Source organism: Rana temporaria, chromosome 11 (genome assembly GCF_905171775.1).
Source record: "Rana temporaria chromosome 11, aRanTem1.1, whole genome shotgun sequence".
Taxonomy (NCBI): Eukaryota; Metazoa; Chordata; class Amphibia; order Anura; family Ranidae; genus Rana; species Rana temporaria.
In genome coordinates this window covers 26,156,048-26,404,611 of record NC_053499.1, presented here as the reverse complement: position 1 = coordinate 26,404,611, position 248,564 = coordinate 26,156,048, and the positions used below count along the sequence as shown (strand labels likewise).

Sequence of the window (248,564 nt, the reverse complement as noted above, 5' to 3'; positions counted from 1 at the left end):
GGTATAGGGTCAGGTTGGGGTGGCATAGGGGCAGGTTAGGGGTGGTATAGGGGTGTATAGGGCAGGTTGAGGTGGTATAGGGCAGGTTGGGGTGGCATAGGGCCAGTTAGGGGTGTAAAGGGCAGGTTGGGGGTGGTATAGTGACAGGTTGGGCTGGTATAGGGCAGGTTAGGGTGGTATAGGGCAGTGTGCTCAGTCATTGACATTGCTCCCATCTGTCCCTGATTTCAAGGGATTTCGGAGGGGGGTTGGGGGAGAAGAAGTTGGGGAGGAATCGTCCCTGAAAGTAAGAAATAGAGGGGAAAACTATAGTCTTGGGAAAAGGGGGAGGGGGCTGGCTACGTGCCCAGCTAAAAAACAGGACTAACATTTATTTACTGACACACACTGGACAACATACAACGACTGGCATGCACTGACCTACACTAACAGAGGACGTCCAGATGTACATAAACTGACCGCTCCATGCTTTAGATAGATTTAGAAAAGGATGACTAGCATCCAGTAGGGTAGCTTAGTGTAGTTAGTGTAGATCCTGCCCTAGAAGAGTCTACCTTGCCGTGGTGGGCAGGCTTGGAATCTCTTGGTCAAAAGAGTGTCAGTGATTGGGCGAGAGGATCACTAGATCTTCACTTCTGGCCAATTGATTTTACCAAAGGACTCTTGGTTTATTCAGAGTATATATAGTTGGAAAAGGATCCATAATTATACTTTCATAAAACACACAATAAAAATTTGGTATATTTACATTTGAATTGCTTCTTCTTTTATTTAATCCTTTCATGACCACTTGGATGCCCAGGCCACATTTGTAAGGCTGGAAGGGGCTCTATGGCTACTTCTTCCACGTGTGGTGTGTGTAAGGATGTGTAATAGGTGTTTATGTATTAACCCTTTCATGACTAAGCCTATTTCTGACATTTGGTGTTTACAAGTTAAAATCCGTATTTTTTGCTTGAAAATTACTCGGAACCCCCAAACATTTTATATATATATATATATATATATATATATATATATATATATATATATATATATATATATATATATAATTTTTTTTTTTTTTTCTAGAGAATAAAATGGTGATTGTTGCAATATTTTATGTCACCTGGTATTTGTGCAGCGGTGTTTTAAACGCGAATTTTTGGGAAAAATTTTCTTTCACAAATTAAAAAAAATATATGAAAAAGTAGTTAGCCCAATTTTTTTGTATAATGTGAAAGATGATGTTACGCCGAATAAATAGATACCAAACATGTCATGCTTTATAATTGCACGCACTCGTGGAATGGCGATAAACTACGGTACCTAAAAAAATCTCCATAGGTGACGCTTTAAAAATGTTTTATGGTTACCACGTTAGAGTTACAGACAAGGTCTAGTGCTAGAATTATTGCTCTCACTCGGTGATCGCGGCGATACCTCACATGTGTGATTTGAACACCATTTACAGGTGTGACTTCCGAATGCGTTTTCTCTGCTCGCGGGGACGGGGGATGCTTTAAAACATTTTTTTTTTTTTTATAATGTGTAAAAAAAAAAAAAAAATGTATCACTTTTATTGCTGTCACAAGGAATGTAAACATCCCTTGTGACAGTAATAGGTGGTGACAGGTACTCTTTATGGAAGGATCAGGGGTCTGAAAGACCCCCAATCCCTCCTTTAGCCCTGGTTCACACTGGGTACGATTTGGAACGATTTGAGATGCGATTTGACATGTCAAATCGCATCTCAAATCGGCGGCAATTGTCGCCAATGGCACTGTCCTAATCAGTGCGACGCCGCATCTGCGATTTACATTAAATTGCGACCGAAATCGCAGCAAAATCGCGGCAAATCGCGGCCGCGAAATCGCGGTAAAATCGCGCATTTTACCGCGATTTTGAATTCGCAGCAGTGTGAACCTAGGCTAACACTTCAAAGTACTCAGATCGCCGAAAACGGCGATTCTAAATACTCTATATTTTTTTTTAATCCAGCGCCATTGGCAGCTGAGTAAACTGGAAGTGACGTTGTGACGTCGCTTCCCTGTTTACGTTCAGGAGACTGGCAATAAGCCGGAAGTGGCGCATCGTGGATCGGGTCTCCCAGTGGGGCGGGAGGCCCGGGCAGAGCAGCGGGAGGGGAGGGATGTCCCCTCCCGCTTCTCCGGTATAACTAAGTGGCTTTTAGCCGCATCGGTTGTTATGCCTGGATAGCCAATTGCCCGCTCTAAACAACGATTCCGGGATGATGCCTGCAGCTGCGGGAATGATCCCGGTATAGCCCCCGAAAGCCGAGGATGCATATATGCGTACGCTCTGCGGTAAGGGGTTAACATGTGTCCTAATCATGTTTATATGTATGTACTGACAACAACGCTGTATCCTGGCCTAGGCACCACAGAACGAGTCCCCGCCGGCCTGCACTACACTGTTAGCATGGTGCCAGTCTTATGGGGCGGACTGGGCTTAGAGGCAAATTAGTCTAGCGGCCGCACTGCTCCCGGTATACTGTGGGGGCAGTTGCTTTTAATTTTGACTGTCCTATCATCCTGGACCACAAACCTTCCTCACTGTGCTATATGTTTTCTGCTGCACCATTGGCATGGTTATATCTTCTTAGTCCTCCCCATAAAATTATCAGAAATTTGTGCTTAAAGTAGAACCATAAGCAACACTTTGTTTCATTCTGGATAAAGTAAGGGAGGGTTATAGCCCCTGTCGGTTTATTTTTTACCATCCCTGTCCCATTGCAGAGATTTCCCTTCATTTCCTGCCCCATAGCCAAACAGGAAGTGAGAGAAAATCTTTGCAAATTAAGGGAATCCATTGCCCCCCCAGGCCCTCCGAACTAGAGTCCCCACTCGAAAATTTCAGGGCGGGTCTTAATCAGGAAGGGGTAGGGCCTTGACAGGAAGAGGTGGGTCATATATAAATTAGGGGGTGTGCGAGTTTATTCAGGCCTAGGGCAGCACAAAACCTAAATACACTACTGGGCCTTGTGACATTTTTCTTCCATATGGTGACATTGCTGACGGCATAAAAATGGGAGGAGGGTTACTTTAAGTAACTACCTTTTTATGATAAACTGCTTGCTGGACAACCTGTTTAATGAATAATTAGACACACCTGTAGTTAAATTCTTGTTAATTATGATTTCGTCCTTTAACCACTTCCATACAGGGCACTTTCACCCCCTTCCTGCCCAGGCCATTTTTCAGCTTTCAGCGCCGTCACAATTTGAATGACAATTGCGCGGTCATGCAACACTGTACCCAAATGAAATGTTTATAATTTTTTCCCCCACAAATAGAGCTTTCTTTTGGTGGTATTTGATCACCTCTGCAGTTTTTATTTATTGCGCTATAAACAAAAGAAGAGGGACAATTTTGAAAAAAACAAATTTTATTATATAATAAATATCCAATTTTTTTTTAAACAAAATTTTTTCCCCAGTTTTGTCCGATACATATTCTTCTACCTATTTTTGGTATAAAAAATCGCAATAAGCGTATATTGATTGGTTTGCGCAAAAGTTATAGCGGCTACAAAATAGGGGATAGATTTATAGGGCCAAATCTTCAAAGGAGATACGCAGGCGGAACTGCTGTTCAGCCTGCGTATCTCTGTGCCTAACTTTGGAAACGATCCTCAAAAGAAGGATCTGACATCTGTAAGACACTTACACTGTCAGATCTTAAGATGCAGTACCGTATCCGCCGCTGGGGGCATTTCGAGTCGAAATGCCGCCTAGCGTATGCAAATGAGTACTTAAGCAGATCCACAAAGCTTTTAAGCTTTGTGTTTTCTGCGTAAGTTCTAATTTGCTTGCGGCTGGTTTTACAATGTGGAAAGTTAGTACACCATGTAAAACCAGACCTTTTTTTCGATCGCCGCGATTTTTTTTTAAATTTGAATTTTTTTTCCCGGCGCGTATTTTTTTTTTCACCCGTCGCAACTTTATTGTCCCGTCGCAATCCACAAAGCCCGGCGTAAATTACGTTTGCGCGCTGCACGTCGGGAAAATTACGTCACACGCATGCGCAGTACGGCCGGCGCGGGAGCGCGCCTCATTTAAATTGTAATCGCCCCCCGGAGAGGAGGACCGCCTTGCGACGGAGGCACTTAAGTTACACGGCGTGTAATTTCTAGGTAAGTGCTTTGAAGATCGGGCACTTAGGTAGAAATTTAACGCCTGTGTAACTTAACTGCTGAAAGTTAAGTTAGGCAGGTTTTTGGGAATTTGGCCCATAGTATTTTTTTATTATTTATTTATTACTAGTAATGACGGTGATCTGCGATCTTTTGACACATTCTTGGGACCATTCACATTTATACAGTGATCAGTGCTATAAAAATGCATTGATTGCTGTATACATTTGACTGGCTGTATAAATATGACTGGCAGGAAAGGGGTTAACACTAGGGGGTCGATCAAGGGGTTAATGTGTTCCCTAGGGAGTGATTCTTACTGTGGGGGGAGGGGAATGACTGGGGGAGGTGACCGATCGGTATCCCTATGTACAAGGGACACACTATCGGTCTCCTCTCCCTGACAGGACGTGGATCTCTGTGTTTACACACAGAGCACGCGCATCGGGTTCCCAGTGACGCGGTGGGTGCGTGCGCGCCCCCTACTGGCTCGGGAAGGCGAGGATGTCGTATTACGTCCTCCCAAAATGAGAGAGTCTTCGTCCCGTCGTCATAGACAACTGGTTAAAATTTAGCTTTGCTCCTAAGACTTTCATTGGGGTGTATTCATTTTTGCAACATGGTCTTGAATGAATTTGTTAGGAAAAATACTTTTTTGTGTGTGCAAATTAACAAATCATGGTTGCAATTAGGGTTGTCCCGATACCACATTTTTAGGACCGAGTACAAGTACCGATACTTTTTTTCATGTACTCGCCGATACCGATTACCGATACTTCTTTTTTTTTTAAATGTGTCCCCACAAATGCAGGCATGTGTCCCCATAAATGCAGCCATGTCCCCCCATAAATGCAGCCATGTCGCCCCATAAATGCAGCCATGTCGCCCCATAAATGCAGCCATGTCCCCCCATAAATGCAGCCATGTCTCCCCATAAATGCAGCCATGTCTCCCCATAAATGCAGCCATGTCACCCCATAAATGCAGCCATGTCACCCCATAAATGCAGCCATGTCACCCCATAAATGCAGCCATGTCTCCACAGAGAAAGCCAAGCCCTCCCCCCCCGCCGCCTAATTAATCAGCGCGGGGAACATTACAGCTTTCATTTGAATAGCTGTGTGTTCCCCGCCGCGCCATTTATAGACACTCCCCCTTGCTTGGATTGCACAGGTGATCTGTCTATCAAAGTGCCCGAGCAAGGGGGAGTGTCTATACATGACGAGGCGCAGCGGGGAACACACAGCTATTCAAATGAAAGCTGTAATGTTCCCCGCCGCGCCTCGTCATGCATAGACACTCCCCCTTGCTCGGGCACTTTGATAGACCGATCACCCGTCCAATCCGAGCAAGAAGGAGTGTCTATACATGGCGCGGCGGGGAACACACAGCTATTCAAATGAAAGCTCTAATGTTCCCCGCGCTGATCAACTAGGCGGCGGCGGGGGGGGGGGGGGTGGGTGAATTTCTCTTTGATGACTGCTCGGCTCCGCTCTCCGCCCCTCCCTACCCGCTCACTAGAAAAAAAAAAGTATCGGGTTTGGCATCGGGATCATTTGCGCGAGTACAAGTACTCGCGCAAATGCTCAGTATTGGTCCCGATACCAATACTGGTATCGGTATCGGGACAACCCTAGTTGCAATCAATGGCCCGTATCTGTGGGAGTATTTTGTAGTATAGTGTCCCATAGAAAATGTTGATTCTGGAAGATAAGTAAAGGTTTTCTGACAAATCTGTTGGGGTGTACTCATTTAAGCTGTTCACTGTATGTTCTTTTGTGAGTATCTGTAGCACTACCCCCGGAGGAGCTGCTGGTTTGTTTTGGGTGGCACATTTACCCCGTGGCTCTCCGAATTCCCAGGGGTGTATGATGCATATAGCAGTAGTAAAGGAATGTTCGCAACAGGTGTCTTTTCTGTGCTCTTTATTACCCATCCGGGTAAAAACAATAAATTGGTGGTGAAAGGATAGAGTTGAAGGAAGAAGGAGAACAGCAGATTCAGGCGTAGCATAGGGAAACAGTCCTGCCCCCATGCGTAACACTTTCTGCACCACTCCTGCCTGAGTGGGCTTAGCGTACCCGGACAGGCCTCTCTCACCTGGCAGCCGGAGTATCACTCGAACCTTTTTCTGGGAAAAGTCTCTGCCACAGACCCTCCTGGAATGGACTCGGGTAGAAACCTCTGCCACAGACCCTCCTGGAATGGACTCGGGTAGAAACCTCTGCCACAGACCCTCCTGGAATGGACTCGGGTAGAAACCTCTGCCACAGACCCTCCTGGAATGGACTCGGGTAGAAACCTCTGCCACAGACCCTCCTGGAATGGACTCGGGTAGAAACCTCTGCCACAGACCCTCCTGGAATGGACTCGGGTAGAAACCTCTGCCACAGACCCTCCTGGAATGGACTCGGGTAGAAACCTCTGCCACAGACCCTCCTGGAATGGACTCGGGTAGAAACCTCTGCCACAGACCCTCCTGGAATAGACTCAGGTAAAAACCTCTGCCACAGGCCCTCACTGCTTACAATTACGGAGACAATCCTCCTTGAAGAATTGCACCTGGATCTCCTTATAGTCGCCAAGGTACCGACTGACAAGTGATCAATCCTTCAGTGTCCGGCTACCTTGATCCCTGGTGGTTTGTCGTAATCCTTTTTGGATCGCCAGCCTCTCATTGGCGCTCCATAGATGGACTCCCCACCGAACAGCAACACCGCCTGGGATCTTCAAGAATGGGAACCCAGTCGATCACTGGGTCCCCGCCGCTGCTCAAATGTTCCGGACCAACATGGTCCCGGAGCCAGAAACACTGCGTGGCAGGCACGCCCCGGCCAGGTAGGCCATAACGCCGGGGCGCCGCGATGTGGTCACCCTAAAGATGTGTGCCACACTGGAAGAAGAAGACCCAGAACTGATGTCCCATAAATACTCCTTTCCAGCATGCCCAGCAAGGAAACTCCCTCCTGATTGGCCGCTGGGAAAAAGCACCCAAGTCTTGACTCCACTGCTGCCACCTATTGCACTGGGGTGGAACATCACCCCAGCACAACAGAATGAGCCCATAGCACAGCCAAGCTGAGACAGAGACCCTGTTTTGAACATAACAATTTGGATCAGAGTCTACTAATACTCTGATCACCCTCTAAATTTCAATAGCACCGGTACTTGGAAGTAACCAGGCGCTACATATAGATTTTTTGTTTGTTTTTTCTATTCATGAATCTTGGATAATGCAATAGGTGTGTGTTGGTTTTTTTTTTTTGCTTTAGTGAATCAGCCTGATGCTGTGGACCACCAGCCTGACCAATATTAATCCATTACTAGCCATCATGCACTGATCTGACTTTCACCAAGTGCATTTTGATTGGTCGTTACTGGCACTTTGCTCTTCTCTCTACGTACAGATCTTCCTGTGCTGTTTAGGTTTATTGCTTTCAGTGTGAGTTTTGCATTCCAGTCCGTCTGGTGTCTCCAGATGACACCAGACAAGCACTTTAAATCTCTTTTCCTGCGACAGTCCCGTCGTTGTGTCATCCCCAGACTTTGTGCGCGGTGCCTTCTGCCCCCCTCTGCTGCCCTTCCTGCCCTCTCTAGGCTGTTTTTCACTCTCTGCTTTCTCTCTGCCTGTCATCGGCAGCAGGTGGGAAAAGATCAAACTTCCATATGTGGAGCTCAGGACTGAATCTGCTCTCCTCCTAAACCTGTCAGCGGCTTAGACTGCTGCTCAAGCACATATGTGGCTGATGTAGACACAGCAGGCCAGTGACGGGGGATACATCTCCCAGCTGCACCTAAAATAGTGTCCTAGGTGCACGCAGGTCGTCTTTGGCATATCGATGACTTGGGTGACTTTGTCGGGTCATGAGATGTATTGAAGGAGTGTAGGACACCGTGTGTCTCCTAGGATACAAGTAGCCCCAAAAAATATGAGATTTCCTAAGAAATTTGGATAAATATAGACCTGGTTCATGAACCCTGCAGTCCCAGAATTCCCTGTAGGACATCATGGTCCTTGTGCTGGGTCTGGTTATAGATGATTTATCAGTTTACATCATCTATCTACACGTATATCGGGGTCTATACACTTGTGAGGTCTTTTATTTAATTCAGAGTCTAACGCTAGCCATACATGTACAGAATTTCAGGCCGTTTGAAGACTGAACAATTATTTGTTAGTCAAAAGAGAATTGTCCACTAACTGATAGAATAAACTCGTTTTACATTATGGTTCGATAATACAAAATTACATAAACTATACAAGACAGAATATTCTTTTTGTTTCGATTGTAACGTACATGTATACAGTTTAGTGAAACCGTAAAAGTTTTCACTTCGGATCCATTGACCTTAGACTGGCCCATGGTCGAAATCGTCAGTAAAGTTGGGTTCACTAACGGCACGAATGTTGAACGATCTTTCTGAAAACGTCCAGTTTCGGACAATATTCTGTATGTGGAATGGCCAGTATAACTCTTGTATACTTGACTGGATTTGGATTGCAGAATAAACTACTGTATTTGCTGGCGTATAAGACTACCTTTTACACCTAAAAAAAACTGGCCAAAAAGCAGGGGTCGTCTTATACGCCGGGTCAGCTGCTCGAATGCCTGCTGGATGTGCGGTAATACTGTATGTAGTAGGGTTGTCCCGATACCACTTTTTTAGGACTGAGTACAAGTACCGATACTTTTTTTCAAGTACTCGCTGATACCGAATACTGATACTTTTTTTTAAATATGTCCCCCCACAGATGCAGCCATGTCCCCCCACAGATGCAGTCATGTCCCCCCACAGATGCAGTCATGTCCCCCCACAGATGCAGTCATGTCCCCCCACAGATGCAGCCATGTCCCCCCCATATATGCAGCCATGTCCCCCCCATATCCAGACATGTCCCCCCCCATATCCAGACATGTCCCCCCCCATATCCAGACATGTCCCCCCCCATATCCAGACATGTCCCCCCCCATATCCAGCCATGTCCCCCCCCCATATATGCAGCCATGTCCCCCCCATATGCAGCCATGTCCCCCCCATATCCAGCCATGTCCCCCCCCCATATATGCAGCCATGTCCCCCTTACCTACATGCTGCCGCGCCGCCGCTTGGTTAATACGGGCGGGGAACATTACAGCTTTCATTTGAATAGCTGTAGTGTTTCACGCCGCGCTGCGTATAGACACTCCCCCTTGCTCGGGATTGGACAGTTCACCCGAGCAAGGGGGAGTGTCTATACGCGGCGCGGCGGGAAACACTACAGCTATTCAAATGAAAGCTGTATGTTCCCCGCCCGTATTAACCAAGCGGCGGGATGCGGCGTAGCGGCGGCGGGCGAGTATTCAGCCAGGCATCGGGGGCATTTGCGGGAGTGCAAATACTCGGAATCGGTCCCGATACCGATACTAGTATCGGTATCGGGACAACCCTAGTATGTAGCTTTGGCTACATACAGTATATACCGCTTAGCCAATCCCGGTGAGCGATGTATTCAAATGAACACAGAGCCTGCTCGGATTGGAGTAACAACCTCTGCCAATCCGAGCAGGCTACATACAGTAGCCTGCTCGGATTGGCTTTGAGAGTCAGAGAGGGGTGGGCTGATCATCAGCCCACCCCTCTCTGACTCTCAAAGCCAATCCGAGCAGGCTACTGTATGTAGCCTGCTCGGATTGGCAGAGGTTGTTACTCCAATCCGAGCAGGCTCTGTATTCATTTGAATACAGCCTCTGCCAATCCAAGCAGGCATTGTATTCATTAATAGAATACATCGCTCGCCGTGATTGGCTCCAGCTCCAGCAAGAATGAAGAAGAATATGGCTCCAGAAGGAAGAAATATGAAGCGTCGCTAAGGGGGGTCGTATTATACGATGAGTACAGGCAAAAAATCTTAAACTGTAAAATTAGGGGGTCGTCTTATACACCGGCAAATACGGTAAACTATGACATAAAAAAGGAGGTATCTCTAGTATTCTTTATTTTTGCTATTGATGATAATTTTTTATGGTTATTCTGCAATAATTTTTTTTTTTTTTAGCTAAATAGCTTCCTTTACCTTACTGCAGTCCTGGTTTCATGTCCTCATTGTTAGTTTTTGCTTTGATGTTTCTGTAATTCCTCTCTGTTCTGGACACTTCCTGGTTGTCTGTTTCCTGATCACCACAGTACTGGGAGATTTCTCACTGTGGTCACTAATCAAGGAGGTGTGATTACGGTGTGTCAGCACCAATCCAGTTTCGTTTTGCAAAACCTTCACTGCCATCTATTGGCTCTGTACATCAGAGAACCAGGAAACAACAGCAAAAAACGAAACTAAACTGCAGGTACATTATATGATTGTTTTTTATCTATTTTTAATCATTTTTAAAAGGAAACTATTATGTCTCTATACCCTGTAAACAGTAATTTCAGCAATTTTTTTTTCCTTTAGTGACCCTTTAAGCAACATGGATGGCCCCATAACTCTAGGTTGCCAAAATAGTATCAAGCAATCCCTCAATGGAATCCTATTTTCCACAGCTTGATGGTATTCAAGCAACCTAAATGGCAGTATATGGCTATATTGGAGGCTGCATGCTGTAATGCGTAGGCCCTGTATTTATTTTTTCCACACCTGGATTAATAAACTCACTCATTGCGAAAGATTGAGCTTCCGGCTTTCTTTCATCTACATGTTTTCTCAGTTGCTAGGAGGACACTACAAGCTAGTGCACTGACTGCTCATCACCTCAGAATATACTACAGGTGTTTCTACTATATTTAATTGGCAGTATAACCCAATGTTCCTTAACTTTTATTAAGCTATCCCTCTCAGTAGCCTTCAGAGAAAAGGATTTCACAGCATTTCCAAAAATTATATATATATATATGATAGAGGTAATACACCACCCAGGTGTCATTCAGGTAATACAGGAAGAGCTTCAGTGACCCCCGAATTTGTGAGAGACCAAATAAGACACAGGGAAACAGATTTGAGTGTGTTCATAAGGTCTCTGACCTCTACTGAATACTACCGTGACTTATATGCAAAAAAAAAAAAAGGGGAGGGGCTGTGTTTCTAAAAGTTATACAAACTATACTTTTCTTATCATGATTTAAACTGCTGACTTTAGTTAACAAGAACTAGCTAATAATTTTGCTTACACAACAGGCTGCTCCGTGAATCAGCTTAAAGCGGAGGTTCACCCTCAAAACATGTATATAACATTACATTCTGCATACTTCCAACATTTACAGTATGGTGTTTTTTTTTTTTTTGCTGTACATACCGTATTATTGCTATTTCAAGGGAAACATTCCAGCCAGACCACTTACCTGAGTAAGAGGTCACTACTTACCCGTCCTGCGACTACCCGGCTGGAGGTATCCCAGACCGAACCAACGTCCGTGAACGGCATGGCTGTCGGCCAGACACACTGTGACAAGGCCATAGAGACCGGTCATATGTGTGCCCTAGAACCGAAGTTCCCCGGCCGCCCCTGGAGCAATGGGGCCTGTCGTGGACGTCCCAAAGCTAAGCTAAGGGCCGGCACACGCTCGAAGGCCGAACCTGGGGGGACTACAAGGGTCGAGGACCCAGCCTGTCACCCAGTCGGCTGTTGATAGAAGAATCGCAGGATTCAAAAATGCAGGAACAAAAATAATAAAAGCGAGAAAAATCGCAAGAAAAAAACTCCAGAGTCCAGGACTCCAGAGAGAGCCTGACTCTCCTGTCATTAGGCAGAAAAAGACTGAGGCTCCTAGAGCAGGGTGTGGGTTATGCCTGGGGGAGCCACGCCCCCTGGGAGGAGCGGCATGAAGGAAAGGTTTTAACACTTTAAGTGCTGTTAAATTCTGCCTAAATCTCCTGGTAGGAAGAAGCATAACCCTAATGTCAATGAAGGCTGTGTCCGTCTATGAACTCAGAGAAATGGATTTTACGGTGAGTACAAAAATCCTATTTTTCCACCCGGCTTCCGGTTGCTCACTCCCGCGGGAGTAGGCGTTCCTATGCAGAGGCGCAGTGCCATGTGGGACTTCACCCAGATGATTGACGTCTTGAGAAAAACTTCCCCCCCGGCAGATAAGGCGCGTCACGAGTTTCCGAAAGTAGCCGAACTGCGAGTCGGCTCTATACGGCGCTATACGGCGCCTGCACACCGACTAGGAGCCGTGTAGAGCTGACTGCGCAGGCGCCGTATCCGCCGGGGGGGAAGTTTTTCTCAAGACGTCGATCATCTGGGCGAAGTCCCACATGACACTGCGCCTCTGCATAGGAACGCCTATACCCGCGGGAGTGAGCACCCGAAAGCCGGGTGGAAAATAGCAATAATACGGTATGTACAGCAAAAAAAAAAAAAAAAACAAACAGCATACTGTAAATGTTGGAAGTATGCTGAATGTAATGTTATATACATGTTTTTAGGGTGAACCTCCGCTTTAACCACAATGACTTGCATGGTGTGTTTCTATGCAAACTGTTGGTTAAGCTAATTATGTCAAAACACATATATTCAAGAGTTAATTTCTACTTAAAGAACATTGTGTCAGTTATTTATACATTCTATTACAATATATATATATATATATATATATATGTATTATATTTTTTTTGCTGTTTGTTCTGGGTCCCACCATTCGGAGCCTCCTAGCCTAAAAGAGTAGCCTCACCAGAGCTAGGAGCTCTATGGATTGGACTTTCGGTAACATTGAGCTATTTGAAACTTAGGTTCCAGTACTTCTTGGACTTCCACTTTGGATATAGATCTAAGATCCAAGGCTGCCTCTGCCTACCTGGCTGCATCTATACCTACAATATCCCTTTTAGGTGGACTTACCATTTATTGGTGGTTATATTTGGTAAAAACATGTTGGTGGCAACAGCCATCTAGTCTAGGCCCCGAAATGGTAAGCCCGCCCCCTATACAATGCTAAACAAGGTTCAGTATGTTTCTAGAGCTCAGAAACAATGGAGTACTGTCTGTGATACTTTTTTTATTTGCACTAACACCAATTTTTCAGGACAAGCTTTTCGGGATATGCCCACTTTATCAAGGTCTAAGCATTCTGCCTGTCCAATGTATTGAAATAATTTAGTTGGGTGCAAAGGACGACTTGCATGAGGCCTCAGGAGAAAAGCAGGGCTGGGAGTTGTATTTATGCAGCTTGCTTGTTACAGGGATGGGCAGTGTGCCCACTGCGAAATGAGCTCCTGTTTATAGGGGGTTATAAGTAATTGGTGTCATCCGAACTCACAGTGATCGTGTGACTCCCTGCTGTATAATGGCTTCATAATCCCTGAGGTGTTAGGAAAGGGCCAGCTGGGACAGGCAGTGAATGACATTTATGAACTGTAACTGTAGAACATAATGTTGACTTTGTTTTTTCAGCCATATAACCTCGACCTTTCTCCTATGTCATATATCCAGCTTGAAGGCCATCATTAGTTAGACATGTGCATTTTCGTCCAAATTTCAGGTATTTTCGTTATCGTTTTAACAAACTATAACGAAAGCACAGAAAACCGAAAGATCCGACATAAACAAAAGCTTTATTTTAGTTTTTTGTTGCGGTCGAATGTGCCTAACCTTAACTCTATTAGTCCAAGATTATTCTACATAGAGAGAAAAGATTCGACATAGAGAGACATGAAGACTCGACATAGAGAGACATGTAGAGTCAAATTTTTTAGCCCAAAGGCGAATGGAACTTCCCCTTTATAGTGCCGTCGTACGTGCTGTACGCCACCGCGCTTTGCTAGAGAATTTTTTAAAAACGATGGTGTGTGGGCAACGTCGTTTTAATAATGAAGTTGGAAAAACTTCAACATGCTGAAAAACTATGTTTTTTTTTTTCATGCCGAAAAATGATTGTGTGTACGCGGCATTAGTCTTCTGCTTAGGTTGCTTTGCTCCAGCTCTGGCTGGATTGGGATAACTACATGTTATTTATAAGGGTAGGATGTTCTCACAGTGCAGGCGGGCACAATATTGTGAGAGTTTTCAGCAATCAGCAAGAGCAAGGCCAGCAGTCACCCAATACGCTCCAAGATCAGAGGCCCCCGAATAGTTCAGCTGGCCAGCTCCCATTCACTGCCAAGGCACAGCAGCCATACAGCAAACGTCAGCTGCCAGCTAGTAAAATACCCGATACATTTGTTCCCACACCCGATCCCGCTACTAGTCCTCTGCCATCTGAACCGGCTATCCTACAATTCACACAATACCAGATATCTCATGCACAGCACTTGGCAGCGTTTTCCAGACTGGCCTTCCAGAAATCTTCATGGATAGTATGGGTGAGACAATTAGAGGGGTTCCTTTAGGGCAGGGGTGTCCAAACTTTTTTTCAAAGAGGGCCATATTTGATGAAGTGAACATGCTCGAGGGCCGACCATTTTGCCTGACATTCTTTGAACCAATTAAAATTTGATCTAAGTGTGTTTGCCCGAGCACTAATACACGGCCCAACAAGAATTCTCCTGCCTTCGTAGCTGTGTGTGGTGAAAAGATGAGCTCAGGCGTGTTATTTGGATATACTGGCCCAGATTCAGTAAGATTTGCGCTGAAATTGCGGAGGCACAGGGAAAAGATTTTGCCCTGCGCCCCCGCAAATTTGCGCCGCTGCCCTCGATTCACGCGGAGCTCCGTAAATTGCGAGGGCGCGCCAGCAAAATTGCCGGCGTAAGCGCGCGCAATTTAAATGATCCCGTAGGGGGCGGAAATCATTTAAATTAGGCGCGTTCCCGCGCCGATCGTAAAGCGCATGCGCCGTCGGGAAACTTTCCCGACGTGCATTGCGGCAAATGACGTCGCAAGGACGTCATTTGCTTCAAAGTGAACGTGAATGGCGTCCAGCGCCATTCACGTATCACTTACGCAAACGACGTGAAATTCAAATTTCGCGACTCGGGAACGGCGGGTATCCTTTAGCATTGGCTGCCCCTACTATTAGAAGGGGCAGCCTTACGCTAAAGACACCATACGGAAACTCCGTAACTTGCGTACGCAGGGCTCGCGCAACATTGTGAATCGGTGTTAGTATGCAATTTGCATACTATACACTGAGCACAATGGGAGCGCCCCCTAGCAGTCATCGCAAGAATGCAGCCTAAAATCTGCGTGGCATAAGAGCCTTATGCCACGCAGATTGTAGGCTGCAGTCGGCGTTCCGATGTTCCTGAATCAGGAGCATTCGTAACGCCGGAACAAGTCAGCAATTGCGCTGCGTAACTATGGTTACGCAGGCGCAATTGCTCTCTGAATCCGGGCCATTGTATATATCTCTTTTGTGACCCCAACAAATCCCCGAGCGCTGCTCAGGACTAAGGTTGAGCTTGGGCATGTTATTTAGATATACCGTATTTACCATTGCCATGAATGCAGCCTCACCATTGCCATGAATGCAGCCTCACCATTGCCATGAATGCAGCCTCATCATTGCCATGAATGCAGTCTTACCATTGCAATCAATGCAGCCTCACATGTGCCATGAATGCAGCCTCACCATTGCCATGAATGCAGCCTCATCATTGCCATGAATGCAGCCTTACCATTACAATCAATGCAGCCTCACATGTGCCATGAATGCAGCCTTACCATTGCTATCAGTGCAGTCTGATCGATGCCCATCTGCAGCCTCGGAGGGGACAGGGAGGGGGAGGGGCAAGTGCCGTCAGATTGCAAACAGGAGAATTTCTTGTTTACTTGTGGCCTCTTTAATACAAAGTCCCGCCTCCTATGATAAACAGAACAGTCATCCAATGGCATCCCAGGAAACGGGACTTCCTATTACAGACGCCCCCGAGTAAACAGGAGATTCTCTTTATGTAATCTGACGGCGCACGTCCTGTCCCCTCCGAGGCAGCGCCGATAAATACAGTATATTCGGTAGATTCACATAGAATTGTGCAAAGTTGCGGCGGCGTAGCTTAGCGTGTTTAGGCTACGCCGCCGTAAGTTAGCTAGGCAAGTACTTGATTCTCAAAGTACTTGCCTGCTAAGTTACGGCGGCGTAGCCTAAAGCGGGCGGGCGTAAGGGCGCCTAATTCAAATGTGTCTAAGGGGGCGTGTTTTATGTTAATGGGGCTTGACCTTACGTTTTAGATGTTTTTTTTAATCTGTGCATGTGCCGGGCGCCTACATTTCCCAGTGTGCATTGCGGCTAAGTACGCCGCACGGGCCTATTGATTTCGACGTGGACGTAAACTACGTAAATCCCTATTCACGGACGACTTACGCAAACGACGTAAAAATTTCGAATTTTGAAGCGGGAACGGCGGCCATACTTTAACATTACTATTCCATCTACAAGATGGAATAACTTTAGGCCTGATATTGCCTTACGGAAACGGCGTAAATGTACTGCGGCGGCCGGGCGTACGTTCGTGAATCGGCGTATCTACTAATTTACATATTCTACGCCGACCGCAATGGAAGCGCCACCTAGCGGCCAGCCTCAAAATTGCAACCTAAGATAGTACGGCGCAAGCCGTCGTATCTTAGATATGTTTAAGCGTATCTATGTTTGAGAATACACTTAAACATAAGTCGGCGTAGATTCTAAATTAGGTCGGCTTATCTACTGATAAGCCGGCCTAACTCTTTGTGAATCTACCTATATATCTTTTGTGGCCCCCAGGGCACAGGGCACATGTGAGGCTGCAATGGCTATATATATCCAAATCCCCAGGGGGGCCATATTAAATCACCAGGGGGGGCACAATTGGCCCCCGGGCCGGACGTTGGACATGCCTGCTTTAGGCTATGTACACATAATGCTTGCACAACAAACGAAAAAGTCGTTTTCATACATAATGATAATTTCTTGTCTAATTAAACATAAAAAAATATATATTTTTAGTAATCGGTTTTATTGAGTTTTCAAAGGAAAACGGAACAATAGAAAAAGTTTACATCACAAAGGATTCACTTTCCACCACATAATAAAATAGAGTTTTTGATGAGCCTTTTTGGAATTTGGCATCATTAAATCTGCCCTTACCTTTTTTTATATATACTTGCAATGTGAAATGTTTCTTCCTTGCAACCATTAGCAGAGGGAACTCCTGGACTTTCTATGCTCTTGCTTTTCTAAGTGGTTTACTGTTTTTTTGCATCAAACTGCAGACACTGCGTGTGATGAGGCTGAAGCATTATGGGTGGAACTGCATACAGATGTGCGTAGTTCAAAATGAATCATTGGAGTTTGTTATAAACCACCCAATGTTAATGAGGAGGTGGAGACTCAGCTCCTTGCACAGATGGAAAGGGCTGCAAGGGCTGGGACGGTGATAATAATGGGGGATTTTAACTACCCAGAAATTGACTGGATTAATGGCACTTCTGGGACAGTTAAAGGACAAAAATTTAAAAACCTATTGCAGGACAATTTTATGGTGCAGTTTATTGAGGCCCCAACTAGGAATGATGCTCTGTTGGACCTGATAATCTCAAACCATGCAGAGCTTATTACTAATGTTCAGATAAAGGAACACCTGGGTAGCAGTGATCATAACATGATTTCATTTAATGTTAACTATAAGCAAGAAATACATACAGGAAATATTAAAACACTAAATTTTAAGAGAGCAAATTTTCCAAGGATGAGGGCTGCTCTCCAGGACTTGGACTGGGAGGGACTATTGGCACATATGAACACAGAACAGAAATGGGAATTCTTCAAAAAGACTGTGTGGAACCTCACTGCAAAGTATGTTCCCATGGGCAATAAGTTTAAAAGGCTAAAAATAAAACCTATGTGGCTCACGGTCAAAGTTAAAAAAGCTATAAACAATAAGAAAGTAGCTTTTAAAAAATATAAAAATGAAGGAACACTAGTGTTGTTTAAATGTTACAAAGAATATAACAGGATATGCAAAAAGGAAATCAAGGATGCAAAAATTCAAAACGAACGACAGATTGCAAAAGATAGTAGGACAAACCCCAAAAAATTCTTTAAATATATTAATAGTAAAAAGGTGAAGTCTGAGCATGTAGGCCCCTTACAAAATAATCTAGAGTGGGTGACTGGGGACAAAGAGAAGGCAAATTTATTAAATGTTTTCTTCAGCTCTGTGTATACAATGGAGCATGGGGGAGCTCATGTCCAAAATGGGGGTGGGAGTGACACAGCCCCAAATCCACAATGGCTCAAAAGTGATATGGTCCAGAAATATTTAGACAGAATAAAGGTGGATAAAGCACCTGGACCTGATGGCATCCATCCACGGATCCTAGGTGAGTTGAGCTCTGTCATTTCAAAGCCACTGTATCTAATATTTAGGGACTCATTAAAGACAGGAATAGTACCACTGGATTGGCGCAGGGCCAATGTGGTGCCCATATTTAAAAAGGGAACAAAGTCTTTACCAAGTAACTATAGACCTGTTAGTTTAACTTCTATAGTTGGGAAGATACTGGAACGTTTAATAAAAGACCACATGGATGAGTTCTTGCTGGAAAAAAACTATTTAAGCAGCAGTCAACATGGATTCATGAAAGACAGAAGTTGTCAGACAAACCTGATTTCCTTTTATGAAGAGGTAAGTAAAACCCTGGACAGAGGCGTGGCTGTGGACGTGATATATTTGGATTTTGCAAAAGCGTTCGATACAGTTCCGCACACACAGCTCATGTGTAAGGTAAGGTCTACAGGATTGGATATATCAGTTTGTAAATGGATAGAAAACTGGCTGAAAGCCAGAATTCAGAGAGTCGTGGTTAATGATTCTTACTCTGAATGGTCCAATGTTATCAGTGGTGTACCCCAAGGTTCAGTGCTGGGACCCTTACTTTTCAATATATTTATAAATGATATTGGGTCTGAGATCAAAAGTAACATTTCTGTCTTTGCAGATGACACCAAGCTATGCAGTGGAATAACGTCCTTACAGGATGTCTCCAATTTACAAGCTGACCTCAATGCTCTGTCTGATTGGGCGACTGAGTGGCAGATGAGGTTTAATGTAGATAAATGTAAAGTTATGCACTTGGGGGCTAAGAATATGCATGCATCATACATACTAGGGGGAGTACAACTGGGGGGGTCTGTAGTGGAGAAGGATCTGGGGGTTTTAGTTGATCATAAGCTCAATAATGGCATGCAATGCCAAGCTGCGGTTTCCAAAGCGAGCAAAGTCCTTTCTTGTATTAAGAGAGGTATGGACTCCAGAGACAGAGATATAATTTTGCCCCTGTACAAATCATTAGTAAGACCTCATCTGGAATATGCAGTTCAGTTTTGGGCCCCAGTTCTCAAAAAGGATATAGGAGAACTGGAGAAAGTGCAGAGAAGAGCAACCAAATTGATAAGAGGCATGGAGGAGCTCAGCTATGAGGAAAGATTAGAGGAACTAGATTTATTCACTCTTGAGAAGAGGAGAATAAGGGGGGATATGATCAACATGTACAAATATATAAGAGGTCCATACAGTGAACTTGGTGTTGAGTTATTCACTTTACGGTCATCACTGAGGACAAGGGGGCACTCTTTACGTCTAGAGGAAAAGAGATTTCACCTCCAAATACGGAAAGGTTTTTTCACAGTAAGAGCTGTGAAAATGTGGAATAGACTCCCTCCAGAGGTGGTTCTGGCCAGATCAGTAGATTGCTTTAAGAAAGGTCTGGATTCTTTCCTAAATGTACAGAATATAACTGAGTACTAAGATTTGTAGGTAAAGTTGATCCAGGGTAAATCCGATTGCCTCTCGGGGGATCAGGAAGGAATTTTTTCCCCTGCTGTAGCAAATTGGATCATGCTCTGCTGGGGTTTTTTGCCTTCCTCTGGATCAACTGTGGGTATGAAGTTGGGTGTATAGGATTTTACTGTGTTTTTTTATTTTGTTTTTTGTGGTTGAACTGGATGGACTTGTGTCTTTTTTCAACCTGACTAACTATGTAACTATGTAACTATGTAACATTTAATTTGCTGTATTGGAACTGCTGAATGCTACAGACAAATAGGTAAGGTTGTGTAGTAACTATTGCTAACCTATTTTGTAGTGTATATCCAGGGCCGGTGCTACCACTAGGCAGCCTGCATTTGATGGACCCTGGTGAGGCTGCATTGAAGGGCTTTGGAGAGGCTGCATTTGATGGGTGCTGGTGAGGCTGCATTTGATGGGCGCTGGTGAGGCTGCATTTGATGGGCGCTGGTGAGGCTGCATTTGATGGGCGCTGGTGAGGCTGCATTGAAGTGCTTTGGAGAGGCTGCATTTGATGGGCGCTGGTGAGGTTGCATTTGATGGGTCGCTGGTGAGGCTACATTGGGCGCTGGTGAGGCTGCATTTGATGGGTGCTGGTGAGGCTGCATTGAAGTGCTTTGGAGAGGCTGCATTTGATGGGCGCTGGTGAGGCTGCATTTGATGGGCGCTGGTGAGGCTGCATTTGATGGGCGCTGGTGAGGCTGCATTTGATGGGCGCTGGTGAGGCTGCATTTGATGGGTGCTGGTGAGGCTGCAATGATGGGCTCTGGAGAAGCTGCATTTGATGGGTGCTGGTGAGGCCGCATTTGATGGGCGCTGGTGAGGCTGCATTTGATGGGCGCTGGTGAGGCTGCATTTGATGGGCACTGGTGAGGCTGCATTTGATGGGTGCTGGTGAGGCTGCATTTGATGGGCGCTGGTGAGGCTGCATTTGATGGGCGCTGGTGAGGCTGCATTTGATGGGCGCTGGTGAGGCTGCATTTGATGGGCGCTGGTGAGGCTGCATTTGATGGGCGCTGGTGAGGTTGCATTTGATGGGCGCTGGTGAGGCTACATTGGGCGCTGGTGAGGCTGCATTTGATGGGCGCTGGTGAGGCTGCATTTGATGGGCGCTGGTGAGGCTGCATTTGATGGGCGCTGGTGAGGCTGCATTTGATGGGCGCTGATGTGGCTGCATTTGATTGGCGCTGGTGAGGCTGCATTTGATTGGCGCTGGTGAGGCCGCATTTGATGGGCGCTGGTGAGGCTGCATTTGATGGGCGCTGATGAGCCTACATTGGGCGCTGGTGAGGCTGCATTTGATGGGCGCTGATGAGCCTACATTGGGCGCTGGTGAGGCTGCATTTGATGGGCACTGGTGAGGCTGCATTTGATGGGTGCTGGTGAGGCTGCATTTGATGGGCGCTGGTGAGGCTGCATTTGATGGGCGCTGGTGAGGCTGCATTTGATGGGCGCTGGTGAGGCTGCATTTGATGGGCGCTGGTGAGGTTGCATTTGATGGGCGCTGGTGAGGCCGCATTTGATGGGTGCTGGTGAGGCCGCATTTGATGGGTGCTGGTGAGGCCGCATTTGATGGGCGCTGGTGAGGCCGCATTTGATGGGCACTGGTGAGGCCGCATTTGATGGGCACTGGTGAGGCTGCATTTGATGGCTGCTGGTGAGGCCGCATTTGATGGGCGCTGGTGAGGCTGCATTTGATGGGTGCTGGTGAGGCCGCATTTGATGGGCGCTGGTGAGGCCGCATTTGATGGGCGCTGGTGAGGCTGCATTTGATGGGCGCTGGTGAGGCTGCATTTGATGGGTGCTGGTGAGGCTGCATTTGATGGGCGCTGGTGAGGCTGCATTTGATGGGCGCTGGTGAGGCTGCATTTGATGGGTGCTGGTGAGGCTGCATTTGATGGGCGCTGGTGAGGTTGCATTTGATGGGCACTGGTGAGGTTGCATTTGATGGGCACTGGTGAGGTTGCATTTGATGGACCCTGGTGAGGCTGCATTTGATGGGCGCTGGTAAGGCTGCATTTGATGGGCGCTGGTGAGGTCGCATTTGATGGGCGCTGGTGAGGTCGCATTTGATGGGCGCTGGTGAGGTCGCATTTGATGGGCGCTGGTGAGGTCGCATTTGATGGGCGCTGGTGAGGCTGCATTTGATGTGCGCTGGTGAGGCTGCATTTGATGGGCGCTGGTGAGGCTGCATTTGATGGGCGCTGGTGAGGCTGCATTTGATGGGCGCTGGTGAGGCTGCATTTGATGGGCGCTGGTGAGGCTGCATTTGATGGGCGCTGGTGAGGCTGCATTTGATGGGCGCTGGTGAGGCTGCATTTGATGGGCGCTGGTGAGGTTGCATTTGATGGGCGCTGGTGAGGCTGCATTTGATGGGCGCTGGTGAGGCTGCATTTGATGGGCGCTGGTGAGGCCGCATTTGATGGGCGCTGGTGAGGCTGCATTTGATGGGCGCTGGTGAGGCTGCATTTGATGGGCACTTCATGAGGTGTTGAAAGGAAAGTGGGGATACCCCTTTGTTTTGGGTGGTCTGGTCTGATATAGGAACAAGGGAGTATTGGCCTTTATTTTCCTATTAGACTCAATCATTTTAAATCATTTTATATTACAAATTCTCGTTTGTGAAAAGCACAGGAAACGTAAAGCTTGCGGCTAAAGCAATGTGTGAAATATTCTTTACAAAGAAGAGTGGATGGTGAATATTCTGCAGACATGTGTGAAGTTTTATAAACATTTATAGAAATAAGATGAGCAATGAGAGATGTGGTCAGAATATATATTATTATCTCTAGGCAAACTTTTGTTTTATCACATTTACATAAAAACATTTATCTCCAGGCAAATATCTACTGTAAAAAATATTGTAACCTGATTGGCTGGTCCACGAAGAAGAGGGCGTACCTCAGTTTTTTTAGTAAAACCAGCTGAATCCCGGAAATAAATTGTAATCTTTCTACATGATTTTTGTGTTAGTGTCTTGCTGATGATTGGCCGATCGATCGTAGGACTCCTTCCACCCAGAGCAAAGGTAGCAAAACACAAGTGTGAACGTACAGGTGACCCCAGGTGACCCCTCACCTTACAGGTTTCACCTAGGGTGTCAAAAATCCTTGCACCAGCCCCATCTATATCACGGACATTGGATTGTTTTTTTGTTAGTTTTTTTGGATACGCCTATAGCGGAGCCTTAAAATCGCGTTAAAATCGTGGTGTTCTACCGCGATTTTAACGCTGCGCTATAGGCGTATCCAGTGTGAAAGGGGTCTAATAAAGAAACATCAGTGGCTGTCCTAGCTTCATTCAGCAAGAGCCCACAGCGTAGCACTCGCCGCATGTCACTGGAGAGCACATTGAACACATTTTATAAGTGGTCAGAAACTTGTAAATAACTCATAAAAGAATAAAGTTACGTTAAAACCAAACACACCATTGTTTTTCTTGTGAAATTCCCAATAAGTTTGATGTGTCACATGACCCTCTTCCTATTGAAAAAACACAAGTTGGATTCAAAATGGCCGACTTCAAAATGGCCGCCATGGTCACCACCCATCTTGAAAAGTTTCCCCCCTCACATATACTGTGTATATATATATATATATGTGCCACAAACAGTTAATATCACCAACCATTCCCATTTTATTAAGGTGTATCCATATAAATGGCCCACCCTGTATATTGGGTACCAAAGCTCAACAGCAGATATTTCTGTGTCTCTTGATCAAGTGGCACCAAATAAAAAAATATTTCTTGTCAAAGCCCTCTTCTCTACCTGACATTAACTTACCGTATATACTCGAGTATAAGCCGAGTTTTTCAGCACATTTTTTTGTGCTGAAAATGCCCCCCTCGGCTTATACTCGAGTCACCTTTTTGACATAATTGTGAAGTGGAAGGAAAATGATAAATGGTTTTCCCTTTTTTTACAAATAAATATGTGAAAAGCTTGTATTCAGCCCCCTCCACTATGATACCACTAACTAAAATCTAGTGGAACCAATTGCCTTCAGTAGTCACCTAATTAGTATAGGTGACTGTCAATCGCCGACAACTGGCGCCTGACGGGTAGATCGAGATTTAGCAAGCATGCAGAGTGGCGCAGGAAGCGTGTGTAATTTGTTCTCTCTCCTGTCACGGCACTCACGCTGCTCCCCGGCGGCCCCTCCTCTCTTCTCATCCATCCCCATTTGCTTGTGACATCATCTGGGATGGACGAGAAGAGAGGAGGGGCTGCCGGGAAGCCGAGTGAGTGCTGTGACAGGAGAGAGAACATGTTACACACGATTCCTGTGCTACTCTTTATGCTGGCTGGTAAACGATGTGCACCATAATGTGCCCTGTGCCCTAATGTGCCCTGTGCCCTAATGTGCCATGTGTCCTGATGTGCCCTGTGCCCCGTGTCCTGATGTGCCCCGTGTCCTGATGTGCCCCGTGTCCTGATGTGCCCTGCGCCCTGTGTCCTGATGTGCCCTGTGTCCTGATGTGCCCTGTGTCCTGATGTGCCCTGCCCTGCTGTGCTATGTTCCCTGATGTGCCCCATGCCTCAGTGTGGTGTGCCTCAATGTTGTGTGCCCTGATGTGCTGTGATGGGCCCTGATGTGATGTGCGGTGCCCTGTACATGTTGTGCCCTGATGTTCCCCATGCCCTGATGGGCTGTGCTCTGTACCCTGATGTGCTGTGTGCCCTGATGTGTGAGCTCTGTACCGTGTCCTGATGTGCACTGTACCCTGATGTGCTAAACTCTGTGCTGAGCTCTGTACCGTGCCCTGATGTGCTGAGCTCTGTACCGTGTCCTGATGTGCACTGTACCCTGATGTGCTAAACTCTGTGCTGAGCTCTGTACCGTGCCCTGATGTGCTGAGCTCTGTACCGTGCCGTGATGTGCTGAGCTCTGTACCGTGCCCTGATGTGCTGAGCTCTGTACCGTGCCCTGATGTGCTGAGCTCTGTACCGTGCCGTGATGTGCTGAGCTCTGTACCGTGCCCTGATGTGCTGAGCTCTGTACCGTGCCCTGATGTGCTGAGCTCTGTACCGTGCCGTGATGTGCTGAGCTCTGTACCGTGCCGTGATGTGCTGAGCTCTGTACCGTGCCCTGATGTGCTGAGCTCTGTACCGTGCCCTGATGTGCTGAGCTCTGTACCGTGCCGTGATGTGCTGAGCTCTGTACCGTGCCGTGATGTGCTGAGCTCTGTACCGTGCCGTGATGTGCTGAGCTCTGTACCGTGCCCTGATGTGCTGAGCTCTGTACCGTGCCGTGATGTGCTGAGCTCTGTACCGTGCCCTGATGTGCACTGTACCCTGATGTGCTGTGTGCCCTGATGTGCTGGGCTCTGTACCGTGTCCTGATGTGCACTGTACCCTGATGTGCTAAACTCTGTGCTGAGCTCTGTACCGTGTCGTGATGTGCTGAGCTATGTACCGTGCCCTGATGTGCACAGTACCCTGATGTGTTGTGCCCTGGGCCGGTCTGGATGAAGTCCAGGGCCACATTTTTGTCCCGGTCCAGCCCTGCTGGCCATCAATGTAAGGAGCATTTTCTCACCTACCTGCAAAGAATTGGTTTTAGCCCTGAGACCTAAAAATAATTTATGAGTTAATTTGGGGTAAAATAGTTGAGAAATGCTGCACTATAATCTACAGTTATTCAGGTTATTGGTTAGCGAAGGGCATGGTGTAAGAATGTATTCTGTGAAATAGAAGACATTGTGACAGCGAGGTTGTTTTACTAAAGTTGCTCTAGATCTGCGGGGAAGCTCTATTTATTTCTATTATCCAATCACGTGACTGCAAAAAATGTATTGTTTTTTTTTCCTTGCATTTGATTGAGTAATCTTTGCAAAGTAAAGCTTTCCCTTGTTTACTAAACTCTGGAGCAACTGCAGATCACAGTATATTTTCCTTTAGTAAATCAACCCCAATGTCTGCAGATGACCTACGTCCTGTTAGGATCTCAAGGACAGCAAGTGGGCATTGAACTTCCCTTCCAATTATCACTCTCCCAGCGCTGTAAACCACATTGTTAGCTCACGGTCTGGCAGGAATGTATTTACTTAGAATGAGTCCTCCCGCTTGTCCTTGAGAACACAATGGGCTAGATTCAGCAACAAGTTACGGCGGCATATCTCCAGATACGCCGCTGTAATTTCAAATCTGCGCCGTCGTATCTTTACGCCGATTCTCAAAGGCAGATACGTTGAAAAAATAGGCTTCCTCCGCCGACGTAACTTGAATATGGCGGCGTATGATTGTGTGCAATTTTACGCTGGCCGCTAGGGGGCGCTTCCGTTGTTTTCGGCATAGAATATGCAAATCACCTAGATACGCCAATTCACAAACGTACGTACGCCCGGCTCAATTTAGTTACGTCGTCTACGTTAGGCTTTTTCGGTGTAAGGTTACTCCTGCTATTATGAGGCGCAGCCAATGTTAAGTATGGACGTCGTTCCCGCTTCGAATTTTGAATTTTTTACGTTGTTTGCGTAAATCGTTCGCGAATAGGGCTGGACGTCATTTACTTTCACGTCGAAAGCAATGACGATTTGCGGCGGAATTTCGAGCATGCGCACTGGGATTCTTTCACGAACAATCGTAAAAAACGTAAAATACTTGGGGTCAACATTAATTTAAATAAAACACACCCCCTCATCCTCATTTGAATTAGGCACGCTTACGCCGGCCCCATTTACGCTACGCCGCCGTAAGTTAGGAGGCAAGTGCTTTGTGAATACAGCACTTGCCTCTATAACTTACGGCGGCGCAGCGTAAATACGATACGCTGCGCCGCCGTAATAATGCACGCAGCTACCTGAATCTAGCCCAATGTGGAGAACACAAAGCTGGTTCACTTGCATCCCTTGGAAAGGCCTGCCACTGGACCTGAACTCAAACAATGAAGATTTGGTGTGATATATGGAATATCTAGAAATATTTATTTGTACCTAAGCAGTATCCTGAAAATTATTGTTTTTGTTTTGAGTTCCTCCTGAAAAATAGCAGTGCAATTCTTGGTATGTGAGGGTGCCTGAGCAGTCCTGTGCCTATAGCCTAATAGCTGTATGTCTGAGAGGCGCTGCTGCCTATGACTGCTGGTCTCATGAGATTTGGTGATGTCGCTGCTGTGCTGCTTCCAGTTCTCTATGCTGGAGAGGAAGCTGTACCTACAAACCTGCAGTGCAAGAATCTCCCTGCGTCTGCCTCCTTCATTTTGTGGCACTGGTTTACAGCCATTTACTTGTACAGGTTGTTGAACACGCTATCTGTTGCTCCCCGGGTGCAGAAGAGATCCGGGAGTCTTACGTTAGGGGACTGTTCAGCCTGTAATGTCCATGGTCATCAGTCTTTAAACTGAGGCTTCACTTTGACTTTTAGGCCCCTTTCACACTGCCGCGACTTAAAAGTTGCACGATTTTGTTGTGAGTTTACCACGATTTCGCCGCGATTTCAGGAAATGCCTGTGTTACATAGTTACATAGTAGGTGAGGTAAAAAAAGACACAAGTCCAACCTATGTGTGTGATTATATGGACCTCAACTTGCATCAAAGTCGGACCAAAGTAGTACAGGGACTACTTTGAAGTCGCTGCAACTATAAGTCGCACAGATATGAATGGTACTCATTGGAAATCATGGGGTACGACTTGTCATGAGACTTTGCAGTCCCAAGTTGCAGGACAAGTTTCACAAGTGTGAAAGGGGCCTGTGAGGTTGACCAATGGACCAAACAGGGACGGATTGCTGCTCACTCTGTATTAGAGAAGAACGCACACAATGAAAACACGCTCTAAAAATATTCTGCATTCTTTATTGTTTTATTTCACCTTCCAAAATCACTTATCGTACTTACATATTTTATTATGGCACTATTATTACTATTATCTCACCTACCCGTCATAGTCTAGAAAATATCAACAACAAAAACCATCAATCCAAGCTCATGTCTTCTGCAGAATACCAAGCCAAGTATCAGAGTGACAGTACAATACAATCTGCGGATATGAAGTAATCAGAACGTTGTAGTGTGTATGGGAGTTGTATGTGTGTCTGTTATAAAATGACTGAAGAATACGGATAGCGAATTCCAAGATCAAATCCTTCTTCCTGACAGCGCCACCTACAGAGGAAAGAGCAAGAGGGGCATCAATTTATTTTGCTCAATTTCGTGTCAATGAACTTGTAGACATACTGCATAAATAACAATACAAACAATAGTAACAGTTGTACATCAGTGTTGCCAACCTACCAGATTGAAATTTGCTGACACAACACCCAAAATTTACGGGCGCAGCCACGTTTTTACTGGCATTTCACAAAAGTTACTAAATTAAATTTTTAGGTGCAAATTTCAGTATTTAGGCTACAAACAATTACGCTAGGCAAATAGCAATGTGATTTAAGGTAGATATTAAGGTAAAAAAAACATATTTTTGTTATTTTCGATATAATAAGGGCAAATTATTTAGTCACATCACCCCCTGCCTTCACCCCCCTCTGCCACCAACACCCCCAGCCTTCACCCACCTCTGCCACCAACACCCCCTGCCTTCACCCCCCTCTGCGGTGCCACAATCTCCCCCTGCCACAATCTCCCCTGCCTCCAATCACCCCCTGCCTCCAATCACCCCCTGCCTTCACCCCCCTCTACAGTGCCATAATCTCCCCTTGCCTCTAATCTCCCCATGCCTTTAATCTCCCCCTGCCTCCAATCACCTCCTGCCTCCATCCCCCTCTGCAGGGCCACCAACAACCCCTGTCTCCATCCCCCACCCTCTGCGGTGCCACCATCCCCCTCTGCGGTGCCACCAACACCAACACGTCTGTGGAAATCTCCCAGTGTAAATTGCTCCTAATACGCCACAAGGACGTATTGGTTTTGACGTGAACGTAAATTATGTCCAGCCCCATTCACGGACGAGTTACGCAAACAACGTAAAATTTTTAAATTTCGCCGTGGGAACGACGGCCATACTTAACATTGGTACGCCGCACTTACGCCTCATATAGCAGGGGTAACTTTACGCCGGGAAAAGCCTAATGTAAATGGTGTAACTGTACTGCATCGACCGGGCGTACGTTCGTGAATTTGCGTATCTAGCTGATTTACATATTTTGACGTGTAAATCAGCGTACACGCCCCTAGCGGCCAGCGTAAATATGCAGTTATGATCCGACTTACGCCTGTCGGATCTAAGGGAAATCTATGCGTAACTGATTCTAAGAATCAGGCGCATATCTATGCGCCTGATTCTTAGAATCAGTTACGCATAGATTTCCCTTATATCCGACAGGCGTACGTCGGATCATAACTGCATATTTACAGCGCAACTCGGAGATACGACGGCGTATCTGGAGATACACCGTCGTATCTCGTTTGTGAATCTGGGCCAATATATTTTTTTAACTCGTTTGTAGTCATTTTTTAACAATAAACCAATGATATTTCTCTTGCAGTCAGTAGGGTTCTGGTCACTGACCATTATAACATACCACTGAGTGATGCTGCGTAGTGGGTGCATTCCCAATACTGAGCGAATTCCCCCTCCCACTTGCGTATGGCTCACACCCAATACATGGAGCAGACTCATTCCCACCATTCTCCTTAGCTCATGTTTTATGGCCTTCGTAGACGGCTCACATTAATTCCTCTATTACTGTGTTGGACCCAAGAAGAAGGCTGTGTTCCTGGACCCAATAAAACCTGCCCGTAAACGTGACAGTTACGGCACTTTATAGCACGACCCAGCTGAGCTCTACTGACAGCTGTTTAGCTTTACAGGCGCAGACGATGCCAAGCTTCCACTGACTACAATCCGGTATCCGGACATGCTGCCAGCTGTCACAGGGAAAGATATACCTCCAAGAACCACAAGATGCCTTTTTACATTTAAAGACACAGAGTAAGCAGGCAGACATGTTCTCCGTGATCCTTGAAATGTGATCCCTGGCTTCTGGACGAGTTATTTCTTTTTACCAGTCCGGGTTCCTTAAACGCATTGATGACTACAGAGCCCAAATAATATAGAAGTCTGTCTTGTGCTCACATCCCTAGTGGGATACACTACATAGAAACTGAACTTTCATGCCTCCTCCAATGTAAGGACAGATCAGAGATGTATGGCCCATGTAGAGCACCCTGAGGACACCCCTCCTGCCTGGATCCTTCCAGATATAATTATAATAGAGCTGTCTTGTGTTCAGATTTCTAACAGGAAGTTCTACATAAAAAATAAAGTATAACGAAAGGCAAAACCTTTTTTTCGAGATAAGGTTTTGATTGCTGATTGTGCCCTCAGTAGTTGTCCTCCTTACCGTTATCGCCAAAAGTGAAGGAATATCACACATTTTTTGGTTGTTCCCATAACAGGAAATAAGGGAAGATCTTCCAATTGGGGACACTAGTTCTGGTGACACTTACATTGGGGGGATTTCTTCTTCCGTCTTGCTTGGCTATGGGCATAAAGCGAAGTGAAATCTACCCACTAGGTGTAAAGATGGCAAAAAACAACTTACAGGGGTTATAACCATCCCTTAAGCCTCGTACACACGATAGGTTAACCAGAGGACAACTGTCTGAGGGACTGTTATCATAGGTTAACCCAGTGATGGGGAACCTTGGCCCCCCAGGTGTTTTGGAACTACATTTCCGATGATGCTCATGCACTGTGCAATGTAGTTGAGCATCATGGGAAATATAGTTCCAAAACATCTGGGGGGCCAAGGTTCACCATCACTGGGTTAACCGATGAAGCTGACTCATGGTCAGTCGTGCCTACACACCATAGGTTAAATAACCGATCGTGTCAGAACGCGGTGACGTAAAACACAACGACGTGCTGAGAAAAACGAAGTTCAATGCTTCCAAGCATGCGTCGACTTGATTCTGAGCATGCGTGGATTTTTAACCGATGGTCGTGCCTACTAACGATCGGTTTTGACCTATCGGTTAGGAATCCATAGGTTAAATTTAAAGCAAGTTGGCTTTTTTTTAACCTATGGTTAAATAACCTATGGGGCCCACACACGATCGGTTTTGACCGATGAAAACGGTCCTTCAGACCGTTGTCCTCTGTTTAACCTATCGTGTGTACGAGGCCTAACTCCAAAATGGAAAAAAAGGAAGTTTTGCCTTCAGTTCTAGTCTAACAATGACACCCTATTACAATGTAAGGACAGATCAGAGATATATGGCCCCTGTAGAGCACCCTCAGGACACCTCCCTACCTGGATCCTTCCAGTTATAATTATAATAGAGCTCTCTTGCGTTCAGATTTCTAACATGAAGTTCTACATAAAAAATAAAGTATAACTAAAGGCAAAACCTTTTTTTCCAGAGGAGGGGGATTAGAATGTAAGGTTTTCATTGCTGGATGTGCCCTTTGCATTTTTCCTTACTGTTGTCGCCAAACGTGAAGGAATATTACAAAATTTGGGTTGTTCCTATAACAGGAAATAAGGGAAGATCTTCCAATTGGGGACACTAGTTCTGGTGACTCTTACATTGGGGGGATTTCTTCTTCCTTCTTGGCTATGGGCATGAAGTGAAGGTAAATCTACCCAATAGGTGTAAAGATGGTAAAAAACAACTTACATGGGTTATAACCATGCCTTAGGCCTCGTACACACGATAGGTTAACCAGAGGACAACGGTCTGAAAGTCAAAACCGATCGTGTGTGGGCCCCATAGGCTATTTAACCATAGGTTAAAAAAAAGCCAACTTGCTTTAAAATTAACCTATGGATTCCTAACCGATAGGTTTAAAACCGATCGTTAGTAGGCACGACCATCGGTTAAAAATCCACGCATGCTCAGAATCAAGTCGACGTATGCTTGGAAGCATTGAACTTCGTTTTTTTCAGCACGTCGTCGTGTTTTACGTCACCGCGTTTTGACACAATCGGTTATTTAAACTATGGTGTGTAGGCGCGACGGACCATCAGTCAGCTTCATCGGTTAACCTATGACAACTGTCCTTCAGACCGTTGTCCTTTGGTTAACCTATCGTGTGTACTAGGCTTTACTCTATCCAAAATGGAAAAAAAGGAAGTGTTGCCTTCAGTTCTAGTCTAACAATGATACCTTATTACAATATAGGGACATATCAGGACTAAAGACAAAACCTTTTTTCAGTTTTGGATTGAGAGGAGAGGGATTAGAACGTCGGGTTTTCATTGTTGCTTGTGCCCCTGTTAGGGAGATTTACCATATTTGTCCTCTTTACTGTTATTGCCGAGAGTGAAGGAAAATCACAAATTGTGGGTTGTTCCCATAACAGGAAATAAGGGAAAATCTTCCAATTGGGGACACTAGTTCTGGTGACCCTGGAGACAAAACAGGGATTCTCTCACTTTGTGGGATTTATTCTTCCTTCTTTTTTGGCTATGGACATGAAATGAAGGGGAATATGCCCAAATGGGTAGAAAGATAGCACACAGGGGTTATAACCATACTCTATCCAAAATGGGAAAAAAAAGTTTTGCCTTCAGTTCTAATTTAACAATGGTGCCATATTACAATGTAAGGACAGATCAGAGACATACGGCCCCCATAGAGCACCCCCTTGGACACCTCCCTGCATGGATCCTTACAGTTAGAATTATTAGGGCCTGCATCTGTGAGATGGGGCCTGTGTCGATGGCATCAGTTTAACATCAATTTGAGATAATACATTAATTGGATCTGCCTTGGATTTGCAGTTGACCTGCTTCCATCATGCATTTGACCTACTTCAAGTAGGTTTTGCAATCCTATAGGTTTGTATGGGACTGCAAACCCCATCTGACTTGAACAAAAGCCCATCAACACAGACCATTATAAAGTTGTCTAGTGTTTAGATCCTTAGAAGGAACCTCTACCTGAAAACTGAACATTGGCACCATATCACAGTGTAAGGACAAATTAGAGATGTACGGCCCTCATAAAGCACCCAAAGGACACCTACCTGCCAGCCACCATCCAGTCATTTACTGCGGCACTGTAGAAGAAAATAGAAATCATTATTTACAAGATTTAAAGCTTTGTTAGGTTACTTCAAACCCCACAGGCCTAAGTCATATTCCTCCCCATAATTCTGAAAGGACATTCCCATTCTGACCTTACTCAGAATCTGTTTACAGTACTGTTAAAGGGTTAGCTCACCTTTATAAAAAAAAAACAATCACCCATACAGACTCCTACTCCTACTGAGATGAAGCATCATTTAAAGAGTATTTAAACTGAAAAACAAAAATGTAGCTTAACTATTCGTAAACGTCAGACTTATGACGAAACGCGTCTGGGACGGCGTGCAGTGACGTCACCGCGTTCTACGTTAGGAGGAAGGGCTCCTGTTATGCCGGCCGGCATCTGTTTTTATATGCCTAATTTACATGGATGTTTGTAAGTAGGATTTTACACTTTTTTATGAAACCGGAGTTTAAACGATATTACGCTATGGTCCGGTTTCCTTTATTATGCATGACCTATGGATTGGCTGTTTAACACGGATCTGATGTCTCCATAATCCGAGGATTTAAACCCCCCCCCGTGGCTTTGTTCACCCTGGTTCCATCCTGCCGTGGATTACTATACACGGCTGTTGTTTATCTACTATCTGGTAAGCTGCTCTCCATGTGGTGGTGGTTCCCACGGATATCAAGTGCACCTGTGTGTTGTTCGCCCTGATTTACGAATCTGAGGCGTTTTGTTCATTATTCAACTTAATTGGACTTTTTTGTTTATTCTGATATAATTATACTTGCTCTCTGCTATGTATATTTTTTAATTGGCACAGTTTTTTATTTTTTCCATTATATTTGTGTTTGTAACACGTGATTGCAGCCTTCTGGGATTCACATCTGTTTACTTTTTTGGTTAGCGCAATTTTTTTTCCCTTATTCGTAAATGTGATGGGTGCATTCGCTTTTGTTTTATTTTCACCTGATGATTCAGCCAATAATATACTTCCCGTCTTAAGACCCGTACACACGATCCAATTTTATGGCCATAATTGTCTGATGGACGTGTTGTGTCGGATAATCCGACCGTGTGTATGCTCCATCAGACAATTATTATTGGCTGAATTAACGACAACAAAAGTTGACTGTTCATGCTCACCAACTCTTGGGCAATAAATCTGTTACGTCGGTTTATCCGATCGTGTGTACTAAAATCCAAAGTACAAACACGCATTCTCGGAACCCATGCTAAACATCACACAACAATAGCAGAAGTTGCCCAATGGGTGGCGGTAAAGCGCTGAAAAAACACGTGATTTGGTGAATGTTGGCTGAAAATGTTGGCCCGTGTGTATGCAGAACAAGTTCACAACAAAAATGCAGAACAAAATCCACAGAAAAGTCGGATGGAAGTCCGATCGTGTGTACGAGGCTTAAGGGTGACAGAACTAACATACTGCGCTCTAAAAATGTGCCCCTTGATTCATTTTGTTACTGTTTGCTTAAAGCGGTTGTAAACCCACATATACATTTTTTTTTTTTTTACACCTGCAAGGCAAAAGCCATAATGAGCTAGTATGCACCGCATATTAGCTCATTATGAAATACTTACGTTGGAACGAGGTAGGGAACTTACCTGGTCCACGCCGAGCCGAGCGTGTCTTCCGGGTATCGCCGCTCCAGCGCTGTGATTGGCTGGAGCGGGGGAGATTTCAATCCGGCATGGGTCGGCGGGGCCGGCCCTTCAGCCGAGGATCCCCCCCCGCGCATGCGCCTCTGCAATCAGCGGCGCATTGCGAGGGGAATATCTCCTAAACCATACAGGTTTAGGAGATATTCTTTATACCTACAGGTAAGCCTTATTATAGGCTTACCTGTAGGCAACAGTCAAAAATGTGGGTTTACAACCACTTTAATTTCCTGACTGCAGGACTAACCCACAACCCCAGAGCTAAACATAGGCCAACCAATATGTACAAATGTGTGATAATTCTATATATCAACAACAGTGTGCCCACCACTTGACAACAAACTAGCCAATAGCATTTGGCTTTTCATGTCTCAAGAGAAATATCAGCAAATGAATTGGAGGATCTGATTGATTCCTTCCACCAAGAATTGTTCTCAATTCAGAAAGATTAATCAGTGAGGTTGATTGTATTTAAAACTGAATTTCTTTTTTTCACATATTAGTCGTGACTTGTATAAGGGGTATTATCAAAGTGTAATTTTTGGCCAAAACAAGGCAGGTTGACATTCTGTGAAACGGCCACACTTCCAAAGAAGTAGTAGTTAGTTCAATGGAAGTATGTGATATTACTTGAAGATGGTTTAGTCCAATCCAATGGTCTTATTGGTATAAGTATGGGTTGATGTGACAATTTACGGAGACATGCTTGTATACAGATTATATATCTGAAGCTCACCTCGGACTTCCAGTCTGCATTCAGTCTCTGCTGCTCCATGTTCATTCACAGCTTTGCAGGTGTAGACACCTCCATCGAAGGGGCTAGGCTTTCTCAATTCTAGGGTCAGTACTCCCTGCTTACTGAAAGACCTGTAACGAGCCTCTCCAGACAGGTCCATCTTGTTCTTGTACCAAGTAACCTTGGGCTGTAGAAATTCAAGAGATGGTAGAAAAGGTCAGGAAGTGTGAGAATTATATTACATTTCTTATAAAACAGTAGAGAAAATAATACAAAATTATAAAAAAATACTCTTGGGGTATGAACATCTTTTTTAATTGAAACACATAATGCGTCCAACATAGGAATGCTGACAAAACCAAATTGAGCCACCAATAGAGTTACATTCAGGTGGTGGGAATGTAACACTTATACGCAGAGGCGGCTCTTTAATTAGGCAAATTAGGCAGGCGCCTAAGGCCTCACACTCAAAGAGGCCTCGCGGCCACCTAACTTACCCAATGCATTACCCCAGTTTTGAGGGACAGGGGACGTTAACGTTGCTGTGCTCAGGCAGCGTTAAGAGCCCTGACTCAGAAGCGGGGCTGCCAGCGTCCCTAACAACCAGTGAATATCGGTGACACCACCCCTTGTGACGTCAATGACCCAGCATGCCCTCAGTTAATGACGTCACAAGGGGGCAGGTTCAGCAGGTGACATCGCCTGGTGGCCCCCGCTCCTTAGTTATTAAAGAGCAGGATCTGGAGGCCTTCCAGATTCCGATAAGCCCCCTGCCCGCAGACCCCCACAACCACCGGCCAGGGTTGTGGGGAAGAGGCTATTGTCCTTTGAATTATTTTTCCCATCATGGGTGTGAATGGGGCCCCATGTCAAGTTTTGCCTAAGGCCTCATAAAGCCTAGAGCCGCCTCTGCTTATACGAAAGAAAGCTAAACTCTGTGTATTCTGGCATTCAATAAATTGTATATTATTCAGTATGGAATATGTGGAGTGCAGCTTTCATTTGCACGACTGTCTAAAATAACAGAATAATTTGAGGTTGGCCTGCGCCCACAAAGGAACCCAGAACAGATTTCTTGGCCCATTTGCAACACAATCCTCTGTGATATTCTGGCCCAAACTAAATATCTCTTTATAATTTATATAGATGAAAAGAATTTTCCCAAATGGGGTTATTGCGCAGCTCAAAAGGAAAGAGGTAATACCATGTAATAAAAAAGTTGTGTTTATTCACATGTTAAAAAGTGGACAAAAATTGGGTAGCATAAATGGATGGAGCATGAGTTGTATCAAGTACACAAACAGCGTTTACATAAATGTATAACAAACAGTACACAAACAATGTTTATACAGTCAAAAATGTGCATTGTAGTAAAAACAATCTAACGAACGTTTCGACCTTTGAAGGTCTTCTTCAGAGAGTTTGTGTGGATGGAAAGGAACATATAGTGGTTAGACATCTCATGATCATAGTTTAGGTAATAAGAGATACATTGTTGGTTTTACAAAAAGGGCTTTTTGTAAAACCAACAATGTATCTCTTATTACCTAAACTATGATCATGAGATGTCTAACCACTATATGTTCCTTTCCAGCCACACAAACTCTCTGAAGAAGACCTTCAAAGGTCGAAACGTTCGTTAGATTGTTTTTACTACAATGCACATTTTTGACTGTATAAACATTGTTTGTGTACTGCTTGTTATACATTTATGTAAACGCTGTTTGTGTACTTGATACAACTCATGCTCCATCCATTTATGCTACCCAATTTTTGTCCACTTTTTAACATGTGAATAAACACAACTTTTTTATTACATGGTATTACCTCTTTCCTTTTGAGCTGCGCAATAACCCCATTTGGGAAAATTCTTTTCATCATTTTTATCGGGGTGAACAGCCACATTCTCTCCACCATAGTGTCCTGTCTCTTTTCTATAATTTATATAGAGTCTTTCAGTTCTATAGTAAATAACCTTACATGAGATGGGTGCTCCCACTGATAATGGAGATCAGCCAATTAATACAGGGAAAAGCTGCCTCTGTCTCTACAGCCTACAGGACAAGACTTCTGTGCTTGACAGTAAAGTCAGCCCTCAGTATAACGTACAAAATAAAGGCTGTTCCTGACACTCTAGGAAGTGAAGAAGTGGCTTGGTCAGCTATGAATCTTCTTCAACACTACAGAACAATTTCAGTATCTTCTACTACAGCCTTTCTCAATCTTTTTCAAGGCAGAGGAACCTTTGAAATCACTTTCCTGTCTCAGGGGACCCCTGCTAAAAATGACCACATCTACAACCCATGATACATTAGTGTGATGGTCAGTGGTAGGAATGCTGCTCCTTACACTTGTGGTCATTGGGAAGACGTATCCCCTTACAGATAGCTAAAAAGATCAATGGTGTCAGTGGAAACGTATCTGAGAAATTGTTCATTGAGCAAGAAACCGCTAGCAACCTCTGGAGGAACCCTAGGGTTCCATGGAACTCTGCCTGAGAAACCCTGTTCTTACTTAGTATCTGAACGACTTGCAAAAAATGTACCTGGGCCCCTAATCCTGTTTCCGGGGTTGTGGGTAGGTAGGGACAGCCCTTCACATATGAAAACGATTGAAACAGAAACCCTGTTCTACTAGATAAAGGCTAAAATGTGTATGCTATAGGAAATACAGTACATTTGTGCATATATTATTTTATCAATATAAAAGCCACTGGTATCCAAGTCTGTGTATGTACTGTATATAAACAAGACAAAGCTCTTACCTTGGGTGTCCCACGTATAGAACAGCTGAGAGTCGCATTGTACCCTGCAACTACGGAGCGATTCACAAGTGGATGCGTAAACTTGGGGGCCTCCTCAAACTCGTGATCTTTGTAATTGGGGGGTTTATATTCAGTGCCTGGGGAAAGGAAGAAAAAAAAAGCATATGATTAGCAAGCTAAGATCCCCTTATGTACCTACACCAGATATATTTCCTTCTAGTGCAGTGGTCTCCAAACTGTGGCCGGGGGCCGGATGCGGCCCTTTACTTGCCTTTATCCAGCCCTTGGGGCACTATTCCTCCCACTGATACAAGACACTATTCTGCCTACTGACACCAACAATGAGGTGCCATTTCTGAAACTGACACCACCAATTGGGCACCATGCCTCCCAATGATGGGGCATGGGACGATGTTTAGTTGCACTGATGCCAGGAAAATTTCCACTCCCACTAGCTACAGTTTGGCCCCCTAAAGTCTGAAGGACAATAAACTGGCCCTTTGTTTAGAAAGTTTGGAGACCCTTGTTCTAGTGGAACAAAGACTAGAATACATTCATGCAATGAGCTAGGTAATGTAGAACACAGGATACAGTACACGATGTAGAAAACATTGCAGAAGTGCTTCAATGGAAACATAAGGTGGAACCCTATGACAAGCTTTGCTTCACTGTGTGATCCCTCCCGGGAAAAGAAATGTGTAATATGAAGGCCAGAGGGAAGACAATGAAAATCGAGGAAGTGACGGAATACCTGCACACTACCCGATGAATCCATATACAGGAAGCGGCCAGTAACATAAAGGATTACTAAGGTTCGCCTGCCCCTGACAGTGACTCGAGCTGGGCATCGCCGCTTAGTAAAGGATTGGCTCGGGCGGCTCGGCTGCTCTAGTCCTGCAAAGGGAACTGCGTTCCTGCTGTGAAAAAAGTGCAGGGACTCCGTTCTCGCGCGTTCCCGCAGGACTTGAGCCCTGTTGTTTACTATTCAAAAATCTGCAAATTATGCGAAGAGACTCTTGGATCCTTGTCCTTTGTGAAAACTTCCTCCTGTCTGTGGGCAGAATTAATTTTACGTAATTGTTTTGGAAAGGAGAGACTCATAGTTCACTCAGACAGGTGATAAGCCTGACAGGCAGCAGCTCATCGCCTGGAGTTTCCAAGCATTATACGGATTGTTTGATAGAATCCATTCATCACTATGATGAACGAAGCTGTCATTCAAGCACAATGCCTTCCTGGGCTGCTTTTATGACTGCTGATAACTGCTAGAGCAATAGCCTGTGCTATGAGTGAATGACAGCTCTGTAATGAATGTGACCTGTCAAATTTATCGAAAACATACAAGTAAATGTTGGGCCATAAGCTGTATCTATCGGATCAAGCAATTAAAGAGATATTTTATAAAAGCATCTAGTTTTCTTCTGGCAACCATAGTCATTCTTACATTTGTACCCTGCCTATTAACAGCAGAAATCCGACTAGGTTTTATAGAGAAGCTAGCTTTTGTTCCTCTAGTTTTGTACGTTGTAATGTGATTGCAACTCTATTTGCCTAGTAGATTATTATTATACTTTAATGTGAATCCTGGGAAAATTACAGTCATGTTTGCGGTGTGGTGAGAAGGTTCATACTTGGCCCTTATTTGGTTACTGTTGCATGTGTCGTTTTCAAAGTATTTTTTTTATAGCATTTCTGGCCCTTAACATATCAGACCTTTGATATTACACCCCCCCCCCCCCGTTCGGTTCGCACCAGAACCTTCGAACGGACCGAACGTTTGCGCGAACATTTAGAACCCCATTGGTGTCTATGGGACTCGAACGTTCGAATTCAAAGGGGGAAGGGGGTCCTGTGTAAGGATGGGGGAGAAGGTCTTCTGTAATGATGAGGGTAGTATGATGGAGGGGGTCCTATGTAATGAAGGGGGTAGTATTTTGGTGGGGGTCTTCGGCAATGATGAGGGTAGATTGGGGGGGGGGGAGTCCTGTGTAATGAATGGGGTAGTATGGGGGTGGAGGCCTTTGGTAATGATGAGGGTAGTTTGGTGGAGGAGTCCTGTGTAATGATAGAGGGGGGAGCCCAATAAAATGTTTGCCCAGGGTCCAATCAATATTAAAGATGGCCCTGAATATCGTCATCTGCCTAAAGTCAACTTCTTACCTGACTTCATTATAGTTGCAAAGTCTTTGGAGGTTATAGGATTTTCGCTGAGTCCACACATGTTCTCACTGAAAATTCGGAAGTGGTACTGATTACCCATGATCAGATCAGACGCCACACAGTGCAGACGTCTGTAGTGTTCAAACACGGTGAACCATTCCTGAGAAGGTAAGCGGTGAGAAAAGAATATAAATATCATGGTAAAAAGAAAAAAAACTATCCAAATGTTACCTCCTGCTTAGAATGTTTGGGGCGCCCTCTCCAGGGTGGCCACAGTTTACCCTATAGTCATAAAAGGGCACTCCGTACTGTACTTTTTGTACTGGTAAGTCAGCAGTTCATTTATGGAGCTTTGAAGATTCTATTTAGGTTCATGAAACTCAAATGGAGCTCTTGAATATCTTTCTAAAATATTGGGACTCCTGCCTTTACACGCACATGAACTTTAATGGCATCCCAGTCTTATTCTGTAGGGTTCAATATTGGGTTGGCCCACCCTTTGCAGCTATAACAGCTTCAACTCTTCTGGGAAGGCCGTCCACAAGGTTTAGGAGTGTCTATGGGAAAGTTTGACCATTCTTCCAAAAGTACATTTGTGAGGTCAGGCACTAATGTTGGATGAGAAGGCCTGGCTTGCAGTCTCCACTCCAATTCATCCCAAAGGTTGAAGTCAGGACTCTGCAGGCCAATCAAGTTCCTCCACACCAAACTCGCTCATCAGTGGGGTGGATTCAAGAAGCAATTGCGCCTGTGTAGCCATAGGTTAAACAGCGCAATTGCTTACTTGCCCCGGCGTAACGAGTGCTCCTGATTCAGGAACCTCGTTACGCCGACTGCAGCCTAACATCTGCGCGGCATAAGGCTCTTATGCCCGCATATCTTAGGCTGCATTCTTGCGATGGCCGCTAGGTGGCGTTCCCGTTGTGCTCAGCGTATAGTATGCAAATTGCATACTAACACCGATTCACAACGTTGCGCGAGCCCTGCGTACGCAATTTACGTCGTTTCCGTACGGCGGTTTTCGCACAAGGCTGCCCCTGCTATTAGCAGGGGCAGCTATTAGCAGGGGCAGCCCATGTTACGTATACCCGTCGTTCCCGCGTCGCGAAATTTGAATTTTACGTAGTTTGCGTAAGTGAATCGTGAATGGCGCTGGACGGCATTCACGTTCACTTTGAAGCAAATGACGTCCTTGCGACGTCATTTGCCGCAATGCACGTCGGGAAAGTTTCCCGACGGAGCATGCGCTCTACGATCGGCGCGGGAACGCACCTAATTGAAATGATTCCCGCCCCCTACGGGATCATTTAAATTGCGCGCTCTTGCGCCGGGCATTTTGCCGGCGCGCCCGCGCAATTTACGGAGCTTCTGCTCCGTGAATCAAGGGCAGCGGAGCAAATTTGCGGGGGCGCAGGGCAAAAATGTTGCCCTGCGCCTCCATAAATAATGCGCAATTCTACCTGAATCCGGGCCCATGTCTTTATGGACCTTGCTTTGTGCACCAGTCCAAATCATTTGGTGTGTGTGTGTGGGGGGGGGGGGATTATGGTGTGGGGTTGTTTTTCAGGGGTTGGGCTTGGCCCCTTAGTTCCAGTGAAGGGAGCTCTCAAGGCTTCAGGATACCAAGTAATTTTGGACTATCTCATGCTTCGAACTTTGTGGAAACAGTTTGGCCCCTTCCAGTTCACAAAGCAAGGTCCATAAAGACATGGAGTGAGAGTGATGCAAAAAATAAAAGTTCTTTTGGATCCCAGTGTGACAACATAATATTCTATGCCCCCCCCAGAACTCACCATAGTCTTCTTATCTGCTTTTTGGATGGTATAACCCGTTATCTCAGTATTTCCATCATCCTGGGGTGGAGCCCATTCTATAGCCACATTGAATCCCCACACTTCCACAATCTTCAATTTCTGAGGAGCGCTGGGCTTGTCTAGAAGAAAAGGATTCCTCATAAAATTCCATTTGAAACACATACAATAGTTTTGCTAGGTCTTGTACCTGTCTGCTTCGTTCCCCTCAATTACAGCCACTTACCCACTATCTGGATAGCGATGGTAGCCGAGTCCTCACAGTTCTCAATCTGGATCTTAACTTGGTACTGTCCAGAGTGATGCCTCTCGGCTGATCTGATGAAGAGGATGGTGTCAGCTTCACTGTTCCTGATACCGATCTGTTTTGGATCAATGGGCTGTCCATCCTTCAGCCAGGTGACCACAGGGCGAGGCTTTCCCTATAACAATAAAATTGTATTACAGCCAAAGTATTGTTATAAACAAACACTTGTCACTCCTGCTTAAAGTAGTTGTAAAGGTTTGCATTTATTTATTTTAAAATAACAAGTATGTCATACTTACCTCCACTGTGCAGCTTGTTTTGCACAGAGTGGCCCTGAACGGCGTTTTCTGGGGTCACTTGGCGGCTCTCTCGGCTCCTCCCCGCCTCAGCTAATCCCCCTCTGGGAAGCGCTCTCCCAAGGGGGTTACCTTGCAGGCACACTCCAGATTCCTGCATTCGGCGTCCATATGCCACTGAGTGTAGGACTCGGCTTCGCCCCCCGGCGCCCACGTCATTTGATTTGATTGACAGCAGTGCGAGCTAATGGCTGCGTTGCTATCAATCTATCCAATTAAGCCGAGAAGCCAGGGCAAAGGAAGAGCGTGTTCGTGACGTGGTACTTTCCAGGGCTCAGGTAAGTAAAACGGGGGCTGGGGGGGTGGTAATCATCAGATGTTTTTTCACCTTAAAGCGGAGGTCCACACAAAAAGTGATCCTCCGCTTTTTGGAACCCTCCCCCCTGTCACATTTCAGGGGGGAGGGGGTGCAGATACCTGTATAATACAGGTATTCGCACCACTTCCGGGAATAGACTCCCGCTGGAGTCACCCCCCTTCGTGTCACCCCCCGCTGTCTCCTGGCAAACACAACGGTCCCAGGAGACAGCGGGGACCAGTGACGATGCGCCGCAACGCTTCACTTCCTGATTCCCTCCCCGAGGATGGCGGCGGGGGCAGCCGAGCGACGAGCGAAATTCATAATGTAGATCCATCTGATTAGTTGGTCTTTTTTTTCCCATGTCCTTTATTGTCCTCATTTGTGATCTCATTCTATTTCAGTTGCATCTCCTGTATGCGCATGTCTTGCCTATCCTCTTGCATTTCAAATCAGTTCAGTTGCCTAAATTTAACCAGCACATGGCTTGTATTTTCAGCCGTTGTCCTCAATCAGAATCTCAGCATTGTACTGGCCTGCATTTGTCATTCCCCTCATTCCCCTCACTCGTCTTCCCATACTTCTGCTCATTGTGTACCCTGACATCACTCGTCGCTGTCTTCTCAGCACAGATATACAATAATACACCAACTACTGGGGACCACAAAAGGAATTCTTAAATACCGTATTTATCGGCGTATACCGCGCACTTTTTCCCCCTGAAAATCAGGGCAAAATCGTGGGTGCGTGGTATACGCCGATACCCGCGCCGAGTTTTGAATACTGCGCCGACATATACCGAGCGCAGTACACTTGTTTTTTAAGCTTCTAGAAGCTGTTAGTAGCATTTTTTTCTGCTCCTAGAAGCTGTTAGAAGTGTCATTTTATGTGTCAATGCACACTGCTTCAGGCTATCAAGCCGCGTACACACGATCAGTTTTCTCGTCGGGAAAACTGTCATGTCTTCTCTTGGACAAGAAAAACGGCCTTGTGTAGGCTCTCCAGCAGTTTTTCCGACGAGAAAACCGCCGAGAAACACAACGAGAAAATTTAGAACATGTTTTAATTTTTCTCGTCGCGAATCGCGGCGTTTTTTTCTTCTGCAGTTTTCCCATAGAGAAAACTGGCCTACACACGGCCGGTTTTCTCGACCAAGAGAAAACATGTCAGGAAAACCGGCCCTTCACGGGGAAAAGGGACCAAGCCGGTCCTCGGTTTTCCCGTCGGGTTTCTCGGCGGTGTTTTCATTGCCGAGAAGCCCGATCGTGTGTACGCGGCATTAGTGTTTTTTGAGCTTCAGCGTCTAGGAGTAGCATTTTTTCTAATATTTTTTTTTTACTTAAAAAAAAATGCTAGTGTGCATGCAGGCTAAAGATCAATGAGTTCGATGTACGAGACTCTCTGTGCCGAGTTCACCCAATGCCTATACATACAACCACAAACTCTGAGTATATGAAACAACCCAGTCTCTGGTCATACCTGAAATGGAATAACAATGTTCACCGTCTCACCAACCCTCTTCACGAATTTCTGTCTCAGGTAACGAGGGAGCCAGATCTTTGGCCTTTCTGTAAGGAAGGAAACAAAGTTAGAAAGTGTTTCCAGCAAAAGCATTTTTTTAGAGTGGCAACCTCTGGCAGGTTTTAACTGCTGTCTCAGCTAGGGACATTTTTTTACTTTTAACATTTTTATTGTCAGTACAAAAGAACCGCCATCAGTAGAACACGTACAAAAAAAACATATACAATACAGAAGATATTGAAACCCACAATGTCAATACCAAAACATTAAAGATATCAGCCCTCTAAATAGGGGCCAGCACCTCATCACCCCATATATCTAGCAGATGAGGATATACCCAATGGAGACTACCCCAAAATCAACATGCAATACATGTCTAATCAATAGTGTAGCGCCCCCTTTACTTTCAGTAAGGGCACTACGCTAAAATTAGTGGGAGAATGAGAGAGATAAGTTGCTCTCATTCTTAATTTTGTTAAATTCTGGATTGTTCTGTGGGTCAGTCTGTGTGTTCAGAGATACGGTCTCATCTCTGGACGGCAGGTGGCGCCAGGGGATCCAGGCGGAGCCACTTCTTCTCAGCAGCCAGTGAGAGGAGTTGAGCCTCACTGTGCATGCTGGGAGGGGGTATTTCTGTGGCGGAGGCCGTTGTTCTTGGTTCTTCGCGGGTTCCTGGTTCCAGGTATGGCACCCACCTTTGGGGTGTGCGCACGTCGCAGGCCCCACCACTATGGCCTACCTGGCCTGGGGTCGCGCGATACGCGGAGTTCCAGACTCTGGGCCCTCCTGGTCCGGAGCAACTGATGCTACCAAGGGGCCCCAGTGACTTACTGGGTCCCCCTTCTACTGAGGAGATCCCAGGCTGTATGCCGTTCAGTGGGGGATCGGCTTGAGGAGAACCCGGAGGCAGGTTATCTAAAAGGGCTTGAACGAACCATCAGGGATCTGAGGGGGTAGCGCTACAATAGTATTACCCTTATCTCCTCCTCCAGCAGCTACATAAAATGTTATGTAGGCAATTGAGGGAGGGGCAGAGGAGCTGGTCCAGCAAAGTAGTTAAACACCTCCAGAAAGGAAAGAAGAAACTGTACTAGGGAATTTACTGTTTTACATAGTTACACAGTTAATCTGGTTGAAAAAAGACATCAAGTTCAACCAACACAGAAATAAAAAAAATACACAAATAGAAAACCTCCATATACACAATCCTATACCCACCGTTGATCCAGGGGAAGGCAAAAAAAAAAACAATAAAGCATGATCCAATTTTTCTCCAGAGGGGGAAAAATACCTTCCTTAACCCCCAAGATTCAATTAGATATCAGATATTCCCCAGATCAACATTAGCTATAAAAGTTATTATCCGGTTATATTATGTGCATTTAGGAAAAAGCACATAATATTAGGCCTTTTCAAAATCAATCTATTGACAATTTCATTAATAAGACCCAGGACATCTGTTGCCTGATCCCAACCACTTTTTGTTGGAAGAGTTGGCAATCCTCATACCAGACAGCAATACAACCTGACACCCCTCCTTGCACTAGCCAACACTGAAAAAAGGATTGGCTAGGCTTCTTCTTTATCCTCCATCATGTCTCATTTTAGTGAACTTACGCATGATCTCCCGGATGGTCACAGGCTCCTTCATGGTGCATGGGTCGCTGGGTCCTGCCAGGTTCATGGCCTTGACCCTGAAAGTGAGTCTCTCCCCGGTGGGCAGGTCTCTTATCATAACTGAGGTCCTTTCAGTCAGGCCTTGAAGAGCCGGTACCCATTCTGAGGCTGTAGAAGGCAATAAAGACACAGTGAGAACAGAGGTAACCAAGAGATTAAGATGAAAGGAGATAAAGTTGCCAAGCCACCAATAGATAGACAAATGTCTGGTGCTGGGGAAACCTTCCCCTTTTCAGGACAATGCCTGGATAGGTAAGAAAGTGTTTCCAACAAATTATACTTTCTAGAAATACAGTGGGGATCGAAAGTTTGGGCACCCCAGGTTAAAATTTGTATTAATGTGCATAACGAAGCCAAGGAAAGATGGAAAAATCTCAAAAAGGCATCAAATTACAGATTAGACATTCTTATATGTCAAAAAAAGTTAGATTTTATTTCCATCATTTACACTTTCAAAATGACAGAAAACAAAAAAATGGCTTCTGCAAAAGTTTGGGCACCCTGCAGGGTTAATATCTTGTACTGCCCCCTTTGGCAAGTATCACAGCTTGTAAACGCTTTTTGTAGGCAGCCAAGAGTCTTTCAATTCTTGTTTGAGGTATCTTTGCCCATTCTTCCTTACAAAAGTCTTCCAGTTCTTTGAGATTTCTGGGCTGTCTGTCACGCACTGCTCTTTTAAGGTCTATCAATAGATTTTCAATTATGTTGAGGTCAGGAGATTGTGAAGGCCATGGCAAAACCTTCAGTTTACGCCTCTTGATGTAATCCCCCATGTATTTTGAGGTGTGTTTAGGATCATTATCCATTTGTAGAAGCCATCCTCTCTTTAACTTCAGCTTTTTCACAGATGACATCAAGTTACCATCCAAAATTTGCTGAAATTTTATTGAATCCATTTTTCCTTCTACTCGTGAAATGTTCCCTGTGCCACTGGCTGCAATACAACCCCAAAGCATGATTGATCCACCCCCATGCTTAACAGTTGGACAGAGGTTCTTTTCATTAAATTCTGTGCCCTTTCTTCTCCAAACGTACCTTTGCTCATTCCGGCCAAAAAGTTATATTTTAACCTCATCGGTCCACAGAACTTGTTTCCAAAATGCATCAGGCTTGTCTATATGTTCATTTGCAAAGTTCAAACGCTGATTTTTGTGGTGAGGATGTAGAAGAGGTTTTCTTCTGATGACTCTTCCATGAAGACCATATTTGTACAAGTATCTCTTTATAGTGGAATAGTGTACCACAACTCCAGTGTCTGCCAGATCTTTCTGGAGGGATCGTGCCGTCAAACGTGGGTTTTGAATTGCTTTTCTCACAATCCTGCGAGCTGTTCTGTCTGATATTTTTCTTGGTCTTCCAGATCTTGCTTTAACTTCCACTGTTCCTGATGACTGCCATTTCTTAATTACATTCCGAACAGAGGATATTGACATCTGAAAACGCTTCGCTATCTTCTTATAGCCTTCTCCAGCTTTGTGAGCGTCAACTATTTTCAGTTTCAGTTTTATAGACAACTGCTTAGAAGAACCCATGGTGCTGATTGTTGGGGGAAGGTCAGATGAGTCTGGGCATTTAAAACCTTTGAGATTGACATCACCTGATCTTCCCAGACGATGATTGAGAACAATCCAGGACACTGGCAGGTCTCAGCTTTGCAAAGGGGGCAGTGCATGCTATAAATTCTGCAGGGTGCCCAAACTTTTGCAGACGCCATTTTTTTGTTTTCTGTAATTTTGAAGGTGTAAATGATGGAAATAAAATCTAACTTTTTTTTGACATATTATAAGAATGTCTAATCTGGAAATTGATGCCTTTTGGAGATTTTTCCATCTTTCCTTGGCTTCGTTATGCACATTAATACAAATTTTTACCTGGCGTGCCCAAACTTTCGATCCCCACTGTAAGTGGGCTTTATTAACCAAGGCTTTCCAGAGGTTGCTAGGGGTTCCTTTACCATATTCTGACACTCAGGTATGTAACCACTGACACTAGTTTTTTTAGTTATTTGTATGAGAAGCATTCTAACCACCAGTGTAAGCAGCTTTCTCCCTACTGACTTCCAATGTAAAGAGCATTCTTCCCACTGACCACCAATCTAAGGACAATTCTTTCACTGAAAACCAATATAAACAGTATTCTTCCCATTGACCACCAGTGTAAGGAACATTCTTCCCATTGACCACCAGTGTAATGAACATTCTTCCCATTGACCACCAATGTAATGAACATTCTTCCCATTGACCACCAGTGTAAGGAACATTCTTCCCATTGACCACCAATGTAATGAACATTCTTCCCATTGACCACCAATGTAAGGAACATTCTTCCCATTGACCACCAATTTTAAGGAACATTTTTCCCATTGTCCACCAATGTAGGGAGCATTCTTCCCATTGACCACCAATGTAAGGAACATTCTTCCCATTGACCACCAATGTAAGGAACATTCTTCCCATTGACCACCAATTTTAAGAAACATTCTTCCCATTGACCACCAATGTTAGGAACATTCTTCCCACTGACCACCAATGTAGGGAGCATTCTTCCCATTGACCACCAATGTAAGGAACATTCTTCCCATTGACCACCAGTGTAAGGAACATTCTTCCCATTGACCACCAATGTAATGAACATTCTTCCCATTGACCACCAGTGTAAGGAACATTCTTCCCATTGACCACCAATGTAATGAACATTCTTCCCATTGACCACCAATGTAAGGAACATTCTTCCCATTGACCACCAATTTTAAGGAACATTTTTCCCATTGTCCACCAATGTAGGGAGCATTCTTCCCATTGACCACCAATGTAAGGAACATTCTTCCCATTGACCACCAATGTAAGGAACATTCTTCCCATTGACCACCAATTTTAAGAAACATTCTTCCCATTGACCACCAATGTTAGGAACATTCTTCCCACTGACCACCAATGTAGGGAGCATTCTTCCCATTGACCACCAATGTAAGGAACATTCTTCCCATTGACCACCAATGTAAGGAACATTCTTCCCACTGACCACCAATGTAGGGAGCATTCTTCCCACTGACCACCAATGTAGGGAGCATTCTTCCCACTGACTAACAATGTAAGGGACCTTCTTCCCATTGACCACCAATGTAGGGAGCATTCTTCCCACTGACCACCAATGTAAGGAACATTCTTCCCATTGTCCACCAATGTAAGGAACATTCTTCCCATTGACCACCAATTTTTAGGAACATTTTTCCCATTGTCCACCAATGTAGGGAGCATTCTTCCCATTGACCACCAATGTAAGGAACAATCTTCCCACTGACCACCAATGTAGGGAGCATTCTTCCCACTGACTACCAATGTAAGGGACCTTCTTCCCATTGACCACCAATGTAGGGAGCATTCTTCCCACTGTCCACCAACATAAGGAGCATTCTTTCCACTGATCACCAATATAAGGAGCAGGTACCAGAATCTGACAGTCACCTGTTCCCACTTCCGTTTCGGTCGCCTAGGCCAGTGTTTCTCAACTCCAGTCCTCAAGGCACCCCAACAGGTCATGTTTTTAGACTTTACATTCTGAAGTACCAATTCTAAAAACAGCCAGGCAACCAGTATATTTAGAAGGAGTAAATCCCATTAACCCATAATTACCCAACACAACAAGTCAGAGTTTATTTTCAGCGCACTGATTGGCTGATGTATTATTGCTGCTGCTTCTTTTTATAAACTGGGCTCATAATGCAGTATATATATATATAACATAAATACTTCTACAAAAAATATAGGCTTATGTAGTAAAGCAATGCAAATGGTAATGATGGTGTACACTGTGCTCCTGATTCTAGTTAAAGAATAACTAAAGGCAAAACCCCTTTTTTTCCAATTTGAATAGAGTGGTAAGGGGGTGGAACCTTTGTCAGGTTTTTGTTGCAGGGTCCTTTAGGGGTGTAGGAGCCGCCCGCTGCCCATAGGAGTGCTTCCCACCCGGAACCTAGATGGAGTAAGTGTTGGATGACCGACCGCGAGACCCCCGGGGGAGAGCGGGTGAGGCTGACAGGTGACCTGGTGGTTGTTTTCCACCCAGCCCCACAAAAAATAAAAACCACCAGCCACCACTGGCTGTGTCCCCATTACGGTGACATGGCTCTGATCACCAGTGTCACCAAGGAAAGGAAGTGAGAATCAACCTAAAAATTTGAGTTGTCACCCGAACAGGAATAGAGGGGAGATCTTCTAATGGGGACATTTGTTCCAATGACAGCTGTCTAATGCCTAGTACACACAACCGGGAAAAGGTCAGTGGGAAATCCCATACGGATGATTGGTTTTCCCGCCGGGAAAACTCAGATGAGAGCTTTTCCTCAGGAATCCCGACCTTGTTTATGCTCCATTAGGCCCCGTACACACGACCGAGTTTCTCGGCAGAATTCAGCCAGAAACTCGATCGGAGCTGGATTCTGCCGAGAAACTCGGTCGTGTATAGACTTTTCAGCAAAGAAGCCGACGAGGAACTCGTCGGGCCAAATAGAGAACATGTTCCCTATTTCCTCGTTGTTCAATGAAAGTTGGCCCGCCGAGATCCTCGGCGGCTTCAACACTGAACTCGACGAGGAACTCGATGTGTTTGGCACGTCAAGTTCCTCGGACGTGTGTACGGGGGCCTCAGAGTTTTTCCCCACAGGAAAACTGCCAAAAATGTCCGGTTTCTGCTACACACGGCCGGGTTTTCTGATGGAAAAAAGTCAGTCGGGAATCCCGGCGGGAAAAAAGAGCTGGTTCTCTTTTTTTTGTCCGGCAGGTTTGGCAGTTTTCCAGTCAGGGAGCTTACACACGGCCTTGATTCCCGGCCAAAAGCTCTCCTCACAGTTTTCCCGTCGGAAAACCCGTTTGTGTGTACAGGGCATAAGAGTTCTTTCAGATTATTGGTGTCTGTTCCAATCAGTTGTGAATCAGTGAACAGACCCCCGGCTGCTTCTGTCACATCTGCATACGTTCAGTTTTTTTTTTCCTTGCTGAGCTGAACAGACCCATGTTAGGTCTATGGGCAGGCAGATGGACATGGGCATGCATTTCTTTTTCATTGTTTACCCCTGACCGGATTTAGGTACAAAAAACAGAAAAGGACGGAAACTTTTTTAAATTTTTTTCCTGGATCTAGATGGGCTCAGTTAGTTGAATGTAAAAGGACACACTGCCCTTTACATCCGCCCAGTGGCGTAGCGTGGGTTGTCAGCGCCTGGGGCCCCCCTGACCCATGAACTTACCTATTTTCAGCTATCTCCAGTCTGGTCACATGATCCACCATGTGAGACAGCGGTGGCTGTAGGGAAGAGGAGAGCGTACTTGATAATGACTGGTAAAGCCTGGAGTGGTGACATCATGCATATGTTCCTATGTCCCACCTGTTGTTGGCGCTCCCTCCTCTACACACTCGTGACAGCGCCCCTCTAAATTTCGCACCCAGGGCGGTGGCCCCCCTCGCACCCCCCACGCTACGCCACTGCATCCGCCTGCCCGTGTTTGATCGCTCTTCAGAGAGCATTTCACAGGGGGTGTTGTATTACCTCCCCACTGCTTGCTTTAACCCCTTGAACCCCATACTAGCACACCACAACCGTGTGCATCCCACGTAGTGGCAAGGTGCTTGCAGAGGATCCCCACTCACTTGAATGGGACACGTTCATCACTTGTTATGCCTGCCGAAAGCGGGGGTCTAATTCCTACTGCGGTTGCAAAGAAAACCATCGCAGCCGTGACATGTGTACACCCCAGGCTGCTGTCTCTGTCCTGGGGGGCAGTAAAAGTGTGGCTAAACCTGCATGGTTTTACCGCCCCCCCCCCCCCCAACCGCTACAGTGAATGAGCCCTTATATTGTAAAGCTATCCACTGGTTTTCTTCTGAGCTTATAGAACAGGAAATAAAGGGACATCTCCGTAATGGCCTGACAGCTATTCTAACTCTCCTTCAGGCTGGGTTCACACTACTACACTACTTTCATCCTACTTTGCTCTGCTACATTGGTCCTACATTTATCCTACATTGGTCCTACATCCATCCTACTTTCATGAACAGGATACTACTTTGGTCCGACTTCAATGATATTCAATGGGCCTGAAGTGGGATCAATGTAGGACCAAAAGTAGTACAGGGAGCATTTTCAAAGTCGGACCGACTTGTGTAGGACACTACAAGACGCTCTCATAGGGAAACATTGAACACAGAGCAAAGTAGGATGAAAGTAGTGTAGTAGTGTGAACCCAGCCTAAGGCTGGGTTCACACTACTACACTACTTTCATCCTACTTTGCTCTGCTACATTGGTCCTACATTTATCCTACATTGGTCCTACATCCATCCTACTTTCATGAACAGGATACTACTTTGGTCCGACTTCAATGATATTCAATGGGCCTGAAGTAGGATCAATGTAGGACCAAAAGTAGTACAGGGAGCATTTTCAAAGTCGGACCGACTTGTGTAGGACGCTACAAGACGCTCTCATAGGGAAACATTGAACACAGAGCAAAGTAGGATGAAAGTAGTGTAGTAGTGTGAACCCAGCCTAGGGCTCATTCGCACCAGCCCATTGGGCAATTTGCCTTATCCTATTGCTTCAGTTCACACCAACACGTTGCATTGGTGGGCCCTGAAAAAAATAATAGGACGTGTTGCATTTGTGCCCAGTGCAGTGCCTTTAGGCATGCTATAACATCACAATGCACTGCTGTGTATAGAGTGCAGTGGACTGTACTGTGCCCTCCATGCTCTTTGCACTTTCTGGCTGTACTGTATAAAAATACCCGGCAACTGGCTTGATCGGAGCTGGCACATTAATGCATGTGTTGGCAAATTGCTTTGGGCTTATCGGCACAGCGGAGTGGGTAATGTTTATAAATAAAACCTACGCGTCCGCCAAGAATGCAAACACTCCTTCATTTCTTGATCTTCATACATCTCGCAACGCTTAATGCTTCACCCCAACGCCTGCAGCCAGGATATTAGATACCGGGTTCTCTGAGTCATTTTATTTTATTACAGATGGTAGAAGAGGATAGGTGGTGCCACCCTCCAGTAAAGGGTACTTTAAATCCTCCTAGTGGCCTTTTGGGCACGCTGGTACGTTCTACATGCTTTACCAGACTTGAAGGACCACGTACAGATGCTAGAGTTTTGGTGGCATAGCCCAGCAAACATCCTGCCCAAATCTTACGAAATCATTATCAGTTGGGTGGTGGCCAGCAGTAAATGGATACTTGGTGAGGGGCTCGGGTAGCACTCGATTAATGATAACAGGATTAGTGAGCCTGGATTATATTACTCTTCATCCTTGGCACCCACTCTGGGTCCCAGGAGGCCACAATAAGGCCAGAGTGTTTAGGATGGCAGGGACCCAGTTCTGAGGAGGCATGGAGGAACTAAAAAGCATAAGCTTCTAATCTGATCTCTAGTGTCAGGGACAGTCTGGGATGATCCTGTGCCTACATAAGGAGCACATACTGTGCCAATGATAACAGATACTAGATCCATCACTGTCTATTTTCCAGATCTTCGTGCCGTCACTCATACCTCAACCACCACGAAAACACCAGTTCTAGCCAGACCTAGATTAAAGTGTATCCAAAGGCAATTTTGTTTTGATCCTCGGCGGCTTCACACAGAACTCGACGAGCAAAACGATGAGTTTTGCCCGTCGAGTTCCTCGGACGTGTGTACGGGGCATTGGATTAAAGAGGGTTGACAATAGCTACTTTAAAGTGTATCTCAAATACTTTCGTTTTGGATAGAGTACAGATTAGTTAAAACTCCTGTCCGATTTAGCTTTTGGGGTCTTATGGGGGTTTTCCTTTCACATCCTGTTCTGTACACAATAGCAAAATCACGTGAGAGGAAATCTCCCAAAGTTTTCTCATTACTTTCCGTTCCTTTCAGTGACAAGCACACAATTTTGTATTTCCCATAACTTTTGTCCCATGACAATGATAACCAAGAACAATAAAAAAAGGTGGACCTCCCAGGTGTGAACACAAACAGCATCAAAAACCTCCCAGGGGTTTTAAACCTTTCCATACCATATCCAAAACTTAAAAAAAAAAGCCCATCATTGTGCTTCAAGACTGAGGCCCCGTACACACGACCGAGTTTCTCGGCAGAATTCAGCCAGAAACTCGATCAGAGCCGTATTCTGCTGAGAAACCCGGTCGTGTGTACACTTTTGGCCGAGGAAACCGACGAGGAACTCGTCGAGCCAAATAGAGAACATGTTCTCTATTTCCTCGTTAGTCAATGAGGAAACTTGGCTCGCCGAGATCCTCGGCAGCTTCACAAGGAACTCGACAAGCAAAACGTTGTGTTTTGCCCGTCGAGTTTCTCGGACGCGTGTACGGGGCCTGAAATCTAGGGCTCTCTGGTGGATTTAGACAAATCTTATGCCGCATACACACGATCGAAAATTCCGACAAGAAAACCGTGGATGTTTTTCCGACTGAATTTTGGCTCAAACTTGTGTTGGATACACACGGTCACACAAAATTCTGACCGTCGAGAACGCGGTGACGTACAACACTACAACGAGCCGAGAAAAATGAAGTTCAATGATTCCGAGAATGCGTCGAATTGATTCCGAGCATGCATGTTTTTTTTAGAGCGTCAGAATTGCATACAGACGATCAGAATGTCTGACAAGAACTTTAACTGTCGGAAAATTTGAGAACCTGCTCTCAAATTTTTGCTGTTGGAAAATCCAACAGAAAAAGTCCAATGGGGCCTACACACGGTCGGAATTTCCGACCAAAAGCGCACATCAAACTTTTCTTGTCGGAAATTCCGACCGTGTGTGCATTTGAGTTATTCTACTGTCTATGTTTTCCAGATGAGATGTGCTCATTCATATCTTTCTATCACTTGACAAATATTTATACAAGGCAAATGTATTTGGATGGAGGAAAGGAGGCAGTCATGGTATAGAATGTCACTGGGGGCATTTCCAGGGACAAACATTTCCTGTAACATATGTGTAAACCCTGAGAGTGTCCAGACCAGACAGTTCATTCCTCAGATTCTTAGGACTGATGGGAGTGTAACACTTACAACCCTCCTTGCAGTATTCCACGATGTAGCCATCCAGTCCTCCTGCACCAATCCTCTCTGGAGGTCTCCACTTCAGTGTGACGCTGGTGTCACTGACATCGTCCACTGTCAGCTGAGTGGGCTCACTGGTAGGAGCTAAAAGGAAACAAAGCAAGTAATGTGAGCTTTTATATGATATTGGTTTCACTTACCAGCACTGACAGTGATCTGTGTCTGTCTTCACTGTATTATTCTGGTCCTAAGTGTCCTCTGCCACCTGCGCTCTAACAATCACCCCCACTCCACAAGTCTTTTTTCTGCTGCTTCTGTCTCCTTCCACCTCTGCTCCAACAATCACCACCTCTCATCAAGTGTACCCTCCGCTGCTTCTGTCCCCCCTGCACTTAGCTGTAACAAAAAATCACCACAAGTTTCCCCTCTAGGGCCCTTGCCCTTTCTCAACCTCCACTCTAAAAATCACTGATGCTCAACAAATGTCTTCTCTTCTACCTCTCTCCCACCACCTTCGCTCAATCACCACCACTCCACAAGTGACATCTCTGCTGCCCCTGCCCTCCGCCACCTCCACTCTAACAACCCCTCTTGCTCAACAAATGTCCTCTCTGCTACCTCTGTCCCACCACCTCTGCTCAACAACTACAACCATTCCACAAGTGTCCCTTCTGCTGCCCCTGCCCTCTGTCACCTCCACTCTAACAACCGCCCTTGCTCAACAGATTTCCTCTCTGATACCTTTCTCCCACCACCTCTGCTCAACAACTATAACCATTCATTACACAAGTGTCCCCTCTGCTGCCCCTGCCCTCCGCCACCTCCACTCTAACAACCGCCCTTGCTCAACAAATGTCTTCTCTTCTACCTCTCTCCCACCACCTTTGCTCAATCACCACCACTCCACAAGTGACATCTCTGCTGCCCCTGCCCTCTGCCACCTCCACTCTAACAACCGCCTTTTCTCAACAAATTTCCTCTCTGCTACCTCTCTCCCACCACCTTTGCTCAACAGCTACAACCATTCCACAAGTGTCCCCTCTGCTGCCTCTGCCCTCTGCCACCTCCCCTCTAACAACCGCCCTTGCTCAACAAATTTCCTCTCTGCTACCTCTCTCCCACCACCTCTGCTCAACAACTACAACCATTCCACAAGTGTCCCCTCTGCTACCCATGCCCTCTGCCACCTCCACTCTAACATTCACTCTGCTCAACAAGTGTCCCCTCTGCTGCCTCTCTCCCACCACCTCTGCTCAACAACTACAACCATTCCACAAGTGTCCCCTCTGCTGCCCCTGCCCTCCGCCACCTCCACTCTAACAACCGCCCTTGCTCAACAAATTTCCTCTTTGCTACCTCTCTCCCACCACCTCTGCTCAACAACTACAACCATTCCACAAGTGTCCCCTCTGCTGCCCCTGCCCTCTGCCACCTCCACTCTTAACAACCGCCCTTGCTCAACAAATTTCCTCTCTGCTACCTCTCTCCCACGACCTCTGCTCAACAACTACAACCATTCCACAAGTGTCCCCTCTGCTGCCTCTGTCCTCCGCCACATCCACTCTAACATTCACTCTGCTCAACAAGTGTCCCCTCTGCTGCCTCTCTCCCACCACCTCTGCTCAACAACTACAACCATTCCACAAGTGTCCCCTCTGCTGCCCCTGCCCTCCGCCACCTCCACTCTAACAACCGCCCTTGCTCAACAAATTTCCTCTCTGCTACCTCTCTCCCACCACCTCTGCTCAACAACTACAACCATTCATTTCACAAGTGTCCCCTCTGCTGCCCTCCACCACCTCCACTCTAACAACCGCCCTTGCTCAACAAATTTCCTCTCTGCTACCTCTCTCCCACCACCTCTGCTCAACAACTACAACCATTCCACAAGTGTCCCCTCTGCTGCCTCTGTCCTCCGCCACATCCACTCTTACATTCACTCTGCTCAACAAGTGTCCCCCCTGCTGCCTCTCTCCCTATACCTCAGCTCATACAATCTCCACCACTCCACAAATGTGTCCCCTCTCTTGCCTCTGTCTTCCGCCACCTCCACTCAAACATTCACTCTTCTTCACATATGTCCTTTTTGTTGACTCTGTCCTCTGCCACCTGCGCTCAAACAATATTCCCCACTCCTTAGATTGTCTCCTCTGCCACCCTTTCTCTAACAAAAATCCACACTCCACAAATGTCCCCTCCGCTATGTCCAACTCCCACCACCTCTAATCTAACAATAATCTCCACTCCAAAAGTGTTGCCTCCAGCTACTCTATCTATCTATCTATCTATCTATCTATCTATCTATCTATCTATCTATCTATCTATCTATCTATCTCTCTATCATCAACATTGCAATACATAATATCTATAAATCTCAATGAATTGTCCTGTCCTCTCAGTCCTGGTTAATATGTGTACAACAAGAACTTAAATATACATAGATAAATATATTATGCAAAAAAATGAGTATGACGGCTGTGTATTTTTTTGTTCTATATGGAAATTAGCTTATCTGATAACTAATGAGATGCATAAGATTTCATATTTTGCATTACTCTCTCAATAGACATAATTTTGTGTATAATAAAGCGGCAAAGCACAATCAACCCAAAGTAACCAAACTGATTTCCACAGATTGATGAATTTTGTTTGCAGGTTACTATAGTAAAAAAGGTCACACTGTCCTTGGCTGTAAGTGTCTATAGTCTTGAGTGGAACGGGAGAGGGTATTCCTGTACCTGGGGGGGTCCAGTCATACGTTTTAAGTGCCATGCTTTTACATCCTGTGCTGAACAAATTACAATTTTTGTTATGTGCACATTTTTCTCAATTCTCTTTTTTTTTGTCTGCAAAACAAATGTACATATACACACACACATATATATATATATATACACACATATATATATATATGTATTTTATGTGTGTGTGTTTATAATTTTTTTTATTTATTTTTTTGCACACAACAAAAACACACACACATCAATATTTATATATATATATATATAAAAATATTGATTAGTGTGTGTGTGTTTTTGTTGTGTGCAAAAAATAAATAAAAACAAAAAAATAAACAAAAACACACACACATCAATATTTATATATATATATATATATATATATATATATATATATACACACACATATATATACGTGTGCAAAAAATAAATAAAAACAATTATAAACACACACACATACATATATATATATTTATTTATGTGTGTGTGTGTGTGTGTGTGTGTGTGTGTATATATGTATATATATATATATATATATATATATATATATATATATATAAATTATATTTACACACCAAAGACTTTGCTATGGGTAGCCACAGTACAAATTACATGTGCAATACATATCTTTATACAAAGCAAAAGACACACACAATGTGAACCTCTTATTCACGTTGAAGGATGGCTTTATAACGTCAGAATCTGATTTTACTCCCTAAAATGCCCAAAACTCTATACAGAACCTCAAATTATAGGCAGATCAGTTATGAATGAACTGGAGCCTATGGATAACAGCAGTTATTGAATACGTCTATCCCCCTGAACAAGGGGGATACATCAGTACGGAGTTTCATATTTATCATTTATATCTGGATCAACCATAAATACTCATCATAGTACTGGCAATAAACTTCTAACTTCTAATTTTTAATACCATGTAATTCAATCAAACTATTTTTCATCATGTTTTTCATTCTGGTGACCATCATGGACAGGCAAAAATAAATTATAAAGTAAACATTAATGTAACACTTTTAAAATATACGTATTTGCTTCAATTCTATTCCTAAAAAATGTTTTAGAATTTGCTGGAATCTTGTTCTATTTATTATAAAAACAGTCACCTTCTAGCAATATACAGCATTTTTTTATCAATAACACAAGTATCACTTTCATAAGACTACAATTACACAGTGAGAGGCGGAGTTATGACAACTTTACCTATACTGTGCAAAATTTTAGCCCATAGTAGCCAATCAAATATCTTGTTTTGTAAGAAAACCCAATTGGTTTAACTCCATTTAACTCCTTCCCAATATGCCTTGTGGCCCTTAAACGAATCTGGTTTGAAACCTTTTGACACAGATCTTAAAAATGGGCTCCATATGAAAAAAAAAAGTATAACTACATTCAAAGATTATTTTGGAAATGGCCAGCCAGTGTCAATAGTCCAACTTGGTCCCACTAATTATCAGAGATAAGCCAACCATCTAAGCAGTAGGGATAGCATCCACCGAAATAATGCACTTAAATATTCCATCAACCAGTAAAACAGAGAGAGGTCGTCCACACCTTTTCTTTCTTTTTTTTGGATTTTCCTTCTTGAGAATCTTGGGGAATCCGCTTTAGCGGGGTCTTCAAAGGACACGCGGGTCATGGTGGCTCTATGTCTCCAAGTTTAGATGGAGCCTTCAGATACTGAAACCCAACTCCTCGTAGAAGTGTGAGGATGGTGGAAGGAAAGCAGAGTTCTATGAACTAAGGATCTGGACGAGTGAAGGGGAGGGGGGGGGGGAGAGAGGATGAGCTTAACCAAGACCCTGCGCCCACCCCTTCTCTATAGCTAAGAACATTTCTTTCATGTACTCTGAGCCTTCATCCCCAATCACCCTCATGCTCTCACCTCTAAATATAGCCAGCACACTTCCATCAGCATATTTACCAGACCAAAACCAGACAAGGTGAATGATAATTGTAGATACATAATAGAGAATACAATGTGAATGAGTTCAATGATAAAAGACTGAGATGTTTGCAATTCTCATTAAAATAAAGGCATCCTAATGGTATTTATATATAGATCCCAAGTACAAAGACGAGAACACGAGGATCAGTTACCTCGTAGTGAGTCACCCTGCCGAGTATGTACCAAAGGTGACTTTAGGTGACATAACGATTTATGAAAAGAACCTTCCATCATACTTAAGGTGACCCTAGCCATATTAGTGCGCTTGCGACAACACAGTTGAAAACTGTCCATGATTCTTTTAATTTTGCACTTAGATGTTTAGGATAGTGGTGTACCCCCTCCTTGGACTGAGAACTCGGTAGAATACCCTGAAAGCTTGTCCTGAAAATGTAACTATTAGTGCAAATAAGTATCACAGACAGTCCCCCTTAGCCAGATTCACGTAGAGATACGACGGCGTATCAGTAGATACGCCGTCGTAACTCCGAATCTGCGCCGTCGTATATTTAAGTGTATTCTCAAATTGAGATACGCTTAAGTGTAGCTAAGATACGACCGCCGGCGCGGTCGTATCTTAGCTGTCTGTTTACGTTGGCCGCTAGGGGAGTGTACACTGATTTATGCCTAGAATGCGTAAATCAGCGAGATACGCCTATTCACGAACGTACGCTTGCCCGTCGCAGTAAAGATACGCCGTTTACGTAAGGCGTTTTCAGGCGTAAAGATAATCCACCAAAAATATGGCGCAGCCAATGTTAAGTTTGGACGTCGGAACCGCGTCAAATTTTAAAAATTTGACGTCGTTTGCGTAAGTCATCCGTGAATGGGGCTGGCCGTAATTTACATACACGTCGAAAGCAATGAGTCTTTGCGGCGTAATTTGGAGCATGCGCACTGGGTTACGTCATCATTTGTGTGGGGTCATGCTTTATTTACATAAAACATGCCCACCTCTTCACAATTTGATTTTACGTCGTTTGCGTAAGTCATCCGTGAATGGGGCTGGCCGTAATTTACGTACACGTCGAAAGCAATGAGTCTTTGCGGCGTAATTTGGAGCATGCGCACTGAGTTACGTCGTTATTTACGTGGGGTCATGCTTTATTTACATAAAACACGCCCACCTCTTCACAATTTAAATTAGGCATGCTTACGCCGGCACATTTACGCTACGCCGCCGTAACTTAGGACGCAAGTGCTTTGTGAATACAGCACTTGCCTCTCTAACTTACGACGGCGTAGCATTTATGAGATACGCTACGCCTGCCTAACGTTAGGCACGTGTACCTGAATCTGGCTACCTGTGTCTGCTGCTGCACTTGATCTCTTAAAAATGTCACTTGGCTCATGCACATGGGCATAATTAAATACTAATATAAAAGTTGGATCTTGCTGCCAGAAAGATCCAATGTAAATACGCGTGCAATAGCTCATAGCATACTTTTGTGTTTAATTTGTGAGATTATTCCAGACACTAGAACAAATTTACGCGCAAACGCAGATAGACGCACTCGTTTCCACAAATTTATATACAGCACTCCTACACCACCCCTGCCCTGAAATGAATGGGCAGCGCTTCCGAAGCACCTGAAAAGTGCTTTGGAAGAACTGCAACACAAGCACTTTTAACCCTTTCTTTGGCTGCTAACGGGGCTTAAAAGCACCCTGCTAGCGGCCGAAAAGTGCCGCTAAAACGACGGTAAAGGACCACTAACGGACCTCAGTGTGAAAGGGGTTACTCTTCCCTGAATGAAGGATTTTGCAGGCCTTGTCCGGTCCGGCGTCCTTCTGCGGCCATCGTGGTGTCCTCCCTGCTGTGTTTTTCAGCCGATCCCCGCTTCCCGCGCTGTGTTTGAACCACTCCGCCGACACTCGGGCACGCTTGGCTCCTCTCGCTTAAAGGACGTACAGGACGCACAGGACGTGACCACGAGCGGAGCCGAGCCTGCCCAAGTGTACTGCGCTCGGTATATGTCGGCAGAGTGGTTCAAACACAGCGCGGGAAGCGGGGATCGGCGTATAACGCGCACCCACGATTTTCCCCTGATTTTCAGGGGAAAAAAGTGTGCATTATACGCAGATAAATATGGTAAATTACCCCATGTTTAAGGTCATATTGGATTGAATAGATCAGTTAAAACTAAAAAATGCTAACTGTAGCGTTTTTGCCATCCTTGTGCAAAGCGCCTTAAATGCTAGTCATTTATAAATGAAATTTTTATGCTTCAAAGCAATAAATAGAAATCCGGTCAGCTAATCAGTGAACAATTTTTCCTCTCCTGATGAAGATGTTTGAAGCATTCGAAACGCGTTAAGTTAACATGCGGATTTTGAACTGAAATAGGTTTTGTGAACTCTACTTTGCAAACACTGGCTATGGTGCTATATACAATTTTAATATTTATATAATAAACTTAATGATTTTATGAATTTACTTTGTGGTACCATTTTCTATATGCCCAGAAAAAAAAATTGCTACTAGAATTTTTCTGTTTTATATACATTTGGGGATGTGGACCTATAGGACAGAGAACCTTTATCCGATATATTTAACTCTGGGTTATTTCCCTGTTCCTGAGGGTAGTCCCTGGGCTGGATTCAAGAAGCAATTGCGCCTGTGTAACCATAGTTACACAGCGCAATTGCTTACTTGCCCCGGCGTAACAAATGCTCCTGATTCAGGAACCTTGTTACGCCAACTGCAGCCTAAGATATGGCCGCTAGGTGGCGTTCCCGTTGTGCTCAGCGTATAGTATGCAAATTGCATACTAACGCCGATTCACAACGTTACGCGAGCCCTGCGTACGCAGTTTACGTCGTTTCCGTACGGCGGTTTTCGCGTAAGGCTGCCCCTGCTATTAGCAGGGGCAGCCAATGTTACGTATACCCGTCGTTCCCGCGTCGCGAAATTTCAAATTTACGTAGTTTGCATAAGTGATTTGTGAATGGCGCTGGACACCATTCACGTTCACTTTGAAGCAAATGACGTCCTTGCGACGTCATTTGCCGCAATGCACGTCGGGAAAGTTTCCCGACGGAGCATGCGCTCTACGATCGGCGCGGGAACGCGCCTAATTTAAATGATTCCCGCCCCCTACGGGATCATTTAAATTGCGCGCGCTTACGCCGGGCATTTTGCCGGCGCGCCCACGCAATTTACGGAGCTACTGCTCCGTGAATCAAGGGCAGCGCAGTAAATTTGCGGGGGCGCAGGGCAAAAACGTTGCCCTGCGCCTCCGTAAAAAAAGCGCAAATCTACCTGAATCCAGCCCCCTGTTTTTTGGAATGCTGCAGAACCATAGCCAGTGTACCCAGTGACAATTTCAGTGATACTTAGAAAATCTGAATACAGCACCCTGTTTGCTCTTATGTTTGAGCAATAAAAACCTAACTTTCTCCATAGCATTTGAATTGCAGTGGTTGATAAGCCAGTTCCTGTGCCTACTGTAGAGCATGAACATGAAGGTATGGTCTGCCCTCATGACTGAAACGGATTTGTGTACACACGATCTCATGATCCGTTTTAACACATGTGTTGTCGGACAATTTGAGAGCATGCACAGCCAACATTTGTTGTCGGAAATTCCAACAACAATTGTCCGATGGAGCATACAGACGGTCAGATTATCCGCCAAAACACGTCCGTCGGACAAATATCCGATTGTGTGTTTGGCCTTTAGACTTCTGGAGCTCTCCTAGGTCCTTACTGTTCCCAACAAAACACTAGAGTCCCCCACCCCATTTATATAAGCTAGCAAGAATCAGGGACAGTCAGTGCAGACTTCCTTTTTTTTCAGAATAGTGCAAGAAAATATAGTAAGGCATGTCTGGTTACAGTACAGAGGTGCGGTCTGTAAAAGAATTCCACCATTATACATGATATGACTTGATATCATGAACTATGAGAATAAAAAAAATCCATGGCTTGTTTAAAAGAAATAGGGAACGGATGATTTTGACTAGAAGAGCTCCAAATGTATGCATCATGGGCACCTCTACATCGTTATGGGGGTGGGGGGGAGGCATCGAGCAGTTTATGAAAAGTACTAAGACAAGAGGGATGAGCATGAAGAGGTGGGAGGTACAGAAGAGGAAGCTCAGAAAAGATCTGAAGAGGAGAAATAAGAGCTTGGGGGGCATTTGCCTGGGATGGACAAAGAAAGGAAGGAGGAGAGAGGGAAGAGATGGTGTAAGGGCGGGGCCCACTTGGGTCGGCCGCTGGGGTGTGTAAGGGGCAATGACAAAATTAGTCAGACTGAGAGCAAGGTTCAGTTTATATTCAGGTGAGCATTATAGGAAAGCCAGGGATCCCAAACCTATAGGAATTTGGCATGGGAGTGTTCAAGAATGAAAGTGAGCTTCTCATGGACCATGGTCCCCATTACCCTTAGCAAAATTGAGGTATGGTTGTCTCCAGGCTCTGGCCAGCGTTTGCCAAGCTGCCAGGAACACAAATCCCATGAGCATCCTCTGATTAGCGGTGTGAGTTGGGATTGGTTTATGCAACAGGGTCTCCGTAGGGTTGCAAGCTAGTGAGATGTTCATGATGGACATAATCATTGAGTATACCCTAGTCCAGAATCGAATAGTTTTGAGGCATGACCACCAGCTATGGATGAGAGTGCCACATTACCTACAACCCTGAAAGCACATTGGGGAGGCAGCGGGGTCGAATTTCGAAATGCGGTCAGCGGTCATGTACCACTGTGACAGTAATTTGTAGGCATTATTTTGAGTAAGGATATCAAGTGAGCAGCTGGAAAACGAGATCATAATCCACACACCTTGGGCTGAAGGGGTGGCAAGTTCCTTTTCTCAGTTTTAAACCTATGGAAGTTAACGGGAGCTGATGGAGTCATGTAGGGAGGAATAAAGGTTGGAAACCAAACCCTTCAAGTTTGGGTCTTTCTGCATCGATTTTCAAATGCCGTTGAGCATTTGGGTGACCCCCGATTGGCAACATAGGAGTCTGTGAATGTGATGGCGTATTTAGGCATATCTGAAAGCCTTGTTAGCCGGTAGTTGGCAGTGTTGTTGGAGGTACTGATAGGATTTAATGCTGTCAAAGGCCAATAAGCAAAATTATATTATATGTTGTATTCATGTGAAGTATATCTCCACAAACCTCTGCTTTGCTGCCTGACTTATGCTGCACAGCCTTGCATCAAAATTGTAAATTACCCATGTGTCTAGTTGCCATAGACTTTACCATGACACGAAAGGATATTGCTATTCTCAAAATGTAATCCATACACGTCCACCACTTAATGTTTGGTTTGAACTGGAATCAAATTTTTTTTAAAAACAGTATTTTGCGTCACTTTAATGGTAAGTTGGTTAACGGGTTAATGGGCCTCCGTATGAAATGTATGGTGTCCAGCCTGCTTGCATATCTAAACATTTGGGGAAATGGGTCTAAATGATCCTGCTTTTTGTAGCCCACTTTGAGTGTAATTTATCAGAGGAAACGTGAGGAGGACATCTATTAGTCCATTACACAGAAGTCAGACTTGTTGCCTTGTGCGTGTCTTGGGTTTCTGCTTTGTATCTTCGTCTGCACTAATGGTGACTGACAGATGAATATCTTCTACATGGACAACAAACCCCTGACATTCCCTGGCAGCTGTGTGTAATACTGGAAGCCTCCATGTTAACTGGAAGAATGAGAGATAGTATGACATATTATAGGAGAACTATGCCACACATGCAAACCAGACACATAACACTGCCCAATGCAATTTCAGAAAAACACCAACCATTCGTGATAGGAACAGGAGTGTTCTCATATCAGTCATCATGTATTCCTGTATATAAAACACTATAGGGGAGATTTACTAAAACTGGAGCATTTAGAATCTGTTGCAGTTATGCATGGTAGCCAATCAGCTTCTAAAGCCCTGTACACACGATCAGTCTAACTGAAAATAAAAGGATAAAACCTAAAAAACAAATTCAGCCACCACACAAAGCACTAGTAACCTGCAATAAATTATATTTTTGATTCTGGGTTTATATACAGTTTAACAGTCATAAGGAGTTCAGAGACTCCATAAAAATGCATGGAGTACATCCTATTATTCATGTAAATTACAACAGCGGTATATTCATTTATCATTTATCATAATTGCCTGCTGTTATGTGAGACGCTATCTTCCTACAAATACAAACCATGTGGAGAATTCACAGAGCTTTTTGATCCAGGGTAAAATGATGGACAGTTTTGACATTGTTTGGAAGTTTGCTCTGACAAATGTGTCTCAAGTATTTCAGTAAACGTCATGTAGACGGCACATCACTAGACGAAGACTGAAGCCTGGGCTATTTATAAATCACGGTACCTAAAGGTGTCATAAATATAGTGTCTGCCTTTTCTGGCTATGCAATAGAGGTGCTACCTAGCTGATGTTTCCACTTCAATTGTTTCCAGATGAACTTGGGGTATCCCCTACTCCCCTCTTTAGCTAATTGCTAGGTTTAAAAAATATGCTGAAAAACATTTGCCTAAATGTCTGGTCACATGATCTACCAGGTCTTGAGTCTTTGTAGTGAAGGATGGATCTCCTTCAGGTTTTCATGCCTACCCCTGGGTGACACGGACACTTCCTACTGGGTGTCCATCCACGGGTTTCTTCAGGAACAGGCAACTGGTCTACTGAAGTACTGGATCAACTGCTCTTGACTTCCAGAAGCAGTGCCAGTGAGGGACATGGATGGTGATGAGTTCTATAAGGTTGTTGTCATAAAAAGATGATTTGGAGGGGGAAGAGGGGGACTTGAGCGATCCCCCACGAGCTCATTCTAATACATCCAAAACACATCAAGAATTTTAGATGGTTTTACCCTCTCTTAGATCCCATTTTGTGATATTGTTCACCCTGCACATGGGGGATTATAATGTACAATTGTATTTGCTTATGCCTTGTTGTTATATTTCTTACTATGTATACTGATACCTCTTATACTTTCATGCATGTTATACTGTTTTATGTCATGCCAATCATTGGTCTACCAATAAACATACAGATGTTTATGTGAAAAAAATGTGAAAAAATATAAATCGCGCTACCTCTAAACCATGTGAAACAAATGTTTGAATCACAAAACACAAAAAACTATGTGATATATGTTGATATAAATCATAAACTATGTGATATATGATGGTATATATAAATCACTAATATACCAAAAAACAAGAGAGGTTGATAGCCACTAGAGGGCACTATATAGCACTCTCAAGTCCCACAACAGTGAAACAGTGATAAATGAACATCATTTTTTTTTATTTTAGATCATATCATTAGATCAATAAATATTAACCAAATAAAAATATATATAGACATATAAATAAATATTGTAGCAATAAAGTCCATAAATGTTTAACACATGAGATAAAAAACACCCATGCTCTGTGCCGAATTCCAAAATCAGTTGAAAACATGTCCAAAGAAAAGTGATGTATCCTCCACCGAACTATAGATTGGCTCCTTACCAAATCGCCATGATCCCTTATGACAGGGGATCATGAACAGCATATACTAGGTAGTCACTCCCAGTCTTGGTTTTCAGACAGATACGATCCTTAACATTGGGTCTCATCCACAAGTGATTAAACTTCAATGCCCACCATGTAAAAAACAATAACAGCTCCACATAGCGCATTAAATGAGTAAAGATTTATTAAAAGTTGTATTGCACTTACAAACATGCAGTAAAAAAATGCCTCGAATCTGATGTGCCGGCCGGTACACAAATTCCCAGACAGGAGCCCCTGGAAGTAATATTTTACGAAACGGACGTAGGGCAGAGCGGCGCGCTGGCGTCACCCAAGAGCTCCAAACGTTCCCCCAGTGGACGGATGTCTGGGAATTTGTGTACCGACCGGCACATCAGATTCGAGGCATTTTTTTAATGCATGTTTGTAAGTGCAATACAACTTTTAATAAATCTTTTTTACTCATTTAATGCGCTATGTGGAGCTGTTATTGTTTTTTACATGGTGGGCATTGATGTTGGTGAAGTTTAATCACTTGTGGATGAGACCCAATGTTAAGTATCGTATCTGTCTGAACTGCAAGACTGGGAGTGACTACCTATTATATGCTGTTCATGATCCCCTGTCATAAGGGATCATGACGATTTGGTAAGGAGCCGATCTATAGTTCGGTGGAGGATACATCACTTTTCTTTGGACACGTTTTCAACTGATTTTGGAATTTGGCACAGAGCACGGGTGTTTTTTATTTCATGTGTTAAACATTTATGGACTTTATTGCTACAATATTTGTTTTATTTATATTTCTCTATATATTTTTATTTGGTTAATATTTATTGATCTAATGATATCATCTAAAAAAAAAATGTGGATGTGTTCATTTATCACTGTTTCACTATTATTGTGGGACTTGAGAGTGCTATATAGTGCCCTCTAGTGGCTATCAACCTGGGTGACAATAGACTGCGATTTCATTGCAGTTTTTCTTTCTTTCTTGTTTGTTTAGTATTTAGCGCAGTTTCTTTCCAATTTTCCATATACAGATGTTTATACCTATGCAAATTTGTTTGGTTCCGCTATGCACACTTCATTCAAAGTCCCAATCATGGGTGTAGCATAAGGAGTCTCAGGGGTCACAATCGCACCCCTGCACCTAGCTCCAGGGGGCCCATGCAGCCTCCATGTCCTATTATCATATCCTTCACAAAGTCCAGCTCCGATCTGCCCTAGGGCCCCACAGCCACGCTCCAGTACTGGGCTTCCACTTTGCCTTCCACTGTCCACACCCCTCCGTTCTCATTGACTGCGGGGAAGCTGTGAGCCATTTCCTGAATGGAGAGGAGCACAGGGTGAGTACAGCCCAGGATGGGGAAGTGTCTGTGCTGTGTACTGGCAAATGGAATGGTAACCAAGTTCAGCAAGACAAGAGGAGGAGAGTGCCGTCCTGTAGCCACGATGAGACCGCTGTCACTGGTGAGGTAAGACACCACTCAGTGTCTCCTAGTCACAAGCTGGGATTCTCTGTACCCCCCTCCCCCACCCAGGGATTTCTGCTTACCCCACTTCCCTGACATCTAGGGAAAAGACACACACCTCCGAGAGGTGACCTTCTCCCCAACACCTGCCAAGCTGCAGGCTGCAGATTTTTAGGTCACATGGCTTTGCTCCCCAGATCTAATTTGCGCCCTTCCAAGCCCCCTGACTACCCCCTCCACCCTGGATGCTATGTCCGGCTGCTGAGCTCATTTCTCATTACAGCACTCTATACTGTTCCTCTTCTGCAGGGCTGAAATCATATTAATTTACAACACAGCCATAATCTGTACAGGGTTTATCTTCATACTGCAACTACACTGACGTTTCGATCCGAGAATTTCACAGGTTAGAACGGCAACATTAGAGCCAGATACACCATGTGAAGCTCGTGGCTGACAGACTGTATGTAAGGGAATGTGATTTCAGCAATGTTTAGTGTGGGGGGAGGAGGTGTATACAGTGCTGGGATGGGAAAGGAGTTCTGCCAAGTGACCTGCCAGGGGTGATCCCTGTCCTCTGATTCTCAAGCGGTGATCCCTGTCCTCTGATGTAAGGAGGAACTCTGGGGACTCAAAACTCTTAAGCAACTTTGAGTATCTTGGTGTGCGGTCAGTGTATATGCATGCACAGTGGAAGCGGCGGGTGGTATGGGGGGTGGCTCAGGTCAACTTTTGCATCAGGGCCCGCAAGCTTCAAGCTACGCCTCTGGTCCCAACCTTCCCCCTCTTTGCATTAACATATGCTGGTGGAATGTTCATATAGCGATTGAATATGGAAACGGGTTACAGAATTTGTCCAACTGAAAACTGGCCACAGACAGTATACAGTAAAACCTTGCTTTGAGAGTAACTTGGTTTGAGAGCGTTTTGCAAGACAAGCAAAATGTTTTAATACATTTTTCCTGGCTCACAGCCCTACGCATATCCTCCTTTTGCTCTGCCATTTTTTCCTCGTCCCAGATACACAGACCCCTAACGGGATTTGAACAGCTGTGCTCTCTCTCAGAAACACCAAGACACTTGCTCTCCTCTATGTACACACTGCAACACACATTGATACATGATCAACCTCCCTCTTACACAAGAAAGTGGTCCACGGATCTGGGAAAGGAACTTCATGTGGTGGATTGGCAGAAGTCGTACTACTTTACTCACAAATCCTCTGTCTTCTGCTACTCCCAGGAGACAACTTTAAGCTCCTCTCTCGGTGGTACAGGGATCCTTACTCTTTGCATAAAATATTTCCATCTGTGCCCCCTGTGTGTTGGAGATGCGGCTCGGCAGATGGTAGCTACCTCCATATTTGGTGGGAGTGTCCGGCCGTTCAGCCCCTTTGGTCTCAGGTTTTTGCCATATACAGCAGGCTCTATGATCAACCCCTGACACCCTCGCCTATCCTTATGGGTCTCTGTAGTCAATGACATCATGCGCATGGAGGAGATGTTGGCCTTAGATAATGACACTTATGATAAATTTAAGATCTTGTGGCTCTTATGGATCGACTACTCTACATCAGATTTCTTGAAGACGTTACTATCGCCTCGAGGCCAGCCCTGAGGCTCAATCCACGCATATTTTGTATGGATGACATGTCGTGGTCTGCTCGGTCCATCTCCCCCCCCCCACCTGTCTTTTCCTCCTCTCTTCTTCTTTCCTCTTTTTTTTTCTCCCTAATTATTTTTTCTCCTTTTCTCTTTTCTAGTGGTCGGATGTTGTCCTACTGACTTTTATTTTATTAGCCCTCATTGTTTTTCTATATAACACATTGTTAGCCGCCTGATAAGGGAGGCGATTTTGTTGGACTTGCGGTGGGTTCACGTTATACAGTGTTTCAGACAGTATGTATTGTTATGTACATCTTATATTGTGGATATCTGACAATTGTATGTGTTGTATCAATCTGTTGAAAAGCAATAAACACATATTTGCCTTTAATACATTTTTCCTTGATATACAAGCGATGTCTTGATATAAGAGTAGCGTCATGTCACAACTGAGTATAAAAAAAGAAGAGAGGAGCCTCTAAGTGTAGCAATATGGTTACATTTAATGAAGGTACAACATTTAGCAACTTTTTGCTACACTTAGAGGTGCCTCTCTTCTCTTTTATACCTTGTAAAAAATGCTTTGATATAGAAGTGCTTTGGATTACAAGCATGTTTCTGGAACGAATTATGCGCGCAAACCAAGGTTTTACTGTACTTGTAGTTCACATATTACAGAGGTCAATTGAAATACACAGTTGCATGCAATTGCTAAACAGCATAAGCTGTGTAATCATGTCGGGGTGTATTGATACAAAAAAATTGCGTAGCAATTCAAACAGTGAAGGTAGATGTACATTAAATGTCTGTGAATGGGGCAAAAGACAAATTTTATCAGGCTATTTCCTGTGCCAAAAGTTTTTGTTCTTTATTAATAAAAAAACAAAAAAACTAAATGCTATATTTGGCCACTGGATGATGCTACGTACTAAAGGTAATTCCTATGATCCAAGGATTTTATAAATACACGCCTTTGTAAAAAGTAGGAATAATTTAAATCGCTTACCAATGGGCATGAATGGCTGGGAGGGCTGGCTGGGACGAGACATACCGATGGCATTTACTGCATAGATACGCATCTCATATATGACCCCCTCAATCATCCGTTTAGATTCATAGCTCAGTTCATTCACCAGGTCATAGTTCAGCCTCATCCAGCGGTAGCTTTTCTTCTTCTTCCTCTCCAGGACATAACCTGCCGGTGAAGTGACACCATTAGTAACAGCACTGAGAACATTGGTAAAGAAACGGGAACGTGCATTTTTTAATATTTTAATTGAACCAACACATAAGCTTTCATATATGACACAATGGGAAAAATAGCTTAATTTTTCCTGGGATATCTCAGAATGGTATAAAACAATCAATAATAGCTCTAAAATCTTGATAACTACATCTATAGTGGAGTCGAATTATAAAACTCGATTGAGATGGTATTTGGTTCCTTTAAAAATGGCTAAAACTAATTGATAAATCTCTTCTAAATGCTTTAGAAATTGTGGTCAAGAAGGCTCTATGATACATATCTGGTGGCGATGTCCCAGAGTACGTAAATTTTGGATAAAAATATTTTACCTCATACATGAAGTTACCAAGACAAGTATTATTAGGTCCCCTAACATTGCTCTTTTTCAAAAATGTGATATACGTTTACCTAAACACACCAAATGCTTAAAGGGATTATAAATGTAAACGTTTTTTCACCTTAATGAATTCTATGCATTAAGGTGAAAAAACTTGCGACTATTTCCGCCCCCCCCCCCCCCCCCCCGGGCCCCCGTTATACTTACCTGACCCCTCAAATGTCCCGCGCTCGGCCCCGACATCCTCTTCGCCGCTCAGCCTGGCCGTTGATTGACTAGAGTGGATGGATTGAAAGCAGCACAGCCACTGGCTAGCACTATGGTCAATCACATCCAATGACGCGGCACGCCGAGGGGCAGGGCCGAGTGATACAGCTCTCTGTATCACGGGAGCGCGCCGGCAAGTACTCCACACAATGCGAGGGAGCTCGCATTAATGTGTGGAGTTCTTGCGGGGAGGACCAGAGACAGCCGCCGAGGGACCCCCCAGAAGACGAGGATCGGGCCACTCTTTGCAAAACGAGCTGCACAGTGGAGGTAACTATAACATGTTGGTGTTTTAAAAAAAAAAAAAAATTCTTTACAAGCCCTTTTATTTCTTATAGTATCTTGACTGCTAGAATATCCATTGCACGTTGTTGGAATCAACCTAACATAACATTTAAATATGTTATACAAAAGTTGTAACATCTAAATGATCTTATCTTTTCAAAATTCCTTTTTTCATTTTTAATTTTTTTTTCCTTCTACATATTTCTTTTAACGTGTACATCCTTAAAATACTTATATTTTTTTTAATGATTCCTTACAATGTTACTTATTATAACATTAGTATTAATTGTTAAATATTAATTGTATGTCTTTATTAATTATTTTTTATCTTATTTATTTGATATATCCCTCCTTCCTTTCTATTAGTGATACCTTTATATATTTATTGTATTTAAGTATATCATTTTTTGTTTGCTGTAACAATTTATTTCTTACACTATGTTAAGAAACCAATACAAATTCTTGAACTCTGAGAAAGGCTGCTCTAGTGGTTGGGGTAGATTCACATACAAATAGATCGGCACAGCGTATGTGAGATACGCTACGCCGCTGTAACTTACATTAGGCCGGTTTGAATCCCCAAAGAATTTGCGCCGAAGTATTGCATCTTAGATCCGAAGGCGTACGAAGACGTACACCTGTCGGATCTAACCCAGAAGCCGTCGTATCTTGTTTTGAGGATTCAAAACAAGGATACGACGCGGGAAATTTGAAAGTACGCCGGCGTATCAGTAGATACACCGGCATACTCGCTCTGTGGATCTGGCCTGTTATCTTTATGTCAAGCAACCTAATCAACAACATGCCTAAACAATGTCTGTCATTGAATAAATAAAATTGATAAATAATAGCTTGGAAATTATAGTATTTTGAATGGTGAGCAGTGAAATTCCACTGAGCAGTGGTAGGTACTATGTGTGGATGGTATCTCCCTTACCCAGAATTGGCATGCCTCCATTGTACTTGGGTGCATCCCACTGTACAGTACAAAAGTCCTCTCCAATGTTAAGGATCCTGGGGGCTTCAGGAGGGTCTGGAGCCTCTGTAAGAAAAAGCAAGGAGAACATTATAGAGTATATCATTATAAATCCTGTATATAGGATGACTTACGAAACAACAACATTGATGTCCACTCCCAACATAAAGCTACGTAGAAGTTGTTATCTGAGAATTTTTGTGGGGAATCCACTAGGTAGAGTATGAAAAAGCATTTTTATGTCCTGCGCTCTCTAGTGGAAAATAAATATAAACTGGTGACCACAAGTTAACTGGAAAGCTAAACCCAGGCTGCTAGGCTTGTGCCAATGGCAAGGTGAGACCTCTTCTGGTGTCTCAGGTCACAATGAATAGCCAATGAAGTATTAATCCCTGTTACCCTCCATCCAAAGTTAAAGACCCAGTTTAGGATTTAGTTATTCTTTAGGACCATGACTATGGCTTACCAATGACTTTGACATTGACAGTGGCTTTATCCTCTCCAGCGGCATTCTTCACCAGCACGGTGTAGGCACCTTCATCCAACTTCTCTGCACCCTCAATGATGAACACGCAATGGTCGGCGAAGGTCTCCACATGAACTCTGCCGTCAGTTTCTGAAATGAGCTAGAAGGATTCTGTAGTGTTAGTCCACAGATCATCAGACATTAAACGGCATTCACTGCCAAAATAACCTACTAGAGTGACACAACAAGAACACGGTGGTAGGTGTACACTACAAACAGGTACAGCTGTGAAGAGCAATATTAAAGTGGATGTAAACCCTCCATACACCCAGTGAATTGAACAGCCTCAGATGATACACAGGGTTGAACCAAATCTCCCTACATAGGTTTTACACCCATATCTGCTGTCTTCACATTTATATACTGTTTATAAAGTTCAGATCGTGTTAGGAAATGTTCTCTTCCTGTTTAACACAGAGTGTGATGTCTGGGCATACTGACCAGATAGCGAAAATTGCTGATTGGAGGAAAGGCACACACCCCCTCTCATCATAGGCAGAGACTCTCAGAGGTGTTTTGTAACAGGGCCAGCTACCTGCTAATCTATTTTAGCAACCTCCCCAACAGAAATTTCAGGCTGCTTTTATCTGATGTGTTAGAGAATTTGTCAGGGGTTATCAGGCAGATAACAGAGGGACGGGTTAGGAGAGAGCTACGGAACTTAGTTCTTTGAAGAGAGATAATAAAATACTGCAGATATATGTGCCCAGCTCAAATTTCATGAATTGGGTTTACATCCACTTTAAATCAATTGGGATACCTTTCAGTGTGCCAAATAGATGTAAAATCAGATACCAACAACCCCCATTTTCCTAGTGTTATGTCCACTTTAATAGGCACCAGAGTTAGACCCAGTGCTCTCAGTATTCAGCACTCAGTCACAGATCTGGTCAGACACACCTCTTCTATGGCCTGACACACCTCCTCCAATACATGTGAGGACACTTGTATAGAGGGGTGTGGCTGTTACTCAGCTCTGCCAGCACAAAACACTGCAGTGTGAGGACTAGAAGTAGTATTTTCATTGAAAGAAAAAAGGTATTCAAAGGCATTTTAGTAAGAACCAGTCACAAATCTTAAAATGCAGAGTATAATAACAAAGGTGTGAGACTTGGGCTTTAAGGTAGCCAAACAACGAACTAAACAGTATAAACATATCTAGCAACCCATAACATAAAAAAAGGTGTGAAAAGTAATGTACATGACCCTGACGCAGAACAGAGGGAGGCTGTAAACTATTTCCAGAGCCAACAGTCCTCCAGACTCTGTTCCACCACTGCCCTACCTCGTTCCTGATGTTTGGACCTCTAGTTAGCATCACTGCACTGGTGACATCCAACTTTATCTCTCTCCATCCAATCTAAAGCTGCAACCACGGGTTGCAGGAAAGAAATTTGTTTGATTCCCCCCCATCAACACAGACAGTGCTGATAGAGAAATCCCTCCAATTCCTGGTGGGGGGGCGACGGGAGAACAGAGTGATTATTGCTAGCGGCTATGAGAGACACTAGTAATAATGAAATGTAAACTGGCTGGTTGTACCCAAGTTAATTGATCGGTAAACTTGGTTACATTCAGCCTGCCCATAAATGGTTTGAATCTTAGCTGGTTCCTGCTGAACTGTCCGAGATTCAAACTGTCTATGGCCGGCTTGAAGCAGAGTTCCAGCCTTTTTTGATGTTTATTAAAAGTCAGCAGCTACAAAAAGCATAGCTGCTGGCTTTTAATAAACATACACTTACCTGCTCCACTGTCCAGCGCCGCGCCTCACGGAGCCAGGGATGGACTGGCCATTGGGACTACAGGGAGTTTCCCGGTGTTCCGATGGCTCAGTGGGCCAGCTTCAGTGACAGCAGCCTGGGAGTTTCTCACTTCTGCCTAATCTTGTCCCATGAAGGGGGGGGGCACCAAACTGATTCTTTGCCCCGGGAGAAATAATGTCTAGCTTCCCCACTGGTACTGCCTATAAGAGTACCAGTACCAGCCGTTCTACTCTAATAAAGTAAAACGACTAGTGGCTAGTGAAGGGGGAGAGGTGGCTTGGGTGGCCGGGGGGTGCGGGAGTTGTCCGGCCGCTGTGGGAGAGACCTGTCAAAGTGGGCCAGTCTGGATGAAGTCCAGGGCCAAATTTTTGTCCCAGCCCTGCATGGAGCTCCGCTCCTCTCCCCCCCTCTCCGCCGGCGCCTCCATCCTAACTGTGGGCACCCGGCCGTGACAGCTTTCGACTTCACGGCCGGGCACTCAGTGTGCATGCGCGAGCGGCGCTGCGCTAACTGATTTGGACAGGCGTTCGCCTGGGACCTGTTACGTGTCCCAGGCGATTGCCTACAAGGAGGGGCCGCCAAAAGGCGATATAACGTATCGCCTTAGCGGTCCCTGGGCGGAAGGAGGAATTGGGACAGGAAGTCCCACTCCTTCTGAAGCCCCCACTCCCTCCCCCCAAAAAATACATGCCAAATGTGGCATGCAAGGGGGTGAGGAATGGATTAAGCGGAAGTTCCACTTTTGGGTGGAACTCCGCTTTAAGTATTTCTCTCCTACCCATTAGCCTTCTCGGATGGCATTCTCACTACATTTTGGGTTTCACATAGCGTCCAAGGTGAAAAAAATGGATCTGAGACTGAAGCACCACACCAAGAATTATTTCTTCGGGTATAGATTTATTTCAATATGACCTGGGAACATGAGCCAACATGTTCCCAGGACCTCAACAGGACCTCAACATGATATATGCTGGACACAATGGGGTTGATTTACTAAAACTGTATTGTGCAAAATCTGGTCCGGTCTCTGCACTAAAACCAATCAACTTCCAGGTTTTATTGTCAAAGCTTAATTGAACAATCTGAAGTTAGAAGCTGATTGGCTACCATGAAGAGCTGCATTCGATTTTGCGCTCTCCGATTTGAGTAAGTTAACCCCAACTGGAGAAGTAAATTACACAATATTTGGGCTAGACAAGGGTGAAGTCCCTCAGCTCCACACTTTTAGGCCCTGATAAAGAGGGTGATTTTGAGCCCCCCAAATAGGTTGGCGCCACTCTTTACCCAAGTCATATTAGAATAAATCTATACCTGTAGAATTAATTCTTGGTGTGCCACTTAAATCTCAGATCTACTCAGTTACAACCCAAGAAAACTGTATAAGTCCTCTGGCGTGCCAACCAAGTACCTCCATATCTATGAGTGAGTGATTGAGAAACTTATATAGCGCAGCACATGCGAACTGAATCCCTCGTAATCCACAGGAATTTATTTTAAAAAATGTAACTCCAGCCATAACTTTGTATTTCCTTTTGGAAAGAATGAAAAAAGGTTAAAGCCTCTATTGCGTATTTACCGTATTTATCGGCGTATAACGCACACTTTTTTCCCCTTAAAATCAGGCGAAAATCGTGGGTGCGCGATATACACCGATACTGATGTTCCCGGGGGGCCGCCGCCGACATATACCGAACGCAGTACACTCGGCTAGGCTCGGCTCCGCTCGCGGTCACGCCCTGTCCCGCCTCCTAGCCTTTATGCGATAGGAGCCGAGCGTAGCCGAGCCTAGCCGAGTGTACCCAAGTACCTCGGTATATGTTGGCGGCGGCGCTCAGAGACAGCGCAGGAACACGGGAGAAGCGGGGAGGACAGCGCGGGAGAAGCGGGGAGGACGCCACCAAGGCCGCAGACGGACGCCGGACCGGACAAGGCCGCCAATGGACGTGCAATGGAGGGGCATTCAAACTGTAAGTATTTATTTTTTTTCCTTAGAATTCCCTTCTAGGTTTGGGGTGCGCGCTATACGCTGGTGCGCGCTTTACCCCGATAAATACGGTACTTCTTATTGGTGAGAGTTGCTCTCACTTTTTGGTCTAAATGACGGGAAGGAAAATCAATACATCTGAGATACAGAAAAAACAAATGACTTATTTCATGAGTGAGAAGGGTGTATTCTTTTCTTCTGTGGTGACATGAGACCAAGCAGCTGGTCTCTAAGTGGTTTTGTATGCACCATTTATGTATTTTTAGATAATGATCATATCCCTTCTTAAGAATAAATAGATTTGACTCAGTCTTTTAAGTTTAGGATATCAGTATCTCCAATTCCCTAAATGATGGGGCAGTGCTGGTGGACCACCATCGATCCATACCGAGATATTTTGTAACAAGTTAAACCCAGTGGGTTCAACAAAAAAAAAATAGTAGTGTGTATGAGGCTTTACAGACAATTAACAAAAACTTGATGCTTGCAGACATACAGATGCTTACAGCAATTTAAAATCATCACCAGGCTGTGCAACCCAGCATATTTAAGGCCCCGTTCACATTTCACCATTTTGGTTTTCCGGCTGCAATTCCAAATCGTGTGGCAATCGCAGCACAACATGTTTGGGTGCCATTATCCTTCAATGACATCGCAAACGCAATGTGACTTTGCCGCAATTGTCATGCGCTGGGATCACAGGCCAATAGCGGCAAAACCGTACCTTTCAAAATCACGTGAAGCTTGTTGCTCGAAAAGGAGCAGAGCTTCTTTTTGGGCAACAAATGCACATAGGGCAGCCCGCTCCAGTGAATGGGCTGTCCTATGCGACATGCAAAATCGCTTCACAATCGCCTGTCAATGTGGAAATTGCATAGCATAAAAAAAAAACTGCCGAGCGAAAATGCATAGGTGCCTTCTTTTTCCTAAAATATTCACCTTCAAAGCTCCAAAATGATGTTCCCCAAAAAATATATAAAAACTATAAAGTGTAGTACAGTATATCCATCCAAAACACCATATAATTAATATTACTTGATTATGTGCAAGTCTATACTGTGCATCACCCAGTGTTTCCCACTCTTTTGTATCCACACGCCAATACCCTTATGAAATACTAATAAGCCTTCCTTTTATATGTTGTTTGGAGAACACCGTTCTGAAGCTTTGAAGGCAAATATTTGAGAAGAAAGAAGATGGTATCACATATACAGGGCCGTCTTAATAACATCATGGGCCCCTGGACAAAGTAATGCTCTGGGGCCCCTACAGTGATGATAGTGCAGGTAAACAGACATCAAGTAGGTAGGAGGCAGACTGCCTCCCCTGTGTATACATAACTCTCAGTGCCATCATGGGGCCCCCATTTTCGGGGCAGTGTGGGCTCAAGGACCAGCTGCTTTGGGTTAAGTGCAGGGCCCCCCATGCAGCTGGGGCCTCTGGGCAGTGCCCAGGAGTGCCCTCTCATTAAGACAGCCCTGCACATATATCTTTGGGAAATATGAGCTTTATTATACCCTTATATATGCTGGGTCACACAGTCTGATGAGCGTTTGAATTGCTATAAGCACCTGCGTGTCTGCAGGTATCAAGATTGACTATTATGCGCTGGTTCTATCTGTATATGTTCTTTTGCCCGGGTGGCATTTTTGTTTCCAGCAGCTGAAGGTTTTTTTCCCAGTGGAACTGATTGCTTGGACATCTGAGCGCGGAGGATTAGCTATTGTGATTGCCACCCATCAACAAGCCTTGCAATGAGGAAATCTGTACTCAGTACATTGCCATTGCTAATCTCTCCTTCTAAAAATGCTACTTTTTTTGGCTGCAATAATGATCCCATGGCTTCAGGATTTTTTAAAGCATAGACCTGGAACAAGTATGCAATTAAGTAGTTCTGACATCACTCTAACATTTTAATCTGCATGCCAGGGGCGGACTGACACTTTGGGACTCTCGGGCACTGCCGGAGGGCCAGTGGTGTAGCGTGGGTTGTCAGCTCCTGGGGCGAGGCAAGTCATTTGTGCCCCCCCCCTGACCTATGGACTTGCCTATTTTCAGCCAGCTCCAGTCTGGTCACATGATCCACTGTGTGAGACAGCGGTGGCTGTAGGGAAGAGGAGAGCGTGCTTGATAATGACCGATGTTCCTATGTCCCATCTGTTGTTGGTGCTCCCTCCTATCCATACTCGTGACAGCGCGCCTCTAAATGTTGCGCCCAGGGCGGTGGCCCCCTTGCACCCCCCACGCTACGCCACTGCCGAGGGCCCCATGCCACTAGGGGGCACCATCAGGGTCGCCAGGCTCAATAATACCAGGGACAGTATGTAAAAATCTGCGTTTTTTTTACATCTGTCCTTGATATGTCCGAAACCGACATGCATTTGATGTGAAAATCCTGAGATTTTAGCTGCCCTGCTTCTGCACTGCCTCCTGGCGTGGTGGCCATCTGTAAGCCCAGGGGCCCCATAATCTTTTATTGCCCGGGGGCCCTATGAGTTGTCAGTCCACCCCTGCTGCATGCTTATTCTGTTCTATTAGTGAATCAAAAAAAAATCAAAGTCCCAGACAGCCAGGTAATGAATATTTTTTAAAAGAGATCAGTGACAGCAGCACTAGTGTTTTTCTCAATACAAGTTTCCTTTGCTGCTTATAGATACACAAAAGTGTTCCAAATCCAAATTTTAAAGTCTAAATCAAGCCTCAGCCCTCACTTTTTTCTAAATTCTTCAGGCGAGTCAGTGATATGATGACACCCATGATTTGCAGTATGTCCTCAATCTTCCAGTCTTTACTCAGTGTCATTCAACTTGGAAAACTGAGGACATCTTGTGGTGAGAAAGAGGCATTGCAGTGTACTGCACCAGCGAGCAGACGTCTGTGCACTGCCGAAAAATGTTTTCGTTTTTAGGTGGATTCAAGTAGCCCGCCGCATCTTTGCGGCGGAGTAGCGTATAGTATTTTTAAACTACGCCGCCGTAAGTTAGCTAGGCAAGTACTGTATCCACAAAGTACTTGCCTGCTAAGTTACGGCGGCGTATCGTGAATAGGCCGGCGTAAGCGCGCCAAATTCAAATGAGGATGTGGGGGGCGTGTTTTATGTAGATTAACTGTGACCCGACGTGATTGACGGTTTTTACGAACGGCGCATGCGCCGTCCGTGTACATATCCCAGTGTGCATTGCGGCAAAGTACGCCGCAAGGACGTATTGGTTTCGACGTGGACGTAAATTCCGTCCAGTCCTATTCACGGACGACTTACGCAAACGACGTAAAATTTTCAAATTTCGACGCGGGAACGACGGCCATACTTAAAGGGTTCACCCTAATAATAAAAAAAAAAAATTCCTACCATGCCATCCAGCATACTAGCGCGAGCTACAGTATGCCTTTATTTTATTTTTTTGCGCCGTACTCACAGTTTAATCCCGTAGTTACGTTTCAGACTCCCCACGGGGAGTATGCGTTCCTATGCAGAGGAAACATGATTGACGGCCGGCTATGGTGCGTCACGCTTCCCGAAAATAGCCGAAATAGGACTTGGCTCTTCACGGCGCCTACGCAGTCAGCTCCTAGTCTGTGCGCAGGCGCCGTATAGCGCCGTGAAGAGCCGAGTCCTACTCCGGCTATTTTCAGGAAACGTGATGCGCCATAGCCGGCCGTCAATCATGTTCCTTCTGCACAGGAACGCCCATTCCCCGCGGGGAGTCTGAAACTTAACTAAGGGATTAAACTGTGAGTACGGCGCAAAAGAATAAATAAAGGCATACTGTAGCTCACGCTAGTATGCTGGATTTCATGGTAGAAACTTGTTTTTTAGGGTGAACCACCGCTTTAACATTACTAGTCCAGCTATTTGATGGAATAACTTTACGCCTGAAAATACCTTACGTAAACGGCGTATCTTTACTGCGACGGGCGCACGTACGTTTGTGAATAGGCGTATCTAGTGATTTACATATTCTACGCCGAACGCAATGGAAGCGCCACCTAGCGGCCAGCCTAAATATTGCACCCTAAGATACGACGGCGCAAGCCGTCGTATCTTAGATAGGTTTAAGTGTATCTCAGTTTAAGAATACACTTAAACTTAGGTCGGCGCAGATTCCGAGTTAGGTCGGCGTATCTACTGATATGCCGGCCTAACTCTATCTGAATCCAGCTATTTGATTTGATTCTTTTTTTTGTTTTTTGGGTCATTTGTTATGATCGCAATTCCAAAATTCGCTAATTTGTTAATTAGTAAATTCGAAAATTCGATATTTCGAAAATAAGAAAGAATATTCAAAAGAATAACTAACTAACTAATAATAACTAACTGTTAAATTATAGGTATTGGAATTTCCTTTCAAATTTGCCTTAGTGAATGTAGTGAACACAAATCTGAAGTTACGAATTATTCGAAATAAACGAATGCCGCAAGCTAAACAAGTGAAACATAACAAATTAATAATAAATAATAATAATGAAAAGTTTTTATTATTATTATTGTTATTATTTATGATTATTAATTTGTTACGTTCCATTCGTCTAGATACGGCATTCATTATTTCAAATAATTCGTAGTCGTTACGTTCACTAACAGCCAAATTTGAAAGGAAATTCCAATACCAATAATTTAATAGCTAGTAATAGTTAAGTTATTATTAATTAGTTATTATTTGAGATTTACAAATGTTCTAATTTACTTATTTTCGGATTTTTTTTTGAATGAACAAATTTGTTGAAATTCGTTAAAAAAGCGAGGAGGATCTGCAGCGTTGTTTTTTTACACACTGTGGGCTAGATTCAGGTGAGCGGCGCATTTGTACGGCGGCGTAGCGTTTTGTATTTACGCTACGCCGCCGTAAATCAGAGAGGCAAGTGCTGTATTCACAAAGCACTTGCCTCCTAAGTTACGGCGGCGTATAGTAAATGGGGCCGGCGTAAGCGCACCTAATTCAAATGAGTATGAGGGGGGCGTGTTTTATGTAAATGGATGGTGACCAGACAGGATACATATCCCAGTGTGCATTGCTCCAAAGTACGCCGCAAGGACGTATTGGTTTCGACGTGAACGTAAATTACGTCCAGCCCTATTCGCGAACAACTTACGCAAACGACGTAAAAAAAATTCAAAATTCGACGTGGGAACGACGTCCATACTTAATATTGCGTACGCCTCATAGAAGCAGGAGCAACGTTACGCCGGAAAAGCCTTACGCAAACAACGTAAAAAAATTCCGCCGGGCGCACGTACGTTTGTGAATCGGCGTATCTAGGTCATTTGCATATTCTACGCCGAAAACGACGGAAGCGCCACCTAGCGGCCAGCGTAAGTATGCACTCTAAGATACGATGGTGTAAGAGACTTACGCCAGTCGGATCTTAGCCTTATTCCGGCGTATCTTGCTTTCTGAATACAGAAAGAAGATACGCCGGCGCAGCTTTGAATTTACGCGGCGTATCTATAGATACGCCGGTGTAAATCAATGCTGAATCTTGCCCTATCTTTTTTTGCCTGAAGTTGACACTGTAAAGGTGTGAAATGGTGTCACACTATGGGGTTGATGCAAAAAACATTCATTGCACAAATGTCAGAAGTATTCATGCAAGCTGAAAAAAATGTCACCATATTTTTTCCAAGGGATTAATGCATGTGTCATCAGTTCCATCTAGTGGCCAAATTGTGGTATAGTTTTCTGAAATACTTCAATGAGAAAACTATACTGCATTTTGGCCACTAGATGGATGGTGTAGATGATACAGGAATCACTCTCTTAGCGAAATTATGGGTGCCATTTCACTAAATTTCCACGAACGCTTTTGATGTTTGTGCAACAAATGTTTTATAACTAGACCCCTTAAATCTATGAATATAGCAAGATTTAAACTAGATGTGCTTTTTAATTTCATATAACATATGTATTTTTGCAGCAGGAAACCAGAAAAAGCTAAATATAAGCACACTAAACTTAAGCTTTAAAACATCCAGGAAGGATTTGTATTGCTCTCCCTGCCTTACTGTCCCAGTGATGGCCAGTGTCTCAGGTACAGGAATCTCCCCTGAGAGGTTACAGAAAAGATAAAAACATATGTATGATATCCTGAGGTCACTTATTCCTAATGGACTATAGGCTGCATGATAGCCTAGTAGTATATAAAACTGTTACCAATAATACATAGGTGACATGCTGAGTTAGAAATATTCTATGTGCTCCCCCCCCCCCCCCTACACAGACATACATATAAATTCAATAAGAAATACAACAGTGGTGGTAAGTTGTGCGTGATCACACCAAGAAAGGTTCACAAGTGGGATAAGTAAATGTGATGTGGTTACTCGCATTTCCAGGCACTAGAGAGACATCAGAGTGCCTCAACTTACATCCACATCCTCGTCCATCTCCACCCCAGACTCATTGTCAGCCCGGACAGGTTTCTGCTGTATGACCTGATTGTGGAAAATAGAGCTGAGATGCAGGGAAGGATAGATATCAGGGGAGGGGGGGGGGATATGGAGACATATATTGTTTGTCAGATGATCCATGACTTCTTGCTGAAGCCTTACCTTTAGTCTTGCACAGTTGTACAGGCTTCTCTCCTGTACTGATATAGCTTACTCTGATATCACGGCACACTGAGAGATTCCCACAGTGTGCATTTGAATCTGCAGATAGAACCTGCCTTATTTCCTGGCTGGAGGACATCCATAGTTGGTAAGGTTGAATAAAGACACCAGTCCATCAAATTCAACATGTGTGGGCTGCATGTATGTGTGTGTGTGTGTGTGAGTGTGAGTGTGTTTATGTCAGTACCATTTACCATATTCCTGTACAGGTATATTGCTTTCATTAAGATGTCCAGTAAACATTTTTTTTTTTAAATTATCAACACTTCCCACAGACACCGCTGATTGTGAAAAGGAGTTCAACATGCCTACCACTTCAACAGTAGAATCCCCTACGCAGTTTAAGGTTGAACCGCTTCTCCTCCAATTTTCTTGCGTATCTGTTAATCCTTTCCTTCCAACTCTAACTGCCCCAGAATCAGATAGTCCATTCTTCCCAACCCTAACTGCCCCAGAATCAGATAGTCCTTTCTTCCCAATCCTGACTGCCCCAGAATCAGATAGTCCTTTCTTCCCAATCCTAACTGCCCCAGAATCAGATAGTCCTTTCTTCCCAATCCTAACTGCCCCAGAATCAGATAGTCCTTTCTTCCCAACCCTAACTGCCCCAGAATCAGATAGTCCTTTCTTCCCAATCCTGACTGCCCCAGAATCAGATAGTCCTTTCTTCCCAATCCTGACTGCCCCAGAATCAGATAGTCCTTTCCTCCCAATCCTGACTGCCCCAGAATCAGATAGTCCTTTCCTCCCAATCCTGACTGCCCCAGAATCAGATAGTCCTTTCCTCCCAATCCTGACTGCCCCAGAATCAGATAGTCCTTTCTTCCCAATCCTGACTGCCCCAGAATCAGATAGTCCTTTCTTCCCAACCCTAACTGCCCCAGAATCAGATAGTCCTTTCTTCCCAATCCTGACTGCCCCAGAATCAGATAGTCCTTTCTTCCCAATCCTGACTGCCCCAGAATCAGATAGTCCTTTCTTCCCAATCCTGACTGCCCCAGAATCAGATAGTCCTTTCTTCCCAATCCTGACTGCCCCAGAATCAGATAGTCCTTTCTTCCCAACCCTAACTGCCCCAGAATCAGATAGTCCTTTCTTCCCAATCCTAACTGCCCCAGAATCAGATAGTCCTTTCTTTCCAAACCTAACTGCCCCAGAATCAGATAGTCCTTTCTTCCCAATCCTGAGTGCCCTAGAATCAGATAGTCCTTTCTTCCCAATCCTGACTGCCCCAGAATCAAATAGTTCTTTCCTCCCAATCCTGACTGCCCCAGAATCAGATAGTCCTTTCTTCCCAATCCTGACTGCCCCAGAATCAGATAGTCCTTTCTTCCCAACCCTAACTGCCCCAGAATCAGATAGTCCTTTCTTCCCAATCCTGAGTGCCCTAGAATCAGATAGTCCTTTCTTCCCAATCCTGACTGCCCCAGAATCAGATAGTCCTTTCTTCCCAACCCTAACTGCCCCAGAATCAGATAGTCCTTTCTTCCCAATCCTGAGTGCCCTAGAATCAGATAGTCCTTTCTTCCCAATCCTGACTGCCCCAGAATCAAATAGTTCTTTCCTCCCAAAAGTGACTGCCCCAGGATCCGCTAGTCCTTTCTCCCCCATACTGACTGCCCCAGGATCAGCTAGTCCTTTCCTCCCCATCCTGACTGCCTAAGGTTCATGTAGTTCTTTCCTCCCTATCCTGACTGCCCCAGGATCCTCTAGTCCTTTACTCTCCATCCTGACTGCCCAGGATCCATTAGTTATTTTCTTCCCATCCTGACTGCTACAGGATCCGCTAGTCCTTTCCTCCCCATCCTAACTGCCCCAGGATCAGCTAGTCTTTTCCTCCCTATCCTGACTGCCCAGGACCCGTTGGTATTTTCTCCCCATCCTGACTGCTCCAGAATCCTCTAGTCCTTTCCTCCCTATCCAGACTGCCCAAGTATCAGCTAGACCTTTCCTCCCTATCCTGTCTGCACCAGGGCCCATTAGTCATTTTATCCCCATCCTGACTGATACAGGATCCACTAGTCCTTTCCTCCCCATCCTAACTGCCCCAGGAACTGCTAGTCCTTTCCTCCCTATCCTGACTTCCCCGGGATCTGCTAGTGCTTTCCTCCCCATCCTGACTGCCTAAGGGTCAGCTAGTCCTTTCCTCCTGACTGCCCCAGGATCAGTTTAGTTCTTTCCTCCCTATCCTAACTACCCCAGGATCCGCTAGTCCTTTCCTCCCCATCGTGACTGCGCTAGGCCCACGCCTTTTATTGAAACTCAGTTCTTGGAGGCTCAACATCACATGTGGGCATTACCAGTGATGATGCCATAGGGTCTACAATTACGTTTTTAATAAAAATGGAAAGCTTTTATTTCATTAGCATGTTGATGGAAAGGAAGAAACCACGAAAGGCAAAATATACTACTAATATACAAATATTTACTATGAGAGGTTAGTGGTGGTAGACAGCTATGGTTAAAAATGAATAATAGCATCTTTCTTATGCCACTTTTCAGTATACAATGCTTCTCTCATGTTAATGTAACTTAGAAATAATTAAATGGTTGCACTTATACCAGTTTACAGACAAGCTGAGACTGTTCTATGAAAATCTGAGATAGGACAGGAGTCTGAGCAACCCCTAATAACCAGCTGCACTACCTGAAGATCATCAGAATGGATGAAGTGGAAACTGTTTATTTCCTAGTTTTTATATAAATCATCATTTGTACACTCTACATATGGAGGAAAACATAACGCGTTCTTACCTTATCTCCTTTGCTCCAAGTCACAGTTGGTACCGGATCTCCAGTGATAGGAACATCCAGACGCAGTTTATTGCCGGCAACCACAATGATGGTGTCAGCATTTCCAGACGCGCAGTCCAGTTTAATCTTTGGTGGCTCTGTGGAAGTAGAAATATGTTCAATCAATTGCATGATCGGAGGCATGTGAACTATCATAAAGGGATCAGTGATAAAGCATACAGCTGCAAACTAAGGGCCGATTTATATAGCAGTGGTAGAGCCTTACTCTGGCCTGATACATTTTAAAGAAGATCTCCTCCAGCACATTTATAAGGCCCAGCAGTGTGCTTACCAAAAGTGTATTTTTAAAGAATGTGAAAAAAAGAGAGCACACCATTCCCCTATCCAGTTTCCCCCTATCTAGTGTTCTGCAGCATTATGCATAGAACAGCCCAAAAACACTGCAGGCCCCTCACTATGCAATGCATTTTTGGAAAGAAAGGTAAAATGCCGGAGCAGTAAGTATCCACTTTCTATTTTAATTTGGTTCCTTAGTTATTTATATTTTATCATGGTAACCAAGTAAAAAAAAAAACACTGCTCTGATCCCTCTCTATTATTTCAGCTGATTTTTTTCTCAACCACGGTGCTGCAGCAACCTGGGGTGCCATTTTGATACCCTCTGGGTGCCCCGGGCATGAGACTTAATTTGTCCTCAATCAGAAATGGGTGAGGGGACTCTGTGGTAATGGAGATACTCGGATGTGATGGAGCAACTGATATTTTGGGGGTCTCATGAATAGGGGGCACTCATACTCTGTGATGGGGGGGGGGACTCTGATGTGATGGGATACCTCTGATTTGAATGGGAGGGCTCTGACATGAAGGTGGTATTTTAATGTAAGGGAGGGTTCTGATGTGGTGTGGGGACCTCTGACATGAAGGGGTCTGATCAGGGCCGTTTGAAGGAATTTGGGGGCCACAAGCAAAATAGGGGCCTCCAAGCACCCTCCCCCAAGCACGCAAAGCCTACGTTAGCGCTACACTAATTTTTACACCCATGTTCTTACTCCTCCCCCCCTCCCTAGTCCCTATGTTTTTTCTATTCTCACCTCCCCTTCTTCCCTGTAGGCTGCCGCTGTAGCGTGGCCGAGCTCCTCTTCCTCCTGTCAGTCAGGTGTTCTATCATTATGGGTCCCCAGTTCCCAATCAGATAGTGCTCGGGCTGGGCCGGGTACCGTGCGGTACAGGAGATTCAGTTTCCTGTGTTCCTGGCTGGACTGAAATGTAGTGAGCATTCAGTGTGCACTTCCTGTCAGTCTGGCCGGGAACAGGAAACTGAATCTCCTGTACCACGCGCGGTACCCGGCCGGACTAACAGGACTCCAGGAGGAAGGAAGAGGAGCTCGGCCACGCTACAACCTGGGAAGGGGAAGTTGGGGGCCCCAGGCCAGCTCGGGGCCCCAAGCAATTGTTTGTTTTGCCTGTCCTGTAGCAACGGGCCTGGGTCTGATGTGAAGGGGGGCTCTGATGTAATGTAATGGGGGGTGTCTGATGGGAAGAGGGCTTCTGATGCAAAGTGAAATTCATAAAGATGGTTGTATGCATCATTTCAGGCTCAGGTTTCCTATTGATAAATAGAAAAAATTACATTTTAGATTGGGGTGTCTTGAGATTTTGCATAGTTTTAAAGGGTGCAACTGAAAAAAAAGGTTGGAAAATGCTGTTCCAGCCAACAAAGTTTGATCTCAATCATGTTAAGGATTTTCCATTCATTTGTTACACCCATTTTCATTGCTCAGGCTGTGACAAAGGAACTTAAGTCTAGTACACACGGGCCGAATGTTGACCGGCATTGGCCAGTTCAATAGAAACAGGCCCGTGACATTCAGCCCGTGTGTATGGCAGCTGGTCCAACAGAAGCCGCCCGAAAGGCTCATGACCGAAAAAGGTCTGCCCACTTGCTCCCAGTCAGCGCTCTCAACCAATGGCTGAGAGCGCTGATGGGAGTGTTCTGGTAAGGGGCCGTCCCCATGTCAGAACACAATAGCTCAGCAGGGGAGATTGTTGTACTAACATTGGATTTTTAGTACAGTGGCTCCGACCTGAGTTGTCGTGTTTTAACAAAGAAAAAAATAAAATTGTGTTGAGTGCGAGGCTTTACACACAGGTCAGAACATTTGAGATTTCACTTACCTTGTCTGGGGACGAAGTCAATCTTCACCTCTGGCAGGGAAAAAAGCAGAGAAAAGAAATTAATTATGAAACGTGTAATAAAAAGAGCTTTGTAATAATCCTTTTGTTTTATAAAATCAAGCATAAAGAATACAGAGTGGAGCTCCTACTGGGGTACTTCAACATTTCCAGGCCAAGCATAAGATATAATCCTTAAGCAAAGTTCCAAGACGGTCTATAATTTGTACATGCATGGATTAGTTCCAAGAGATCCTTCTGGGGGTCATCCACATAAGATGTCCTCAAAATTCTGAGCAATGCTCCCTTTAAACCAGTTTTTTTTTTCTTGAGGGGGAGACCCTGTCCAAATTGAGTCCTGCGCTACCTTTTCTTCACTACAAGATGTCCTCAGTCTTCCTCAGTCTTCCAGAATGAATGATGCCCAGTATCACTCAGCCTGGAAGATGAAATAAAGCCTATTAATGCAAAGAATGACGCTGATGTCACTCTCAACTGCCACTCTCTGCATTATCCAGGCCTGCCCACAGCCAGTGGATGAAATACTGCGAGGAGGGTACACTGATAGGATTCACCCTGAGGTGCTATCACAATAAATGAGTCAATGCTCTGATTATTAATTCATTTGAGTGTTTAACTTACAGATTGAGCTACTGGGATCTCTAACAGTGGCCTGGATTCAAGAAGCAATTGCGCCTGTGTAACCATAGGTTACACAGCGCAATTGCTTACTTGCCCCGGCGTAACGAATGCTCCTGATTCAGGAACCTCGTTACGCCGTTACTGCCCGCATATCTTAGGCTGCATTCTTGCGATGGCCGCTAGGTGGCATTCCCGTTGTGCTCAGCGTATAGTATGCAAATTGCATACTAACGCCGATTCACAACGTTGCGCGAGCCCTGCGTACGCAATTTACGTTGTTTCCGTACGGCGGTTTTTGCGTAAGGCTGCCCCTGTTACGTATACCCATTGTAAAAAATTTGAAACTTACGAAGTTTGCGTAAGTGAATCGTGAATGGCCCTGGACGCCATTCACGTTCACTTTGAAGCAAATGACGTCCTTGCGACGTCATTTGCCGCAATGCACGTCGGGAAAGTTTCCCGACGGAGCATGCGCTCTACGATCGGCGCGGGAACGCGCCTAATTTAAATGATTCCCGCCCTCTACGGGATCATTTAAATTGCGCGCGCTTGCGCCGGCCATTTTGCCGGCGCACCCGCGCAATTTACGGAGCTTCTGCTCCGTGAATCGAGGGCAGCGCAAAAAAATTGCGGGGGCGCAGGGCAAAAACGTTGCCCTGCGCCTCCGCAAAAATAGCGCAATTCTACCTGAATCCGGGCCAGTCTTTACAGAGCAAAGGAGGAAGTGGGAAAATGAGCGCCATCTGCTGGCTGGATAGAAGACTATATAATATTTCCATGTAATATTTCATATTTACTGGGGTAAAAAGAGATACCGGTAATTCATTTTTCTTTTTAATATGGTCCTGGTCACAAAAATAAAGTAGCATTATATGTACACAACCAGCATACTGTATGTCCCCCTGAAATAGACAGATTTCTTTCCTTGCAGCTCCGGGTCCTGTGTTCCAATCCCAGCAGAGATAAGCATAGAGTTTGTATACTTTCTATGTGTATGCAAGTATGCTCCAGTTTCCTTTGCAGTCTTTTCAATGTTGTTTTGGATAAACATAAAAAAGATCAGCTTATTGCTGGCAGCGAGAATTACAATTGCTAGGCATTGGAAACAGTCAGTTATTCCTCTTGATTGCGTTAGAAGTAAACTCAATTGGATCATGATTAATGGTAAGCTCACTTATATAATTTGTAATAATTCCCAAAAATTTGATAAGATATGGAACGCGAGGATTGGTTATATCTCGACTCCCTAATGAACTCCGGGATGACCCTCTCCACCTTTTTCTTCTTTTTCTTCTTCTTCTCCTTCCTCTCCTTTTTCCTGATTATTTCCCTCCTTTTCTGGTATCTACATGTACGGTACATTTGGTCGCTTATGGGGCCTCACACAGTATCCCTACGATAATCTCAGGGATCACTGCCAGGATTTCTCTGTGGGTCCTTACCCATTACTTTCCTCCCCCCTTCCCCTTTACCTTATACCATGCCCTTGCTCTCCATCATCCATCATACATAGGGCCCTCTCACACAGTCCGTGTCCGTGTACGGGCTCCGCTTTGCTCAGCGGGGATTGCTCCATCGATCCCCGCTGAGCAGGCAGTTGACAGGTCTGTTTCTGCACACTGTGCAGGGACCGACCTGTCAGAGCGCCGCTCTCCCCTATGGGGGATCGGATGACGACGGACCTTAGGGGGTGTCGTCATCCGATCCGCAGACGGATGGAGAAAAAGGGTTTTCCTCCGTCACACTTTGGCGGATCGGATCGGGTCGGATATCAGCGGGCATATCACCGCTGACATCTGTGGCTCTATAGACCTCTATGGAGCTCCAGTTCAGGTCCGCCTAAAAATATGACAGGCGGACCTGAACGGTCCGTCCGTGTGAAAGAGGCCATAGCTGTATTCCTGATTTCCAATGAGTAGCAATTGTTCGGTTCCATTACCACTCAGGATTATGTTTTGTTTTTTTTGTTTCCCTTTTTTTGACGATGATTGTTTTATCTTGTTTTTTGATGATGATGGATACTACATTCAACCCTCGGAGGTTAACCTGAGATTTTTTTATTTTTTTTTTAATTTTTTTGCCTAAAACATGCTTCTTTGATGTAATGTTGGATGGCAGTTATCTCTTGTGGTCATACCTGTCATGCCTTTGTATTACTATGTTGACAACCTGAGAATTGGCTTTGTTCCAATAATACATCTGTTCCTACAAGACTTTGTTTCTTTCCCAATAAAAATTTTGAAATATAAAAAGTTCAGCTTGATGTAAAAAAAAATTTTTGTATGCATTAATATTTTATAAAATCTTATTTCTTTGTTCAGTTACTTGTTACATGTAAAACATGCACTGCAATTATTATTTCCCATTGATGCATATAATCTGTATGACACTTCCCATCATTTGTATTCTGTATGTCAGTGCAATAAGTGTTATGGAAATTGTATTATCACGTTCATACGGATGCATTGTTTTTTTGCTAATAACATTTGACACATACATTATATATATATATACACACAGTGGAACCTTGGATTACAAGCATAATCCATTCCAGGAGAATGCTCGTAATCCAAAGCACTCGCATATCAAAGCGAGTTTCCCCATAGAAGTCGATGGAAACTAAAATAATTTGCTCCGCATTGAATTCTATGGCATGCAATACCGCATGGGGCGCCGGAGAGCCTTGGAAATACTCGGAAAGGCTCGGGCACAGCTTGGCTAAACTCGGAAAACCTCAGAAAGGCTTGGGAAAGGAGTATTTCCGCACGGCTCTGGTGCCCCCCCACCTCAGGCCAAATGCGGTACTACACATTGCACACTGCTCGTTTAGTGAGACAACACTCGCAAACCGAGTCAGGATTTTTTTTAAAAAGCACTCGTATTGCGAAACGCTCATTAACCGCGTTACTCGCAATCCAAGGTTTTACTGTATGTGTAGTGTATAGTATATACTCTATATGGGTTGATTTACTAAAGGCAAATAGACTGAGTACTTTGCAAGTGCAGCTGCTCTAGAGCTTAGTAAGTGAGGCAAAGCTCCGCTGACTTCCATCATCCAATCATGTGCAGACAAAAATGCTGTTTTTTTTTTCCTTGCATGTAATTGGGTAAAGTGAAACTTTAGCTCATAAACTAAACTCTGGCCAATGAAATGAATTGAGGCTCAAACACTTGACGCGGGTAAATGTGCCTAAATGAGTTAAACGTGTTTACAATAGTTTTTTCTGCCAAAATACCGCTGTAAGGAGGAAAGGCGTCGAGGAGACAAAGAGAAGCATCCAGTGTGCATGAGACCTAAGAAGAAAGTTTCTGTTTTTTTATAGACTTTGACAACATTAATGGTCAGCTAAGGTTGACGCTTTTCTAAAGATATTTATTCTCCAGTTGTAGAACTGCAATAGCTGAACTCACCCATAAAGTGCAGTTTGGCAGACAGATTGAAAGCAAATCCATTGGGAATGAAGGAATAGTCTCCTTCGTCTGAGGCCACCACATTGTCAATGGTCAGTTTGTGTACCCTGCAGACAGAGGAAACACGTTATTAAGGATTCAGTCTTTTCACAACACATTATAAAGCTTCTAATGATGTTTAAATCAAAACTGTTATCACAGAAACATGGGAGCTGCCATTGCTGGCTTTGTTTGACTACGTTGTGTCAGGTCACCTGTGGCCAGGTGACAAGTGCATCCCGTTGGGGTCAGGGATGCACCACAGGGTAGTGAACCCTATAGCCGACTGCTGCTATCAGAGAGGAAGCGTGAACCCAAGATCCCCCTGGGCGCGGAGTCTAAGACCCAACTTTGTGTTCACCAGAGCCTCTAGTGGTGAGGATGGCCTTCGCCGCAGCTGGATCCAGGTCGCGACCCCTGGGATCCTCTGGGTCACGCTCCACAGGGAGAGAGGGGAAGCAGCAAGCAGGACAAGCGATAGTGATGGGTAAGCCGAGGTCAGGGCAACAGGCAGACAAGGGTAACCGAGGGACAGGCAAAAGGTCAGGGTCACAGGCAAACAGGAGAAGTCAGGGACGAGCCAAAAAACGGTACACAGGAAGGTAATCGTAGCACACTGCAGACAGGAACTAAAGCTACCAACACGGTTGAACAGCACTGCAGACCTGTAGTGCAACAGTTAATATAGACTTCCTGGGATGGCCTGGGTGGGGCCATACAGGAAGGAGAGGTGATAAAAAGGCAACCAGAACAGAGTCAGGCCTCTAATGAACAGATGGAGACAGGTAAGCTGCCAGACTTATTGCATATCCATGACACGTTGCTAGGGGCTTTCATGCTCATCCAATGGCTTCATTTCTTAGCAAGTAAGTTACTGATTTGCAAAAAGCTTTTTCTATCTCAACTACTCAGTAGGAGGGAAAGCCACATGATAAGCGTGACAGACAGGGGACTAGCAACCTTTAAAATGAGAAAGTCAATGGCAGCTCCCAATTTTCCATTATGCCAGGTTCACTTTTACTGAAAGAGGGCCTTCAGTAATTGTTTTATTTTTCCATCTATTAAATTTTCTGCCCTTGTTGTTTTAACTTTGGACAGTATAAAAAAATATTCGGCCAGTAAATACCTTATACAGCCCACTTCCTGTTTCCTGTTTTCTGTAAAAAGCCTAGGCTTATGACCTCATGCACAGCTCTCCCTCTCATTCTCGTGAGAGTTTGCCAGAAAGGGAGGGAGTATGAGTTATAAGAGAGCCAATGAGAGCTGCAGAGCTGTAGGTGTGCCTCTGTGTGTCTGTGTAAATCCAGGAAGTTAACAGGCAGTAGCTTCAGCTGCCCACAGATAAAATGGATGCAGCCATACTAAATGGAGGGAGATTTCTGCAGCATATTTGGCAAGTACAGAATCACAGTATATATATAAAATAATATGCAAAGTGTTTGGAGAGAAGCTTCAGAATGGCAAAGATGTTTTTATTACAAATTATGTAAGCAGACTGCACTTCCTCTTTAATCTCAACCTGTACTCTGTTTTTAACCATTACTAGCAGCTACACCATTAAATGTCTTCTGTTACCTTATAAGCCTGAAAAATCATTTTCTAAGCACATCTCTGATTTAGTGTCACTTTGCTAAGGTCTGACTTTTTTTTATTTCATAGCTAAGCTCTATAGGGCACCCTCATTCACTGGTTAATGGGATGGAGGTGTCAAATTAACTATGGAACTCGATCAGATACCAGTAAGAAATCCCCATTGAAAAAAAAAACATGCCGTACAGAACCGCATAGTCCTGCTGCACCATGTGGGTTTGCACATATGGGTGTTTTGCCAATGCATAGAGGTGGCATTAAGAATTAACGGAACCCCCACGCGTCTGCTAAAGAGCAGGAGGTGATATAAGACTGGATAGTTTTTAATATGTACAGTATTTGTGCCTTCTGTTTACCATGAGATTGTGTGCAATAGAATGTAGATTTTATGATCACCGATTTATGTGTTGATTGGTACCTTGAAAATCCCGTCAAAACATCTTTGGTTTTGGCAAGGAATGTTGGAACAGTGACGTTTACATGTAATACTAGGTTTGTATGCTTACTTAAATTCCTCTTAGATCCACTAATCCAAGGGTCTCCAAACTTTTAAAACAAAGGGCCAGTTTATTGTCCTTCAGACTTTAGGAGGGCCGGATTGTGGCCAGCGTGGACAGAAAAAGTCCTATGCCGGACATCACGGACAATACATTTGGCCCCGGAGTTGGTGGTCAATAGGAGGAGGAGTTGTGCCCCTATTAGGAGGAGGAATAGTATCTCATGATTGGTATCAGTGGAAGAAATAGTCCACCATTGTTGGTGTCAGTGGGAGCAATAGTGTCCCAAAGGGCCGGATAAAGGCTAGCAAAGGGCCACATCTGGCCCTCGGGCCGCAGTTTGGAGACCCCTGCACTAATACATATAGGGGTAGAATTAGGTGGGCGTAGCGTATCTCAGATACACTACGCCGCCGTAAGTTTGAGCAGCAAGTCCTGTAATTACATAGAACTTGCGCTGAAACTTACGGCGGCGCAGTGTAACTGGGCCGGCGTAAGCCCGCCTAATTCAAAATAGGCTGGTTGGGGGCGTGTTCTATGTAAAATACTAGTGACCCCACGTATTTGACGTTTTTAATGAACGGCGCATGCGCCGTCCGTGGACCTATCCCAGTGCGCATGCTCCAAATGACGTCGGCAAATCGTCATGCTTTCGACGTGAACGTAAATTACGGCCAGCCCCATTCACGGACGAGTTACGCAAACTACGTAACATTTTTAAATTTCGACGTGGGAACGACGCCCATACTTAACATTGGCTGCGCCATGTATTTGGTGGAATAACTTTACGCCTGAAAACCCCTTACGTAAACGGTGTATCTTTACTGCGACGGCCGGGCGTACGTTCGTGAATCGGCGTATCTAGCTGATTTACATATTCTAGGCGTAAATCAGCGTACACGCCCCTAGTGGCCAGCGTAAATATGCTGTTAAGATACGACGGCGTAGGAGACTTACGCCGGTCGTATCTTAGCAACATTTAAGCGTATCTCAGTTTGAGCATACGCTTAAAGTTGCGACGGCGGGGATTCGGACTTACGACAAGGTATCTACTGATACGCCCGTCGTAAGTCTATGTGAATCTGGCCCATATAGTTTAGATACAGTACTTCATAGGGCCTGCATGACGTGTTGCAATTGAATGCAGTGCATAAGAAAACCCTTACTTAAAAAAAAAAGGTTTGGTAAATCTTATAGTGGCCAAAAAAAATCATACTATTGGAGTAATCATTCTATAGTAAAAACAACCCATTCAATCGATGTGCCACATGGGAACATGGATCAATATTTAAGATACAATCATATGTAATGATTGTAAATTTTCAATTGCATCTCTGCACTAGGCAATCCCATAATCTGTTTAATCAAAATATGATCAGATTCATGACTATAATATCTTGGTGCTGTCATTCGATGCAACATAATCAATCATTTTCTGCCCTAGACAGTTGAATCACACAAAAGTATAAACGTGTCCCTGCATGTCTCTCAGGGCTTGTGATTCAGCTAACTCTCTGTGCATTACAAGCATATTGGAGAAATAATAATGAGAATGAGGTTGGTTGGACCAATGTTTCAGACGGTGAGTTTTGATCGAACCTTCCAATGTGACTGATCTTGATCCTGTCGTTGGCAACCACTTCCTTTCCGTTCTTTACCCATATTCCAGTGACAGTCTCATCGGACACCTCACACTTGAAGACGGCCTGTTCCTTAGCCTTGACGGTCAGATCGGCCACATCCTGAAGAACCTCCAGCTGCTTTGCTGGAAAGGAGATACAAGAGGAGGTTACATAGAATGACACGTCTTCCCATACCAGACATCTGATAATACAATGTCAGACAATGATTAGGAAAAGTGTTCCGAGGGCTCAAGATGATTAATAGAACTTCAATAGCTTTCATGTCACAGTGTCAATGACTATGTGCCCAGAGAGCTTATCTTCATTAGCAGGGGTCTCCCAACTTTTCAAACAAAGGGCCAGTTTACTGTCCTTCAGATTTTAGGGTGCTGAATTGTGGCCAGTGGGGGTAGAAAATGTTGGTGGGCCCAACATAAGTGAGAATAAACATGGCCTCCGGTTTGGTTGTCAATAGGAGGAGGAATAGTGCCCATCATTGGTATCAGAGGGGCAAATTGGTATCAGGGGGATTTTTGGTGTCAGTGGGAGGAATTATACCCCATCATTGATATAAGTGGGAAGAATTGTCCCCCATCATTAGTGTCAGTGGCAGGAACTATGCCCCAATGTTGGTGTCAGAGGGAGGAATAGTGCCTCATATCACTGGAAGCAATAGTGCCCCAAGGCCCAGATAAAGGCTAGAAAAGGGCTATTTGTAGCAAAAACTAGCTACCTGCAAACCATCTTGTGCAGTCTGCCCTGCCATTGGCTCAGCCCCCATTGTCCATCTATATGTATCATCTCCTGTAATATTTACCCACCATCACCGATCCTGACACTCAGCCAGACCCTCAACCACCAACACTTACCTTGCACCATCAGCTCAGCCACTGACTCCCCTCCATTGGTCTTGACGGTGTAGTTGCCACTGTCTTCCAGTGTGGTCTCATTAATATAAAGGAAATGCTTCTTTCCATCTTTCTTAAAGCGATATTTAAAGGTTTCTTCTCTGGTCAGCTCCACTCCATCCTTCTCCCTGTAGGAAACATAATATTTCCATCATAAGAAGCCATGAATAAAATGTAATTTATGCTCATCATCATAAATAATCACCTCCGCCTAAGACCTAGGTTTGAGTTTTAGGAGGCCGAGTTGTACTGTGTACTTGTTTGTTAATGTATGTTTGTGTCTAGTGAATATATCACTTATACCTGGCTTAGTTTGTACTTTTCTTAATAAGCATGATTTCCGAATGGTGTCATTTCCATGAACAATCACAAACAACACTTTCTCAAAATCACAAATTTTTATATTGAAATGCAGAACTGTATGTATCCCTAGGCTAGATGTCATGGAATGTCAAAAACAGGAGTTATTTAAAAAAAAAAAAAAAAAAAACAGCACCCTTTATTTCATGCAATTGTCTTTCTTCAGCCCCCTAGATGGAAGTCCTACATTTACAGATGCTGTGAAGATGCAATATTATACTATTGCCTGTAGGTGGCGCTCTTCCATTAGAATGTGTCAAACTAGAAGCTCAAACTATATTCATATATAGCAGTAACAAGTTCAGAGATGGATTTTACATGTGTTCATTCTAGAAGTCCTGAATATTAAACGTCTTTTCAAAGGGGGAAATTAATGAATTCATTTTCATAAGGCCAGACACTCAAGGCACCGGGTTTGGTATGGCAAGGAATGTAATTTTAAAAGCAATCTTATTAACGGATAAAGAACACTAAAGTAGGGTGACCAGACATCCCCAGTTTCCAGGGACAGTCCCCGGATTGAGGACACTGTCCCTGGACCAAGTCTGTCCCTGGGTTTGTCCCTAGATTGGATTTGAACAGGGGCTGGGGCAACTTCAAAGACAGTCAGTGCAGAATTAATAAAAAAAAAACAGAATTACACACCCCTGCTCAGCCACTCCTACTAGCTTAGGGGGGTGTATTTTCCATTATCTGTGCCCCTTTCTGATGATCATGTGCTGGTTGGAGCGGAGGGGATATTTCTTCAGTTTCGGACGCATGCCCATCCAGCTCAAGTCCCGGCCAGATGCCTGCCTGCTTATCTTCTTGACTTCCCTGGTGGAGTGATCATCCTCCACTCCCCACCCAGTAGTAGTCGGGGCCCAGAGAGTAAGACTTGGCAGGCTTTGAGGCGGGCAGAGAGACGCTGATTGCCGCCATTACTAGTAAAAAAAAATATGTCCCCGGATTTAATTTTCAAAATCTGGTCACCTTACACTAAAGCCTTGTTCAGACAGGCACTGGCACCCGTACTGCATGCCTTTGTTTTGGTGTCTGCATGCGCTCTGAGCTGTAGGTAGCAGTGTTGCCAACCTACCAGATTGAAATCTACTGGCACAACACCCGAAATTTACTGGCACAGCCACGTTTTTACTGGCATTTCACAAAAGTTACTAAATTACATTTTTAGGTCCAAATTTCAGTATTTAGGCTACAAACAAGTACACTAGGCAAATAGCAATGTGATTTAAGGTAGATATTAAGGTAAAAAAAATATTTTTGTTATTTTGGATATAATAAAGGGAAAAATGATTTAGTCACATCACCCCCTGTCTCCATCCCCCTCTGCCACCAACACCCCCTGCCTTCACCCCCCTCTGCGGTGCCACGATCTCCCCCTGCCTCCAATCACCCCCTGCCTCCATCGTCCCCTGCCTCCATCGTCCCCTGCCTCCATCCTCCTCTGTGGTGCCACCAACAACCCCCGGTCTCCATCCCCCACCCTCTGCGGTGCCACCATCCCCCTCTGTGGTGCTACCAACACCCCCTGCCTCCAATCTCCCCCTGCCTCCATTGCCCCCTGCCTCCATCCCCTTCTGCGGTGCCACCGCAGCCCCCATCACCCCCTGCCTCCAATTTACATGCGCAGTTCCAAGCTGAACCGATCTCGGCTATTTTTACTGGCACATTCCCGCAACCACGGACATTTACGAATGGGGGAAAAAAGTGCCCGTTTTTACGAACTGTCTGTAAAAATACGGACGGTTGGCAACACTGGTAGGTAGCCTATAGAAGTGGATGTAAACAGCCATGCAGGAGCAGCTGCACTGCCCCAAATGCACACTGCGTTTAAGACATGCGGCAATGTCCATGCAGAGGCTGCATCCGCATCCATCTACATAGGCTGCCTGCACATAGTTTGGGATGGATTCAGGCACCAAAACTGCCTGCAAGCAGTATGGGTCCCAATACCCATTTAAACAAGGTCTAAAGCCTAGATTACACTTGTGGTTAAGGGGCAATAAAAACAGGCAGTTGAACTGCATTTTTACTGCCCACCCCCCAACCGCTCTCCCTAAGCTGCAAAGACATTGGTAAACACATGCCACATTTATGAAGCACAGCAAAAAATATCCTCTGTGTCACGTTTGGTACTAAATGGGGCAGCGCCATGGCAATGCATGTGGTTCCGCCACAGGAGTGCAGGCTTTTAATGGTTAAAACAGGCAATGAAGAGATGACATATCGCCTCCTCACCGCCTGTCAAACGCCCTCTGAAAAGTAATCCCTATGAGAGCCCCATGCAGGGTAGATATGTTAGCTATCCAATTATTTTGATTGGAAATAGACAAAAAGATCATCAGCTGCTCTTCTTGAGAGTACTTCATCATTTACCCAGATAGCAAGCAATTGTGCTGCACGTTTGAAAATTACTTGGTAAGCTATTGCTAGACTTGTCAAACTTCACAAGTTTGTTTCACAATTTCAGCAAGTCCTCATTACATGACTCCAGATTAACTTCCTTTGCAAACATTCTGCAAGTCTGCTGCAAGTTCTGGTTCAGTTATGTTGTGCAATAGTCATCCCACCACAGGGGGTCACTGTGGCTGTGCTGTAGACTTGCAGAAGACTTGCTGTAGACTCACCACTGCAACTTTACTCTTGCTAGAGACTTGCCACGCAAATTTGCTACGAATTGGAAACGTGTCAACTAAAACTTGTGCTTTAAGTGCTGCAAGAATACAACTTGCCAGTGAAAATGTGCAACAAGTTAACTTACAATTAAACAGTGTCACAAATTTGACATGAGGAAAATAGGAGGTAGCAAACACATTTCAGGGGCTGAACAATTCCCCTTTGTTAGATTAAAAAATGTTTTACAATCACTTTAAAGAAAAAATTAAACCCTGATGGGTTTTACGTCCTCTTTTTTTCAATTGCAAAGTTAAAGCATAATGGCCAAGTATATGTCCTGTGACACACCACAAACAATGAATCCACAGCACACCAGCACACCTTGTGAAGTTTTATAACAGATTTAATGACTGTGGGATAGAGCAAAAGCCCTTAATGTCTCCCCACTCTAATATAATACAACTAATAACAGAATGAGATAATACGTTTAGATTGAATGCGATGAACAGTAATATATCTATATACTTAGCAGTATCGACCCCACCCTAAACTACTGGCCAGTAGTACTGTCCTAGGCTAGCCAACGTTGGGGCCCTGGATGTATGACAGATGAAGGAAATACACTTGTTGCAATGGCCAAAGGCCGCTCACCACTTCCAATGTCTCTTTGGGGAAGGAGGATGGTTGTCTGCGGAAGCGAGTGTCCCTCTTTCCTCAGACCGACGTCTGTGAAATGGATGCAGTCTTTTAAAGCCTCCGGCAGGACATCTCAGATCGTCTAGGGGCCGTCTGGGGAATCTGGCAATAACCTCCGTCAGCTGTACTCACTCAGTTGGGCAGGCTGGATTACTCCGGTGGCTGGATCGGCCCTGCGACCAGGCCTCAGTTCGATGGCTCAAAACACAGTCTCTCTCTGTTTCAGTAGACGAACATCAGTCTCTCCAAGAACTATTGCATAGAGCCTGTGTCTCAGTGGCAAACACACAGCTCTGACACAGGCCGTCTTAAATCACCCTGTGATGCAGATCTGTGTTCCCTGGTCACTGTTCCAGACTCCCTCTCCTCACTACTTCCTCCTGACTCCCCTCTCTCCTGGAACTTCCTGTCTCAAAGCCTCCTGGGAAATGCAGTTATCCAGCCCCTTGCTGTAGAAATGTATCTCTATGTCTGTTCTGTACTGCAGCCTCCAAATATGTGCTCTCTGGCTCCACCTGCTGCAATATATATCTATATCTACATCCTCTTAAATGGCTGAAAATCACAACAGGGCTACATTCTCCCCCTACTTAAAGTCTTTGGGGTCCCCCCCAAAGGGTAAACTGTATTTGTAAGTTCTACAGACAATATATACAGTATGAAAGGCACATATAAAGTTTATACTAGACCATCTGAATACCTTTACTGCGCATAGATAGATGCAGTCTATGACAACGTCTAGCAAGTGGAGGGGGCAGAGGAACACTCCACCAAGGTGTGCTGATGGTCGGGATTGGACACAAGTCCTTTGATACCTCTGTGGTTAGGGTGGACACTTTGGGTGATCTGCGTACAGTAGTGATAGCTTCCTCTGTGCTGTTCCCTGGTGAGTCATAAGTGAGTCTCTGAGGAGGTCGCACCAGTCGTTTGGACCTTGATTCTAGAAACCCGGATGGGCCTTCATCTGCTGAGTCCTCTTCTACTTGCTGTGTTAACTGAGGGAATTCAGTTTCCTTTTCAACTGGCTCAACAGGGGTATCTTCTAGCACTGAGGTTTCCGGCAAGAGACTTTCCACTTGAGAGGGTACAGAAGAATTATCCTCGTTTGCTTGAGGCACAAATTCAGGGGCATCTGGTCTCAGATTGCTCAAATCCGGCTCAGGAGTCATAATAGTTGGATGAACATCCATAGGTTCAGATGGCCACATCCAACTCGGACACACATCTTCCTCATCGCTGTCGTCCTCACTTTCTCTTGTAGAAGGTGGCTGTTGGGACCGAGTAACAGGTGCTTGACGGGAAGTGGATGGAATGGGTGAAGGAGACTCATCTCTATCTGGTACCCGCACAGCTTCATTCAGAGGTAGGAGATGATTCCGATGCCAATTCTTCAGTGGCCCGGTCTTTCCCTCTGGTCGAATCTGGTACACTGGCAGGCCAGGCAATTGTTTACAGACGATGTAGATCTGAGAACTCCATCTATCAGCTAGTTTGTGCCTGGCCGAAGCACCCAAATTTCTCAATAGAACTCGATCACCTGGCTGTAAATCCTGTACCCGAACCCTCAAGTCATAGTTCCGTTTGTTTCTTTGTTCTCTACTCCCGGATGTCAAACGGGCCTTCTCAAATGCAGAAGCCAGGTTTCTCCTCAGTCTATCCACATAACCCTGGTGAGAGGCAATAGACGTCTGGTCAAGGGAGAGGCCAAAAGCTAAATCTACTGGTAATCGGGCTTCTCTTCCAAACATGAGGCGGTACGGTGAGTATCCTGTAACATCACTTTCTGTGCTATTGTAAGCATGCACAATGGTAGAGATATGCCGACTCCAGTGCTGTTTCTCCCTGATCGACAGTGTTCCCAACATATTGAGCAGAGTCCGATTGAATCTCTCCGGTTGTGCATCACCCTGGGGGTGATAGGGGGAGGTTCTTGACTTCTGAATCCCCAATAGATCCAAGAGCTGCCTGATGAGTCGACTTTCAAAGTCTCTGCCTTGATCAGAATGGATCCTCTGAGGTAGACCATAATGAACAAAGAACTTTTCTACTAGGACTTTGGCTACAGTAGGAGCACGTTGATCTTTGGTTGGAAAAGCTTGAGCATAACGGGTAAAGTGGTCTGTCACCACTAGGATATTTCCCTGTCCACTAGTGTCAGGCTCTAAGCACAGGAAGTCAATACACACCAGGTCCATAGGCCCTTGACTCTGCAGATGGCTCATTGGAGCAGTCCTAGAAGGTAAAGTTTTCCTCTGGATACATCTTAGACAGGAATGGCAGTAGCTTTCAACTTCGGATCTCATGCAGGGCCAATAGAATCTGTCTCGGACCAGTTTAAAAGTTCTCTCTGCTCCTAAGTGACCATGGTCATCATGCAAAGCTTTCAGCACATTTTCTCTATGCTTCTCTGGGAGGAACAACTGCTGCTTTTCTTCTAAGTCATCCGAGGGGCCCCTTCGGTAGACCACCCCGTCTAGCAGTTTCAACCGTTCCCACTCTTTGTGGACCAGACGAGCCTCTTTTGGTGAATCAGTTAGTAGGAGCCCTCTTTGACCCGCTTTCATTGCTCTCAGAGTTAACCCGATCAAAGGATCTTCAGCCTGATCTACTCTCAGGTCCTTCTTCGTGAAAGTAGGCAGGCCCTCACTCCTCAGCTGTGTAGGGTTACAATACATTTTAGGGACACCGGCAGCCATGACTCCTATGGCCTCTGCTCCAATCATTCCTTTGGTTCGGCACTCCACCCCTTGGCATAGGGCTTGAACTCCATCTGGAGTCAAATGAGTCCACTCTGTTTCTGGGACCCCTGTGCTATAGGGTCTCCTGGATAAGGCATCCGCGTCTTGGTTATTGACCCCAGGGCGATATTTGAGGCTGAAGCGGAATCCTGACAGGGCAGCCAACCACCGGTGCCCAGTGGCATCCAGTTTGGCCGTAGTGAGAATGTAAGTGAGTGGGTTGTTGTCAGTTCTGACCACAAAATTGGCCCCGTACAGGTAGTCTTTTAGTTTGTCCACCACTGTCCACTTCAAGGCCAGGAACTCCAACTTGTGAGTGGGGTAATTCTTTTCAGAAGGGGTGAGACCCCGACTCACATATGCCACCGGTCTCAGGAGGCCATCATATTCCTGGTATAGTACTCCTCCTAGCCCTTCTCTGCTAGCATCCACATGTAGTTCATAAGGCTTGGCAGGATCAGCGTAGGCAAGGACAGGAGCCTGTGTTAGACTTCCTTTCAATTGGAGGAAAGCTTTTTTCACATTGGTCGGTCCATTCCTCCTGGATTGATTCACGAGGCTTCCTAGTTCCGTGGGCTGATGAACCCGGCTCAAAGGACATTGATTCATCTTCTGCTCCTTCCATTCTTAGAAGCGTGTTCAGAGGCTGAGCTATCTTGGCAAACCCCTCTACGAACCTCCTATAGTATGAGCAGAATCCTAGAAAGGACCGGAGTTCAGTAATATTACGAGGTCTCGGCCATGAAGCCACAGCTTCCAACTTCTTAGGATCAGTTGATATGCCTTCTGCTGAAACAACATGTCCCAGGTACGTGACTGAAGGCAGACAGAACTGACACTTCTCTAAGGAAAGTTTCAATCCTTCTTCATGCAGCCGCTTCAAGACCTTTTCCAACCGCTGCTCATGTTCTTCCAGTGTTCTTCCGAAGACTATTAGGTCATCTAGATACACTAGTACCTCGATCAGGTGCATGTCTCCCACCGTCTTTTCCATTAGTCGTTGGAAAGTTGCTGGGGCTCCTGTGAGGCCTTGGGGCATTCTATTAAACTCAAAGAATCCCAGTGGACAGATGAAAGCAGTCTTCTCTTTATCTTCAGGATGCATGGGTATCTGGTGATATCCACTTCGCAGGTCAAGTACACTAAACCACTTTGCTCCTGACAGACACTGTAAGGCATCTTCTATTCGAGGAGTAGTGTATTGGTCGGGAATGGTTCTTTGGTTGAGTGTGCGGTAGTCTATGCACAAACGGATGGAACCGTTTTTCTTGCGAACTACCACGATGGGTGAGGCATAAGGACTCCTGGATTCTTGGATTATCCTGGTCCTTTTCAATTCAGCCAGCTGTTCCCTTAGGTCATCTAGATCTCCCAATGGGACTCGCCGTGACCTTTCTCGAAAGGGCTTGTCATCTTGGAGGCGAACGCGGTGCTGAGTGCTCCTAGCACACCCCACATCAAACTCATCCTTGGAGAATAAATCTTGCCACTTGAGGAGCTGAGACTGAATTCGCTTCTTCCACTCAGGCGAGATAGGGGCATCTTTAGGATAGAATCGTTCAGCTGGGATCTCTCTGTCTACTCCCTCTATCAATTCAGTGGGTGAGAGGGGTGTGGCAGTGGCCACTTGTCCAATCGGCATCCGTGCCTTCAAGATCACTGGGGAGTCTGACACATTGCATACACTTACAGAGACTCTCCCACGGGCCTGCTGTAGAGCTCTGGTGGATATTATCTCAGGCACCAATTCCACTCCAGATCTCTTCATATTTCTGGGATCAGTTTCCAGGACCACATAGGGGCCTGGTTGTGACCAATTCAACTTGACTGAGGCCCGGAAACTAGTCATTTCTCCTGGCTGTAAGACCTTCTCTGCTCTTTCTAATCTCCAAAGCCGTCCCACTTCTGCAGGGGCCCTCTGTTCTTGAATAATCCGCTGGTAGATTGGCCGCAACATCGGGTGCATCTCCTCTGAAGTAGAACTCTCTTCCGTCACTAATGGAGTTATAAGGCGTCTCACCAAGTCAGTATTTGTTCCCACAATCATAGAACTTCGATTAGCTCCTGGTGGGCGGGGACATACAATGGCTAAGGCGTCACAGACCCCTGGTTGTCCAACAGTTGCCGAACTGAACTCCAGCTTCACTTGTAGACACCCATCATATGGAAGCTTCTGAGTCCCAATACCCCAGATTTCGAGATCCTCTAACTCCATCAGGGGTAGATGCTTCAAATGCTTCTGGTAGAAGTCCCGGTAAATCAGTGTTACTTGAGCACCTGAATCGAGGAGAGCCTTCGTGTAAACCCCTTCTACTTGAACTGGGATAATGGGTGAAGGGCCTATCAACTGGTCAGGGAACTTCTTCGGAGTAGTAGAAGGCATAGACCCAGTCGGCTGCACTCTAGCCCTCTTCCTCGCTTGTGGTGGTTGTTTTCTTCCCCCTTCCGGGTGTTTAGGTTGTGGGTGTGCCTTGCCTCCCTCTGACACAGGACCAGACGCCAGGGGAGGGGATCTTTTTGTCGTAGCAGGTGAGGCTCTGGGTAAAGACTTGGGCCTCTTATTGGTATCCTGGGAATCAGAGCAGTCTTCAGTAGTTGGGCACCCAGTTTGCTCCCTCACTGGGGCCCTCTGTAGTTTCCCGCCGGTCGATAACTTCCTCTTGAATTCGATGGGCTCGGACAGATATTTCGGTAATGACCCACTCCTCCGCAATTATAGCAGATGTTTGACGGTTTCTTGATAGGCACCACCTGAGTAGTAGATTCAGGAACTGGTTCTGAAGTGACTTTTTCAAGGGGCGACTTGACACCTGCAGACAATAGGGTTAGCATTTGCATCAGCTGGGAAACTTGAGCCTTTAATTGCTCCACTTCTGAATTCCCATTCGACACATTGAGCGTTCGAACCTCAGCAGGAAATGAAAATCCTGAGCCCTTCTTTTTCTCCTCTAGGATAGCCTCTTCCTCCCTTACCATCTTAATGAGATCAGAGTATTGCAAAAAGGTACCCCCTTGTAAGGTCTTCAACTGGATCCAGATGGGATCGGAACTCAGAGCGCCTCTCAGGATCTGTTTCATTCTAACTTGATCCATATCCCTGGCTTCTATTCCTTTCTTTAGTACAATCTGGTATAGCATTTTGTTTAGTCGTCGAATATACTCGGAAAGCCGCTCATTTTCCCGTTGAAACATGTGTTCAAATAGGAAGATTAGATCTGTAGCTTTCTCTGTGCGCCCAAACTCATCTTGTAGCATGCGAAGATAGTCATATGCTGTACAAGACTCCTGACTGAATTTCAAATTTCGGATGGCTTCTGCTGCAACGCCTTTCAGACTTTCAGTAATGCGTTGTTTCTTTTGAGCCTCTGGAACATCCCATTCTTCCAGTGCTTGCATAGCCTGTTCCATCCAGGTTTCATACTCTTCTTCTCCAGGAGGTACAGGCTGCACTCCAGAAAAAATTCTCAACTTCCTGTAGCCATAGTTCACAGATGGCGAGGACATTTTTCTAACGCTCTCTACCAGTTTTCCTATGTCCATGAAGAAGGAAGCTGGGGGGTAGTTAGTGGTTGGTACAGAAGTGGTAGTTACTTCCACTGTGTCTGACATGGCCTGGCTTGGTCCCTCCAGACAACTTGCTGAGGTGAGTAGAGGGAATAACCGTGCTTTAACTTCTCCGGCTAGCTGGATGCTATCACCCTGGAAGCAGGTTGGGACTCCTTTCTTCCATTCTAGTAGGGCATAGGTATGGGAGACTTTTTGATCTATTTTCGTGTCTATTACAAACACTTTCTGGTCAGGTGCTAGTGTAGTTACTGCTTGACGGATCTGTTCCTCTGTCCATTTGTCAGCAGGAATGTCCATTACTATACTCAGCCCTAATTGGCCATTTTGTTCTTTGCACCACTCTGCTGCGGTGTTTGGATCCATTGCTGGCTCGTTTGTGCGGTTATCACTTTGCGAGAGGTATCAGAAGAAATCCCGGACGAGCACCCCACGTGTAGCGCTCACCCCCGAAGGAGCCGCTGAATTATCGGGTCTTCTGTCTCACCTCTGTGACACACCACAAACAATGAATCCACAGCACACCAGCACACCTTGTGAAGTTTTATAACAGATTTAATGACTGTGGGATAGAGCAAAAGCCCTTAATGTCTCCCCACTCTAATATAATACAACTAATAACAGAATGAGATAATACGTTTAGATTGAATGCGATGAACAGTAATATATCTATATACTTAGCAGTATCGACCCCACCCTAAACTACTGGCCAGTAGTACTGTCCTAGGCTAGCCAACGTTGGGGCCCTGGATGTATGACAGATGAAGGAAATACACTTGTTGCAATGGCCAAAGGCCGCTCACCACTTCCAATGTCTCTTTGGGGAAGGAGGATGGTTGTCTGCGGAAGCGAGTGTCCCTCTTTCCTCAGACCGACGTCTGTGAAATGGATGCAGTCTTTTAAAGCCTCCGGCAGGACATCTCAGATCGTCTAGGGGCCGTCTGGGGAATCTGGCAATAACCTCCGTCAGCTGTACTCACTCAGTTGGGCAGGCTGGATTACTCCGGTGGCTGGATCGGCCCTGCGACCAGGCCTCAGTTCGATGGCTCAAAACACAGTCTCTCTCTGTTTCAGTAGACGAACATCAGTCTCTCCAAGAACTATTGCATAGAGCCTGTGTCTCAGTGGCAAACACACAGCTCTGACACAGGCCGTCTTAAATCACCCTGTGATGCAGATCTGTGTTCCCTGGTCACTGTTCCAGACTCCCTCTCCTCACTACTTCCTCCTGACTCCCCTCTCTCCTGGAACTTCCTGTCTCAAAGCCTCCTGGGAAATGCAGTTATCCAGCCCCTTGCTGTAGAAATGTATCTCTATGTCTGTTCTGTACTGCAGCCTCCAAATATGTGCTCTCTGGCTCCACCTGCTGCAATATATATCTATATCTACATCCTCTTAAATGGCTGAAAATCACAACAGGGCTACATATACATCGCATATTAGCCCATTATCTTGCAGCCTGCGATATCCGTGCTGGAGACCACATCCATCTTTACCCCTCTTCTTTCCGGGGCCGTGGACTCTGGCTCTCTAACTGGCTGGAATGGCGTGACATTACTCCCGCGCATGCACGTGGGAGCCGCCGGTCATGGCACGAGCCCCTTAGGGCACGATCGTGACGTTTCTTTCTTCAGTGCGCATGTGCCGATGAGGTCGGCGCAAGTGTATATGGTAAATATCTCCTAAACAGTGCAGGTTTAGGAGATATTTCCAGTACCTACAGGTAAGCTCTATTATAGGCTTACCTGTAGATAAAAGTGGTGTAACAGGGCTTAGATTAGAACCAATTTAAGATTAGGGCTGTTTTGGGGCCACAGCAAAGCTCTTCATCAGGAAGGTTTTTGCTTCCAACTGTAACCCAGAAATGTCCTAGCTCTTGATGTGACAAAGACATTTGGCACACATGTTGCTGTGCTGGTGATGTACCTTCTCCATTGAATATATTTGCAATGTCCCCATCCATTGTTAAAAACCTGACAGACTGGTTGTACTGAAGTTGATTGAAACATCGACTTCGGTACAACCAGCCTGCCTATAGATGGGTCAAAAATTCATCCGGTTCCAAATTTGGATCCATGTAAGGGCAGGCTTAAGTCTGAATCTACATTATCTCTCAAATAAAGCCTTGGGTGGCAATAGAAGCTGACTAATGCCTTTTTCTTCCCCACTCTATCAAAACTCTCATAAAAAGTGTTGGCTGGAGTTTGGCTTTAAATTTAGCTGACACAGTATCCCATAGTGGGGCACACAATGTTCTTATTTGAAGGTCCAGACATGGAAGGATGATGTATCTGTACTCAGTGACAGACACGGGCTTAGTGAATGCCTGGCTGAAGGGGGTACTGGGGTGTCTATCCAAGGTGCCCTTCACAGGGGACTTTGCTGACATAGCAGCACCTATCACTCTAGCGCCTATGATGCCTGGAGACACACTTTGGCAGCTGTGACATGACACAGCTGAGATTTCATCCCTCGCTTTTACAAGTTATGTTTGGGAGCAGTGCGGCCTCCCTGGAGGGTTGCTATTTTAAAGCTGAAATCTATCCCCCGCTGTAATTATAAAGCTGTAAGAAGGTTTGTTAAAATGCCAGCACTTCCTCGGAGAGGCGTAAGACTCTTTCTCTGGAACGTGAGCGCTACTCCGCAGCTTAAAAGGGATGGGAGACGTCTTCCAGAGTCATAATTAATTAAGAGATAGGGTGTAAACACCATCAGCAGTTGCAAAGTGGCAGATTGTCAAGAGGACGTGATGGTTGGAAGCCACAGAGGGTCCAATTGCCAAGATGATGATGAGCTTAATTAAAGCAACCCGTATCCCTTGCCAATGTTTACAGCCACTGTTGGAAATGAACTAACTTAAACAAGTTAAAGTTCAACTCCAGGCTGGAGGAAAAATAAATCCTTGCAATGATTGTTATGTCTGGGGGGTGAAGGCTGCATTTCTTAACTTATCCCCACTCTAGCAGGCTTAGGGTGACCACATTTCCAAACTGCCATTGAGGGACACCCACCTCTCTCACCCTCCCCCCAAAAAAGATGAGGGGGGGGGGGTAATGTAGTCTAGGGGTTGATGGGGAATTTGGCGGCGGTTTATTTGTCAGGTGAATGTGCCACTTGTCACCAGATGCAGTCAGTGCCGCTTGCCACCCATAGCCTGCCATGAGATGCAGTGCTGCTGTCACTTCCTCTGCATGAGCCACGTGCGTAGAATAAGGTGACCAGATTTTTAAAATGAAATCCGGGGACATATTTTTTCTTTACTAGTAATGTGAACAATCAGCAACTCTCTGCCCGTCGCCGCCCGTCTCACAGCCTCTCAAGTCTTAATCTTCGGGCCCCGGCTACTACTGGATGGGGAGCGGAGGAAGATCACTCTGCCAGGGAAGGCAAGGAGATGGGTAGGTGGCTGGCCAGGATTTGAGCCAAGGCAGAAGAACATGCGAGCGGAGCTGAATGGGCATGCGCCCGGAACTGAAGAAATATTCCCTCCGCTCCGACCAGCACATGATCATCAGAAAGGGGGCACAGATAATGGAAAAAATACACACCCCCCTAAGCTAGTAGGCACGGTGGAGCGGGGGGGTGTAATTTTAATTTTTTTATTTTAATTCTGCACTGACTGTCTTTGAAATTGCCCCTGCCCCTTATTAAATCCAATCTGGGGACAAAACCAGGGACAGACTTGGTCCAGGGACAGTGTCCTCAATCAGGGGACTGTCCCCTGAAACTGGGGACGTCTGGTCACCCTAGCGTAGAAGTAAAGGAGTGGCGTCACTATCTGGAGAGTGAAGATCACACCAGTCCCTGCTGCTTGCCGCTGGGAGGCCGGAGAAGGAGGAGGTGCCGAGGTGGGTGAGGACAGCAGCGCTGCACTAGGCGCAGGCCTCGCTCCTGGTCTCACTGTCTGAAAAAAAAATTGTCACTGGTTGCAAGACGCCAGGCAGTGCCGGCCCTAGGAACCACTTCCGGAAATGTAGTTATTAGTTAGTAGGGGGGTGGCTGTGTCCTCTATTTTATTCCGGGACACTGTATTGTCCCGGAATGAAGGTGCCCGGGACCCGGGACAGACATGTCAATTGCGGGACAGTCCCGGGCAATCCGGGACACGTAGGAACCCTAAGCAGGCTCCGGCCTACCTCCCTGCCTCTCCACCTCATCCAACCAGGGAACACTTTGCATTCATTCAGAAAATGCAAAGCATCCTCTGAATGGGGCCTGTGCTGAGCAGCCAATCTTCTGTATTCAGAATGCAGCAGGGCACTACGGGACCCAGAAGCAAGTGGAGATCACTGGAGAAGCAATATTTCAGTAATTTCCAGCTTCCAGGGGCATCAGTCTGGTATGGTATATACTGTACATAGTTACATTGGTCCAAGCTGAACCAATGTAACTATGTATACAGTATTCATACTTGGAATACTTCTTTAATACAATAAAGGCTAATTTTATCTTCTGCCACTACAAAAAAGCAAAAATGTGCATTTATTATTTTTTTGTATTAGAGCCTGCAATGCGTTGCAATCATGATCAGTGGGACAATGCTCTATACCTTCTGTGGACTGTTCTTCCAGCCAGAGGCGTAGCTTGAAGCTTATAGGCCCCCGATGCAAAAGTTGACCTGGGACCCCCCCAACTACCACCCTCCACTTCCATACATACATTCTGTTTGTATGTCTTAGGCCCCATACTCACGAGCAAACATGTCTGCTGAAACTGGCCCGCAGGCCAGTTTCAGCAGACATGTTTGCTCGTGTGTGGGCGCGAGCGGGCCGAATTCCAGCAAACATTTGCCCGCCGGGCCTTTTCCCAGCAGACAAATATTCCTGGACTTGTTTTAAAACAGCCCGCTGGAATTCAGCCCGCTCGGACATGTACGGTCGTCAGTACAGACCTACCGTACATGTCCAGCCGCCCGCCGTGCCTCGCATGCGTCGAATGACTTCGACGCATGCGTGGAAGCATTTTAAAGGCGGGCCGCCCACGTCGCCGCGTCATTGTCGCGGCGACACCGCGTCATCGACGCGGCGACACCGCGGACACGCCCCGCGTATTGTTTACGCGCGGACTTCTGTACGATGGTGTGTACAACCATCGTACAGAAGCCCTCTGGCAGACATGTATGGTGAAAACGGTCCGACGGACCGCTTTCACCATACATGTTTGTCCGTGTGTACCCGGCCTTACTTGTCTATGTCTTTTCTGAAATACCCGGTGATCATGCCAGTCTCCCTGCTTTCCTATTTCAAACTGACCAAAGCTAGGTATGGGGGCACATCCCTCCCATCATGGTCAGTTTTCTGGCTGTGCTGGGAAAACAGCCTACCTGTCCTCCAATGGGCAAGACCTGTGCTGACATAACATCCTGCACAGCCCTTCACTGGGAAGACCCCACTCAAAGCCCCTTATGCAGCTGAGAACTGAGATTATGTGACCACTTATAAAAAAATAAAAATATATATATATATTTATATATATATATATATATATATATATATATATATATATATATATATATATATACAGGGCTCAAAATTTCAAGTTCTGAGCCACTAGCCAGGCCTTAAGAGTTACTCGCCACCAGTTGCCCCACCCCACCCAACCCCTACCCTACCACGCCCCTAAACACACCCTCGTAAATTATCTCATAAAATTACACTGTTAAATGTTTTATGCAGAATTAAGTTCCAGAAATAAATATTAACAACAGCTTTAACAATTTTAACATAAAGCATATCAGTACCCATCAGTGCAGCCTCATCAGTGCCCTTCAATAGAGCCTATCGATTCCCATCAGTTTGGCCTATTAGTAGCCATCAGTGCAGCCTCAACAGTGCCGCTCATCATTGCCCATCAGTGCAAAGTATCGGTGCCCATCCGTGCAGCGTCTCATTGCTCATTAGTGCAGCATATCAGTACCCATCAATGCAGCCTATCCTTATAGCCTATAAGTGCAGTCTCATCAGTGCCCAGCAATGCATCAGGGAGGAATCAGGAGGATCTGCTGGCCGGATAACACAGAGCGGGGATACCCCGCTGAGACACGGCTTCTATATGAATATCCGGGTGCTGTCAAACAAAGTCCCGTCTCCTAGACTGGCTACTCTAATAGACAGCACATTGGTCCAATGCCGATCCAGAAGGTGGGACTTTGTTTGACAGCCACCAGCTATTTATATCCAAGCCTCATCTCAATGGGAGATCCCGGCTCTGTGTCATCCGGCTGCCGTATTTGTCGAACAGTTTCCTGGTCCCCCTCCGCTCCACTCTGATGGTCGCACCACTTCTGCCAGAAGTGATCAGCCAGGAAAATGTCACAGTCTGCCTCTGCTCCACACTTGCCCTCCACTAATTTCCACTCGCCAAATGCGAGCAGGCGAGTGGAAATTTTGAGGGCTGTATATATATATATATATATATATATATATATATATACACACATGCACAAATGTTTTGCCTTTCATTTCATACTTATAACTAAATAGGCTGTTTTACAAGGTAAGGATCTTCATATACCTTAATTAACCGGTCAGCTTGGAATTGTTTCTGCTCTTAATAGTAATGAACTCACCATTTCACCTGCGCACCTTCCTCTGATACTTCACACTCGAATTCCACTCTCTCTCCCACCATCACCGCCTGATCTTCCAGTGGTCGCAAGACCAGTATAGGAGGCTCTGAAAGTAAAAAGGACCGGTTACAATTCTCACAATTTACAAGCTGCTGTTCATTTTGTGTATTCCTGAAAATTGCTTTATGTCCATTTTATATGAAGCCCAATTTCAGATGAAACATTTTTGTTAAGTAACAAAGCTGTATTGAATTAATTGCCATTATAATGGGAAAAGGAGAAGGTCCTTTCACTGCATGCACATTAAGGACCAGATCCACAAACGGGGCTTTGCGTAGAATGACGTTCACGTCGTAAGCATTGGCTTGTTTCGGGTTAATTTGGAGCATGCGCACTGGGATACCCCCACGGACGGCGCATGCGCCGTTAAAAAAAAAACTAATTTACGTCGGGTCAAGACGTATTAACATAAAACACGCCCCCATCACATACATTTGAATTGCGCGACCTTACGCCGGGAGATTTACCCTACGCCGCCGTAACTTACGGCGCAAATTTTTTCAGGATACCGAAGATACGCTGTAAGTTACGGCAGCGTAGTGTATCAGAGATACGCTACGCCGGACGGAAGAATGCGCTGCGCTACGTGGATCTGGTACTAAATGTTGCTTTGGTTGAATAGTAATAGCTCCTAATGTTTGCCAAAACAGACCATTTATAATGGCCTCAAAATAACCTTAAGCTGGCCATACACAGATCAAAATGTAGCTAGTTCAGCAGGACCGGACACATTTTCAATCCATCTATGGGTAGACTGGTTGCACCAAAGTCGATCTATCAGTCGACTTCAGTATAACCAGCCCGTCTGGTTTTTCTTTCATATATTTACAGTTGGCTATAGCCGGCAGCAGTGATCATTGTATCAGGCAGGGCTGCTGTTAGAAATCATGGTGCCCCTTACAGGTACCCCCCAAAAAACAAAACAATATTTTAGATAAAAATACACAGAAATCATTATTAGCGGACACAAAAAGTGAAGTGAAGCCTTTAGGGTAAATGAGACGTAACGCGATGACGAAACACGTCAAGATGGATTGCATGGTGCGTAACTCCTAGTGTAGGTGGAACGCATGCTGATACAACGATACAAACCTCTGACAAACAGTTCAGTAAAGCATTTCTCCTCTCCAATCACACACTGATAAGCAGCATCGTCTGCCAGGGAACAGTTGTTAATGGTCAGGATCCTTTTGTTGCCAATACTCTCAAAGATGTACCTTGACAATGTAAAGAAATGTAAGTGAGTAAATAATTCACTGAATGTGGAAAACACAACCTTTGCCTGAATATTTTACAATGCTCCACAGTAATGTGTGTTCTTTCATTTACTTAAACACTATGGGCTAGATTCAGATAGGTCAGCGGATCTTTAGATCGGCGTATCGTAAATTCCCCGGCGAAATTAAAATTCTGCGGGTAGGGGGCGTGTAAAATTTAAATCAGGCGCATCCCGGCGCCGAACGAACTGCGCATGCGCCGTCCTTCAAATTTCCCAGCGTGCATTGCTCAAAATGACGTCGCTAGGACGTCATTGGTTTCGACGTGAACGTAAATTACGTCCATCCGTATTCGCGAACGACTTTCGCAAACGACGTAAAAAATTAAAAATTCGACCCGGGAACGACGGCTATACTTAACATAGGATACGCCGCATATAGCAGGGGTAACTATACGCCGGAAAAAGCCGAACGCAAACGACGTAAAAAAAAAGTTGTTCGTTTCTGAATCGGCGTAACTCCTCATTTGCATATTCCTCGCGTATACAAACGGAAGCGCCACCTAGCGGCCAGCGTGAGATTGCAGCCTAAGATCCGACGGTGTAAGTCACTTACACCTGTCGGATCTTAGGGATATCTATGCGTAACCTGATTCTATGAATCAGGCACATAGATACGATGGCCGGACTCAGAGATACGACGGCGTATCAGGAGATACGCCGTCGTATCTCTTTCTGAATCCGGACCAGTATCATCCCATCTATTTTGTCAGTCCTCTCTCAACATCTGACTGGTTATACTCTTATTAACCATAGAAACAAATGGTTTCCTTACACTGTATTGTTAAAGAATAAGGCTGAACTAACTGTATGTAATGTAGAGCTTACAAAGACCTTTTTCTCCTTGCTTCCAGCTGCAAAAAGGAGCAGAAGATCAAAAGGAGACTAATAATGCCACATACACACGATCGGAAATTCCGACAAGAAAACCCTGGATTATTTCTGATGGAATGTTGGCTCAAACTTGTGTTGCATACACATGGTCACACAAATCTTGTCAGAAGTTCCGACTGTCAAGAACGCGGTGACGTACAAGACGTACAATAAGCCGAGATCAATGAAGTTCAATAGGCAGTTCGTCTCTTCTGCTTGATTCGTCGGAATTTCATACAGACGAGCGGATTTTCCGAAAGGAACTTTTTCCGTCGGAAAAATAGAGAACCTGCTCTCAATTTTTTGTTGGCGGAAATTCCTACAGCAAAAGTCCGATGGAGCATACACACGATCGGAATTTCCGACCAAAAGCTCACATCGGACTTTTCTTGTCGGAATTTCCGACCGTGTGTACGCGGCATTACACACCTGCGTGAGCTTGTTGGACATCCCATTCTTAAACCAACGGCCCTTTTGACTTTTCTTTTAGTAGGCCTTTCATATAGAGCCAAAACAGAAGACATGGCTCACAAGTGACATTCTATTTTATCCCAAAAAAATATTCAACAGGGCTGAGGTCTGGCTGTCTCGAGTTCCTCCACACCACTCATTAAACCACATCTTTATAGAAATGCTGCAACAGAAAAGGGTCTTCCCCAAACTGTTCCCTCAAGTTTGGAAGTGCACAGTTGTCTAATATGTCCTTGTTTGCCTTCAGCATTACCAATACTCTTTAACGGAAACACCGAAACTCAAAAACATAGAGGAGGATCCACATACTTAGTTTAGGCAATATACTGGAGGCATGTACAGACAGCTGATGGGGCTTGCATTAAAGTAAACCTATTGCTTTGTCCTACAGCCTACATGACCAGAGCACAGGATCCCATTAGGCTGTACAGGGTTAAGGTTTGTGGCGGGTTTATTAGCTCTCACATAGGAGTTGCCCCCTGCAAGTGCATTTGCTCCAGAGCTTAGTAAATGAGCAGAAGCTCTGCTGACTTCCATCATCCTAACATGTGCAAGCAAAAATGCTGTTTTTTTTTCCTTGCATGTGATTGGGTACTCTTTGCAAAGTGAAACCTTACCTAATTTACTAAGCTCTGGAGCAACTGCACTTGCAGAGGGTAAATGCTATATGCAAAGTGCACAGCCTATTTGTCTTTAGTAAATTAGCTCTTATGTGAGAGCTAATAAACCCACAATCCTTAGAAGCGAAACAATCTTCTATTTTTTGGATTTGTTAATGACATGTAAATACATTTATAAAGTTAATCAGCTCTATAGTTATAGCTCATGTTTTCTAGATCTTTCCTAACACCAATAGTGTTACCTACATATTGTAAAGTGTATCTAAAACCAGTGTTTTGTGGTTTTGCATAGAGTAGGGGAGATTTTTGCCTGTGGTGCCCATGCTAAGATAAGGTGAAGATTGTCACCAAGACAGAAAGTGATAAAAAAGAAAATATAAATTAACAGTTTTCATCAGAACAGGGACTGGGGGGATAATCCATCAGGGACACTTGTTTTGGTGTCTGATCTCTAAAATGGGATTTCTACTTATATTGCAGAGGCGGCTCTTTAATTAGGCAAATTAGGCGGTCGCCTAAGGCCTCGCACTCACAGAGGCCTCGTGGCCACCTAACTTGCCCAATGCATTACCCCAGTTTTGAGGGACAGGGGACCTTAACGCTGCTGTGCTCAGGCAGCGTTATGAGCCCTGACTCAGGAGCGGGGCCGCCAGCGTCCCTAACAACCAGTGAATATCAGTGAAACCACCCCTTGTGACGTCAATGACTCAGCATGCCCTCAGTCAATGTCGCCACAAGGGGCGGGTTCACCAGGTGACATCACCGGGTGGCCCTCGCCCTTTAGATATTAAAGAGCAGGAGGGGGCCTCCTTGTTAAAGGGGGCTTCCAGATTCCGATAAGCCCCCTGCCCACAGACCCCCACAACCACCGGCCAGGGTTGTGGGGAAGAGGCTCTTGTCCTTGAATTATTTTTCCCGTCATGGGCATGAGTGGGGCCCCATGTCAAGTTTTGCCTAAGGCCTCACAAAGCCCAGAGCCGCCTCTGTATATTGTAATAACTTGTATTAACTCTTGAACAGGGAATAAAGGGAAATCTCTCCAACAAGACATGGGAAACAGAAGCACCAGATAAAACATGTTATAGTATGATCAATACATAATATGAACAATAAAAATGTTTTGGGGATTAATGGTTTTATTCCTATTATTTGGGACGGGTGTTGCTGGTGCAAATGGAAAGACAAAATTGTTCTATATTGGTTGGTTTGCTGCAATCAAAAAAAGTGCAAGTCACTCTATGGTGGCTCGCCCAAAATGAAATTAGTATAGTATATGGATTTCCCCTGGTGGTTGACCTGCAACCACCTAATTTATTCCTATTATTGGCTTAAATCCAACTTTAGGAATGATTTTTTACAAATCTTACAAATTAAAAAATAAAGAAAATGTATAAACACTCACTTGCTGAAGATTCCATGTTTACACCCCAAGTCCACAAAAGTTCACGATGACATGGTAGGTAAAAATCATACATGGAAAGAAGAAGATGTGAGTGAAAGCTTGATATAAAAAACACAAAATGCAGAACAAATATGCAACATAATATGTGAAGTTATAGTAATATTTGTATATACAAAATAATGCAAAATATGAAAGTATCTACACAGGAACAAACATTCCATTCTTATCCACATACTTTATTCACTTATACAATATCTACCAGATGATTTTCTTGGATATAAGACTTAAGAGGGGGCTCTTTATACAAGGAATAGTGGTCAGGACAGAAGACCAAAGATATTCAGCCTTAGGATGATGTCATATGGGCAAATCTGCTACTAGCGACACAACTCCAGCAGCAAAGTCACCTAGGAAAGCCTTCTCTGTGGAATCATTAACTCACTGGCCTCGGTGAGGAAACAACAGGTTGTGGACCTGGCTAGCGAGGTGGAAAGTGGTCTATTAGAACTCTTGACAATGACGAGTTGCCGTTACCGTCGGGATTGCCCATGTGACATGACGCTTAGGGTATGGACCTCAAACCAAATGCCAAAATCATTTTTAAATGACCAGATCATTGCTATTCCAGGACTCATTATATTGGGTTCTATATTTATTTATTTTTGCAAAAAGCAAATACTGTAATGACAAATTGGCATCTTGACAACTTGAGGATGAACAAAAACAAAGAACTGATTATGATTTATCTGCTGATTTGGTAGGTATGATATGAAGTCATGTTACCTGTTAGAAATATTTATATGACATATTCCAAATAGTGTTCTGCTGTGTTGTACTTTCTTATTATATATACATATACATATATACATTATGGTATATGTATTATTTAGGGAAGAACAGAGTGATTTCAGCTAAAATAATTTGGCTGGAAAATTACTAATTTTGCCATCAGCAAAATTTGGTTAAAGAGGAATCTCTCAGTTTTGCTCATTGAACTACTTACTGTATTTATTGGCATAGAACACTCACTTTTTTACCCTGAAAATAGAGGGGCAGATCCACAAAGAAGTTACGCTGGCGTATCTATTGATACGCCGCGTAACTTCTAGTTTGCTCCGGCGTATCTTTGTTTTGTATCCACAAAACAAGATACGCCTGAAGCTGTGCTAGATCCGACTGGCATAAGTCTTAGTACGCCGTTGGATCTAAGGTGCATATTTACGCTGGCCGCTAGGTGGGGTTTCCGTCGATTTCCGTGTCGAGTATGCAAATTAGCTAAATACAGCGATCCACAAATGTACGTCCGGCTGGCGCATTTTTTTACGTCGTTTCCGTAAGGCTTTTTTCGGCGTATAGTTACCCCTGCTATATGAGGCGTATCCTATGTTAAGTATGGCCGTCGTTCCCGCGTCGATTTTTTAATTTTTTACGTCATTTGCGTAAGTCGTTCGCGAATAGGGCTTTGCATAGAATGACGTTCATGTCGTAAGCATTGGCTTGTTGCGGGTTAATTTCGAGCATGCGCACTGGGTTACCCCCACGGACGGCGCCGTTCAAAAAAAACATCATTTACGTTGGGTCAAGACGTATTTACATAAAACACGCCCCCATCACATCCATTTGAATTGCGTGCCCTTACGCCGCCAAAGTTACACTACGCCACCGTAACTTACGGCGCAAATTCTTTCAGGATAAGGAAAATACGCTGTAAGTTACTGGGGCGTAGTGTATCAGAGATACGCTATGCCGGACGCAACAATGCGCCACGCTACGTAGATCTGGCCCAGAGGGTAAACTGTACCTGCGTGTTATACGCAGGGGGCTGTGGAAAGTTTTTTTCCTGAAACTTCCCCCTTAAAGTTAGGGCTCGTGTTATACGCCTGTGCGTGTTATACGCCGATAAATACGGTATATAAAATACATTTTTTACTAGGCCACCACCATCATAGCAGATAACATCATATTTCTGATGTGCGCAGGCAGGCCACCACCATCATAGCAGATAACAAAATACATTTTTTACTTTAACTACAGGGTGTATTTTTGGTAGTTTAGCTTATTTAATGTATTATTCTTTGTAATTGTGTAGCTTCCTGTTCTTTTGTGGGTATTTGTATGCTGTCACTTTCAACGTTTTAATTTCACTATTTTTACCTTTCTGTAAAAGAAAACATTAATGAGTCAAATTAAGGGACATTTTTGGCACAAGAACAGGTCCAGAATAGTTGAAAGGTATTTTTGTAAACCTCAGGAGCCACTATACCCTTAAAACAACAACCAAAAAACACATAAAGTTAACCTTTCTTATAGACTCCAATGTATTTTGTCAAAAAAGTGAAAATTTGATATTTCCTAATTTTTACTATTGAAAACCTCTTAATTTCATTAATCCTAATGCCGCGTACAGACGGTCGTTTTTTGTGATGAAAAAAAACGACGTTTCAAAAAACGTCATTTAAAATGATCGTGTGTGGGCAAAACGTTGTTTTATGTCTTAAAAAAAACGACCCAAAAAAAATTCGAACATGCTCGAATTTTTTGTGTCGTTTTTCAAAACGTCGTTTTTGTTTCACAGAAATTGACCGTGTGTAGCAAAAAACGACGTTTAAAACAACGTTTTTAAACCCGCGCATGCCCAGAAGCTAGTTATGAAGTGAGCTTCAATGGAAAAAAGTGGTGAAACGTAACCTCGCTTTGCTAGAGCATTGTGAAAAAACGATGGTGTGTAGGCAACATCGTTTTTGAAAATGATGTTTCAAAAACGTCGTTTTATTTCATGATTTAAAACGTCGTTTTTTTTCATCACAAAAAACGACCGTCTGTATGCGGCATAAGTGTCAGGTTTGAGTCGCCCTCTACTAAATCTGTAGTGGCGCTTTGTGAGTCCTTTGAGTGGTGAAAATTGTCTCCTCTGGTTTTCTTCTTTTTTACAATGTACCACTTCCCCCTTTTACTGGAGTTATAATGTTATATATTTAAAAGAAAAATCAACAAAATTATTATGGAACAAAAAAAAAAAAAATTGGCTTCCTCAGAACTTTCACCAAGAAATCCTGCATTATCTACCTCTGGTTTGATGTATATTGTTATACCCAGACACCATTACATTACCTTCTACACCACACAAAGGAAAAGCACAAATTCTTCCATTATTCCTGAACATTTTTAGGTCTTGGTATAGTGAGTGAAGACTCACCTTCCACTGACACGAATCTCTTGGCCATTCTTCAGCCATTTCACTTCTGCATCAGGATTGGCCACTTCCACAACGAGCTTCATCTTTGATCCCTTATCGACTTGGTAGGCTGGATCCAGTTTCTTCAGGAAAGCTAGTAGACCAATGAGACAGCTTTGGTCAGCCAACAAAAAGTAAAATGTCTGTGCCATGACCCCTTATACAACCTCAGCCATGGTGCAGATGACAGAAATTTTATTTTTTTGCTTCGCAAGATGAACTTGTACAAACCCTACTATTTGATATCTAAACCAGAAACTGAAAGACTTTAGTCTTCGAGGCTCTAAAGTTCCAACACGATCAACATTCTCCAACACATTGGCTTCTTTTACATGCAGGAATTGGTAATGTGCATTCATTTCCTGGAGCCCTTAAAAAAACACCAATTCTAACATGGCGATGGAAGATGATGCCAGGTTACGTGTAAAACTATACTTTCCTTGGCTGCCTTGAGGTGATTATCCAGACTTTTGAAGTCCATCCGGCTATCACTTCCTATTATTGCACATGGTGCTAGAGCCTTTGGGTATAATCTGATGTCAACAGGAAATCGCAGATGTCAACAGAAAATGACACACAAAGACTTCAATAGTGGTGAGGACGGGGAACTTTGACCTGAGAAGCAAATACAGTGGAACCTTGGATTGTGAGTAACGTGGTTAATGAGAGTTTCGCAATACGAGCACCGTATTTTAAAAAATAATAACTTGGTTTGCGAGTGTTGTCTCGCAAAATGAGCATGATTTGGGGGCGTCGGAGCTGAGCGGCGTCTTTCGGCAATGCACCGAAAGGCCGGAGGACAGCTTGGCTGACCTTGGCAAACCTCGGGAACGGAAACTTTCCAAAGTTTGCCGAGGTCAGCCGAGGTGTCCATGGGCCTTTCCGGCCGTTTCCAAGGCTCTGCAGTGCCCCTCCACCTCTGGCCGCATGCGGTATTGCATGCCATTGAAGTCAATGCGGAACAAATTATTTTAGTTTCCATTGACTTCAATGTGGAAACTCGCTTTGATATGCGAGTATTTGGATTACGAGCATTCTCCTGGAATGGATTATGCTCGTAATCCGAGGTTCCACTGTACAGCCAACTGCTTCTCTCATGGTAGGGATAGTTTCCTCAGGGTAAAGTGTTCATAGTAATTGGGGACCATGGTAAATATAGGTGTTGTCTTAGAGAGCCTAGTTTATTTTACATACAGTACTCTGCAGAAGTTTTAGGCAGGTGTAAAGAAATGCTGTACAGTAATGCTTTCAAAAATATATATATATATATTTATATATATTTTTTACAAAATGCAGAGTGAGTGAACAGAAGAAAAATCTAAATCAAAACAATATTTGCTGTGACCGCCCTTTCCCTTCAAAACAGCATCAATTCTTCTAGGTACAGTTTTTGAAGGCACTCGGCGGGTAGGTTGTTCCAGACATCTTGGAGAACTAACCAGATCTTCTGTGGATGTCGGCTGCCTCAAATCCTTCAGTCTCTTCATGTATCCGCAGACAGACTCAATGATGTTGAGATCGGGGCTCTGTGGGGGTCAAACCATCACTTCCAGGACTCCTTGTTCTTCTTTACGCTGAAGATAATTCTTAACGACTTTGGCTGAGAACTGCTGAGAAATACCAGCAGATACATTTCCCAAAATGCCATACCATCATTGAGGTCTGTGATTGGTCCCAAATTTATTTTGCAAAAGGACAATGACCCCAAACCTACAACCAATGTCATTAAGAACTATCTTCAACGTAAAGAAAAACAAGGAGTCCTGGAAGTGATGATTTGGCCTCCACAGAGCCCCAATCTCAACATCATCGAGTCTGTCTGGGATTACATGAAGAGACAGAAGGATTTGAGGCAGCCAACATCCACAGAAAATCTGTGCTTATGTTTGTAACAACCTACCTGTCGGGTTCCTTCAGAAACTGTGTGCGAGTGTACCTAGAAGAATTGATGCTGTTTTTAAGGCAAAGGGCGGTCACACCAAATATTGATTTGATTTGGATTTTTCTTCTGTTCATTTACGGTACTTTCTATTTTGTTAATTGATAAAAATAAACTATTAACACTTAAATTTTTAAAAGCATTCTTAAAGGGGTTGTAAACAAAAATTTTTTTTTTTTTATAAATAACAAACATGTTATACTTACCTCCACAGTGCAGCTCGTTTTGCACAGTGTGACCCCGATCCATGTCTTCTGGGGTCCCTCGGCGGCTGTCTCTGGTCCTCCCTGCAAAAACTACACACATTCATGCGAGAGAGCTTGCATTGTGTGTAGTCCTCTCAGACACGCTCCTGTGATACAGCGAGCGGCCATAGCTGCTCGCAGTATCATTCGGCCCCGCCCCTTGACATGCGCTGCTTTCAATCCATCCGCTCTAGCCAATCAGTGGCCAGGCTGAGCAGGGAAGAGGATGTCGAGGCCGAGCGCGGGACTTTCGAGGGGTCGGGTAAGTATAACGGAGGGGGGGGGGGGCGGTATACTCTGAAGTTTTTTCACCTTAATGCATAGAATGCATTAAGGTGAAAAAACTTTTCCCTTTACAACTACTTTAATTTACAGCATTTTTTCACACCTAAAATCTTTGCACAGTACTGTGTATGTGGTAAAATGTTTTGTAAGATATTAATGGTAAACAATGAAGGACACTAAACGGCTGCCCTACAGTAGACTTGCTACTACAGGGCAGCCGTTCTGTGCAGAATCACGTATATATACGCGCCTGCGCGCCGCTTCTGCTGTGATTAGTCGCAGGAGAAGCCAATCAGCGGGTGTCGGTCAATGGATGACCACCGGAAGCCACTGATCGTCGAGGAGAGAGGCTGGACGGAGCTCTGCATATGAAAACAATGCAGAGCTCCGTCCTGTCAGCGAGGATGTGCTAAATTTTATTCCCTGCAAAGCAAGAAAAAAAATCCAGCACATCCCTTGGTAATATCACTACACTGTACACATAAAAATACTGGTTAGGCACACATTTAACCATTTGATCGCCCTAGATGTTCTTCCCAGCCAGTGTCATTAGTACAGTGTCAGTGACAGTGCTAATTTAAGCACTGATCACTGTATTGAAGTCACTGGTTCCCACAAAGTGTCAGATTTTCCACCGCAATATCGTAGAATCGCTATGTCACTGATCACCGCCATTACTACCATAAAAAAAAATATATACAAATTCCAGTATATACACCATGGTTTGTAGATGCTATAACTTTTCTGCAAACCAATCAATATACGCTTATTGGGATTTTTCTAACCCAACTTATATAGCAGAATACATATTGGCCTAAATTTATGAAGAAATTCTATTTTTTTTATGTTTTTACTGGCTATGTTTTATAGCAGAAAGTAACAAATATTGTTATTTTTTTTTCAATTGTTGGTTTGTTTATAGCACAAAAAAAAAACAAAAAACCCAGTGGTGATCAAATGCCACCAAAAGAAAGCTCTATTTGTGGTTTAAAAAATTACATAAATTTCATTTATTTACAGCATTGCATGACTGCGCAATTGTCAGTTAAAGTAACAGTGGCATATAGTAAATCTTCCGGAGGTAAAGTGGTTATGAGCTAAACAAGATGGCTGCTACTCTTGTCGTCATCACAGATACTTTGTATTATTTAGCTTCCTTTTAAATTAGCACAACCACGTTTGCACTCTACCAGCACTGACTTATGCTGGCCATACACTATACAAAAAATTGTCAGAAATGTGGTCATTTAGACAGTTCGTTTGTTTTTCGGACAGTTAATTGCCACAAAATCGATAATCGTTGGGATGTTTTTTAACAGAAGGATGACATTTTCTGCCGAACGAACAAAAAATTGAAAGGTTAATGTGTTTCCCGTCCGAACTGTCTGCACTAGGTATATGTAAAAATACTAACAAAAAATGTATTCATTTATGTCCACTGAATGATTTATCGGTCATTACATGATGGCACTATCGTTTGCGCTCACGGCCGAATGTTAGTTTTTCGAAAATGGGTTTGGCTGATTTTTCGTATTGGTATGGCCAGCATTTATTTGCAGCTCTCTGCATTCAGTCAAATATAATCTCAGAGCTGCAAAGAAATGCTGGCCATACACTATACGAAAAATCGTCAGAACCCATTTTCGAAAAAACGAACATTCGGCCTTGAGCGCAAACGATAGTGCCATCATGTAACGACCGATAAATCGATCGGTGGACATAAATGAATACATTTTTTGTTTGTTTCTTTACATATACCTAGTGCAGACAGTTCGGACGGGAAACACATTAACCTTTCAATTTATCGTTCGTTTGGCAGAAAATTTCCAAACTTGTCCTTCCTTTTTTTAGCTTAAAAACGTCCCAACGATTATCGATTTTGTGCCCATTAACTGCTCGAAAAATGACAGAGTTTTGGCCGATTTTTCGTATAGTGTATCTCCAGCAAAAGTCGATGCTTGAAGATCAGAGATCTGGACAGAAAGCAGATAGATTTATAACGCTCGGCAGCTGTCGTTAACGGCAGGTCGTACTCTAACTATGGTATGAATGGGTGAGTATTTTCACCCATGGCCACCTGCCCAACATATATTATTTGTACTGACTCAAGGTTAAATGCTACCCAGCCTAGACCTCCCCTGCCTCTAAAAACCAAACATAGCCTAAGTGGGGATCTTTCATTGCCACCTTACCTTCACTCTTCTTTTCCTCCTTCTTCATCTTCTTGAGACGTTTCAGCAGTCCACGCAGATCAGTGATACCATACTGGAAGGCAATCTTCTCGTACTCGGATGGTGGGGCCTTACGAAGGATATCCCAGACATCAACGTCCGGCACGGCCTCTTGCTTCGCCTCATTGCTGTCAAAAATCACAGTGTTAGTAGGCAGCCTTGCTGACCTCCAGCCTGAAATACAGGCTTGAGGTTGGAGGCCCCAAAGCACACGGCTATTATTGCGGCTTTCAAGGGTCTTCACATAATGCCTAATGTGCTGCATCCCTGCAATGGGATAAGTAATAACAGTTCTTGAGTTATGAAATAACACAGATATACCAGCCTCTCAGCTGCCAAGGTTAATTTATATCCATAGAAATAGATATGCGATTTGGTTAGTAATAGTAGTGAGATCCTCCCACAAATAGAAACTGGTTGTTTTAATCTATCAAGTGTTGGCTGGTGCTCAGAGAAAAATTGATATTGTGCTTCTGTACACATTACATAGTAAAACGCAACCAGAACATGTGTGCGTGTTTACAGGGGGTTTTAATCTCGCAGTCCTTCATATCGTCATGAACAGTAAATCCTTTTTTTATATAGAGAGGCTTGAACCTTTCTATCAAGGGTTCTCTTACAAATCTCATCCTATAAACACCTACGTGTCTGTAACTATTCTTCTAGGTTTCTCTTTTCTTTTATTTTCAAGTGCAGTATGTATATTAAATTATAATATAGTTAAGAAATAACATATTAACGTAATACATTAAAATATATTAAAGCCCTCATGGCACCTCTTGGACCTGCTGGTAGGTCCACATGGAACCTAATTCTTTCAAGGCCTTGATGGGACGCTAATCACTAAGCTTTTTCTCCAGTATACTTAGATGGCATTCCACACCTGTACCCCCAAACTTTATTGATGATCCAACTATTGTGGCTTTTGTTAAAAGGATGTGACTCTATCATTGAAAAATTACAAGCTCAATGTGCAAGTACAGTCCAATTTTCCTTTTGCACTTCCCTTTCCCCTTTTCTCCTTACCTTATTTCTTCCCTTTTCCCACAGCCTCCCCCTTTCCCTCTTTGTTTAAATTGTCACTCATGACCACTGTATTGTTCTGTTAATGTTTTGTAACTGTAAGATTTAAAACTGAATAAAGACATACACTTTATTGCCAAAAGTATTGGGACACCTGCCTTTACACGCACATAAATTTTAATGGCATCCCAGTCTTAGTCCGTAGGGTTCAATATTGAGTTGGCCCACTCTTTGCAGCTATAACAGCTTCAACTCTTCTGTGAAGGCTGTCAACAAGGTTTATGAGTGTGTCTATGGGAATGTGTGACCATTCTTCCATAAGCACTTTTGTGAGGTCAGGCACTGACATTGGACGAGAAAGCTTGGCTTGCAGTCTCCGCTCAAATTCATCCCGAAAGTTGAGGTCAGGACTCTTTGCAGGCCAGTCAAGTTCCTCCACCCCAAACTTGCTCATCCATGTCTTTATGAACCTTGCGTTGTACAACTTGTACATGACCGCGTTCTTGGCGTTTGGAATTTCCGACAACATTTGCATACACAACCATGTGTATGCAAGACAAGTTTGAGCCAACATCCGTGTGAAAAAAAACACGGTTTTGTTGTCGGAATTTCCGATCGTCTGTATGCGGCATAATAGTTTTTCTCTGCTGCATGTTGGCAGAGTACAGACATTTTACTTAGACTATGGGTCATTTCTAAAAGACTTTATCTGTAAAGCCACGTACACACGATCGTTTTCCCGTCTGGAAAACTGCCATGAGAGCTTTTGGCCGGTAAAACCGGCCGTGTGTATGCAGGAAAACTGCTGGGAAAAAAAGAGAACCAGCTCTCTTTTTAACCCGCCAGTTTTCCTATGGGAAACACTGCGATGGAGCATACACACGGCCGGGATTCCCGACCAAAGCTCTCATGGCAGTTTTCCTGTCAGGAAAACCGGTCGTGTGTAGGGGGGGGGCGGAAGTTACCGAGCAGGTTTTCGGTTTTCCCCTCGGGCTTTCCATCGGTAAAAAGTCCGCCGGGGGAAACCTGTACATGTGTACAAGGCTTAGGACTTTGCAAAGCTTTTGTTTTGACATGCCTGGAAAGCACAATATTCAGCTGAAAATCCAGTTGGACTTTAAAGAAAATACAAATTTTTGGTGCACTGACATTTTGAATCTCAATAACCTAGTTGGGTGGTAAATGTTCATTATCGTATCCTAACTAACCCGTATGTGTTGCTATTAAAGGGTTTTTAGACCTGAAAGCTCATCACTAAAAAATACTGCACCAGGTTCCAAGCATACTATACTGGTAAGCAGACCCCATGATTGAAACGTTTTTAGATATTTGTAAAGTGCTGGAATTTATGCTTTAGTATGTTTTTTTGTGTGGTTTTTGGCATAAGAGTTTTGTGGCTAGTTATCATGAGTTTCACCACACCAGCTCTAGTCTTTTTACAAAATATGTCTGAATGTACCCAACCAATTTCAGTTTTTCTTCTCTTTTAGTCATTCTTTTAAAAGAGTCACCCTTGATAATTCAGTTTAAAGCGCTTTGCTCATTTAGGACAAAGGTGCAGGTTCTCTTTACAGATCACCACCCCAACCACTGATACGTATTCTTTTGTGCTCCCCTGTTACCCCACTCATCTTTCTGAGCCCTTGGAAATATCTGGTTCCCAGGAAATGTAACTTTCTCCCCTTCCTTAGAAGATACAGTTCCTAGCCAATCGCCAGGTCCAAAAGAGTAGGAAGTCATTAACCTTGTATAAGTTTCAACACAGCCTAACATTAAGCTTAAAAAGGGATTAGACTCAGTGTAAAGACAAGTGGTTTGGTGGAGGAGTGCAGGGAGGATAAATATCAATGGGTAGGGGTTGTCAAGAGAATCAGTCACTTTGCTTTGGATATATAAAGTAATGGACTCTTTATGACACAGGGGACCTCATTCCTGAAGGAAAGGCTCACTGTCTCCCTTCTTTTTCAACTGGAAAAAAGATCAGAGATCAGATTGGTGTGGCTATTATATATACAATTTCAATGTTTTAACAAGAGTAGCGTTTAAAGTTAAGAACCACCTCATAAACAGAAGATAGATGCCTTCCAAGTATGTTTAAAATGTGTTCCACTGAAACTTTATTTGTACCACTTTGATTTTACTCTCTTTTGCTATCTTTAAACCTTGAATGAAGCCTAACGGTGAAACGCGTTGACACACAAGGGCTCACTGTATACCTTGTATCATTTGTTATGATTTCTAATCTACTTTTGAATGCTCTGTTCATACCATGTACTTTTTTAATAAAGGTAATATTTTTCTTTACTTCTCCATTGTTTACTATGCCTCTAAAGTCCCATCCAGGGTTACTTTTCAAGTACCCCCTTTTTTTGTTCCCTCTTAATCTACGGATGTGGCGATGTGAGTGCTTCCTCTCTTATTTTCATTTTGATTTTAGCTAACTGCAGGGTGGGTGTCCCTGTTTTTTTGCATGTCTATTTCCTTATGTGTCAGTGAACTGGATAATATAACACAGGTACACACTAGTATTTCTATTTGTAGAACCGTACATACAAACCATTTTATGGTCTTATGGGAAGACCATTTTATATTGTGGGTCTTACCGATTTACAGAACGCAGGAAACTGCTGGACTTGCAAAGAAGTATTCAGAAAAAGCATGCATCGGAAGACAGCGCCCACATCACCGAGGGCAAAAAAGAGCAAGACACGTCAGTCCAAGGCAATCACATTCACTTGCTGACACCAGGCCAAGAGGTAGACAAAAATGCAAACATGGCTTCTTGAACATGCACTAGGCAAAGTAAAATAACTATACCATGGCATGCAAAGAGATAAATACGGCATTCGAAAAACAGTGCAAGCCAAAGATGGGTGCAAAGCTGAAACTTATGCAGGTGATACAAGGCAAGTAGTTTATGCTACTCTCAGATAATAATTCTAAACATCGGCAATCCTGTAGCTGTGACAGCATTGTAAGAGCTTGTAGGGCTCATAGGCATGGCAAAACTGTTTGGCACCTCTGGCTGTGGACACCTTTTAAGATAGTGACCACAAAATGCAGACAATGACTTCTAAGATGGTAATGTGATGCCCTGACACATGAACATATCTAAGCGCTGCTTAGCTACCAGTAATGGCATCCTTGAAATTCCAGCCATATTTCTGTATGAGTAATTTTTAAATCAGTTGAGCAATGATATTTGTATCAAGTTCCCTGAAACACTAAGATCTATCCTTCTCTCTCTGATGCGTGCTGAAGAGACTGTGGCCACAGGGGCACTTTCCTCCACATCTGGTGTGAGTGCCCCAAGCTGCGACCCTTCTGGCAGGATGTCCACGCACAGATCAAGCTCATCCTGGACGTGGAATTACCGGATTCCCCGTTGGAGTCCTTACTCCACTTCCCCACTGTTCCGGTTAGTCAGTATCGCAAGTCCACACTGCCTCAACTGCTCAACGCGGCCCGTCGGCTGATTCCGATTCATTGGAAGACGCCTCAGGTACCAACCCGTTCTGAATGGGTGGCTTTGGTGAAAAAAATTATGGCGGCTGAGAAGTGGATGGCGCAGTGCAGGAACAAATATGACCAATTTTATTCAATTTGGGCTACTTGGATACACTACACAGGGCCGGATGCGTTGCTTGCACCGGGGCCCTCTCCAGGGGTGACTTCCTCTGGCGAGGGGACTAGATTTGATGGGAGAGGCGATGTCAGGGGTCCCGATACTGAAGGATGATAGAGCCTAGAGGAATTTGCTACAGTTTGCTTCTAGCCAGGGATCAATTCCAAAAGTTATTTTTCACTTAATGCTTTGTCATATTAAACTGTACTAATAAATTCTAAAACTCTTGGGCCAAATCTTGGATTTTAAAAATAGGTTTGTGCTAAGGTCCCTTTATATACAAGATAGTGATCTCATGACTCAGGGTGCCTTGGTGGACATCCTGTTCAGATAGGTTAGAAAGCCTGTCCTCATTGATTCCCTTGATTAGCACCAGCAGTACAGTCCCTCCTTCTCCACTTGTCTCTCTCCACTGGAATAAAAATGCTTAGTAGAGCAGAACTTACAAGTCTATGAAATGATCTGCAGCAATCAGAAGTGATTTTATCCTTTAGGTCAGGGGTCACCAAAGTTTCTAAGCAAAGGGCCAGTTTATGGGCTTTTGGACTTTAAGGGGGCCGGACTATACCCAGTGGGAGCAGAAAATGCCCCAGCATCAGTGGGCACAAGCAATGCCCTATCATTGCTTTGATTGGAAGGTTTAGTTCCCCCATTGTTGATATGGGAAGAAGGTGTCAGTGGGAGGGATCGTGCCCCAAAAGACAGAAAAGGAAGCCATGGGCCACATCTGACCCTGGGCCGCAGTTTGAAGACCACTGCTTTAGGTAATGAAATCCTGCCAGCACTTCTTATGCCGTGTACACACGATCGGTCAAAACGATGAGAATGGTCTGATGGACCGTTTTCATCGGACCAAACCGATCGTGTGTGGGCCCCATCGGTTATTTATCCATAGGTTAAAAAAAAGCAATCTTGTTTTAAATTTAACCAATGGATACCTAACCGATAGAAAAAAACCGATCGTTTGTAGGCACATCCATCGGTTAAAAATCCAGGCATGCTCAGAATTTAAGTCGACGTATGCTTGGAAGCATTGAACTTCATTTTTTTCAGCACGTCGTTGTGTTTTACGTCACCGCGTTCTGACACGATAGTTTTTTTAACCAATGGTGTGTAGGCACGACTGACCATCAGTCAGCTTCATCGGTTAACCGATGAAAACGGTCCATCAGACCGTTCTCATCGGTTTGACCGATCGTGTGTACGCAGCATTACTGTTCCCTAAAATAAATGGATAGCTTTAGGCGTTCCGGGAACTTTTAAACCTTGGTACAGACCAGACTTCACAAGACTGATGTTCTTATGCTTGCACATTTCTTGTTGCTGACAAACATTTTCCTGAGTGGGTCATCATGGCAAAATAAACACATTTGCTCTGGTAACTGCTGTCTCAGCTACAAGTTTGCTATCACATGATCTGTGCAAAAAGTCTCAACAAAACGTATACACATAGTATAGTGTCACATACAAATATCCCTCTAGCTTATATTCATTGGCAGAAGTTATGACAGCTTTGCTTGCAACAGGATAGTCATACTGTATCTAACCAGTTTACCAGAGGTTAAAATGCCCCTCAAGGTCACTGATGAAGGCCTTAGCTAAGACCACTATTCCCGAGGCCTCAAAATGTACTGCCCAACCTTTCATGAAGTGGAGCTGAAAACATGGCACCTTCTTTGAATTAACTCTAGTCAATTAGATCTGAGGCTAAACGACAGTCTCCGTTACAGAAACATTCATGGCTACTTCATTTTAATCTCAAGGATTATGAAACCTCCAAGCTACCAAAATATTATTGGCAGATTTCAGGTCTCTGTTTTTGGAAAACAGCAAATAATCGTTTATAGCAAACGTGTATCTAAGAGCTATGCTAAAAAAATAAATAAAAACTTATGATGGTGTTTTGTCTCACACAAAAACTGAGAACTGTCCACTAACTTCCGAGAAACTAATTAAAAAAATTGTAGAAGTGCGATTTCAACTAGCAAATAAAAAAGTAATATGAGAAGATAATTATAAAGGTCCCATTTTACTTAGTATGGCATATAATGAGAGTGCACAGACTTAAAAAAAAGGAGGTAAAAAATATTGTTAGGACCTCTGACCTCATGGGCCTTTGTGTCACAATGATATAATGTGAAGGGAAATGAAGAAAAAGCCCAAATGAACACTGAACCCCCGTACACACGATCGTAAATTTCTGATGGAAAAAGTCAGTCAGAAATTACGACCGTGTGTATGCCACATCAGACTTTTTTTTCGAGGAATTCCATTGGAGTTTAGATAGAGAACATGTTCTCTTTTACTCCAATGGAATTCCTTCGGGATTCCGATGTGAGTTTAGCCTGATCGCGTGTAAGGGGCATAAAGCAATAAAAATAAAACTGATAGAGAGTCTAACCCTTCCCCATGCTGCCCAGAACATAAATATGACTGCTTTAGTTATACAATTAAATTTCCCTTTCTTATATTGGCATTAAAGTAGATCGAAACCCTTACTGGATGACATTTAGTTGTATACCATAAACAACTGACATGCTATTTTGCTCTCATAAAATAAAATGTCTGCCCTTTTGCCACCTTTTTTTTGCATCTTAGTGCTGCTGATCTCCTAGCCCACCCCCCAAACCCCCTTTTCAATGACTTTCTGTCTACATGCACTTGCACTTGCTCCGGCATTGGTTGCACATCATTGCTCAGGACCGGGTTTTGAAGACTATAGTGGACCATGCCTGCCCAATGTGTATTAGTACAGTCACTTGTAGTCTTCACCAGGGGTGCATGTAACATGGTGACAATGCAGGAGCACAACTGGTAGACAGTTGTCACCTTATAGCAGGACCTTCATAACAGGATTACCTGGTATTTATTTTATAAAAGCTGCAGGGTTATTGGGTTTAGATCTACTCGACGTGTAAGTAGACACCTGTTTTTACCCAGAATGACTTGCTCTTTTAACATTGGTTCTGCCAGCCACATTTGTTTCCCACTTGAACTATCTAGTGATGAAGGATATATCTCAAAAAGCAGTAAGGGAGGTTTTAATATAGTAACACCACTCTTTCTTGAGCCTATGATGCATGCTATCCTATTACTCATTGGAGTTCAGCTGCCACCTCGTCGAAGAGGTGTCATTCCTTCCAATACATAGATGGGTTACATGCTGTTCCACAGTCTCTCCACTTACTGGTGAGAAGAATAAACAGACTGATCACTCAACACAGTGACATCACAGGGGTCACTTGCTATAGATAATAAATGAGCAGAACCAGTGAAGTTGATTCATCAAGTTAGAACTAATAAGCAGAAAATGAGTAGCCATATTTGCTTAGCATTAATGCATATTACCGGTCACCAGACATGGGCCGAGCCACTCGCATTGTTACGCCAGGCCAAAAGCATCAGTAAAGCTGAATCACTTATATCGTGCATATCACATAAAACTTACTCTCTGTATGCAGGATGAAGGACAGAAGAAGATAAGAAAATGACAGTTACAGAACAGAAAAGTGATAGTGTAAAAGAAGAGAGGAAATACAGAAAGAAAGAGGATATAAATTATTACTCAATGAGTACAAAAAAATATATACTAAGGGATGCAGAAATCATTGCTAGACAGCAGGACTGAAAGATGCAGCAAGCATTACAACACCGCAGGACAGAGGGATGCAGCAAACATTGATAAAAAGCATTGCTACACAGTAGGGTTGAAGAATACAGTAAACATTGCAAGCAAGCAGGACTAAGGTATGCATCAAGCATTGAAGAGCAGAAGAATGGAAGGATGCAGTAAGCATTGCAGGAGAGCAAGATTGAAGACTGCAGCAAGCATTGCAAGAGGGCGGGACTAAAGGATGCAGCAAGCTTTGCAAGAGAGAAGGACTAAAGGATGCAGCAAGCATTGCAAGAGAGAAGGACTAAAGGATGCAGCAAGCATTGCAAGGCAGCAGGGCTGAAGATTGCAACAAGGATTGCTAGACAGCAGGACTTAAAGTTGTAGCAAGTGTTGAAAAGCAGTAAGATTGACGGAAAGCAGCAAGTGTTGCAAGAGAGCAGGACTGAAGTATACTGCAAGCTCTGCAAGACTATAGTATGAAAGGGGGGCGGAAAGCAAGCTGCAGGAAATACAATAGCTGCAGGAGTGTTGGGTGCCTGGAACACAACCAGTCCCTAAGCCAACTGGACAGATGAACAGGGACAGGGCATGGAGTGTACATGGAGAAAGCTCTGCAAGAAAGCTAGATACAGCAAAAGGAACATAGGAAAAAGACACATGGATATGAAGCATAGAAAACACGTCAAATATCATTGAGAAATGAACAAACAATCAATATAGTATGATCCATCATTTACTGTTTTTTCTTTTCTATCCTGCATTGGAAAAATGGTTGTTGTCATCTGGCAGGTTACTGTGGAAAGCTACTACTTGCCTTTACAAGAGTTTATAATTTCCTCAAAAAGGAAAGGTGACCTACCACCAAACGTTCTGATTGCTTTATGACAAAAACTGTTGGCAGAAGGTTGAATCATTCTGTTTGGATATCTTTGTGATCAATGGCTTCTTGCAAATAGATGATATTGCTAGAAATTGCCAAGTGTATGGCCAACCAGCTGGTGGTTTCAAAAATGACCAAATTAATACAACCTGCCATCAACTGTTTTTATCATCACCTTGAAAAGATCAAAAAGGTTTGGTGGTACACTATTTGATGGAAAAAGGTTAAAATTACCCTAAAGAGACTTATTTTGCCCATTCATTTAAGGAATGTACCCCCAAACACTGATAATCACGGTTGCCATGCTTCCCCACCAATGCATTTTTGCCCTGGAGCCTGGAGTCCAAACCCTGTATAAGCTTCATTTTGGATGCTTACATAAGGTTGACTACTTGAGAACCGGGCATTTTTCTCCCTTAAACCCAGAGTATTTTTTTAATTTCCTGGATGTCTTATACCGCGTACACATGGTCAGAATTTCCAACAAGAAAAGTTCGACGTGAGCTTTTGGTCGGAAATTCTGACCGCCTGTAGGCTCCATCAAACTTTTTTGGTCGGAATTTCCGACAGCAAAAATTTGAAAGCTGGTTCTCAATTTTTCCAACAAGAAAAATTCTTGTCGGAAATTCCGATCGTCTGTATGCAATTCCGACGCACAAAAAAACACGCTTGCTCGGAATCAAGTAGACGCATGCTCGGGAGCATTGAACTTCATTTTTCTCAGCTCGTCGTAGTGTTGTACGTCACCACGTTCTTGACGGTTGGAATATTGTGTAACCATGTGTATGCAACACTACTTTGAGCCAAAATTATGTCTTGTTGGCATTTCCGATCGTGTGTACGTGGCAAAAGTTCAACAAATGATGCCTTTTAGTCGTTGTATCTTACCTTGAACCATTATATATTGTTTTCTTTGGGACAGACAAGGCTTTACTGTAATTTGTCTCAAAGGTTCCAGAACAATAGAGAGGGACTATTCACCAAATTGAAAACCTCAAAATGATTTACTGAAACATCCAACAAACAGACTACTCCATCCGATTTACAATCCCACTAAGGAGGGGTTTGTACATCGGATGGAGTAGTCTACTTGTTGGATGACTTAATAAATGTTTGGGGCTTTCAATTTGGTGAGCAGTTCCTCTCTAATCTTTTGGAGTCTTTATAGATACTGTGATAGTGGTTGATGGCTATAGGAACCGGCTCCCTGGGGATCAAGTGCCGTAACAGAAAATTTGTTCTCTGTGTAGGGCTTTAATTTGATAGCAGATTGGTACAAATTAATTTTTATTTCTTAAGGGTTCTTCAAGCAAACCTAGCACTTGACCCTAAATGGGCAAACTGAGTGTTTCTACAACTCCCCAGCATAAGCTTTATGGTTGAATATTTGTGAAAATTACTGCCATGGGTATATCATATTATAAATAATTTTGGTTGGTAGGGATTTTACAGTTTGTTTCAACACCCATTTAGCAATAAAGGTATGATATAGTCTAAAGCCTCATACACACGATCAGACTTCCATCGGAAAAATCCGTGGATCTTTGTCTGGAGGGCATTGTCCATGAACTTGTTCTGCATAAAGACGGCAAAACATTTTCAGCCAACATACACCAAACTATGTGGTTTTTCAGCTCTTTACCCCCACCCTTTGGGCAACTTCTGCTATTTTTGTCTGATGGTTAGCATTTTGGTTCAGAGCATGCGTTTGTACTTTGGATTTTAGTCCGACTGATTTTTGTACACACGATCGGATAATCAGACGGAACAATTTGAGAGCATGAATAGCCAACATTTGTTGTCGAAAATTACGACAACAATTGTCCGATGGAGCATACAGATGGTCGTATTATCCAACAAAACACGTCCATCGGACAATTATTGTCAGAATATCCGATCGTTTGTACGGGCCTTAAGGCAGCATTACCCAGCACCAGCAAGTTACAACAGATGCCCTAGGCTGTTCTTCATAAGTTTCCATCTGTGCAGGTGTCACACTGTGATATGAAACCTGGACTGGAAACCATTCTACAACTCCCATGTATTACAAGCAGTGTAAACGTTCTGCTCCACGGATAAGAATACTGTGTGAAGATAGCTGAGATAGAATGTTGTATCAATTTAGGGAAGCCGTGTAAGGTGATAAACAGTATTATATATATGTCTCATATGTCAATGGGAATTCTACATATGGCATGGAGGGGAAGATGGGAGATTGCAAGGAATTATAAATATCTATATCAGTGACAGACTGTTGGCTACACAGAAGTGTTTCAGGAAGGGAGGATAGATTTGTTGCCCGCTAAGGAGCATGAAATTAGATCTATGATCAGTGGAAGGTGGTGCCATTGTATAAACTAACCTTTTCTTAAGAAGGGCACTGAAGTCCAACTCTCCGGCTTCCTCTGCTCCATCTCCACTAGAAAGAGTATCATGAAAAGAAAAAGGTGATTAAGAAATGTTTACAATTTTTTTTTCTGTTATATGTTTTTTATGCTAGCTGACTGCCAAACACACAAAAAAGCATAACACTCAAACAGAATTGTTTTGAGCTATTTGGGCACAGTCTGATCATCTCTTATGCCTTGTACACATGATCGGAATTTCCGATGGTAAAAGTCGTGTGTAGCCCTATCTGAGTTTTTTCATCAGAAATTCCGTCGGAGTTTCTTTTTTACTCCGGTGGAATTCCAATGTGATTTGTCCGGGTAAAAGCCAGATCATGTGTACAAGGCATTAGGTCTTCCTAAAACTCACAGGTAGACCTCCACCTGCCTTTAACACATTTGTGACACTACACTTTACAGGCAAAAGCAGAGCGTCACTGGTCAAGCTCAGTTTTTATTTATTCCTTATGAGAATTCAGTAAAGACTATAGACTTTACTTTTGTCAGTGACACCATCAGATTTTTTTCATAAAGAAACACGGCAAACCAAAAGGGATATTTTAATTATCAGTACAGCCCAGTGGGCTATGTCAGTCCCTGGCTACTTGTATGTCTTCAGGTGTGTTGGATGACCTCTAAAAATACCTGTTGGTGGTCCAATGGACAAAGGGCACTTGTCGTTGTGTGTTTAAAAAAGGATGAGGGTTGTCTGTTTTTTGTACAATGGATAGCTTTATTATGAAATAAATCTATTAGTTGTATGATAAACCAGATGACTTTTTGATAAGCAGACAACCCCAATCCTTTTTGCAACACACACGATTTTGGCGCCTCTGCCAATCGGACCACTGATGGGCCTTTTTTAGACATAATTCAACTCACCTAATCCAACACCCACCTGAGAACCCTGCAGAGGATCCAGGCCAGGGACGCATGTGGCATTGAGCGTGACCTTTCTTATCCTGCGTGGGAACAGAATATTCTCTACCTGTGCCCATGGCAGGTTGTGTGTATTTACCCTAAGGAGTCACCGCAACCTCAGCAGATGTAAGTCACTTCATTTTTGTGTTTTTTGATTTTATGAAGAAACTATTTTGAGGTAATCATTATATTTGAGTAATTCGCTACACGATAATACGTTTCTTTTTTTATTGGACACTCTAAATCATCCCAAGGGTCTGCAACCAACATCTTTGTAGTTGAATCCCTTGGATCTCTTTCAACAATAGGTTCTTCTTTACATAAAACATGACTCTTGCATCCCATCTCCTTTAGTTATGTTCTCCATAATATGAAATAATTAATTAAATAGTACAAGAGGAAAAGTGGAAACCCCCTTAATGTCAGTCCCTGGCTACTTGTATGTCTTCAGGTGTGTTGGATGACCTCTAAAAATACCTGTTGGTGGTCCAATGGACAAAGGGCACTTGTCGTTGTGTGTTTAAAAAAGGATGAGGGTTGTCTGTTTTTTGTACAATGGATAGCTTTATTATGAAATAAATCTATTAGTTGTATGATAAACCAGATGACTTTTTGATAAGCAGACGACCCCAATCCTTTTTGCAACACACGATTTTGGCGCCTCTGCCAATCGGACCACTGATGGGCCTTTTTTAGACATAATTCAACTCACCTAATCCAACACCCACCTGAGAACCCTGCAGAGGATCCAGGCCAGGGACGCATGTGGCATTGAGCGTGACCTTTCTTATCCTGCGTGGGAACAGAATATTCTCTACCTGTGCCCATGGCAGGTTGTGTGTATTTACCCTAAGGAGTCACCGCAACCTCAGCAGATGTAAGTCACTTCATTTTTGTGTTTTTTGATTTTATGAAGAAACTATTTTGAGGTAATCATTATATTTCAGTAATTCGCTACACGATAATACGTTTCTTTTTTTATTGGACACTCTAAATCATCCCAAGGGTCTGCAACCAACATCTTTGTAGTTGAATCCCTTGGATCTCTTTCAACAATAGGTTCTTCTTTACATAAAACATGACTCTTGCATCCCATCTCCTTTAGTTATGTTCTCCATAATATGAAATAATTAATTAAATAGTACAAGAGGAAAAGTGGAAACCCCCTTAATGATCACAGTAGGTGCCAGTAGATATATAAGAAATTGTTATTTGATATAAGTTTCCAGCATTTGCCAGAAACTGAAATTTCGAAATTTCGATTTTGGGAGGTCTAAAATGGCTAAAGTCACAATTAGGATGGTGGTGCCCAACAACAGTCATTAAATGCACATACTGTATAATGTTATGAGAAGACTGCTGTTAAAATGAACGGTCTAGTGACAGGGTTCCGTTATCTGCTTATAACACTGAGCCTGCAATGAAGACCACCATGTTCCATAATTTACATTCAACCTTCTCAGGCCCCGTACACACGACAGAGGAACTCGACGTGCTTGGCACGTCGAGTTCCTCGTCGAGTTTTGGGATGAAGCCGCCGAGGAGCTCGGCAGGCCGCCTTCTCCCATAGAACAACGAGAAAATAGAGAACATGTTCTCTATTTTCTCGTCGAGCTCCTCGGCGGCTCCATCGAGCCAAAACTGTACAGACGACAGAGTTTCTCGGCAGAATCCGGGTTTTGACCGAGTTTCTCGGTGAATTCTGCCGAGAAACTCTGTCGTGTGTACGGGGCCTCAGAGATCCCCCAACTTCCTCATCCACATACAATGTAGAAAGAGGAGGAAATTGCACATATCAGGCCCCGTACACACGTCCGAGAAACTCGACGGGCAAAACACATCGTTTTGCTCGTCGAGTTCCTTGTGAAGCCGCCGAGGATCTCGCCGAGCCAACTTTTCCCATTGACTAACGAGGAAATAGAGAACATGTTCTCTTTTTGGCCCGACGAGATGCTCGTAGGTTTCCTCGGCGAAAAGTGTACACACGAGCGGTTTTCTCGGCAGAATACGTCTCCCATCGAGTTTCTGGCTGAATTCTGCCGAGAAACTCGGTCGTGTGTACGGGGCCTCAGAATTATACACAATAACATAAAAGTAGACTGGTTGGATATTTGGGGGCATAATTGACTTTGACGTTGTTGATTCCCCTTTAATGCAATTCTGGATTACCCATTCTTTGAGGGAGGTCCATGTCTCTGTGACATTTGCTATACTTCTAATATGGTGATTGTTAAGCCCCATACACACTATCAGTTTTCCTGCAGGTTTTTCTCTTCGGGTTTACCAAAACCATCTAATACACTATGAGGTCAAACCTCAAGAGTTTCAATTTGTATGCAATCAGGCAGGCCCTTGCACTACATGGTTTTGGTAAACCTGAAGAGAAAAACCTGCAGGAAAACTGATAGTGTGTATGGGGCTTTAGAGTCACCATCCCTGGCCTGCTTGTGGGATTTCCTGCCTGTGGATGGCAAATCTTTGATCCTATCAGTGATGTACCACTGATGTCCTGTAGCGTCCACAAAGAAGCTGTAAAATCCTCATTGGCATTTTTCCCCATTCGGCCACCACAAATCGACACTACAATGCTAGTAAATGTCTGCCAATGAGAGGCAAAGCTTTGTCCTAGGAATATATCTAGACACCCACACTTGTATAAATATGCTCTTATGCTTTTGGTCGGAAATTCCGACCATGTATAGGCTTTATCAAACTTTTTCTGTCAGAATTTCCGACAGCAAAAATATGAGAGCTGGTTCCTTAATTTTTCCAACAAGGAAATTCCGATCGTCAGTATGCAATTCCGACGCGGAAAAAACATGCATTCTCGCAATCAATTAGACGCATGCTCGGAATCATTGAACTTAATTTTTTCTTGGCTCGTAGTGTTGTACATCACCGCGTTCTTGACAGTCGGAATTTTGTGTGACCGCGTGTATGCAACACAAGTTTGAGCCAACATTCCGTCGGAAAAAAAATCCACGGTTTTCTTGTTGGAATTTCCGATTGTGTGTCTTGGATTGCAATATAATTACTATTCATTTTAACAGCAAAAAGACCCAGAATATCACGTACCTGGTTTCTATCCTCAGAATCTAGCAAGCTACCTGTCCTAATAGTGTGGGAAGATCCACCTCTCAATTGGTCCTGGTGACCACTCTCAGGCCCCGTACACACGACCAGTTTCCTCGGCAGAATTCAGCTTCCGACCGAGTTTCTGGCTGAATTCTGCCGAGAAACCCGGCCGTGTGTACACTTTCGGCCGAGGAAGCCGACGAGGAGCTCGGCGAGGAAATAGAGAACATGTTCTCTATTTCCTCGTTGTTCTATGGGAGCTCTCGGCCCGCCGAGCTCCTCGGCGGCTTCAGGGCTGAACTGGCTGAGGAACTCGATGTGTTTGGCACGTCGAGTTCCTTGGCCGTGTGTACGGGGCCTCACATAGATAGAAAGAAACCCACATTTTCAGAGTTGTAACTAGACCAAGAGGTGATAGTTAATCTTCTAATGGGGACACCTGTTCTCCTAACAATTAAGAGGGGAATTCCAGGATAGGAAGTAAAGGGAAACCTCACTAAGAGGACACAGATAGCAACACACAATAACCTGTTAATATTTTAAACCTTCCTTCCTCTATCTAACATTTTAGAAATGATGGCTACATTTAAACTTTATTCCTAGCAAGGCCGGTTCTTGTAACACATACAGGATAAAGTTGATTAACAGTAGGATAAGTGGAGCCTAAATCGACTGTGACATGCTCAAGTTAACACACATTGATAAGACCTAGTATTAATGTGGTATAGTGCATGTACGGTATATCAGGAGAACAATAAGAAAGTAGAACTTTTCCAAATTATTGGCTGATGTTCTGATATTTAACAATAATTAATCAAATTATGTTTTTTCCTCTTAACTGCTATAATTTTTTGGAGAACTACTTGTCTTGTAGAAAAATTATGCCGCGTACACATGACCGCTTTTCATGATGAGAAAATGCAATTTTTTTAATTGGTAATTAAAAACGATCGTGTGTAGGCTCCAGAGCATTTTTCTAAACGATTTTCACGTTTCCGCAGCAGTAATTGTGTTGTATCTTTGTGTAGGTGTGATGTTTATATACAGTATGTCGTATTTGTCCCTGTGTGGTGCAGTGGCATAACAATTGTCCTAGTAGCCCATACAGCTGCTATGGGGCCTGGGGGTTAAAGGGGGGTCCCATTGGCAATAAAAAATAGAAATTCTGATGGCATGTGAAGATAACACATATTCATCATCAAGTCTGACACTACGGCTTGGTGAACTAGGCAGCCACTTAGGGCACACTGCCGTCTAGAGTGCAGCCATGGCCGCTGGGTTCTTTACTCTCTTCTGGCTTCCTAAAACTCCACTGGCTTTCCCACACTCTGCCCTGATGTTCCGTATACTGCTGCAGGATTGAATGATGTTAGCTGGAGACGAAGCTGTCTCCTGCAAAAACATCACTTCCTCCCAGCTCCCCAGTCAGTCTCCACACCTAGCTAACATTGGCAAGAAGGTGAGAAAGCATCCCTGCACAGGCTGCATTTGCAGATGGCTGTGTGTTGAGTTATTTTGAGTAGACAGCAAATTTACACTGTTAAACAAGCTGTACACTCACTACTTTACATTGTAGCAAAGTGTCTTCAGTGTTGTCACATGAAAAAAAGATATAATAAAATATTTACAAAAATTTGAGGGGTGTACTCATTTGTGTGAGATACTATATATATATGGCACACCAGGAGAGTCAGATCACAAAGCCCCATAGTGTAATGTAGTGTCATTTCTTCAGTGTTGTCACATGAAACGATAAAATAAAATATTTACAAAAATGTGAGGGGTGTACTCACTTTTGTGAGATACTGTATCTATCTATGTATATACTGTATATATACACATGTATATCACATGTGTGTGGTGTAATTGTACATGTGTGTGGGGTGTGGCAATATGTATATCTGTACAATCAATTCCAAAAAAACATCATGTTCTATACTGTTTTCTATACACCGGGTTGCTAAAGTCATACACAAACTGTGAAATGTGCTGGTGCAGCAAGAATCAGACATAGCATGTGGTAATATATAGACATTGCAGGGAAACATTAATCTTTGAGTGACAGGTGTAACACAAGCCTTCAAGAATTAGAGTGCCATAAATTCTATACATTGTGCTGTGTGCACAGGGGACACGCTGTACATGCATTGGATGGATCAGAGTCTTAGGAAGGCAGAAAACAAGTGACAAGCTCAGTATTGCAGGGATTCATGAAGTGTCAGGTGTATTAGAAACACATGGTCTCCGACCAGTATCACAGAATTTGTTTGCATCGGAAGTCTGAATACAGCAGCAGATCTTCCATGACAGCTTACATAGAATTCTGGATAATCATTTGCTCAGCAACTATCCCAATGGCAATGAAAAGCAGTCTTCCTAATGAGTGAAAAAATCTGCCCTGATACTGATTCCAGGTTTACACCAATCATACATAACCCCCATATTTCACTATCACTGGTATCGCCCATGGTAGCCAATATAATTTTTTTAGTGCAGGCTAGAAAATTGAACGAGACTTGCATTTGCTCAAGCATCAGCTGCATGTCAAGGCTTTGGACTGGCTTCCTGACAATGAATGGTGGATGATTCCCATGTAGTTATGTGTTGGCACAGCCACTTATAGCGTCTACCAGGGCTGCACGTCACAGGGTGAAAATACAGAAGCACAAGAGAGACAGTTTTCGCCCCACAACAGGAAAAAGTACCTTCATGGCAGGATCAACAGGAATTAATTTAACCCTTTTGTGCTGATGGGAGCCACCCTTGTACAGAGATCTTAAAGTGGAGTTCCACCCAAAAATGGAACTTACGCTTTTTGGATCCCCCCCCCTCCGGTGTCACATTTGGTACCTTTCGGGGGGGGGGGGAGCAGATACCTGTGTAATCCAGGTATTTGCTTCCACTTCCGGGTATAGATCGACAATCTACGCCATGTCTGGCCCCTCCTCTGTTCCCCCCCTCTGTCTTCTGGGAGATGCACAGGTCCCAGAAGACAGTAGGGACCAGTGAAATCGCGTAAGGGTGACTCGCGCATGCGCAGTAGGGAATCAGGAAGTGAAGCCACGAAGCTTCACTTCCTGATTCCCTTACCGAAGATGGCGACACCACCACCCGTGAGCCGAGAGACAGATCGGCTTTGGGTGAGGACATCGCGGGCGCCCTGGACTGGTAAGTGTCCATATATTAAAAGTCAGCCGCTGCAGTACTTGTAGCTGCTGACTTTTAATATCCGTGTTCATCCGATCTGGCAGACGGAAGAAAAATAGGATTTTCTTCCGTCCGCAAGTGCGGATCTTTGCGGAGGCGGACGATTACGGGTGTCAGCGGATGGTCATCCGCTGACACCCGTAATCACATAGGGACCAATGTATGTCCCGTTTTCATCCGCAACGGACGGAAGGGCCCTAAAGCTTTGATAATGAAACCTGAAAGCTGATTGGTTTCTGTGGAGAGTTGCACCAGATCTTGCACTCTCCAGCTTTAGTAAATAACACCCCATGCCTCGCTACATGTGCACAATGCAAACCATAATCAATCATTTTTTTTCACAAAGAATAGTCATTTTCAGAAATTGCTTGGTAGCATTAAGTGGGCAGATTGGATATAAAAAGTGTTTAGCAGGGTTCTACTTTAAAAGGGCAGGATCATTCTAGCCTTTCTGCCTCTACCCCCAGTTTCATTATAAGGGCAGATTTTTTTATTTATTTTTTTATTAGGAAGACATTCATTGAGAAATTTTAGAAATGTTGCTGGAGCAAAGTTTGTCTACCTGGCGATGGATATCCTCCTTCTTGCTGGTCCTACTATGCTCCTGGATGTATCAGACAAGTTTTAGAGATATACATGTATTGAATTACACTTATAAATTACCCCTTTTTTCCCCAACAATGCCCCTAGAAAATATTGTCTCAACAGTTTGGATAGACAAGCTACAACACAATTAGGAACATTCGTATAAAAAAATTCTGAGTACATCTGATGACTTGACAAATGTTGTTTGAAAGTACTTCAAAATTTGTAATTTTGGAATGATTGGACTTTCCTAAATGAAAACCACATGGACTTTTAGAAAAACATTCCTTTAAAAAAAAAATTCCATACCGCTTCTTCTAATGTTCTCATCACTGCGGTCAAAAAAAATGGCGATTTGACCGCACTATTCATTAGAAAATAGAATAAATGTTCACCCTAAAAAAAAATTTAAGATTAGATTCACGCTCGTTTTGTGAAGAGGAATCGGGTATTTTTTTTAAAAACGAAGCAGTACTTACCGTTTTAGAGAGCGATCTTCTCCGCCGCTTCCGGGTATGGTCTTCGGCTGGGCGTTCCTTCTTGATTGACAGTCTTCCGACAGGCTTCCGACGGTTGCATACATCGCGTCACGAGTAGCCGAAAGAAGCCGAACGTCGATGCGGCTCTATACGGCACCTGCGCACCGACGTTCGGCTACTTTTGGAAAATCGTGACGCGATAGATGCGACCGTCGGAAGCCTGTCAATCAAGAAGGAACGCCCAGTCCCGCAGCCCATACCCGGAAGCGGCGGAGAAGATGTATCTCTAAAACGGTAAGTACGGCTTCGATTTAAAAAAAACTACCCGATTCCCCTAGACAAAATGAGCATCAATCTATTCTTAAAAATTGTCATTTCCGGGTGAACCTCCACTTTGAAGTAAAATATTTTAAACAAAATTCTAATAGTGTAAGCCAGCTTTAAAAATGTTACCAATTTTATTTATTTTTTTACCCTATAAAATTGTATCCAAAAAATAAAAGCAAACACACATACATACAGTACATTTTCCCTTTACAAATCTTTTATTAAGTTTGGGGTTTTGCCCAGGGCCGATCCTAGGCAGGGTGCACGGGGTGCTCCGCACCCAGGCGCCTCAGAGGTGGGGGCGCTGAAGCGCCAAAGTGCTCCCCTCCCTCCTCCTTGTCTGTGTCCAGAGGCGAAGCGCATGTAGCGGGTGCTGCGTTTCCCCATCCCGATTGCTCTCTCCGCTGGCAACTGACAAGAGCGCATACCTCCCGCTGTCCCAGTCTGGGTACCACAGCGGAGCCTAGTACCGGAACATGTTCCGGCACTAGGCTCCACTAATTAATTCTGTCCGGTGTGCATGGAGCAGTCTCCAGTCTGCCCCGCCCCCTCTGCGTGTGTCGGCTCTTCTCCCATAGGCAGTGTGATGAGAGGCTTCTGGGTTGGCCGGAGCTGCTGCCAATCATCCCGTGCACTCCCAGAAATGCTCTCCGAGTGTCACTCTCTAAGTAACCAAAGATGCCACGTATACCCCGCCCCTCTGTAATGTGCTTCTGCTCCCAGCTACAGGGATCTATTGGACAAGTACTGATCTATGAGGACATCTGATGTGGGGGGCTCTAATGGGGACACCTGCTGTGGGGGGCTCTTATGGGGGACACCTACTGTGGGGGGGCTCTAATGGGGGACACCTGCTGTGGGGGGCTCTGATGGGGGACACCTGCTGTGGGGGGGTTCTGATGGGGGACACCTGCTGTGGGGGGGTTCTGATGGGGGACACCTGCTGTGGGGGGCTCTGATGGGGGACACCTGCTGTGGGGGGCTCTGATGGGGGACACTTATGAAGACTTCTTAGGGGAGCATCTCTGTGTTTGAGTCGTAGCCATAGAAACATTTGTAAAGGGGAGGAGTTAGTAAGATGACCCCACCCATGTGGGGGCACCAGAAATATTTCTGCACCCAGGCGTCTGTGACCCTAGGATCGGCCCTGGTTTTGCCTGACATATTCCTTTAACCTGCACACTCTTAGCACGACCATGCATGGCAACCTGGGTATCATGATAAGGGCTCTCCTATTGATATTAGCCAACCTCCATCCCCTAATTATGTTTTAAATTAGTCTTTTTCTAGAACTCATTCAGAATATTACTAATATACTACCCTGACTATATCCATTTTTTTATTCTTTAACAAAATAACTCTTAGCTGCCACATTCAACTAACAGGCACTCACTCTCCTGTTGTAGCTTCAATCAGACAGTAAAACAGAAATGTATTTAGGGCAGATACTTACGTCCGCTTGAATGCAGCACGGATATCAATGTCTCCTGCATTTGAGGCTTCTACGCAGAGAAAAAAGGGGAAGAAAATATTGGCATAAGGAAGGATGTACAAGTGGAATAAAATATTAATAGTACATGTATGAATTTCATCTAATACAGTTGATGGAAACTTTGGTAAATCCCCATAAACCGCTAAACCTTCCTGAGCCGTTGACTCTTGTTTGACACATCATTTCCACTATATAGTTACTTTGGCTGAAAATGTCCATCAACCAACAATTAACCACTTAAGACCCGGACCTTTAGGCAGCTAAAGGACCCAGCCAGTTTTTGCGATTCGGCACGGCGTCGCTTTAACTGACAATTGCGCGGTCGTGCGACGTGGCTCCCAAACAAATTTGGCGTCCTTTTTTTCCCACAAATAGAGCTTTCTTTTGGTGGTATTTGATCACCTCTGCGGTTTTAATTTTTTGCGCTATAAACAAAAGTAGAGCGACAATTTTGAAAAAAATTCAATATTTTTTACTTTTTGCTATAATAAATATCCCCCAAAAATATATATAACATTTTTTTTTCCCTCAGTTTAGGCCGATACGTTTAATAAGCGTTTATTGGTTGGTTTGTGGAAAATTTATAGCGTTTACAAAATAGGGGATAGTTTTATTGCATTTTTATTATTTTTTTTTTTTTTACTACTAATGGCGGTGATCAGCGATTTTTTGTGAGAGCGACATTATGGCGGACACTTCAGACAATTTTGACACATTTTTGGGACCATTGTCATTTTCACAGCAAAACATGCATTGTTTACTGTGAAAATGACAATTGCAGTTTGGGAGTTAACCACAAGGGGGCGCTGATGGGGTTATGTGTGACCTCATGTCTGTTTCTAACTGTAGGGGGGTGTGGCTGTAGGTGTGACATCATCGATTGTTATTCCCTATATAAGGGAACACACGATCGATCACGGCGCCACAGTGAAGAACGGGGAAGCTGTGTTTACACACAGCTCTCCCCGTTCTTCAGCTCCGGGGACCGATCGTGGGACTCCAGCGGCGATCGGGTCCGCGAGTCCCGCGGCCGTGGTCACTGTGTGAACAGTGCTGTGCATCTCTGTGCATCAAGACTGCATTTATCAAGCTAGATCCCACCACACATCAGACGCTGCGTTGTAGTGCAGTGGCTGTTGTGAATAAACCGTTATATAGCATGGTTCAATTTGCTGTAACAGGTTGAAAAAAAACATACTGGTCCTCAATGGACACTCCCTGGATCAGTTTTCTACATTGTTATTTCGTATAAAAATATTTGTAGCCATTTATATTTTGTGCAGTTGGAAACCCAGTACTTTTTTGACACAATCTACTGAGAGGACTATTCCACATTTTTACAGCTTCTAGTATAAATTGGTGGAACTAGATGGTCTTTTTTCAACCAGACTAACTATGTAGCTATAAAGAACCTGTTTGATTCTGAGCAATTATTTATATGGCCTCTGGGGAGTACCATTTTGATTTGTTCATAATACCCTGACTCTAAAGCCCTGTACACATGATCGGTTTGTCCGATGAAAACAGACCGCTGGACTGTTTTCATCGAACAAACTGATCGTGTGTGCGCCCCATCGGTTTGTTTTCCATTGGTGAAAAAATATAGAACATGTTATACATTTTTCCTATGGATAAAAAAACGATAGAAAAAAACGATCGTCTGTGTGGAAGTCCATCTGTCAAAAATCCACGCATGCTCAGAATCAAGTTGACGCATGCTCGGAAGCATTGAACTTCATTTTTCTCAGCACGTCGTAGTGTTTTACGTTGAGGCGTTTTGGCACGGTCGGATTTTTGACTGATGGTGTGTAGGCAAGACTGATGAAAATCAGCTTCATCGGATATCCGACGAAAAAATCCATCGGATTAGATTCCATCAGATATCCGATCGTGTGTATGAGGCTTTACTCTTGGAGTTGAGAAGTTGAAAGGCATAGTTTGCTCACTCTGGATTTACTTGTTTTCTATATATAATATTGCCTATATGAAAATCTGACCACAATCCCTACTACCTCTGTTCAACATTACTGATCACGCCTTTTTTCTTGCTGTGGTTCCATTGTAGGCAGTCATAAACCAGTTTATGATAAAAAAACGTTTTAAATATGAAAGCATAATTGAACACCGGATTTATGGCAGTACCATTAACATTCAGATTGAAATTGCAGCTGTCAAATTTGTCCTTGCTGGATACTTCACAGCGGTAGCCTCCCGCATATGTGGTCTTGGCCTTGATAATGTGTATTTCAAAGGTATAAATCTGGATAAGAAAACAAGAAGACAGTGAACAGGAGATCCTTTACTTAGGAGTGGTTTTCATTAAACTTTACTTTGCTATATATAATTTTATCAGTGTCTGCTTCTATTTTAAAACCTTACTTTGTATCTGTACTTCATAATTATGTATGTGTAAGGGGGCAGCCATGTTTGCTGATCCCATAGGCAGACTTTCCTTAGAGCTTTGCAGTGCTACCTATCGGTTTTACTTTTTGCTCCATCTCAGAATTATCCGGATTCAGAAAGACTTACGACGGCATATACCTGCAATACCTTGGTATTAATCTTTTGCCCGCATTTAATAAATGTGGTACAATGCTATTTTTATAAGTTTTTAAAGCTCTTGTGGTTCCATGGAACAGGAATTGTAACGGTGTAAACTCTATTGTTTCCTCAGACATTTTCCTGATCCATGGCGCCACTTCCTCCCAAAAGATTCTTATCCCTGGACATGCCCACCAAATGTGGAGGTATGTTCCCTGCTCCCCGCACCCCCTCCAACATCGGTCATCTCTTGTTGGATATATTTGAGCTAATCGCACCGGGGTGCGGTACCATCTTACCAAGAACTTATATGCCATGTCCTGAATGGCTGAGCTTGTGGATGTGGCTTGTGTAATTGTGATAATTTGTTTTAGTTGTAATGGGGGGAATCTGCATCCTAGTTCTTTTTCCCATTCTTTGATAAAGTAGGGGGTTGTTTTATTCTGTTCACTACATATTATTTTATACATTTGTGACAGTAAGTGGTCCAGGTTTGTTATCTTTCTACATGTTTTTTTGAATATAGTTAGGGAATTCAAAGTTCTTACTTGAGGGTCTAATCGTCTAAAAAAACGTTGCATCTGGCTATATCTCCATTCTAATAGCAGACAAAAAATTCTCCTGCGCTCTGGTATTTCCTGCTATAGGGTAACGTGGTCCAATTACAGGGTGTATTCAACGGTCTTGCAGCCCTCCTCAGAATCATGGGAATTCATAAGGCTAAAAAAGAGAAAAGAAAGGAGGGCGCACCGACCTTGTGTATTACCGTATAAAAGGGTTTTATTACATATATTAAAACAATGGTTATACTCACAAAATGAGTTGTAAACAGCGCTTGACAGACAATACAACTGGTACACAGCAACGCCAGAAGAACACGGTGACAACACGGAAGAGGTGGTATCAAACCGGCTATAATCCTGACACGTTTCAGGGGCGAACCCTGGGTTTGCCCCTGAAATGCGTCAGCCATATCGCCGGTTTGATACCACCTCTTCCGTGTTGTCACCGTGTTCTTCTGGCGTTGCTGTGTACCAGTTGTATTGTCTGTCAAGCGCTGTTTACAACTCATTTTGTGAGTATAACCATTGTTTTAATATATGTAATAAAACCGTTTTATACGGTAATACACAAGGTCGGTGCGCCCTCCTTTCTTTTCTCTATATCTCCATTCTGCCATTACCATATCTCCTTGTGATGATACTAAATGTGGCAGATGGACTGTATTAATTAGTGTGGCACTGCCATCTTTTTAAATACCTTAGCATCCTCCCCCTCCCGTAACAGTGCTGGGGCTGAGTGATTGCGTCAAGGGAGAAGGTGATATGCTCCCATATATCCAGAAAAACAGGATACTTGCAATGGCTGTTCAGTAAGAATTGAGTGTTGGGAGAGTGTGGGGAAAGGTAAGTACAGGTGGGTTGGAATGGACTAGTAAATGACTGTCACTTTGCCTTGAATGGACAAAATTAGTCTCTTTAACTTCTTCAACCCCTGTGAGGCATTGTAGAAGCCAATTTACATATGCCTGCATTTAAAGCGGAGCTCCACCCTAAAGTGGAACTCACGCTGATCGGAACCCTCCCTCCCTCCGGTGTCACATTTGACACCTTTCAGGGGGGAGGGGGGTGCAGATGCATGTCTAAAGACAGGTATTTGCACCCACTTCCGGCCACACAGTTTCGGGTTTACTGCGGGCAGAACGTCACCTCCCGTCCTCCCCCCGTTGTGCTCTGGGAACACTCGGCTCCCAGAGCACAGCGGGAGCCAATCAGCGGCGCAGCGAAACTCGCGCATACGCCGTAGGGAACCGGGTAGTGAAGCCGGAGCGCTTCACTTCCTGGTTCCCTCACTGAGGATGGCGGGGGGAGCAGCAGAGTGATGAGCGATCGCTCGTCCTCTGCTGCGGACGGCGCTGGACTCCAGGACAGGTAAGTGTCCTAATATTAAAAGTCAGCAGCTGCAGTATTTGTAGCTGCTGGCTTTTAATATTTTTTTTGTTAGTGGCACATCCCCTTTAATACTACAGTATAAGAAAAAAAAAAGGAACAACAAGCTCATAGTAATGTTAAAGTTGCTTCAATAATAACTAAAAATAATCACTTACTAAAAATATATCCTACCTTTCCTTCAAACTATTGTTTAAACTGCAGATCATCCTAGTTCTCCACCACAAATGGTCTCTGTAAGACCTCTATGTATTCTTTAGAGAGTCTTCCGCTGGCCACTTACTTTTGTGTTGCGATCATATGTCTCTGTGATCTGTAGGTGTTTGCCAACTTTAGTAGACAAGTCCATCCATTTGCCTTTGAACCATTTCGCCACTGGTTTCTTTATGAGGTTGGTGGCATTCACCTTTGCAGTAAAATTGATGTTATCACCTAAAAGGGAACAAATGGGCTTAAACATAAATTATCCAGAGAAAATGTTTTCAAGTTACTGAGTCCAACCAATATTGATGCTTAATTCAGCACATCTAATGAAAGTCAAACTAGGGAGGTTTGCTGATGTTTCTTTAGGTCTAAGGTTCTTTTACCTGCAGTTTGATGCGTAACATGTAAGGCAGAGGTGGCCAACCAGTGGCCCGCGGAGCCCTCTGATGTGGCCCGCGACCTCCTGCTCTGGAATGGTGGGTTGGCAAGCCCAGATTGCAAGTTGCCGACCCGCCATACCACAGCATCCGTGTTGTGAATGAAGCTGGCGGTAGAGGAAGAAAGTGGCTGTGGAGCAGAGTCCATAAGCCGATGCTTCCTCTACAGCGCTGGATTTTGCCACAGGTGGTGTCTATGGCAAAGTTCAGCAAACCCGCAGGATAGATGCAGGTGCACTACGCTGCACCCGCGGTGTGGGTAAACTGCAGCACATCAGTGTGAAAGCAGTATTAGGCCCTTTTCACATTATCAGCCCGACCAAATGGGACCCTCAATTCACCTCTATAGAGCGACAGATATTTGTTTAAGCCCGCCTACCTCCAATCTGAAAAACAGAAGAGAATTTGTCCCCTTTCACCTGGGCAGATCGGAGGGCCTATAGAGTAGCAGTGACCTGTCATCCGCCCGCTGCGCTTATTGTGGCCCTTGACTGGTTACCAAGTTGCTTAAGTGGCCCTCGTTCTTCAAAAGGTTGGGCACCCCTGATGTAAGTTCTAACTACTACAGCTTCAGTCTCTATAATGTAAAGGTAATTTAAAAAAAATGTATACACAGCAATGTTATATTGCCTGTGACATGTGCAGATAACTTGCACCTGGTGGGCAGTGTGGGCAATAGATGATTCAATATTCCAATAATCACTCAGAACTGAAATATCAATATTGGGTGCACTGACACTTGCATACACAGTGGACGTTAAAAGAACATTATAAAAACGCTAGTAGCTTTGCAGTGAGTTTTTAAACTTTTTAGAATTTTTTTGCAATAGCGTTTTTTAGCGTTTTTCCGCGTTAGGGTTTTTTTGGTTTTTTTTTAAGGGGAAAAAAATATATATATATATTTTCAATGGATCAAAAATGTTAAAAAATGCTGGTGAGCGATGTTTTTGAGTGTTTATCAACGTTTATCTGCGTTAGAGCATTTTTACAGCTGAAAAAACGTCTCTCAAAACCCTTTTTTTTTTTTTTTACTGCTCAAAAACGCCACTGCCCAAAACTTCTGATAACAGCCTATGTGTGCATGGACACATAGGATAACATGATGGAGAGTTTAAGGCCCCTTTCAACTTGGGGCGGTGGGGGCGTTGGCAGTAAAGTGGCGCTATTTTTAGTGGCGCTTTACTGTCAATTTCACGTTGCTATTTGGACACTATACGGCCGCTAGTGGGGCGCTTTTACCTCCCGCTAGCGGACGAGAAAGGGTTAAAACCACCGCAGAGGCGCTTTGCCGGCGGTATAGCCACGATGCCAATCAATTTCAATGGGCAGGAGCGGAGGAGGAGCGGTATACACACTTCTCCTTCACCGCTCCAAAGATGCTGCTAGCAGGACTTTTTTTACTGTCCTGCTAGCGCACCGCTCCAGTGTGAAAGCCCTTTGGGCTTTCACATTGGAGAGACAGCAGCGGCTGTTTCAGGTCGCTTTGCAGGCGCTATTTTTTAGCATTATAGCGCCTGCAAAGCGACCCAGTGTGAAAGGGGATTAATGACTGTAGAAAAAAATGTCTACTGCCTAAAACAGTTGCTGTAAAAACGTCCAAAAATGTCCAGTGTGCATGGGCCAAAGCTTAACTCCAACTAAATGTTGGGCAGAGATTCTAAACTTTCCCCACTCTACTGAACAAAAGTACATTTGGTAACCCCAATTAAAGAAACTTTCCATCTCTTCCTGTCCCTCTGACCCTGTTTAATTGGGATAGGAAGTAAGGGGATAACTCCCCAATGACGGCACAGAGGGCAATAAAAATCTGATACGAGAAAGCAATAAGGGCACCACAACAATTGAGTCCAGAGTGGTCTTTTACTGGATAATCAAAAGAATCAAAGAGCCAATGTGTACAGGGGTTCAAACACTCGCCTTCAAGAAGGCTTGATTATTGAATAATTTAAACAAAGCTTGAAGATTTGGAAGCGTATATGAGTGAGTGAGTAAAAAACGTATATAGCGCAACACATGCGAACTGAATCGCCTCTGGGAGCTGTCTCCATTCTCTGGGTAAGGAAACCTCTTGACCTCAGAAGAGATGGGTTTTAATCTTTCTCCTGAAGGCCAAGCGGTCCGACTCCAATCGGATGGTGGTTGGTAGAGTGTTCCACAGTCGAGGTCCCTGGACTGCAAATCTTCGATCTCCTTTGGACTTGTATCTGGCTTTGGGTATCTGGAGTAGGTTTTGATTGGTGGAGCGCAGGATGCGATCGGGGTTATGGGCTTTTATTTTTTCGCATAGATATTGGGGGGCGTTGCCTTGAATGCACTTATGTATTAGACAGAGTGCCTTGAAAGTGATTCTGTCTTTTACTGGCAACCAATGAAGGGATTTCAGTGAAGGTGAGATTGATTCCCATGGTTTTTTGCCGGTCACTAATCAATCGGCTGTATTTTGAACGACTTGCAGATATAGATCTTCTATCAAATACTAACATCTGTGTTGCTGCATGCACCCTTCATAGTTGTTGGGAGATCTATATCACCCAAATCTCCAGGCTTTGTTGAACCTATATGGTAGTCAAGCCCTGATCCTGATGAAGAGGGAGCATGCGAAACCCCAAAACATGTTGACTATTTCCTTTGATTATCCAATAAAAGATCATTCTGAGCTTGATCGTCATTGTTGTGGTGTCCTTACTGTTTTCTAGATATCTGGATTCATTTTGAAACACCTTCTTATACATTGGACACCCTGTTGTGTGCTGGCAGCCTAACTGAAGCAATTCAGCTTGACAGATGAGGTGGACACTAGATTTGACAATTTTACATTTTGAGATTCGGCTCATTTTATGCATTGCTTCTAACATCTATCAAAAACGATTAGGGCTGGGCTTTGAAGTTAACCAAAACCTCTACATAACCAGTGCAAACCAGGATACTGACCGACAGTCACCTCGCCATCCACGGGTCTTTGCATAAACAGGCCAATTGGATCTTGTGGAGCCTCTGGTTCGGGAGCAGGAGCTGCAGAAACAAAACAAAAAGTTTGCTTGTAACAAAACAAAAATGTAATTGTTACACACAGACAGTCTATTTTTAACAAAAAGATAATATTTCAGAGGACAATCGATAGAAATAATGACTTTATCAAGTAGTTTGGTGACACCAACCTAGAACACTTTGCTGAACCACAACAAAGCAAACATTTGTATTGTAACTAAAGTTCCAGCAATGGCCTACTAAATGTTCAAGCTTATCTCCAGAGACAGGGCTTCACTTTTAGTCAATGTGGAATTCAAAGTCCACTTATATAGGGTCAGATCCACATACATTTAGATCTGCGCAGCGTATCAGAGATACACTACGCCGCCGTACCTTACCTGGCGTATATTCCAATCCTCAGCGAGTTCGCGCCTTAAGTTACGGCGGCGTAGTGTATTTCTGGCGGCCGGATTTGAAATTGGGCGGGTTGGGGGCGTGTTTCATTTAAATGAAGCGCGTCCCCGCGCCGAATGAACTGGGCATGCGTCGTCCCGAAATTTCCCGCCGTGCATTGCGCTAAATGACGTTGCTAGGATGTCATTTTTTTAACTTAGACGTGAGTTACGTCCATCCCTATTCACGGACGACTTACGCAAAAAATAAAAACATTTCAAATTTAGACGCGGTAACGATGGCCATACTTAACATGGCAAGTCTATGTATACGCCGAAAAATACCAGCTTTAACTATACGCCGGAAAAAGCCGACTACAGACGACGTTAGAAAATGCGACGGCCGCGCGTACCTTCGTGGATCGTCGTAAATTGCTAATTTGCATACCCGATGCGGAAAACGCCACCCAGCGGTCGCCGAAGTATTGCATCTTAGATCCGAAGGCGTATGAAGCCGTACACCTGTCGGATCTAACCCAGAAGCCGTCGTATCTTGTTTTGAGGATTCAAAACAACTATAAGACCCAGGAAATTTGAAAGTACGCCGGCGTATCAGTAGATACGCCGGCGTACTTGCTCTGTGGATCTGGCCCATACAGGGAGTGCAGAATTATTAGGCAAGTTGTATTTTTGAGGATTAATTTTATTATTGAACAACAACCATGTTCTCAATGAACCCAAAAAACTCATTAATATCAAAGCTGAATATTTTTGGAAGTAGTTTTTAGTTTGTTTTTAGTTTTAGCTATTTTAGGGGGATATCTGTGTGTGCAGGTGACTATTACTGTGCATAATTATTAGGCAACTTAACAAAAAAAATATATACCCATTTCAATTATTTATTTTTACCAGTGAAACCAATATAACATCTCAACATTCACAAATATACATTTCTGACATTCAAAAACAAAACAAAAACAAATCAGTGACCAATATAGCCACCTTTCTTTGCATGGACACTCAAAAGCCTGCCATCCATGGATTCTGTCAGTGTTTTGATCTGTTCACCATCAACATTTCGTGTAGCAGCAACCACAGCCTCCCAGACACTGTTCAGAGAGGTGTACTGTTTTCCCTTCTTGTAAATCTCACATTTGATGATGGACCACAGGTTCTCAATGGGGTTCAGATCAGGTGAACAAGGAGGCCATGTCATTAGTTTTTCTTCTTTTATACCCTTTCTTGCCAGCCACGCTGTGGAGTACTTGGACACGTGTGATGGAGCATTGTCCTGCATGAAAATCATGGTTTTCTTGAAGGATGCAGACTTCTTCCTGTACCACTGCTTGAAGAAGGTGTCTTCCAGAAACTGGCAGTAGGACTGGGAGTTGAGCTTGACTCCATCCTCAACCCGAAAAGGCCCCACAAGCTCATCTCTGATGATACCAGCCCAAACCAGTACTCCACCTCCACCTTGCTGGCGTCTGAGTCGGACTGGAGCTCTCTGCCCTTTACCAATCCAGCCACGGGCCCATCCATCTGGCCCATTAAGACTCACTCTCATTTCATCAGTCCATAAAACCTTAGAAAAATCAGTCTTGAGATATTTCTTGGCCCAGTCTTGACGTTTCAGCTTGTGTGTCTTGTTCAGTGGTGGTCGTCTTTCAGCCTTTCTTACCTTGGCCATGTCTCTGAGTATTGCACACCTTGTGCTTTTGGGCACTCCAGTGATGTTGCAGCTCTGAAATATGGCCAAACTGGTGGCAAGTGGCATCTTGGCAGCTGCACGCTTGACTTTTCTCAGTTCATGGGCAGTTATTTTGCGCCTTGGTTTTTCCACACGCTTCTTGCGACCCTGTTGACTATTTTGAATGAAACGCTTGATTGTTCGATGATCACGCTTCAGAAGCTTTGCAATTTTAAGAGTGCTGCATCCCTCTGCAAGATATCTCACTATTTTTGACTTTTCTGAGCCTGTCAAGTCCTTCTTTTGACCCATTTTGCCAAAGGAAAGGAAGTTGACTAATAATTATGCACACCTGATATAGGGTGTTGATGTCATTAGACCACACACCTTCTCATTACAGAGATGCACATCACCTAATATGCTTAATTGGTAGTAGGCTTTCGAGCCTATACAGCTTGGAGTAAGACAACATGCATAAAGAGGATGATGTGGTCAAAATACTCATTTGCCTTATAATTCTGCACTCCCTGTAGTGTTTGCCTGGGATCAAGGGACACCCCTGGCATACCAAAAATGATTAACAATGACCCTTACACATTGGACACAATGCTAGTTTGAACACTTTCACGGCTACGCAGGCTTCCTTTAATGACAAATGGGTATATTTAACTGCTTCAAATCCTGTACTATTACACCTCTTATGAACCAGAGAAATTTTTACATTTCCATTATGGGCTATTTATTTGGGAATAACTTTGTCTGGAAGAGGCCGGTTGTCTCGTTTGCGGAGGTTAAGAGCATCTTAAGGACTCTCATGATTAACAAGAAGATGTCTAGTATTCTTCTTCATCACTCCCATGCCAAGTTTCTCAAGGTTTGGGGTCCGTGGTGGTCCTATGCTCTTCCCACTCTGCACCCGACCAGCCTAGGCCTCGTTAATTGACCCTCTCTATCCTCCCGACCTGGGGGGCACTCTCTCTCTCCCTTTTTCTCCCTCGCTCTACCTCCCTCTTTTTCTCTCTCTCTCACTCTTCCCATTCGTTTTTCCTTTGTGTTTTTCCAGTTTTATTTTGTTTATGTGTCCCCGATTTTAGTTTTATTTCCCACAATTTAGTGGATTACTCCACGCCTTACCCTCTGAGCAATAATGCTCAGTAATGCCCTGTACACACGATCGGTCAATCCGATGAGAGCGGTCTGATGGATTTTTCCATCAGTTAACCAATGAAGCTGACTGATGATCAGTCGTGCCTACACACCATCAGTTAAAAAACCGATCGTGTCAGAACGCGGTGATGTAAAACACAACGACGTGCTGAAAAAAATGAAGTTCAATGCTTTCAAGCATGCGTCGACTTGATTCTGAGCATGCGTGGATTTTTAACTGATGGACGTGCCTACAAACGATCGTTTTTTTTCTATCGGTTAGGTATCCATCGGTTAAATTCAAAACAAGTTTCAAATTTTTTAACCGATGGATAAATAACCGATGGGGCCTACACACGATCGGTTTGGTCTGATGAAAACGGTCCATTAGACCGTTCTCATCGGATTGACCGATCGTGTGTACGCGGCATAACTATATGTTGACCCCCGGCCTGGGCTGGAGGGCTGTTGATGCCTGATAATTCTCACTATCAAATATGTTTTTAATGTGCACTTTTCAACTGTGCCATGTTATGTTTATTGTTTTTATACCCTGCGTGGGATTATTGCAGTTGTTCTCATTCCTTAGAAACTTCTAATAAAAAATATTGTAAATAACTTTGCAATTAACAAAAGAATGCATATACTGGGGTAGATTCACAAAGACTTACGACGGGCGTATCAGTAGATACGCCATCGTAAGTCCGAATCCCCGCCTTCGCAACTTTAAGCGTATGCTCAAACTGAGATACGCTTAAATGTTGTTAAGATACGACCGGCGTAAGTCTCCTACGCCGTCGTATCTTAACTGCATATTTACGCTGGCCGCTAGGAGCGTGTACGCTGATTTACGCCTAGAATATGTAAATCAGCTAGATACGCCTATTCACGAACGTACGCCCGGCCGTCGCAATAAAGATACGCCGTTTACGTAAGGGGTTTTCGGGCGTAAAGATAAACCACCAAAAACATGGCGCAGCCAATGTTAAGTATGGATGTCGGAACCGCGTCAAATTTTCAAATTTTACATTGTTTGCGTAACTCGTCTGTGAATGGGGCTGGCCGTAATTTACGTTCACGTCGAAAGCATGACGAATTGCCGACGTCATTTGGAGCATGCGCACTGGGATGCGCCGTTCGTTAAAAACATTAAATACGTTGGGTCACTAGTATTTTACATAGAACACGCCCCCAACCAGCCTATTTTAAATTAGGCGGGCTTACGCCGTCCCAGTTACACTGCGCCGCCGTAAGTTACAGCACAAGTTTTTTGTGAATACAGGACCTGCTGCTCAAACTTACGGCGGCGTAGTGTATCTGAGGTACGCTACGCCGGCCAAAATCTATGTGAATCTACCCCACTGTTTTTTGGGCTACAAATTCAGATTTATTTTTGTAAAATGATTTTTTTTTTCTATTTTTCTATAATCTGCAGACAAAAAGATAAAACAAATACATAAAAAAAAGGGTAAGTCAGACCATAGACGGTGCAAATTTCTGAGACACTGTATTCTCCCAGTGAGCCGTCCCCGCCGGGAGAAGACAGAGGTTTTTGCTAGCGGCTATAGCAGCCACTAGTGATAATCACAGCTGTATCCGACAGGCTGGTTGTACCCAAGTTGATCAATTTATTAACTTGGTACATTCAGCCTGCCCACACATGGTTCGAATCTCGGGTGGTTCCTGCTGAACTGGCTGAAATTTGAACTTTCTATGGCCGGCGTAAGCCAATGCGGGCAGAGACAGCAATTTAAAAAAAAAATGATAAGAATCCACAACTGAAAGTTGTTTTTTGCTTGTGGTAGGTTGCAGAAGAATGTGACCCCCCATAGACAATGGTCAACAATCAGGGCTCGTACACACGACCGAGTTCCTCGGCAAAAACCAGCAAGGAACTTGCTGGGAGATATTTTTTTGCCGAGGAAACCGGTCGTGTGTACACTTTCGTCGAGGAAACTGTCGAGAAACTCGACGAGCCAAAAAGAGAGCATGTTCTCTATTTCCTTGACGGGAATGGAGAAAATTGGCTTGTCGAGTTTCTCGACGGCTTCACAAGGAACTCGACGAGCAAAACGATGTGTTTCGCCCGTCGAGTTTCTCGGTCGTGTGTACGAGGCTTCTGAAAGTGAAGGGTGAATCCTTCAAACATGTATACTTGCACTTAGCAATTTGACCCATTAGTGGTTTGAGGTTTCTTTAATTTTGAGTGATGTGCAATAGGTCATCGCTACTAGTTGCAATGGGTTACCAAACTGAAACTATTTTTTAAAAATGGGGGTAAGGGTATAATCCACCGCTGGCCTGAATGTTCAGGTATAGTTACCCTCAGCAGGGGGAGCCTCTGTCTTTTCTTCTGGTGCTGGGGCTGGGGCAGGTGCCTCCGCTGCTGGTGCCTCAGGGGCAGGTGCTGGGACCTCCGGAGCAGGTGCTGGGGCATCTTCTGTTTTTTCTAAAGATAAACACAATCATTTAAATAGCATTGATATCAAGATTTAAAGGAGAAGTTCAACATCGAACCCTAATTTTTCCCCAGGAATTCATGTGACTTAGTCAATGTCAGAGCCCAAGGAGCCAACAACCCCTCTAGTCTTTGAGGACTGCAGCCCATCTGGCAAGCTCTGGGATGTGATTTCACTTCTTTTAAAACATTTAACAGTCCTTGATGTTCTTAGAGCCCGGGGAGTTTGGCTGGACTATGGGTACCTTGTCACCCAATCATTCAATAATGCATACCATGTTTGATATTGTCTATTTGATGTTGAGATTTCTTAAAAAACTAGTGGGGAAGACTTGACCTGCTATCTAATCAATTGTAATATGCTCCTCTCTATCTTAACATTTGTAAGATTGCTTAAATCAAATGTAATAAAATTTGCAATTTTTTTATGATATTTTGGACTGGATTACTTGGGCACTGTTATAATCCCACTTCCTCTGCTCCCCTTTGAATTAACTCTTTGGGATGAGGTACCTTATCGAACAAGGACGTATCAGCCACTCCCTCTCTACGTGTTTGATACATTGAGAAGGACCATCTACGCCATGATTAAAGTGTCTGGGGTAAAAAACATCTACAATACCTGGTGAGGGCCATGGACTAGGTGAACTTAAAAACTTTTGATCCTTCATCAATTCTTAAATGCTGTCCGTGACCCTGGCACAATATTTTCCCCACACATGGGCCTTCTGTTAGAAATCATGGGGCCATGTACAGCCACCCCAACCCCACTTACACCCTCCGCCCCCAGGGTGAAGCGAAACAGCGGCACTGACTTTATTCCCCTACGCCCCGAAAAAAAAAAGTAACACCTCTTGGGCCCCTCTGTTGACCTGATGGGGCCCAGGGAAATGTAATTTAAGCACTGGCAAACAAGTAGGAGCAGGGGTTTAGTCTAGTAAAATCCATTCATTCATTTAGGCAGAAATAAGGCCTGAGCCCAGTACAACAGGACCTGCCTTATCAGCAGCCCTGCCCACACATTATAACAAAAACAAAAAAAAGAGTGACAATTTTGAAAAAACACAATGGCCCAGATCCACGTACCTCAGCGCATCTTTCCGTCCGGCGTAGCGTATCTCTGATACACTACGCCGCCGTAACTTTCAGCGTAATTTCCACATCCTGAAAGAATTTGCGCCGTAAGTTACGGCGGCGTAGTGTAACTGTGTCTGCGTAAGGGCGCGCAATTCAAATGGATGAGATGGGGGCGTGTTTTATGTTAATTCGTCTTGACCCGATGTAAATTACGTTTTTTTTGAACGGCGCATGCGCCGTCCGTGGGGGTATCCCAGTGCGCATGTTCCAAATTAACCCGCAACAAGCCAATGCTTTCGACGTGAACGTAATTCTACACAAAGCCCTATTTGCAAACGACTTACGGAAACGACGTAAAATTTTCAAAATTCGACGTGGGCCCGACGTCCATACTTAACATTGAGTACGCTTCATATAGCAGGGGTAACTTTAAGCCGGAAAAAGCCTTACAGAAACGACGTAAAAAAAATGCGATAGCTGGACGTACGTTTGTGGATTGGCGTATCTAGGTAATTTGCATACTCAACGCGGAAATCGACGGAAGCGGCACCTAGCAGCGTAAATATGCACCTACTAAGACGTACGCCAGTCGGATCTAGCCCAGCTTCAGGCGTATCTTGTTTTGTGGATACAAAACAAAGATAGGCCGGAGCAACCAAGAAGTTACGCGGCGTATCAATAGATACGCCGTCGTAACTTCTTTGTGGATCTGGCCCAAAAATGTTTACTTTTTGCTATAATAAATATACCAATTTATTTTTATTTTTTTTATGTTTTCCTCAGTTTAGGCCTATATGTAATCTTCTAGATATTTTTGGTAAAAATAAAGAAATAAAAATAAGCGCATACTGATTGGTTTGCACAAATGTTATAGCGCCTAAAAAATAGGTTATTTATTTATGGCATTTTTATTATTATAATTTTTTTTACTAGTAATGGCAGAGATCTGCGATTTTTATCAGGACTGCGACATTGCAGACACTTTTGACACTTTTTTTAAACCACTGACACTTATACAGCGATCGGTGCTATAAATAGCCACTGATTACTGTGTAAATATCACTGGCAGGGAAGGGGTTAACACTAGGGTACGATCAAAGGGTTAAATGTGTTCCCTCACTGTGTGTTCTAACTGTGGAGAGATGGGACTGACTGGGGGAGGAGTTACCCCTTGTCCACGCACTTTGATAGACAGGTCCCAGGATTGGACGGTGATCTGTCTATCAAAGTGCCTGGACAAGGGGGAGGGGCTATGACGATTGATAAAAAAATAATGATTTATTAAAGAGGAATTTCACTCTCCCAATCATTATTGATTATTTTTAATCTTAATGCTGTTAGCATTAGTAAATAGATAGTAATATCATAATTGTTTTAAACGTTGTTTTTAAATTTTTTCAGTTACTTCCCGGTTTCCTGCCTAGGCAAATGATGTCATACATCCCAGGATTCCTCAGGAGGGGAGGAGGGTGATTTATCAGCTAAACACACTCTCCTGTATTTATACTTGAGCTAAGGGCAGAATGTAAATGCTACATGAATCATTTGCCCTTACTCAAGATGGCCACGGCCAGAGATCCTAGGGAGGTGTTTTTCAAAGAGATTTCTCACAAAAATAAAGCAAGGGGACATGGGTGGGTGGGGAGGTTTGCTTTGAATAATAAAAATGACTTAAATAGTATTTTTGCTTTATGGTGCTCAGATGCAGTGAAGATCCGCTTTAAGAAATACATATCGGCATTAGAGTGGATGTAGACCCGATTCATTAAATTTGAGCTGGGCACATATATCTGCAGTATTTTGTTATCTCTCTTCAATGAGCCAAAGTCCAGTAGCTCTCTCCTGAACCGTTCCTCTGTTAGCCTGGTAACTCCTGACAAATTCTCAGACTTTTTAGACAAAAGCAGCCTGAATCTTCTGTCCAGGGAGGTTGCTAAAATAGATTAGCAGAGAGCAGGTCCTAATACAAAACACCCCTGAGAGTCTCTGCCTATGATGAGAGGGGGTGTGTGCCTTTCCTCCAATCAGCAATGTTAGCTATCTTGGCTGTATGCCCAGACATTAAACAGGAAGAGAAAATCTCCTAACACGATCTGAACTTTCTAAACTGTATATACAATTTGAAGACAGCAGATATACATGTAAAACCTATGTAGGGGGATTGGTTTCATCTCTGCATATCATCTGAGGCTGTTCACTTCACTGGGTGTATGGAGGGATTACATCCACTTTAATCAGTTGGGCTGGATTCAAGAAGCAATTGCGCCTGTGTAACCATAGTTACGCAGCGCAATTGCTTACTTGCCCCGGCGTAACGAATGCTCCTGATTCAGGAACCTCGTTACGGCGACTGCAGCCTAAGATATGAGCGGCATAAGGCTCTTATGCCCGCATATCTTAGGCTGCATTCTTGCGATGGCCGCTAGGTGGCGTTCCCGTTGTGCTCAGCGTATAGTATGCAAATTGCATACTAACGATGATTCACAACGTTACGCGAGCCCTGTGTACGCAGTTTACGTCATTTCCGTACGGCGTCTTTCGTATACCCGTCGTTCCCGCGTCGCGAAATTTCAAATTTACGTAGTTTGCGTAAGTGATTCGTGAATGGCGCTGGACGCCATTCACGTTCACTTTGAAGCAAATGACGTCCTTGCGACGTCATTTGCCGCAATGCACGTCGGGAAAGTTTCCCGACGAAGCACGCGCTCTACGATCGGCGCCGGAACGCGCCTAATTTAAATGATTCCCGCCCCCTACGGGATCATTTAAATTGCGCGCGCTTACGCCAGGCATTTTGCTGGCGCGCCTACGCAATTTACGGAGCTACTGCTCCGTGAATCAAGGGCAGCGCAGTAAATTTGCGGGGGCGCAGGGCAAAAACGTTGCCCTGCGCCTCGCAAAAAAAGCGCAAATGTACCTGAATCCAGCCCAGTGTCTTTTATATCCACCTAGACATCAGCTATAATCAATTGTTTACCTGAAATCCAACATTTTTTTTTAGAAGAGTCAAAGTAAAAGTACAAACACTTCCATTTTCCTAACAGGAACTGAATGTGTCAACCTGTAAACTTGCTTGCACCATCAGAAATCTCCCAGTTCCTCTTTTGTAGAATATTCCTTTTACTTTCTATGCTATTTATACATATTTCACAAATACCCCCATTGCAGAGAATTTCTTGTTTGCAAAAGACAAAAAAGGATATATCCTAGTATACAGTATATTCATCTCATACAAAGGGCAAAACAGAGACAAACAGAGCCTGTAAGCCAAATTTCCAAAATGTTAAGAGCAATTTCAGCAACAAGGGAAACTGAACATAATATCCAGTAGACAACAGCGCAGGGGCACTGAGCGTGCCGTTAGTGGCGGCTCCGGCCAATCACAGCGACGGAGCCGCGATACCCGGAAGTCACTCGGGTATCATGGCGGTGGCGGAGGAGAGGAATGAGAGTCGCTTCGGGGGCTTCGTACTCAGGTAAGTAATTCATAATGAGCTAGTATGCTATGCATACTAGCTCATTATGCCTTTCTCTTGCAGGTTTTTTTTGTAAAGAAACGTTTTAGAGGGTTTACTTCCTCTTTAAGCATTCTGTTTGGTTAATTTTGACACAGCTAATTGGTTATTTTGTCTCATGGCTTTTTAACACCTTTCGGACCTGGCTATAGCAGAAAGATGGTTACAGCACAGTCAAATATACACATCCTAGGGCCAATTTAGACAGGAGCCAATTAACCTACCAGCACGTCTTTGGAGTGTGGGAGGAAATCGGAGTACCCGGAGGAAACCCACACAGGCACAGAAAGAGCATGCAAACTCCAAGCAGGTAGTGCCATGGTTGGGATTTGAACCGACAACCCTAGTGCTGCTAGGCAGAAGTGCTAACCACTTATTACCATAATAGAGAAGCTATATGAAAGCTATGTTTCTGTACAACAGATTATTTATATAAATAATTAGATCTTCACCATGTGCTTCTTTAAAAATTCCCTATTTAAAAATATTTTAACTTCCCCTAAGTGGTGTATTTTCCCTTATGTTCTGTAATACAGAACTAATACAGTCTATCCATAAATACAGTGGGCCAGATTCAGAACGGAGATACGACGGCGTATCTCCGGATACGCCGTCGTATCTCTAAGTGTGCGTGGTCGTAACTATGCGACTGATTCATAGAATCAGTTACGCATAGATTCCCCTAAGATCCGACCGGCGTAAGTGTCTTACACCGTCGTATCTTAGGCTGCATATTTATGCTGGCCGCTAGGTGGCGCTTCCGTATAGTTACACGATGAATATGCTAGTTAGGTAGATACGCCGATTCAGAAACGTACGTCCGGCCGGCGCATTTTTTACGTAGTTTACGTTAGCTTTTTTCGGCGTAAAGTTACCCCTGCTATATGAGGCATAGCCAATGTTAAGTATGGACGTCGTTCCCGTGTCGAGTTTTGAAAATTTTACGTCGTTTGCGTAAGTCGAATAGAGCTGTACGTAAGTTACGTTCACGTCTAAAGCAATGACGACTTGCGGTGTAATTTCGAGCATGCGCACTGGGATTTTTTCACGAACAGCGCATGTGCCGTTCGTAAAATACATCAAATACGTGGGGTCACAGTTAATATACATAAAACACGCCCACATCATCCCCATTTGAATTAGGCGGGCTTACGCCGACACACATACGTTACGCCGTCGTAACTAAGGGCGCAAGTTCTTTCTGCATACGGAACTTGCGCCCTAAGTTACGGCGGCGTACCGTATCTGCGATACGTTATGCCGCGCCGACAGATACTGCAATGTATCTGAATCCGGCCCAGTATATTTATTTCCATCTCCACAATATAAGGTCCTTTTCACATGGGCAATGCTGCTGACTGGCAATCTGGGGTGGATACACCTCAAACGCCTTGTTTCCTCAGAGATAATACCCATGTGAAAGGGACCATACAAAAGAGTCCACAAAATAAAGGATAATAAACTGAAAGCAAAACTGAAAATTCAGTTTAACCTCTTCAGCCCGGAAAGTTTAATCCCCTTAATGACTGGGCCATTTTTTGCGATACGGCACTGCCTTACTTTCACTGACAATTCCGCGGTCGCGCGACACTGTACCCAAATAAAATTGATGTCCTTTTTTCCCATAAATAGAGCTTTCTTTTGGTGGTATTTGATCAACTCTGCAGTTTTTATTTTTTGCATTATAAACAAAATACGTACCAAAAATTTTTTGGCCAATATGTATTTTGCTACATGCTTTTAGTAAAAAAAAAATCAAAATTAGCGTATATTGATTGGCTTGCTGAAAAGTTCAAGCGTCTACAAACTATAGGATATATTTATGGAATTTTTATTTATTTATTTCTTCTTTACTAGTAATGGCGGCGATCAGTGATTTTTAGCGGGACTGCAACATTGCGGCGGACAAATTGGACACCTAACTGACACTTCTGACCCCTTTTAGGGACCAATGACCCCAATACAGTAATCAAAACTAATGACACTGGCAAGAAAGGGGTTAACGTCAGAGGCGATCAAAGGGTTAAATGTGTCCCTAGGGAGTGCTTTCTAACTGTGAGGGGGGTACTTTGACTGGGTTAAGACAGAGATCTGTGTTCCTGCTTAGCAGAAACACACAGGGGCAGATCCACATACATCTGCACCGGGCACAGCGTATGTAAGATACACTACGCCGCTGTAACTTACTTGGCTTTGGTTTGAATCCTCAACGAATTTGCGCCGTAAGTTACGGCAGCGTAGTGTATCTCTCGCGGCGTAAGGGCGCGGAATTCAAAATCGGCGAGGTAGGGGGCGTGTTTCATTTAAATGAAGCGCGTCCCCGCGCCGAACGAACTGCGCATGCGCCGTCCGTAAAAACTCCCAGGGTGCATTGCTCCAAATGACGTCGCAAGGACGTCATTGTTTTCGACGTGAACGTAAATGGCGTCCAGCCCCATTCACGGACGACTTACGCAAACGGCGTAAAATTTTCAAAATTATACGCGGGAACGACGGCCATACTTAACATTGAGTAGCAGCTTTAACTATACGCTGGAAAAAGCCGAACGGAAACAACGTAAAAAAATGCGACGGCCGCTCGTACGTTTGTGGATCGTCGGAAATAGCTAATTTGCATACTTGACGCGGAATACGATGGAAACGCCACATAGCGGCCGCCGAAAAATTGCATCTTAGATCCGACGGCGTACGAAGACGTACGCCTGTCGGATCTAGCCGAGATGCCGTTGTATGTTGTTTTGAGGATTCAAAACAAAGATACGACGCGGGAATTTTGAAATTACGCCGGCGTAATTTCATTGTGGATCTGCCCCACAATCTCCATGGGCGGGCGATCTGCCTTGTTTACATAGGCAGACCGCCGTTCTCGCGGGTCCACAGGACCCGCTGATTGGCTCCTGTTGTGTGTCCAATGTGGTGCACGCATTCGCCCCAGGCCCAGTGGACAAAATCATGTACTCATGTACAGGTACGTGATTTCGTGCAGGAGGGCTGCCCTCCTGCAGTATATCTGCATGGGTGGTCCATAAGGGGTTAAAAGGATAGTTCACTTTTACAAAAAAGCTGCCTATGCAGTTAAAGGATGTTCGTAGAGTAAAACAAACTGTGCAGCTCTGACTAAAGATGAATATACACCTTGCTATAGGTGTAGGTCATTTACATACCTTATGAAGCCTGACTGGAATACTCCCAGGACGTTGCTAAGTACTTCCAGGATGTTTCTAAATGAGGCCTAGTCACCACTGCTCACCCCCACCATCACAGGAGTGAGCTCTTTCTCTGATTCAAACCCCCTCACATGCTCTTTCTCTCCCCTGAAGCAGTAGCTCTGAGGTCACCGTTTAAGAGCTCACTACAGTGATGGTGGAGGTGAGCAGTGATGACTAGGCCTCACTTAGAAACGTCCTGTGAGTACTTGGCAACGTCCTGGTAGTATTCCAGTCAGGCATGATAAGGTATGTAAATGGCCTACTCCTATAGCAAGGGCTATATTCAACTTTAGTTATTGCCTTGAGTCTCATATGTTTGACCAACAGGGGATGTTGACCTTATATGCCTAAAAAACCAAAGTAGATTCATTGTGAAACTGTGACTGAAACTGTGACTGCTGCTTCTTGCAACTGGCAATTTGCCATCAAAGCTTATTTATTTTGTTATACTGGACACATCCGTTTGTTGGTCTAGAATAGATAATTATTTGTATCTTGAAACTGTCTTTCAATTAAAACTCAATAACAATTATTTAAACTGAAAGTTTGGGAAGCCCATTCCCATCATCAACTTACCCCTTTGTACTCCCAGTCCTCACAATTAACCACTTAAGACCCAGACCATTATGCAGGTAAAGGTCATGCGACGTGGCTCCCAAAACAAAATTTACGTTATTTCCCCACAAATATAGCTTTCTTTTGGTGGTATTTGATCACCTCTACGGTTTTTATTTTCTGCTCTATAAACAAAAATAGAGTGACAATTTTGAAAAAAAACAATGAGGCAGATCCACGAAGAAGTTACGACGGCGTATCTATTGATACTAGGGTTGCCACCTCATCCCTTTAAAACAGAACACATGGTTCTGTGGCTAATTAAGGTGGTAATTAGACTCATTTGGTGCCTTACCTGCATTAAATTAACCTCAGAACCTGTGTAATTCATATGTGTTCCTTTTGAAAGGGATGAGGTGGCAACTCTAATTGATACGCCGCCTAACTTCTATTTTGCTCCAGCCTATCTTTGTTTTGTATCCACAAAACAAGATAGGCCTGAAGCTGGGCTAGATCCGACTGGTGTACGTCTTAGTACGCCGTCGGATCTAAGGTGAATATTTACGCTGGCCGCTAGGTGGCGCTTCCGTTGAATTCCGCGTTGAGTATGCAAATTAGCTAGATACGCGAATCCACAAACGTAAGTCCGGCCGGCGCATTTTTTTACGTCGTTTCCGTAAGTCTTTTTTCGGTGTAAAGTTACCCCTGCTATATGAGGCGTACTCAGCCCCCATTCACACCTAGGCGTTTTGTCGCCTGTAGTGTGACGCCGCAGCAGCCCCGAGACGCCAGAGGGACGAAAACACATGCACCTCTATGGAGATGGTTCACATCTCCACGCCGAACGCCGAACGCCGTACCCCTGCCGCCTGAAAAAAAAGTCCCGGACCTTTTTTTCAGGCGGCTTTCGGCGTTCGGCATAGGAGATGTGAACCATCTCCATAGAGGGGGTTAGGCTGCATTCACAATCGCGGCGTTTTGTCGCCGCAAAATCGCGGTACAAAACGCCGCTATTTGTCGCCGCAATTCGCGGGACAAAACGCCGCGATTCTGTACGCCGAAGTGTGAATGCAGCCTTAATGTTAAGTATGGACGTCGTTCCCGCGTAGAATTTTGAAAATTTTACGTCGTTTGCGTAAGTCGTTCGCGAATAGGGGTTTGCGTAGAATGACGTTCACGTCGTAAGCATTGGCTTGTTGCGGGTTAATTTCGAGCATGCACACTGGGATACCCCCACAGACGGCGCATGCGTCGTTCAGAAAAAACGTCATTTACGTCGGGTCAAGTAAAATTAACATAAAACACACCCACATCTTTAACATTTAAATTCAGCGCCCATACGCCGGCAGATTTACGCTACGCCGCCGTAACTTTAGAGGCAAGTGCTTTGTGAATACATCACTTGCCTCTCAAAGTTGCGGCGGAGTAGCGTTAATACGATACGCTTACGCCGGAATAAAATTACGATCCGCTACGTGGATCTGCCCCAATATTTTTTACTTTTTGCTATAATAAATATCCCCCCCCCAAAAAAAAAAAAAAAAAGTTTGTTTTCCTCAGTTCAGGCTGATACGTATTCCCTTGTACATATTTTTTGTAAAAAATTGCAATAAGTGTTTATTAGGGATGAGCCGAACACCCCCCCCCCCCCCGTTCGGTTCGCACCCAGAACCTTCGATCGGACCGAACGTTCGCGCGAACATTTAGAACCCCATTGACGTCTATGGGACTCGAACGTTCGAATTCAAAATTGCTCATTTTAAAGCCTAATATGCAAGTTATTGTCATAAAACGTCTTTGAGAACCCGGGTCTTGCCCCAGGGAACATGTATCAATGGAAAAAAAAGTTTTAAAAACGGTTGTTTTTTCTGGAGCAGTGATTTTAATGATGCTTAAAGCGAGAGAAAAAAAATGAAAAATTCGTTTAACTACTTGCCGACTGCCCATCGTCATATTACGGCGGCAAGTCTGCTCCCCTGCGCGAGAGCCCGTAGCTCTACGTCGGCTCTCGCGCAGGCCACGTAGCTTTAGGTGCACACTGCAGAGGACACAGGCAGTACACCATGTGAGAATACTGCAGCTAGCACAATCACCTGCCTGCCTGTCAGTAAATTAGGAAGAGCGGATCTAGCAAAACTATACAGTGTATAAATATATATACAACACCTGGGATGCATATATATCCTCTACACACTGTAACTTGAACTGACTAGCCTGCCTGCTCTATCTACCTACTAAAAATGACACTCTCTCTCTCCGTCTTCTCTCTCTTAACCACCGCAACACACTACACAAGGCCGACCTGCAGGCGGCCTTTTATAATGTGGGGAATGTACTAAACCCCCTGAGCCATAATTGGCCAAAGCCACCCGTTTTTTACAAGCTGTGATTGGCCAAGCATGCGGGTCATAGTGCATGCTTGGCCAATCATCAGCCAGCAATGCACTGCGATACCGCAGTGAATTATGGGCCGTGAAATGCCACTCGAATTTGGAGCGAAAGGCCCAAAAATTTCGTAATTCGACGAGCGATCGAACATACGATGTTCGAGTCGAACGTGAGGCTCATCCCTAGCGTTTATTGATTGGTTTGCGCAAAAGTTATAGCGTATACAAAATAGGGAATAGATTTATGGAATTGTTATTAATAATTATTATTAATAAAATTATTAATTATTTGATAAGATTTTTTTTTAATAGTAATGGTGGCGATCAGCAATTTTTATCGTGACTGCGACATTATGGCGGACACATCGGACGCTTTTGACGCTATTTTGGGACCAGTCACATTTATACAGCGATCAGTGCTATACAAATGCACTGATTACTGTATAAAAGTGACTGGCAGTGAAGGGGTTAACCACTAGGGGCTAGGAAGAGGTTAAGTGTGTCCTAGGGAGTGATTCTAACTGTTAGGGGGCGTGGCTACGAGTGACACGTCACTGATCGCTGCTCCCGATGAGAGGGAGCATACGATCAGTGTCAGTTTCACTAGGCAGAACGGGGAGATGCCTTGTTTACACTTGCCTCTCCCCGTTCTGCAGCTCTGTGACACGGGTCCCGCGGGCATGATCACGAAGCTCGCGTGCGCGCCGCTAGTGGAGCGCACGCACCCACATGCCGGGAAATTCAAAGTGACGTAAATATACGTCACTTTGCCCAGCCGTGCTATTCTGCCGACGTATATACTCATAAACCGGTCATTAACCGGTTAAAAACTGCTTATTACTTCAGCTCAATGTTTGATTTGATTCATCTTACCTGGTTCTTTCACTTTGAGCTCGAACTTCACCTTTGAGGTCCCGGCGATAACGGAATAAACCACCTCATCTTCAGCACTTGTATTGTTGATGGTCAGCGAGTGGATTTTGCCATCAGCTTTGATGACGTACTTGTCGCTAGCAGCGATGTCTGCGTTGTTCTTCTGCCATTTCACCTTAACGCCCGCCTTCTCAGTCTCAGCGTCAAAGACGACGGAGCCACCAGCTACCACTTCAGCTGACTTTGGCTTCTTGGTGAAAGCTGTGGGGAAAAAATTGTCAAGGAGTCAGTGCAAGAATAAACTCTGTGTAGACATCCAGAGCCAAGCCATAAACTACGGAATACGTCTACTAGCATTTCCGATGGAAATCACATGACATTACAGCAAACGGTTCCTACAAGTACCTACAGGCATAGGAGAACGTTCCCCTGACTATAGGCACCTTCAGTCGGGATTGATTTTGCAGGTTGATGGTTCTCCCCACTGAGAACTCCTGTGCCCCTCTATACTCCCTGCCCATCACAACCAACTGCCACTTCTGTACTTGCCTGAGCCCAACATCAACTGCCCTGATCCACTGACACCGACCACAACCAGATTTTTCCTCCCACTGAAAAAAATGATGTTGCCGCTGTCCCCGGCATCTCTGCACTGAGAACCGAGCCACCAAACACTGCCGATGGCTTGGTCCTCACTCCTTCCCGCTTCTGCTCTACTTCTTGGCGGCTCGGCTTGGGTGCTCCCACAGAAAACTGCTTGCTGTGGGGGCACTCAGGAGGAGGGAGAGGCCAGGAGGGCTGAAGAGGGACCCGAGAAGAGGAGAATCCAAGCTGCTTTGTGCAAAACCATTACACAGAGCAGATAAGTATAACGGGCCAGATCCTCAGAGCAAGTACGCCGGCGTATCTACTGATACACCGGCGTACTTTCAAATTTGCTGCGTCGTATCTTTAGTTTGAATCCTCAAACCAAGATACGACGGCTTCTGGCTTCGATCCGACAGGCGTACGGCTTCGTACGCCTTCGGATCGTAGGTGCAATACTTCGGCACCCGCTGGGTGGAGTTTGCATCGTTTTCTGCGTCGGGTATGCTAATTAGCTTTTTCGATCCACGAAGGTACGCCTCGGCCGTCGCATTCTCTTACGTCGTCGCTAGTCGGCTTTTCCCGGCGTATAGTTAAAGCTGCTATTTTGTGGCGTATAGATTGACTTGCCATGTTAAAGTATGGGCGTCGTTCCCGCGTCGAATTAAAATTTTTTTTTTGCGTAAGTCGTCCATGAATAGGAAAGGACGTAACTCACGTCGGTGCGACGTCATTTCGCGCAAAGCACGGCGGGAAATTTCATAAACGGAGCATGCGCAGTTCAATCGGCGCGGGGACGCGCTTCATTTAAATGAATCACGCCCCCTACCCGCCCAATTTTAAATACGCACCGAGAGATACACTACGCCGCCATAACTTACGGCGCAAAATCTTCCTGGATTCGACTTAGAGCCAGGTAAGATACGGCGGCGTAGCGTATCTCTGATACGCTGCGCCAGGGCAATTCTATGTGAATCTGGCCCAACATGTTTATTATTTTTACACAAAAAAACAAGACTTTAGTATTTGGGCGGATTTGCAGCGCATTTCGGCCTCTAGCGGAGTGTTTTTACCCCCCGCTAGTGGCCGAGAAAGGGTTAAAAACCACCCGTAATGCGCTGCTGAAGCAGCGCATTGCGGTTGGTATAGCCGTGCTGTCCCATTGATTTCAATAGGCAGGAGTGGTGGAGTAGTGGTAAACACACCGCTGCTTCACCGCTCCAAAGATGCGGCTAGCAGGACTTTCTTTCTGTCCTGCTAGCTCACCGCTCCAGTGTGAAAGCCCCTCAGACTTTCACACTGGAGACAATGGAGCAGCTGTTTGAGGGCGGATTGAAGGCGCTATTTCTAACGCTATAGCGCCCTCTGTGTGAAAGGGGTCTTAAGAGCAGTGGGGGGGGGGGTGAGGTCAGTGACTTAAACTTAAATTCAGTTGTGATTGGTTGCCAGAGGTTACAGCATATTATTACCACTTACTGACTGGTTGCTAGAGGTTACAGCACACATTATGGCTCACTGATTAGTTGCTAGAGGTTACAGCACACATCATGGCTCACTGATTAGTTGCTAGAGGTTACAGCACATGATTTCTTCTTGTTTGGTTGCAAGAGATTTCTGTACAGTAATACTGTCCACTGATTGGTTGCTAGAGGTTACAGCACATCATCTCTTCACTGCAGAGGGGCATGACATACATATGAATTCCGCCTTTATTTACGTCTGAATGCTGCCGCCCCAGCTATTTACATATGAATGCTCCGGTTATTTACATATGAATGAAGGTCATTTACATGTAAACACAGGGGGCCAGATTCTCAAACGAATTACGCCAGTGTATCTACAGATACACCGGCGTAATTCGAAAATCCCGCCGGCGTATCATTGTTTTGTATTCTCAAAACAAGATACGCCAGAATTAGGTTAGGATCCGAATGGTGTAAGTTACTTACACCGTCGGATCCTAAATGCAATACTACGCTGGCCGCTAGGTGGCTTTTACGTCGATTTCAGCGTTGCATATGCAAATGAGCCGAATAAGTTGATTCCCGAATGTTTTTGCGCCGCTTCGCCGTAGTTTACGTTGTTTCCGTAAGCGTAAGGTTACCCCTGCTATATGAGGGGTAACCTTACGTCGGTCCGCCGTATGCCATGTTAAGTATGGCTGTCGTGACAGCGTCGGATTTTTCCGTTGTTTACGTTGTTTACGTAATTTGTCGCGAATAGGGCTGTGTGTTAATTACGTTCACGTCGAAACCAATGTATTTGCGGCGTACTATGGAGCATGCGCACTGGGCTACGTTTAAGGCCGGCGCATGCGCAGTTCGTTCGGCACGGGGGCACGCTTAATTTAAATACAAGCCGCCTCCTTTGAATTACGCGGGGATACGCCAGGCCATTTACACCACACCACCGCAAATTACGGAGCAAGTGCTTTGAGAATACGGCACTTGCTCCACTAAGTTTCGGCGGCGTAGTGTAAATAGCTTACGCTACGCCGGAATCTACGTGAATCTGGCCCAGGGTCTGCAGGTGAGTCATATGTACAGAACAATAGGGCAGAGCTGGGCAGCATTAGGAGCAGCACTTCACACTGAGATATCAGGACACAGCACAGAACTATAACTTCAAGGGACAAGGGAATTTAGTTGGCAAAAGTATGAGGCAGCTGCTTTGGGCCCCACAACAATAACAGGGCCCTTTTGCCCTGCCTTAAAGACGGCCCTGCTCATATATATTTTTTAACTGCGTGTTTAGTTGTTTGCTTAGAATTCTGATTCAACTTATTAACAATAAATGACCCAGAAACCTGACCTTCGGATTGGGTTTGTATAGGGATATCTCTTATTATTTAATTTCCTCTTCTCAGAAATTCTAAGTTTGTAATAGTTAGCAGTAATCACCTTGTAATAAGTTTGAAATAATGAGAAAATGTGGGGTGAGTGAGGAACTTCAGTACAGTATGATAATATACAGCATAATAGGAAATTCCTTCTTTCTAATTTAAAGTCCAACTCCAGTCAAAACTTTTGTTAAAGAAGGGAAAAGACAGTTTTTGGAGCTTAAAAACGTCACTTTAATTGACCGTGTGCAGGGGGAAAACGTCGTTTTATGTCTTCTAAAAAACGACCAAAAAAAATTGAAGCATGCTTCAATTTTATGTGTCGTTTTTCAAAACGTCAACTTTTACTTCACAGAAATTGACCGTGTGTAGTAAAAAACGTCGTTTAAAACGACGTTTTTTCACCTGTGCATGCCCAGAAGCTACTTCTGAAGCGAGCTTCAATGGAAAAAGTGGTGAGAACGTAACCTCGCTTTGCTAGAACATTGTGAGAAAAACGATGGTGTGTAGGCAACTTCTTGTTACGCCCAGCCCATGTAGTTTGGGCTGGGTGTAACAAGATGTCTGCTGATACTTACTGATGCCGAATGCAGGGTATACCAAGATGGGCGCTGCAGCATAGCATTTCAAAATACTTTCCTCATGTCATTTATTGCTGCATTTCAGTGCCTGCCCATAAGTGCCAGCCATCTGTCAGTGCCATCAGTGCCCATAAGTGCCATTTATCAGTGCCATCTAACAGTGCCAGCCATCAGTGCCAGCTACTGGAATCGGTGATCAGTGTTGTGTCACCCACAGCCCATCCCCCCTACAGTTAGAACACATCCCTAGGACACACTTAGCCCCTTCAGCGCCACCTAGTGGTTAACCCTTTCACTGCCATTGTCATCTTCACAGTAATCAGTGCATTTTTATAGCACTGATCGCTGTAAAAATGACAATGGTCCCAAAAATGTGTCAAAGTGTCCAAATTGTCCGCCATAAAGTCGTAGTCATGATAAAAATCGCAGATCTCCGCCATTACTAGTAAAAGAAAAAAAATTATAATAAAAATGCCATAAATCTATCCCCTATTTTGTAGATGCTATAACTTTTGCGCAAACCAATCAATATACGCTTATTGCCATTTTTTTACCAAAAATATGTAGAATATGTATCGGCCGCACAATTGTCAGTTAAAGCGACGCAGTGCCGAATCGAAAAAAAATGGCTTGACCAGCAAAATGGTCTGGGGCTGAAGTGGTCAAAGGCCGTCGTTCTGTATTGCTGTCTGCCTAGTTCTATTTTTGCCTGCAGAGTTTGCCTTAATTTCTATTGCATTTGCCTAAGGGTGTCTTGTGCCCTAAACCCTCTCTCCCCACCATTCCTGTTAAGAGAAATAAAACTCTCTTTGTTAATTTTTACAAAAAGTGACTGGCGCCCAATTTTTTCACCTTGCACCACACCCACTATGCCTAGTAACCTGCACCCTGAGGAATGTCAGTTCTCCCTGGCTCTGGGGTTCACCATCAGGCCTTTGGAAGTCGGGGAGACTGCTACACTGTATTTTTTTAATGCCCTTAAGGGCTCTTTCACACGGAGCGGATCCATATTGATCCGCCCCGTGTGTGTCCGTCGGCTCAGCGGGGATCATCCGTAAATCCCCGCTGAGCTGTCGGCGGACAGGGCGGTCCCCGCACACTGTGCAGAGACCGCCCTGTCTTTCCTCCGCTCTCCCCTATGGGGAATCGGATGAATACGGACCGTGTGTCCGTATTCATCCGATCCGATCCGTCAGACGGAAGAAAAATAGGGTTTTCTTCCGTCTGAAAAAGCGGATCTTTGCGGAGGCGGATGTTTGCGGACGTTAGCGGATGCTCAATCCGCTAACGTCTGCAATCCCATAAGGAAGCATTACAAGTCCGTAAACGGTGAAAGGGCCCTTAGATTCATGTTTAGCTGTTTACAGGATCTATTTTATATAAATTGTTTTGTATAAATATCTCATCTTTAAGACCATGGGAATGAAAACAAGTCGACCACATGGAAAACAGAAATACAGGGGAATTTTATATTGAGGTTTTGCTTCCCTTTGCACAAACAGCCATGTGGTGGGTTAGCAGTCACCTGTACAGTTATTTGGAGATTACTTGCAGTTTCATCATTTTAAGCCAGGTTAGGACCACAAAAGAAGAAGCAGCTCCTAAGACCTCTGAACTTCGGCTCGCAGGTGCTAACTTCTCCAGGGTTCGTCTTTCCGATACACCATTTAGCAAAGTCCTAGAATCACACATTTCTGAAAGGTAAAATCCACTTTATTGTTCAGCACATGCACAAGCACAGACACTGCACCCAGGATCCTCCCTCTAACATGTTTACTGGGGCTTAATTGTAGAATTGCAAGATTAAGCCCCAGTAGGGGACGAAACATGTTAGAGCAAGGATCCTGAGTAGAGTTTCTGTGTTTTGCATGTGCTGAACAATAACATTGATTTAACCCTTTGGAAATGGTGCGTGGCCCCAAGTTGAGCAATAAAGTTTATTTGTATTAGAGTTGCATTATTTTGGGTGCCAAAGATATTGGGACACTAAGGCCCCGTACACACCAGAGGATATCCGCTGGAAACGGTCCGCCGGACCGTTCCCAGTGGATAAATCCTCTGGCGGATTTGGATCTGATGGCTGTACTCACCATCAGATCGAAATCTGCGTGGAATACATCCGCGGTGACGTGTCGAGCCGTCGCCACGACGATGACGCGGCGACGTGCGCGGCGCTGGAAGGTAATTACTTCCACGCATGCGTCGAATCATTACGACGCATGCGATGGAGGGGAGCGGACGGACTGATCCGGTGAGTCTGTACAGATGACCGGATCAGTCCGCTGGACTGGATACCAGCGGATAAATTTCTTAGCATGCTAAGAAATTTTTATCCGCTGGAAATCCGTCGGCTGGAGAAATCTCCGCCGAAAAATGTCCGCTAGGCCGTACACACGACCGGATTTGTCTGCTGGAACTGATCCGCGGATCAATCCCAGCAGATAGATCCGGTCGTGTGTACGGGGCCTAACCCTCCCTCCAATCACCCATACCTAGTAGCTACATTCGTTTTTGAGTCTAAAGCCTCATACACACGATCGGACTTCCATCTGACTTTTCCATGGATTTTGGTCGAAGGGCGTTTCCCGTGAACTTGGTATACATTCACATGGCAGGACTTTTTCAGCCAACTTTCACCAAATCATGTGTTTTTTTTCTCTTCTTTACCGCCACCCTGTGGGCAACTTCTGCTATTGTTGTCTGATCTTCAGCATTGGTTCTGAGCATGCGTGTTTGTACTTTAGACTTAAGTCTGATGGACTTGTGCACACATGATCGGACTAGCCGTTGTAGGACATTTGTTGCCGGAAAGTTTGTTCTCACAGCGATCATTTGTCTGATGAAAAAGCAAAAAAGTTTTTCCGATGGGTCGTTCACACGGTCGGATTGTCCACTAAAACAGGTCCGTTGGACATTTGTTGTCAAAAAGTCAGATTGTGTGTATGGGCCTTTAAAGTGGATGTAAACCCGATTCATGTAATTTGAGCTGGGCACATATATCTGCAGTATTTTATTATCTCTCTTCAATGAGCTAAGTGCAGTAGCTCTCTCCTGGACTGTTCCTCTGTTATCAGCCTGATAACTCTGGACAAATTCTTATGCCGCGTACACACCATCACTTTATGTGATGAAAAAAAATGACTTTTTTAAAAACGTCACTTTAATTGACTGTGTGTGGGGGAAAACGTTGTTTTATGTCTTGTAAAAAACGACCAAAAAAAATTTAAGCATGCTTCAATTTTATGTGTTGTTTTTCAAAAGTGCACTTTTTACTTCACAGAAATTGACCGTGTGTAGCAAAAAAATTCGTTTTCTAAGACGTTTTTTCATCCACGCATGCCCAGAAGCTACTTATGAAGCAAGCTTCAATGGTAAAACGTGGTGGAACGTAACCTCACTTTGCAAAAACATTGTGAGAAAACGATGGTGTGTAGGCAACTTCGTCTTTGAAAATTGAAGTTTCAAAAACATCATTTTTTACTTCACAGAAAGTGTCGTTTTTTTTCATCACATAAAGTGATGGTGTGTATGCGGCATTAGACTTTTTAGACAAAAAGAAGCCTGAATCTTTTGTCTGGGGAGGTTGCTAAAATAAATTAGTAGAGAGCAAGTCCTATTACAAAACACCTCTGAGAGACTCTGCCTATGATGAGAGGGGGTGTGTGCCTTTCCTCCAATCAGCAATGTTAGCTATCTTGGCTGTATGCCCAGACATCACACTTTGTGTTAACCAGGAAGAGAAAATCTCCCAACATGATCTCAACTTCCTAAAGCACATATAATTGTGAAGACAGCAGATATACATGTAAAATAAATGTAGGGAGATTGGTTTCATCTCTATGTATCATCTAAAGGCTGTTCACTTCACTGGGTGTGTGGAGGGTTTACATCCACTTTAACCACTTCAATACAGGGCTTTTATACCCCCTCCATACCGGGCCTATTCCTTGCACTTCTCTCCTACATCATTCTTCTGCTAGAAAATTACTCAGAACCCCTAAACATTATATATGTTTTTTTTTAGCAGACACCCTAGGGAATAAAATGACAGTCATTGCAACTTTTTATCTTGCATGGTATTTGCGCAAAAATTTTTCCAATGCCTTTTTTTTGGAAAAAATGGTTTCATGAATTAAAAAAATAACAAAACAGTAAAGTTAGCCCATTTTTTTTGTAAAATATGAAAGATGATGTTACGCCGAGTAAATAGATACCTAACATGTCACGCTTTAAAATTGCGCACACTCATGGAATGGCGCCGAACTTCGGTACTTAAAAATCTTCATAGACGACCCTTTGAAATATTTTACAGTTTAGAGTTACAGAGGAGGTCTAGTGCTAGAATTGTTGCTGGTACTCTAACGCACATGGCAATACCTCACATATTTTTACACTTTCTTTAACATTTTTATTATTACTTTTATTCCTATTACATGGAATTACATCCCTTGTAATAGCAATGGTGTGTGACAGATCCTCTTTGTGGAGAGATGCGGGGTCAATAAGTTCCCACATCTCTCCTCCAGGCTGGAAAGCATAAGATTGTGAAAACATTTTCACCGATCTCATGCTTACTAGCCACAATCGCGGCTTTGTTTACTTCCGGATACCCTGGCGTGACGTCATTACATCGCGCCCAGGCCTCCGACGGTGGAGATGACCAGTGAGCATCTGGTCACCGGTCATTGTTCTGTTCCCACATGAAGGCGAATGAAGGTATAACTGATAATAGCTGTGTGACTTCTTACCTTCGTATCCAAGCAGTGGGGCAGACAGGACCGGCAGATGTTCAGGTTAGATGGATCCAGACTCAGACATGAAGATGAAATCAGCGTGGGTTTATTCAATCCAGATAAGACAACAAACGGTGATACAATACTGTTCTGTAGTAGTGGTATCAATGCTGACTTGTTAGAATATGTCCTGAGGCTAGCTGCTGTGGCTGCAGAGCTGCTGCTGAGCTGCTGCTAACTACTGCTGACTTCTGCTGACTTCTGCGTGGTCAAAAACTGATGCCTTCTCTCGAGCCCAAAAATGTGGAGTGTCTAGTCACACAGCCATGAGGAGATACTGAAAATGGCTGCTCCCAGTGAAGAGACCTGCCCAGCAAGAGTCCACGCCTCCGAATAGAAAAAACTTTACTAACAAGAACAGGGACGTGTGGCATGCAAATTCTGGCCAGCAGATGGCAGCAGTGAAAGAAATGCATGAAAACAAACATGTAGAAATAAAGATTAATAATGTAATGTACAAATAACTATAAGGAGAACAGCACACTCCCCGTCTGAAATTTACGTAAGGAGATTTCACTATGACGAATGTCCATAAAAATATAATACAACCTGTAACAAAGAACATGTGAAATGCAATAAACATGACATAGTGGGTTGGCTGACCCATAGCGGGTAAAACTGTGAAGTTCGAGTTCAGTCCTTTTTCATCCTTCAGGAACGTTCTCGATGGGTAATATTAGAATGAGTTCGTTAATCGGCCTTGCAAAAGTTTTAAGCTCACCCTTCCTGAAGATCTTCAGCTCCACCTTTCGGACCTTGCCATCCTTGCTAGGAAGAACCTTTGTAATTAGTCCCATAGGCCAGGTGATCCTTCGGTTTGTTGCTCCTTCATTAATACGAGGTCTCCTTCTTTCAAGTTTGGTTTTTGATGTTGCCATTTCCTCCTTCCTTGAAGAATATTGAGATACTCTTTACGCCATCTGTTCCAGAAGTAATCTGCCAGGTGTTGTACACGTTTCCAGTGTTTTTGGTAGATATTCCCATGGGTAAATTCTCCACTAGGCGTGAGCATATTGTCCGTTTTTTGGGTAAGTAGAATAGCCGGAGACAGTATGGCTGGTGTTTCAGGATCCATAGATACTGGCACAAGGGGTCTTGAATTGATGATAGCTGAAACTTCAGCGAGAAGAGTGACGAGAGTCTCGTGCGTAAGTCTTGAAGAGTTTACATCCATCAACATAGAATTTAAGATGTTGCGTGAGATCCCGATCATTCTCTCCCAGGAACCCCCCATGTGGGAACTATGAGGAGGATTAAAAATCCAGGTGCAACCTTTCTCCGCCAACTGATCTTGGATAGGCTTAGTGTCGATGTTCAGTTCTCTACAGGCGCCGATGAAGTTACTTCCCTGGTCTGACCTCAACTGTTTCACTGGTCCTCTGATGGCGAAGAACCGTCTTAAGGCATTAATGAGGCTGGATGTGTCCATAGATTCTATCACCTCTATATGAACGGCTCGCACACTCATGCAAGTAAATAGCACAGCCCAACGTTTACTGTTTGCGTGACCACCACGGGTTCTACGTGCGGACACCATCCATGGTCCAAAGACGTCTAGGCCAGTGTAGGTGAAGGGCGGCTCTGTGCATAGTCTATCCGCGGGCAAGTCGGCCATTTGTTGGTGTAGCTGTTTTCCTCTGGCTTTACGACAGTGCACACAGTCATGCAGTAGTTGGGCTACACGTTTCTTCATACCTATAATCCAAAGACCCGCAGACCTTAACTTGCCCTCAGTGATTTGTCTGCCCTGGTGTTCAGTCTTTTTGTGGTAATGTCGGATCAGCAACGTGGTGATATGATGTTTGCTGGGAATAATGACAGGATTTTGCTCCGCCACTCCTAGGTGGGCTTGATTCAAACGACCACCAACTCTGAGCAGGCCAAAAGTGTCCATAATTGGATTTAAGTTAGCAAGAGGTCTTTTTATAGGAATCTGCTGACTGTTGTTCAAGCACTTCCATTCTACGTTAAATTCCTGCTGCTGGACATGACGTATTATGAGAGACTCGCTATGAGAAATGTCCTCAGCAGAGAATGGTTTATGACAGATGTGCCAACCGTGACAATCTTTATCTTCTTGAGTGTTGTGATAACATCTGGCGATGTGCACTAACCTTGCAATGGTTCTGACAAGTCTCATCCAACTGGAGAAATGTTCAAAACGATGACAGTCGAGCCTGGAGGTCTGCTTTGTTTCAGTGACTAATGCGCTAACTTCGGCGCGGATTTCTGGATCATTATCCGGATCCTGGATGCTGTAAACTTCCTGTTCACATTTGTCTGCCCGTCCTAGCAGAAACTCTGGGCCTGTAAGCCAAGTAGATTTAGCAAAGGAACCCACAGACGTAGGCCTGGTGGCGTGATCTGCTGGATTAAGTTCGAATGGTACAACGATGTGTTCTCTCGTCTCAGGCTTGCTGTCCATGGTGCGCTGAAGAGAGTTAAATCTGGATCGCGCTTGCTCCTGATTGTCCGGGAGACTTACCCTGGTGGTTCGGAAGGGTAATGGAGAAACACAGTGATTGGTTTCGTCTTTAAAGAACTCTCTGTCTTCTACTGATAAGGCTACCTTATCATCATCCTTGGTTGTGCGAAAGACTGATCTCCCCAAGTCGTCAGCAAAGAGGGGAGAAATTATGTCAGGTGGTTGTACGAGGTCTGGAGACTTCTCTTTCACTTCATAGTGATGAGGACACGGCTTAATGCAAGTTGTGCGTCCGTCTCCACGCACGTACGTTTTGAAGGAGTCGATTTCTGGTTGATCCAGGCATACGTTTCCTATGACTACCCATCCCAGGTCCAGCCTCTGGGCATATGGTGCGTAGTCGGGACCATTACACTGTTGGCGCACCTTGTGCACCCTTAGATTGTCTCTGCCAAGCAGGAGTAGAATCTCAGCATTGTTGTCCATAGGTGGGATAACGTTGGCTAGGTGCCTTAGGTGCGGTTGGTGAAACGCAGCTTCTGGGGTAGGAATCTCATCCCTATGGTTGGGTATTTGATCGCATTCAATCAGTGTTGGTAGGGGTATTTCGGTATTCCCACTGATGGGGGAAGCAATGAATCCTTGCGCCCTCCTGCCGCTAGTCTCAATGCGGCCTGAGCAGGTGTTTAAGATGTAGGGTTCTGATGGTCCCTTTATCCCGAAGGCTTCAAAGAATTTAGGTCCTGCTAGGGACCGGTTGCTTTGGTCATCGATGATGGCATACATTTTTACTGCCTTTTCTGGTAGTCCCTCTGGATAGACCTTGATTAGGCATATTCGGGCACAACATTTCTCACCCTGGCCCTCGCCACATACTTCCAAACATGAGCAGGAAACAGCGGCGGCTGCGTTAGCGTGGTTCTGGGGCTCCCCGCCATGACTTGGAGCGGGACTGGTGGCGACGGCAGCTGGTGAGTCTCTGTGCAGTGGAACTGGGTGCATAGCCGAGGCATGTCTTTCACTATGACACTCCTCACACTTGATGATGGATTTACAGTCCTTAGCCATGTGCTCCAATGAAGCGCAGCATCTGAAACATACCCCAAGCTCGCTGAGGAACTTCTTGCGCTCCTGTATGGGTTTGGATCTAAACCCTCTGCATTTGTTCAGTGAGTGTGTTTTTTTATGAATGGGACATTCACGATTGAAGGACTTGTCTCCTGATGAGGTATTGTACTGTTTACCCGTGGGTGCTGCATAAGATGGTAGGTTAGTCTTTCTAACACTCACGCTGCTCTTAAAGTCTCTGTGTTTATGCATGGCACTCTCATACCTTGGTGATGGTGTCGCTGGAGCTGTAGTGTTGAACTCCAGGAAATCGAGGCTGGGGTCATTCCTCATCTGGGACTGTTCTTCAATGAATCTGCAGAAATGAATAAATGGGGGAAAGGTGATGTCATGCACCCTTTTGTACCTTGAGACTGATGCCGCCCACTTTTCTTGCAGGCTGTATGGTAATTTCACGACAATTGGGTTCACTCCATGGGCTGTATCCAGGTAGCATAGCCCGATCAGACGAGGGTCTCTTTTGGCAAGCTCTAGTTCCATGAGCAGGTCACTCAAATCCTGAAGCTTATGGACGTCCTTAAGATTGATCTTTGGAATGTTCTGCAATCTCTTAAATAGGGCCTTCTCTATAGCTTCTGCACTGCCAAAGGTACGTTCGAGTCTCTGCCAGGCGGCAGCGAGACCTGCTTCTGCTTGTCCCACATAGACAGTTCTGAGGCTCTTGATGCGATTTGTGGAGCTTGGACCCAGCCATGAGATCATGAGGTTGAGCTCCTTCTCTGCGTCTAGTTTGAGGTTGGCAATGGTGGCCTTGAAAGTTGCCTTCCAAGCTCTGTAGCTCTCTGCACGGTCATCAAATTTTGAGAGACTTGTGTTAATTAGCTCTCTGCTCGCCATAATCCTGGCCAACTCAGACATATCTGATTTCTCACTGCTTGTTGCCACGACAACCTGTGGTGCCGCCGGGGCGTGTAGGCTTTGCGGCGTGAAAGGGTGAGATGCATCCAGGTAGAATGATGCTGCTGCAGGGTTGAGCTGTGATCTAGTCTCTGTAGATCGTGAGGACTGCTGCTTGAGCTGTGGAGGTAGGCCAGGAAACGCCTGATGGCCCTTTTTGTAGTTTCGTAATAACTGTCCTTGAGAGGGCACATCTGGGTGAACACCATCAGATTTCTCGGGTGCTGTAAGTGACACTGGCACTGTAGGCGGAGATGACTTTGAGGTTTCGGCGTTGTCAGCTTGGACGGTACTGCATACTGGGGGTGATGCAGATAATTGTTTCAGTACATAGTCGCTGGTGCGGTAAGCTGAATCTTCTACCTCCTGTGGTAGCGAGCAGACTGGATCAAGACCTTGGCTTAATGCTTGCTCAAGTAGTCTTACTTTAGCTAATGCAACTTCCTCTTCCATCTCTGATTCAAGAATCTTTATTCGAGCCTCTGCTTCTGCGTCTGCCCTCTTGGCCTCTGCTTCTGCGTCTGCCCTCTTGGCCTCTGCTTCTGCCCTCTTGGCCTCTGCTTCTGCGTCTGCCCTCTTGGCCTCTGCTCTTGCCAGAGCTTCTTTTTCAGTGAAGGAACGTCTGACTTTGGATTGCTCTGCATTTATGCGGGCCTCTAGTAGTCTGTCGCTTAGGGTTGAGCTTCTTGAGCACGATGATCTGTATGACCGAGAGGAATGTTTGGATGAATTTGATCTGTGTGATCTAGTTTCTTGCAAATGGGAGATGCGGAGTTCCGCTTTATCTTTAGCAAGCAGCACCATGGTGTCTCTTTGAATGTCTATAGATTCTGCCTTGCTCAATTCTGAAAGGGCTTCATCATTATTAACGTTTTTTAGAAAGGTTATATACCTTGTGAACAGTCTCTTGTATCCTTCATGAGCTGTGTTCAGCCGCCTGATGCCAACTTGTAAGCTTGAGGTATCGCCAGAGGATTTAAGTCCTGACATGAGGGAGGAAACTCGCTCCCATAGCTCTTCCAGGTTATCGCATAGCTCATCTTTTGTGGTTTGATAGTTTTCCCTGACCTTTATTGTCGGTTTGAGGGAGCGTCTTGGTCGCACGACTTGGTCTGCTGGAAGTGTGGGTTCTGCTTCCTGTACTTCTTGGTGATCAGTATCAGGCTGCATTAGCTCTGTTTCATCACTGGGGAACTGTGCAAGGTCCTTTTTGTCCATTTTGATTTAAGGTGCGCTGTCTCTTTAAGAAAATAAACTTTTGAATTGGGGGCTGAAAATTGCAGTGTGGCTGCGCTGGGGCACTCTGGCAAGGTTCCTCAGGTGTTTTAAGTGATTTGCGGGGGTTTAGGTTAGAGAGGGACCCCGTGTGCGTTAACAGTTCTGCTATGCGAGCAAAGATTGATATGGGATATAGAAAACGGCTTGATGAGCTGTGGAGGGCTTTCAGGCAACAGTAAAGATACTGTGGACATGCGGTGCTTGCCCTTAGACTTGTGGAACATGCACTGTAGCTGGGCAGATTCGCTGCAGATAGGCCTGTTGCAGGGCGATTCCTTAGTGTGGTAACTCTGAGGGAATCTGTGACTGGGGTGTGGACATTAAGGCAGTTTTTGACTGTTCTGTTCCCACATGAAGGCGAATGAAGGTATAACTGATAATAGCTGTGTGACTTCTTACCTTCGTATCCAAGCAGTGGGGCAGACAGGACCGGCAGATGTTCAGGTTAGATGGATCCAGACTCAGACATGAAGATGAAATCAGCGTGGGTTTATTCAATCCAGATAAGACAACAAACGGTGATACAATACTGTTCTGTAGTAGTGGTATCAATGCTGACTTGTTAGAATATGTCCTGAGGCTAGCTGCTGTGGCTGCAGAGCTGCTGCTGAGCTGCTGCTAACTACTGCTGACTTCTGCTGACTTCTGCGTGGTCAAAAACTGATGCCTTCTCTCGAGCCCAAAAATGTGGAGTGTCTAGTCACACAGCCATGAGGAGATACTGAAAATGGCTGCTCCCAGTGAAGAGACCTGCCCAGCAAGAGTCCACGCCTCCGAATAGAAAAAACTTTACTAACAAGAACAGGGACGTGTGGCATGCAAATTCTGGCCAGCAGATGGCAGCAGTGAAAGAAATGCATGAAAACAAACATGTAGAAATAAAGATTAATAATGTAATGTACAAATAACTATAAGGAGAACAGCACAGTCATCTCTATGCTTCCCACCTGGCGCCGGACGAAGCACCGGATGGCTATAAGAACGATCAAGAGGCGGAACTGTCGATATGATCGTTCTTATCGTGCACAGAATCGCCGGCTCGAAATAATGATATCAGGCATCATTCAGATGTTCCCCCACAAAGCCCAGGATGTCATATGATGTCCACCCAGGATGGGAGATCCCATTTGTGGACATCATATTACAATGGGCCGGTAATGAAGTGGTTAAGCTAAAAGTCCCAAATACTCACCTTTTCCATGTGCCACATGAGTCTTCTATCGTCTTTATTGCAGAGGAGGAGGCTTCTTCTCTTGGTGTTGATGTTACTGCCTGGGTGGTATCAACACTACCTAGTGACTTTCCAGCGAAGTGGTTCTCTTGGACTGCACAGCTAAATATGAATCTGTTTGGTGTGAACAGATATTGTTGTGCTGGATTCACCAGGTTATCACTCCCGGAAGCAGCGCCAGTGAGGAAAACAGACTTTGGAGTTAGGTGAGTTAAAAATATTCAGAAGATACTTTGTTTTTTAAGAGGCTGAATGAGTGAGAGGAGATGGTAGGAAGGAATGTGGAAAGAGGGGGCTCCAGCCAGAGATGGGCTTTAAAGAAGCTGTCTAGGAAGATCTATTTATATCTAAACTCTCAGTTATAATTTGTTATGGGATCATTCACACTCGGTGCGGTAACTGGTATTTTTCTGCATTGTACAGTACCAATGCCAGTCACCCCAAGGGCACACCGAAGACAATTGTTCTCTATGTTTACACTGAGATGATGCTCCTGGGTGCCAAGCAGTGCAGTGCCAAAAAATGCATAGGCCCGGATTAAGATACAATAGTGTATCTATCGGCGGGCGTAACGTATATCAGATACGTTACGCCGCCGTAAATTAGGGCGCAAGTTCTGTATTCAGAAAGAACTTGCACCCTAATGCCGCGTACACACCATCACTTTATGTGATGAAAAAAAATGACGTTTTTAAAAACGTCACTTTAATTGACTGTGTGTGGGGGAAAACGTTGTTTTATGTCTTGTAAAAAACGACCAAAAAAAATTGAAGCATGCTTCAATTTTATGTGTCGTTTTTCAAAAGTGCACTTTTTACTTCACAGAAATTGACCGTGTGTAGCAAAAAAACGTTGTTTTCTAAGACGTTTTTTCACCCGTGCATGCCCAGAAGCTACTTATGAAGCAAGCTTCAATGGTAAAACGTGGTGGAACGTAACCTCACTTTGCAAGAACATTGTGAGAAAAACGATGGTGTGTAGGCAACTTCGTCTTTGAAAATTGAAGTTTCAAAAACGTCATTTTTTACTTCACAGAAAGTGTCGTTTTTTTTCATCACATAAAGTGATGGTGTGTATGCGACATAAGAAGATATAACCATGCCAATGGTGTAGCAGAAAACATATAGCACAGTGAGGAAGGTTTGTGGTCCAGGCTGATAGGACAGTCAAAATTAGAATCAGCATGTGTTACACTAACAGTGTAGGACAAGCCGGCAGGGACGCTTTCCGTTCTGCCCTAGGCCTGGGCCTTGTTGGCCTAGACCAGGATACATCGTTGACAGGGACAACTTCCTCCCTATGTACAAAAATCCTGGACTGTTCTCCTTCCTGGCCTCCAACAATCTTTAGTGATCAAAATCAAAAGTCCCTTGAGGACTAGGAGCTCTCAGCCACTGTAGAAAATAGCATAATATGCTGTGAGCTGCATTCAGGAGTATCTCCTCTCTCTTGTAGAACAGCTCCCAGCTCTACTGCCTGCAGGAACTACCAGCCCTCCTGGCTGCTTGTCCACCAGCCCACCTGACTGCTCCGAAGATCTCCCAGGGCAAGGGATAGGAAGGATTAAGCAACACGCAAAAGAAAACGCAATAAGCGTATATTGATTGGTTTGAGCAAACGTTGTAGCATCTACATAATAGGGGATAGATTTATGCCATTTTTATTATTATTTTATTGCGGGGGACAGATCGGACACTTTGGACACATTTTTGGGACCAGTGACAATTATAGTGAGTACTGTATAAATGTCACTGGCAGGGAAGGGATTAACACTAGGGGACAATCAAGGGGTTAACTGTGTTCCCTAGGTGTGTTCTAACTGTGGGGGGATGGGGCTGACTAAGAGGAAAGAGAGATCGGTGTTCATACTTAGTATGAACACAAGATCTGTCTCCTCTTCCCTGAGAGAACCGTGATCCGCCCAGGGGAGCCAACCTGCCGATCACAACTGCGGCGGCTGGTGGGGAAGAAGTTAAAAATGCTTTCAGACAGACAAGCAGGGCGTCAGTAAAAACAGGCGGCCAAGCTGCGGTTTTACTGCCTTTCTGTCAGCCCACCAGAGTTGTAACAATACAGGTGGAGCTCCAGGGCTGTTTACAGAAAAGGGAGTGTACTGACACCACATGTTGATCAATAAAAGTATTAGTTTATAGTGACACCACCACTCAACATTACATTGTCCCTAGGTGGGGCCTTGTGGGCTGAGTCAGCCTTTGGTTTCTTCTGTGTCCCAAATATTCAAGACTTCTCATGATTTTGAACATGATACAACCTGCTTTAAACAGAGTACAATGGTAGACCGGCAGCCAGTACAAGGCACATAGAACGGGGGTGACATGATCCCTCAAAGGGGCACCCATAAGAAGCCTTGCTGCAGCATTCTGTATATGTTGAAGCCACTGCACTTGTCTTCTTTGGCAATCCCAGATATAATAAATTGCAATAGTCTAGACGGCTGCCTATCGTGGCACAGATGATGGTTTTCTTTTCTGGAGGGTCCAAGTATTTAAACAAAACCCTCAGGAGTTTTAGCTGCCAGTGGCATGCACTGACAACCTTATTTACCTGAGGGACCAGGGTTAAGCCTGATGAATCCCAAGTCACGAACCTGGGAGGCTACCTCAGGAGGAGAACCAAATGAGGAAGGCCAACATGGAATATCTGGAGGAAAAGTCAAATCACTGAAGATGATCAATTCAGTTTTTCCACCATTGAGTTTCAAAAAATTGGTGGACATCCATGTATTGATGGCCTCCAAACAGTTGGCATGGGTGGCATCAGCCGGCTGGTCCCTAGGAATCCTCAGGTAAACCCAGGTGTCGTCCGCATATACATGGTACTGGACGGCTTGGGTCTTTAGAAGGTCGGTAAGAGGCCTCATATAGATGTTAAACAGCCGAGGAGACAAGGCAGAACCCTGTGGCACTCCGCAATCCAAGGTGGCGTTCTTAGAGTAAAATGAGCCAGTCTTGACTCCCTGAACTCTGCCCTCTAAAAAAGAGACCACCCATGCCAAGGCAGACCCGCTCATGCCCAAAACTGATCTCATCCGCTCCAGTAAAATTGTATGGTTGATTATGTCAAACGCAGCCAAGAGGATCAGTGCTACTGAGTCGCCTCTGTTCAAGCTGTAAAGGACATCATCGTAAAACACAGATGAGGCTCATCTCTGTTCCGTGACCAGGTCAAAATCCAGACTGGAATTCATCCAAAAGATAGAAGGACTCAAGATAAGCCTGTAGCTGGATAACCACCAGGCGCTCCATCACCTTTGCCACAAAAGGCAAGTTGGAAATTGGCCTATAGTTGCCAAGGACGGCAGGGTCCAAGGTCGGCTTCTTCAGCAGGGCCAAGACCACGGCCGGCTTCAGAGTGCCCGGGACGGTGCCTGTCCTGAAGCAACAGTTGACTATCTCCCCAATAAAGGGGGCAAGAAAAACAGCGGCTTCTTTAACCAAATTGGCAGGACAGACATCCAGGGGGGAGGAAGATGGTCTCAAAGAGGCAATTACCTTAACCACCTGTTCAGCTGTTACCGGTTGGAAACAAAACCACTACCACTACCACTACCACTTCATTCTCCAAAGCATACAGACACCCAAACACTTTTTCACATGGACCTCTGGTCACCCAGCTAGGCTGTCTTATGAGTGATTCAGCTCTACTGAGACCCCCTATATTGGTTACAGAGGGAATTAAGACCCAAGTACTCAGTGCAGAGGTCCTACCAATAAAGTCTTCAAGGGATATGAAAAAAGTCAGCATCAAAAACTGAAATATCAGTTTTGAGTAGACTGACCATTTAACAACTCTAGCAACATGAGTTTAGAGGAAGGAAAAAAAATGAATCGGTATTAACAAGAAAGAAATTAAATTTCATGCACAGGGCCACAATCTTCAAAAAGCCACTAAATATAAACTACAAATTAGTTTATGTTAAAAAGTTCCAACATGTACATATAAATATATCAAACTTTAAAGAACTGAGTAAGGAAAGGATTGACTGGAGCAGTATTTTCAAACACATAAGAGTATTATAGGCTTGCTCACGTAGCATAACTTTTTTACTTTTAGCTCCTTTGCTTGACAAACCTCTAATATAGAACCCCTACTATGTCTTGTATATCATGAGCCATAAATACCACCATTTTCATCTCCCCAAGCTGACATGCAGCTGCCACATGATTTGCAGCACTGGCCCTAGGGACATAAGGGGAATTATTAGAATGTCATTCGGTCCAGCTTTTCACCCTTATGAGATATACATTGCAACTATAAACCAGTATTCTGTATGTAGTACTAATTTATATATAGTATATTAAAGAGGATTGAGAACTGTGGGCTAAAATCACTTAAACAATCGGTTCACCAAAAAATGACATTAGAAGGGCCGAAACAACTAATCGATTAATCGACAACTAATCGATTATGAAATTAATCAATTACAATTTTCATAATCGATTAATCGGCCAGTAACATAATGGGGTTAAAAAAGACTAAAATTAGCCCTTTATAGTACAAAAAAGCAAATCGCTACTGTAAATATTACTTTCACTGTCCCACAGTAAAAAAATGAACCCCTTACAGTAGTGATTATTTGCTCTTTTTGTACTTATTTTTTGTTTTTTTTAACCCCATTATGTTACTAAACATCTCAGGCCTGGGTCACACCTCTGTGTGTTTTTTTGGTGCTTTTTGCAGAAACACACTACAGTTCATTTATATGTTTTCCTATGGGACAAGTTCACATCCATGATTTTTTTTCAGCTGCTGCGTATTTGGAAAGGGCAAGGAGTTTTTAACGCAAAACAGTGCTATTTTTTTTTGGTTCAATATACTTCAATGGAGAAGCTGCAGAAAAGCATGTAATGTGTTTTTGCGACAATTTGTGTTTTGTAATCTGCCCAACAACAAATTGGGCCATTTTTTTTTAAATGCAATTTTTTTTTTTAAGGCCATTATCCGATTTATCGATTAATCGAAAGAATAATCGGCCGACTAATCGATTATGAAAATAATCGTTAATTGCAGCCCTAGACATTAGTACACAATAGTTGTTTGATTCAATGACATGCTATTTTTTAGCTTGTAGAGACTCTAGGGTTCCCAGCTCCACCCCGTGCTGCAGTCAAAGGTCTTGTTCTTCCTGTCTTATTCATAATTGATGTCATTATAATAATTGAGATTGATTTATTGATCATGCAGCATTCACCTAAAAGTTGGTCATAAGTACATTTACTGATTTGGTTGTTCAACAATCAAAGGTTTGTTTCAATATTCTAAATCTAACATTTAGCAATCATTTTTACTAGTATTTTATTAAACTAATTTAAACAGATTATTATGACTTATGATATATATTTAAAGCGGGAGTTCACCCATTTATGAAATTTTTTTTTTTCTCCCATAAGGTTCCTGCTCGTTCGGTCTAGGGGAATCGGCTATTTGTAGTAAAATATGAGCTGTACTTACCCGTTTTCGAGCTGCATCTTCTTCCGTCGCTTCCGGGTATGGGTCTTCGGGAGCGGGCGTTCCTTCTTGATTGACAGCCTTCCGAGAGGCTTCCGACGGTCGCATCCATCGCGTCACTCGTAGCCGAAAGAAGCCGAACGTCGGTGCGGCTCTATACTGCGCCTGCGCACCGACGTTCGGCTTCTTTCGGAAAATCGTGACGCGATGGATGCGACCGTCGTAAGCCTCTCGGAAGACTGTCAATCAAGAAGGAACGCCCATTCCCGAAGCCCATACCCGGAAGCGACGGAGAGGATGCATCTCGTAAACGGGTAAGTACTGCACATATTTTAATACAAATAGCCGATTCCCCTAGTAAAAACTAGCAGGAATCTAAGGGGAAAAAGTGCCCTCTAAGGGTGAACCCCCGCTGATATTGTAGTGTAAATATAAAGATGTCAGCTATTATTCTGGGAAATTCTTTTGCAGCTGACTGTGATATGTGGAGCACTTGATAGATTTTGCAATCATTATTTTTAGTTTGTGTTAATTTTTTTTTCCAAATTTCAGGCATCTGATCAGTTAAAATGTTTATACTGAATGGTTGATTGCATGGAAATTGGCATAGGTACAACCAGCATAGGATTGCAGCTGGAGGCATGAGACTAGGTGGGAAGGGCACAGATGGGAGCTGGTCTCATTACTGAATTCCCAAGATACCAAAGAGGTCACTGTATGGGTTAACCTATGAGGCTGTATACATCACTAGGACAAGTCAACCCAAGAAGCATTGGATGGATTAATTCCTTTCTTAAAGAGCCACGCCGACTAAAACTCAACAGAAAGAGGGTCGTGGGCAGGGGCGGACTGACCATTGGGACTCTCGGGCACTGTCCGAGGTCCCCATGCCACCAGGGGCCCCATCAGGGTTGCCAGGCTCAATAAAACCAGGGACAGTATGTAAAAATCTGTGTTTTTTTTACATCTGTCCCTGATATGTCCGAAACCGACATGCTTTTGATGTGAAAATTCTGAGATTTTAGCTGCCCTGTCTCCTGGCGTGGTGGCCATCTGTAAGCCCGGGGGGCCCCATAATCTTCTATTGCCCGGGGGCCCCATGATTTGTCAGTCCACCCCTGGTTGTGGGATAACATGTGTGGCTAGCACTTCCACCTGGCACCACTAGGGTCATCAGTTGGAATTCCAACCATGGCACTACATGCCTGGAGTTTGTGTGTTCTGCCTGTGTCTGCTTGGGTTTCTTCCGGCTACTCCGGTTTCCTCCCACACACCAAAGACATGCTGGTAAGTTAATTAGCTCCTCTTTAAATTGGCCCTGGTATGGGTATGTATGAATGTGAGTTAGGGACCTTAAGTTTTAAGCTCCTTGAGGGCAGGGACTGATCACTGATGTTAATGTACAATATATGTTATATATTAAAGTAAATACCTGTAATAAATGAATAAACGAATACATTTGTAATGGCTTACATTTCCTCTTTCTCTGAATCCTAAAAAGTAACACTGAGCATGCAATACAAAATGTAATATAAACTATAGTGTTGGTAACATAATTAATAATGGTATTCCATACTAAAGTCTTCTTGTTCCAACACAGGAACTTGGCAGGAGCTTAAAGTGACACTAAGGCCGCGTACACATGGTCGGTCAAAACCGATGAAAACGGACTGAAGGACCGTTTCATCGGTCCAAACCGATCGTGTGTGGGCCCCATCGGTCAGTTATCCTTCGGTCAAAAAAAAGAGAACTCCCTTTAAAATTGAACCGATGGACTGATAACCGATAAGTCAAAACCGATGGTTAGTATGCAAAAGCATTGGTTAGAAACCCGTGCATGCTCAGAATCAAGTCGACGCATGCTTGGAAGCATTGAACTTCGTTTTTTTTTCTGCACGTCGTTGTGTTTTACGTCACCACTTCGGACCGTTCTCATCGGATGGACCGACAGTGTGTACCCGGCCTAAAGGTTTGTGTTTTTTTTTTAAATAACAAACATGTCATACTTACCTCCACTGTGCAGTTTGTTTTGCACAGAGTGGCCTCTATCCACCTGTTCTGGGGTCTCGCAGCTCCTCCCCGCATTTGATAACCCCCTCTGGGAACCTCTCTCCTGAGGGGGTTACCTTGCGGCGTGTGTATGACTCGGCCCCGCTCCCTGGCGCCCACGTCATTGGATTTGATTGACAGCAGCGGGAGCCAAGGGCTGTGCTGCTATCAATCTATCTAATCAAAGCCGGGACTCCGTAGAGAAAAGGACAGCGGGGACGCACCCATGGAAGTTCAGGGCTCAGGTAAGTAAAACGGGGGGGCTACGGGGGTCAGACACTGCAAGGTGTTTTTTCACCTTGATGCATAGGATGCATTAAGGTGAAAAATCACGTAGGTTTACAACCCCTTTAAGACAGAAAGAAGCATGAAAGCATTTTATGCAGTAAGGTAAAAAACATGCAGCTCCCCCTGCAGCCCCACTAAATACATATCTGAACCCGATCTCGATCCAGAATTGTGCAAGAGAGTTGAGTCTTTCTTAGCTCTCTCGCTCCTTATTGGCTCAGAAACAGTAGCGGGAGCCATGGGCCAGTCAGAGCCAGTGACAAGGGAGCAGGGGTGGGGCACGGCCTTGCTCTGTGTGTCCTTCTGGACACACAGAGCTGGGCTCAGGAGTGGCTTGCTATGGGGACACTCAATGGGAGGGTAGAGCTAGGAACTCTGGCATGTCAAATCGGCGCCAAATCGCATGTCCAATCAGCGACAATTGCCGGCAATGGCACCGTCCTAATTGGTGCGACGCCGCATCTGCTGCGCTGCACCGATTTCAAAATGTAGTTTCTGTACTACTTTTTGCGATTGCGGCCCGCGATTTACATTGACATCTGTGCAGAAACCTAAACAAATGTCACTGTAATCGCGGCCGAAATTGGGACCGACAAGTGGGAGTGAATTCGTGCGAGTTCAGCTAAACTTGCACGGCTTCATTCCTACAGCCCAATTTAAACCTTTGCTTACAATCACTTCAATTCTACTTACTATAATTACTTCTACAGTTTTCTTCTGTTTGAATTGTCATCACTAGTAACCAAGTCCCTATATGAGCCAACACAGCAATGCAGACATGGGGTAGAAATGAATCAGTCTTGATCCAAGCCACAAACCTCACATTTTACTAAGAAAAAGAGAAATGTCAAAACCAACATCAGTATTTAGCAATAAAAAATATTCCCCTAACATGAGACAAAAACCTTCCCTCAAGCCCTGTACACACGATCGGTCTATACGATGAAAATGGTCTGATGGACCGTTTTCATTGGTTAACCGATGAAGCTGACTGATGGTCAGTCGTGCCTACACACCATCGGTTAAAAAACCGATCGTGTCAGAACGCGGTGACGTAAAACACAACGACGTGCTGAAAAAAATGAAGTTCAATGCTTCCAAGCATGCGTCGACTTGATTCTGAGCATGCGTGGATTTTTAACCGATGGTCGTGCCTACAAACGATCGTTTTTTTTCTATCGGTTAGGTATCCATCGGTTAGGCCCCGTACACACGACCAAACATGTATGCTGAAACTGGTCCGCTGGAATCCTGCCCGCTCGGACATGTACGGTCGTCAGTACAGACCTACCGTACATGTCCGAGCGCCCGCCGTCCCTCGCATGCGTCGAATGACTTCGACGCATGCGTGGAAGCCTTTAAATGGACACGGCCCGCGTATTGTTTACGCGCGGACTTCTGTACGATGGTTAGTACAGCCATCGTACAGGAGCCCTCTGGCAGACATGTACGGTGAAAACGGTCCGACGGACCGGTTTCATCGTACATGTTTGCTCGTTAGTACCCGGCCTTAAATTTAAAACAAGATTGCTTTTTTTTAACCTATGGATAAAAAAACAATGGGGCCCACACACGATCGGGTTTGTCCGATGAAAACGGTCCATCAGACCGTTCTCATCGGTTTGACCGATCGTGTGTACGCGGCATCAGAGAGACTTGGAGCCCATCCAAGCCCATCGACTCTCCTGATCTGCACACCTGCTGCAGGTAGATGACTTTACTAAAACTGGAGAGTAAGGATGAGCTCCGGCGTGTTCGCACACCCCAAGTGCAGAGCCCGCCAGGAAGTCGGCAACTGCGCTGCGCTAATCACAGGTAGTGAGACATTTCCCGATCTCTGCAGCCGTGCATTGGGACAATGTCTCACTGTCTGTGATTAGCGCAGCGCAGTGTCGACTTTATGGCGGGCTCTGCACGTGGGGTGTGCGAACACGCTGGAGCTCATCCTTACTGGAGAGTGCAAAATCTGGTGCAGCTCTGCATGGAAACCAATCAGCTTCCAGGTTTTAGTGTCACATTTTTATTGAACATGCTAAAGTTAGAAGCTGATTGGTTTCTATGTACAGCTGCACCAAATACTGCATGCTCCATTTTTAGTAAATCCCCCCCCCCCCCCCCCCTCAGTAGTTCAACATTTGAAATCAAATCCCTCGCCCCTTCTTTCTTCCCCAGTTGTCCCTCGTTTTTGTATGATGTAGACTAGAGACCTATATACAGAATGTATTATTCATCTAGCAAACGTGATTTACTTAACTAAGCCTGTCACCCAACCTCTCTTGTTGAAAAGCCAGTAGAATGGAAGAGTCGTCGTAAAAAAAAAGCACCTGCAAGTGTATTTATTCCTTATAGTCCTTGTACCTGGGGGGCATGTCAGGGGCATGTCTTTTTCCTACATACCTTGTGCCATAACGTGTCCCTCTCTCTCCCATATAAACAGGGATATGGGAAAAGTGCAAAAAAAAAAAAAATACCTGAACGCAAAACTGTTCCCTATCCAGCTACTGCAAAATGAAATGCTGACTTCAAACATTACAGAATAACTAACAAATGATTACTTTTCAATTATTCTACATCAGAAATAAGTGAGTAAATTGGGGAACTACACATCTCAGCTTGCTCTGGGTCATTTAGTTCCACAACTAATCCTACACGGGACAATTAGCTGCAAATAAATGTTATGCCGCGTACACACGATCGGTCCATCCGATGAGAACGGTCTGTTAGATCGTTTTCATTGGTTAACCGATGAAGCTGACCGATGGTCAGTCGTGCCTATACACCATCGGTTAAGAAACCGATCGTGTCAGAACACGGTGACGTAAAACACAATGACGTGCTGAAAAAAACGAAGTTCAATGCTTCCAAGCATGCGTCGACTTGATTCTGAGCATGCGTGGATTTTTAACCGATGGTCGTGCCTATCGGTGAGGTATCGGTTAGGTATCCATCGGTTAAATTTTATAACAAGATTGCTTTTTTTTAACCTATGGATAAATAACCGATGGGGCCCACACATGATCGGTTTTAACCGATGAAAACGGTCCATCAGATCATTCTCAATTGGTTTAACCGATCGTGTGTACGCGGCATTAGACTTCCTTGGATGCTAATGTGCCCATAAACAGGCTGTTGTTGATGCCCAAGGCCACCACATATTCACTTTGGCATCAAACAGCTGGCACGAACGATCATACAAAAATCCCATCAGCACTTTTATAAGGCTTTGATATGATGATAGTATTTTGCCTTGAGTATTTCATTCACCACCCACTCAGAATGCCATGTGCTAGATCTGTGCACCACCCAAGATGGGCAAACGAGTCACAAATGGCTTCTCACAGCCTGGAGAAATGTCAAGTGGTTGTTTCTGCTGTATCACCAGCATTACAAGCTTAAAGCATAATAAACTTGTTTCTAGCATTGATCCGACTTTGCAATAGATGCTTAGTAATACATCTCCCATCCAAGGGAGCTGCGGTGGCTCAACGCGATTGGCACTGCGCTGACAAGCCATTCACCTCTGCAGCTAGGGGTTCGGATCCCGGTCTCGGCTACATGTGAATTGAGTTTGGTGGTCTCAGCCCGGCTCCCGGTGGGTGAGGTAAGCCTGCACTTAGTACGCCCACCCCCCTCCCACAAAAAAAACACCACACTTACACGCATTTGAAATTGGGTTAACATGCACGCACTTTGACCACGCGGTCTCTAAAAAAGAGAGGCGAAGGACTAACGGGGCTGGTTGAGCGGGCTAGATACTCTCACTCCCCTATAGGGAGTCCCTCTGCCCCGTTGGGCTTCAAAGCGGAGCAGGTAGGGCGGGCTATGTGGGAGGACCCCCTCACACACCCGTCATTGCCACCTGGGGCATGGAGAAAGGTGGCAGATTGCCTCTGGGGGAGCCCTCCCAAGTCCGGCTCCTCTCTCGAGTACACGCACAAAACACACTTTAAAAAAAAAAAATACATCCCCCATCCTATGCCTAAGTATAGTAAGTATTCTCTTAGTACATCCTAACTCTTCCTTTACCGTCAGGCCATTTATCTATTTAATCCTAGCAGCTAATCCTTGAGATGGTAGGAATATAAAAGGATGCTTGTAATAACACATTAATTCAACAGCCCTCAATGTACACATATACGTCTCAGATGTCTGAGGCTGGTACAGCTGCTGTAATGAAATACATAGGAATGTGACAGTTCATTAAATATAATCTGATTTCTCTAACCCAGCCCTGGCATATCTATTCACACCATGCCCGAATGTCGTTTGAAGGTGACCCATCAAAGTCCAGAGCAACATGCAACTACTGGCAGCTAAGTGTCTCCATCTCAAAACAATCCCAGGTAATTTAATTCCGTGGTCCTTATTTCTGAATGTCCTCTTTGTAAATTAGCATAGTGGCCTCCCAACTTGTCCCATGTACCTGTTTTCTTTGCAGGCTCTGGCATCCTTGCTCAGCCTGGACAGAAACACCCAGAAAGAGGTCAACGAGCTCAGCAGTAGCACTCTAGTCTGTAGCAGAGGCTGGAATGAGGCTACTGAGATTTACAGACCCCCTTAAAAAAGTAAGATAGAGAGAAACCCAACGTGCTCCACCCCTCCCTCGCTCTCTCCTGTTGTCACACAGTGCTGTCACCTTCTCAGCAGCAGACCTCACTTGACAGGATATATCAGCTGAGATATATATAGCCAAGCTGCCAGTGCCTTGAAGTTTGCCCTCTGGTCCCCCTATGGTTTTGTGCCATCTAAGGGGGTTTATGGCCTGTATGGGGACCATTGTCCCAATCGAGACTGGCATCATGGGTCTGACATCAGAACCTAGGCTAGCTTTATAACTCCAGGACCACTCTCATTTGTTCTGGTCGCCAGTTTGACCCCGTAACTTGCTGGCTGAAACAGCCGTGCTGATAGCTTCTGTCATTTTGCAGTTGACCTTGTGTACATACAGAACACGTACCCAACCTATATAGACATTACAGTGCAAACCCCAGCGAATGTTTTATCCGAATAAAAAGAAAAGCAGGAAAAACGTCAATTTCCAGCTGGACTGTTTTCTTCCCACTTATCTACGGTAGAAAGAAAAAAGTGTCACAGATTAAATTCAACAGCATGGCCTCTAGAGTGTGCGTTATATATTTAGTCTCTAGTTATTTTAAGCCCTTTTAGGACTCTATGGTCTGCTACAACCTTTGAAAAGGTAGTATGAATCCGCGCCACGGAAAAAATATATGTATATAGCAGGGCTGGGGAAATTAAAGATTAATTCCTCGATTAATCTTTAATTTTTTTGATCGATCAAAATTATTTTGATTGATCAAAGTTCTTGACGTCACCGGACAGCCTGGACAGTGAGACTTACCCTGCTGGATGCGAGCAAACTGCACCCATTGGATTGAGGTACCTTTGCATCTGTGGAGCAGGAGGATGCACCAGGTTCCATCAGGGGAAGGGGGCAAAAATAACCATCGTTTTCCTGTCCTAAGCAGTTTTGTGCAGACAATTCTTTGTGTATCGGCAACATATGTTCCGTGTGAAAGACTGTTCAGTTCTTCAGAATATTGTCAATAAAATGCGATCATGTCTTGCTAAAGTGATGCCTACTATAAAGTGACTGACAGTCAATATACTAGATAAGTTTTATAATTAAAGTTAAACTAACTTTCTAAATTTTTCTTAAAGTTTAATAAGAAAAAATTACTTGCGTCAGTGCTACAGTTTGAATTTAAAACATATTTGTGTGAACTGTAAAGTTAAGTCATGGATTGTGGAAACTAACTAGTGTCGGGTGATTGTATATAGTGTGTAACACATTTACCACTGACTAATGCAGAGTTGCAATGCAAGCAGATCAGCTAAAAGTAGTAGTATGTGCGTTATAATTAATTCGAAATTAGTCGATTAATCGATTAAAAAAAAAACGATTAATCGAACACGAAAATTTTAATCAGTAACAGCCCTAGTATATAGGTTTTGCAGGGAGGACAATGAAATGAATGCAAATAAATGCAAATAAGTATAAAAGAATATCTGTTACAGTGGCTGCCCCTACAAAAGTATCCCACCGGGGTGGAATATACCGTATTTATCGGCGTATACCGCACACTTTTTTGCCCTGAAAATCAGGGCAAAATCGTGGGTGCACGATATACGCCGATACCCGCTTTCCCGCCGCCGAGTTTGAATACTGCGCCGACATATACCGAGCGCAGTACACTCGTGTATAGTCGGGCAGTCTCGGCTCCTTCCTCGCTCACGACCTGGACGTACAGGACGTGAGCGCGACAGTAGCCGAGCCTGCCCGAGTGTACTGCGCTCGGTATATGCCGGCGCAGTATTTAAACTCGGCGCGGGAAAGCGGGAAACGAGCGAGGAGGTCGCCGCAGAGGGACGCCAGACCCCATGAAGAGGACACCCGAAGCCGCAGACGGACGCCGGACCCGACGAGGTCGCCGATGGACGCCGCGCAAGACACCTAAACTGTAAGTACAAAATCTTTTTTTCCACAGGAATTTCTGCCCAACTTTAGGGGTGCGCGCTATACGCGGGAGCGCGCTATACCCCAATAAATACGGTAAATATGAGAACCACCACCTACCAACCCCCTTTTTCTCATACTGCTACAACCTTTGCTACAGTGCCATATAAATATTACAGTATTCAATTTTTTTTAAAAGTCCAGCAGTATAGCTTTTTTGGTGTCAGGCATACATAACATTTTTTTCTATAAAATACTATGGGCCAGATTCAGAAAGAATATACGTCGGCAGGGCCGGATTTCCCACAAGGCCAACAAGGCCAGGCCTCAGGGCGGCACTGTGTGCAGGGGCGGCGGAGGAGACAAGTAATTTTTCAGCGGTGCGTGCCGTGCAGCGGCAGAGAGAGATTCTCTCATTGCCTGCACTGCTGTTACAACTTTCGCCCTTACTTACCATTCCCGGTGACATTCCCATCTGGTGACAAGCGACGGTGGCAAGTGACGCGCTCAGGGCTCCCACTCATTCTGATTTATGGTGAGTTGAACTATTTAATTTTATATAACAATGTAATGATAGAAATTATGCATTTCAATCATCCTGACACCATAACAACCATGGTGCCGGAATGATTGAAGCACTAACACCAGTCATTGTCTGCGGAAAATGGCTTTGCGTCCCCCCCCCCCACCCATGTGATGATGGGGGGGCGGCATTGAAGGACCCCGGCCTTGGGGCGGCAAAGGGAGTAAATCCGGGCCTGTACGTCAGCGTATCTCCATATACGCCGCCGTAATTTCAAATGTGCGCCGTCGCATCTTTACGCCGATTCACAAAGCGAGATACGCCCAAAAACATTCCGACGTAACTTGCCTACGCCGGCGTATCGTGGACGCATAGTTACGCTGGACGCATTCGGCGTTCCCATTATAAATATGTAAATGACCTAGATACGCCGATTCACGAACGTACTTATGCCCTGCATATTACTATACGCTGTTTACGTAAGGCGTACGACCGGCGTAACTTTACCCCCTTAATAAAGCAGGGGTAAGTCATGTTAAGGTATGGACGTCGGAAACGTCGAAACTAGGGCTGCAACTAACGAGTTGGCCGATTATTGTTTCGATTAATCGGATAATAGCCTTAAAAAAAAAAAGAAATTGCATTTAAAAAAAAATTTTGGGCCAATTTGTTGTTGGGCAGATTACAAAACACAAATTGCCGCAAAAACACATTACATGCTTTTCTGCAGCTTCTCCATTGAAGTATATTGAACAAAAAAATAAAATAGCACCGTTTCGCGTTAAAAAGTCCTTGCCCTTTCCAAATACGCAGCAGCTGAAAAAAAAATCTGTGTGATTCTGCAAAAAGCACCAAAAAACTGAGGTGTGAACCCAGGCCTGAGATGTTTAGTAACAAATTGGGTCTAAAAAAACAAAAATATGTACAAAAAGAGCAAATAATCGCTACTGTAAGGGGTTAATTTTTTTACTGTGGGACAGTGAAAGTAATTTACAGTAGCGATTTGCTTTTTTTTACTATAAAGGGCTATTTTTTGTTTTTTTAACCCCATTATGTTACTGGCCGATTAATCGATTATGAAAATTGTAATCGATTAATTTCATAATCGATTAGTTGACGATTAATCGATTAGTTGTTTCGGCCCTAGTCTAAACAGCGTCGTATTTTACGTCGTTTGCGTAAGTCGTACGTGAATGTGGATGGGCGTAGGTTACGTTCATGTCGACAAAGCATTGAGCAGACGTAACTTAGGGAGAAAATCCAACGTGATACTGAGCATGCACGCGCATGCGCCGTTCGTTAGGCGCGTCATTTACGTGGGGTCACGATTCATTTCCATACAACACGTCCCCTACCAGCCTACTTTGAATTAGGCGGGCTTACGCCGGCCAATTTACGCTACGCCGCCGCAACTGACGGAGCAATTGCTTTGTGAATACTGCACTTGTCTGTCTAAGTTGTGGCAGCGTAGCGTAAATAGGATACGCTACGCCCGCACAAAGATGCGCCCAGATACGTGAATCTGGCCCTGTATATATATTTATTGATACAGATTTTTACAAATTAAAATATACTTGATGATACTCAAACATTAAAAAAAATTAGACCTATACGGTGAGATCTTTTAAGTGTAGTAGCACGCTCATACCATGTATTTAATATTTTATTAATGCCTGGCACCAAAAAAGTAAATATTGTATGTCTTTAGTATCATAAGGGATCATCGATTTAACATTCCCAGGACATGCCTGAAATGTAACTATCACATTGGTTGTGCTCTCAACCAAACTGTTAAACCATTCAATGGCCAGCGTTATAACTGATCACATGTGCAGCATCATGGCAGTTGAAGATTAACCGCTTCCCGACCAACGCACGCCGATATACGTCGGCAGAATGGCAGGGGCATGCAAATTGGCATACCTGTACATCCCTTTAAATTTGCCGCCATGCGGGTGCGCCCGCCGCGTGCCTCATGAGTGTGCCTGCGGGTCCCAGGAATGCGGTCGGGAGAGGAAGAACGGGGAGATGCCGATGTAATCACGGCATTTCCCTGTTCTTCCTAGTGACAGAACAGTGATCTCTGCTTCCTATGATCGGGAGCAGAGATCATGGAAGAGGCAGCTCCCTTAGCTGAAAACAATGGGCCAGATTCACAAAAGAGATACGACGGCGTATCTCCTGATACGCCGTCGTATCTCTGTGATCCGCCCGTCGTAACTTTGCGGCTGATTCATAGAATCAGGTTACGCATAGATAGCCCTAAGATCCGACAGGTGTAATTGACTTACACCGTCGGATCTTAGGATGAAATTCTAGGCCGGCCGCTAGGTGGCGATTCCATTGCGGTCGGCGTAGAATATGCAAATGACTAGTTACAGCGATTCACGAACGTACACTTTACCTGTCGCTCTAAATTTACGTCGTTTCCGTCGAGATACGCCACGTAAAACTAAGGCTGCCCTCTAGGTGGCCTAGCCAATGTTAAGTATGGCCGTCGTTCCCGCGTCGAAATTTTAAAATTCACGTCGTTTGCGTAAGTCGTCCGTGAATGGCGCTGGACGACATTTACGTTAACGTCGAAACCAATGACGTCCTTGCGACGTCATTTAGCGCAATGCACGCCGGGTAATTTGACGGACCGAGCATGCGCAGTACGTTCGGCGCGGGAACCCGCCTAATTTAAATGGTGCCCGGCCCATTTGGGGTACATTGGGGACATTGTGAGAAATACAGAGGCCTAGGCCAACTGGTAGACGGTTTTGTTTTGGTGACCCGTACACAAAGTGGCGGGAAATCCCAAAAAATGTATTGTCACCAGAATAGTAATAAAGTAATATTAATACTGTTTTAATGGGAACATGTGTTATATTGACAAGTGTCTAAAATGGCATTTCTCTCACTTTGGAGAATTTTCCTCCAACTTCTGGCTGTGTCTATGGGTAAGAAAGTCAAGGAAAATTGTTATAAATTAATACAGACAGCAATAAAACTGAATAACAAATTGGGACCAGCGTGTGTATGAAGGAGTATGCATACAAGTTCTGAAGAGATCAAGGGAGTAGCTTGACCCCGACACCCAGGACATGTGCTTCTGGTCTTCTACTCAATGCCCTGGGATTTCTTTTGCAGTAATCATCACTCTAAAAATGGCCCTTTAGACAAACACGTCAATCTTTGCTGAACTTTGTTGTTTTTAAGCAGTGATGATGGCACAATGATGTTCATGTACTGTACATTCCTAGTTCTCTACTGCAAGGTTATGGTTTTCCCAGAAAGGGCATTTTACCATTGGACTTATAAAGTTGTATTGTAATCACAAGGGGTTAATACCAGTGATTTGCTTACTTCTATGCAAACTAATTAGGGTGCAACAAGGCGTTATGGAAACAGTGGCAAATCAGAGAACTCTTTGGGGGGCTGTTTGTGAATCTGGGTTCTTTGGTTTGGGATAGCTGTCAGCAACCAGCCAGAGGACCAGGGCTCAAGTCCTCCTGGAACGTGTGGGAACGGAGTTCCTGCACTTTTTTTCACAGCAGGAACTCAGTTCCCTTTGCAGGACTAGAGCAGCCGAGAGCAGCTGAGCCGCCCAAGTCACTGTCAGGGGCAGGTGAATTTTAGTAATCCTTTATGTTACTGGCCGCTTCCTGTATATGGATTCATCGGGTAGTGTGCAGGTATTCCGTCACTTCCTCGATGCCTCAATGTCTCCTGGGAGCTTTTGTCATTGTTCCCAGGAGACATTGCGGAGGTCTGCCGCGAGTTATCGCGGGATTTAGAAAAAACATGCGGTTTAGTAATTATGCATATGAGCGTATCATTTTTTTTTTTTTTTAGGTGGGGGAGTGGATCTTGGGTGGGAGTTCCCACACTTTTTCCCCCAGGACTTGACCCCTGCAGAGGACTAATGACTGCAGGAAAGTACAGTAGGAAAGGTGAAAGGGAGGCAGGGCAAGGCAGAAAGGAGGAGGATCAGATTATACTGAAAGTAATAACATCAGTTTACCCATTTGACATGGTATGCTAAAAGCCCCATAACATATCAATCTAATTGCACAGGGTTGCTTTCGGTCTACTAGGAATCTATAAAGGGCCATGAAAAAACTTAAAGCACTAAGGGCCAGATTCACGTAGAAGTGCGGCGGCGTATTGTATCATAGATACGTTACACCGCCGCAAGTTTTCATCGCAAGTGCCTGATTCACAAAGCACTTGCAATGAAAACCTACGCTGGCGGCCTCCGTCGTAAGCCCGCGTAATTTAAAGGGGCGTGTGCCATTTAAATTAGGAGTGCTCCCGCACCGGACCTACTGCGCATGCTCCGTTTCGAAATTCCCGCCGTGCTTTGCGCGAAGTGACGTAATTTTTTCGAACGGCGACGTGCGTAGCGTACTTCCGTATTCCCGGACGTCTTACGCAAGAAGGAAAAATTCTCAAATTTCGACGCGGGAACGACGGCCATACTTTATAAAGCACATACGTGTGCTGTGTAAAGTTAGGGCACCAAAAACGACGACTAACTTTGCGACGGGAAACTAGACTAGCAGCGACGTAGCGAACGCGAAAAACCGTCGTGGATCGCCGTAACTCCTAATTTACATACCCGACGCTGGTTTAGGACGCGAACTCCCCCCAGCGGCGGCCGCGGTACTGCATCCTAAGATCCGACAGTGTAAAACAATTACACCTGTCGGATCTTAGGGATATCTATGCGTAACTGATTCTATGAATCAGTCGCATAGATACTCTGAGAGATACGACGGAGTATCTGAGATACTCCGTCGTATCTCCTTTGTGAATCTGGCCCTAAGGGCTGGCACTTCATATGCTGTCTCTTGCATACCGCAATCTAATAGACACCTATTCGCATGTGGATCCAGGAATATGTGGATCCAGGAATATCTAGGTTTGACCTTCTCAAAAAATCAACAGGATAGGATTCTAGCCTTTGCACACAAGGCCTTGATTCATAGTGATTACCAAGAGATATCTTACAAGATTGTCACTAGACTAGATGATACAAAAAGCCTAACTTTTGCGCCTAACTCCGCAACAGAGTGGTTTATTTTGGCATTATGGCTCAAACACCGGTACATGACCCGACGCCATACTTAACATGGCTTACGACGGACCTTCGTAAACTTGCCCCTCATATAGCAGGGGCAAGTTTACGCTTACGGAAACGTCGTAAATTCATTGCGTCATCCGGGCGTACGTTCGGGAATCGCCGTAAATAGCTAATTTGCATAGACGACGGGGAAAACGACAAGGCGACACCTAGCGGCGGGAAAAAAAAATTGCATTTAAGATCTGACAGCGTAAGAGCCTTACGCCTGTCAGATCTAAGGGATATCTATGCGTAACTGATTCTAAGAATCAGTCGCATAGATACGCCGGGCCAGATTAGGACTTACGATGGCGCAAATGGTGTTGCGCCGTCGTAAGCCTTTTAAGAATCTGGCCCTAAATGTCCGCAGGTTTGGGGCGCAAATGACTTGTCTTGCCTTGGCTGCGGACAACCCACGCTACAAAATTAATTTTACTGTTAGCGGTCCCCACAACTTGGGAAATTTTATCAATGGGTCACGACTCTAGAGGGTTGAGAACCACTGGTTTAATTCATCTGTATTATGATCAGTTCTCTGGCACACCCAATTATTCATTCACGCTATCACAAATGGTCAACAAAATTATGCTGGGGCCGATCATAGCAAGATTGAAGTCAACTAAAAGCTCTCTATATTGATAAAACCAGAGGGTCTCTGTTGTACGATTTTTGATTTTTTTTTGTAAAATTCTTTTTATTGATTTTGACAGTTTATATAACACAAAAAAAAAAAGAAAAACAACAACATAAAATAAAAAGGCAGCCGCCCCAGCACAACACTGGGCCGGTGAAAGGCCAACATGGCCTACTTACACACCCCGCTACTAAGTTAACATAACACCCTAGCCCCCCACCCCCCCCACCCTTTTTGCTCAGCTCCCACTCTCCCTCCCATGAGACCACCAGACTTTTGACAGGTGTTCCGCCTCCCATTCCTCTCCAGGATTCAATCACGTCACCCCACATCACCCTATTTTACCCAGTATCTGAGATGGTGAAGTTCATGAGGCGACCCATATCTGCCATCAGGCCTTAACCAACAGTCAAGTCAGAGTTATACCAAGCCTGCCATACCTTGTCAAATTTTTTCCCACAACCCCTGGAAAGGTAAGTTGCCTTATAGTATGGCATCATTGAATTGACCAGGCCCTTCCAAAAGCGCACTTCAGGTGCCTCCGGTTTGCGCCATTTTAACAGGATGGCTTTCCTTCCATAAAACAAAAGGATGTTTAGCAGTGTCCGATGAGCCCTGGATGGCACCACCTCCTCCACTAATCCCAGCAAACATACCGTAATTGTCGTCGGAACAGGGGTCAACAAGACTGCTGAGATACAAGAGGTGACCTCCGACCAAAACTGCTTGATCCGAGGGCAGCTCCAAAACACATGCTCCGCCGCTGCAGGAGCAAAGGTGCACCTCCAGCACTCAGCCGGCACCGATGGGTAAATAGTCGCCAGCCTGGCTGGCGTATAGTAGATCCTATGCAGAAACTTAAAGTGGATTAATCTGTCTCTGGCTGCCACCAGATGCTGGAATGGATGTGTCCACATTTCATCCCAGTCCTCCCCCTGGATATCGGGCACCTCACTCACCCACTTGTCCCTGCACTTAACGACCGCCCCTGGACTTGTGGCGAATTACGATTTTTGATTTGATCATTTTAATCAGCTTCAGTAAACAATTAAATTATCACATTGATTTACAGTATGTGTGGCAACCAAAAAAGAAAATCGTCCACCGATTGTACAATCTGATTATAGAATGTATGGTTGACATTAGAGGTGCCATGAGATAACAGCAAACCGGTAGGTGGTATAAGTGTTCTGTTACCCCAAGTAAAGTGAATATTCATCCATAATGGGGCGGCTCCATTAAATCAGTGCCTAGCAGATTTTCCATTATTTGCTCGTCTGTAATTGAGATGTCATTCTTTCATCCGACTGCCACCACTAAGCAGCCAGGCCCCTATCAGTACTGCGCGAACAGCTACTAAGAACCCTTGAAGCTTATCTGAGTTTACATTCCCTGTGTGTTCTTCAGTGACCTTCATGACTCTCAGATCTGACACCGAACTCTCAATAAATAGAATAATGAAAAAGATGGACTGTCACTAAAGGATTAATACAAAGAGCTTGTAACATTGATGACGGTGTATTTGGCAGCCCTTTTTGCACATATGTAGCCAGTTCTGCCTTACACACATACATGCTTGGTGACAGTGACAAATGGTAAAACGTTCAGGAGGACAGACAAGCTTGCAAAAGAGCTACAGAAAATAAAGTGTGTAATTTAACAACTTAAGCCCCTGACCAAAATGCAGCTAAAGGCCCAGGCCAGGTTTTGCGATTCGGCACTGCATCGCTTTAACAGACAATTGCGCCGTCGTGCGACGTGGCTCCCAAACAAAATTGACGTCCTTTTTTCCCCACAAATAGAGCTTTCTTTTGGTGGTATTTGATCACCTCTGCGGTTTTTATTTTTTGCGCTATAAACAAAAATAGAGCGACAATTTTGAAAAAAAATCAATATTTTTTACTTTTTGCTGTAATAAATATTCCCCAAAAACATATATAACATTTTTTTTCCCCTCAGTTTAGGCCGATGCGTATTCTTCTACCTATTTTTGGTAAAAAAAATCGCAATAAGCATTTATCGATTGGTTTGCGCAAAATTGATAGCGTTTACAAAATAGGGGATAGTTTTATTGCATTTTTATTAATCATTTCTTTTTTTTACTACTAATGGCGACGATCAGCGATTTTTTTCGTGACTGCGACATTATGGCGGACACTTCGGACAATTTTGACACATTTTGGGACCATTGTCATTTTCACAGCAAAAAATGCATTTAAATTGCATTGTTTATTGTGAAAATTACAGTTGCAGTTTGGGAGTTAACCACAGGGGGCGCTGAAGGAGTTATGTTTCACCTAGTGTGTGTTTGCAACTTTAGGGAGGTGTGGCTGTAGGTCTGACATCATCGATCGTGTCTCCCTATAAAAGGGATCACACGATCGATGCAGCCGCCACAGTGAAGCACGGGGAAGCCGTGTTTACATACGGCTCTCCCCGTTCTTAAGCTCCGGGTTGAGCGATCGAGAGGGGGCGGCTAGAAACGAATAGCCGCGCCCTCATCCCGGACCCCTTACACGCGATTTCCGATCGCCGCATGTACCGGGGGGGTCCCGTTCGGACCCCCGACCCGCGGAAAGGCAGGGGCGTACATGTACGCCCATATGCCTGTACGTGCCATTCTGTGGACGTATATGTACATGCGGCGGTCGTTAAGTGGTTAAGGTGACCAGATTTTTTAAATGAAATCCGGGGACAATTTTTTTTCCCACTAGTAATGGCAACAATCATCGACTCTCTGCCCATCGCCGCAGCCGCCTGCCTCACAGCCTGTCAAGTCTTATGCCGCGTACACACGATCAGTCCATCCGATGAGAACGGTCTGATGGACCGTTTTCATCAGTAAACCGATGAAGCTGACTGATGGTCCGTCGTGCCTACACACCATCGGTTAAAAAAAAACATTGTGTCAGAAGGCGGTGACGTAAAACACAAGGGCGTGCTGAAAAAAACTAAGTTCAATGCTTCCAAGCATGCGTCGACTTGATTCTGAGCATGTGTGGATTTTTAACCGATGGATGTGCCTACTAACGATAGTTTTTTTTTTCTATCGGTTAGGTATCCATCGGTTAAATTTAAAACGCGATTGCTTTTTTTTAACCTATGGATAAATAACCAATGGGGCCCACACACGATCGGTTTGGTCCGAAGAAAACGTTCCATCAGACCGTTCTCATCGGTTTGACCGATCGTGTGTACGCGGCATTACTCTCCAGGCCCCCGGCTACTACTGGGTGGGGAGCGGAGGAAGATCACCCTGCCAGGGAAGGCAAGGAGATGAGCGGGCAGGCAGCAGGCCGGGACTTGAGCCAAGGCAGAAGAACATGCGAGCGGAGCTGGATGGGCATGCGCCCGAAACTGAAGAAATATTCCCTCCGCTCCGACCAGCACATGATCATCAGAAAGGGGCACATGTAATGGAAAAAATACACTCCCCCCCCCAAGCTAGTAGGAGTGGAATTATTATTTTTTTTTTAATTCCGCACTGACTGTCTTTGAAATCGTCCCTGTTCAAATCCAATCCGGGGACAAAACTGGGGACAGACTTGGTCTGGGGACAGTGTCCTCAATCCGGGGACTGTCCCCTGAAACCGGGAAGTCTGGTCACCCTAGTGTAATTATAATAAATTTTGCAAGTGACAGGGTAGTTATTTTTTTACATTTTATGCTACTTAAAAGGATTAAGCAGTTTTCACAAGAGGTTACGCTGGGATAACTTGTTCTGCAGCATAGGAGGCATTTTATTTGCAGACTTGGCTGACTAGGATTTCTAATTGATCCTTTGCTTTGATCTTTGAATTTGCAAAGGGTTTCCAGTAAGAATCAGATTCCCCATGCAATGCAGTAACAATTCAAACCATGCAAGCTTCTAAATCGAGTGCTTGTGTAGATCACATTGCTGCAGAGCAGGATGAAACAATACGGATATTACAGTCAGTGCCGTCTTTACCATAGGACAAACAGGGGCAGCTGCCCAGGGCCCTGTCACTGTTGGGGGCCCAAAGCAACCCCAGGGCCCCAGATGGCAACACCCCTTTTTTTTTATTTATTTTTAAATAAAAAAATTATATATTTTTTTAATATATTTTTATTTTTTATTAAAGGGCCAATTTTTTTTAGGGGTCCCCAGGGGCCCGGATGGCAACCCCCCTTTTTTTAATTATTTTTAAATTTACAATTTTTTTTTTTTAATATATTTTTATTTTATTTTTTATTAAAGGGCCAATTTTTTTTTTCTAGAGGTCTGGAGGTCCCCAGGGGTCCGTAGTTCCCCAGGGCCCCGGATGAAAACCCCCCTTTTTTTTATAAAAAAAACTTTTTTTTATATATTTCTTTATTTCTTTTATTTTTTATATATACAAAGGCATGGCAGCCCATTCAAATCAATGGGCTGCTGTGCCTGCACAAATGAGGGCCGCCATAACACATACATGTGAACCAGCCAGGCCCAAAGTAAGCTGGAGGGGGGCCCAAAAAAAATGTTTGCCCAGGGCCCAAACCATATTAAAGACGGCCCTGATTACAGTTACGCTGTCAAAAAATGTGAGCAGGCAGACTTTTTATTGAATAGGAGATATATAGTAGTCTCTATAAAATATGCCTACCTGCCTGCTCACAGCAATTCCTGGAATGTAAACTGATGCCCTGTACACACAAGTGGAATTTCCGTCGGAAAAAAAGTTGGATGGTTTTTCCGACAGAATTCCGCTCAAGCTTGGCTTGCATACACACGGTCACACAAAAGTTCTCTGAACTTTCGAACGTTAACCACTTAACGCCCGCCGCACGACTATTTACGTCCGCAAAATGGCACGGACAGGCAGATGGGCGTATATATACGTCCTTGCCTTTCCGCGGGTCGGGGGAACCCCCCCCCCCCCGCTGCGTGCGGCGGGCGGATTCCCTCGGGGAGCGATCCGGGACGACGGCGCGGCTATTCGTTTATAGCCGCTCCGTCGCGATCGCTCCCCGGAGCTGAAGAACGGGGAGAGCCGTATGTAAACACGGCTTCCCCGTGCTTCACTGTGGTGGCTGCATCGATCGTGTCATCCCCTTTATAGGGAGACACAATCGATAACGTCAGACCTACAGCCACGCCCCCCTACTGTTGTAAACACACACTAGGTGAAGCCTAACACGTTCAGCGCCCCCTGTGGTTAACTCCCAAACTGCAACTGTCATTTTCACAATAAAGAATGCAATTTAAATGCATTTTTTGCTGTGAAAATGACAATGGTCCCAAAAATGTGTCAAAATTGTCCGAAGCGTCCGCCATAATGTCGCAGTCACGAAAAAAATCGCTGATCGCCGCCATTAGTAGTAAAAAAATAATAATTAATAAAAATACAATAAAAATATCCCCTATTTTGTAAACGCAATAAATTTTGCGCAAACCAATCGATAAACGCTTATTGCGATTTTTTTTACCAAAAATAGGTAGAAGAATACGTATCGGTCTAAACTGAGGAAAACAAATTTTTATATATGTTTTTGGGGGATATTTATTACAGCAAAAAGTAAAAAATATTTCATTTTTTTCAAAATTGTCGCTCTATTTTTTTTTATAGCGCAAAAAATAAAAACCGCAGAGGTGATCAAATACCACCAAAAGAAAGCTCTATTTGTGGGGAAAAAAGGACGCCAATTTTGTTTGGGAGGCATGTCGCATGAGCGCGCAATTGTCTGTTAAAGCGACGCAGTGCCGAATTGTAAAAACGCCTTTGGGCATTTAGCAGCATATTGGTCCGGTCCTTAAGTGGTTAAGAATGCGGTAAGAAAAATAAGTTCAATTCTTCAGAGCATGCGTCAAATTGTTTACGAGCATTCATGTTTTTTTCCCGTCTGAATTCCATACAGACGAACGGATTTTCTGATAGGAATTTTTTCCGTCTGGAAATTCTGCCAGCAAAAGTCTGATGGAGCATACACACGGTCTGAATTTCCGATGAAAAGCTCACATCAGACTTTTGCTGGCGGAAATTCCGCTCGTGTGTATGGGGCATAAGCTGTGCATTCAAGTTTTGGATAGAATGAAGAGGGATTGGAACATTTTTAAGGATTTTTTTCTTTCTTTGTCCCTGTTGGGGAGAATCATCCTCTCTATTTGTACTTTTTTTTTACTGTTATCATCGAGAGCAAAAGTGAAAGAAAATCCCTAATTTTGGGTTGTCACCAAAACAGGAATAGAGGGGAAATCTTGAAATGGGGGCACAAAGTTTTGGTATGGGACAGAAAGTGTCAGAAAATCTCCCTAAGAGGACACTGATGTGAAAAAAAAAAAAAAAAAACATGACAGGGGTTATAAAAAGCAAAAGTAACAGCTCCAGGTGTGAAGAAGAAGCCTGATGGATCCAGTGGGTGCCCACCCCGGCTCGCCTCCGTGTACAACAGAAATAGAAGAAATGGCCGCACACCACTATGATGATCCAAGATCCTTTATAAGGACATCCCAAAAGACACGGAGGAACAGAATGCCTGGTAGACGCGTTTCACACACTTTGCAATAAAAAATAACACTTACAATGTAGTAGATCGTTAAAAAGCCATAAAAACCGTTTCAGAGAGATGGTGGAAGTGACGTGTCACGCACTGCCGGACCCTTTTGATGGTATATGATCATCTCTGTGGTTTTTATTTTTGGCGCTATAAACAAAAGGTTTTGAAAAAAATAAATACATTTCTTTCTGCTAGAAAACATATCCAATAAAAAAAAGTAAAAGAATAAAATTTCTTCATCATTTTAGGCCATTATGTATTCTGCTACATGTTTTTGGTAAAAAAATCCCAAAAGGCATATTTTATAATACAACTTATAGCGGGACTGCAACATTGCGGCAGACACTGACACTTTTGACACTTTTTGGGGACCAGTGACACTAATGCTAAAAATATGCACTGTCACTGTACTAATAACACTGGCAGGGAAGGGGTTAACATCAGGGGCAATCAAGGAGTTAAATATGTTCCTAGGGAGTGCTTGCTAACTGTGCTTGTACTGTGGGAAGGCAGAGATTCATGTTCCTGCTTAGCAGAAACACAAGATCACTGGCTGGCGAAGGATGTAACCGTTGTTTTGCTGGAAGGTGGAGGTAAGTATATTGGGGAGTTTAGTTAGTTAGTTTCTGTGTGGGGAAAAAAATGAAAATATAAGCTGGTTGGTGGTTAACCACTTGCCGACTGGCTCACACCTATCTACGTCGGCAGAATGGCTCTTCTGCGCAAAAGCAGGATAGCGGGCGCGGGCGCCCGCCACAGGAGCGTGCCCGTGGTTTCCGCGGACTCGACGACCCGCGATCGCGGCGAAGAGAGGCAGAACAGGGAACTGCCTATGTAAACAAGGCATTTCCCCATTCTGCCTAGTGACATGACAGGGATCTTCTGTTCCCAGTGATCGGGAACAGTGATCTCATATCATATTCCAGTAAGCCCATCCCCCTACAGTTAGAACACGATGAGGGAACACACTTAACCCCCTTGATCGCCCCCTAGTGTTAACCCATTCCCTACCAGTGTAATTTTTACATTGATCAGTGTATTTTTATAGCACTGATCAATGTAATAATGTCACTGGTCCCCAAAAAGTGTAATTTGGGGTCAGATTTGACCTCCGCAATGTCGCAGTACTGCTAAAAATGGCAGATCACTGCCATTACTATTAAAAACCATAAAAATAAATAAAAGTCCCTAAATCGATCCCGTATTGTAGAAGAATATATATCAGCCTAAACGGATGAATACATTTTTTTTTATATATATATATATATATATATATATATTTTGAATATGTATTAAGGCAGAAAGTAAAACAAAAATAAAAAATTGAAATTTTGCTCTTTTTTTGCTTATAGCGCACAAAATAAAACCACAGAGGTGATTAAATGCCACCAAAAGAAATTCTATTTGTATGAAAAAAAGGGTGTCAATTTTGTTTGGGTACAACGTCGCACGACAGCGCAATTGTCGGTTAAAGTGACGCAGTGCCGCATTGCAAAAAATGCTCTGGTCATTAAGGGGGCAAATCCTTCCCGTGCTGAAGTGGTTAATATAAGCAATGGCACCAGTTGAGAAAAAACGCCACTCTGGACTGATGCTTTTTGTGAGTTACTCCCATGATATACTTTAAGGCTTGAATATTCGCCAACGGCGCTTACCCTGCATGTTATATTAAAACTGTAGCAACAGCTTAGAAGTTCTCTTATGAAGTGTCACAGATCAGCAATGAGGAATGTTAGTTGAAGGGATGATCTCAGTCTCCAATGTGACCAGTGACTTCAAACACATTCTGCTGTCAACAGAAAATGAGTACTTTGGTGACAAATGTCACGAGCTGAGGTCCTCAGCAGAGCGGTAATGGAGGCCACAGGCCAGGAACAAGATTGGCATGAAAGATTTCTCAGATATATCTATTTCCAAGTATTCCTTATGCCCTGTACACACGATCAGTCCATCCGATGAGAACGGAACGATGGACCGTTTTCATCGGTTAACCGATGAAGCTGACTGATGGTCCATCGCGCCTACACACCATCGGTTAAAAAAACAATTGTGTCAGAACGCGGTGACGTAAAACACAACGACGTGCTGAAAAAAACGAAGTTCAATGCTTCCAAGCATGCGTTGACTTGATTCTGAGCATGCGTGGATTTTTAACCGATGGTTGTGCCTACTAATGATCGGTTTTGTCCTATCGGTAAGGAATCCATCGGTTAATTTTAAAACAAGTTGCCTTTTTTTTAACCGATGGCACCCACACACGATCGGTTTTGACCAATGAAAACGGTCCATCAAGACCATTCTCATCGGTTGAACCGATCGTGTGTGCGTGGCATCAGTGTACCAAACATCCTGCATGGGTAATATTATATTCTTAGATTACCAGGCACTTAGGTGAATGTATATGCAGCACCACTAGGGTGACCAAGTGTCCCGGATTGCCCGGGACTGTCCCGCATTTTGCACCTTAATACCCAGACAATAAAGTGTCCCGGAATAAAACTGACAAAGCCACCCCCTAGAGCTGATCTGATGCCCCCAAAAAATTGCCACTTTACTCACTGACAGCACTTGTCCTGGCCGGGAAGAGGCACAATCCCCGCCCCTCTGCTTGTAATTGGAGAAATCATAAATCCCGACTCTTTTGTGTCTAATGACTGTAGGGCTAGCGTTGGAACAAACGGGCCTCGGCTGGCCAGGACAAGTACTGTCGGTGGTCTTTTTTTTGGGGGGGGGGGGGGGGGGGAATGGCAGTTTGGAAATGTGGTCACCCTAAACACCACCCCCAAAGCAGCCACTTATTAACCTGGGTTCTTTGGGCCAGATTCACAAATGAGATACGACGGCGTTTCTCCTGATACGCCGTCGTATCTCTGTTTCTATCTATGCGACTAATTCATAGAATCAGTTACGCATAGATAGCCATAAGATCCGACAGGTGTAATTGTTTTACACTGTCGGATCTTAGGATGCAGTACCGCGGCCGCCGCTGGGGGGAGTTTGCGTCGTAAACCAGCGTCGGGTATGCAAATTAAGAGTTACGGCGATCCCCGACGGTTTTTCGCGTTCGCTACTTTTTTTTGGTGCCTTAACTTTACACAGCAATAGTATTGCTGTGTAAAGTATGGCCGTCGTTCCCGCGTCGAAATTTAAAAAATAACGTCGTTTGCGTAAGCCGTCCGGGAATACGGAATTACGCTCCGCGCGGCGCCGTTCAAAAAAATGATGTCACTTCACGCAAAGCACGGCGGGAGTTCGGAAACAGAGCATGCGCGGTAGGTCCGGCACGGGAGCGCGCCTAATTTAAATGGCACACGCCCATTTAAATTGGCCCGCCTTGCGCCGGAGGCCGCCAGGGTAGGTATTCATTGCAAGTGCTTGGTGAATCAGGCACTTGCGATTAAAAATTGCGGCGGTGTAACGTATCTAGGATACGTTACGCCGCCGCGATTCTACGTGAATCTGGCCCTATGTTCTGGACCTCGTCTTGGGTAACCCTCTCAGCCCCTCTGACACACCTAGTTAAATGGAAATCACCACAAACACTTAAGGAATCACAAGCCAAAGATACTCTTGGCATGGTAGTGCGCTAGTACCAAGGAATCAGTGTTGCCAACAGTCCAGATTGAAATTTACTGACACAACACCCACAATTTATTGGCACCGCCAAGTTTTTACTGGCATTTCCAAAAGTTAAGGTAGATATTGAGGCCCTTTTCACACGGTCGGACCGTTCAGGTCTACCTGTCAGTTTTGTCGGCGGACCTGAACGGCCGCTTCATGCAATCCTATGGAGCGTTGGATGTCAGCGGAGACATGTCCGCTGACATCTTTCTGGTGAATGGGGCGCGCTGCCTTCTGGGAACTGTGTGTTTCCGAGATTGCAGCCGCCCATTCACAAAGCGGAGCGAGCCTCGCGCATGCGCAGTAGGAAACGGGCAGTGAAGCCGCAAGCTTCACTGCCTGTTTCCCTTACTGAGGATGGTGGCGCGGGACCTGCAATGATCCGGATCGGCATCAGGGGGGCCCATCATCACGGCGCCTAGGACAGGTAAGTGTCCTTATTAAAAGTCAGCAGCTACAGTGTTTGTAGCTGCTGACTTTTAAAACAAAAATTGCGGGTGGAATGCATTAAGGTGAAAAAACATGTACTGTTACAACCCTTTAAGCCAGCCCTAATATTAAACCAAGCTTATGTTCTATGGCCCGGATTCACATACATTGGGCTAGATTCAGATAACGCTGCGCACTTCTTACGGAGGCGCAGCGTACCGTTTTTGCCCTGCGCCCCCGCAAATTATCTGCGCTACGCTTCATTCACGAAGCAGTAGCCAAGTAATTTGCTTGGGCGCTCCTCCAAAATGCCCGGCGTAAGGGCGCGTAATTTAAATGATCCCGTAGGGGTCGTGGATCATTTAAATTAGGCGCGTTCCCGCACCGAACGTAGTGCGCATGCTCCGTCGGGAAACTTTTTCCGACGTGCATTGCGGCAAATGACGTCGCAAGGACGTCATTTGCTTCAAAGTGAACGTAAATGGCGTCCAGCGCCATTCATGATTCACTTACGCAAACGACGTTAAATTTTAAATTCGCAACGCGGGAACGACGGGTATACGTAGCATTGGCTGCCCCTGCTAATAGCATGGGCAGCCTTACGCGGAACCCGACGAACGGAAACAACATAAACTGCGTACGCAGGGCTCGCGTAGGGTTGTGAATCGGCGTTAGTATGCAATTTGCATACTATACGCTGACCACTACGGGAACGCCACCTACCGGCCAGCGTAAGAATGCAGCCTACGATACGATGGCATAAGAGCCTAATGCCAGTCATATCTTAGGCTGCAGTCGGCGTATCGAGCTCTCTGAATCAGGAGCACTCGATACGCCGGCGCAACTAAGCAATTGCGCTGCGTAACTATGGTTACGCAGACGCAATTGCTTTCTGAATCTAGGCCATTGGCGCATATTTATGCCGGTGTAGCGTATCTTTTTTAGGCTACACCGGCGTAGCACAGAGCGGCAAGCACAGTATTCACAAAGCACTCCGCTCCCACTCGCTGTCAAATCTACGCTAGGTTTCCTCGGCGTAAGCCAGCGTAGGTGGAAGTGGGCGTGAGCCATGCTAATGAGGCGTGACCCCATGCTAATGATGTGCTAAGTGACAGACAAGTACTTAAAATGACCGGCGCATGTGCCGTCCCGTGGACGCAACCCAGTGCGCATGCTCAGAATCACATCGAAACTACTCCCTAAGATACAACGGATCACTGCCTATGACGTGAACGTAACCTACGCCCCGCCCTATTCACGTACTACGTAAACTACGCAAAATTCAACGGCTGTGTTCCCTGGTCCATACGTTTGCATGAGTTGTGCCTCATAGATGGGGAATAACTATACGCCGGACGTAAGCCTTACGCAAACCGCGTATATTATGCCGGGCACAACTACGTTCGTGAATCGAGGTATCTCCCTCGTTTGCATATTTGCAATGAGGCGGCCAGCGTAAATATGCGCCCACGATACGCCGGCATAGGAAAGTTACGTCGGACGGATAAAGCCTATTTTCAGGCGTATCTATTTCTGTGGGTATGGCGCATAGATACGACGGCGCACATTTACACTTACGCGGCGTATCTCGAAGATACGTCGGCGTAAGTGCTTTGTGAATCCGGGGTGTTAATGTTTATCTCCTACACCAGGAGCAGCTGTGGTGAATCCGGGGCTTTAATGTTTCTCTCCTACACCAGGAGCAGCTGTGGTGAATCCTCATACCTTGGCACCAAAAAATACCAGCGCTAAGCTGCGAGCACCGATAGTTGAGGCATGCTGGGAACTGTGCCTGAAAAACATTCCCTCCAAGAGAGCAATGATATAATAAACACTAATCCTATAAGTACAACTGTGTGGCAGAGATATTTCTTAATGCAGCGAAGCTGGAGTGTCAGATGTAGAGCAGCAGGTGCTTCTTCAACTTGACAAGGGAAGGTAAGAAAAAGTGCAATACGATAGAGTCTTTAAAATGTCGTCAAACTAAAAATAGTCAGGTTTTGACAACAGGCAGGAAACCCTAGAGGCCAAGGCCATAAAATAAGTAAAGAAATAGAAACTGTCCAATTTAAATGTCACCAAGTAATAATTCCAGCATAGAAGGATATATGGGGGATTTTTTTCCTGGGGGAATGAGTACATAATAGTACATTCCACAAAAGGAGAGCAAAGTGCAGGACATTTAACAGCCAATCAGAAAACATCTTTCATTGGTCTGCCCACCCCCTTATTAGCTTAAATAGCTTAGAATTATATATGAGGCGCCTGGTTACTTTAACCACTTAAGCCCCGGACCATTTTGTTGCTAAATGCCCAGGCCAGGTTTTGCGATTCGGCACTGCATCGCTTTAACAGACAATTGCGCGGTCGTGCGACGTGGCTCCTTAACAAAATTGGCGTCCTTTTTTCCCCACAAATAGAGCTTTCTTTTGGTGGTATTTGATTACCTCTGCGTTTTTTATTTTTTGCGCTATAAACAAAAATAGAGCGACAATTTAAAAAAAATATATATATTTTTTACTATAATAAATATCCCCCAAAAACATATATAAAAATTTTTTTTCCCTCAGTTTAGGCCGATACGTATTCTTCTACCTATTTTTGGTAAAAAAAATCGCAATAAGTGTTTATCGATTGGTTTGCGCAAAATGTATAGCGTTTACAAAATAGGGGATAGTTTTTTTGCATTTTTATTAATTATTATTTTTTTACTACTATTGGCGGCGATCAGCGATTTTTTTCGTGACTGCGACATTATGGCGGACACTTCGGACAATTTTGACACATTTTTGGGACCATTGTCATTTTCACAGCAAAAAATGCATTTAAATTGCATTGTTTATTGTGAAAATGACAGTTGCAGTTTGGGAGTTCTTCAGCTCCGGGGAGCGATCGCGACGGGGCGGCTATAAACGAATAGCCGCGCCGTCGTCCCGGATCGCTCCCCGCGGGAATCCGCCCGCCGCACGCAGCGGAGGGGGTCCCGATCGGACCCCCGACCCGCTAGAAGGCATGGACGTATATATACACCCATCTGCCTGTACGTGCCATTCTGTGGACGTAAATAGGCGTGCGGCGGGCGTTAAGTGGTTAAAGTACCAGTGCTATTTAAATTTAGAGGTAGATCAGAGTGTTAGTTAAACTCTGATCCAATTAATATGTTCAAATTCGGGTCTCTGCCTCAGCTTGGCTGTGCTGTGAACCATTATGTTGTTGCTGGGGTGCTCTTCCCACCCCAGGACAGTAGGTGGCAGCAGTAGAGTCAAGGTTTGGGTGCTTTTCCCTAGCAGCCAATCAGGAGGGTTTGGCCTCGCTGTGCATGCTGGGGAGGGTATTTATGGGGCAGACACCATTAGTTCTTCTTCAAGTGCGGCATCCACCTTTAGGGTGCCTGCACCACGGCACCCCGGCGTTATGGCTTACCAGGCCAGGGCGTGCGTGCCACGCGGAGTTCCTGGTTCCGGGACCAAGTTGGTCCGGAACATTTGAGCTGTGGCAGGGAACCCAGTGGTCCACTGGGTTCCCAATCCTGAAGATCCCAAGCGGTATAGCTGTTCGGTGGGGAGTGCATCTGAGGAGAGCCAATGAGAGGCTGGCGATCCAATAGGGTCTCGACAATCCACCGGGGATCGAGGTATCCAGACACTGGGAGGCTGGTCACCTGTCAGTCGGTATCTGAAAGAAATTAGAAGGAGATCCAGGCGTAATTCCACTAATCTCAGTAACCACAATCAGGAGGGCCTGTGGCAGAGGTTTCTCACTGAATCCATTCCAGGAGGGTCTGTGGCAGAGACTTCTCCCAAAAGGTTCCAGTTCATTCCAGGAGGGTCTGTGGCAGAGGCTTTTCCTTACAAGTTCGAGCAATACTCCGGCTGCCAGGTCAGTGAGAGAGGCCTGTCCAGGTACGCTATTCCCACTCAAGCAGGAGTGGCGCAAGAAGTGTTACACGTGGGAGCAGGACCCTTTCCCTATTGTTACGCCTGAATAGGGTCTTCTGCGTCTTCTACTTTCAACTCTACCTTCTTCACCACAAGATTTATTGTTTTTACCCGACTGGGTAATAAAGAGCACAGCAAAGAGCACCTGTCGTGGACATCCCTTTACTACTGCTATATGCACCATACACCCCTAAGACGGCGGAAGAGCCATGAGGTAAATGTTCCACCCAAAACAAAAGAGCAGCTCCTCCGGGGGTAGTGCTACATATATATATTTTGGAATACATTTTTTTAAAGAATAAGGCTGGGTTTCCCCGCATCCAATTTGCATTTCAGGAGATTGTGACTGGCTCTTAACGGTGCCGGTTCACACATCTCCCGGGCGGCTGTGGAGCAAATTGCACAGGAGTCTTGTGTGTATTCTAGTCCATTTTAGGTCCGAAATCAGCCATAAATTCGGACCTGAAGCGGTGAAAAGGGACGCACCGGACCCCTGCTGTGAGTCGCTCCATACGACAATGTGAACTCAGCCTTAAAGGGGTTGTAAAGGTAATAAAAAAATCCGTAAATAGCTTCCTTTACCTTAGACGCCCACTAACACACAGCTCCTTTCTCTATCTGCAAAGTAGAGAGCGTCCTGACCCTCCTGAGAGAGGAGGGGGTGACAGAGAGAGGAGGGGGGGTGACAGAGAGAGAGAGGAGGGGGGTGATTGACAGGAAGGGAGCTGACAGAGCAGATAAGAGCGACCTTAGGGAGACACACAGCATGAGGCTGGACTCTGGGAACAAGCAGGCACGATTATCCACAGTCCAGCCCCGCCTCCACACGTGACCAGCAGCCTCCGCCGGGCCAATGGCAGACCCTCATGTTATGAGCTGTTCGGCCAATCACAGGGCATCCGCTGGGCTCAGACCGCAACGCCACTGTGTGACACTGATACTGTAGCGGGCACAGGATGCACGGCGCCACTCCAGATGTTTCAGCCGGGGCCAGAGATCCACTGCCACTGGCCATATGATGGTGGAATGTGTGCCCGGGTTTTCGGTGGGTGGAAACCTGGGCACATGTGTCAAAATCCGGACTTCCGGGGTGAAAAGCGGACAGGTGGCAACCAGGGATGGACTGGCCATAGGGACTACAGGGAGTTTCCCGGTGGGCCGATGGCTCAGTGGGCCGTTTTTTAAAAGAGAGATGCTGCTTGGAGGACTTTTTTTTAACGCCCTGGCAGCGCCCCAGTGTGAAAGCACTCAGGCTTTCACACTGGGACTGCAGCGGAAGCGTTTTTCAGTCGCTTTACAGGCGCTATTTTTATCCCAAAAGCGCCTAAAAACGCCTCAGTGTAAAAAGGGGTCCTACACAAACCCCCTCTCTTTTACACTCACTCTCTTTTTCTTACACTCACCCCCCTCTCTCACCCCTTTCCCTCAACCCTCCCTCTCTCTCACCCTCTCATGATATACAATAATGGATGTAGGGGCCTTTTGGTGGGCGTGATTTTTCGGGGGGTGGGGGGTAGCATTTTATTGAATTAAAGTGGGCCGGTCTGGATGAAGTCCAGGGCCAAATTTTTGTCCCAGTCCAGCCCTGGTGGCAACCCTACGCATGGCGCCTCTGTTGCCCATGGCGCCCTGTGCGGCCGCACGACTCGCACACCCCAAAGGCCGGCCCTGATGGGTACCATCTAATTGGTTGAAGGGTGAACGATACCTGACTGTTAGCACTGTCACACTAACCTGCTATTGAGCAACTCATCCTCAGACTAGGTTATGCTAACTTATACCCATGGCTCTTCCGAAATAGCACCATGTATTTTTTTCTGTGGATATGCGTTGTGACAGTTATGTTATGCTATTCTTCTATCTAATTTAAAAAATAAAGAATTTGAAAAAAAAAAAGAAGAAGGAAGTTTAGAGAATATTTCATGTAATCACCGGTTGAGCCATTTGCATCTAATCTCTTTTTGTGGTCCAAAAGTAGATAAGCTTGTATTTCAGCATTGTCAGACTTATAAGCAGGGCCGCCATCAGGAATTATGGGGCCCCTTACACAGCTTCAGGCATGGGCCCCCTGGAGAAGAGAACCAGGGAGGGGGGTGCTGCCGCCTGAAATTGAGAAGAGGGGAGGCTGCCACGAATTGAGAAGCCGGGGGGGGGGGGGGGGGCCTTTACAAAAAAATAAGAAATAAAGAAAAATATACATAAAAAAGGGGGGTAGCCATCCGGGGCCCTGGGGCCCTCTGGCTGGGCCCTTTAATAAAAAGAAAAAAAAATATATATAAAAAATATATATTTAAATTTATTTATTTTTAAAAAGGGGGGTGGCCATCTGGGGCCCTGGGGACCTCTGGGCCCTTTAATAAAATATATATATATATATATATATATATACACATTTTTTTTTTTTTTAGAAAAAGAAATTACAAAAAAAGGGGGGTTGCCATCCGGGACTTCTGGGTCCTTTAATAAAAAAAAGAAAACCTCTGGGCCCTTTAATAAAAAAAAAATAAAAAAAAATATAAAAAAAAAAAAAATAAACATTTATAAAAAAAAATTTGCCCATTTTTTTTTATAAATGTTTATTTTTATTATTTATAAAAAAGGGGGTTTGTTATCCAGGGCCCTGGGGATCTCCGGGCCCCTGGGAACCTCCGGACCCCTAAAAAAAAAAAATTGCGCTTTAATAAAAAATAAAATAAAAATATATTAAAAAAAATATATATATTTTTTATAAAAAATAAAATAAAAAAAGGGGGGTTGCCATCTGGGGCCCTGTGGGCCTCCGGGCCCCTGGGAACCTCCGGACCCCTTACAGGTGTACTGCCTGTACCCCCCTGAGGGCGGCCCTGCTTATAAGTAGCATGTACCTTTTTTTTCTCCTCTTGCCTGGTAGAGAACCATTCTGATGCAGCTGTCCCCAAAAGCAAGGGAATCATTTTTTTGCATATCAAATACAGACAAAAATCTGTGGGGTGGAGACATATCACAAGTTTGCAAACAGGGAATCTTGTTGGTGCTACTGATTGAAGCACTGGACAGGGGGCTTGTCGGACCATGGGAGAACAGGACCACTGCACTCTCTGTTGATTGGAACACAGGCAGGGGATGTGTAGAACCACTTGAGACTGGACGGCTGCACTCAGTGGGCCAGATTCACAAAGAGATATGACGGCGTATCTCCTGATACACCGTCGTATCTCTGAGATCCGACGGTCGGATCTATGCGACTGATTCATAAGAATCAGTTCCGCATAGATCTCCCTTAGATCCGACAGGTGTAAGTGACTTACACTGTCGGATCTTAGGCTGCAATCTCCCGCCGGCCGCTAGGTGTCGCCTCGGTTTTTACGCGTCGGATATGCAAATGAGGAGAACCGCCGATTCATTAACGAACGCCCGCCCGTCGCTTTTTTTTCACGTCGTTTGCGTTCGGCTTTTTCTGGCGGATAGTTACCCCTGCTATAGCAGGGGTAACTTCGGCGTTTCCTATGTTTAGTATAGCCGTCGTTCCCGCGCCGAGTTTTAAATTGTAACGTTGTTTGCGTACGCCGATTCAGAATTCTTCCCACCGCAAGTTACGCTCACGCCGAAACCACTGACGTCCTAGCGACGTCAGTGTGAGCAATGCACGCCGGGAAATTAAGCCGGCGGCGCATGCGCATTTAAATCGGCGCGGGGACGTGCCTGATTTAAATAGTACACTCCCCCTATCCGCAGAATTTGAATTCCGCCGGGGGAGTTACGATCCGCCGGTGCAAGTTTCGAGGTAAGTGCTTTGTGAATACTGCACTAGCCTCGCAAAATTGCACAGGCGGATCGTAAATCAGATAGATTACGCGGATCTAAAGATCCGCTAATCTATTTGAATCTGGCCCAGTGTTTTTTTAGCATACCAGGCCTTCAGCCATGTCACAGCTCGGAGACAACCCCTTCCCGCAGTGCAACCATACCCGTATTCCAGAAGACACCGTTCCATTGCAATACACCAGAGGGGCACATACCACCGATGAGCCCCCCACCATTTTCATCACATCTGTTTTCTGCCATCGTCAAAGACCAAAGGCACCGCCATTATGCACCCGAATCCATACAACCTGCAATACAAGAAAACAGACAAACAAGACAAACACAAAACAACAGGGAGGGTGGGTTGGATAAACTTCCTCCCCCTGACTGTCGTTTCTCCAAACTGTTCCTGGGCGTTCCCGCCCCTTCCTATTTAAACCGCTCCCCCCCTCCAGACCATAATACGCATGTCTCCTCCCTCTCCAACCTTCCCATATATTTTAACCCTATGTTGCCTCTACTCTCCACCTCGTCATGCACTCCATTACTCTTTCTTTTTGCTTTTCATTCCGGGCCTCCCTGGGGTTTTTTTCTCGAACAATAGATGCTAGAACTCAACCACGACCCCCAAAACTACTCCACCAACACACACCCTCGAAATCACACCAAATAGTGGGTGTGGTCAGATTTCACAAACAGTAGGAGGGTCTTAAAGGTGGCATTAAATACCAGGATTGCATTACATACAGAGTGCAGAGTTCAGGGGGGTTACACACAGAGTGCAGAGCTGTCACTTGTAAACACATGAACCAGACTTCTGTGTTTACAAGTGATTGTGGTGAACAGGCACCAAAGGGTCTGAGCCAGAGGTGGTAGAACTGAGTTCCCCCAAGTTCCACCTGAAAAAAGCACTGGTTTTGACAGACTCCGCTAGCTCAGCGGGGGGCTGATACCGACAGTTGCTCCCAGTTTTCACTTACCGTATTTATCGGCGTATACCGCGCACTTTTTTGCCCTGAAATCTGCCCAACTATACACGAGTGTACTGCGCTCGGTATATGCCGGCGCAGCAGTTCAAACTCAGCGCGGGAAGCGGGGATCGAGCAGGAAGGACACCGCAGAAGGACGCCGGACCCGACGAGGAGGACACCACCGAAGCCGCAGACGGACGCCGGACCCGACTAGGCCGCCGATGGACGCCGCGCAAGACACCAAAACTGTAAGTACTAAAATGTTTTTTTACAGGAATGCGGGTCCACTTTAGGGGTGCTTGCTATACGCCGGAGCGCGCAATACCCAGATAAATACGGTACTTTAGGGCACCAGGTATTTATTTCTAAAACGCCTAATGGTTCTTTTAATTTGTAATTGTCATATTTTATTGATCGATTGATTTATTGATTTACTAAAAATGGAGCGTGCAAAATCTGGTGCAGCTGTGCAAGGTAGCAAATTGGCTTCTAACTTCCGCTTGTTCAATTAAGCTTTGCCCAAAAAAATGGAATCTGATTGGTTTCTATGCAGAGCTACAGGGGGGGTTTGCACTTTCCAGTTTTAGTAAATCAAGCCCATAGTGTCACCATTAGTGACTACAAAACCTCCCAAATGTACTAGTTACACTTTGTATGACTACCTAATAGTTTGCTGGATCTATAGTATATGAGCCTACGCCCTTGTTCTAGTGTTCTGTGGTGCCTATTCTTTATGCTTCTATGCTTGTATAGTGTATGGCTTGTAGCGTTTTATTCAATAAGATAAATAAATAAATGTTGATCTTATTTCCATATCTATCCCCTAAAAGGCTTTCATTGTCCTGTGTTAGAGCATGCTGATCAAATGAACCATTGGTAAAGAACGGAACGGGGCATATGGTGGGTGAGCTGGCTACAGTATTTCCTTTTTTGTGCATTGCCCCCTCCCTGGCCCTTGTGGTGTAGGCAGAGGGAGGTAGAATGGCTTATAACTTATGCAGCTGCATTGTGGCTTTTCTTCTAAAGTATAAATATAGAAGAGGCAAAGAAAGATAAAGATTGGAGTGAAGATCACACCCACAGAAGCTTACAGTACGTTCTTGTGATCACACAATAGCACATCGTTGCTAAATTGTTACAACACGCGAACTTAAGAAGAAATATATATATATATATATATATATATATATATATATATATATATATATATATATATATATACAGAATCTCACAAAAGTGAGTACACCCCCCACATTTTTGTAAATATTTTATTATATCTTTTCATGTGACAACACTGAAGAAATGACACTTTGCTACAATGTAAAGTAGTGAGTGTACAGCTTGTATAACAGTGTAAATTTGCTGTCCCCTCAAAATAACTCAACGCACAGCCATTAACCACTTAAGGACCGCCTCCTGCACATATACGTCGGCAGAATGGCACGGCTGGGCACATCAACGTATATATACGTCCTGTACTTGTACCCAGCCGTGGGCCCGATCGCCGCTCGAGTGCAGCGATCGGTCCCCGGAGCTGAAGAACGGGGAGAGCCGTGTGTAAACACGGCTTCCCCGTGCTTCACTGTGGCGGCGTATCGATCGTGTCATCCCCTTTATAGGGGAGACACGATCGATGACGTCACACCTACAGCCACACCCCCCTACAGTTGTAAACACACACAAAGTGAACCCTAACTCCTACAGCGCCCCCTGTGGTTAACTCCCAAACTGCAACTGTCATTTTCACAATAAAGAATGCATTTTAAATGCATTTTTTGCTGTGAAAATGACAATGGTACTAAAAATGTGTCAAAATTGTCCGAAGTGTCCATCATAATGTCGCAGTCACGAAAAAAATCGCTGATCGCCGCCATTAGTAGTAAAAAAAATAAAAAAAATAAAAATGCAATAAAACTATCCCCTATTTTGTAAACGCTATAAATTTTGCGCAAACCAACCGATAAACGATTATTGCGATTTTTTTTACCAAAAATAGGTAGAAGAATACGTATCGGCCTAAACTGAGGGGAAAAAAAAAATTATATATGTTTTTGGGGGATATTTATTATAGCAAAAAGTAAAAAATATTGCATTTTTTTCAAAATTGTCGCTCTATTTTTGTATATAGCACAAAAACTAAAAACCACAGATGTGATCAAATACCACCAAAAGAAAGCTCTATTTGTGGGGGAAAAAGGACGCCAATTTTATTTGGGAGCCACGTCGCACGACCGCGCAATTGTCTGTTAAAGCGACGCAGTCCCGAACTGTAAAAACACCTTGGGTCTTTAGGCCTCATATTGGTCCGGGGCTTAAGTGGTTAATGTCTAAACCGCTGGCAACAAAAGTGAGTACACCCTCTAAGTGAAAATTTCCAAATTGGGCCCAATTAGCCATTTTCCCTCCCCGATGTCATGTGACTCGTTAGTTTTACAATGTCTCAGGTATTAAATGGGGAGCAGGTGTGTTAAATTTGGTGTTATTGGTCTCACTCTTTCATACTGGTCACCGGAAGTTCAACATGGCACCTCCATGGGACAGAACTCTCTGAGGATCTAGAAAAAAAAGAATTGTTGCTCTACATAAAGATGGCCTAGGCTATAAGAAGATTGCAAAGACCCTGAAACTGAGCTGCAGCACGGTGGCCAAGAGTTTTAAGTTTGCGCAAACTTTTGGTCCATTCGCAGGTTCTGGTGCGAACTGAACCGGGGGGTGTTCGGCTCATCCCTAATCCTGACCTCAATATCATTGAGCCACTCTGGGGAGATCTCAAATGTGCCGTTCATGCAAAACGACCCAAGAATTTACAGGAACTGGAGACTTTTTGCCAAGAGGAATGGGCAGCTTTATCTGAGAAGATAAAAAGCCTCATCCACAAATACCACAGAAGACTTCAAGCTGTCATTGATGTTAAAGGGGGCAATACACAGTATTAAGAACTGGGGTATGTAAACTTTTGATCAGGGTCATTTGGGTAGTTTCTGTTGCCATTATGATTTAAAAAGAGTAAACACAGCTGATTGATAATAAACGGCTTCAGCCAAACACTAACCATGCGTGAAAGAAAAGTTTTTGTGTTATTCATATTCTCAAGAAATCATAAATTCTGCCAGGGTATGGAAACTAACGAGCACAACTGTATTGCATTTATAAAGCAGGTGTAGCCAAAGCGGCCCTGGCACCAACTTTATTGCTGGATGGGTATCGCCATTCCTTGAGTGCCCCTGGGGTATACAGTGTGTATGCGATGCGGATACTGTCCATTCTTCCCGGATCGGAAGTCAGCTTTGGATAAACTCCACAGTGAGGAGTTTACAGCTGGCAGACTTAGCCTGTGGTTAATGAGTTATGTATGGGGATTAATCTGGCATATGAAGAGAATTGAGAAGCACCTGACAAAGGCACGCCTGGTACGAACTGCCATCTTTCAGTAGCTGCACACAGCTCCCTAAGGATTGAGTTATGGCCTCTATATTTAGGCTTCTGCTCACAGATCCAACTGCAGCCTGGAATATTTCCAGCCTGCCAAGAACAGAAGACACAACCCCTCACCCTTCCAGCTCAGCGGCATGTGACCGCAGGAGAATGGTGACTACATCTGACCTGCAATCCAGGATTCTATGAAATAAACTGACCATAGCAGGTATGAGACATTACCCAGCTTACTCTTCATAGTGCACAAGTTGGTGCTATGTGCCTACAGCGGAGGGCAGGAGAGGTGAGGGCTTCATAGTGCGCATTTTCTTCTACAGTACATGATAAGGCCTCATGGACACAAAAAGTATGCCCAGCAGTGGCGGGTGGTGCACAACATTTTTTTGGGGGGGCGCAAACAAACGGAAAAATTCAGAAAAAAAAACATCAAACACAGCCACTGCGCCCATCAAACGCAGTCAATGTGCCATCAAATGCAGCCACTGTGCCCATGAAATACAGCCACTTTACCATCAAATGCAGCCAGTGTGCCCATCAAATGCAGCCACTGTGCCCATCAAACACAGCCACTGTGCCCATCAAACAGACACTGTGCCCATCAAACACAGCCACTGTGCCCATCAAACGCAATCATTGTACCCATCAAACACAGCCGCTGTGCCCATCAAACGCAGCCACTGTGCCCATCAAACGCAGCCACTGTGCACATGAAATGCAGCCACTGTGCCCATCAAACTCAGCCACTGTGCCCATTAAACACAGCCACTGTGCCTATCAAAGGCAGTCATTGTGCCGATAAAACACAGCCACTGTGCCATCAAACGCAGTCATTGTGCCCATCAAACACAGCCACTGTGCCATCAAACGCAGCAACTGTGCCTATCAAACGCAGCCACTTTGCTATCAAATGCAGCCACTGTGCCCATCAAATGCAGCCACTGTGCCCATGAAACACAGCCACTTTGCTATCAAATGCAGCCACTGTGCCCATCAAATGCAGCCACTGTGCCCATGAAACACAGACACTGTGCCATCAAATGCAGCCACTGTGCCCATGAAACACAGCCACTTTGCCATCAAATGCAGCCACTGTGCCCATCAAATGCAGCCACTGAGCCCATCAAACACAGCCACTGTGCCCTTTAAACACAGCCACCGTGCCCATCAAACGCAGGACAAAGTCTCTGCCACAGACCCTCCTTAGAATGAACTTGAACTTGAGGAAAAGTCTCTGCCACAGACCCTCCTTAGAATGCAAATGTGGAGGCAATCCTCCTTGGAAAAATTATGCCTGGATCTCCTTCTTAACGTCGTCCAGGTACCGACTGACAGGTAAACAATCCTTCGGTGTCTGGCTACCTAAATCCCGGTGGTTTGTCTAAATCCTTTTGGACTGCCAGCCTCTCAATGGTGCTCCTCGGACGGACTCCCCACCGAACAGCTCTACCGCTTGGGATCTTCAAAAATGGGAACCCACTGTTGCTCAAACATTCCGGACCAACATGGTCCCGGAACCAGGAACACCGCGTGGCACGCGCGCCCGGCCAGGTAGGCCATAAAGCCGGGGAGCCGTGATGTGGTCACCCTAAAGGTGGGTGCCACACTGGAAGAAGACCCAGACTCAATGGCGTCTGTTCCATAAGTACCCTCTTCCAGCATGCCCAGCGAGGACACTCCCTCCTGATTGGCTGCTGGAAAAGAACACCCAAGTCTCGACTCTGCTGCTGCTACCTGTCGCCCTGGGGTGGGATAGCACCCCAGTAACAACAGAATAAGCCCACAGCACAGCCAAGCTGAAACAGAGACCCTATTTGAACATTGTAATTTGGATCAGAGTCATTAGTACTCTGAGTGATCACCCTCTAAATTTTAATAGCACCAGTACTTGGAAGTAACCAGATGCTACACACTCCCCCCACCTGTATAGACACTGTCCTCAGTGTCCCAACAAAAAGGTATTCAAGCCTGAATACCGGACCTGAATCTGCATTACATTACAAAGGAAAGTAAGAAAGAAAAAAATAGAAAATTACAAATATCTTAAAACATCAATTTGTGCACTTATGTACAGTGATACATAGTAAAGCTTACACACTCCTAACTATCCTGCCCCATTCTCCGACAGTTCTTGATAGTTGGTCAACCACCTGCAAAACAAAAATTGGAAAAGAAAAACATATACAAATATACATTAATTATGTATATACAGTCACTGAGGTTGGAACTGAAGCTGCACCCTCCCTAGTAAAGGCGAAACCTCTTTTCCTTCCAAAGGGACACATTCAAAGTGCTGAGATATATACTTTTTTCCTGAACTGCAAGGCTAAGGAGAGATAACTATACACAATTGTCTCTCTGCGCTGGTAGAAGCTGCAGAACACTGCCCCTAGCGGTCAGTGCGCTGGTACTACCAGGATAAGGCAGTTCATGCTCAATTAGAGCAGACAAGAGAAGAAAAAAAAATTAACTTTCTTCTTTTCTTTTTCTTCTTGCTGATGATGTCATCGGGACCCTATCCTTACTAACTATTATCCCCCAAAGTTCTGCACATGTGTTTCAAATGTGGATCCGGCAAGGATAAAAACAAAACTGGAAAGGGTGGCTCCCCCCTCGGGTCTTCTTCAAAGCAGGAGCTGACAACAAATAGCACTTGTAGACAAATGTCCTACTTGTAGAAACTTGGGTCAGGCAAAGTGATGATGTCCCCTCTCTTATTTATAGTGGTAATGGAGAAAACTTGATCAACTTTTCTGGGACATTTGAGAACCACTTTGTCACTGAAGACCAGGACTCCAGTCTTTCAAGCAGCCTTCAAACCTCTGGCCAACATGGATGAATGCTTTTTTTTTTTTTAGATATACACTGGCCATAAAGTTCAAAGTTAAACTTTCGTTGCACTGAATAATTCCAGTAACATTCCAGTTTATGTTGAGTCCTACTTTATTATTTGTTCACACAAAGGTACTTTCCATGTGATATTATTGTGTTTTGTATTCCACATCCTCTTTTTTCTGTCCAGCACAGGGCTCTGTATGACGTGGCTCTATATTAAACTTGTGCAAAAAAAGATTTAAAGTAAACCTGTCGCAAACCTGGACAAACTTAAACTCTGTAATGATGCAAAAATGCAAAAGCAGAAGTTACAGTCCGTAAAGGCCACAAGTTGAATAATGGATCTAGAAATCTGTATGGAACTTTCTTTGTAAGAGTCACACTTGGTCCTATCCGCTAACTCCTCCCACTCCTCCCGATTGGTCAATGAGACACCCATCATATGAATGAATCAATAGGGAGGCTAAAAGGATGGGCAGGGGTGGTGCAAGCCTTGACTTTCACGGCACAAGATGACCCTTCCATATAAACATATAGCTGGATTCACGTAGGGCGGCGTATTTTTGAGCCGGCGTAGCGTATCGTATTTACGCTACGCTGCCGTAAGTCAGAGAGGCAAGTGCTGTATTCACAAAGCACTTGCCTCCTAAGTTACGGCGGCGTAGCGTAAATGGGCCGGCGTAAGCGCGCCTAATTCAAATTGTGAAGAGGTGGGCGTGTTTTATGTAAATAAACCATGACCCGACGTGATTGACGGTGATCCCTTTACAACCCCTTTGAGCCTAGGTTCACATTGGAGCGATTTGTCATGTGATTTGATTGATCAAATCGCGTGACAAGTCGCAGCCTATTGGAGGCAATGGCACTGTTCTAACCAGTGCGACAACGATTTTGCGGCACCACACCGATTTTCCTGCACTACTTTTGACAATTTCAGGTGCGACTTGACATCTGTGCATGAAGCCACACAGATTTCTATCAAGTAGCAGCTGAAATCGCGCTGAACTTGTTACCGTATTTATCGGCGTATACCGCGCACTTTTTTGCCCTAAAAATCAGGGGAAAATCGTGGGTGCGCGATATACGCCGATACCCGCTTCCCGCGCTGTGAACCACTGCGCCGACATATACCGAGCGCAGTACACTCGGGTATAGTCGGGCAGGCTCAAGGTCCTCTCGCGGTCACGTCCTGTGTGTCCTGTACGTCCTTTACGCGAGAGGAGCCGAGCCTGCCCGACTATACCCGAGTGTACTGCGCTCGGTATATGTCGGCGCAGTGGTTCGAACACAGTGCGGGAAGCGGGGATCGAGCGGGGAGGACACTACGATGGCCGCAGAATGACGCCGGACCGGACGAGGCCACCAATGGACGCGATGGACGACGGGCAAGACACCGACGAGGGGCATCCAAACTGTAAGTATTTTTTTTTCCAGGAATTTTCCTTCAAGTTCGGGGGTGCGCGCTATACGCTGGGGCGCGTTATAGCAAGATAAATACGGTACTTTGTAATTGCGCTACTTCAAATGAAGTAGCGCAATTTCAAAGTAGCAGCATAGTGAACCAGGGCTAATGAAACAGTTGTGATGCCTTATTCCTTTATACCCCCAGACCTGCTACAAAGCCAGCATTTTAAAAAGGAGATCAGCAGTGGCATTCCTCTGTATTTCTGTATTTGTACCAGTCTCTAGCCGGTTGTCTATGTCATATAAGGAGACGTTAGGAGCTTATTGCCATTTCTCTCCATTTCAGACCACAGGACTTGCCAGTTGGAGCGGGCCCATTCCTCCCAGTAAGGTGGCCGGAAAATTGTCACAGTGGTTTGTTCAGATCGGAGGGTGACACTTGAAAACAGATCAGTGAATCACACAACAATGACCCGCGCTCACCGTTGCCATGATAAAAAATAATGACATGTGGGCGGTGGGGAAATTGCCTAATATGCTCAGAATTTCCAGATGTCTCAAGAAGGATTGTGAAAGAGAAGCTTAGCTAGTCTCTGTATAAACAACGTGACCTCAACCCCCATTGTGTGCACAATACTTTCCTGTTCAGAATAAAACATTGTTCTTCATATTTCGGCTTTTGCTTTGTTTTCTTATCTGCCGAATATTCCGCGTCAAGTCCTTTAATTTACCTAATTTTGTCTTTGACTAAAGATGGTGCTCATGGGCTTGCTTATCTTCCCCACTCCGATTCTGTTAATTATTTTATTTTATTTGGTTTCATAATTATATTTATTTGGGTCATTTTAGATTTAAGGAGTCCCTTTTTGGCAAAATTCGGCTGCTCTCCTTTTATTGTCCCAGTGTTAAAGATTAGTGGGCCATCAGGCAAAAGTTTTTAACCGCTTGTCAACCGCACACCGTCAAATGATCGCCGGCAGAAGACTCCGTTGTTCTGACAGGACGTCATATGACGTCCTGTCATTTAAAGCTGCTAGGGGGCGCGTGCGCGCCGATGCCGGTGCGCGTGCACCCGTCACGTTACTGGGAACACAATGCGCGTGCCCGGCGGCCGCGATGGCTGCCGGGCACCCGCGATTGCCCAGTAACTGAGCAGGACCGTGGATCTCTGTGTGTAAACTCAGAGATCCACGTCCTGTCAGGGAGAGGAGACCGATGCTGTGTCCCTTGTACATAGGGACACAGATCGGTCACCCCCCTCCCCCTACAGTTAGAACACTCACTAGGCTACACATTAACCCCTTCCCAGCCCCCTAGTGGTTAACCCCTTCCCTGCCAGTCACATTTATACAGTAATCAATGCATATTTATAGCACTGTTCACTGTATAAATGTGAATGGTCCCAAAAATGTGTCAAAAGTGTCCGATGTGTCCACTATAATGTCGCAGTCCCGAAAAAAATCGCAGATCGCCGCCATTCCTAGTAAAAATTAAATAAAAAAAAAATCATAATTATGTCCCCTATTTTGTAGGCAATATAACTTTTGGGCAAACCAGTCACTATACGGTTATTGTGATTTTATTTTTATTTTTGTTACCAAAAATATGTAGAAGAATACGTATCGGCCTAAACTAAGATAAAAATTATATATTTTTTTAAAAAATGGGATATTTATTATAGCAAAAAGTAAAAAATATTGTGTTTTTTTTTCAAAATGTACGCTCTTTTTTTGTTTATAGCCCAAAAAATATTGCCACTTAATAAGTGGTCCGACAAGTACTGATAAATAGTCACTAGTACATTAATCAGTTTGAGTTTGAGATTTATTGTTTAACCACTTAAGACCCGGACCTTTAGGCAGCTAAAGAACTAAAAAAAAAAACATCAATTGCAGTCACTGTGTCCATCAAACGCAGCCACTGTGCCCATCAAACACAGCCACTATGCCATCACATGCAGCCACTGTGCCATCAAACGAAGCCACTGTACCCATTAATTGCCGCCACTGTGCCATCAAACGCAGCTACTGTACCCATCAATTGTTGCCAGTGTTTTCCCATCAATTGCTGCCAGTGTGCCTATCAATTGCTGCCACTGTGCCCATTCATTGTTGCCAGAGTGACCATCAATTGCTGCCAGTGTGCCCATCAATTGCCACTACCGTGCCCCATCAATTGCTGCCAGTGTGCCCATCAATTGCTGCCACTGTGCCCCATCAATTGCTGCCAGTGTGCCCATCAATTGCTGCCAGTGTGCCCATCAATTGCCACTACTGTGCCCCATCAATTGCTGCCAGTGTGCCCATCAATTGCTGCCATTGTGCCCCATAAATTGCTGTCAGCGTACCCATTAATTGCCACTACTGTGCCCCATCAATTGCTGCCACTATGCCCCATCAATATCTGTCAGCGTGCCCATCAAATGCTGCCAGTGTGCCCATCAATTGCTGCCACTGTGCCCCATCAATTGCTGCCAGTGTGCCCATCAATTGCTGCCAGTGTGCCCATCAATTGCCACTACTGTGCCCCATCAATTGCTGCCAGTGTGCCCATCAATTGCTGCCACTGTGCCCCATAAATTGCTGTCAGCGTACCCATCAATTGCCACTACTGTGCCCCATCAATTGCCGCTACTGTGCTGCCAGTGTGCCCATCAATTGCCGCTACTGTGCCCCATCAAATGCTGCCAGTGTGCATCGCCCGGGACTTACCTGTCTTGCATCGGGAGACGGTGGCGTCCTCCATGTCCACGCTCCTCGATGTCTTCTCCTGTCCTCTCTATCAGGCGTCCAATCACAGCGCCTGTGATTGGACGCCTTGTTTAAGCCCATCATTGAAGGAGATTACTTATTTACAACATTTTATAACAGAAACAAAGAAACTTTATTTATTTTTTCAAACTTTTCTGTCTTTTTTTATTTGTTGCACAAAAAATCCCAGCAGTGATTAAGTACCAACAAAAGAAATCCCTATTTGTGGGAACAAAATGATAAAAAATGTATTAGGGTACAGTGTAGCATGATGCTGAAAATTGGCCTGGGCAGGAAGGGGGGAAAGTGTCTGGTATTCAAGTGGTTAAAGCAACCTGTCAAGTAAAAAAACTAATTTTTGTATTGAATGTTTCTCTGTTTAACCCCTTATTAACCCTTCATTTACTCTACTCAGCCTTAAAGGGGTTGGAAAGTCAGATTATTTTTTTTATCTTAATGCATTCTATAAAAAAAAGTCTTCTGTGTGTAGCAGCCCCCCCTAATACTTATCTGAGCCCCATCTCTGTCCAGTGATGTACATGAGTGTCTCAGCCATCTGGGACTCTCCTCCTGATTGGCTGAGACACAGCAGCGGCGCCATTGGCTCCCGCTGCTGTCAATAAAAGTCAGTTAGCCAATCAGGAGAGAGGGGCAAGGGCCAAACTGAGGCTCCGTGGGTCTGAATGGACACACGGAGCTGCAGCTCGGCTTGGGTGCTCCCATAGCAAGCTAATTTCTGTGGGGGCACTTAACAGAAGTGAAGGGCCGGGAGCAAAGGAGAGGGACCAGAGAAGAGGAGGATCGGGGCTGCTCTGTGCAAATCCACTGCATAGAGCAGATAAGTATAACATGTTTGTTATTTTTATAAAAAGAAACGAGACTCGATCACTTTAATTAACTCCCTATTCTCCTTCTTCATTTAATTATTATTTTCCTGCTGATTTTTTATTTTATAAACTCTTAATAATTAAAACTTTTTTTGTTTGCTTTGTTCATTAAAATGTAACATATAACATATAACACTATTCACATTAAAAAAGTGCAAGATGAAAAAAAAAAGAATAATAATTAATTAATAATCAAATGCCACATTTTATATCAAATGTTTATTACATTTTTATATAGAAATATTTTATGCATGTGAAAAGTAAATTCAAGCTGAGTCGGGCATTTTTGTATCTTAGCTTACAAATGTCAGCTTCAAGAGCCTGGTGTTCAGCAAGCATTTAGAAAGATTTAGCAGGCATTTGCTAAGCTTTGAATGTTGGCATTGCTCAGCCAAGGCTCTTAGCGTCTGTTAAATTCCTGCTGAAGCCCACTACGAGCCCCGCTGAAGCCAAAGCCAGAGCTCCGATTAACATCTGTATTCATCACTCCCAGCCAGGATCCGAAGGATGGCATAAAGAAAGCTGCTTCATGCTTTTTAGATTAATAAAAGAAGCGTTGTAAATGTTTGTAAGACATTCTGCCAATTAATGTCTTTTATCACTTGCCTGATGAAGAGTTCCTGTGTGACCTCGAAACGTTGCACTATTGTGATGTTTGTTTTGCATTACATTTTTGGACGTAATCTACGATCCAGGGTGTGCTGACGAATATGTTTGTTTATTCTGCCAATTAAGGCCACTATTTACTGGCACACATTAAATTATACTAGCAGTGGCTTAAAGTGGTATTAAAGCGTTTGTTACCCAAACAATTCATATTCCTGATATGTGCCTGCTGTAGGTAGTGTGATGCATTTGCCTATATGTCTCAGTTTAATTCTCCCTGCTTGCCCTGTGTGATTCTGTCCTCGGCTAACAGGTTATTGACGTGCTAATGTCCCCTCACTATTTCTAAAGGTTAATTGATCTATTGTGTTGTGTGAAGGAGATCTGTGTTTAAGTGGCTTGTGTTAATTATTCTGATTGCTCCATTGTGGTAATTATCTCTCTATATGCGGGGTCGAGCGTCACTGATCGGCTCCGTCGTGTCTGCCTAATCATCTGTATGGAAGCCCCAGTGTGAGGGGGCGGAGATTTGTCATTGTAACAGTTTTGGAAATTACATATAAGCTGTGTGATATAACATTAAAGTCTGTCTTGTTCTAGCAGTAAGCCTGGACTCATGTGTGGCTTATTGGGCGATCCCAGGAATATTCCTCCTAGTGGAATATTGGGTGATGTTCTTATGGAAGAAGGGAATCTTTGACGGGGATATCATACCAATACCGTCACAATTGGTGGCAGCAGTGGGATTTGAACCCACGCCTCCGAAGAGACTGGAGGAGAGGGAGTCGCAGCGGGCGTCCCAGATGCGGGCCGAGATGTTCGCCAAGGGCCCACCGGTGGCCCCTTACACCACCACCCAGTTCCTGATGATGAAGGACCACGTGGAGAGCCTGCAGGACATGAGCAAGCAGGAGCTGATCCGTGAGTACATAGAGCTGGAGGAGTGCATAAGCCGCATGGAGGAGGAGAATAACCACCTGAGGTCACAGCAGGCTGACCCCCCCAGGCTCCATGAACTGGAGATGGAGCTGGAGAAGCTCAAAGAGGAGAACTGGCGGCTGCGGAGGGATCAGAGGGTGGCTGACCCTATGGGGCCCTAATCCCCCCCCCGAACTCTGAGCACCGGTGCTACAGCATTTCAACAAATATAACTTTTTCTTTTTTTATGAATCACCTGTGATTGTCACTTCAGAGCCATAACCTGCCCCTCCCATAGCGGGACACCTAGATGGCGGCGCACAGACCCATTCGCCGTCTTCACACTGACTTCTGGTGACTTTGCAGATCGCACAAAGACTTGGGGACTGACCGGCGTGTGATCTGACGACCCGGTGGCATACCTGAGTCTGAAGCAGTTGCCAAGGGAGGTCAGTCACGCCAAACGGAGTTAACCTCGGACTGAAAGCTCTGAACCCGTCAACCCTACTGGACCAGGGAAGGTCCAACCGGGTTTGCCGGAGCAGGGAGAAAAAGGGGGGCCATTGTGATGCATTTGCCTATATGTCTCAGTTTAATTCTCCCTGCTTGCCCTGTGTGATTCTGTCCTCGGCTGACAGGTTATTGACGTGCTAATGTCCCTTCACTATTTCTAAAGGTTAATTGATCTATTGTGTTGTGTGAAGGAGATCTGTGTTTAAGTGGCTTGTGTTAATTATTCTGATTGCTCCATTGTGGTAATTATCTCTCTATATGCGGGGTCGAGCGTCACTGATCGGCTCCGTCGTGTCTGCCTAATCATCTGTATGGAAGACCCAGTGAGAGGGGGCGGAGATTTGTCATTGTAACAGTTTTGGAAATTACATATAAGCTGTGTGATATAACATTAAAGTCTGTCTTGTTCTAGCAGTAAGCCTGGACTCATGTGTGGCTTATTGGGCGATCCCAGGAATATTCCTCCTAGTGGAATATTGGGTGATGTTCTTATGGAAGAAGGGAATCTTTGACAGGGATATCATACCAATACCGTCACAGGTAGCATCAGTGGCGGCTGGTGGGTTCTTCTTTTGGGGGGCAGCAAATCAACAACACCCCCCGGAGGCGTGGCTCTGCTATGACAGCGCCCCCTCCCCGGGGGCGGTCTGGCATTTACCTGCTCGTGTAGCGGGGCTGTGGTGTCCTCTTCTGGAGTGTGGGCAGCGGCGGCGGTGGTGTACACTTCTCCAGATTCCTGTGTCTCCTCGTCTGCCAAATCGCTAGGCATCCAATAGGATTGTCTGATGCTTTGGCCAATCGGGAAACAGGTTTTACCTGCCTCCTGATTGGCAGGGAGGAACTTTCGTGTGAAAATAGCGAAAATTCATTCTCTGGGTGGGCTCGGCGCGCAATGCTCTACGCTCTGAGGCCACTTTTTTTGAAGCCTATTAGAATGGCTTTAATCAGGCGCTGCAAAAAAAACACCCTCCCAATAGGGTCCGCTAACATATCACCATCCGAAAAAAATCAGCAAAATCCGATGTAAACACTGAAAAAATCAGCAAAATCCGATGTAAACACTAAAAAAAAATCAGCAAAATCATAAAATTGCGGCATCTCTAGCGCCTCCTTACGTCACTTCCTGGTCTGCGTCAGCCAGGGAGTGCGAGAGGCTGACGCAGACCAGGAAGTGACATAAGGAGGCGCTAGAGACGCTGCCATTTTATGATTTTATGATTTTTTTAGTGTTCCCATCGGATGGTGATAGGTTAGCGGACCCTATTGGGACATATACACTGGCAGCAGCCCTTCACAGCTATTCACTGCGAGGTTGGATAGGGTAAAAGAGAAGACTGGGAGATTACCATACTTGAGGCTGGAGCATACCTAATTATTGCGAATTTATACATTCACTGAGGTGAGAGTTCTGGGAGATCACTTTGTGGAACACCCATGTCATTTATTTTCTCTGATTGTGGATATTCCTAAAGGGACTTATTCATTGAAGATATTTGTTCCTGGATCGCCTGTCCATCTATTATAATTCTTATAGCTGTTGTGGAGTCTCTTTTCATCTTCATAGCTATGGGACATTTATATTGACTGTTGTTCACCCACCGTTCATGTGCACATTACTTATTACACATTTATTCAATAATTTTGGATTTTAGTTGCACGATATACTATATTTTCTCTTTATAGGACGTTACTATTTGTGATATCACTTTTTAGCGCAATGAGGCACTGCAAGGTTGGCAGTTACAATTACTCCCAGAGGCATGATGGGACTTGTAGTTCTGCAACAGCTGGAGGGCTCCAGGTTGCCTACCCCTGAATTATTTCTTGAGCATAGTAAGATGTAAAGAAACAAGCTGATAAACAAAGTTACAGAGAGCTTTAATGGTATAAAATGTTGTCCATATTACACACGAACAACCAAAATATATTTAAAAAAGAAATACTTGATGCTCTTAAAATGTTCTCCTTTGTGATGTAATATTTCAAACATAGAATGATATCTTGTGGAGGTTTAACTGGGGGCGGTTTAGGACGTAGGGCCCTGTGAATTCTATCACACGCAAAAGAGGATGGAGGTGAATCAGGAAGGAGATTGTGGAACAGTTTGGAGACTGCCGGCATCAGATCGGCGACCGAGTCTGGGATTCCACGAATCCTTAGGTTATTCCTTCGGTTTCGGTTGTCCAAATCTTCCACTTGTGATTGTAAGTATGTGTAATTTTCGGCTAAGAGTTCAAAGTCCTTCCTGAGGTCATTATGCGCAAGTGACAGTTCGTCGTGTTTGGTTTCCAAAACGTTGGTGGGACCTCCCAGGGTTGCTATTTCTCGTGTGAGCGTGTTTGTTGTCTCAACCGTATGACAAACATCAAACTCTCAGAGAGAATTCACCATACGCTATATGATTCTATGCCCCAGTATAAAAAAAATGGTCTCTCTGGGACACCACGCTTCTGGTTCAAGATTAACTACTACTAACCATAACCCTTTCTTCCTGTACAATGTTAATTGTCTTTTCATAGAGACTCGTCCTTCCAAATGGGCCAGACTTATAAAGATAAAACATTTGGTTTGAACAGTTGTGTTTTTTGTCTGTGTTAATTTCCTCTGGTGTCTTCAAAGTGGTGAAACAGTTATTTTTATGCAAAGATGTGTTGCAACAATTTACTGAAAACCAATAGAGCTGAGCTCAGTACAATTTACTTTTCAGAATATAGACCAGACACACATTCGTGTATGCATAGGCTCTGCACTGCGCATTATGTTGCGTCAATTTGCAATACAACAACGCGTTGTGTCTGCTTGTTGCAGCATGTTGCCATTGATTTTTAACGTCCCAAAAACATACATGCAAAAAACAAGGGGCCAGATCCTCAAACGAATTACGCCGGCGTAATTTCAAAGTTCCCGCGTCGTATCTCTGTTTTGTATCCACAAAACAAGATACGACGGAATCTGGGCTCGATCCGACAGGCGTACGTCTTAGTACGCCGTCGGATTGTAGGTGCATATTTACGCTGGCCGCTAGGTGGCGTTTCTGTCGAATTTCGCGTTGAGTATGCAAATTAGCTAGATACGGCGATCCACGAACGTACGTCCGGCGAATTTTTTTACGTCGTTTGCGTTCGGCTTTTTCCGGCGTATAGTTCCCCTTGCTATATGAGGCGTATCCTATGTTAAGTATGGCCGTGGTTCCCGCATCGAATTTTGAAAATGTTGTTCGCGAATAGGGATTTGCGTAGAATGACGTCACCGTCTTAAGCATTGGCTTGTTCCGGTTTAATTTTGAGCATGCGCACTGGGATACCCCCACGGACGGCGCATGCGTCGTTCAAAAAAAACTTCATTTACGTCGGGTCACGACGTGTTGACATAAAACACGCCCCCATCACATAGATTTGAATTGCGCGCCCTTACGCCGAGAGAATTATGCTACGCAGCTGTAACTTTAGAGGCAAATGCTTTGTGAATACGGCGTAGCGTTACTAGGATACGCTACGCCTGCATAAAAATACGATCCGCTACGTGGATCTGGCCCAAGGCTGGTATATTTTTTGGCCAGTCAATGTGTCTTGATGGCTTAAAATTTGTAGTTGTGAATATACACCTCATGGGAACAAGTATCTTGAAACTATACCAACTATACCACCATTTCACAAACAGAAAGCTGATATTCCTATGCTAAAGCCTCGTACACGCGACCGGTTTTCTCGGCAAAAAACAGCAAGAAAACTGTTTCTTGCCGAGAAAAACGTTTGTGTGTACGAGGCATTCTTTTTTCTCGTCGAGATTCTCGTCTGCCTGTTTCCAGACGAGAAACCCGAGAGTGTGTATACTTACCTGTCGCCGTGGAAACCCGCACATGCTCGAAATGACTTTAATGCATGCACGGTAGCTTCCACGGCATAGGTAGGTTGAAGCAAGATGACGGCATCGAATATGACGAGCGCATGCTCGTCGTACGCGATGACATCACCGCGTTCTTTCCTTTCAAGAGAACCGCGGTTCTTTTGAAACAAAAGTCTGTACACTCTGGCGGGAGGAGTTTCTTGCCAAGAATCTCGTTGGGGAAAACTAAGGGTTTTTCCTGACAAGATTATCGGTCATGTGTACGAGGCTTCAGGGAAGACTGGGATGATTACACTTCAAAAGCGCCTGACTTTTGTCCAAAATGCGTTGCCCAGGAATTTGTCTTGCATACAAACGGCACACAATTGTCCGGCAACAAACACAAATCTATGTGGTTTTTCAGCTCTTAAGCGCCACCCTTTGGGCACCTTCTGCTAATGTTATGTTTGGTGAGCATTGATTTTAAAGCCTGCCATCCAACATTTGTTAATGGAAAATCCGACAACAATTGTCCGAAAAAATCTGATCGTGTGTACGAGGCTTAAATCCCTAGCTCTTTTTCTGTCTGCAGGCTACAGGTTTATTCAAATGAGACACTACTGAGCACTGTGGTTCCATCCACCATCGCTTACATGTCTACTGTGTCTTGTAAAGACATAGGAGTCAGTGGTACTGGAAGAAACCAGGCATTCAACACACCAGAGAGTGTTTTGGATGAAGAGGATTCTCTTAGCAATGTAGCTCTTAAAGAGGGTATGGGCTGCATGCAGGTAGGTATAATGGGGTTGATTTACTAAAACTGGAGAGTGGAAAATCTGGTGCAGTTTTGCATGGTAGCCAATCAGGTTCGAATTTGTTTAATTAAAGCGGTAGTTCACCCTCCTTCACCCCATTATTCCATTACTTTCGGCATCGTAGCGCGAGCTACGGTATGCCGGTCCTAAATTTTTAATCCCCGTACTCACTGTGCTATTGTTGATTGAAGAATCCGACTCCCGCGGGGAATGGGCGTGCCTATGGAGAGGGAGGATGATTGACGGCCGGCTCTGGCACGTCACGCTCCCCGAAGACAGCCGGAGTAGGTCTCGGCTATTCACAGCGCCTGCGCACAGGCTATGCGCAGGCGCCGTGAATAGCCAAGCCTATTTCGGCTATTTCCGGAGAAGCGTGACGTGCCAGGGCCGGCCGCCAATCACCTTCTCTCACCATAGGAACGCCCATTCCCCGGATTCTTCAATCAACAATAGCACAGTGAGTACGGGGATTAAAAATTTAGGACCGGCATACCGTAGCTCGCGCTACGATGCCGAAAGTAATGGAATAATAAAAAAAAAACATTTTTTTTTTTTTTAACAGGGTGAACCCCCGCTTTAAGCTTTGACAAAAAAAAAAAAAAAATGGAAGTTAACTGGTTTCTATACAGAGCTAAACCAGATTTAGCATTCTCCAGTTTTAGTAATCAGCCCCCTGATATCTTCTTTACATGGAGCATGTTCTTTGCTACTTTTTGATTTTTTGACAGGGTCACTTCAAGACAGTCTTTTATTTGGAAAATATTCAGTGTGAAATTTTTCATAGTTGAAAAGCAGTCTTAAGCCCTGTACACACGATCGGATATCTGATGGAATCTAATGCGATGGATTTTTTCGTCGGATATCCGATGAAGCTGACT

The 248,564-nt window shown here is 44.6% G+C and overlaps 1 protein-coding gene and 1 long non-coding RNA gene across 5 annotated transcripts; one reads left to right on the top strand and one right to left on the bottom strand.

Annotated features, from left to right (window-relative positions):
- Positions 1-27,594: 27,594 nt before the first annotated feature.
- Positions 27,595-202,273, bottom strand: MYBPC3 (myosin binding protein C3). 4 transcript variants are annotated; one of them, XM_040328243.1, is made up of 33 exons: positions 202,149-202,273; positions 174,163-174,423; positions 162,412-162,537; positions 156,825-156,905; positions 153,536-153,684; positions 150,905-151,022; positions 148,724-148,772; positions 138,652-138,708; positions 135,242-135,244; positions 127,107-127,273; positions 122,407-122,539; positions 119,211-119,213; positions 115,661-115,785; positions 114,509-114,614; positions 97,928-98,094; positions 97,036-97,201; positions 93,311-93,417; positions 89,261-89,290; positions 87,086-87,222; positions 84,089-84,154; positions 73,918-74,077; positions 73,413-73,517; positions 71,347-71,535; positions 55,072-55,206; positions 45,944-46,111; positions 44,285-44,373; positions 42,131-42,326; positions 41,887-42,026; positions 40,094-40,253; positions 37,934-38,070; positions 35,170-35,356; positions 32,749-32,781; positions 27,595-27,923 (listed from the first exon to the last, which is right to left on the bottom strand). In XM_040328243.1, exons 1-32 carry the CDS (start codon positions 202,171-202,173, stop codon positions 32,771-32,773), a joined length of 3,753 nt encoding a protein of 1,250 aa, XP_040184177.1. In that variant the 5' UTR covers positions 202,174-202,273; the 3' UTR covers positions 27,595-27,923; positions 32,749-32,770. The 4 variants fall into 4 exon arrangements, with proteins under 4 accessions (XP_040184177.1, XP_040184179.1, XP_040184178.1 ...); XM_040328245.1 differs by lacking the exon at positions 84,089-84,154; XM_040328244.1 differs by lacking the exon at positions 135,242-135,244.
- Positions 201,952-238,040, top strand: LOC120917159. The gene is made up of 2 exons (XR_005744170.1): positions 201,952-202,068; positions 237,719-238,040. It is a non-coding gene; the product is annotated as an uncharacterized LOC120917159 (long non-coding RNA).
- Positions 238,041-248,564: the final 10,524 nt, after the last annotated feature.

Bases quoted from the DNA above. Each gene is read 5' to 3' on its own strand.
- MYBPC3 (XM_040328243.1), bottom strand. From the start codon at position 202,173: ATGCCAGAGCCTGCAAAGAAAACAG. The intron at 71,536-73,412 runs GTAAGGGAGATA...CTTCACCGGCAG, and splicing joins TGGAGGCATGCCAATTCTGG to GTTATGTCCTGGAGAGGAAG. The intron at 46,112-55,071 runs GTAAGTGTTACA...TGCCTTCTACAG, and splicing joins GGAATACTGCAAGGAGGGTT to CCTCAGAATGGGTACCGGCT.